Source organism: Musca domestica, unplaced genomic scaffold, assembly GCF_030504385.1.
Source record: "Musca domestica strain aabys unplaced genomic scaffold, Musca_domestica.polishedcontigs.V.1.1 4, whole genome shotgun sequence".
NCBI lineage: Eukaryota > Metazoa > Arthropoda > Insecta > Diptera > Muscidae > Musca > Musca domestica.
The window spans coordinates 22,646,870-22,935,227 of NW_026712328.1; the positions used below are offsets into that span (position 1 = coordinate 22,646,870).

Consider the following 288,358-nt stretch of genomic DNA (forward strand, 5'->3'; position numbering starts at 1 on the left):
TTCTGTCCACTTCCTTGACGTTGGGCTACGCCACAATTATCACGGTAACGAGAGATGGTACAAGACATAAAAGATATATTCACATTTAAATTCTGGCGTGATCTAACGATAGCCACTTTTGGTTTTCCAGCCAAATATAAAGAAATCACATTATCACGCTTGAATTCCATCACTATTAAATTTTTCTGAAAAATTCTCACCAAAATGCTTTTGTACGTGGCTTAGAAATGGCAGCAGTCTGAAGTTAGTTGCAGTTTTTTCATTTCACCCAGTAGATATAAAGCCATTTTGCGAAGTTATAGATGACAAATTTATCCGTGTTTGAATGTACACTGAGATCATGAATCGAATGTTCTCCCACAGCTCGTAGTCTTACCCTTGTGAATTTGTTGTGAATGTTGTAATTTATATCACATACCTTCTTCATCCATCTATAGATAAAAAACCGAAATTATACTTTTCAACTATTTTTTATTTTATTTGATAACATTTCTCTTTTCTTATATTTTGTTTTTAATAATAACTTACAATATGTAGTATATTTTTATGTGTGTGTGTTTTTTATGTTTTGTCTCTTTGTAATGGTATAATAATAGTATGTATGTAGTATAGTATGTAATAATAATGTAATATGATTTAACGTACAATATTTTGTATTTGTTGTTTTTTATAATATACAATATTCATAGTTATTTTTTTCTTGTTGTGGATTTTAGAATAACGTTGTTGTTCTTGTTATTATTCATTTTATATTTATATTATAAGTATATGATTATGTCTTTATATATATTTATATATGGATAATATTTAGGGTTGCTGTTTATTTCATACTTAAAATAATATTTAACGTTTTGTTTATGTTAAAAATAATTAAAGATTAAAAACAAAGTTTTACACAAATTATTAAATAATTATTATTTTTTTGAAATAAGGCAAAATGGGTGTGTTTTTTGTTTGTTTTTTTTTTTTTCTTCTAAAAAAACAAAAATAAAATAAGGCAAACAAAATAAAATAAAAGGGAATCATAGCTCCTTCTATGTGTACAATATATGTATGACTATTATTTTATGGTGGCTTGTTTTTGTGTATTTTTTGTATACTAAATGTAAATAAAATAATATACATAAATTATGTGTTTATATAGCACCTTTGTGTTCAAAGAAAATATTTGTCGGGAAATAATATTTATTTTCAAAATCATATTCAACAACAATATTTTATGCTATATAAAACGTTTTTTAGCTTACATACACGGTGTCCTGATGTGAAGGGGAATATCAATACACGTATCATTTTTAATTCAGTGAGCAGCATATTAAGGATGCTTTCATTTTTAAAACATACATTTTCGGACACCCGGTATATATGAAATTAAATTAAACTGATTGTTTGTGAATATAAATATATATGTATATAATGATAATATTTGTTGATACTATAAATATATGTATGTAGTTTTGTACATATTCAAGGAATTTTAAAACTAAAAAAATATTTTATTTAATCGTTGTTTTTTTGCATTTTATTATGTAATTGCCATGGGTTTTCTATTCTACAAGAACCCTTAATGGTTTTAGTTTAGGGGAATTTTAATTTTCTTTCCATTTGCGTTTGATTTTCAGATTTTATTTGGGCATAAATGACTGAATATTATTTTTGTTTTATTTTGTATTGGATTTCATGTGATCTTAAATGGTTTCTTATTGGGAAAGAGGGTAATAATTGACTTATAAAATATATATTATATTGTTTATGGTTCTTATTAGGGATATTTGAATTTGAAATACTTGATTTTTTTAAATCGAGGTTTACATATTTTTCATGATTTTGAGAGTACTTTTTTATTTGAATAGGTACATGGAAATTGCTGTGTATATTTTTTAAATTTTAATGGAACAGAATTTTTAAATAATCTATGAAAATAGTTTATTTAAAAACACCGTTTATGTTATTTTTATTTATTTATTTATTAATTTATTTTTTATTTCAGTTCTTTGAACTGTGTGCTATTCATATATTTTTCACTTTTGAAGTTTAAATTTAGTACTTGGGAACATGTATAAACTATATTGCCCCATTATAGTGAAATGGTTTTAATTTGCAGTAGTTGTTAAAAGAATTTTGTTAGGAGTTCGTAAGATAAATATTAATATATATTTTATTTAATTATATATTTTAATTTTATATAAAAAAGTATTTTTTCATAATCATTTAAAATGCTTTTACGGTAGTGTCAAATTAATAAAAACAATTTTTGTATTCCCTTTTTATGAATTCAGAATGACAGCGAAAATGAATGAATAAATGGAATTAAGTTCTGATTTTTCAATATTTTTATATTAAAATTAAGAACAGGTTGTGGAATATAGAGGTGTTCTTTTGGGAGCCATATTTTAAAAAATCCATTTCGTTATCGACGTCTTTGAAATCTTACAAACATACATTCTACCAATGATTTCTAACATTCTTAAAAAGTCACTTTTTCAAGAAAATTCAGCTAAACAAAATTGGAATTGTCAATGATTTGTTTCAACGATGTTACCTCTACTGAGAAAATATTTCCAAAGAGACCGCTAGAAAAATGTTTAATCTTTTTTATATTGTTCATTTCCCTTTCTTGTTGCTTTATACAGGGTGAGATGAAAAACAGCAACCAAATTCAGACTGCTGTCATTTCTAAGTCACTTGTCCGACAGCTGTTAAAATTATTCTAGTGACAGCTCATTGTATTGTTTACAAGCGTACAAAAGCATTTTGGTGAGAATTTTCCAGAAAAGTTTTTCGTGATGAAATCACACTATCACGTGATTTCTTTATATTTTGGCTGGAAAACCATAAGTGCCTATCATTAGAGCACCATCGCTCGTTACCGTGATACTGGTAGCGTAGCCCGACGGCAAAGAAGTGGATGGAAGAAAACAACAACATCAGCAGATATGGTTCGAAAAGTGAAGAAGCGACTTGATCGAAACCCGCGTCGCAGTGGTCGAAAAATGGCTCGTGAGCTGAACATATGGGCTCGGGGTAAAGCAATTGAAATTCCAAAAAGGTGCAAGAACTTTCACCGCAACAGAAAGAAAATAGAATCAAAAGAGCTAAAGAGTTGCTTCGCTTGGCCGAAAGTGGTGAAGTGCCGAATTTGATTTTCTTCGATGAGAAAACATTCGTTGTCCAGCAGTTTGTAAACAAACAAAATGACCAAACATATTGGAGGCAGACCTTGGAAATTCCAACAGGACTCAGCACGCGCCACCCGAGAACGGTTACAGAATGAGATTCCTCGTTTCGTTTCCATCGCACAATGGTCACTAAAATCTCCGGATACCAATCCGTTTCTTTTGCTTTTTGCTTTCATTCAAACGATTAAAAAAAAATTAAAAATTATGGCGTTTGACTTTGTTGCAGTTTTTTTATCTCACCCTGTAGTTTTGCGTAAAGTCTACAACAACACTATAAAATTAGAAGTATTGTATTAATTGAGACCATACTGACCAAATCAACTTTAATGGAAACGACCTAGATGATCCATTAAAAACCCAGTGTATCCGAAGACTCTGAGTTGAGCGACTGCTGTTTTTCATTTTTTAAGTTGCGTTTGGAAAATGTTGGTAGTATATATTGTGAATCTATGGCGATTTTAACAAAGAGTCGGACGGATCCAGAAGGTTTGAATCAATTATTCTCTTTATTGAAATATTTTTATTATAGTTAGGTAACGTACTTCCAAAGCTTCCGAGACAAAGCGTGATATATCCAACGCTTTTGTCTGCAATCTAGCATTTTCCCCGTTAATGTAAAAACATAATTATGTCATTAGGGCTTAAGAAAAATATCCACCTTTAAACAAATTATTAAAATAACTCCCGGAAAGTATAAGTAAATAAATTTTCGGACTAATTTTGTTTGCCTAATTGCTACTAAAGAATACGTTATTTTAATTTCTTTCCAATATATATTTGTTGTATCTAAAACTTTTTACTTTATGTTAGGATATCTCAAATAGGATTGTTTAGTCGTTCGTTTCAATACGTTTTGTTTTTTCATTACTGTTCAAAGTTTTTCTTCTTTTTTTTTTCTTTCAAAAAGAATCAACAACAATTACATTTTTTGTAAATGTAGGTTCGTTTATATATATGTATATGATAAATGTATGCTGTATGTAATTGCATAAATTCAAATATTCATATAGTTTATGTATGTATGTTGTTAGTTATATTTTATGGGTTTTCACTGTTTTTGGTATTCTTTAAGAATTTGTTAATAAATATGTTTTTAAATGTTTTATGTTACTTATTTCGCTAATGAATTTTTATGAATATAATGATATGTTGAAATTTTTGTTTTGCAAATGTTTTGTTTGGTTGTTATTTTTGAAAGTGTCTCATCATATGCATTTTTGTTATAATTTATTTTTTTATAAGTTTCTCATATGACAATTTTTTTGGTTGCTACAGTTTTGTGTATTTCTTTTTTAATAAAGATGTAGCAATTTTACAAAGTATTTTTAACTTCAATTTGTTTTAGTCTTTTTTTGGGAAATAACAATTCTCAAAAGCAATCATTGGTTGACCATTTTCATACACAGAAATTAATGCTAATTCTCTTAGTCTTTGATTTTTAGGTTTGTTTTCTTCATTTTCATTTAAAATAATATTATCAGTCAATTAAGCTTCATTTTACATGTTTTATTTTTTTTTCTTCTTAGGTTTCATTGATTGTAAGTTGTGTGTGTGTGGAAATATGTATGTTGCGCTATTTTTTTGTTTCAGGAAGTCTCAATTAAGTTTTGGAAAGAAATATTCAATGCTTTTAGTGTTAGAAACATGTGTGGATATACTTTATATTGTTGGGATGGAACGAAATCGGAACTCAAAATCCGGAGATTTGTGCTCAGTTTAAATGCAATTTCAGGAAATTTAATTATAAGGATCGCACTGGTTTCCTTTCACTTTGAAAACATTTCTAAAGATTATAATTACCGGTGAGTTGTAATGAACGCCAGAGAATGTGGCTAGATATGTACACATACATTCATTAGCTCACATAACTTTTATTGTGAAAAATAACAAATAAGTTGAACAGATAAACCAGCAAGGAAAAGTCAAAAGTCGGCCGGGGCCGACTATATGATAATCTGCACCATTATGCATATTAACTAGAGCTCCCGTAACAAAATAATTTAGTTCAAGTAGATCATACCACCTATCAACATTTGGCTTTAGAGCAGTTATAGTTTGCATGATATCTCTTGGAGAAGGATTATATTAAAAAATATATATCGGAGCCGAGTTGTACAAAATGGAAACGTACGCCCCGAAATGCACTCCATCAGGGCTGCTATTAGCCATTCTTTGCACAATAAACCTGAAATCGGATTAAGGATATATATGGGAGCTATAAAGATCTCGATAAAATTTGGCACAGACCGTATTTTATAAGATATCTAGTACCAAACATGGTACTATGATATCAAGGTCGGGCTATGATACCATATGATTTCAATTTTTTTATTTTCTTGGCTTGATATGTCATATTTATTTGTTTATGTATGTGTTTTTTTTTTTCAATAACAAAAAAATTGTTCAGAAAACATTCAAATTCGGATGTTTTCAAAATGTTTATTTCATCGTATGCATCGACAAAATCTAGAGTTTTTGTAGCGAAATAATCCTTTAGAGATATATAGAACCTGGTTTTGAAAAGAAGTGTTGACCTTTCATTCAGTTTTCGCGGTTTTCAATTATTTATTCAAAATAAATGCAACAAGTTGTTTGATTTTTTTATTATTTTGATACTAATTCCGACATTACAAGCCAAACAGGTAGACCTCTATACTTGCAATTTTTTCAAAGTTGGCCTACCTTCTCTTCATTGTACCATGGTACCAAATATCATTGTTGTCGAATGCATATAACGAATGTGTGGGACTTAAACACCAAATCGGATGAGACATATATATGGGAGCTATAGCTATACCTGAACCAATCCAAATTTAATGTACTTGCTTCTAGACTGAATTCAATGGGATGTACCAAAATATAGGCCATTTGGACTTATATTAGCCATTTGGTGGACAATTATCCCCAAGTCGATTGAAGATATATGGGAGCTATAGCTAAATCTGATCCGATTATCACCAATTTTAATAGGATTCGTCTTTGGGCCAAACAAACTGCATTTTATTCACAGGAATAAATGGACGGACTGACAGCATAAATCGACTCAGAAAGTGATTCTATGAAAATCCTCATAAATAACTATAGGTCTATCTCGCTTCTTTCTCCATGTAAATGCACAAAGACATAATACCCTTACCACTATGTGCTGTAGGGTATAAAAAACGGTTAATACGAGTTAGATATGAGACACCGCCGTAGTTGCAGCTACAAAACCTTCTGCCGAAATGGCAATATTTTTAGAAAATTGTTATATTACTGCTGAAGATTCAATCAGTTGGTTGCTTAAGACTGTAGTGTTCGACCATTGGCTTAACTTCTGATTATACTCAATGTTTTCTAGCTTTGCAATATTTGCTGTTCGCTACCAACATTATGATTTCATACCGGCAAAAGGTATAAGTCACTTGGCTTTTTTTAGTTATTTGATATTGCAAAGCTATTTTTTTTTAATTGCTTATGGAAGTACGCATATTTTGCCTACCGACACCCGAGTTTAGTTGAGAGTCCACTTTCTGCTCGCTAGTAGTTTGATATACCACTCATTGAATAAATACTGAATTCACTTTAGTCTAACAATTACATTGGTCTTCATTTTTACAAATACAGCAAAGGAATAGAAGATATCTGGTCAGTAAATCGATTAATTCAGTGCCAGGACCGTACTAAATTTGAAAAAAAATAGTCCAATTGTGATACGCTAATAATACTTTTATAAAATATCTTTTATAAATTCAATGCTCTTGAAATTGCACTTTAAGAAAAGGTTTTTTGCATAACAATTCTGGTTAGAAACTGAATAGCCTTCTTGAAAAATGTTTACATTTTTTTGTGCAACATAAAAAATATCCAACATGATTTTCTAAAATTCGATTGATTTAATGTCATTTAATAGAAAATATAAATACAGCATATATATTCTTGTTTCACATTAAGTCTTAGTAAATAAATCTATTTTCCAAAATAAAGAAATTGTTATATTTTGTATATGTAGAAGTATAACGATTATGATATTCCAAGTTATATACTCGTAGCAGTTTTTTGTAGTTGTTTTCTTTTGTGTTATTTCATTACTTAAGATAAATGCATTAATTGTTTACATTTTGTAGTTTTGTTCAGAGCTTCTGTTCTGCATTGTTAAAATAAATATTTCTGGTTTTGTTTTTCTTTAAAATTGTTGCGTATTTGATACTCATGTATGTGTGTTTGTGTGACCATAAGAGCTATTTTTGTTTTCTTGCAGTGGATTGAGGCATGGAAAGGTTTAGTTGTCTTTTTTTATGAATAGAAATTATCTCGTTTCTGGTGTATAGGCAGTGGTTCGCTAGGCGATTCCGATTTACGACCATCATCATCATCTGAATTGCCACGCTGTGACATTGTATCTTGGCTATTGCCTTCGTCATCCTTTTCGCCATTGCCATTTTTTGACATCGCTTTTTCTAAAGCAAATTTGAGAGGAGAAAGGAAGAAAAATTAGAAATATGCCTTTTTTCATGATATGATTTATGGTGGTTGGCTGTGAAAGTTAAGGGGGTTAATTTCAAAAATCCATTATACCGTGTCATTTGGGTTAAGTTTAGATTTTGGCTTTTTAAAAAAAACATAGAAATAAAAATTACATTAAGTTATTACTGTGTACTTACACCTCAGATTTTTTAAGTTTGGGTTCTGTGTTTGGTTTGGTGACTGTTTAGTGGTGTTAGGTTTAGCTTTGTGTTGCTTTCAATACAGGCTAGCTGTAACCAATATACAGAGTGCATTATGTTAGTTCCTATAGGTTAGCTAAACGGTATGTTCTAAATTTGTATTTTTACCTCTCATCTAAATACTAGTTATATTGAGAAATAATTTTTCCAATTTAGTGGTAGTTATTAAATTCAAATTCAAAGTAATGAAATTGTTTTGAAGAAAATTTTGTAAGTTGGCCCGATTAATGTTTATTCTTTACAATCTTCACATTGGAAATTTTAAATCCTAGTTCTTTCAAAATATATTTTGAGTACGTATTCTGATTTTTTTTTCTAAAAAAAACTCTTTCGTTTTGCTAAGATTATTTTCAATAAATTACATTTAATTTAAAGAATTAATAGTCAAATAACAATATTGAAAATTTAACACTTTAAAAATAAACATGACTTCTATTAACCAATTTGACTTTTTTTTGGGATTTTGTATTTTTTTAATATATTATGTGATGTGTTAGGACTACATTGTGCTCGAAACCTCTTGACAAAAAACAATAGTGCTGACTAAAATTTGGTTGGATTTTGAGAGAAAGTTGCAATTTTTTAAAACCTAAAAAAAAACAAGTCAATCTGAGTCAAGAAAGGACACTGTAAAAATAAAAATAGCATATATAGGGTGACATGAAAAAACTGCAACCAACATTAGAATGCTGTCATTTCTAAGCTACTCGTCCGACAGTAGTTAAAATTAATAAATCATTATATTTTTTACAAGCGTACAAGCGCATTTTGGTGAGAATTTTACAGAAAACATGTTATTCGTGACGGAATTCAAGCGTGATAGTATGATTCCTTTATATTTGGCTGGAAAACCACAAGTGGCTATCGTTAGAGCACTCCAGCATTTAAATGTGAACAAATCTTTTGTGTCTCGTACCATCGCTCGTTACCGTGATACTGGTAACGTAGCCCGACGTCAAGGACGTGGGCGGGGGAAAACAGCAACATCAGCAGAAATGGTTCGAAAAGTAAAGAGGCGACTTGATCGCAACCCGCGTAGCGGTGGCCGAAAAATGCAAGAACTTACACCACAACAGAAAGAAAATAGACTCAAAAGAGCTAATGAGTTGCTTCGTTTGGCCGAAAGTGGTGAACTGCCGAATTTGGCCGATGGTCGCTCTCCCTCGTATTAATCGACCTTGGATCAGAATAAATGCCGAATATTATCGCGAAAATATTCTTAAGGGTTACAAAATGAGATTCCTCGCTTCATTTCCAGCGCACAATGGCCACCAAAATCTCCGTATACCAATCTGTTGGACTATTGTGTCTGGAGTATTTTGGAAAACAAAAAGTACCAAAGTCGATCACCTCAAGCAAGTGCTTCTCCGGAAATGGGCCAAAATACCGCAGAGCAACATTCGGGCAGCATGTGATGGTTTCATTGGCCGTTTGAAGGCCATAATTCGTACCAAAGGTGACCAATTCGAACAAATCTAAACTTATTTTAAAATTGGATGCTATTTCCGACAATTTTGCTCTCATTCAAAAAAGTTTAAATATTTAATTTAAATAAAATTACGTCGTTTGATTTTGTTGCAGTGTTTTATCTCACTTTGTATTATACCTGGAAAGTCTAAATCTAAGATCTTTTCAGGAAACATATTATGTCCTTTTAACTTAACTGTTACTCCCCCAAAATCAAACCAAATAAAATTTTCTAATACAATTCTAAAGTGTTGAGTTAGCAAAAATACGGGTGTTCAAACGTTTTTGAAGCAATTGTGAAAGGCTAAACAAACGTGACATTATGAGTGGTGTTAGTGAGAGGAGGTTTGAGTAGGTGTGGTGATGGTGCAGTGTGGTATAGTTTTTAGTTAAATGTTCAAATGATTAATGACATTTCTTACAACAATTTAATTAAATGCAGCAATTCGCAATAAATAAGCAGAATTTTTATAAATTTCGCAATTCGCCTTTGAACAATTGAAATGAAAGATAACAAATTTTAACAAGTAAAACTAATACCACACAAACTATACAAATACATTAATAACTTGTTTTCAATTTATGAATTTTTACATCAAAATACAAAAATCATACAGATTTAAATTCATCTGATATTATACATTTTTAAATGGGGGAAGGATAGATAGGTAGATATATAGCAATTGGGGGCTGTGATGTAATATTATCGTTTATAAATACTTTTTTCAATACAAACCTTGATTGTTTTGCGAGCTGTTTTTCAAAATTAGCATTCAGAGTTAAGAGCTTGATGTAGGGAGTTCAGTATATTGTTGTTGTTGTTATTTTGTAGAAGTTGTTGTTGTTTTTATTGGCTGACTGATTGACTGACTGATTGTACATTTTTTGTTTGTTTGTTTGAAGCGAATTTTGATAGTTGTGATTGGTAGGTAGTTGAATTTAAAAGTTTGCAAGGTTTCCGTTAGCAGTTCGTTAGTCATAGTCTTTGTTCAAAATTGTTGTTTTGTCAGTGTAAGGATTATTCTTGTCTTGTCCATTTTTTTCATTTGGGTAAGATGGCTTTGTAGACTTTTATTTTACATTATTTGTTTTTTTTTTTTCGTTTTTTAATGGTGATCATGCGATTTTATGGCGTGTCAATTCTTGTACATCATGTTGTAGGAGAAGAAGAATTAGAATGGCTTTTGTTGTTTTTAGCTGTTGTTGTAGTTGATGTTCGATTTTTCAAATGTTGTTGTAGTTGGTTTTGGAAAAAGACAAATTTGGTTCAATTGGTTCAAGAAGTAGGAAAATGAGTTAGATTTCAGATTGGTATAGATTAAGAATTGTAGATTTACAGTAGTTGGTAGTTGATGTTGTTGCTTTTTTTTTGGAAAATGCAAATGCTGTTAGTTAATGCATGGCAAAACTCAAACTCAATGTTAATGTGTTTATGTGTGTATGTTATTCATACTTTTTTTAGTTAATTAATATGAACTCTTGTAAAAATCATGGGCCAAGACTTCTTTGCGCATTTATGACTTAACGAGGCTTTTCAAAAACGTAATCAATATGAAACGCAAATAGATACAAACAAAGAAACAAAACAAACTTATAACGAATAACAACATAACATATTTTGATGTGTTGTGTACATTTTTGTTGCTGCTGTTTGTTTTTGGTATAACTAACAACTCAATGGGGTAACAGCAATTATTTGGGATTATTTTGACTATGGGGATTACCTAGAAAAATGCAAAAGAAAAAATAATAATAAATAATAAAAAAAAATGAAAAAAATATAAAAAGAACATAAAAATAAATACAAAAAAACACAAGCACTTTTTATATGACAAAAACGTAAAATCAACTAAACAGATCTGACATCTTAAAAATAATACAAAATTTAAATATGATAAAATTAATTTAATTCTTAAATACATTATTTTAAACAAGTTAGAAAATATCAGATCAATTTCGTATCGGACCTTTATAACAAGAAATGTTATAAAGATAGTAGTAGTTGATGGAAATATTGAGATGTACCAAGTCTTGAATGGAATCGAATGCAAATTTTTATGAGCTTTTTATGAGCTTCATGGATATTCAAAATTTTCAGCCTTTGTGGGGGAGGTACCACAAGGAGCAGACCGATATATTCCATATTAACACCAGACCCTGGGATGTTGGGGATGTGTGAACTTTGAAGACAATCGGACTCTTACATAACATTTTATAAGAGTTGTAATTATTCAAAATTGTGACCCTTTGTGGGGGAAGTACCTGATAGAGTGGACCAATATTGTCCATTTTCGCACCTTACCTAGCACTGACGAAGATATTAGGATTTGCAAAGTTGGAAAAAATCTGATTATCCTTTCTCTTTCTGTGCAGAAAATATAATTTTGAAAATTTCGACCTTTTGTGGGGGAGGTACCAGAAGGAGAGGGCCGATATTGCCAATCTCCGAACTCGATCTAAGTTTGACAAAAATGCGATGTACCAAGTTTGGATCAAATCGGATACTCCCTTCTAGAGTTATCGTGCGCACCAGCCAGACAGGCGGACGGACGGATATCGCTAGATAGACTCCAAATGTCCAGATTTGGTCGAAAGAGACCTAGGGTCTAAAATCGAAATTTCGACTAAGCACATTTTGGCCGTATCAAATGATATATACCCTCTCTAGCCATATAGTTGAGGGTATAAAAATGTAGCTGAAGTTTTTTTTCAAAAAGATAAAATAAAATAGAACTTGTTTAGAATAACATTCATTTGTTATTTTTAAAACTATCTATAAAGAGCGATAAAAAGGTGGTCTCCTTTTTCATATACCAAAAAATATCCGGGCTTCAATACTAAGATTGTGTACTGTTTCTGAAAAAAGCATTAGTAAAATCGAACACAATGCATCGAAATCTAATATATTTTAGTGGCTATGATTTATAGTTGTACTATCGAATATAGAAGGAAGATGAAGTAATATTTCATAAGGACTGACATAACCCTTTCAAGTGGATAGCAGTACTAAAGGCAAATTTCACAGTTGGAAAATATAGTAGAAACGGAACTGCTCATCCATGTTGTTTATGTGGTTTCCATGAAATGTATCCTTATGCTGGACTAATCCATATCATCTTTATCTTTACAATAAATACTATTGGAAATCAGTTAATTAATTCTTGTAACATGTAACATGTTTGGAGAGTAGGAAAAATATTTTTCATGACTAAGTTAATAATCTCACTTAGGCAGTAGAAAATATAGTAGAAAAAAAAATAAATAAATAAAAATAGAAAAATTAACAACACAAAGAAAATTATAAATATAAAACGAATTAAGCCATAATAATTGTAAATAACTACACAACCAAATAAATAATAAATATAACTAAACTGTATAAGACTACAGATTATATGATACAATGAATGTTTGTAGTTTCGACCAAAAGAAAACAATTTTCGTTGCATAAAGTGTTAATTTTTTATTTAAAGATAAATATAAACATTTTTTAAATTAAAATGGAAATATTTATATATTTGACGACAATGTTTCCTTTTTTATACGAATCACAAAATTGTAAGAACAGAACGTTTTCTAATTATGACACAAAATAAACAAAGAAAAAATATATTCTTTTTTTAATACTTATGATGATGGATCATTACTTTTGTTTTCAACTCTGTGGTGGAGATGATGATGATGATGTAGGAGGTGTTGTGCATAAAAATGATGAAGTTACACATGAACATTGGTTTCAACATTACGGTGCAGGGGTTTAATGCTAATGCAGGTGATGATGATGTCAACGATAACTCGTTTTTACTTTCATATTTTGGTCTTAATTCAACATTGATGATGATCAGGCGATTGATTTCAAAATGATGATGGCATGGTGATGAGTTATTGTGAGAATTTTGTACGTGACCATTATTTTCTTTGAATTAAAATATGATTCTCAAATGATTTTGTATTTTTTCATTATATTTTCTGTGGTTTCTTTAAGACGTAAGACACATTGTTTTTCTTTCTTTTGTTTTCTTAAGTGTTAACATTTCTTATTTTCTTTTGTTAATTCTTTTATATTTTTGTTCTTAAAAAAGTTAATCATCTAGAAAATTAGACACGAAAAGAAAATAAATATTTTAATTGTCTTTTAGTTGAGGTTAGAAAGATAGCAATAAATACACATAGTACATAAATAAGTAAAATGACAGTTGGGTTGGTTATTATAGTTGTAATAGTAATTCGAGGAACAGGAGGACAATAAAAAAATCTTAACAATTAATGATGAGAAGAAATGTCAACAAAACAGTGGAATAAAACGAACATGAATAAATACACCAATTTTAGGGTAAAAGGTAAATTGAAATAAAATTAGTCGAATAAACATTTACTTTGGAAAACAATAACAATCTCTTAGAGTTTAAAAAACAAAATAAATGACTCATATAGGTATTTTTTTTAATAAAAGAAACACATTGGGTCTTCGCTGTTATATGTTTTTGATTAATTTCTTTGAAAAGTGGTAACAAAAAACACAAACAAAACATAATTTGCAGTTATATCTTTTTGGATATATCGGTTAATAATAAGTAAAATGTAAATCTGAACACAAATTCAATGAAATTTGATTTTTGTTTGTAAAGTGCTTTAGTGTTGCATTTTTGCATTGCTTTTCTATAATATCTTTGCAGTGGATCATGCTACTTGCGGATGTCATCACTTTTACTTACCCGCCACTATTTTACTCATTTGCATCACTTGCTGGGCCAAAATTTGATTCATTTGTAGCAGATGTTCACGTTGTTTCTTTTCCTCATTTATTTTACTGGGTGGTAGACTAGCTGCCGTGTCCTAAAATTTTGGAAAATGTTATTATTTTTTAATTAATAATATTGACAATATAATAATAAAGTCAAATATGTTAAATAGTCGCCATAAACCAAAATAAAATGTAGTTGTATACAGAATCCAAAAAAATAAAGAAAATGTACTCGTTGTTTTAAATTACATTCTCTTTGAGGCCGATATTCGATTGGATTTTCGAATTACAACCGAACAAAAAAAAAAGTAAAAAAGCAACTAATACGCTCCACACATTTCGAAAGAAATTGAAAAATTAAAAAAAAAATCCGAAAACTACCATTTAAATGAAAACCGTTATATGGGGACTATATGAAGAGGTGGACCTGCATACGAAATTGTTTGTTATATGCTGTAGTGTCCTTTACGAACTTCAAATACGAAATTTGAATAATGTCGCAAAAATCAAGAAAATACGGAGTATCGGGAGGTACCGTCATATAGAGGCTATACGAATACGTGGACCTGCATACGAATTAAGTAAGATGTAGTACCCATTAAGAGCTTTCAATACGAAATTTGAAACGATTCCGGTGAATAATGTAGCTGAAATCGTCAAAATACCGACTACCGGGAGGTACCGTTATATGGGGGCAGTACGAAGACGTGGACCGGCATATAAAAATTGTTGTCGTAGCCTGTATTACCTATTATGAACTTCAAATACGAAATTTGAGAAAAATCCGGTAAATAATGTAGCTAAAATCATGAAAATACAGAATATTGGGAGGTACCGTTATATGGGAGCTATACGAAAACGTGGACCGACGTGGCCCATTTACGAACTTAACCCGCCTACTGGTAAACTATGCATGTATGCAAAATTTTAGCCTTCTATCACGATTCGTTCGAAAGATAGCGTAATTACAACAGACAGACGGACATCACTAGATCGTCTTAGAATTCTGCACTGATCCAGAATATATATATTTGTAGGGTCTATTATGAATATTTCGAGGAGTTACAAACGGCATGACAAAGTTAATATACCCTCCATAGAATGGTGGAGGGTATAAAAAACTTGAACAATGCTCAAAGCCTTCGTATTTAGAATTCTAAAGTTCATACAGACAGATTGGGTCTGAAGGTTTCCAACATCATTAAGAAAACAAATACTTAAAAGCTAAAGGGCTTATGTAGCACACAGATGAATACTTATGCATCAGACCATGCATCATTTGAAATAAATGCATACCAAGAGTTGCAGAAATTGCTTAGCTAAAAACAAAATTCAAAACTGAAAAATTTATGAAGTTGTTTATATTCTCTGCTTTTTGTTTTGCCAGTTGCTAAATAATTAAATGTATGTAAACATTTCTTTACTGCCTCCGCTGCTAAAATGAAACTCTATACTTCAATGTTTTTATAACACAGAGTATTCAAAAATGTAATCAATGCATATGTCCTGCATTTCATTTTGTTCAAAGTCTATTTTGAATATTATGAAAATTAATATTACTAACCTATCCTATAGATCAATTTAATGCTTGAACGTACGTTCTTTAAAGTATAAGAGAATTTCTATAGCTTCCCATGGATAAAATATACATAATTTAAGCCACACATACAACTTAGTTAGAGAATGTATACCATTATTTTACAACTTAACTCCACAATTAATTACTTACATTTGCAGCTATTGGAGCTTCCGATAGCATCTTCTTAATCGATTCCACTTTTTCTTGTCTACGTTTCTTCTCTTCGGGTGATAATTCAGGCGTCTAGTCAATTTGTTTTTTTGATAAGAAATTTTGATAGAATTTAGTTCAAATTGTTCATTTTGAAAGTTTTAGTTTTCAAATTACCGTTTCAGGAATATAACGTTCTGGTATAACAATCTTATTGGGAGCCAATAATAAATTATCAATTGTATTTTCCGATATTTTTTCGCCATGTCGCAGTGCTGATCGTACAACATCGGGAGCATTGATGCGGGGACGTAATGCCACTTCCATATCTAAATCGTCACGGGCACGCCAATTTGTATTCTAATAATAAAAAACAGATCATATTAGAAATTTCAAAAGGTAAATGACAATCTAATTCCAATCAAATGCTTACATTTTTATTCATATCATTCTCCGAATGACCATTTTCGGCCGATTTAACATTCACCACATTATTAGGAGCTGTGTAGTGTCTTCGCTTCTCCTTGGGAACGGCTCGACGATGTTTGTGTTGTGATGGCACCTTTTCAACAATTTTCTCTGTATCCTCCGATGCTGAGCCTGCAGACATTTCATTCATTATTTGTCTAGCCACTTCACTTTGGAACGATGGCGTTAAATCGCTAAGACTTTTGTTGAGGCTTTGCTGAGAATCGGTTTTCTGACGCAAAGCACTCTGAGATGAATGACGTGAATGGGAAGAAGTGCTAGTGGTGCTATAATGATGATTAGAAGAAGAAGAGGAAGAAGATGTGGCGATAGTGGTAGTTGTTGTGGAATGACCCCCCTGTTGCATTTGTTTGGCGAAATAGGCATTAGCTAGAGGATTTAAATGTTCGCGAGCAGAAGCTGAACCATGACCATTATTCGAAGCTGCAGCATGATTTTGATGGGAATAGTTACTATTCTTATCATAACCATTAGATACGGATACAGCCGCGGCGGCATGACCATTATGACCGCCATAGTAGTCATTCTTATAGGTCGAATGATAGGCCGCTGAAGAAGAAGAAGATGCATTATTGGCAGAGGATGACGATGAAGATGCAGTATTATGATGACTATTGGTACTGCCATGCTTATGACGATGATGATGTCTGGATGATTTGGGTGGTTCGCTGTATGTACGTGGCAATGATTTGGATCTTTCATTTGGTTTATACTCTTCACTGTGATAGTTACCACCAGCAGCTGCCAGGCTACCGTTCATTAGGCCATACTGTTCTTCTTCCATGACTTGATCGAGATTTTGTGTCGAATTACTAAGACCCGAACGTTCACTACGATCACGATGTCTACGTTCCGATTCGCGTTTAACAATACGTACGGTTTTTATTTCTTGCTTTTCTTGCTGTGACAGATTGGCAAAGGGATTCGATTCCAAGAAGCCATCACTGTCCACACCACTAGTTTCTAGATTATCACTAGAATCATTGTAACGATACGAGGCGGCAGATGAGCCTCCGCGACGATGTGACTCATTTTGCATACTATCACCGGTATTGTAATCACTCAATTTGCTAGATGTCGAGGAACTATTTAATAAATGGCCGCTGGTATTGTTTGTGTCGACAAATAATGGTGTCGACAGATTCATGCTCGAATCGCTAAGACCACGATTGACACTTGTCATGGAATCCAAATCAGTTTCGAACCAGCAACCTGAATTGGTACGCTTTTTTATACTACCTCCACCAGAGCTGCTGCCATTTCCTCCGGAACTGCTGCTACCGCTGTTCGGTTCTGCATTTCTCAGGTAATCTTTATTGCCGATCTCCTGATATAACTTAGTGGAGTTTTCGGTTAGTTGCTTTACAGCCTGACTCAATTCCTGACGTTGTCGTTGCATATCACCGACTAGATTCTGTACGCGTTTCAATTCGGACTCCAACATGGCTGTTGTATTGCTGGCATAGGTATCGGATATTTTCACTTGGCTGCCACGGGTTAGTTTTTGCCTTAGAATTAATAGTTCCTGTTCGAGGCGTGTATTACCAGCTACGGTCATTTCAAGTTTCTGTATTAATGGAGGGGAAAATATTAAAATGCACAAGATTAGAAACGAATAGCTCGAGATTGCTTAAAGACAAGAACATGCTATATAGATATGATCGATGTTAGCATGATTTCCATGATAGTAAAGTCAATGATGACAAGTAGTTAGAATGTCGTCCATTTGTTTCTTTTGAGTTTACAGAAAAAACAAAATGCTTTCAATTGTCTGTCCTTCGGCGTTTGAGAGTATATAAGAAATGAAAACTGTCGCATATAGATTACTGAAAAAATATCTCCTTCAAATTGGCTGAAATAGACTCAATTTGGCAAATTATGGACATGTAATGACCCTTTGATTGCCTAGAGAAATTAGACTTTGTTATTTCTATATATGCCTATATTCTGATTTCGGTACTAATTGTAGGGGGATTAGCTGGCAAAGCAGAAATATCAAACCTTAAAGAATGAATGACTTCTTAGAAAGTAAACAGTTGAACAGATAAAATATCGGATAATTGATGTCAATTGACTTAATGAGAATATACATTTTGTTTGGGTGTTCCGGAATGGTCAACTGGTTATGGTTCCTATCACTATTTTTTTGCGCTGCATCTACAAAATCCCTGAAACACTGAGCATTGAATTTGGTCAAAAATATTATGAGAAATAAATAATTGTTTGTAAATTCCTTTGAGATGTTGATGGAATAGACGATTGGAAAATTTTAATAAGTCTCGACATTAGAGAGTGATTTGTAAGATACGAAACAATTAAATATGAGGTCAAGAATAGTAAGTGAAGAAGAAGAAGAGGAAATATAGTAATGAAGAGATATTTTTGCTATCCAGTGCTGTTTGATGGAGAGCATATATGTTAGATCTCGTTTGTAGGATCCATTTATGTATTTTGTTAAGATCTAGAATTATGAAGGTATGTATAGAAAGTATTTTTTATGGCAAACTGTTTTGTAAGATAATTCTGGAATATAATTTAAGTTAGTTCCATACTCGACTTTATATAGGCAATTAATATAATTGTTTTTTAGTTACAATAAAAGCGGCAGATAACATTCAATGTAAAGCATTTTTTGGCACATGCGCCCAATTCAAATCTAATTAGAGGCTCATAAAAAGCACAATTATGAGACGTATATATGTATGTAAATAAGTATGTGTGAGCATTTGTATGTTACGGGTTTTTGACAAACAGAAAAAAATAGACGACAAACTTCTACTAGGCACCTCAGCTACCTTAGAATTCTCGGCCAGCAACTGATGGACTCGTGATAATTCACGTTCCAATAAATGTTGTTGCTTTTTGGCCGCCTCCAATGCCATGGGTGTTTCGCGGGTATCTTGAATGCGTGCCTTGATTCCACCCAGAGCCCTCTCCAAGTCTTCTTTGTCACGCTGTAAACTCTGCAGAGTGCCCGATTCTTCTTGCAGTAATTGATCTAAATGATAAAGTTGAGCAACTTTCGACTGAAAGACATAGACAAAGAAATGTAGAATTATTTCAAAATTATTAGAAATGTAATTTGAAGTGTACCTGTAATTCATTATTATCCGGTTCCAAACGATCCCATTGTTGTTGTTCCTCCTGCAGCAAACGTTTCTCTTGTATTCTCTGATTGAATTCCAAACGTTCCAATGACACTGGATCGGTTCGTGGTGTTATTGCTGTTGTTGATGTTCTACCCAAAGCATCGTTGCGATATAGAGAACCCAATTTAACCATATTGTCGACTAGGTTTACCAGTGGTTTACTCTTTTCATATTGTCTTTCCAAGTCAAGCAAATGTTGTTTCAAATAATCCAGACGCTGTATGCTTTCAGCTCGTGTTAAGCCTTCAGCAGTTAGCAAACGGTTCTGTTTTTGTAAATGTTAATGGGGAGGAAAATAGTAGATTTGTTGAGTTTAATGGATGGGAAATAGTTTTCAAATTCAGAAATCCAAGTGAAAAAAAATAATAAAATAAAATGAAGAAAATTAAATAAAAAAAATAATTTAAATTAGGTAAAAAAATAAAAAAAAAAAATTGATGGCTGTTAGAAATAAAATTCTTCTAGAATATATTGTAGAAATATAATAATTTATATTTAAAACTAAGCACGAAGATAAAATTCATATAACAATTAATCATTAATTAAACATTTAGACTTTTTGTTTTAAATTTGTTGTTTTAAAACTATTCGAATTGTGCAACCAACACCATAGCTCTTTGTTAAACCCATCACCACCATTTTTTGGAACAAAACAATAAAACATATTTATATAGTGACCTGAACATCGTGAATATCAGAACAACACTGCTCAATGGCTCGAGCTGTATTGCTGTTTTGACGTCTCAACTGTATGAGCAATAAAACCAATTCTTCATGGGTTCGACTCAATAAATCGCCAGCAGAAACATCCAAGTTCTGCACAAACATAAATAAAAAAATCACAAATAAAACAAATTAAAAAATAATAGAAATTAATAAAAAAAAGTGATGACTTCATTCTATATTTGGTATACCATTTATCGCTTTCAAAAATATCAACTCACCCTTATTTGTGAACTTGTTTCACGCTCTAAAATATCAATTTCAGCACGACTGCCATAGCGTCGCATCGGATATGCAGCCGAGGCCATTTGTTGCTGCAACTGTTGCTGTTGGTACATGCGATGTAATTGTTGCTGGTACTGATTATGCATGTCATAAATATTATGTCCCGCCGTTGTATCGAGATTACCCAAATAATCAAGGCCTAAACCAATGTTACTATTGCTAGCATGCAGTGGGGTTGAGGTCAGATAACCACCGCCGACGCCGCCGCCACCACCACCAATGCCATAGCTGCTACCACTTAAAGTACCACCTAGACCGCCCAGGCTACGATCATTTAACATTGTCGTCTTGGCATATTTCATGTCCTGCGAGGTGCCATAGTAGGAATTTTCCAATTGCTGCATTTGTTCATAATCGTAGAGGTCCATTTGGCGATGCAACAGGGTATCCGATGGATCTGGTTTTACCGTTAGATTTCCAATGGGTAAGTTTTTGACATTGCGCACCGATATGGATGCTAAATTGAAGATGGGGAGAGAAAATTAAAAAAAATTAAAATTAGATTGAATCATTAGAAGCATAATAATTTGAATAAATATTTTTAAAGGGAGGTAATTTTGAAGGAAAATAGAATCATTTGGGGTGGGTAAATAATTTAATTTTTTTTAGAAAAATTTGAAAAAAACAAGAATTTAGTGGTGAATTATTAGGTCAAGGTATAGAAAAAAACGAAAACATTTTTACACTATAAACACTCTATACACTTCTTGTCCAATATTTAAATATTGTTCGCAAAAAATTTTCCTTTTCTTTTCAATTAAAAAAAAATTCTACAAAAATTAATTTTTAAAACCCAATTTTTCGAGTTAAGAGCCTATTAATGTTATGAGAATAAAACTTACAACCAAAAATTAAAAACGAGTACTATTTGGAACTGGCAGCTGAATAAGTTAAATAATGTGGACATATACTAGAAATCGAGGAGTATGGAATTTACATATTTTGAATATTTTTTCGAAATTATCAAATTGGACTGGTCATTGTTTTTTACCACAAGCTAAGCTAATTGGCGTAATGGTCCTATGACACTTGATGTAAAATAAAATTAAATGCAACAATCCTGCCTACTAACCAACAAAGACAATTTATTTCTCTGGAATCTTACAAAAATAAATTTTTTACAAAAACAAAAAAAATAAATAATCTTTAGGATCACTCCGCGCCCAAAAAATTAAAATATTTTGACCTCATTTTTGGATACCTAAATTTAATTTGTTCAGAAAATTCGAAATCAAAATCACCGTTCCCTCGTGAAACAAAAATAAAAAAATCAATGTATGGATAAAATAAAAATCGTATTTAAAGGTTAGTGATATCTGAAGGAAATCAACATGTGGATACTTCTAAGTAACCTAGAGCTGAAGCGAACATTTTACATCGGTTCGAATTACAATCGGACAATATTTAGGGTATCTAACGACTTTAAATCGGTGTTAAATACAATTGGGGTATTTTTATATTATGACATATATCTTTATTAAGACTGATTCATTGCCTCAACAACGAATTCGGTTAAATCAATAGTCTTGAAATTTGGCAGAAGAAAAACAGGGATTCTGATAAAAAATTTTATCTAAAAAAATTCGACTTTTTTGAATTATGGCAAAATATCAAAGCAGCTAAAGGTGAGGCAGGCTTGTTTGTGTTCTGAACTTCTGGTGTCAGGGCCACTTCTCTTGTGAATAGCAAAAAAAAAAAAAATACGAAAACACAATACTATAACATATATATCTATACTTTCAAGGTAGCATCTTAAAATTTCGTAAGTATATCCACATTGTTGAGAGACATGACACACAATGAAGTTGTGGGAAATCCGTACTAAGATATTGTACTGTTAGATTGAAATATCTTAAGTCTCAGATTTGTCTGACGAATTTGCAATTACCACGAAACTCGTTTTAAAAAACCGCACTTTTTTAGATTAAACACGAACTATAACTTGAGAAGTTGTTAAGATTTTTCATTTTTTTTTTTTTTTTCATTAATCTAAATCCAAATGAAAAATCTTAACAACTTCTCAGGTTATAGTTCGTGTTTAATCTAAAAAAGTGCGAAGACAATTATAGTTAAGTAATTAAGTTTCGTTTGAAGGCAATTATTGGGTCGAATCATAAGATGAGGTGTAGTCAATTACCTGTCAGAAAGGTAGTACTTAGTACAACTTTGATTCTGTTGGAAAATGTAGCTAAAATAATCAAAATGCCAAATATTGGGAGGTACAGTTCTATGGTGACCTATACGAAGGTGTGGATCTGCACAGGAAAGTTTCTGTCATAGGAAGCAGTGCCAAATATCAAATTTGAATCAACTTCGGTGAAAACTGTGACGCAAATCATTAAAATACCGAAAATCTGTGGGATATGGGGTCCATAAGAAAACTTGGACACATAGAAAATATTTAGTCTTTCGGTATAGTTATATGGGGTCTATACCAACATGTAGACCTATATGGTCCATTTTCGACACCTCTACTTTATTTTGTTCGGAAGCTAGAGTGATTTCCACATTTGGACTGATAGATGGGCACACATCGCTTAATATAATAAATTTAGTGCTGATCAAGAATATATATACCTTGTGGGGTCTACAACTTATATTTCGAGGTGTAAGACTATAGGGGAGGGCGTGAAAACTAGAATTCCGAATTTTGATACTAGAAAGCAAGTGAAAAACAAACGAAAACATCAGAAAAATAAAGACCGAATTTGTATGTTTATGATAGGGAATATACATATACTTTTTTGGGACATCAAATTTTTTTGGGCAGATATTAACATTCCAATATTTTTTGGAAAATTTTCAATTTTTTTTTTTGTAAATTTGAATTCGAACGATTCGAGTTAAATAACAAATAAGATAAACTTTTTTAAAAACACTAAATTGACAAATTCAGAATTTAAAAAAAAAACACTTCCATTTTATAAAAATAACCGATTGTTCTTTAAAATGTTTTATATACCCTACAACACTGTGTGTTGGGCCAAAAATTGTGTAACACCTCGAAATTTGGGTTTCCCACATAGTACATATGAATCTTCCTATCTCCCCGAGCTGAGTCGATCTAGCTATGTATGTCCGTCCATCCATCTGTCCGTCTGTCCATGTTAATTTGTAATCACTCTACAGGTCGCAATTATGATCCGAGAATAGAACCCTATTGTTTTTGGAGATGATCGCATGATATTAAGTGGAAATGCACCAAAACTGAAAAAATTCCTGATTTTGCAGTTGCTCTACGGGTCACGATTATAGACCAATCGACGCGGAAGTCAGCTAGAGCTTTCCAATTTGGGTGGTCATCGGGTAATATTTAGTGGGTGAATTTAGGCCATAACTAAAAGTCAAATTTTTCACTAAATCGCGAATATTTTTAATCCTGGCAAAATCACAAGTACACGAAAATGCCCCTTCTTACCGTTACATTAATGCCACATATCCAAGATGTTAAATAGACTGATTATAACTCAAGAACAGTTGGACGGAGTTTGACAATTCTCACAAGTTCGAAATGGCTTTTGCAATAAAAGGATATTTGATTTACAGTATTGAATTTTAAGTTTTGTATTTTTTTTTTTTGGGAGAATTACATTCAAGTCGCAATTATCGATGGGGATAGCGTTAGTGTCAGAATTCAAACATATTGTTTTTAATATATATATTTGGAGGATCAACTGGACCATACATTAAAACTTTCCTGATCTTGAAGAGGCTCTACAGGTCACAATTAAAAACCAATCGACACGGAATTTTGCATTAAGTTGGGGTTAGGACAGCTTAGAAGTGCAGCATTTTGGACGATCCGTAAATTATAGTTCGTAAATTATAGTTAGTGGGAAAAATGGACCCCAATTTTTATTAAAATTGTTTTGGATACCTATCAGCACGACATAAAGTGTAAATATAAGGAAAATAGCCCCGGTTAAAAACAAAAGGAAAGACTAGCGTTATTTCAAATAATCGAATAAAATGCACTTGGGCCTAAGGAGGTTTTCCAATATATTATGGTGTTGTCGGGTATCAAATGGTCGGCCCCGCACGTGTATAGCCTTTGCTTACTTGTTTTTAAATAAATTAAATTAAAGGACCTAAAATTTGCTCACCAAAAGAACAATTAATACCAAAAAATAATATAAAATAGAAAATAGAAAATTTAAAACACAAAATATTTCCCCCGAGGATTGTATGTTTGCAGAACTGCAAAACGTAGACAAGAACAACAGTACTTTAAATGATAATTTAATCAAATGTTTTGCTATTTGCCAATAATGATTTAAAATAAATAACTACATTTATAAAACATATGTCAAAATGTGTCTATGTGTGATTGCGTGTTCTCTAAATGTGGATGGATGAAATTAATTAAAATAAAAATGTTTCGAGGTAATATAAGGACAAAATAAAAAATATAAATTCTTACCATTTTATTTTTTTTGTTTGTTTTTGAATGATTGCAACCAATCAACCGACCAACATCAATACCAATAAAACAACAACAACAAATGTTCAATAATAGCATCAACCAAATACAATAACAACAATATCATCCAAACAAAATAACACAACCAATAATAATAACAGCAGCAATGATATTTGACAAGAGCCAAATTTGTACAAAAGTAGGCAAAATAACACAGGAAGTGGAAGTGAAAGAAAAAGAAGAATGAAAACAAATGTTATAATAAAAATGCAAATAACTGCAGGCAATCAATAACTAAAAAAAACTAGCAACAACAACGACAGCAGCAACAACTGTGGTTACCAATATCTAAAATATTTCTACTAAATGGGATGAATGGCTAAATGCCTGTAATGCGAATGAACGTAGAAGAGCGAATGAAACGATAGCAGCTCGACATTATGGCCAATGTCCTATATGGCATACAATTTTAGGATAACAATGCAGCAAATAGAGTTAGGTGTATGAATGGGTGTACAAAAATTGAGATGAAGGGAAAAATATGGTCGGTTGTTGTGTTGGCGGTGTTTTTGTGTGTGTGTTTGTGTATATGTGTGCATGAGTACTAGATGACTGAATTAAACTTTAACTAAGTTAGTGTGAGTGTAAATTCCAACTAGAAATAGAAATAACCAAAAACAAAAATATGTTAGCCTAAAACAATTTTTTTTGGCAAAATCAATCACAAATAGAATAATTTTGAAAATTTCCATTGAAATTGCCATGGTTGGCTGAACGTTAGAAATTTGTTTAAATTAGCCTTTGAATTTTGTCCACAACTTATCAAAGTGAAACAGTCACCATTAGAAATATAATTAATTTACATTTATTATATAAAAAAGTGGCCAACCCCATCCCTAGTGGAAATAAGTTCCTAACTATATACAAAAGTATTTAAAGGCCCCTGGTGGAAGACATTTGGAAGCACAAGGTATTCTAGAAAAATATCACATTTTTTCATTGCAATATGTTAAGTTTCGAAAAGTACTATCCTTATAGTTACGCGACGAAGAAGAACGGTGGATTCAGGATTTCTATCTTTTAGAAATCCTATTTTAAAAAATCCCTATATTTGAGAAATTGACTCTCCATATTTAAATATCAATTGAATTAAATTTTAAAACAAAATTCTTATGATTCATTTAGACTTTAAGAATTTAATTTTTCATAAGTAATTAATTAAATGTAAAGATATATATAAAGTGTTACAATTGTCCTAATGGACCGGTAAATAATGTCAAAAAAATCATTAAAATACCGAGTATCGGGAGGTACCGTTATACGAAGACGTGGACCTGCATACGAAATTTTTCCCTAGGTTGTAGATCTAAGATCTACCAATACGAAATTTGAAAGTATTCCGGTGAATAATGTTTCTGACATCATCAAAATTCCGAATATCGGAAGGTACCGTTATATCGGGGCTATACGAAGACGTCGACCTGCATACAAAAAAAAGTTGTAAGCTGTAGTACCCATTACGAACTTTATATAAATTTGAAATAATTCCGATAAATAATGTCACAAAGAATCATGAAAATATGGGGGCTATACCAAAACATGGTCCGACATAGCCTACAGTCTTTTGACTATACGTTACAATATAATATCTATCAAATATGGAGAAATTATCAGAATATATTTTGAAATTGAAATGAGTGATATAAAGGAGAAATTCCCTGATTCAGAAAAAAAAACAGTCTTTAGACTAGACAATATTTACCAAATATTGGAGAAATTATCAGAATATATTTTGAAATTGAAATGAGTGATGTAAAGGAGAATTATATGATATAAATTCTTAACAGAAATCAATAAGCAAAAATTAATAAGAACATTTAATGAAAATAATTCCTAAATTATGTCTCTTTTCGCATATCTGTATAAACTGCTATTTAGATAAAAATATATAAAAATGGAACTTTGCATTTTTATGTGTCAATGTGTATATTTTGACAAATTAAATTTTGTAAAAAAACTTTTCTGGGTTTCTTTTTTTTACTTGATTTTTCCTTGTTAAAACTCTTAACAAAAATCTTCAAAGCAGATTACACTTCATGTTAGAGTCATATTAAACGTGAATTTTTCAAAAACTTTTATTAGTATTTTTGTAGCATACTTTAAGACGCTCCCAAAATTTTTTTATAGTGTAGTTTAAATCAATATATATGTACATAACAAGTATAGTCTAAGCATATTATATGGTATAGTATTTCTTTTATATAGTACAATGTCTCACAAATTTAAAAATATTTGTGAGCACTTAAAAGTATACTACAAAGAAGCTAAATATACAACTTAAAAAACTAACTTTAAACATGTCTCTAACATCATTTGTCAACTGGCCTTTATTTAGACGCCTTGACTCAAAACATAAGGCCCAATTACATATTATGTTAGACAAATCTAAAGTTAATTCGTTATATTTTAAATTATTATAGCATACATTAAGGAGCTCACTTCAACTTTCAAACTTTAATGTAACGCTATGATATGTAAACTACATGATATGCCTCACTATAAATATTATAATCTATCACAAAAAAAAAATTGACTCAAAGAGTTTATTGCGGATCATGCCAGGAGTAAGACCATTTCATAAAAAATACCGATAAAAGCCAAAATAGTTCTTTGGGCATACTTGTTCGTAGTCTACGGAAGAAATTCTTCGCATCCAAATCATCGCATCGTATATCGACAGTTACAATTAATTGTAGGAAATATTATATGCATTCGAAATTTGTTGGTAAATTACAAATTACCACTTCACATGTTTAGAGAAATAATCAATTCCTAAATAACTGTCACCTACCACAGAAGAATATGAAATCAAAAAACAAAAAATTTAAATTAAAATTGCCATAAATTTTGTTTTTAATTTTAATTAAATCCTAAATATATATTTTTCAGAGATTCCCTTGCTTATATATTTAAATTAGAATCCTCTACATTATTCCCATTGTCGTCATCGCCATCACCACACTCATCATCATCATCATCACAATCATCGTCATCCTCATTATCACAAGTTGCAGCACTCAATTGCTGGATTATTGCTTTGACATTTTTGCCAACATTTGTTGTTGCCGACATCGACATCGCCCTTGTTGTCGTCGTCACAATTGACATTGTTGTTGTTGACTCATTGCCCGCATTATTATTATTTCCAATTGTTAGAGAATTTTTCATCAAACCGCTCGACATAGAATCCCATTGACGTATAGTCTCACGATCGATTTCAGTCGATTTATTTGAAGATATATTTGAGGAAGTTTCTTCTCTAAGGACTTCATACATTTCAGCAGTGACGTCACATTCATTGGCGTTTAGCATATTTTCATTGAGCTGTACATAAACATCGTGATCATTAGTGGTAGGTAAGGGTTCGCGATTCAATGACTGATCATCATCGTCGTCATGATCATTGTCGGGACATACCTCATCATAGGTTCGTTGTTCATCTTCGTCAACTGCTTCATCAGCAGCGCCCTGAGAGCGCCTCAACTTAAAACTGGAACGTAAATGTTGTGACACATTATCGTTGACATAAGTAACATCTCGTGAGAGACGATGTATTTTCCGATTAGTTATTTCACTATTGGCATAATCGGGAACATCTTGTGTTGCCGAAGTTGTGGCAGTAGCTGCTACTGGTGGTGGTGCAGCAGTAGGATTAGACATAACTACTGGTGGTAGAACATTTCCACGTGGCTGTATAACAATACGATCCAGATCATCCAAGGAGCGGGCATGACGTTGCGATACCCGGCGCAAACTTTCACGCCACAATGTATCTTCTTCCCACAACAGTTCGCCACCACTAACGGCGTTACCTAGAACTGTAGATTTCTCTAAATTATTATTGGTAGGCTTCAAGGTGGTCGGGACGACCGTGGCTCCTGCCGCCTGTCCCAAAGCATTGTTATTAACCATTTGTAAATTTATGTTTTTATCCAATTTGCCAGTATTAGTACCAGACACCGTGGTGTGTTGATGTGTGGCGCCCAACATGGGGTTGAGTTGTGGGGCTATCGCCGAAGACGGCAATGTTGTTGTATTGGAATTCGTTGTTGTTGACGGTGTAATCGTATTGTTGTTGTTCTGATAAAGCAAATTATTTGTTTGATAGTTATTGAGTTTAATAACGGGATTTTGTATTTGCTGTAAATGGAATGTCTGTGTAGAACATGCACCGACGACGCCGCCACCTTGTGTTTGGTAAAAAGGTTCTCCGGTCTTTAGATTTTTACCCGAACTATAGCTGAGCTTTTCTACATTAGTTTTCATTTTATATAGATTTTTACTATCAATGGCCTGATCTTTATCGGCCAGGAGATCTACATTGATGTTGCGTGGCCTATCGATGGGATTGTGAATGTGCTCGATGTTCGAGCCGTGGGCATGGATATCCCTTTGATTGTTCAGAGTAGTGGGTGTGCTCAGCAACTCTCTGCTGCTAGCCAATTCCGAATAATAATAAGGAGCCGAGGACTCTGAGATGTTACTGTTATTGCGACTATGCAATGGGGTCATGTAACGCACAGGTGTTAGACTTGAAGCACCCAGTAGATCTGATCCCCTCGGATCTGAACCCATTCGCGGCAGAGAATCCGTTGAAGAAACAAAATTAATATTGCCATAGAAATGTTCATCTTCCTGGTTGCGAAATATTTTGGGAGGCTTAATGAGATTTGTTAGAATTCCAGCACCCTGGGCAGCGGCAGCATCGGTGAGTAAGTTACAGGTGGATGTTTCAAATTTGGTACTGTGATAGTCATAAATGCTATTGTTTTGCAAATTATTTAAATAGGAATCTAAATCAGCGGCATCGAGGGCATCTTCAAATTTCTCACTCAACGATTCTATTTCACTTATCGATTCCTGGGATAAAGGTCGACGAGAGCGCTGCCGATCCAACTCCGAATCAGAACCTTGTCTATGCCTTAGCTCTACTACATCGGTTTCACTGTTATTGCCAGTACCAGATAGGGAACTCTTGGAGTTTTGAGTCAGCGATGAATTCGATTGATAACGTATGGGCGTGGCAATAAAGGAGGGCGAATTCTGTTTCAATTTATTGTACAAATCAAAATCGGAAGAGGTATTGGAGCTGTTGTCAGTTTGGAAACTATAATTCGAATCGGATAAGGTGCGTTCGTGTTGTTTAAGTAAATTCAAGTGTGGTGATTTCAGATTTTTCACCTTGCGGAAATGGTCGGGCAACGAGAGACGACTACTTTTGAGAGCGGCTTCGTTTTTGGGTAAATTCAACGACGTATTGCTGGCATGGATCTTTTGCGGCAACTGTTCATAGGATATATCGAATTTACTACCCGAAGAGCTGTCACGCCTCTTTACGGTGTCGTAATTTTCCGACGAAAAAATCTCTTCGGTTTTCAGTTCCTCCATGGGTGGCGGTGAATTGGGTATGGGTGGTGGTGATACAATTTCACTATCTGAACTTTCGATGCAATCATTGAGTGGGGTGGAGGCCCCCAGGTAATATGAGGCCGGTCTAAAGGTGTCGGATAGACTAAAGCGTGAACGTGATCTCATTTTCTTCGAGTCCATGTGTTTGGAGGACTCATCATCGGCATCAGAGCTATCGGAATTTAGAACCATCGATGATTGTGAGGGTTTCAAAATATCTGGTAGATCTTTGCGTTTTTGATGACAACGCTCTTGTTGGGATTTCTTTGTTTTCTTTTTCAGAGTTTCCGTGGATTTCTTTAGCTTCTTGAGTGTTGATGTTTTCAAGGGAGGTAGAATGACATCCTCCTCTTCCTTTTTGATTTCTTGCAGTGGTTTTTGATTACTTGGTAGCTTACCACCCTGCAATTCCATGTAGAGCGGTTCATTTAGGGATTTCAATTGTTTGGGTTTAGCTCCACTCCCACATTCGACATTTTCATCACTGGGTGAGGCTTGTCTCAAACACATAATTTCATAATTCGACTTGGAATCATCCTCTTGCAGTTGTTTGGTCATTTCTACATAATGATTTTCTTCCTTTTCGTCAGCATTGCTAGTGTCCAACATGGAGACCAAGGAAACATTTCCAGGGGTCTCCGAATCAGTATCTAGTTTTTTTGGTGTCATTGGTAAATAATGGGACTCATCGAAATTGGGTTGATTGTTCTCCAAGGGGGTGACTGGTTCATTTTCATAAATCTGGGAAATTTCTTCTTCTCCCTCTTCGAGGGCATTTGAAGTTTCTAAATTAGTGCCCTCCTCAACATCGGCCTCTTCGGCCAAGGCCTCGTCTAAATCATCGTCGGTGTATTCACAGGCGGTATCCTCCTCTTCCTCTTCGTCATCATCATGTACTTTATTTAGATTTGACGGGTCTTCTTTCCCTTCAAATTCCTCCACAATTGCCTTAGATTCTTGGGTTGGAGTCTCTGAGTCCTCGTCCAGATCTGCACTCTCAATTTTATCCAAATTCAATTGGAATTGTAAGCGTTGCTCCTCCTTTTCCTTGAATCGTTTGAGATTCATCAGCATTGGGGTAGCCTCAGCATCTTGTATAGCCTCAGTTTCCGTTTTGATTGTTTCACTATCCACTGCGGAATCTTCCGGAACCACAGTGGCGACCTCCTCATCCACATTTTGTATTTCAATATTTTCATAGGCTCCGCATGACAGAGTCCTGGGCTTCGAAGGCGTCACAGTTTTGGTATTATAAACTGGAACATATGACGAGATTTGTGGTGATGTTGGTTGACTGCTTGCCCTACCTATTTCCTGATTTTCTATCGAACTCGAGGGAATATTACCTAAAACATTGGCCGGCCTAACATTGATAATTTTAGTTTTTAGAATGGGTTTTAATATGGATTTAGGCTTGTGGCCTTCATCTATGGTGCTACTCCTAGACATCATTGTCAGTCCTTCTGTTAACTGTCGCTGTTGTTGTTTTTCTTCGTCATCCTGCTCTGTCACTTCTTTCCCTTTATGTTCTAATGGCTTGTCATTTATGGTAATGGTTTTCTTTGGCTTTACCATCATTGCCTTGTCATGGTCGTCATTGCTAGCTGTATTGTTGTATTCCAAAGTTTCTTGACCACCAGTGCCGCCAGTAAGCAGACCAATTGCCAATGGTGAAACTTGGGATTTTTGTATAGTTGTTGTGTTGTTGGTGGTTTTTGGGGTGATGATACTAGTGAAATGTTTGTTGTTGCTATTGTTGGGTGTGCTGGCACGTAGAGAAGACCTTCCTGCCGGCGCTTTTGCAATTGTTCCAGCTGAATCAGTGGATTTTTTGGTGTTTTACGTTTGTGTTTGTTAAAGGATTTTTTTTGTACAAAAAATGTTTGTTTGGTTTTTGCAAGGTTATGTATAATAAAAAACAAAAGAAAAAGAAAAAATCATAATTTTAATAAACAAAAGAAAACAAAACAGAAAATTTCAAATTACATAATAATGATAATTTTATTTGAAATTGTTTGTTTATTTATTTATTTTTTTAACAATGATGAGGTTTGTTTGGGTTTAGTGCGCATCAAAAAATGTCACTTTTATGTGGATTATTGTTGTTTTTTATTGTTGGAAAATTAAAATAGTAAGTATAAGAGAAAACCTTAAACCCATGAATTTTTATTCGGAAAAAAGCAAACTAAGATTAACTACAAAACATTACGAAACAAAGTAAACAATTAAAACTAAGTGGAAATAAAATGTAGTGAAGTTTTGTTGTAAACCGCAAACCCCGGAAAAAATTAAATAAAATTATTTATAATTATTTCGTTTTTTAATATGAGTATCTACTGCTATACAAAAAAAGAGAAAAAACTAAACATAACCTATTAACTAATGTTGTAATTAATTAAATACTTTGACAATGCACAATCAGCAGAAATACATTACTTATTACTCATTAACCGGATTCACTTAAATATTCTTTCGATTTTCAGGAAAAAAAAATAATTATTCAAAATATGGGAGGGAATGATTGCTAATGGTATTGGTGGACTAGAAAAACATAATTAGACGTCAAAAAATAATAATAATAATAAATTTTATGTTTTTGCTTTTTGGCCAAATATTTTCTTGATATGTAGTGGAAGTTCAGATTTCTTTTCTCGGGTGACTTATGATGAAAATTGATAAACAATATTTTTGTCTTTAACATCATACTTTTTAAACGATGTTTTGCGTAAACTCATGTGAAGTACGTCATTAATCCAAAAGTGTGTTCTTAATATTTATAAATTCCTGGCGTATATATAAGATTTATACTTTGATGTTTTCCGATTATATAGATTATAGTAGAACTTTATGACAAATAAATTTATAAAAAATTATTAAAAGGACATTGTAAACCACATGTGGAAAGAACGAAATTTGAAACGATTCTGGTGAATAATGTTACTGAAATCATGAAAATATCGAATATCGGGAGGTAATGTCATATGGGGGCTATACGAAGACGTGGACCTTCATACAACAATTTTTGTCATAAGCTGTACGAACCTCAAATACGAAATTTCAAACGATTTCGGTGAATAATGTTGCTGAAATAATCAAAATACCAAATATCGGGAGGTACCGTCATATGGGAGCTATACGAAGACGTGGACCAGCATATGAAGTTTTTTAGTACACATTAAGATCATCCAATACGAAATTTGAAATGATTCCGGTGAATAATGTTTCTGAAATCATCAAAATACCGAGTATCGGGAGGCACCATTATAGGGGGGATAGACGAAGACGTGGACCTGCATACAAACATTTTTGTCATAGTCTGCAGTACTCACTACGAACCTCAAATACGAAAATTGAATTGGTAAATAATGTCGATAAAATCACGAAAATGACGAATATCGGCAGATATCTGCATACGAAATTTTTTGCCATAGGTTGTAGTACTCATTAAGTCTTCCAATGCGAAATTTTAAACGATTTCGGTGAATAATGTTGCAGAAATTTTAAAAATACCGAATATCGCGAAACACTGTTATATGGGGACTATTCAAAGACGTGGACCTGCATACGAAATTTGTTGTCATAGGCAGTAGCACCTATTACGAACTTCAAATACCAAAATTGAAACAATTCCGGTGAATAATGTCGCTAAAATCATCAAAATACCGAATATCGTGAGTTACCGTTATATGGGGGATATACCAAAACTTGGACCTACATGGCCCATTTTCAATACCAAAAGTCCTGCAGACATAATATACATTTGAGTAAAATTTTATCAATCTACTTCAATTCGTTCGGAAGCTAGAGTGATTTCCACAGACGGATAGACGGACGGATAGAATTTTATGCCGATCAAGAATATATATACTTTGTGGGGTCTAAAATATATATTTTGAGGTGTTAAAAACGGAATGACAAACTTAATATACCCTCCATACTATGGTGGAGGGTATAAAAATACAAATGTTATGAAGGTCTAGTTTTTTTTTAAAAATAACATCCAAAAGAAATGTTGGTTTTACTCAAATCATGAAAGAGAAAATTGAAAGAGCAAAAAGTTGCCTAAAATTATGCAATAGTTTCTGTCATAAACACATATGTTTGGAAATTGAAAGACATCGTTGTTTAAGTATAGATTTTAAATTTTTTAAGCTTTTAGCACATTGTTATATATAGTTCGGCATTGCGGCTCTAAAATATCGACGTGGCCAGGAGGGAATATTTTGCTTGAAAATATCATTTTTTTTGTCCGTTGAGCTCCCGGAATTGTTTGAAAGGCATTTCTGACTATTTCCAATAGGATACGTATAAATCAGTAAATAACTAAACCAAGCAAGCAATTTAAGTACTTTTTGACACTCTTTCCCTCTCGAAGCGATCTGACCGCCTTTACTAGTCTCCATATCAATATAACACTGAAAATGTAACCAATACAAGTTAATTAAAATGTATAGCCTTTATAGGTTGGTTAATTGTAACGTTTTTGTGTAAATAAATAAATACAATAAAAGTAGTGTTGACAACTATACTTAGTTAATTTTTTTTCAATTTGAAATTCAAAATATTTATAAACATAACATTAAATATTTATTTCTTTTCTGTTTGTTTAAGTTTTGTTTGTTGTTGAGTTGCGATTGTTAAACGCTCGGCAGGAAGGCTCTAGATGTTGTTGTTGTTGTTTTATTTTACTTTGTTTTATTATTGCAGTAGAATTATAATAGCAGTGGCGAATGGATGGTGGATTGACTGTTGTTTGGACAGCATTTTTACTCATTGCATTTTATCCAAAAGAAATTATTAATTAAAAATAATAACAAAAATTATAAAATAAAAAGAAAAACAAACAAAACAGATTGGCGATAGCAGAATAAAGCAAAAAACAAAAAGAAGAATTGAAGCAAAATATAAAACCATGTACCAATTAAGGTTTTTATTGGCTATAAAAAAGCATTTGAGGTATTATACTAAAATAAAAGCTATAGCAAATAGTATAGTGCGATATATGTATACCTTATATCCTAACACATTGGCAGTGTTTCCAAATGTTTGGAGTTTTAAAGTTGCTTTCTATGTTACATGTCGAGTACATAATTACTCTTTTATATAATACCAATTTAATTCAAATTTATTGAGTCTTTGTTTTTTTTTTAACAAATATTTACAATTTTAAAGTGATGAAAGAAATACTTAAAACTTTCATTATACGCCGGGTGTGAGAAAAAAAATCAAAAGATGAATTTCCCGAGTACTTTCAACTCCAATTACGACTAAAGAGCATTTTTAGACCGAGTATAAACTGTGTAAATCAAAGCAGATTGTTACTCTCTTCATTTTCGTACAGCTCGCTGCTGAACCCTGAACATTCTTCGTAGCATACTTTTTGGTTTATGATAGAAAAACCAATGACAGGAAAATCGAAAATTATGAAGAGATGACTGTGCGAGCCCAGAGGTACTCACGCTCTTAGAAACCATGTTTAAGCCAAATCGATCGGAAAATATTGCTAAGACCCTTGAAATTACCAAAAAACGAGGGGTTCCCCTTAAAAAAGGCTGTTAACAAAATGTGGACGTATATTAATAATAATTATATTGTAAATAGTAGTGCTTCTTCATAATAACACTATAAATTCCAGAATTTTTGCGAAATTAAATGAAAAATGTGGCTAAAACTCAAAAAATACATGAAATCGAGGTTTAACTTCATAAAGGGACTAAACCAAGAAATTGACCGACATTACCCATTTTTACAACAAATAATCCTTGTTCTTGTTAAACAAACCCAAAGCTCTCTATAAAAGCGCTCTACAGGGTGAGATGAAAAAACTGCAGCCAACTTCAGACTGCTGCCATTTCCAACAAAATGATCGTGTTTACTTCCCATGCCATGGTGATGGTGTGGGCCGCCACAACAACCGATGGTCGCTCTCCGCTCGTATTAATCGACCGTGGCATCAGAATAAATGCCGAATATTATCGCGAAAATATTCTGGAGGGTGTATTAAAGCCTTGGGCACGCAAACATTTTGGCATTAGCACCATCGCATTCAGCACGCGCACCGCGCGACTGGAATGGTTACAAAATGAGGTTCCTAGCTTCATTTCCAGCGCACAATGGCCACCAAAATATCCGCATATCAATCCGTTGGACTATTGTGTGTGGAGTATTTTGGAAAGCAAGGTTGGCACTAAAAAGCGCTTCGCCGGGAATGTGTCAAAATTCGGCAGAGCAATATTAGGGCAGCGTGTGGCTGTTCATTGGCCGTTTGAAAGCCATAATTGACCAATTCGAACACATCTAAACTTATTCTAAAATTTAATGCTATTTCCAACAGTTTTTGCTCTCATTCAATAAAATTAAAAAAAGTGAAAATTATGGCGATTGACTTTGTTGCAGTTTTTATCTCACCCTGTATATTATATGTTGCCAAATAGATTTAAAAATATTGCTGTAATTGGTAAAAACAATATAAAAGCATTAAAACGTTTAGCCTAAGAATCCCAAAATTTTTTGGAGCTTTGATCTTTAAACCGGGTACACGACCCAGGCATTTAGGTTAGGATTACTAAAATCTACGGGAAATTTGAAAAATGTGCCAAGTTTTTCGAAAATAAGAAGTTTTTGTTTATAAACCCAAATTGATTTAATTTTTATGGTACATTTTAAGTGTAGAAATTTCTTTTCTTCAGAGGTTCACATTTTTTATCTACCCTGTATATTATATGTTGGTAAATAGATCTCAAAATATTGGTGTAATTGGCAAAGGCTATATAAAAGCCTTAAAAACGTTTGGCTTAAGATTCCGAAACTCTTTTGGGGTTTTGATCTTTAAACCGGGCACACGACCCAGGCTAAGAGGCAGCAATATTATCAAGATCTGCAGAGAATTTGAAAAATTTGCCAAATTTTTCAATAATAAGAAATTTTTTTATAAACCCAAATTGATTAAATTTTTATGGTACATATTAAGTGTAAAAGTTTCTTTTCTTCAGAGGTTCACATTAAAGTTTGATCTACAATATTTCTTCTTTTGACACTTTCCCGAAAAAATTAGTAATTAAGGGAAATTTTGACTTTGATATTTTTTTGAGATTTATAGTGAAAATTTTTTGTAAAATATTTAGCCTTCTGACACTATCTGCCTTCAACAAAAGTTTTATTACTTTCATGTATCAACTAGAAAAAAATGTTTAAACATTTGGAAATATGCTCGGGTCTTTTGATATATATTGGAAACAGAAGTTCATTTTCTTAGGTGAATTATAAAGCAACATGTGTCTTCTAGTTTTAGCTCCACAATCATAATAACATAATGTAAAGAAACACAATAGAAAAAGAGATCTTCATTCTGATCTACTAATGTGACCAATTACGTATAGACTTCAGATCTCATATTGAAGATAACTTCTAGATTTAATAAAACATGCATATAGCTTACAAACTACAGATATATTTAGAAATAGGTATCGTAAATTAAAAAGAAATTAAGATAATAATACGAACTAATTAAATCAGGCAGTAAAGAGGAAGTTCAAAAGAAATCGCCACTAGTCTCAGATGCAAATGAAATAATTTCAAACATAAAGAATTAAAATTCCTTGTCCATTTTTTTGTTAAAAATATCAGCAAAGAGAGAAAAAAAGGACAGATAGAGTGTGTGTGTGTGTAAGTATACAAACATTTACGCAGAGCAAAGAAATAAAATATTTTCCAAAATATTGGGAGAAAAAAGGTTATTTTTTATAAATAGTAGGCTAGGTAAAGTACTGTGCAAAGGATTCCCAGTAGGTAAGAAATAGACTAGTAATAAAGGACATACAAAAAGGTAAAGAGAGGAGAAAGTACAAAGAAGGTGTTTGTCCAAAAAATGTTCGTTTTGTTTTGTATATCAAAAGCAATCGAAAAAAAGTTTGGTGTAATTTGTGTGTAAGGTGTAGTTTCGTGTGGTAATGTAGTGCAACTTAGAGTGGGTCGAAATTGTGAAAATGGTCAGGATATTTTGATTGATTTAGGCAATACAATATGAGATTGCACAAACAATCAGTAAAGTAGTACGTTTGTGTTGGAGTCCGAGTTGATATAATATGTCTAAAAATGAGCTGAATAACCCATTACAAGGTAATGTAAACAAAATGCTGTATGTATTCCCTGTAGGTTAAAAACAATGGGATATTCCATAAAAAATACAAAGCGAATGATCTCATTTTAATCATTACCAAGTAATGGCGGCAAAGAGTATGAATGTCCGACTACAAAATCAAAGGTTGTGAGTTTAAAACTCAACGTTGACGAAAAAAAATGAAAGAAATATTTTTGTAAGGCTTAAAGGCATTTAAAGTTTTAACTGTGTACAAAGAAGACAATTGGGATAGCAATACCAGCAATGGACACATCAAGAAAATGGGTGCAACATAATTTCACCCCAATAGTTTTAAAAATAGAACAAATTGAGTCGAAAAGAATTGGAATTCAAGATGCCCATGAATTATTTTATTCAATTTAGTTTTTGTACCGGGCGTTAATCTCAATAGGTTTTTTACTGGCCCCTGGTAAGGAAAATGTAGGAAAATTGCTGACCAAGTTTGAATGTATTGCATTTTTGGACTGGCACTAAATGAAGATCTATCAGTGGCAATGAGTATTATTTCGAATAAAAATTTAGCGACATTGGCCCATAGACATATAATGTTGTTGTCCTAAAAGTCCACATAATAATTGATTGCTCAAATATTAGATTTGTTTCGACCCACTCTTAGCTATGCATTTGCCCAATTAGAAGTTCAAACTGTGCCAAAGTGTGTGTGTGTATGTGTCAGTTTGCGTGCAAGTGTGTGTGTTTTTTGGTCTTTGTCTTTGTTATGCGTACAGTATGCGTGTGCATTATTAATTACCTTCATCATCCGAGGAATAGGAATTATAACCAGCTGCCGTTGCTGTCGTACCACTTATGGCCTGACTTTCCGAGCGTCGACGTTGTATAATACCAGCTGTGCTGCCACCAGCCATGCTTGTACTACCTTTTGGCCCACCACCACCCAGATGGATGCCACTGGCCACAGTGGTCGAGGTTAACAGGATGTTGGGATTGCTTCCCAATTTAGACATAGCAGTTAAATTTGAACTGGAACTAGGCTTGCCATTGCCATCATTATTGCTGCCCAATTTAGTGGCAGCGCTGGACGTGGCCGAACTGCCATTTGTCTTCTGGCCTACCAGTGTGGCTGCACTGGCCGAATTCGAAACATGCTGGGCTGATTTACGTGTTAATGGTGATTGCAGCATACGTTGCTTCCATTCCAGCAAACGTTTCATGGACTCTTCTCGCTTACGCTCGCCCTCCAAGTGGGCCGAGGTGGCGGCAGCCGAGTTGCTGCCATTTGCAGTTGGAGTTGTTGCTGCTGTTGTGCCTGTGGATGGAGGAGGAGGAGAGGTTGGTGTTGTAGTGGTTGTGGTCGTAGATAGTGGTTCATCATCAAATGTGGATGAACGTTTAGGTAAGCGAGCACTAGCTGAACGTAGGAACTGTTCATTTTGTTGGATAATTTCTTGTGTCGTGAGACCGGATGAAAGTAATGGCGTATGCAGCGGTGGTGGCTGTTGCGGATATGTTGTGCCCGTTGGTGAAAGTGGATGATGTGGGTGAGTGGATGATGAACGAATCTGGGCCCCATTGCCCATGGTCTGTGAACGACTCATACGTGGTATGCTAGTATGACCTGCTTGATTACCTAAAGCATCTTGCAACAATTCGTTACGCTTATAGATCCGCTCGTATGGATTCTCATAGGCAATGGTATTCATGCCGCTGGCCACAGGGCTAAGGAAATCGGTAGAGCCTGTTGCCATGCGGTATGACCCAGCCGCCGGTTGCGGTTGGGCTTGTGGATTTTGCAAATACAATGCACTCTTGCGCATTTTCTCGGCATAGTTCTCTTCGGAATAGTAGAAACTATCGGGGGTGCGATTGATGTCCAAACTTGACTTGGGACGAGGGGCTCGAACTGGATCAGGTTTGATCATTGCTGTAGCAGCTGCAACAGCAGCAGCATCAGAGGCGGCCTCAGCACGGGCTTCATATTCCAGGAAATCAGCGGAGTGTGGTCTTACCAGGCCGGCTGTAGGTCTGGAGCGTAAATTAAGATTGCTACCGACAGCGGAGAGCTGCAAAGAGAAAGAAAAAATAGGTTATAAGTATATCTAAAATGAAAAGTAGGTGAAAGGGATTTGTAGGAAATCTTGTGAGCATGATAAAGGGTGAGCTCTGATGAATGCAAGCACAGGTTTCTGTACAAATATAAAGGAAATATTTGCTGTGGATTTTTGAACAGGATTTGGAAAGCTATTTATTTTGTATAAATATTTTAGGCAGAACTTCTAAGGTCGAAAGTCATAATATTAAAAAAGCAAAAAAGCTGTAAGTTCGGCCGGGCCGATCTTTGAATACCCTCCACCATTTGGAACAAATTTGGCAATTCTCAAAAACAATAAAATCCGTTAAAAATTCTGAATAAAAAATCGGTGAATAATGTAAACTAAAATCATCAAAATACCGAATATCAAAAAGCCCCGTTATATGGGGACTATACGAAGACGTGGACCGGCACAGATAATTTTCTGTCTTAGGCTAAAATTATCAAAATACGATCAGCATAAAGTTTTATGTCGATTAAGCGATGTCCGTCCGTCTGTCCGTCTATCCGTCTGCCCGTCTGTGAAAATCACTCTAGCTGCCGAAAGAAATGTAGTATGTTGATAAAATTTTACTAAAATGTGTATTACGCCTGCAGAAATTTTGGTATTGATAATGGGTGATGTAGGTCCACGTTTTGGTATAGCCCCCATATAATGGTACCTCCCTTTTTCGGTATTTTGGTGATTTAAGCGACATTATTCAACTGAAATCTTTTAAATTGGGAATTTGAAGTTCGTAATGGGTAATACAGCCTATGAAAGAAAATTGCCTGTGCAGGTCCAGGTCTTCGTATAGCCCCCATATAACAGTACCTCCCGATATTCGGTATTTTGATGATTTTAAATACATTATTCACCGAATTTTTTATTCAAGTTTAGCTTTTGCATATTGTAATGGTATGTGATAAAAGTTGCCTATGCAGGTCCACGTCGTCGTATAGACCCTAATATAACGGCTTCATATTTTTAAGATTTTAACGGATTTTATTTTTTTGAAAATTGCAAAAATCGTTCCAAATGGTGGAGGGTATTCAAAGATCGGCCCGGCCGAACTTAGAGCTTTTTCACATGTTTTTAAATCTAGTCATACCAATATGCTTCGAAGCAATGACATACATATCGGGATTAAAGAAGCATTTCTTCAATTCCCCTGGAAATGCGAAGAAAATTAAAGGAAATAACAAATTTTTATGAACTCTTTCAGTTTGCAGCACAAGATAACATAAGCCACTAACAAAAGCAACAACGAAAAGAGAACGCAACTTGAAGTATTCTTTACTGACCTATAAACTTATTCAACTGTGAACTGTGAAAATAAAAACGGGGTTTTAAAATAGTATATAACTTATAAATTTTAAGGAAAGTTATTTTTTTTGAGTTTTGCCTTGTTGAGGCGAAGATCATATGTTTTATGATTTATTTTTTTTAATTTTCCAGATTCCGATACCTGGCGCTATCATTATATGAGTGGCTGCCTCAAAAGAAGGACATAACTCTACGCCTCAAACGCCATAATTTTTGAATTTTTTTAAATTTTATTGAATGAAAGCTAAAAATGTCGTAATAGCATGACCTGCTAGAATAAGTTTAAATTTGTTTGAATTGGTCACCTTGGCACAAATTATGGCCTCAAAACGGACAACAAAACCGTCACACGCTGCCCGAATGTTGCTCTGCGGTATTTTGGCCCATTCCTGGCGAAGCGCTTGCTTGAGGTTATCGACACTGTGATAATTTTTATGGCCAACCTTGCTTTCCAAAATACTCCAGACATAATAGTCAAACGGATTGACATCCGGAGATTTTTAAAGCTATTGTGCGCTGGAAATGAAGCGAGGAACCTCATTTTGCAACCATTCTTGGGTGGCGCGTGCTGAGTGCGATGGTGCTGAATCCTGTTGGAATGTCTAAGGTTTGCGGCAAAAATGTTTGCGTGTCCAAGGCTTTAATACACCCTCCAGAATATTTTCGCGGTAATATTCGTCATTTATTCTGATGCCACGGTTGATTAATACGAGCGGAGAGCGACCATCGGCTGTTATGTCGGCCCACACCATCAACATGGACGGCGCTTAAGTTCTGGTGGCCAACCGAAGGTGCACATTTTCAGCTGACCTCTTTGGCAGGTAAACACGATCATTTTGTTTGTTTACAAACTGCTGGACAACGAATGTTTTCTCATCGGAGAAAACTAAATTCCGCATTTCACCACTTTCGGCCAAGCGAAGCAACTCTTTAGCTCTTTTGAGTCGATTTTTTTGTGTCGCGGTGTAAGTTCTTGCACTTTTTGGAATTTCAATGGCTTTAACCCGAGCTCATTTTTCAATATTTGCCGAATGGAATATTGCAATATGTTCAGATCAAGTCGATTCTTTACTATTCGAACCATTTCTGCCGATTTTGCTGTTTTCTTCCGTTCACTTCCTTGACGTCGGCCTACGCTGCCAGTATCACGGTAACGAGCGATGGTACGAGACACAAAAGATTTATTCACATTTAAATGTTGGAGTGCTCTAACGATAGCCACTTGTGGTTTTCCAGCCAAATATAAAGAAATCACACTATCACGCTTGAATTCCATCGCGAATAACTTTTTTTCTGGAAAATTCTCACCAAAATGCTTTTGTGCGCTTGTAAACAGTGGAATGAGCTGTCACTGGAATAATTATAACAGCCGTGTCGAGTGGTTTTAAAATGACAGCAGTCTGAAATTGGTTGCAGTTTTTTCATCTCATCCTGTAGATACGCATTCGACTTTAATTTTCGCATAAACCTTAAAGTATGCAATGAATAACGTTCTTATTTAATTTTGTTTTCCTACGATTTTAAGGATACGCTCCAAAATTATCCTTAAAAATGTTTGAATGTTCCTAAACAGGTGAGATTAGTGTAATTTTTTGTTTAAATAAGTCGCAGATCTCCAATTTAATAACCATTTCAGCCATCATATTCTTGTTTACTGTCCAGAAGTCCAAACTATCAACTGACCCTTTTTTGGTTGAGAAACACAACAAAAAACGCCATATAGACATAAACTTGTACAATTCATTGTAACATCCTAAGCGTTTATAGAGCAGCTGTTTCAAAATCCAACCGACCACCCAACGAACCTGCCAACCAGTCTACCACCCAACCTACCCGACCGACCCACAATTATAATTCCGTACATCTTGTAGAGCCAGTTAGAGTTGTGTTAGACCTCACATGTAGTATGTGTCAGTCGCATGTCCTGTTCGTATTTATTTATTTTGTTTTTGTTGTTGTTGGGTTTTTTGTATTATTTCTGCCACCAGCTAAAGTTCTCTACTAAAAAGCAGTCATTTTTTTTTCAAAATAAACAACAAAACGAACAAAAAACAACGTAGAAAAATAACTCTACTCAGCTACGAAACGTAAGGTTTATTCTTTTTAAATCTCCATTTCACGTATTCTGCAATACGACGAATGACTGCTGGTATCCTTTGGAGGATATTCAGTTACCTAGATTCGTGTTGTTTTGCTAGAATGGCTTTACATTTCTTTTTATTTTTCTTTTTTTTTTACTGGAGTGGTGGAGAATAAAAACTATGTGAAATAAATTAGCACATAAATTGAGTGTGAGGCTAGAAAAGAAACGGTGCTGGGTTGGCTGGTAGGGTTGATATAAAATGTTTATTTGCTAGTTTGCTAAATGCCGTTAAGAATTTAAGGATTTAGAGTTGAGTGGAACTTAGGGAAGACTTTAAACAACCAATCTATATATTGCCTCATTTTGTACTAGAATGTTGCGGTTATCAGCCTAAAATCAATATGATGTTAACATTTCAAACCAAATTTTGACTTTTCCAACAAAAGTTGATTATTATTTTTAGAAATTTTGATGCAGATAATGAGAATAATTTGTATTGGGAATTAGTTAAATAACACTGTGCAACACAAAAAATCCAGCAGATTATGAAAGCAGAGCTAAAAAAGAAGACATGTGTATCGGCATTTTGAAAGTTTGCATCGAAAATTAGCCAAAAATGAGGGACAAGTTTTACCCTCTTCCATACTTTTGGCAAATTTCGAATTAAAATTCCTCGGAATTCGCGGATTTTAGAAATGAAGTGTCTTCTGCAATATTGCACAGCGTACAAAAACATTTTGGTGAGAATTTCCAGAAAAAAGTCATTCGTGATGGAATTCAAGCGTGATTTCTTTATATTTGGCTGGAAAACCGCAAGTGGCTATCGTTAGAGCACTCCAGCATTTAAATGTGAATACATCTTTTGTGTCTCGTATCATTGCTCGTTACTGTGATACTGATAGCGTAGCCCGGCGTCAAGAAAGTGAACGGAAGAAAACAGCAACATCAGAAGAAAAATGGCTCGTGAGCGGAACATATCGCAATTTTCCATTTGGCAAATATTGAAAAATGAGCCACTAAAATTCCAAAAAAGTGCAAGAACTTACACCGTAACAGAAAGAAAATAGACTCAATAGAGCTAAAGAGTTGCATCGCTTGGCCGAAAGTGGTAAACTGCCGAATTTGGTTTTCTCCGATGAGAAAACATTCGTTGTCCAGCAGTTTGTAAACAAACAAAATGATCGTATTTACTTGCCAAAGCGGTCAGCTGAACTCAAGCGCTGGCCATGGTGATGGTGTGAGGCGCCATAACAGTCGATGGTCGCTCTCCGCTCGTATTAATCGACCGTGGCATCAGAAAAATTGCGAATATTATCGCGTAAATATTCTGAAGGGTGTATAAATTACATTTTAGCCACAGACCTTGGACATTCCAACACGACTCAGCACGCGCCACCTAAGAATGGTTTCAAAATGAGGTTCATCGCTTCATTTACAGCGCACAATGGCCACCAAAATCTACGGATACCAATCCGTTGAACTTTGTGTCTGGAGTATTTTGGAAAGCAAGGTGTCGATTACCTCAAGCAAGCGCTTCGTCGGGAATGGGCCAAAATACCGCAGAGCAACATTCGGCCAGGCCATAATTCGTGCCAAAGGTGACCAATTCGAACAAATATATACTTATTCTAAAATTTGATGCTATTTATGGTGTTTGTCTTTCTTGCAGTTTTTTTTATCTCACCCTGTATATTAAAAAACAAAAATAAGATGACCCCTTTTTTGACGCGCTTGTGGGATAAAATTTCCTAAAAATATATTTTATTCTGCAAAATTGCCAAGACACTATATGTCGAAAATGCACGAATTCCGACAATTCTTAATCCGAAGTGGAAGAGGGGGAATTTGCCTCCTCGTTTTTGGTTACTTTTCAATTTAAACTCTCAAAACGCCGATGCACCCGTCTTCTTTTTTAGCTTTACTTTCATAATCTGCTGGATTTTCCGCGTAATTATTGAAAACCATTGTATTTTGTCGCACTGTGTAAAAGAAAATATAAAATTAAAAATACGCGTTGCATACTTTTTGGCTTGAGTGAAAGTAAAAACCCGATAACGAGATGTCGAATTGGCGATTTGTACCACCACGAATTTTATATTTTTCAATACCAAAAATCGATTATCTCTAGTGCAACCGTCGTCGCTAAAGGCTGCTATAAATATTTTAATATTATGATTAGTTTTCAGACATACGTACATGCATGGTACAATGAAGAGAAGGTAGGTCAACTTTGAAAAAATTGCAAGTATAGAGGTCTACCTGTTTGGCTTGTAATGTCAGAATTAGTATCAAAACAATAAAAAATCAAACAACTTGTTGGATTTATTTTGAATAAATAATTGAAAAACGCGATAACTGAATGAAAGGTCAAAACTTCTTTTCAAAATCATGTACTATATATCTCTAAAGGATTATTTCGCTACAAAAACTCTATATTTTGTAGATGCATATGTTGAAATAAACATTTTGAAAACACCCGAATTTGAATATTTTCTGAACAATTTTTTTGTTATTGAAAAGAAAACACATACATAAACAAATAAAGATGACATATTAAGCCAAGAAAATAAAAAAATTGAAATCATATGGTAGTTCTGCCCTACCTTGAATTCATTGTACCATGCGTACATGTATATTTATACATCTATTTAATTTAAAATATTTTAATATTACATTTTAACCCTTTGCAGAATAGGCAGCTACCACAATTAGTTTTAAACTCTTTTGTCATTTTCTTAAATTAATTTAAATTTTAATTGAATTTTTCCTAGTCTTGTTCTGCGGTCTCACTGGTTAATTTAAAGAAGACTGTGCACATACACCCACACAATTGTAAATTTCTACTGTGTTTAGGCCAAAGCACTAAGTACATATCAGAGAATCCTTTCGTTTGTATGCATGCATGTCGATTCTCAACAACAACAGCAGTTTGTGTGGACTATACAGTCCCCCAATACGAAGTCAAAATTAAATTTTGACTTCTCACGTACAAAGTATGGTCATGATGATGTACAACAACTTGACAATAGAATGTTTCCAGTATTTGTTGTCGCTGCTGCTGTCACTGTTTAGCTTTTGTGCTGTTGCTTTGTTAACAACAACAATTTCAGTTGTATTGACAGAAATTATAAATATTCCTGACTTCTGTCTCTCTCTCCGAGAGCAGAGGATTTTTTTTTGCCAGCCGAACAAAAACAAGTTGTTTGAAACTAAAACCACAAAACTATGACAGTAGCACGCACACATAAACTTGGCTCACGTAGCAAATGCCAGTCATGGCTGTGAATGAGCGAATGAGTGAGTATGTCATGTTGGCAGTTTGTCAGGCAATCGTATACAATTAACAAAAGTTCATGGTGGCAGTAGAGGGAAACAAAGGCAAGAAGGATAAATATACATATGTACATGTATAAAAAATAATAATGCCAAATTTAATTACATATTTTATTCAAAATGTCCATTTATAGTAATTTTTTTTTACAAATTAGTTTTCATAAAACAAGTATCTTGTATCAGAAACAAAACAAGAACAAATCCCAGTCCATATTGCCATTAAAATTTCCTTGTAATGTATACTTATTTCAAGGATATTTTGGTACACTTACACTTGATTTGAACACGCACGCACTCACGTACAGCAGCAGACATTTCTCTGAACTACATTTACTTCTCACATTGGTTAGTCCAAATGGTGTTGGTATTTGTAAAAGCAGTAGTAGATGTAGACAAAGCCTTTGCGTGCAACACTGGCATATTTCAAATTCTTTCTTCTTAGTTAAGAAAAAAATGTTCTCCAATTCGGACCACACAAGTACCTCTAGCCTTCGAACTGTATGATGAAGATATTTAATTGAAATTCCAATATGTGGCCCTTTGAAAATATGCCAATAAATGGTATTTTGTCCGGTTCGGGTATTTGTTTTCTACATCTCACAGTTCAAAGAAGATGTAAAATCCTTTTGGGATTGGAATGTGTTTGATTTGATGTTCGAATACAAGGAACGATGATTGAAGTGAACATTGTAATTTGTACAGTTGATTGTCCTTGAAGGACACAATAGATGTAAGGTAAGGTGAGGTGATTGGCTAATGGAATGGAAGGATTTATGGGTCGGCAGTTAAATGGACAAACACAAAGGAAAAAAGGATTGCAATTCTATTTGTACACCGACGAAATTTAGGAATGGCAATGAGAACAGATAAACTTGATCCTTAACCAATACAGATGGCTAGAGTTTTGCAAAATTATTTTTAATGGTTTCTAAAGAAATTATGAAAATTTTCAAAGCTTTATAGTTCTCTCATGAATAGGCGGTCTCCAATGCTATGTTATCATAGATTTTTACCTTGATAAGGAATATAGTGGTTATGTTTTCCAAAAATATTTTCGAAGTTTAACAAACAAAATGTGAAAACTCTCTCTTGCGGTGGAAAAAATTAAAGCTTTGGTGGCAGCCTGGGAACTCAGGAGGATTACATTAAAATACTGTCAATGGAACTATAAAGATCGTTATGAAATAGCGAAGAAAAAATTTTTTAAAGTTTCAGTAAATGTAACTTTTTCAGAAAATCAACGTCCGAAGTTTCATAACGAGATATTTTTCAGACAAAAAGAGCAAGGCCAGCACGATAAAAACATATCCATCAAACTGTCCTTTGATAATTTTGTTGAGGATATCCTAATTGCATGGGAAATGGAGAAGAGTCTCAACTTCATAATTATGGGCATATAACTACTCTATAAAGTCGCATTACCCCAGCCCAGATGCTGTGCGAAGTATATTTAATGTTATAGTGGGATTCAAAAATGAATAGCAAACCAACTGATATACCAAAAGTCTACTGCATGAGTTTGGTTCTTTCCGTTTTCTTAGCCAATGTAGCAATACAGAAGAAATTGATAAGTCAATGTTAAGAATTAAAATGAATAATATTATTATGTGAGCCTGGCCCTGGCCTGGAAGACGACTTGAAGTACATCAACAATATGCTGCTCAAGAAAATGCAGCCACTTCTGAAAAAAACAATAATGCCTAAGTCTAGTTTACACATATTTTTATTGTATATTAGCAATTGCCAGCTTCTTCGTCAGCAAAAAGTCCACCTTAAAATTTCAACGCACAGATACCAGCAGTAATCTAAATATCAAATTTCACAATTTTATTTCAATCCTAATATCAAATATAGTATCGGTCAGTACTATTCGGTCAATTATACCACACATTTCCGAAACCACCTCTTTATCTCAATCCCTGATACCAACAGAGACCTCAATAGAACATTTCGGGATTCCAGCTCTATCCATTCACCCAATACCCAATATAGTTCAATTAAGTACTTTTCGAACAACTATAGTACGTATATGGAAAATTTAGAAGGTAAAGTCATTTCAAATAAGCACTGCATACAAAATAGATTCCCATCTCTGATTTGTGTATGAATAATGGATTTACACGTATATATGTTGTCAAATGAATATTTTTTTTTAAAATTGTGTACATATTATTGCACGAATTTACTTTCTTTATTTTACAATAAGTACGTACTTCCAAACTCATATCAACAGAGACCTCAGTATCAAATCCCATCAACCAATACAAATTTTGGTACCAATTAGTACTTTTCGTACAAATATAGAAGTCGTTTCCAAACCACCGCCAAATCTCAAACACAAATACCATCAGTAATCTAAATATCAAATATCAGAATTTTATGTCAATTCCTTCACCCAATACCAAATATGCAGGATGAGATAAAAGACTGCAACAAAGTTAAACGCCATCATTTTTACATTTTTTTTTTCAATTTATTAAATGAAAGCAAAAAATATCGGAAATAGCATCAAATTTTAGAATGAGTTTAGATTTGTTCGGCTTGATCACCTTTGGCACCAATTATGGGCTCCAAATGGTCAATGAAAGCGTCACGCGCTGCCCGAATGTTGCTTTGCGGTGTTTTGGCCCATTCCCGGCGAAGCGCTTGCTTAAGGTGATCGACAGCCTTGCTTTTCAAAATACTACAGACACAATAGTACAACGGATTGGTATCCTGAGATTTTAGTGGCCATTGTGCGCTGCAAATAAAGCGAGGAACCTCATTATGTAACCATTCATGGGGTGGCGCGTGCTAAATGCGATGGCGCTGAGTTGGAATGTCCAAGGTCTGCGGCCAAAATGTTTGCGTGCTGAAGGCTTTAATACACGGTCGATTAATACGAGCGGAGAGCGACCATCGGCTGTTATGGCGGCCCACACCATCACCATGGCCGGCGCTTGAGTTCTGGTGGCTAACCGAAGGTGCACATTTTCAGCTGACCTGTTTGACAAGTAAACACGATGTTTTGTTTGTTTACAAACTGCTGGACAACGAATGTTTTCGGTCTAGCGAAGCAACTCTTTAGCTCTTTTGAGTCTATTTTCTTTCTGTTGCGATGTAAGTTCTTTCACTTTTTGGAATTTAAATGGCTTTACCCCGAGCTCATTTTTGAATATTTGCCGAATGGAATACTGCGATATGTTCAGCTCACGAGCCATTTTTCGGCCACTGCGACGCAGGTTTCGATCAAGTCGCTTCTTTACTTTTCGAACCATTTCTGCTGATGTTGCAGTTTTCTTTCGACCACTTCCTTGAAGACGGGCTACGCTACCAGTATCACGACAACGAGCGATGGTACGAGACACAAAAGATTTATTCACATTTAAATGGTGGAATGCTCTAACGATAGCCACTTGTGGTTTTCCAGCCAAATATAAAGAAATCACACTATCTCGCTTGAATTCCATCACGAATAACTTTATTCTGGAAAATTGTCACCAAAATGCTTTTGTATGCTTGTAAACCATATAATGAGCTGTCATAGGGATAATTTTAACAGCTGTAGGTTGCAGTTTTTTAATCTCACCCTGTAGTGTAAGCATAACATAATTATAGTATAAATACTAAATAATATTGTATGTATATAGTTCATTTATTGTGTTTCTTTTACCATTACAACATTTTGGAGCTCTTAAAAGTATGCTAAGAAATCTTAAATATAAAAGATTTTGATTGAAAGTAGAATAAAGTAAAAAATCCATGAAGTTAAAATTTCAAAACGGCACTTAACTTTTTTTCTACCTTTTGCTCTGTTCCAGAACTGCAGGAATGTAAAACATTTTACTACAATAACCCTTTATGATATCGAACAAATTGCAAAATTAAAATCTGGAACAGAACATTTATCAACTCTTTATTACGACTTGTGCTTTTCCGTTTAAAAATTGTAACTGTAATCAAAAAGGAGCAAATTTTAGTTTATTAACACCTAAAAATATGCAACACATTTCTTTACTAACATACACACATAACTTTCATCACTTCAAAGACAAAATTTGAATTGAATTGTTCACTGTAGGATGTTTTATACAACATATTTTCATATTATTCTTGACTTACTTTTATTTAAAATTAATTCAAAGTGAAATTTAACATCTTGATCCCTCAACAAGGGATTTGGTAACATATACAGCGAAAGCGAAAAATTCGAATCTAATCCTCAATGCACTTTCTAAAGCCAAACCACCTTAAAAAATCCATAGAAAAAAGTGAAATAAAATACATTCCAACAATTCCGACAAAATAAAACCCTCGGGGTTTACTGTGATAAACCACCAAACAATCTTCTTTGCTCCCTCTTTTCTACAATTTTTTTATGCTACAATGGATGACACCTTAGAAATGTTGCTACCTACCTTAAAAAGGAACCAGGACAAAATGCTTGATATTGCATAACAAAAACCCGCAAAGGATACAAAGCCCCCAACTACCCCTCCCAACTGAGACACACACACGCAAACACCCACTTTCTCACTCACACTTACACTATCACCTGATATATGTTGTATATGCCCGAAGGAAATAGGCCAACATGAAGCACTAGCATTCATCCACTCACTCACTCACACACACACACACGTGGATGCGTGCAACCAAACAATTTTAGCATATGGAAGTGGTTGCTGGTTAGTATGAGGCGGTATGAGGTCGGATGAGGTTAACACCGAACAGAACACCATTAAGTGACAGACATACAATAGTTGGCGCGAATCTTGGCTGGCTGGCTGGTTGGTTGGCTTGTTCGTGCCCACCAGGTTCTTATTAGCTTTAATTCTATTTCCAAAACATGTTGAGTATGATTTTGTTTTAACAGTTTGTAAAACAATGTCATATTTGGTGGGATACAAATGTTTGGCACAGCATGAAATATGGAAAAGTTTTTTGGGTTGGAATGGCGGACATCAGGGGAACATTTTGTATATTATTTGTTTCGAATAAAAATGTGAAAATAATGCTAACCATTTTTTTTTAATTTTCATGGCCTCAGTGTTGCATGGAAGTGTTGTTAGGCAGATACAAAGTTATAATGCTTAGACTTTTTTTGAGGATACATAATGGATATAATTATATCATTACTTCAGTCTCTGATCACAAAAGGCAGTAATTTGTGCATTTTGTGATGTTCTCTTTTCTAATTTATGGACACATTTTTTTATCAAAAAGAGTTTTGTATCCACATTTGTTAAAAAAATTCTCTAAGCAAGATTGAGGAATAAGTTGATTATTTTCTAAGGAATGTTTTTAGATCTTCGGAGTGACAATTGTCGATAAAAAAGACCAAGTTGTAGAGCATCGAAGTCTTATGATTTGAATTTTTGAAGGATACGTGCAGGTTTCCTAATATACATATTTTCTTAAGGATCCTTACAAATAATCTGATAATATTTTATAACACGATTTTTATTTTTTATAAATATTTTTGAAAAGTCGGTAATATTTGCGAATCTATATTAATAAAAGAATAAGGTAATTGACTGACTGACTGACCGTCTGACTGTCGTAACGATTCATCAACACCCAGACGAAACTGCTGAAGCTAGAATCTTGTAATTTGGGGTGAACTAGAACTTTTCAATTTGGAATGGGGGTCACTGACGACGGATGTACCAAAGGGGTTTTAAAATTCACATTATAAGAGCACAAAAAGTACTAAAATGTACTACATTTCGTACCATTTCGTATCATGTGAACGGTTAGAGAATCAAGGAGTAGGGTCGATGTAAGATAAGGTAGTTTTGAAATTATGTAATCATGTATACCAAAAGTACTAAACGGTACTAAATTTGTTACAATTTGAATTTGGAGGAATTCTGAAATTTGAAATTGACATTGCTGGCGGAGTGTAGGATTGGGATATAGAGGAAAAAGGTACTAAATGGTACTAAATTTGGTATCATTTTGATTTGGATGAACTGATAGAGCTGGAATTCTTAAATTTGGACCCAAGATTACTGTTGCATTGTAGGAGGTATGAGGTATGCAGGTATTTTTTGGAAATTCGTACTAATCTGTACTAAATGGTACTGAATTTGGTAAAATTTAATTTTTGGGAGAACGGTTAGACTTAGAATCCTGTAATTTGGAATTAAGATTTCAACTGGATTGAATGGTAGTTATTGAAAATTGTACTTATATCTTCTAAAATGTACTAAATTTAGCGGAGGTATCCTGAAATTTGAAATTAATAGTTTAGGTTTGGGTTATGTAGGAAGTTTTGGAAATTTGTACATATATGTACTAAATTTGCTGCAATATGGACATGGACGAACCAATAGAGCTAGTATCCTGAAATCTCGAAATAAGATTACTGTCGGAGTGTAGGAAGATGGAGGTAGTTTAAGAAATATGTACTTATATGTACCAAATGGTACTAAAATTGGTATAATTTGGATTTGGGTGAAATGATAGAGATGGAAATCTGGAATTTGGAATCAAGATTACTGTTGCATTGTAGAATTGAGGCTTGTGGGTTGTTTTGGAAATTCATACTTATCTATACTATATGGTACTAAATTTGGAACAATATGAATTTGGGCGAACCAACAGAGCTGGTATCTTAAAATTTGTAAATAAAACAAGTAAAAAAACATTAGGTTCGGGCGGGCCGAACTTCCAATGCCCTCCATCCTAGGGTAAAAAAAACATTCTTGTATAAAAGTATCTGAATTCACAGTTTTACGTGTTTCACTTTAAACTTCATATACCAGTAAGACCGTTTGCATAATGCAGTTAAATTTAGCAAAAACCCATAAAGTGAGTGAGGCCGTTATATGGGGCCATACCATAACAGGCCCCTATAGGTAATTGTATGCTTTAAGGATTGTCATCTATCAAATCTTCTAAAATACCAAATTTGAAACAACTATGTGGGTAAATGTGACTAGGATTATCAAAATTCGGAACATCGGTGGGTATAGCAATATGTGCGCTTTAGAAAAACGTAGAACTAAATATTTAATGTTTTGCCACCGGGCTAGAACCTATTATGAACCAACCATCCTAGGCACAATACAAATTCTTGTGCCAAATTGTGAAGGTATCCGTCTAATAATATGGGTTGTATCGTGATTTCAACAGACAGACATACAGACATACATAGTTAAATCGAATTAGAATTTTATGCTGATTATGAATATATATATTTTTTGGGGTCTACGATGAATATTTAGGGATGTTACAAACGGAATGACAAAGTAAATATACCCTCCTTTCCAAGATGGGTTTTTCGAAAAATACATGTATCATAAGTACTAAAATGCCCTATATTTGGTACTGTTTGAAATTATGTTAAGCGATAGTGGTAAAAACTTGAAATTTGGTATAAAAATCAATTCGTGGAAATAGGGTTGATAAAAGTTGGTGTTTTTGGAAATGTGTACCAAGTGTAAGAATCCTATTCAATAGTACTAAGTTTTGTATAAATTGTAGAAAAATAGTTATGCATTTCGGTATTAAGACACTGCGAAATAAATGCACTTTACTCATATTTTACAAATGAAGAAAAATACAAAGCTGCAAAATCTATTCAATCTATAACAGCAAACAAAGGGTGCTGCTGGTTTCACTGTGGTACCGTGGTACCAAGCCATATATATATGGCCGGAAAAGAAGACTACTTTTGAAAACAGTATGACAATACACTTTTCAGTTTTTACGAATTTTGTTTTGTGATTCCTTAAAAGAAAATAGTGTTGAAGGAACGTAAAACTCGTACCAAAAATTCGATAATTTCTCTTTTTTTACCAGTTACATTCGAGTAAATTTTTTTCAATGAAAAATTTTTCGTTTTCTTTCGAATTGTCCAGTCTATTCACCATTCGAGTACCAGACATTCAAACTGAACTTTGTATCGATTGTCTTAGTCAATGTATTAGGTGGCCCTTTGCACTACACTCTCTCCGAGAAAATGAAACAATTTGGAAGGACCTCCTGCTCCCTGACTTCGAAGGTAAAACATACTGAGTGAGGCTATCACGGCTTATATATAAAAACATAAGGAGATTTAAAGAAGAGAAAAGTTTCTCCTAAACAACTTTTTAAATTCTTTTCATTAACAATTTTTCACAATCTCATCGACTTACCTCCAAATGATTGGGTGTGTAGCGAGATGGAACTGTTGGCAAATATTTATTATCTTCATAGCTGGGCGGTGACAATGGTCGGCGATAACTCGCCGCCTCCTGTAGTAGAGCTGCCTGGGCTGCTGTCTCAGCCGCTGTCAAATTATAAATATCTTCATAGTCGGAGAATAGACGATTCTTCGAACGGCCATAAGCATCGGGAGTTCTACGCTCCGCAGCTCCGTAACCGGCCATGTTTGGAGGATAACGTTGCTGAATTAAACGTTGCATATACAATTCACGTTCGCCATAGATATCATCGACGGCCATACGTTGTTGTTGCAGCTGCATAATTTGCTGCTCCATTTGAGCATCCATATACTGGGAAGGACTGCCGAGGGGCGAGGAGGGATACTCTTCGGGACTCAGTGTTAGTTGTTGTTGATATTGGGATTCCAGATTATCCAAATTGTAGTTCGCCTGGCCCTGGGGTATACGTATGGCTGATGAAACATTACCCGTTCGGGTGTCATAAATGGCATGGTGTTGTGATCGTTGTTGTTGTTGTTGTTGCTGCTGCTGTTGATATTGATGTTGTTGCATTTGTTGCAATGTGGGTGACATGATACCGCTTCGGCGACTAGTCGTTTGTGGTTGACTCGATCGGGTACGTTCATTATCGACTGAATGTTCGGGAGATGGTGAGGAATAACCACCGTCTGTAATGCGCCTTGGTTTGGGTGGAGCATTGGCATACAAAGGCTGAGCTCCTCCTCCGCTATTGCTGCTGGATGCCGTAACACCACCGCCATTATCTGAAGCTGGTGTTACCTGGCCCTGGCCAGACATTTTACTTTGTAGGGTATTAATACCAGAATCGGAATTTTCACCACTGTGATTGACCGACGATGAACCACTGGGATGTTCCGATGAATCCCCGGCACTGCCATGGGCTTGCATCATGGTGGCGGCACTTAAAGCCCTAACCCATTGAACCATGGACTCGGCATTTTCGGCTGCCAACCAATAGGTGCGCATGTTTTGATGCTCACATTTGAAAGCAAATTTCCGATAGATCTTATCCTCTGGCAAGCAGGCCGACACCTTGTAGGAGGGCAAGAGAATCGAACCCAAGACTTTTTCCTCGTCGGGACTTTTGTAGTAGTAGAGACAGTATTCGGCCAATACAAACCAACGTTTGCGCCAGACCTTAAGGCCATCCGATCCCTGTTTGTACAGCCAACCAGAAATGGTAACCGGCGAGTTGGGTGGCCTCTTGGTTATGGGCGATTTCAAAGCCTGCGCTTGAGAGTTAGAGCTGCCAGCTGATTTTTTGCGATCCAATGGAGCATGTGTGGGACTTTTGGCCGAGGCCGATGAGGAATCTTCTGAGCTGGGTGTTTTTGTTATGGTTGTGGCCTTGGCCACTGTGGATATTTGTGTTTGCACTGCCTGATTGACCACATGGCCAGGATGATTTTGTTGGATGTAGATTGGACTCTGGTCATTGCTGCCGGGTGTTTGTAAGTCGGATTTGGAACGATGTTGCAAGGCATGATGATGCATTTGTTGGAACACTGGCTGGGCTGAGTGTTGGGAGTGTTGGTGATGACCATAGATTTGTTCCTGCTGCTGCTGCTGCTGTTGTTGTTGTTGCTGTTGCTGCTGCTGTTGTTGTTGCTGATATTGCTGGGAGGATTTTTGTGAATTTTGCTGATTGACCTTCAGGGGTCCTGAGGCTGGCTGAAATTGATTGGTTAAATTCAATGAAGATGGTGGTGCCCGATGCTGTTGTTGTGATGCCGTTGACTGTTGTTGCTGCTGCTGCTGTTGTTGTGACATGTGATAGTGACCCTGTGGCACAGCTGAATTCATGGCTTGACGCATGGCAAAATTTCTCTGTTGCTGTTGTTGTATGGCCTCATTTTGGGAAGCTATCTGGGCCTGTAACTTAGCCTGTTGCATTTGCTGATATTGCTGCTGCAAGGCCATCGACGTTGCATTGCTTGATCCCAATCGGCCGGCAGCTTGCATATATGTACGCTCCGGTGGAGATTGATACAGCTGATCCGTGCCGCCACCACTGCTGGTGGGATAGCCCGATGATATCGAGGCCTGATGATATGGTGAACTTTGAATGGAACTGCCACCGCTGCCAGAATTTTGCAATTGATGCTTCAGCAGCAATTTGCTGGCCTGTGGCTGGATGTCAATGGGTGAGAGCGGTCCGCCACCACTCGATGAAGTTGTTGTGGGACTTTGCTGATAATGACCGGCACTACCACTGTTCATATGAGCACTGGACATGTGATAGTTGCCATGTTGCTGTTGATGATGATGCTGTTGTTGTTGCTGCTGGAAGACTGGTGAATGGGTGGCGGTCCGATAGTCGGCTATGTTAGTTTGATAGGCCAATGGTATTTTCTTTTGAACATTTTGTGATTGTTGTAGCTGTTGCAATTTCTTGGCGTCCATGGTGGCCGCTGAAAACAGCGGGGGCGCTTCTAACCTGTAAATGAGAAGAAGAGAGAAAAACGCAAATAATTAGTAAACAAAAATTTAGTTTTACGGAGAATCTAGGTCATTGCTAGTTGTTTGTGCTTAAATAATGGAAATCATTCTCCGACACAGTTAATTATATAAAAAATATTGAAAAGAAAACAAACACATAAAGCTAGACAAATGATTATCATAGTAGCTAAAACATGTAGGAAAATTGTAGTTCTCTTTACTGCTCCCTATAACCCCTGCCTCATTTTTCACAAAAACTCAATGTAAACAGCCAATTTGTCAAGCAATTCCCCATTCTCTATGCAGAGAAAAAAACCAACACCCATCCAGCCACCTAGCCATAAAGGGTGCATACACAGACCTTAATGACTACTGTAATTGCATCAAATGAATGACCTACAACAATACGTTAACTGTTCTGTTGTCGTGGCTTTACTGCAGTACCTGAGTGTGGCGGCCATTTATAGAACAACGGCGACAACAACGACAACGACAGCGATGCCGATGACGGTGACCGACCATTTGTGCCCACTTAATTGCTTTTAATTGATTAAACTCTAACAAAGACCTACAGCAGGGAACAAATCACCGGCGACATTGTACCAGCAATGAACACACACACTCACAGATACAAATACGATCTGATGCACAGTTGCCGTTTACACTTTAGTTAAGTTTAAGCAATCGAGCCATTCACATGCACCACAAAACGGCAGCAATAAAAGTTGCTTATTCAGCATAAGCCAATACAATGGAAGGAACTCCGTGTGGCATGAAGTTGATTGGTTTCGCATTATCTAGCTGGATGGCTGGCTGGGAAAAGGATTAAACTTTCAAATGGCTAATAGTTATTAGTGAGTGTATTAAAACGGAGGGAGGGATGAGTATATCCCATATCTACAGCAGATCTATAGCTGGTAGAAATATTGTGATATATAAAGATTGAGAAATAATTGCGACCAATTGTGGTTGAGGTAACAAAAGGAGTGGACCGATAAGTTCTATATTCAATCAGGTCTATGGTTTAAAGTTTCAAGAAAATCGCTGACTTGTTTCAATTTTTATGAGAATTATGGTTACAAAAAATATTGATTCTATATGAGGAGTGGACCGATCTGTCACATATTCACACTAGATCTAATGTAGATGAAAGGTCAAGTGAAAAGAATCAAAACGTTCACAGTTAGTGGGGGAGGAAGCTACTTTATTAAATAAAAAATGTAAATATTTGATATTTGGGTTTATATTGTCAGCTGTCATTTCTAAGACACTCGTTCGACAGCTGTTTAAATCATTCCAGATATTATATTGTTTATAAGCGTACAAGCATTTTGGTGAGAATTTTCCAGAAAACACATTTTCGTGATGGAATTCAAGCGTGATAGTTTGATTTCTTTATATTTGGCTGGAAAACCACAAGTGGCTATCGTTAGAGCACTCCAGTATTTAAATTTTGAATAAATATTTTAAATGTGAATAAATATTTTGGAAGAAATCAGCAACATCAGCGGAATAGGTTAGAAAAATAAACAAGCGTTTTAATCGAATCCCGTGTCGCAGCAGTGGCCGAAAAATGGCTAATGAGCTGAACATATCGCAATATTCCATTCGGCAAATATTGAAAAATAAGCTCGGAGTAAAGCCATTGAAATTCCAAAAAGTGCAAGAAATTACACCGCAACAGAAAGAAAATAGACTCAAAAGAGCTAAGAGTTGCTTCGCTTGGCCAAAAGTGGTCCAGCAGTTTGTAAATAAATAAAATGATCGTGTTTACTTGCCAAAGAGGTCAGCTGAAAATGTCCACCTTCGGTTGGCCACCAGAACTCAAGCGCAGGCCATGGTGATGGTGTGGGCCGCCATAACAGCCGATAGTCGCACTCCTCTCATATTAATCGACCGTGGCATCAGAATAAATGCCGAATATAATACCGAAAATATTCTAGAGGGTGTATAAAAGCCTTGGGCTCGCAAACCACCGCACTCAGCACGCGCCACCCAAGAATGGTTACAAAATGAGGTTCCTCGTTTCATTTCCTGCCCACAATGGCCACCAAAATCTCCAGATACCAATCCGTTGGACTATTGTATCTGGAGTATTTTGGAAAGCAAGGTTGGCACTAAAAAATACCAAAGTGTCGATCGCCTCAAGTAAGCGCTTCGCCGGGAATGGGCCAAAATACCGAAGAGCAACATTCGGGCAGCGTGTGAAGGTTTCATTGGCCGTTTGAAGGCCATAATTCGTGCCAAAGGTGAAACATTCGAACAAATCTAAACTTATTCTAAAATGTGATGTTATTTCCGACATTTTTAAATTTCATTCAATAAAATTTAATTTAGCCATTTGGTACACAAAAATCTTGAAATCGGATAAAGATGTATATTGTACCAATATCCAAATCTGAACCGATCTTGAAAATTATTGAAACACTTATTTCTGAACTGTACCTGAAATCTTGTAACAAAGATTATTGTTGCGGAGTGCATATTACACATGTGAGGGACTTAAAACACCAAAATCGGAAGAAATATATATGTTGAAGCTATAGCTATATCTGAACCGATTTTCACCAAATTTGAAGTACTTGCTTCTAGATTGAATTCAGTCAAAATTGCTAAAATTCAGGTCATTTGGACTGATATTGGCTATTTTGTGCTCAATTAACCCGAAATCGGTTGAAGATATATATGGAAGCTATATCTATGTTTTAACCGATTCTCACCAATTCCAATAGGGCTCGTCCTTGGACCAACAACTAGCGTTTGCAAAATTTCATCTCAATCAAATAATAAATGCGACCTGCGTTTTGTTCACAAAAATACATGGACAGACGGACGGATGGACAGACCGACATGCATAAATCGACTCCGAAAGTGATTCAATGAAGATCCTCGCTTCCTTCTCCATGTTACAAACAAATGCACATAGACATAATACCCTTAACACTATGTGGTGTGTGAACACTTTTGAAGTAGAGTTTTATGCGCGTCCAGTAAAATTTCTACTAAAACGAAACGCTATACTTTATAAAATAGAGGCGTTCAATGCTATATAATATACATATATTATAATTATATTACATTTATACTATAAATATATTTATATATGTTTTACTATAAAGCTTTTCATTTTGGATAGCAAGTACGCCTTAAAGTGTGTTTTAAAAATGGTTAACATAAATGTATAAAAAGTTGCTGTACATAAGCCTGACATATTTGTATGCGTTCACTTTTTTCTTCCTAAAAAATGATTTTTATTAAACATAGATTTTTAATTTATCTCAAAACGAAAAATAAGCAAAATATCCAACTAAAATGTTGTATTAAGCAATTAATAAATATTTAAACAATATCCTTGATCATCGGACGTAATTGCAGGCATTTTCCTGCATGGCAACGATGATGCTTATTTATGTTGAATCTTCCACAAAAAATGCAAAACACAACAAAACAAAATGAAAATCAACAACAACAACAACAATATGCCTCATACTTACCAATCCCATAATTGATAAATACAACCAAACATTCTGAACGATTTCAATTGCGCCCCGCACTCGCCCAAACAGAGACAAGGATTAGACTCCGTTATGTTGCCGGTTGATGGGAAACAGTGGCGTAGTTACACAAATGATTGATTTTGTCCTTTGGGGGTTATTATTTTTTGGTTTGGATTTAAAACATTGTTTGTTGTTTTATGGTCATGTTTTTTGTTTTTTCTTTCACTTTCTTGCGTTCTTTCATGCTATAATTGAATGGCAATCATAATGATAACGACGATGATGATCATGTACACAGCGAATTGATTTAATTATTTTTCATAATAATAAATGTTTACGTTTATGTGTTGTCTGTCAGCGGCAGCATCGTCGTCGTCACCATCATCATCGTTGCTGATGACAGGAGAATTTTAATATAGATTGTTTTTGTTGGCATGTTTTCGAATATTTATTGGAGTTTTTCTGTTTTATGTAAATACATATAAATATGAATGTACGTGTATATGTTGTGGCATGTGTCTGGCTATAATTTCCCTCGAAAAGCAAAACTATTCAAGGCAGGGGTTTTAATATTTTCATTTCGGTCGAATACATATCATACAAAATGCCATCATGCATTATGTTGTGACTAAAATTTTAACAGCAAAAATATTTTTTTGTTGTTGTTTTATTTATTTTGCTTTTAACATTTCAGTTTCAATTTTCACTTCATTTGTTTGATGCTGTTTCTCTATTATTATATATTTTTTTTTTTCATTACAAAATATATTTTTTTTTTCAACGCAAATTGTTCAGCCAAAATAATACCCAATGTTTTGTAAGGCGCAATGGCGAACAGCGGCCGGCATAAAAGTAATTGGAACATGGCATTTGGCCATAATCCAAAAATCTTAAGATTTATAAAAAAATTCAAAAGAAATTGCACAAAAAAGCGCACACAATAAAACATATTTAACAATTACTCAAAATAACATCAAGATGTCTTGATGTTTGCCTTGCTGCCAGCTTGGATTTGTTTTCCAATACATCATGCTGTGGCAAAGCAAAATATTTTTCCACGTGTTATTTCGCGCAATTTTCGGGTGATGCATTTTTAAATGAGCGTAGCAAAGTAGCTAGTGCGAAACACAGACTCTCATTTCCGAAACATATAAGTTTCTTTAATGTACATACACATATATCTTTTCATACATTCCATTATTAAATCTTTGGGGATGTCAAGAGCTGTAAATGCAACTTCTTAAAAATCTACCAACAAACCTCTTACTTTTCAAGGGCAAAAAAATAAGTGGTAATAATTCGCCGACTAAAACTCGACAAAAAAGGACAGAGAATGTAAATGGTTGTTAAAAGCCTCATATCTACATCAGCAACTCATTTTATTTTATTATTATACCCTCTGCCATATGGCTACAGAGGGTATATATATCATTTGATACGGTCAAAACGTGCGAAATAACGGTTTTAGACCTTAGTTCTCTTTAGACCAAATCCGCTTCAGTACATTTGCAGTCGATCTAGCGATGTCCTGGCTGGTAGGGATTTGGCGCAAACTTGGTACATCGTAATATTATTATCAAAATTAGATCGCGTTCCGAGACGGGCAAAGATCGAAATTTTCAAAAAAATATTTTTTACTGCACCGAAATAGAAGGGATCATTCGATTATGCTCCATCTTTGCAAATCCTAATATTTGCGGCAGTTTTAGGTCAGGTGAGAAAATGGATAATATCGGTCCACTCCATCAAGTACCTCCCCCACAAAGGGCCAACTAATTGAATAATTATAACTCTCATAAAATATGATTTATGAGTACGATAGTCTTAAAATTGGACACCTCATAATATTTCTACTAACACTAGATCTGAAGTGTATGTGGAATATATCGGTCCACTCCATCTGGTATCTCCCGCACAAACAGTCAAAATTTTGAGTAACCATGAAACCCATAAAACGTGAAATTAACATCCGATTCCATTCAGACTTGGCACATCTCAATATAGAGATAGATCGAACCATATTTTCTGGTACCTGCTTCACACAGGATTCATGATTTTGAGAAACAAAACGCTCAAAGAAAGCGAACTAAGCACCCAACTCTCTTCCAGTGACACACATACAAACATTTGTGCTAACACAAGATTTGTTGTGAAGATGATATATATCTGCGAATCCCTTCCCTTTGGTTTCCTTCCATGAGAAAACATTCGTGGCATCAGAATAAATGCCGAATATTATCGCGAAAGTATGCTGGATGGTGTATTAAAGCCTTGGGCATGCAAACATTTTGGCCGCAGACCTTGGACATTTCAACTGAACTCAGAACACACCACCCAAGAATGGTTGCAAAATAAGGTTCCTCGCTTCATTTCCAGCGCACAATGGCCACCAAAATCTCCGGATACCAATGCGTTAGACTATTGTGTCTGGAGTATTTTGGAAAGCAGGGTTTGTAATAAAAAATGCCAAAGTGTCGATCATCTCAAGGAAGCGCTTCGCCCGGAATGGGCCAAAATACCGAAGATCAACATTCGGACAGCGTGTGAAGGTTTCATTGGCCGTTTGAAGGCCATAATTCGTGAAAAACGTGACCAATTCGAACAAATTCTAAAGCTATTCTAAAATTTGATGCTATTTCCGACATTTTTTGCTTTCATTCAATAAAATTTAAGAAAAAGTGTAAAAATTATGGCGTTTGACTTTGTTGCAGTTTTTTTTATCTCACACTGTACTTCAGTCGATACATGTCCATTTTAAAATTTTCTTAAAATTAGCACATATCTCATATAAATTGAAGGAAGTAACCAATATAGTCCAAACATGGCACATGGAAATATTTAGAACATCTTTATATAGGTCCGCTACGAAATGGACAATATTGGTCCATTCCCTCGGAACCTACACCATAGAGGGTCAACAATTTGCATAATCATAACAGAAGTCAAAATATATTTAAATGATCTAACATTAAATGATCTAACGAATGGTATACTCTGTTCCGACGTTACTTATTACTTGGTAACTATAAAAGTAAGTTATTTTGCTTTGTAATTTTATAGGAATTTAACTTCATTTTCATTTTTAAAACTACTGGTAATGCAAGAGTTGGTATGTTTGTAATGTGTTTTTGTGCTTAAGTGGCTCTCAAGGTTTTGCTGAGATTTAATATTTCCTATTTGGTTCTATAAACAAATACATTCTCCTATGTTTATTGGGTCGTTAGCATTCAAATAAACTAAAAGGTTCTTGCCCTGAAAATATTTGGCAATTTTTTTGAGGAAAATTTGTCACTTTCAAATATTAAGCGACTCTGATTTACCTAATTTTACGAAAGCAAAAGGCAATGTAAAAGTTTCATATTTTTTCTAAACTCAAATATTTATGTAAAAGTAAAAAAGAAAAAAAAAACATTTCATTTGCATCTACTCAAATGTTCCACATTTTCTTCTTAGCTTAGCATATTTGCATACAGAAATTTTTAGGCAAAACTATGCCCTGCTGAAAACGCTCACAGAACACACACACTCGAGCGTACACACCTTGTCAGTGGTATGCAAATGAGCTTAGCACACATGGTTCGCAATGAGTTGCATATGTGTGTGTGCATGTGTAAATTTTTTAATATATTTTTTTTGTTATTATAATTTGACGTAAGCTATTTGCATAGAGAAATATGCCAAAAAATGCTCAACGATTTGCGTTTTTGATGAAATATGAAAATTAGATAATTATTTTCAAAGGCAAAATATTTGATCCAATAAAACGTTGTGCATTTACACTTAATTTTGTAATGGTATGAAAATATAAATATAAATTTGGGAATTATGGAATTTAAATGTACATCAGAAATGATATTACAAATTATTTTAAATTGAATAATCATAATAATATGTAATATCTTAATTTCCCTTTGTGTGTAACGCAAAAATCATATGCCCATTGTGGCGTATAATTGTTTGCAATTTAAATGACCATGGGGTGGTATAATTAATGTCATGAAATCAATATTACTTATACCACCAACAGACCCCTGCATTAAGCCATGGAAACGCCATGTAATCTGAATTTAAATGTAATTTTACATTAAAAAGTCCACCCGAGAAAAACAATGAATCCTTAAAATATTCCATGAAATTAATATCGACATAATGCCACCCATCCCGAAAACCACAAAATTGTTAAATGGAAATTACAAATCTAAAAATATTTATTATTTCATTAAAATATTTGTTGGTAACAGAGACGAAGGAGAAGAAACAGCAGAGCTAACAGTATGGTCTCCTTAATCGCCTGTAAGTACATTGCGGGTGGCGTAATTAACATTAATTGCAATTACCAGCAGTACAGACCAACGACGTACATATGTACAATAATTTTAAATTTTTTAATTGGCCCAAACGTATTTATGGCATTTTTATGATTAATTAAATAAATGTGGGCTTTTAATGCGTTAAATATAAATGAGTTAATACTCATGTGTTTGCATTGGTAATAAGTGAAATGAAATTATAATAAAAATGTTATTTTTGATACCAAAAAGTCCCTGGAGAATGTTCTACAGAAAAACTGTGAAGTAAAAAAAGGTACAACCAAATAATTAGAATGAAATATATCCATTCCAGAGATTAAACATAAATAAAATTGGATGTGTGAGAACTTCTGACTTATATTAAGAGAATAATAAACCAAAATTTTTTTGGCGAAGCTTTTAGAACTTTGGGTAGTTTCTTCTACTAATTTTCAAGTAATAAAAATATTCTGTCTACCGATTCGGCATAAAATAAATAAAAAGTCGGATTTATATTATATTTTTGACAAAGCAATAAAGAACAATTGATAGGTTAATCTATTGGATATGCAGTAAAAATCCGTCAATATGCAACATCTGATACCTCTTTCGTAATTAATAATGTGGAGAAGCCAGGAATATCAAGATTGATCTCAAATTACCCGAAATTTATATTTCTATCAGCAAATATATCACTCTAAGAGTAAATAAATACAGAGTGAGATGAAAAAACTGCAGCCACTCTCAGACTGCTGCCATTTCTAAACCACTCGTACGACAGCTGTTAAAATTATTCCAGTGACAGCTCATTATATTGTTTACAAGCGTACAAAAGCCACAAGTGGCTATCGTTAGAGCACTCCAGCATTTAAATGTGAATAAACATTTTGTGCATCGTACCATCGCTCGTTATCGTGACACTGATAGCGTAGCCCGACATCACGGAAGTGGACGGAAAAAAACAGAAAACACCAACATCAGCATAAATGGTTCAAAAGTAAATAAGCGACTTGATCGAAAACTGCGTCGCAGTGGCCGGGAAATGGCTCGTCAGCTGAACATATCGTAATATTCCATTCGGCAAATATTGAAAATGAGTAAAGCCATTGCAATTCCAAAAAGTGCAAGAACTTATACCGCAACTGAAAAGAATAGACTCAAAAGAGCTAAAGAGCTGCTTCGCTTGGCCGAATGTGGGGAACTGTCGAATTTGGTTTTCTCCGATGAGAAAACATTCGTTGTCCAGCAGTTTTTAAACAAACAAAATGATAGTGTTTACTTGCCAAAGAGGTCAGCTGAAAATGTGCACCTTCGGTTGGCCACCAGAACTCAAGCGCCAGCCATGGTGATGGTGTGGGCCGCCATAACAGCCGATGGTCGCTCTCCGCTTGTATTAATCGACCGTGGCATCAGAATAAATGCCGAATATTATGGCGAAAATATTCTGGAGGGTGTATCAAAGTCTTGGGCACGCAAACTTTTTGGCCGCAGACCTTGGACATTCCAATAGGACTCAGCACCATCACCACTCAGCACGCGCCACCCAAGAATGTTTACAAAATGAGGTTTCACAAGTGGCTATCGTTAGAGCACTCCAGCATTTAAATGTGAATAAACATTTTGTGCATCGTACCATCGCTCGTTATCGTGACACTGATAGCGTAGCCCGACATCACGGAAGTGGACGGAAAAAAACAGAAAACACCAACATCAGCATAAATGGTTCAAAAGTAAATAAGCGACTTGATCGAAAACTGCGTCGCAGTGGCCGGGAAATGGCTCGTCAGCTGAACATATCGTAATATTCCATTCGGCAAATATTGAAAATGAGTAAAGCCATTGCAATTCCAAAAAGTGCAAGAACTTATACCGCAACGGAAAAGAATAGACTCAAAAGAGCTAAAGAGCTGCTTCGCTTGGCCGAATGTGGGGAACTGTCGAATTTGGTTTTCTCCGATGAGAAAACATTCGTTGTCCAGCAGTTTTTAAACAAACAAAATGATAGTGTTTACTTGTCAAAGAGGTCAGCTGAAAATGTGCACCTTCGGTTGGCCACCAGAACTCAAGCGCCAGCCATGGTGATGGTGTGGGCCGCCATAACAGCCGATGGTCGCTCTCCGCTTGTATTAATCGACCGTGGCATCAGAATAAATGCCGAATATTATCGCGAAAATATTCTGGAGGGTGTATCAAAGTCTTGGGCACGCAAACTTTTTGGCCGCAGACCTTGGACATTCCAATAGGACTCAGCACCATCACCACTCAGCACGCGCCACCCAAGAATGTTTACAAAATGAGGTTTCTCGCTTTATTTCCAACGCACAGTGGCTACCAAGATCTCCGTATACCAATCCATTGGACTATTTTGTCTGGAGTATTTTGGAAAGCAGGGTTGGCACTAAAAAATACCAAATTGTCGATCACTTCAAGCAAGCGCTTCGCCGGGAAAGGGCCAAAATACAGCCGAACCACATTCGGGTAGCGTATGATGGTTTCATTGGCCGTTTGAAGGCCATAATTCGTGCCAAAGGTGACCAATTCGAACAAATCTAAAGTTATTCTAAAATTTATGCTATTTCCAACATTTTTTGGTTTCATACAATAAAATTAAAAAAAAAAAAAACAAAACATTTAAAAATTATGGCGTTTGAATTTGTTGCAGTTTTGTTTTATCTCACTCTGTTGGTCTCCTTATGCAAAAAAACTGTAAGCCTTACTTGAAAGACAGGAAATTAAAAAAAAAAAAAAATACATTTATGTGGGTTTCTGTAAATTCTCCTACCAAGGAAATTTTTTAGAAGTCTGACGCCAAAGACAAAAGTACTCTTCATTACATTTCTCTACAAGTCAGCTGGAAAAAAGAAATATATATTGCCATCACATATTAAGAAAATATTTTTTAATTTTTCCGAAACGTATCAAGAAAATATTTCTAAATTTCTTTAAAAGTTATTTTTCGGTCCTTTTTCGATTTGATGTATGAAAGTTGCCTAAAACGTTGTTTTAGAAATATTTTACCCAAAATTTCACTGTAAGTTTCAGAATAAAACATATAACCATGTGAAATAATTTTCGAGAAATTCTTTATATTAAAAGTGGAAATTATATGTTTACGTTTTTGAGTTTTAATTATCTATGTTTCTAATCTGAGCCAAAATCGCACATAATACTTGCTTTTCAAGGGAAAGTGTTAAAGGAAGAAATATTCTATAACAAATTTTATTATGAGTCTATGAATCAAAGAAATGTGTAAACTTAATAATGACCATACTTTTTCGACTAGAGTTTTATTCTGGACAAAATTTTGCACTTTTATACTCTATTTTGTCTGAAAATGGCTACAAGAGATTAATAACTATATGAAATTCGAATCCAGTACTGCTTAGCAGCAATGAATGTCCAACCAACAAATTTCAATTTTGTTGTACAAACACCATAAAAAATATATTGTAAATCAGTGCAGATGGGAATCCCCATACAAATAAAATGTACATGAACGACATTTCTCTGGGAATCAATACGAACTTTTGACATTGATTGGTGGCACACAATTCGGTCGGTAATTCAATATGATTAATAAAATTATGTATGTACCGTAATGTAACTGAAAACCAACAGGCACGTGTCGATCCCTAGCCATAGGAAGGGACTTAATGGCAAAAGCTTGTACATTTGTAAATAATCACATGCGTCCGTGTGTGTGAGTTCGATTGTGTTCAGAACTAATCGTGACATATTCAAATATTGTTACCATTATTTGCCTTTACTTTGCCATTTTATGCGGTGTGTTCATCAAGTGACACCCCGTAAAAGCTTAACAAAACAAGAAAATCCTACGATAAGGCAGGAGGACATAAACTCAGACACACAAAGACACACACACATATATATTCTTACATACATACATGCCCATAAGGCTAGAGATATAGAGAGTAATGTATACGTTTTCTTTGCGTTAGCGACATTTGTAAAGCTCTAAATGGTTATGAGTCGGTTGGGTGAGTTGCAAATCTCTTTTTGCCTACAAACGATATTAAATGACCCATTGGCTTAACGGATTTCCTGCAAACGATTCAATTTCTCTCTGTATTGTATGTTATTCGAATATTGACAAATGGCCGCAAAGTCCAAGGGGAGAAAGTTTGATTTTGCATGATTGTTTGTAACACAGATTTCCTTCCACACTCTTTTGAAATGAATTGTAATTTCATGGGATTCCAAGAAATAAAGTGATTATAAAACAAGATTTGTTGCTAATCAATTGCAATTGAATTAAAATAAAGAGAACTAGTTAGGGTTAAAGATGGCAAGCAATTCTTCTTGTTCAATGGGTCTGTCCGATTACTCGATTATTGTAAATTTTTATTGGAAAATATGTTAGAGATTCTTTCTGACGTTTACTGAGATTTTGCAAATTCTTAACGGATAAATTTCATTTTGCAATCACTAGCAACGTTTCTTCTTCTTTTTTGGGGTATTTAGTAAATATCAGGCTGAAAACATTTTTATTTAAGTTTTCCCTAGCCCAATTGATTTTTGGCCTATTTACCTTTCACAGTTTCCTTGAAAAATGGAATAAAACTATCCTACTCTCTCGGAAAGAAGATGCTTGACAATTCATACAGGAAAAGTAACCAGCCAGACCTAATATCGGTTGATAATTTTTTCAATCGTAAACTATTTCACTTTTAGAATCAATCTCAAAGTAACTTAATAGTCAGAAGTTTGTACGTAAAATAAGTGAGAGGTCTGTTCATCTCTGTCATCTGTTGAAAAATCCTTTTAAATTTTAAACGTATTTAGAAAGTTGGGCCTATTAGATCATATTTTTGTACTTCTTACAGAAAGTCTAGAATTATGATTTTGTTTTAAATATTCGAGAGTGGAAGAATTCCAAGAGTACGAGTTTTACAAGAAGTTTTGTCTATATTTTATGGTTCTTATAAAAATAAGATGGAGAGTCAAAATGTTCGATATAGAGTAAGAGCGTAACTTACGAGCAACATCATGTTGAAAAGGTGTGTGTCTGTGGATATATTACTGGAATGAAATCTCCTGTATTCCGAGTGAATTTTTCTCCCACTGGAAATCGAGTAAAACATACTCTTACTCGAATGGTATATGGGTGTAAATTTATTTTTTTACTCACAAGAGTACTCCAGTTCGCTCTCTACTCGAATTTGAGTGAGCATTTTTGACATCTAATAATATAAATAGTTTGAGTGCCAACTATCGAAAATAAGCCATTTCAATATTCAAATACGAAACTTGAAAAAAATCCGGTGATAAATGTAGCTAAAATCATCAAAATGCAGAATATAGGGAGTTACAGTTATGACGGGGCTTTACGAAAACCTGGACCTTCACAGACAATTTACTGTTACAGACTGTAATACCTAGTTGGAACTTAAAATACGAAATTTGGAACTTAAAATAAAATCGCCAATATATGAGGTACCGATATATGGGGCTTATACGAAGACCTGGAGCTGCATGCACAATTTTCTGTTATAGACTTAGTTCCTATTGCGAACTCTAAATACGAAATTTGAAGCAACTCCAGTGAATAATGTCGCTAAAATCGCAAAAATACCGAATATTGGGAGGTACCGTTGTATGAAGACTATACGAAGACGTGGGCCTGCATATGCAATTCCTTGTCATAGGCTTTAGTACCCATTACGAATTCTAAATACGAAATTTGCATCAACTCCGGTGAATAATACCTCTAAAATCGTCAAAATATCGAATATCGGGGGGTGCTGTTGTATGTGGTCTATACAATATCATGGACCTATATAGGCATTTCTCCTCCATGGGGTAAAAGGCTTAGAAAGAACTTCTAGTAATTTTAGACAATTCCATTGAAAAATGTAGGTAAAATGATCGAAATACCGAATATGGGGGGGTGGGGGTTACGGTTCTATGGGGGCTATACGATATCGTGGACTTATATAGACAATAATTTTCCAGGGGGTAGAGTACTGAGAAGGAACTCTTTTTGTGGATATTCCGACAATTTCATTGAACATTTTGGCTACAATCATCAAAATACCGAATATCGGGGGGTACCGTTATATGGGGGCTATACGATATCGTAGACCGATATAGCCCATCTTCGAACTTGACCTGCCTGCAGACAAAAGACTGAGCTGTGCAAAATTGTAGCTTCATATCTTTATTTGTTTTGACTCTAGCGTGATATAACAGACGGGCAGGGCTAAATCGTCTTGGAATGTTACGCTGGAGAATATATATACTTTTTTATCTTTAAAATTATCATTTCGATAAGTTACAAACGGAATGAAGAATTTCATATATACTATTTATGGTGCTTTGACATTTTTTACATAAAAATATCTGAAACTTCCACAACAGTTGTTGAGAAGGATGGTGTGTGTCATCCACTACAATACCGGGGGTTGTGAGATCTATACTCAGCTATGGCAAATCAATGAAAAACGATCAGCTGTTGTTGTAGATGTAAGACTTAAGAAAAAAATCTTAAAATTCGTAGTAGTTAGCAACCAATTCCAATGCAGAACAAATCCCTAGAAAAAACTGACCAAATCTTAAACTATCAACTACAATACCGAGGGTTGTGAGATAGATACCTAGGTAAAGCAAATCAGTAAAAAACGATCAGCTGTTGATGTAGATGTAAGACTTAAAAAATATAACTTAAAGTTCGTAGTAGTTCGCAACCAATTCCAATGCAGAACAAATCCCTAGATAAGAACTGACCAAATCTGCAAAAAAAGAAGCAAAATCTGACAAAAATCCTAAAACGGCAATCTCAGCAATAACAACAACAACGACTTCCACAATCCAAACAACTAACGACACATGTTCACATTGACATTTCGCTTGACACCGAATGAACTTGTCGTCAATGTTTGTACAATGCACGATACTTGAATCAAACGAAGAAAAAAGAAAAACGAAACACGAAAAATAAACGGGAGTAGAAATGTACGCCTAGAAAATGCATGTACATTTCACTCAAACCTACACAAATGCGTAAATGTTTGTACACAAACACACACACACATTTGACAATAAATTGTCACAGTCAAGTGAAAATGTCTTTATTAAGGTTTGAGCCCGTGTATTTGTTCCTTTTTTTTTTTGAGGAAAATTGATGGCACGATTTATTTGTACATACATACATTCATATATACATATGTGTACATATCTCCAAGCTAAATATAGATCACTGGGCTATAAAGACATAATTTTTGCTGCCAACATAAACCACTGAACGCTGTGTGATTTAAATGCGAAAAAATATGCCCAGTTCAGTTCAGTTCGATATGATATATATAGTGTGTATGTGCCACATGTCACATAAATTTTAATGGTCATGGTAATCTACATTTCCATGACGAATGTACACACAGAAAATCCTTGCCTTTCAACTTGCCTCGGTGTTAAGGCCATCCAGCTTAATAGCCATCAGCAAAGACACACGAACACACAGGCGAATAAAAAAGCCAATCATCAATTGATGATTTATTTTGTTTATTTTTTCAATAAAATCGTTAATGACAATAAAATGTCATAACGGTCATTATGGTAAGGCCCAATTTTGAAATGTTCTCTCTTTCTCTTGTTCACTCTCTCTCTCTCTCTCTCTACATCTACCAAATATAATACGTATCTCAAGAGTACGCACATATAAATGAAGTATTTACACTGGTATTGTATCAGTTTTTTTTTTTTGTTCGTAATTCTTTATGATGTTTTTGTAAAAAAGCAATTATGTCACACTCCTTTCGGGGCCATTCACTCTTCGGCCGGATGTATGTTAAAGGACATTAATAAAATTGAATGGACTCTAGAGCGGAAAATAAATGATGGCGATCTGATGATGATGAAGAAAATGAAGTGCATTTTAATGAAAATGAACAACAAAACTTATTGAAATGAATCGTATAATTAATGAGAACAAAGGATCAAGAGAAACCGGAAGTCAGCAGCAGCGGCAGCAATGGCGGAATATCCGTTGAAAGAAGTATAATTTAATTTATATTATTTTTTAAGGCCGGAATCGCCATTTGGATGGGTGTTTGTAAGGGTTATATTTTATTACGCTACTAAAAGAGATAGTAACGCCTTTTTGAGAGAGAAAGAGATATTTTGTTCAAACATCTTCAGAACAATTATGTCGATGAGGAATTTTATCCATAATTAACCTTCAACACTAAACCAAGGAATAATGTGGCATTCAAATTTTAAAAATTTATTTTCCCATATATTTTTCATATGTATAGAATACAAACTATCTTCTGCATTGCCAGTAGGTTGAACATAATGGATTATTCTTCAAGTAATGAGTTATGTTGATTTCAAAACCGAAAAGAACAGTTATGTTCGATGAGACGATGATTATTTGATAATGGGAATTTTTTTCTGGGATATGTATTCGTAATCTATAAGTAAAGTAACTGACTGACTTAATGATTCATAAACGCCCAGACGAAACGACTGAGGCTAGAATCTTGAAATTTTGGGTGAGAGTTACTCTGAGTTCGAAGGGGTCAGATAAGGCTGGGTTTCTGAAAATTCGTACTAGAACGGTGCGAAATTTATTAAAACCTACTAAATATTGTATCCTTTGCATTTGAGGAAGCAGTAGAGCTAGAACTTAAATTTGGAATGAGATTACTGATGGATGGGGGTTTTTGTATATTCGCACTATAAATGTACGAAAAGTACTAAAATGTACTACATTTGGCACCATTACGGAAAGAGTTAAAAAATTTTGGAACGGGAATCAAGGTTGGGTAGTAAAGTCAATGTTGGGAGGTTGTTTTGGGAAGTGTGTACTCATGTATACGAAAACGGCATTATATTTGGTACAATTTGAATTTGGAGGATCGGATGGAGCTGGAATCCATCATCCATTACTGGCGGAATGTAGGATTGGAATATGGAGACAGTTATCGAAATTTTGTGCTTATATGCACGATTGGTACTTAATTTGGTACACTTTCGATTTGGGTGAACCGATTGAACTGGAATTCTGATATTTAGATATAAGAAAGGGAATTTGTACTTATGTGTACTAAGTGGTAAAATTGGTACAATTTAAATTTCTGGATGAACCGGTAGTTTGAAATCCTGAACCTTTCTATCGGACTGCATGATGCAGGTAGTTGTACTTAAGCGTACTAAATTTGGTACAATTTGGTTTTGGGTGAGCCAATAGGGCTGGTACCCCGATGAGTCGATGGAGCTGGAATTCTGAAATTTGGAATGAGAGTCACTCATGGGGTGCATGCACCAAGGGTTATTAGAAATTCGAATATAAAATTTACGAAATGTTCTTAGGACTTCTAAACTTCTAAAACTGGACCAATATATCCCATATTCACAACAGATCTTGTATTAATAGAAATATTGGGATGAGGGGAGTTTGAAAGAAGTAGAATGCTCATTTCGAGCTTTATGAGCTTCGTGGTTATTAAAAAATTTGACCCGTTGTGGGGCACATACCAGCAATAGTGATTCGTTCTTCATACCAGGACTTGCTTTAGTAAAAATACTGGAAATTGAGAAATTTGAAGACAATCGAACTTTTGATTCAGAAATATTCAAAATTTTGGTTCTTTGTGGTGGAGGTACCAAAAGGGGTTGGTTGGATATTGCCCATCTTCGAACTTGATCTGAGTTCAATAATAATATTACGATGTACCAAGTTTGGATCAAATCGAATACTCCATTCGAAAGTTGACGTGCCCACCAGCTAGCCAGACGGACACTCCTACTTCGACTCCAAATGTCCCAAAACGAATTTGGTCCAAAGAGATCAAGGGTCTGAAATCGTTTCGATGATGCACGTTTTGGCCGTATCACATGATGTATACCCTCTGTAGCCATACTGCGGCTGAGGGTATAAAAATGGACTATATTGGGAGCCACTTTATTTGATCCTGTCCAACAATATGCAAAATTTTGAATAATAATAATAATAATAATAATAATAATAATAATAATAATAATAATAATAATAATAATAATAATAATAATAATAATAATAATAATAATAATAATAATAATAATAATAATAATAATAATAATAATAATAATAATAATAATAATAATAATAATAATAATAATAATAATAATAATAATAATAATAATAATAATAATAATAATAATAATAATAATAATAATAATAATAATAATAATAATAATAATAATAATAATAATAATAATAATAATAATAATAATAATAATAATAATAATAATAATAATAATAATAATAGTAATAATAATAATAATAATAATAATAATAATAATAATAATAATAATAATAATAATAATAATAATAATAATAATAATATAATAATAATAATAATAATAATAATAATAATAATAATAATAATAATAATAATAATAATAATAATAATAATAATAATAATAATAATAATAATAATAATAATAATAATAATAATAATAATAATAATAATAATAATAATAATAATAGTAATAATAATAATAATAATAATAATAATAATAATAATAATAATAATAATAATAATAATAATAATAATAATAATAATAATAATAATAATAATAATAATAATATAATAATAATAATAATAATATAATAATAATAATAATAATAATAATATAATAATAATAATAATAATAATAATAATAAGTCTATTAAAATGGGATAACAAATGTTCGATATTCTTCAAAGCATTCATAATTCTCTGCAAGAACCAATCGTTGAAATATTATTAATAATCTTTATAATCTTTCCGAAACCTAGGTATTCCCTGCCGTACCCCCTGGTAAACATTACCATCGTTCTCCACTCATAAACAAACGTTGTTTTTATAAAAACAACAATAATGGGATTTTGCCTGACGATTTTGCAACAACAAAATACTATGGTATCCCAAACAAGCAAGCCAAACACTGTTATTATTAATAAAATATATATAGATATAAAAAAATAAAGTAAAAAAGCAACCAAATTCGAATTTTAATACTTTACACCATTTGAAATGAACTTGAAATTTTTCAAAAAAATTCGAAAAATACAGTTTATATGCAAACTTTTATATGGGGGCTATATGAAAACGTGTACCTGTATAAGTAATTTTTTTCATAGGTTATAATACCAGTTGGGAACTTTGAATACGGAATTTAAAACAATTCCGTTGAATAATGTGGCTAAAAACATCAAAAATCGAATAGGGTGGGGGCTATTTAAGAGAAGCAGGGAAAGAACCTCTTCATTCTGAACTAGCTTATGTTGTAGTTGTGAATTCTTATCAAGGACTTATAATCCATTGCCCATTTTTTCGCATTCCACATTTAAGTTGGACTAAGTAATTCAGGTAAAGGGTATTCTAAAGTTTTCACCTGATCTTCAAACCATTTTCGTGAATATTACGTTTCGAATTTCAATTTAACATTTTTTAAAGATATAGCAAAATTGTTTGCCATTTTTACACTCAAGAAAGATTTGAAGTGATACGAAAGTTACATGTCGCCGTTTTGGTATGGTTTGGCTGGTGAGTATCGGCGATTCAACAAATCACCATGGTGAAGTGTAATTAAAGAGAATCCGTAATAAAGTTTTTCAGCCTTTTCACAAAAATCTCTCGTTCGCCGTCTTTATAAGTGAAACACAAACTTAATATCTGAAACAAAAGGCTACACATTTCAAATTTACTCATTCCACTCATTCGTTAGGTTTCCTCACATAATTGTCTGGACGGCATCATCGTCATCAAGTGCACGATTCATGATTTCTTTTCTGCAGATCTTTCATTTCAAGTACATTTATTATACGTAATTTCAAAGTAATATTGCATTTTTTTACAGTTGAGTGGATTTCCTTCAACTGCTGTGCTGATGTTGATGGCGATGTTCTTTTGTTTGTTTTCAATTTTTTCTTACCAACAACCAGTCTGTCAGTCAGCCAGCCCTGTGGCATTTCGATGGGTTTTGCAGAGCAAAACATTATTTCGTTGCTATAGTTGCACATACAAAAGGATATCATGCATCAAAACTATAATCCAATATCACAAATCCTATATGTGTACGAATGTATGTATGTATGTGTTTAGTGGTAGGGACATGTGTGCTTTTATGTGTTTATACTTCTATTCATCATCATATTTCAAGCGATTCCGCCAAAAGCTATGATCGTGCATCGAGAGCATCCAACAATGTATACTACCCATAGATACTGGGGGGGCATTAAGGAAACAATTCAAAATAAATATTTATAAATGTATGACTGTGTGTGTGAGAGAGGGAGAGAGAGAGTAAGATAAAAGAAGTACCAAATCGCTTTTCTTTCTGCTAAATTTGTCGACAACGAAGACGACTACGAGGTATTGTACAAATAAATGACAATGAAAGACTGAATGAAAAAAGGAAATGACGTACCATGCCAAAAGGAAGTATTTGTATTGTGTAAAAAACAAAGCGGGATTTGAATTGAAAGAATGGTTTATAGGATTTTTTTGTTATTGTTTGCTATTTCTAGTCTTGTGTTATCCTTGAAATATTTAGAATGAATGGATACTAATGTGAAATAAATGTGTTCCTAAAGACATAAATACATTTCTCTTCTTCTCACGATGTGTCCTTCTCCGGTGTTGTTGTATATGTATGGCCATTACACGATTTTCTCCTTTCTTTTACTTGACTTCGTAATGGACATTTATTAATATTTAGTCATAATGTCATGTCATTTATTTAAGTTAATTGTTGTATTTGCTGTGCAAGTAGCAGCAGGTCACCCGTATTGAAAGTCACCATCAGAGGTCTTTTCTTTCCTTGTCTTTCGATTCGAATACAAATACATTTTCATTTACATGTATGAATTTGTGTACGGTGTTGTGTTTTTTTTTTGCATTGTAAACATAATCTAGGTTACATTATTATTATTATGACACACAGGACATTGGAATTTATTATTTCATCAGTGCTGTGGATGGTTGTTCTGAGCATTATAAGTAAATAATATTAAGGTTGTAAGCAATGTTATGTATATTACTGTGATGTGCCGAGTCTTGAAACAATGGCTATTCAGGTCCTTTTATGTTTTGCATGTTTTTTTTTTATGCAAGGATGCCACAAAGTGTCATAGGGTTATTACAGATGACCCTAAACAAATTGTGATGTTACATGACTATCAACACAAAACATACCAAAATGGAATGTATCATCTTCTTGGCATCTTCAAATTTTAGTATTGAAAATTTGGACCAAATAGAAAGCCCTTTTCGCCGTGTGACAATAATTTTCGATACTCTAAAATGTTGACCCTATATAGGGGAGGTGGAAAGGGTAATAGGCATATATTACGCATTTTCATACCTCTACTTCTCCATTTGTTCGATTTGAGAGACACTATTTTTTATCATTTTCACAAATTTTAATGGAATTACCAGGAGGTGTGGACATTTTAAAGCCCGGTAGACATCATATGATCTAAATCGAAAAATAGATGATATATTTTGGCCATTTTGGAAGAAAAAAGAAAAAACCACTTTGAAAATTTTGAAATTGCTAAAAATTCTTGGTAAGTTGTTTTTTTAATTTCCAACGAATTCTATACAGGGTGAAGTGAAAAAAAAAACTGCAACCAACTTCAGACTGCTGTCATTTCAAAGCCTCTCGTCCGACAGCTGTTAAAATTATTCCAGTGACAGCTCATTATATTGTTTACAAGCGTACAAAAGCATTTTGGTGAGAATTTTCCAGAAAAAATGTTATTCGTGATGGAATTCAAGCGTGATAGTGTTATTTCTTTATATTTGACTGGCACCGGCATTTAAATGTGAATACATCTTTTGTGTCTCGTACCATCGCTCGTTACCGTGATACTGGTAGCGTAGCCCGATGTCAAGAAAGTGGACGGAACAGAACAGCAACATCAGCAGAAATGGTTCGAAAAGTAAAGAAGCGACTTGATCGAATATCGCAATATTCCATTCGGCAAATATTGAAAAATGAGCTCGTTGTAAAGCCATTGAATTTCCGAAAAGTGCAACAACTTACCCTGCAACAGAAAGAAAATAGATACAAAAGAGCTAAAGAGTAGCTTCGCTTGGTCGAAAGTGTTGAACTGCCGAATTTGCTTTTCTCCGATTAGAAAACATTCGTTGTCCAGCATTTTGTAAACAAACAAAATGGTCGTGTTTACTTGCCAAAGAAGTCAGCTGAAAATGTGCACCTTCGGTTGGCCACCAGAACTCAAGCGCCGGCCATGGTGATGGTGTGGGTCCGCATAACAGCCGATGGCCGCTCTCCGCTCGTATTAATCGACCGTGGCATCAGAATTAATGCCGAATATTATCGCGAAAATATTCTGGAAGGTGTATTAATGCCTTGGGCACACAAACTATTTGGCTGCAGACCTTGAACATTCCAACATCGCACTCAGTACTCGCCACCCAAGAATGGTTACAAAATGTGGTTCCTCGCTTCATTTCCATCTGCGGATACCAATCCGTTGGACTAACATTCGGGCAGCGTGTGACGGTTTCATTGGCCGTTTGAAGGCCATATTTCGTGCCAAACGTGACGAAATCGAACAAACCTAAACTTATTCTAAAATTTTATGCTATTTCCGACATATTTTGCTTTCATTGCAATTTTTTTTTTTATCTCACCCTGTGTATCAAATAAGAGACAGTTAGCCTGGAAATATTGTAAAAATTATAATTTTTTACACCAGAATGTTGATTAGGCTCCTTGTAAATAATTGGTTCCAGAAGAATCAAAGCACATTTTGTTTCCTAGTGAGGAAAAGTGAAGTGCATATTCGTGGGATCACGTGAAGTGAATGAGAATTATTTCCTATTATTTGCAATTTATTTCTGTGGCTTTTTTCTTAGCTGAGAAATATTTTTGTGAAAAAAATTACATTTTAACGCAGCTGATACAGTTCAATGATGAACCAACTTCCTGCGTCACTAGGAACACAACATTGAATAATATAGCTGTTCTTTTTATTCTTTTAATCTTAGTACGTTAAAGAATGCTGAACACAATCTATAAATAATACTAATGAAATTAATTGACCCATTAGTAACGTTATAACGGGTTTCCCATAAATATTATCTTTTCAATACTCCTTTATTTTTAAAATGTATAACCTCATAACAGTTTTCACAACTAAAAGCAAAATTGTGTAAGGTCTCACACAAAGTCGTCAGCCAGTGAGCAAGAGAGTGAAAAAAAAATAAATATAAGTGGTACATACCCACATACACATACATATTAACATCCCGCACTAAGCCTGCCAAGGTCAATGCTTGACAAAGTACATCACGGCTGGCAAAACGCTGCCACAACAACACAATGGCAATGATGTGAAAGATTGGTCTGAAACTAGAGCACATTGACACCTTTTTTCTTGCATTGGGTGGGGCCACAGCGGGGCCCAAGAGGGACGCTGGCTACAGTGAAACTCTGACGAGAGGCAAAACACAAGTGAACTGCCTTGAACAATGGGCTGCCACAAGTGGCCAGAGCCAAGAACAATAAAAGGATGTCAGTGTATTTTAGAACAAAATGGAGAACAAAAAAAAACTTGCCATTGTTGTTGTTTTTATTTGTTTGAAAATAAAATGTAATTTCGTTTCACTTTTGATCTGATGAAATGCCGTAAATGTTTGAATTGCAAAGAGCGCAAGATAGTGCGAGATACATAGAATAGAAAATGAAATGAAACAAAGTTAATTGAATGTAAAACAATTTTGTAATGCAAAGGGGCGTGTTGCTTTGGAAATCGAGGGTCTATTTTTGGCTTGAGTTTAAAATCAAGTTTAAATATTAAAAAATTAGATCTAATTACATAACATATTGTTTAGTGAGTATATTCAAGAAAAAATTATTGAAGAAGGTGTTTTTGTATTTGAAAAATTCAATTTTTTTGTCAGTGTACTTTAATTAAGAGAAATTATCAGAGAAAAAATATTAAATTCAGAGAAAATGTCAGAGACATAATTGTCTTTATTTACTATGAATCTTAAATTAGTTTCCATTTTGACGCTTAAATATTCTTCTAGAATAATTTCTCAGTCTCTCGATTTTGTAAAAAAATGTGCTATGAAATCGGATATGAGTTTCTAAATTATAGCAAAACGTCCAAAACTAGGATAAAAAGATTTTAAACTGAGTCACTACTGATGCAATTTTTCCGAAATTCGTTCTGGAGCAGAGATTGACAACCTATAAATAATTATGTTCACTGCCAATTCCCGTTCTGAAATTATCCCCATATGCTACCTTTTGACATTGATTGAATGTGCAACATTTAAGGGTATACTTTTGGGCGGAATTCTTTAATCCTTATAAATATCAAGCATATGATTTAGACAAAATTTCTAAAACTGACGGGTCGGTAATATTTGCACGCTTAAATACGGGATGTTTAAAAAAACTTATATTTTCTCTTTTGTCAGTTCCTCTAGTGACATTTTGTGCGGGCCATAACCTACACAATTAATGCACCACTAGAGCTTTCATTATGTATTTTCTAGGGAGCTCCAGAGCTTTACCCTTTGTATTTTTTTAAATTCTCAAAAATTCTTGGTGAATCTCGAAATTTGACCTAGAGCGGGGATCGACAACCAATTCATAATAAAATGCTTTGTTTACTGTCTTTATTTTCGCCGCTTCTCGTTCAAAGGGAATGCAATGAAAATGTAAGTAAAATAAAGTGCATATTTTGGGCTGAATTTTTAAATCGTTTTAAGAGAAATTAACAAAATTATGGGATCACTAGAGCTTAAATCGTGGATTTTAAGGAATCATCAGAATTTCATTCGTGGATTTTTAAAGATCAATAATTGCCGATTTTTAGGACATACTAGGCTTTAATTTTGTTTTTTTTTTAAGTCATAAAATTTGCATTGTTTAAGGACCAAAAGAGCTGTAATTGCGTGAGATTTGAAAGACAATTTTTAAAGTTATAAGCATCAATTCCTGTAAGGACTCCCAGAACTATGCTCAGCGACATGCTCTTGTAAAAGTATTGGGTAAGTAATTGCGTTTGCTAAAAACAAAGAACATTCCATCGTTGTTTTGATTCAATAGATGGCGTTGGTAGCAGAAAAAAATGTGTTTTGTCACTATATCATGACATAGCATTATGTTGTAATTTAACAGACTTGACGTTTTTATATGGATTTCGCTGATTTGTATTCAATAAATGTACATGAAAACGCTCTGGAATATATTTTTGAGCCCACATTATTCCATTCATTTCTCTTACTTTTTTGTAGGTTTCTGCCGTTTTTTTCGCGATTTCGGAATAAATATTTTGGAATGCATTTTTGACAGGATGTCGGTCATCTATTTCCTGATCGAGATATTAAACTGCAATGTGCGTTTTGTCCAAACTTTATAGTTTAATGTCTTTGGTACCATCTTTTCACTTTTTTTATTCACTTTCAAAGCTGTAGTTATGGATTTCTTTAAAACCATCAAAATTTAAATAGGACCCTCAGAGATATATCATTATTTTCTACAGGACCGCCATAGCTATTATCGATATGTTGTGAAGGGACCATTTTGGAGAAACTCCAGAGATATAATCATCGATTTTTGAAAGGACCTCTAGAAAATCATGGATAGAAAAAAAGGATCGCCGGAGGTATAATCGTGTCTTTTTCGAGAAGTATCAGATGCATAAGCATGCGCTGAGTTATAATTGGGATTTGTTTAAAATGGTACAAGAATTAGTACCACTAATTTTTGAATAGACCACCAGAACTAGGAACGTGGATTAAAAAAAACGCCAGAGTTAAACCAAGGTAAAAACTTTGGATTCTTTATATTTGCCATTTTCTGAAGGCCTTAGAGCTATAGGACCAAAAAAGGGTTATAATCGTGGCATAACACAAAAAATCCTTTTTATTCCCTCCACCATTGTATTAAGTTTGTCATTTCGTTTGTAACACCTCGAAATATACATTTTAGACCCCACAAAGATCAGCATAAAATTCTATGTCGATTAAGTAATGTCCGCTTTCTATCCGTCTGTGTAAATCACTCTAGCTTCCGAACGAAATAAAGTAGGTTGATAACATTTTACTCAAATGTATGTTATGCCTGCAGGACTTTCGGTATTGAAAATGGGCCAAAACGTGGACTTAGTTTTGGTATAGCCCCCATAAAATGGTACCTCCCGATATTCGGTATTTTGATGATTTTAGCGACACTATTCCCCGGAATTGTTTCAAATTTGGTATTTGAAGTTCGTAATTGATATTACAGCCTATGACAGAAAAATTTTTGTGCACGTCCACGTCTTCGTTTAGGCCCCGTGTAACGGTTCCTCCCGATATTGGGAATGTTTATGATTTTAGAGACATTATTCACCGGAATTGTTTCAAGTTCGGTTTATGAAGCTTGTAATGGATACGACAGCCCACGACAGAAAATTGTCTGCGTAGATCCACGTTTTGGTGTAGCCCCTATATAATAGTACCTCCGTATATTCGGTATTTTGATGATTTTAGCTACATTATTCAGCGATTTTTTTCAAGTTTCGCATTTGAATATTGTAATGGCTTATGACAAAAGTTCCCTATGCAGGTCCACGTCGTCGTATAGACCCTAAAATAGTGGCTATATTCAGTATTTCTAAGATTTTACCAGAATTTTTAAAAGATTTAATTTTTCTGAAAACTACCAAATTCGTTCCAAATGGTGGAGGGTATGAGAAGTTCTACCCGGCCGAACTTACAGCTTTCTTACTTGTTTAACTTTAAGTTTGACATAAATCAACGAAACAGTATAGTGAGTTTGGACGCACTTACATGATTGAAAACATGCTTGATTTTGCACTGAAATTTAGTACTGAGATCTAATGACCTCTTTCCAAATAATTGTAGTTATTAGCTTTTGTTTAATAATCTTTTAAGTAAGGAAAATCGAATTTCCATTGAAACTTTTTGAGAACTTTTTGAGCTTTTGTTTAATAATCTTTTAAATAAGGAAAATCGAATTTCCATTGAAACTTTTTGAGAAGTGACATTCTATTGAGAAGATTACTGATATGATCTTCAAAACTTAAAAATAGTATATTTTACCTCTTCAAATTATAGTCACATATTGGAATCCCTTCATAGTCTCATTAGAACCCCTGATTCATAGCAATTTCATACAGATTTTATGTGCAGGTACTCCTTTGGCCTTCACAGATAAAACACCAGATCAATTCCATTTGTCCACCCTTTTCTGTAACAAATTGCTCCACAAACCTAATTAAAATTCGCAAGAGGTAAGTAACATTGACAAAAAATATTGACCTTATTTTTTCACTCACTTTATTATTTTTAATTAACGTCGAATTCGTTGTGCTCGGAATGTTAAAATCAATATTTTCCGTTTAGCCGTTGACCAACCAACCACACGCCCACCAACAAACATCATCATCAGCAGCAGCAGTTGTTGGACAACCATCTCAACCCATCTTCATATCTTTGCAATGATGTCACTTTCACTTAGTTATGACAACTGCTTAAAATATTCTTTCCAGGCCATAGGACATGGCTCAGTAGTGGCAGGGTTGATAGCAAAAAAAAAAAAAAAAAAAAAGAAACAAACTCAAAATGCTGACCTAAAGCCGCTGTAAAACTTAATTATGATGATGATAACCATCAGAGTGGATAGGCCAACAAAGTTCACCAAAAAAACACAGTGGGGGACATGAGAAAAATTAGAGATATTACTAAACGCAAAATAGATTAAATTATACATTTATATATTATAATAAGCAAATTTATTAGATAAATCTCTGGATTTTTATGTAATTTATATATTTATTTGAGTTTTCATTATATAATATTTTTTAATGTGTTTCAACCACTGTTCGACCACTGGCAACCGGGGAGGTGCTGGGCCAGTTTGTGTCTTGTGCGAAAAATGTATTTACCAAACAAAATAATCATCAACTCAAATGAATAGAAAGATAGATAGCTGAAGGCTAGTGTTAACAAGAAATGTGCCAACAAATATTTCCCGGTCTAAGGGCTGGGGGGAGATAGAAATTACAACTTTGAAAGAGAAGCCACTTCAAATGCTGGAAAGCATAAAATATGCGGGTAATTTGTATAAGTCCTTTTGGCCAAAGACTGTTTCATTTCATTTACAAATTGCTATCACCAAGAAGAAGCGACACAAAAAATCTATAATAAATGTTTCAAATACACAGACGACAGCAGGAAGGCCTTGATTGGATGGTCGGTTTGGTTAGTTGGCTGGGTGTCCCCTAAGTAGGACATTTCAATTTGGCTTATTTTTGGCATTACGGAAAACAGACAAAATATTTACAATTATGATGATAAATGACAACAAGGATATTATTTAATAACTTGGAAGAAAAAACAAACAAATAAATAATTCCATTTAAAAGGGACAACGAAATATTAGGCATTTCCGGCATTTTTTGGGGTTAGACATTTCGGCATGGTATGGAGGTCATACTAAATTGGTCTATTGACCCAATGAACTATTGTAGATGAAAACTTTATGTTTTTCACATTGAAATCTCATAGCTTACAAATGAGGTAGTATTCATTCTGATTTATAGAATTTCGTAGTTATGGGTTGTTTAAAAAACTCGAGGCTTATCTCCAAAGATGTGATGACATTATGTAATCACGGGGTAGATATATGTCAGCGCTTTTTTATTTTGATATATTCTAGGAGGTATGAACAGAGATGCTCTCACAGACTCAAAATATGAAACTGTTCGTATTCCTCATACTTTTTCAAGAGATATAATAAGGTTGGAATATAACTGCATATCCACTTTATTTGATTTTAGTTTATTGCGAAAAATCGCAATTTCGAAAAAATAATGCAGAACTCAGTTCGGTTTTTGTTGGCTAAATTGTTTTGATACCTCTTACAAATTTTGCAAAATAGCAACTGTCGAATGTACAGAGTGAGATGAAAAATCTGCAACCAACTTCAGACTCTCATTTCTATGCCACTCGTTCAACAACTGCTAAAATTATTGCAGTGACTTCTCATTATATTGTTTAGAAAGCACAAAAGTATTTTTGTGAGAATTTCCCAAAATAAAGTTATTCGTGATGGAATTCAAGCGTGATAGTGTGATTTCTTTATATTTGGCTGGAAAACCACAAGTGGCTATCGTTAGAGCACTCAAGAATTTTAATGTGTATAAATCTTTTGTGTCTCGTACCATCGCTCATTCCCGTCATACTGGTAGCGTAGCCCAACGTCAAGGAAGTGGACGGAAGAAAACAGCAACATCAGCAGAAATGGTTCGAAAAGAAAAGAAGCGACTAAATCGAAACCTGCGTTGCAGTGGCCGAAAAATGGCTCGTGAGCTGAACATATCGCAATATTCCATTCGGCAAATATTGAAAAATGAACTAGGAGTAAAGTCATTGAAATTCCAAAAAGTGCAAGAACTTACAGAAAGAAAATAGACTCACCAGAGCTAAAGAGTTGCTTCGCTTGGTCGAAAGTGGTGAACTGCCGAATTTGGTTTTCTCCGATGAGAAAGCATTCGTTGTCCAGCAGTTTTAAACGAACAAAATGATCGTGATTACTTGCCAAAGAGGTCAGCTAAAAATGTGCACCTTCGGTTGGCCTCCAGAATTTAAGGCCGCCATAACAGCCGATGGTCGCTCTCCGCTTGTATAAATCGACCGTGGTCGTGGCATCAGAATAAATGCTGAATATAACGCGAAAATATTGTGGAGGGTGTATAAAGCCTTGGGCGCGCAAACATTTTGGCCGCAGACTTTGGACATTTCACCAGGACTAAGCACCATCGCACTCGGCACGCGCCACCCAAGAATGGTTACACAATGGCCTCCAACATCTCCGAATAACAATCCGTTGGACTGTTGTGTCAGAAGGATTTTGGAAAGCAAGGTTGGCACTAAAAAATACCAAAGTGTCGATCGACTCTAGCAAGCGCTTCGCCGGGAATGGGCTAAAATACTGCCGAGCAACATTCGGGCAGCGTGTGACGGTTTCACGCTATAATTCGTGCCAAAGTTGGTATTATTTCCGACATTTTTGCTTTCATTCAATAAAGTTAAAAAAATGTAAAAATTGTGGTGTCTGACTTTGTTACAGTTCTTTTTATCTCACCCTGTATAGTTCCCAATCTCTTCTAATCATTTTTAGGATGAAAACAGTGGTTCAATGGCCTCTCATTGAAGCAGTTGCCGACACTAGTATAGCTGTTGCCTAACCTTTGTTATAGTTTAATAAAATCGAAAATTGGAATTTGATCTAAACATCACCGATTTCCATGGCATATCAAACAAAGTTGAGCTGAAATTTACTATTTTAGTCAAAAAAAAGTATGCATACTCAAATATAACTAAAATCAAATTTTGTGAAATTAAAGGAAGGAAAAATCTATAAAACAGAATTTTGAAGTCGTCTGAAAAAAAAATTGTTTGATTTTAGCGCCGATGGGCAATTGGTTTTTAATTTTATAGAAGTTGTTGTATGTTGTTTGAGTGAGCGTTGCTAAAAATGCAATACATAAAAAGGTCTTGACATACATTCAGCAACTACTGAAGCTCTTCATTATTTTCTTCTTTGGCGTTTTATTTATATTTATTTACGGTAATAATGCAAAACATGTAACTAAATATCAGGTATCACACACAATTCTTCTCTTCAATTTTTTGATAATGCTATTGCGTATACATAATATTTTTTTTTTAAATTGACACATAATGTATACGCACTGTATAATACATTATAAATTATTTTGGAAATATATTTGAAAAGATTGATTGATATGAATCTCTATATATGTTTTTTGAGATAATTACACAGAAATACTCAAACTTTCTATAAGAAATCTATATGTGCTTGTTTGTGATTATTAAAATAAAATATTAATTGATTATGTCCTGACATATTCTAAAGAAAATATTTTCCTTGGAAGTTATATTATTTAATTCCATTAATAAATGAAAGACAGCAAAGCAAAAGACTGCAACTGTTTCCTTTAACGTACGTACGTCATTACAACGAACAATCTCCCCACAATGTTTTCATTTATTTTTTTTCTTTTATGGAATCAAAATATGTCACAAAATATACAATACTAATAATAATCATTATGATATCATATTATTGTAAATGAAATTGTTTGACATAAAATGAATTTTTAGAATGACGAAAAGAAATCGTTCGCAATAAGTGGACAGGCGGAAGTAAGGCAAGGTTATGTCAACTTGCTGTGACATTTCATATGTATTGTTGCTGATTAATTGGTAGATAAACTGTGTTTAGTTTGACAGCGTACAATGACAGAGTAGATATTATATAAATATGTATGCGATGTAAATTGTGGTAAATTTATTAAATATATATTATTCACTCTTTAATGAAATAATGGGTTTCAAAAAATATATCTATGAGATATACTTTAATGTAAATTTCCATTGCCATAAAATAAGTAGACTAATTACATAAAAATCAACCTGCTTACCTATTATTTTTATCAGGGCAAGTCAGCCGAAATAAGAAGTTATTTTCTGGCCACTAAAAATCGACAAATAAGTATCTGTTTTATTTTTATACCTTCCACTATACATAGTATGGAGGGTATATTAAGTTCGTCATTCCATTTGTAACTCATCGAAATAATAATTTTAGACATAACAAAGTAATCAGTCTAAAATTCCAAGACGATAAAGCCCTGCCCGTCCGTTCGTCTGTTGTAATCACGCTAGAGTCAAAACGAAAAAAGGTAGAAAGCTAAAACTTTGCACAGATCAGTCTTTTGTCTGAAGACAGGTCAAGTTCGAAGATGGGCTACATGGTTCCACGATATCGTATAGAAGGTCTCCTTCAGAAAATTTCCATGAGTTCCTCTCCAGATGACCTCCAAAAGGACTTCTCCGTCTAGAAGTCTTTCAGTGTCTAGAAGTCCTCTAGAAGTTTTTCACCGTCTAGAAGAAGTTTTCAGCCAGTTAAAGTCCTTGTCAAAGTCGTCCACATCTAGATGATCCCTATAAGGTCTTCAGCGTCAAGACGACAACTAAAAGCTGTTAAGCTACATCCCCCCTCCTAGTTCGGTATTTTGTTAATTGTAGCCAAATTTTTCAATGAAATTGTCTAAAAATCCACAAAAGGAGTTCTTTCCGAGTAATTTTCCCCCTGGAAGAGTATTGTTCACATAGGTCTACGATATCGTACATTCCCCATATAACGGTACATCCCTATAGTCGGTGATTTTACCTACATTGTTAAATCCAATTGTCTAAAAATCCATACTAGAAGTTCTTTCTAAGCACTTTACCAACTGAAAGAGAAATTTCTATATAGGTCCACGATAACGTATAGCCCACATATAACGGTACCCCCCGATATTCGATATTTTCACGATATTAGGGACATTATTTACCGAAATTGATTGAAATTTCGTATTTAGAATTTGTAATAGGTTCTACAGTCAATGGCCTTCGTATAGCCTCCCTATAACGGTACCTCCCAATATTCGGAATTTGGATGATTTTGGCGACATTATTCACCAGACTTGTTCAAATTTCGTATTTAAAGTTCGCTATGAGAACTACAGTCTATGACAGAAAATTGTCTCCGTATAGACCCCTTATATCAGCACATCCTTACATTCGGCATTTTGAAAATTTTAGGTACAATATTCACCGAAAATGTTTAAAATTTCTTGTTTGAAGATCCTAATAGGTACTATAGCCTGTCTATACAGTACCTCCCAATATTGAGTATTTTGATGAATTTAGCTACATTATTCACCGGATTTTTTGTAAAGTTTTGTATTTGAATATTGTAATGGCTTATGATAAAAATTGCCTATGGAGTTCCACGTCTTCGTATATACCCCAATATAACTGCTATATTTGCTATTTTTAAGAAAAATTTTAAGTGATTTTATTTTTTGTAAATTTCCAAATTCGGCCCGGCCTTAAAAACTTACTGCTTATTTACTTGTTAAAATCCAATGCTCAACTTTTTCTGTTTTGTTCGTTGCTGGTGTTGAAGTCTCGAGCTTACGCTCCATCATAAAACACACTATATATTGCCCCATGGTTACGAACATTACGGGTTACTCAAATTCCAGCCTCGAAAAGGTATTGTATAACTGTTTAAAGTTTATAAAGCTTGAATAGAATTTTCATATCAACCCGGAATTTTTTTTTTTGCGCCAATTTTTTTTTTTTTCAATCTACAAATTATGATTACGAGGCGGCATGAAGCGCTTGAAATTACAGTTTTTTGTGCTCCCATGCTTTTTACTCCCTTAAAGCTTGACTTCAAAATTTTCAAATTTTACTGCCCTTCATATGGACCTCTCTCCCTCAATTTACTTGTTTTATATTTTTTCTTGTTAGAAAAATATTATATTTTAAAGGAAAAGAAAGAAAGCTCTTTTTAATTTTTACACATGGAGAACATGCGCTCACTTGTTTTTATTCTTTGTGATCATGTTTAGATGAACAACATTAAATTAATAATAAGTATACGTCATAGAGAATATTGAAATTATATTTTCTTAATTTAAGGAAAATAATGGCATAAAGGAAGAATGTGTTCACGTAGATTGCTATTGTTTTCCGTTTTCCTTTGTTAATATATATACAACAATATAATAGGTACAGCAATTTCCTCTTTATTACGAAATCCAATTAACTTCATTATAAGGCACAAACGAAGAAGAAATAGAAGAAGTACACAAAATGCAATAATAATAATAATAATTTGTACTACGATGTAAAATAATTTAAAATGAATTTTTAAGGTATTCCTGCAGTCGCATGGTTAATTTAATTTAAGACGCATATGGTGAGTACTTACTCCTGAGAATATCGAAAATACAATAATAAAATTTACAACTAAATGCTTAACAATAAAAATACGCTATGTTAGAAATAGGATAATTACAAATAAATTAATAAATAAACAGATAAATAGAATAAAGTAAATAGAACTGACGGGAATTGGACTTCGCAGCTGTGTAACTTGGTAACCATTGTCATTTTTATCCACTAATAAATAAGCATTTTGATGGGAATTTTCCAGAAAAAAAGTTATTCGTGATATAATAAAAGCGTGATAGTGTGATTTCTTTATATTTGGCTGGAAAACCACAAGTAGCTATTGTTAGAGCACTCCAGCATTTAAATATGAATAAATCTTTTGTGTCTCGTACCATTGCTCGTTACCGTGACACTGGTAGCGTAGCCCGATGTCAATAAAGTGGACGGAAGAAAACGGCAACATCAGCAGAAATGGTTCGAAATGTAAAGAAGCGACTTGATCGAAACCCGCGTCGTAGTGGCCGAAAAATGGCTCGTGAGCTGAACATATCGCAATATTCCATTCGGCAAATATTGAAAAATGGGCTCGGCGAAAGTCATTGAAATTCCAAAAAGTGCAGGAACTTGCACCGCAACGGAAAGAAAATAGACTCAAAAAAGCTAAACAGTTGATTCGCTTGGCCAAAAGTGGTAAACTGCCGAATTTGGTTTTCTCCGATGAGAAAACATTCGTTGTCAAGCAGTTTGTAAAAAAACTAAATGTCAGGTGAGCTAAAATTTGGATGGCCACCAGAACTTAAGCGCCGGCATGGTGATGGTGTGGGCCGCCATAACAGGCGATGGTCGCTCTCCGCTCGTATTAATCGACAGTGGCATCAGAATAAATGACGAATATTATCGTTAAATATTCTGGAGGGTGTACTAAAGCCTTGGGCACGCAAACATTTTGGCCACAGACCTTGGACATTTCAACAGGACTCAGCACCATCGTACTCAGCACGCACCTCCCAAAAATGGTTATAAAATGACGTTCATCGCTTCATTTCCAGCGCACAATAGTCACCAAAATCTCCGGATACCAATCCGTTGGACTGGCACTTTGAACTAAAAAATACCAAAGAGTCGATCACCCCAAAAGCAAGCGCTTCGCCGGGAATGGGTCAAAATACCGCAAAGCAACATTCAGGCAGCGTGTGACGATTTCATTGGCCGTTTGAAGGTCATAATTCGTCCCAAAGGTGACCAATTCGAACAAATCTAAACTTATTCTAAAATATGAAGCCATTTCCGATATTTTTTGCTTTCATTCAATAAAATTAAAAAAAAATGTAGAACCTATGGCGTTTGATTTTGTGTCCATGCAAAATTCCTCGTGGATTGGTTAATGGATAATTTGGACCCCAACCCCACCTCTATTTTCAATTTCGTGAGGATCGGGCCATAATTTCGACGTGTAGCTTGACGTACATAGCTAGACCGACTTAGCTCGGCGAGATTGGAAGATCTATATATAGTTCCCGATGTCGGGGAGCAGTATTTCGAAGTGTTACACATTTTTTGACCCAATAATATAATACCACAACACCTAGTGTTGTAGGGTATAAAAATATGCCTATTACACTTTGATTCATTTTTTTTAATATTTAAATAAATAACAAATATTCTTAATTTTGCTTAAATTAATTGTTCTATAATTTTTCTTATGCAAAAAATATCAAGAAACACCGCAAAAAATTAATGTCCTTTTGAATGTCCTTTTAAGTACTCTGTCATAATAATACACTTGAAACATGTTCTTTTTCTGAAACCGGAAGTGGTCGTATTTATTATATGTGACGCACACACACAACCGCACATTGTGAAATGTGTTGGCCACTTGTAACCATTGCATAAAATATTATTCGAGTGCACTTCTGGGCGAAACGAAGTGAAGAAAAATTAAAAGCGAAATAAAATGTAACACAAACACTTGTAAAAGTATACGACGAAAAAAAATCCAATGGTTGCGGCTGTTCTTGTTTTCAGGGGTAAATGTGGTAGTGATATTTTGTCATGCAAATTTGGGGTGGTCGGATGGAATATAAAATTGGAAAGTGACCGATTTAAAATAGTTTTAATTTAATTGGTAGATCAGCACTCATGTAATTAAAACCATATGTTACTAGAATCAATATTCTGAGCTGATAACCATGTAAAACCTGATTTTCCCTGTAAAATTTAAAAGGCTCCCCTGTAAAAATCTTTATATAGGTATGCATAGCTTTAAAATTTTCTAAATTGTCTGTAAAATATTCATAATGTATGTGCGTCTTAGGAAATCCTTACCGAAATTACAGTTTACAACCCTGGATTTCAGTTAAGAACATTATGAACTAAATGTTCATGTAATTGGTAAGAACATATGAAATGCTCAAACCAAATAACGAACAGCCTTAAGACGTTGACATTTTGTAATTATGGTATATGATGTATACATGAGCTCTTACAGTGGCTTTACTCACACTTTCCAAATACACAGTGCACACAAGTCTCCTTTGGAAAATTTTAATTGACATGTAAACGTTTATGTACAAGGATTTCCAAATGTTGGTCTCTTTTTGTAGTAGAATGTGCATGGCTAATTGAAAATGTTTAATTTATATGGTAATGATGTGTATGTGAGTATATATTAAGGCTGATTAGGTTTTACAAGATGATGCATACTTTTGAGAGCATGCAGTCGAAAATCAACTAAAACTGGCAAAAATGACTCGAAACTTAATTATTCTTTATGATTCTAGGTTTGGTGATTTAATATTCAAAAAGTAAGCCCTACATTCTAAATTACAGTTTATTCGGCTGGAAAATTCTGTTGAAATTGGCAAAAAAATGTCATTTGTCTTAAATCGATTTTTTATACAGGCGGCATGATTTTCGTCAAATGAAAACAAGATAAAAGGTTAAAATAAAAAGCAAATATATACTCAATATAGGGTGAGATGAAAAAACTACAATCAACTTCAGACTGTTGTCATTTCTAAGCCACTTGTCCGACAGCTGTTAAAATTATTCCAGTGACAGCTCATTGTTTAAAAGCGTACAAAAGAATTTTGGTGAGAATTTTCCAGAAAAAAGTTATTTGTGATGGAATTCAAGCCTGCTAGTGTGATTTCTTTATATTTGGCTGTAAAACTGCAAGTGGCTATCGTAAGAGCATTCCACCATTCAAATGTGAATAAATCTTTTGTGTCTCGTACCATCGCTCGTTACTGTGATAGTGGTAGCGTAGCCCGACGTCAAGGAAGTCAACGGAAGAAAACTGCAACATCAGCAGAAATGGTTCGAAAAGTAAAGAAGGGGACTTGATCGAAACCCGCGTCGCAGTGGCCGAAAAATGGCTCGTGAGCTGAACATATCGCAATATTCCATTTGGCAAATATTAAAAAATTAGCTCGCGGTAAAGCCATTGAAATTCCAAAAAGTGCAAGAACTTACATCGCAACAGAAAGAAAATAGACTCAAAAGAGCTAACGAGTTGCTTCGCTTGGCCAAAAGTGGTGAACTGCCGAATTTGGTTTTCTCCGATAAGAAAACATTCGTTGTCCAGCAGTTTGTAAACAAACAAAATATCGTGTTTACTTGCCAAAGAGGTCAGCTGAAAATGTGAACTTTCTGTTGGCCACCAGAACTCAAGCACCGGCCATGGTGATGGTGTAGGCCGCCATAACAGCCGATGGTCGCTCTCCGCTCGTATAAATCGACCGTGGTATTATAATAAATGCCGAATATTATCGCGAAGCCTTGGGCACGCAAACATTTTCCGCAGGCCTTGGACATTCCAACAGGACTCAGACTTTTGACTTTGTTGCATTTTTTTATCTCACCCTGTATAATAATATTGAAAATTTTAATCAAGTCCAAATTTATAGGCCCTTTGCCTTGAAAAACTTCACAAGTAGCCAAATTGTTTAGCATCAAAATCCCTTCATTTTGGGCTATATGTCAAAACTTTAATATGTTTTCGGAATAATAAGTAAACAGGAGAGAAGAGAATGTAAAGAGAAGAAAGAATAGAGTTGAATGACCCTCTCCTCCCTCCGACCCTATCTCATTAAATGTAAAGCTTTGTGGCAAACTATTTATGGCGTTGCGAACTCAAAATACCATATTTTGTCTAGATCTTAAGAGTACAAAAAAGGTAGGCGCACTTTAATGGAGCTATGAGAATATGTTCTATCCATTAAGTTGTCAAAATATTATTAAATCCACTTCCGTCGGAACATGGTACAATGAAGAGAAGGTAGGTCAACTTTGAAAAAATTGCAAGTATAGAGGTCTACCTGTTTGGCTTGTAATGTCAGAAATAGTATCAAAACAATAACAAAATCAAACAACTTGTTGCATTTATTTTGAATAAATAATTTAAAACCGCGAAAACTGAATGAAAGGTCAACACTTCTTTTCAAAACCAGGTTCTATATATCTCTAAAGGATTATTTCGCTACAAAAACTCTAGATTTTGTCGATGCATACGTTGAAATAAACATTTTGAAAACATCCGAATTTGAATGTTTTCTGAACAATTTTTTTGTTTATGAAATAAAAACACATACATAAACAAATAAAGATGACATATTAAGCCAAGAAAATAAAAAAATTGAAATCATATGGTATCATAGCCCTACCTTGATATCATTGTACCATGCGTCGGAACATGTAGCTAAGGATTTCAAAATACTAAAAAGTTAGGGTTTAATATTATTTTTATTTGATTTAAAGTGGACCTATTTTGATCTCTACTTTAAGATTCCAAATAAAAATAGCCAGGACCTTCATATCAACTAAAGAGCGAATTTTCAATCAACAAGAACTCAACACATCCGTCTCGTTAGAAATTGTGGCAAAAATACATTAGATTAGGACCTAAAGCCACCATAGGGAGTCTACTCAAAATGTTGGACCATATTTCTCCAAGGATAACTCATACCCTCTACCAGAACTTGGAAATATTCGAATTCGAGTAAAGAATGAAACTCGCTCGAATGAAAGTGAGCACGTTTTGCTGGTTTAAAAATTGGTGCAAAATTCGATCGAAAACGAGCACATTCTACTCTTGCGGAGTACGTAGTAATTTATATCCATAGCTACAAACGAAACAAGAAAGCTGTAAATATCACTCCCCTACCCTGCCACACACACACACAAATAAGCAGACAAAATAATTGTTTCCACTCGATTTCACTCTTAGCGTAAATTCTTACTATATTTCGAGCTATTCGACATGTTTTTAAAAAAGGAGTATTTCGGAAGTGTTCTCGCACAAACAAAAGGATGGGGAGCAAACTTCGTGTACCCTAAAAGGTAAACATTTCGAATAACTCTTGTAAATTGCTAAAAAAAGTTCCTAATTTCTTTAAAATTTTCGTATACACTAACTAAAAACCCATAAATTCTATAAGAAATAACAAATAATTTTCATAATTTTCAAAAAATGGGAAATTATTTTTAGCTCTCTTCAAACCTAATATATTGCAATATGTTTACTAATATCAGATTTAATGTAAAGTTGGGATATGGAGGTTCAATATTGATATAAATAAACTAAGACGAATTTCGTTAGATTTAGATTATGTCATATCCATATAAATTTTTTATACAAAAGACACTAGAGGTGAGAGTAAATTGATAATTTACCCCATTTTTTACGGGCGCCACGAAAAACTACCTTTTGCATTTCCATTTGTAACTATTTTTAGATCTAACGAATAAAACTTTAAAAATAACAATTTCTAAAGCATATCCAAAGGCGTTGATTGATACTTTCCCTTTTCACTTGACGAAAACGTTTTCGTTTTCTTTTTGTTGTCAAGAAATTAACGGCAATAGGACAAAGACAAGGAAAGGGAATCAAAGAAACCCTCATCAGCCGACAAAGGTCATTAAATCGTTTCGAAAGTGACAATGTGTATATAAAACGACACAATAGAAAACTTGCTAATGCAAGATGGCTAAAGAAAAAACAATAATAACAACAAATACTACTACAACTACTACTGGCATGTGGCAGGATATAAGCCATTTAAGAGGCAAACAAAATTCGAATTCAAATCAGAGACATTGTTTTAGTCTGGATTTGAAAATGCAAAAAAGGACCAAATGAAATAAGTAACAATAATTACACTAATACATGCACGGGTAGGTAGGTATGTATGTCAGTAGATGTGATTCTATGTATATCTCATACATATATGCATAAGACAGACATGTGTACATAAGAAAAATCATGAGTATTTTTCTGAGCCTCAAGAAAAAACATGTTGATGCCAACAAAAGAAAACAGTGACACGAATGACACCAGAAGCTGGTTCGCTGGCTGGCTGGTTGACTGGCAGGCACACTTGAGAAAGCAAGAGAAGAAGCACTAAAATGCTGATAAAAACAAAATAAAGTGATACAAAGAAAGACACATGTACATGTACATATGTATAGGTGTATGCGTTTGAGTGTTTGTTTTACATTGTATATAAACAAAGTCATTACAAGGCAAATTCACTCTCTGCACCTCCTTGGCCCTCTTCGCACACATTCACAAGAAATGATGTTGTAATACTCATTGCTATCAGATGATGTGGAAGAAAAGAAAAACCAGGACCAGCATATTTCAAAGAATCGCAAATGAAGGAAGAAAAAGAGAACATGCAAAGCAGCTATTGCAAAGACACACACACTCACACCCCGACACCACCGCACACAAGGATTTGTTGTTGGCGTCAGTGACGTTGATTGTTGTGACATGATGAACAGTATCAGAATGGTTTGGTTGTTGCTGACTATGCTGCTGAAGAGCACGACTGAGGAGAGGACGATGATGATGACGACGGAGACGATGAAGTCGTTGCTGTTGTTGATGCGTCAACGAAAACGACTTCTTTTGTTGCTGCAGTTGTTATTTTTCTCATTGCCGTGACTGCTAACGATAATAGTTAACTGTTGGTCGGTGAGAGCCGGCTGGTGATGATGATGACGAAGGCAGTGAAGCAAGGTATTTATTTGTATTTCCATAGCGCTTGAGGTGAGCTGCTAAAGGATATGCTGCATCACAAAAAGGCTTAGTGTACTTGTGAATGGCTATATTAGGGTGGTTGGGAATTTTGGGTAAAAAACGGGTGACTTTTTCGAAGATTAAAAGAATTAAAACTATCAGTTTATGGAAAATAATTAAGAAAAAGATTCAAAACGCGACAAAAGATTTAAAAAAAAGGCTTCTTAAATGTAATAATGCCTGCTAACGAACCTTAATATAGCTGTATATAACTACACTTTATATATGTAGGTACTTTGAAGATATTGAAGATATACAATATATTGGTCTTCAAAATTTCGAAATTTCCGTTCGAAATTTGTAGAAATCATCAAAGAAAATTATCGAGCTTTTAAAAAAATTCTTGAAATTTTAATTTGCCATGCTTGCAGACTTTTAACAAACTTTTGAAATCCGGGTTACAAGTAAGGGCTGAAATTATAAAAATAGAGCTTTTTTATATATAATCTGAAATAACATGTATGGATTGAGCGGATTAAAAAGTGGGATAACGCCTCGAAATATTGATTCACGACCAACGACGAGTTAAGTCGATCTACCTATGTGCATCCGTCCGTCCATTTAACCTGGTTAATTTTAACCAAATTACATGCTGTATTTATAGGCTCCTCTTTACGAATGGAGTTGGGTTCAGAGTAGAGGACTATAGATTTTGGAAATGTTCGAAAAATATTTGAGGGATGAGTTAAAACAAAAACGTAATTTTTTCCCTGGTTTTGCAGTCGTGCCACAGGTGACAATTATAAAGCAATAAACGCGGAATTTTGCAAAGGTTTCGAGTTCAGAGCAAGGTAGAAGTCTTCCAGCTTTGATGGTCATGATTGTCACATTTGTGAGGAAAAATTACGAAATATCTATTCTTCTCTTCGTGTGGCAAATGCAAGAAGGAGTAAAAAAATATTGCAAATTTTATTATTCAAATTTTACGATAGATACTCTCATAAAAATTGGTAGGGGTCTACCAGAAGAAGCGGACCGACTAAGCTCATATTCGAGCATAATCTTCAGTTTTGGTGGTCAACCGAAGGTGCACATTTTCAGCTGACCTCTTTGGCAAGTAAACACAATCATTTTGTTTGTTCTAAAACTGCTGGACAATGAATGTTTTCTCATCGGAGGACTCTTTAGCTCTTTTGAGTCTATTTTCTTTCTGTTGCGGTGTAAGTTTTTGCACTTTTGCAATTTCTATGTCTTTACCCCGAGCTCAGTTTTTCAATATTTGCCGAATAGAATATTGCGATATGTTCAGCTCACGAGCCATTTTTCGGCCACTGCGACGCGGGTTTCGATCAAGTCGCTTCTTTACTATTCGAACCATTTCTGTTGATGTTGCTGTTTTCTTCTACCCTTTTCTTCTACCCTTGACGTCAGGCTACGCTATCAGTGTCACGGTAACGAGATACAAAAGATTTATTTAAATGCTGAAGTGCTCTAACGATAGCCACTTGTGGTTTTCCAGCCAAATATAAAGAAATCACACTATCACGCTTGAATTCCATCACGAATAACTTTTTTTCTGGAAAATTCTCACCAAAATGCTTTTGTACGCTTGTAAACAATATAATGAGCTGTCAGTGGAATAATTTTAACAGCTGTCGGGCGAGTGGCTTGGGAATGACAGCGCTCTGAAGTTGGTTGCAGTTTTTTCATCTCACCCTGTATATATACTTTGTTATGTCTAAAATGATTATATGGATGAGTTACAAACGGAATGTCGAACTTAATATACTCTCCATACTATGTACGGTGGATGGTATAAAAATGTAGGGAATGAAGCGAACAACGCCAAAGACACGGAAAAAAGGGTTTCTCAAACATAAGCCAGAAAAATATTATCAAATCATATAATACGTTTCTTAGTTAATTTGGTGGTAGTAACATTGTAATAACTTATTCATATGATGTCGCTCCCAACGGAATGCTGGGTCGGCAATGAGAATTAAATACACCTCAAATGTTTAATTTTATGTTTAAATGTTTAAATTTAAGGCATTCTACATTTTTAAATATTAAGTCGTCAGGTGAGTTTTCTTCGGCTCAAATTTAAACATTTTTCTGTTCGCTGTAAAGAAAAGGTCTTCACAACCACTTTCTGTTACATGTAAATAAATCCTGACCAATTTATGTCCATAAAAATATTCTTCACTTCAAAGTTTTGGAGAAAAAAAAAAGAAAGAAAACTGCCACACTTTGTAATTCAACATCTCCAAGTATATAAATCACTTACATCGAACCCTTCATCAAAACTCTTTCCTCCTTGAGATGCTACAGCATCGAAATGAAAATGAATGAAAAGAAAAATTTTTAAATCCCAGCATGTTTATGTAAATTTTCCACAATCTTGTAAAAAGTTTTACAAGTAAAACTAAAAGTAGTTAACTGAAGTTAGTTACCCCATTACATCAGCGTAATATTTTTTTAAAGTTTTTTTTTTTTGCTGTTATGGTGTGGCCGTCAGCCAGGCGGTAGCACATCGGGGAAGATAGTTACATGAATGAAAAACCCACATAAGAATATATTTTGCTCACATCTTGCGGTTGTGGTTGGTTATTTTAATGTTTTTTTTTTTTGTTCTTGTATTCAAGTAGTTGTTTCCGTATTCCTTGTGGCTTTTTTGCATGAATGGCGATGGTATTGTTATTAGTTGCTGCAAAGAAGGTGGCAAGGATTTGTTCGCCTCTTTTTTTGTTGTTGTGTTCCATGGTGGGAGGATTGTTAATGTGTTAGTTTATTGTGTGTTGTGCTGTTTTTTTTTTTCTTCAATACAAAATAAAACATTATCGTCAGTTGTTGCCTTGTATAAATACATATATTTTTTATATTGGAATTCTAACTAAATGCTTTAAGCAATTCTCAACTTGCCAGTTTGATGGGGGTACATTTTTTTCACTCGCTCCCTCTCATATCTCTGTTGCAACAATCTCGTATACCATTTGACTACACTGCAAGCAAGCAAGGATAATGCAACAGTGTTGGATGCTTGCTCCCTAGGTTTTCTCTTGTTTTTTTTTAGCATTTTCCTTCCCCATTTTTATTGGAAAAATATTTATGAAATACAATTTCATTGTACATTGGGGTTGCTTCCTATGTTGTGATCCAGCCATAGAGTGGCCTCAAGTGTAGTGAAGTGCATCACTTAAACAGTCCATGACAAAGAGCCGGGAGTAAGGTAAAGGGTAAAATAAAAAACAATATTTTTCTTTACGTGGGGTTCCGTTAATAGCTGCAATATGTATTAAAAATGCAATTTACAATATACCAAGAAATATTGTTGGCAGTAGATTCGCTTTAACTTTAAGAATTTATTGTTATGGTTAATGTCTAAGCTACTATCTAGTCGCAAAACGAAAAATTTCAAACGAAAGTATACTTTCAGGCGTAACAGCTGTGGGGGGGTTAATTCTTCGATTTTCTTTATTAAAAAGAAAATCATTTGCAAATAATCTCAAAGCAGACTAATTATTTTCTATAATAATAAATCCTGTTTTTATGAACTCCCAAACAAAACATTTTATTTATATCTTTTATTTATATCTTCAATCAGTCAATCAAGTCAATTACATTCGAGAGCTGTTCAAATGTTTAAAAAGGGTAAATTTTCGGCTAATTTTTCTGAAAAAAGTTCTGCCTTAATAACGTAATTAGAAATTTTTGTATACATAAATCAAGTTCTTAGAGAGAATCTAGACCTGTTCTATTAAAATTCTTAAAAAAGTAATGAATACGGTACGGAAAACTCCTATTTTTAGATCTTAGTAATGGACGTTGATAAATTGTAAGTGAAAAAAGGTTGGAGCCTTCTCTCTTGGTCAGTCGTTTGAAATAATTCTTTGTTAAGATTCCAATAAATTGTTCTAAAAGATTACATTTATTTTACTTCAAATTGATTAACTTTCACTTCTAAGAAATTTTTGTATTAACTAAAATTATAATGGAAAGGACTTACATAGGTTAATTTTAATTGCGTAGTTTAGATTTTATTAGTTTAAAATAGTTCCCGAATGGCTAAATTACGCCATCTACACGTCAGTTTTGATATTAAAGTATATGCACAGATTTCATGGTTTTGTTCTCTAAAAAATCCCCTTATATGGTGGTATAAATGATTGATACCATAAATATAAATGATTGATTGATCTGTGATAATACTGCTACATCAAAACTGTTGCACAGATGGCGTTGCTTAACGATTAGGGAATCGTTTTTAAACATTTTGCTCTTATCTACCTAATTATAACTTAAAAGAAGTAAATACATTCCATTGAAATTGTAGTTTTTCTTAAAATCCACAAAAGTTGAGATCCACAAATGGAATATGAGAAATTTGAAGAGAAGTAAATTTTATTCCCTGTTTTAGGTGATTGAATCAATGACATAAAACTGTAAAGATTGGACAAAATGCATATGGCCTATTAATGTTTCCATTAGGCATTAGATTTTGACATGAAATCGGGGAAAAAATAGAGAAAACCCACGGAGAAAAGCAACATATATGATACACATGTTCTCTGGAAACGATCAAAAGCACCGAGAATTCTTTAAAAGTGGCAGCTCAGTTATATAAAATAATGCTATGTCACGATATGATAACATAACATATTTTTTCTACTTCCAACGCCATCTATTGAAGCAAAGCAACAATATGATCTACGTCTGTAGTTTGTGTCAAACTTTTTGCGATATTTGGTTTTTTAATTAACTCAGTAGCTAAATCACAAACCCATTGAGCTAACTGGCTAATAGATGGCATTGTTTACATATGCAAGAATTATTTTCTATCTTTGGTCCCCTTCCATCCGAGTAGAAAGCAAATGGGGTATCTAGAACCATTCTACGAATTTTCCATGTTTTCTCAAGAAAAATATTCAGAAATAAAATAAAATTTGAAAATTTTAAATGTTAAAAATATAACATCCTTTTTGTTTTTAATACTTTACCGTAAACTGTTCTTAAAATTTACAATATTATCCTTTTTTCCATATTAAATACGTTATTAAAAATGAGTCTTTATTTAAGAAGCGAAGTGATAAATTTAATTTCTTTAGAAAAGTAATCAAAAGAATAAACTATCTTCAGATGTTGGAAGTGGAAGGTGAAAATGAAATAAGAAAAAGACCTTCTTTCTTTGCAAGTCATTTGAACCAAATATTTTTGTCATTTATACCCTCAACCGTACTCCTTTAAACACAAAGGATTTTGTATTAAAATTGACTTATAGATGACTTTATTAAACCATTAAAGGTTTGTTGACTTTATTAAATTAACTCAAATTATATTTTTTGATCTTTAAAGATAAATTTAGATTTTTCGATTAGTAATTTAGGATCGATTTTTTGAATTTTTTGTGAGAATTACTAAGTGAGTAGAAAGACGTATAAAAATCTAAAATCGGAACAATTCTATTATCGCAACCATAAATCTACTTAGGTACTTTAACTTCAAGTAAAAATCGACATGATAGATTGACAGATTTTGGACAATAAATTTTGATATCCACCATGTTTCTTTCGCTACGGTTAAGAAATATTGCTTTGCAATGTCCTCTGTTTCGATAAAATTGGCATTCTAATAACTTTGAATGAATAGACAAATAGATGAAGGTCATTGAAATATGTAAAGTTTTCCAAAATTCGTGTACATCAGCATCCACTGGTGCCGCTGACCATGCAAGAGATAATTTAACCCTTTCAGTGTCAATGAAAATTTTTGTCGAGATAAAAATCTGAAATTCCGTACTAATTTACTAAAATGTGCTCAGAAATTCGAAAACGAAACTAATAGAATAGAACTGCAATATTTTTAAATAGCGTACGTGTCTGTTATTAAAAAATATCAAAAATAACGGTTCGTAAGAAAAACAAAAAATGGCAAAGAAAGAGAGTACTTTTAAATGTCAAATATATTTGACAAAAACACTGAAAGGGTTAAGAGAAAACATAAATGATATTTTTCTTCATATTTGACTATCCATTTCAATTGTTTTTTATAATAACGTTTTCTAATGTTCATATAAAATGCCATATATATTACAGTTTTAAGATACTCATAATTGGAAAAAATTATCCGAAAAACTTTGGATACGGAGTCAAAAGCATCAAAAATCTTTATAATTATTTCTTTAAAAATAAAAATTTTAATTTCCTTTTGATGATCGTACCATCTCAAATCAAGTGGAATTCTAAATAAATACACGCATCGACTAAATATAAAATTTTGAATGCAAAATGTTGATAATTCAAGCAAGGACAAGACAAAATCCTTCACTCTGAGAAAACTGCTCGGAATATAATGTTCGGTAATGAAAAAATGTCTAATTAAAAAATAAGTCAATCATATCTCAAATTATAACTTGAACTAATTTGCCCAGTCAAGAGAGCTTTATAGTCACAGGAACTCTTTGCTATTAAAAAATTAAAAGATGTATTTTGAATAAGCACTATCGTGTTGCTAATGATGCAACTAGATTATAAGTAGTATGCAGGTTTTGGAACAGAGCTCAAATAATATTGTTTTAAATGAAGTATACTTTTAGGTTTGATCAAAAAGTTACTTTTTATTAATATAATAAACTTGCCTTTTTCATTTTTTTTGAAGTCCTGATGTAAATTTAAAATACAACGTTCCTTTCCCCTCTCTTTTCGACTAGGGAGAATGACATCAAAAGTTCTATTCATAAAATATCTTAAAGGCACATAAAAAAATTCAAGATGACATGTTTCCATTTAATCATGATTAAGTAGAATGGCTTTCTAAGCTGAATTACTAAACACGTATGTTATTACCTAACTTGCATGAATTTCATTTAAGTGGTAATTAGTTATCTTGTCGTTGTACCAGCATAAAAACCATATAAATGCATTTTCCTCTCTCGAACTCCATACATATGGATATGAAAAAGTTCATTGGAATAACTGCTTTTATTCATTAACTGAAATCCACCCCGACGACTTTAAATATCTTAATGATAGCTAACCCTCTTGAGATGAGCAAGCGTTGTGTTATTGGGTTATGTGAAAACTTTGCCATTCTCCAAACTTTGGGATTTACACACATACATATTTCATGACAAGTGATGAGTTTTTCATTTTTTTATTTCTAAATAATTGTACGTGCTGGTGTGTGCTTTCGGAAATTCACTTCATATTTCCACGTTTTCGTTATTCTTTACATAATTTTTCCCCCGTTCAGTTTTGCATTCTAAATTTTGCGTCCCAACCATAGGATTTCTTTTATGAGATACTCTTCCCTGAACTCTTCTCTTTCCAGTCGACGCCATAATTGTCATTAAAATTCATATAACATTTTTTTCTTTTATTTTCTCTTAAGAAATTTATGCGTGTTTAAATTCTCCTCCTATTCTCCGAGTAGTATGTGTTGGAATCCTTTTTTAGATTACATTTTTTTATATTTATTTGAAGAACGGATGAAATGAGCGTCCTTGGGTTGAAGGAAATTATTTTGCTGAATGGAATAAATTACTGGCGATGCGTGTAAAATATTAAGAATTAATTTCTGTTTTTTTTCTGTCTTTGAATTGTTAATGGCATTTTGAAAAGAATTAAACTTTTTTAATAAAATGAATAAATAAGTACTTACATATAATACCGTTTTTTTATTCAACAAAAAGGCAAGGTCACACAATATTATGACAATTTTTAAAATTGTTTTCACACATACCAAAGAAATCCTTTGTCCCATTTTGTAATCCTTTTTTCATTACTTCACTCTTTTGTGAATGGCTGTCCTTCCACATAAATCCTTTCAAATGTTTAAGAAAAGACTCCAAAACAAATATTTACAATTTGAAGCCTTCCCCACTTTCCATCATTTCCTTATAGAAAAAAATTCCAATAAATAAAATGAAATGAAAAATATTTCAAATATTTGTGCAAATCTTAAATGAAACAACAAACATGAAAATTGGAAGTGTAAACAAAGTGGGAAGAGATAAAGATGGAAGGAAAAGAGAGAAAAGCAAATTACACAAACTCTATGAATGACATCACATGAATATTTCAATGATTTTTTGTTTTGTTTTTTTGCTATAAATAGATGGACATGTGCCAACTATAAATCAAATATACATATATGAAAATCCTTAAACCAAAGAGATCGAAAAAGGGAATACGACATATGAAAATTGTTTGACAAATGTGGGGATAGATAATTATCTTTCCATTGGGCTAGATCTAATGTTGATTGGAACAATGAGAAAAATATGATATCATGACTCTTTGCAGGCCACGTTTAAAAATATCTTGCTCTTGTGGACTTGAATGCGGAAGCTATCTTACTTAATCTTAATCAATTCACTAACCAATCGCTTTTTGTACAATACCGGTTCAGAAAACGATTCCTTGTAGGCTTTCAAAAGAACCTACTCCCCTAAAAACATTCTTCCATCAGGTTCTAATTCTATTCCGTCCATTTTGTGACAATAGTTGAGTTTCTAAGTCTAAAGCCTGGGTCCATCCCGCCCTCTTCAGCATTTTCCAAATAAATGCAGAAAGATATTGTGAGTAGGTGGTAAGTGGGGGTCCAAAAATATAATAATAAAGAGTTCTAAGAATTGTTGCTTTTATATCATATTAACCTGAGCGACCCTTTCAGCATGTTCCAAACAAATGTACAAATATAAATTAGAAGAAAGAAACTTTAAACGTTTCCTGGAATTGGCGTTGCAGGCGCTATTAACATCCTAGCCAAGACACAGACACCGACGACAGTCATATAACAAAGACACAATCATGACCACCAGTCTTATATTATCACATTAGCCTAGGCGCTTCTTCAGTATGTTCCAAATAAATCCACAAATATATTTTAAGTTTGGTTTATGGCGGATCAAACAAAAAACCTTAAAATTGTTCCAGGAATTGTCTCATTGTGTGCTGTTATTATTTTACTGTTGACAGAGATATCTATGACAGTCACATAATGCAGATGCGAACCTGAGTTGTTCCCGTACGATTTTAATGATAAAAATCGTAAAAAAATGAAATTAATCTGTAACAATATTAATATCAGATTGCAAACCTGTTGAACAGCCTGAAGTTGCGAATAGTGTTATATTTTTACCGGACCCATTGGGTCTAAATTTTATTATGTACCGTGTCGGATTTCTAACATAGAATAATATAAAAAGCAGTAGTATAGTAGTATAATAACGCCGGTTCTGGAACTGAAAATATTTTGGCAACTAGAATAATATTTTGTAAAAACACATTTGTACGGCGTTGCCAACGTTCTCTATTTTATTAGGTGTTCAGTGATGTTTGTATCGATGCAAATAGATCGCAGATGGCGCTTGAAGATGTATATTGGAAGTTCGATAATGCAATAAAATGTAGGAAAATTTAAAAAAAATTTAACGACAAAGTAGATGCTTTAGATTGATAGACCGCAGATGGCGCTGTAAGAGTTGTAAGTTCGATAGTGTAATAAAATATAGACAGATTTCAAAAAAATTGTAAAGACAAAGTAAATGTGTTAGGTAGGCATATCTATATAGATTGCATATTGATACAATGGTTGTAAAGTAATACATAGTTCTCTGGTATGCAGGGTGAGATTGAAAAACCACAACCAACTCAGACTGCTGTCATTTCTAAGCCACTCGTCCGACAAATGTTCAAATTATTTCAGTGACAGCTCATTATATTGTTTAACAAGCGTGCAAAAGCATTTTGGTGAGAATTTTCCATACTGGTAGTGTAGCCCGACGTCAATGAAGTGGACGGAAGGAAACAGCTACAGCAGCAGAAATGGTTCGAAAAGTAAAGAAGCGACGTAATCGAAACCCGTGTGGCAGTGGCCGAAAAATGGTTCGCGAGCTGAACATATCGCAATTTTCTATTTGGCAAATATTGAAAAATGAGATCGGGGTAAAGCCATTGAAATTCCAAAAAGTGCAAGAACTTACAGAAGGAAAATAGACTCACCAGAGCTAAAGAGTTGCTTTGCTTGGCCCAAAATGTAAACTGCCGAATATGGTTTTCGTGTTTACTTGCCAAAGAGGTCAGCTGAAAATGTGCAATTTCGGTTGGCCACCAGAACTCAAGCTCCGGCCATGGTGATGGTATGGACCGCCATAACAGCTGATGGTCGCTCTCTGCTCGTATTAATCGACTGTGGCATTAGAATAAATGCCGAATATTACCGCGAAAATATTCTGGAGGGTGTATTAAAGCCTTGGGCACGCATACATTTTGGCCGCAGACCTTGGACATTCCAACAGGACTCAGCACCACCGCACTCAGCATGCGCCACCCAAGAATGGTTACAAAATGAGGTTCCTCGCTTCATTTCCAGCGCACAATGGCCACCAAAATATCCGGATACCAATCAGTTGGACTATTGTGTCTGGAGTATTTTATAAAGCAAGGTTGGCACTAAAAAATACCAAAGTGTCGATCACCAAGCGCTTCGCCGGGAATGGGTCAAAATTCGGCAGAGCAACATTCGGGCAGCGTGTGACGGTTTCATTGGCCGTTTGAAGGCCATAATTCGTGCAAAAGGTGACCAATTCGAACAAATCTAAACTTATTCTAAAATTTTATGCTATTTCCGACATATTTTGCTTTCATTCAATAAAATTAAAAAAAGTATGTAAAAATTATGGCGTTTGACTTTGTTGCAGTTTTTTATCTCACCCTGCAGATGGCGCTGGTAGTAAAAAAAGTGTAATATATAATTTAACAGAGCTGACACTTTCATAAGGGTTTATCTGATTTTTATCCGTTCAATGTAAACGGAAATGCCTTGGAATATATTGTTGAGATCCAGTCTACAATATCTGATGCTTTTCTCCGAGATGTTTCGCCATAATATATATTCATTGCCTGATCGAGACATTAAAAGACAGCATTCATTTTTTTCCAATCTTTATAGTTTTATGTCTTTGCATGTAGTATATAAATCATTGACGAACCTCAATAGTAAATTTTTCAATGGATAAATAGTTCCAAATTTTACTCCTGTTAGGCTTTCAAATATTAAGAAACTCATCTGATGTTTGTGTGCAAGGTAGTACTCTGATAAACATATTACACGTTGTATTAGATTAACGTATACCGTCCAGAAAGCATACAATACGGCTGTGTAAAATGTCCTACACTCTTATCAACTTTCAGACTAGTTCTCCATGTTCGTAATTGCACAACATCACCTAATTGCTATTATGTCGACAAAATATCCTGTAACGAAAAAGCCACTCGAAGCTTTTTATAGTCATAATTAAATTATATGACAAACGTCCACTTGAAGAACAGACTGTCAGCTTAGTCTTCGAGAAAATAAAATTCAATAAAATGAAAAATTTTCAAGGAAAACTTAGCGAAGTTACCAAAAAAAGGTAAAGGAGAACCCAGCAAATAACAAGTCTCAACTTCTACCAAGTAGAACGAATGTCAGTCAACCGCATATTTACCTATGCAAGCAGATTTCATATTTTGCTCTCTGGCGTTTTCTTTTTTGGCAGGACAGAATTTGTGAGAGCCAGACATCAGCTGGTAAAGGCTGGACAGCACAAAACAACAACGAAAAACACCCAAAACAGCAGTTCCAAGAGCAATAGTGTGACAACTTTGACTGTTAACAAAAGTTTGGTAGCCAGGGTTACAGGGGTGGCAAAAAAGCTAAATCCTGCCCTGAATGTCTTTTAACTTCATTCTTGGCAGTTTTAGGAACAAGTTTCATAAAAAAGGAAAAAAAATACTGAAAATATCACTTTTTTTATGGGTATGTCTGTTTGTAGTTTGTTTCTTCTTTTGATAAGTTTATCCTTTTTTAGTTTATAAATCACTAGAACGCTTGCAGATGCAAAACTAGTGCAAACATCAAAAGTGTGTATACAGACATATGGTTCTATGGATACATCTAATCTAATGAGCAAAACTTTTTTTACTTAATTGTGTTTTTTTCCCAGTATTTAAAAACAAAAACTTTAAATGTAATTTTCGAGCAAAAAAAACTAAGAATTATGTCAATTTTAATTTGTTATACCCTACAACACTATGTGTTGGGGGTATTATAAGTTTGATTGGGCCAAAAATTATGTAACACCTCGAAATATTGGTTTCCCACATAGGAAAGTATATATGGATCTTCCTAGCTCGCCGAGCTGAGTCGATCTAGCTATGTATGTCCGTCCGTCCGTCTGTCCGTCTGTCCATGTTAATTTGTAATCACTCTACAGGTCGCAATTATGGCTCGATCTTCACGAAATTTAGAATGTAGTTGGGGCTTGGACCAGAATAGAACCCTATTGCTTTTGGAGATGATCGCCAAATGTTTAGGGGTTGAAATGGACCAAATACTGAAAAAATGTCGGATTTTGCAGTAGCTATACAGGTCGCAATTATAGACCAATCGACGCGAAATTTCGCATGTAGATAGAGTTTAGGGCGGGGAAAAAGCCTACTAATTTGGGAGGTCATCGGATAATATTTAGCGGGTAAAATAGACCATATCTTTTGTGTTGAAAAAAATCAAAAATTTTCATTAAACCGTGAATATTTTAAATCCCGGCGAAATCACAAAGCCATCACAAGGTTAATTCTGACCTTTACATTGATGTTATTATCCAACAAATCGGATATATAGCAAAATATGTGCGATATATATGTCTATCAAAGAAGATATGCTTGAAAGATCTCTTATATGTCGAGAACGGCTGAACTGTTTTCTACAGTTCTCATTAATTCAGAATGGCCTCTTGGCAGGAAAGAAAAAACGTATAAAAAAATAGCATAAATATCTCTCTAAAGATGAAAATATTGATTTTGTAAAATTTTCTCATATTTTTTCAATTTTGTCATATTTTTGGCATATTTTCATTTTGAATTAAACATTTGGTAATATTTCTACAGCTAACAAAACTAAGTAGTTAGGATATCAGGATATCATATACAGATCGCATTTATGGCCCGATCCTTACGAAATTTCGCATGGGGATAAGATGAGGGTCAGAATAGAAGCCTACTCTTTTTGGAGATGATCGCCATATATTTAGGGGTTGAAATGGACCATAAAACTGCAAAATTGTCGGCAGGTCGTAATTATCGCCCGATCCTCACGCACATTTGAATGGGGGTTACCGGACATTGCAAAAGCCAAGCAGTTTTGGATGGCCATCCAAAAATATTCAATGTGTGAAGGAGTTTGCCAACTTTTGTAGACTAAATACGAACATGTCCGTCCATTCCAGTGACTTTTTGGAGAATTCACAAATACAGGAAAGACGCACTTCTGACTATTTCGTTAACGCTGATTTCGTTGAAGAATATAGTCAAATGTCTGTATCTCATATAGATGCGTTTCAGTCAAAAAGCAATAATAAATGTTAATCTTTTGCCACTTCTGAGAGGTTATAGGTCTTTGGGAAATATTGGTTTCAGATCTAGGAAGACCATTTAAGTGCAACATCTGCCAATAAATTGGAAATGAGCAAATTAGTTTAAGTTGCTATTATTCGAAAATTAGAGAACGAAACCTGATGGTTTTCTTTTATTATTTGTCATAATATCTTGTGGAATTCTTTCGAGTATTTCGCCTATATAAACTGTATAGTTTATTATAGTGTTGTAGGGTATTCAACTGTCGGCCCCGCTCGACTGTAGCCTTTGCTTACTTGTTTTTAATTAAGTTAAAGAGGGGGTGGTAGGTATCAAACTGAAATCATATTAATTTGAATTAAAGTTGGGGAATTGGAAACAATAGAATACAAATTACAGTGGAAAAAAGTTGGTATTAGATTATGCTAAGTTCAGGGGCACAATTCTTGAAATGTGAAATCAAATAATTTATGAGGGAAAGATGTGTTGAAAATCGCTCGCACTATTGAAGAACATTTTTGATAACTTTTTTTTTGAATAATTTTTAGACGAAACTAACTTGAAAAAAATGATAGGTTTCGTTATCTGCATCACATTTGTACTTCGAAATTCCTACTCTCGGCAATTTAATACTTCTCAATTTCATTAATTGCATGACAGACAATACCAATAAACGAAAAATGTGCTTTCCACTCCCATAACATTGTGCCAAAAATATTTTTGCCCGTAAAAAACCGACCCTGCTAGGCAACATAATTCACGACTCTGTTAAACAATGTTGCAGCCCACCACAATTCCAGGAATTTTTATCCTCTACTCTGTTTTTGTTTTCTGCATCCGTTTCTCCGCACTCGGGCCAAGGAGTCATTGCCAGAGTTTGCTTCAAGGCTAGTAATTATCATTGTTCACGGCATTGTTATGCCTGTCATCTGATATGATCCGATGACTTGCTTTTTTTGCTTTGTAATTATTGTTTTACAACTTCAGCAGAACTACTTCCTATGAATCTTAAATAAATTTATTAAAAATAAGACAAAAATGTAATTCCTTAAAAATTTGCTGAAAAGTGTAGTAGTAGGCGAAAAAAAATATTTTTTATTGTAAGTTGAATGATGCATACTTTTAGGCAGTTTTAAACGTTGTTTAAGTAAATACACAAACACACAAAAATGAGAAGAGTTTTTAAAATAAAATCGAAAATCCATATTTTTAAACCGATTATAATAAACATTTGAAACATGTAAGCAAAGATTATAGTCGTGCGGGGAAGATTTCGTTTTTGAAATAATGTCAAAAATAATGCCCCTGTCATTAACTCTCTTCTGATGTGAAATTCCGTGTCGATTAATTTTCAATTGTGGTCTATAGAGCGACGACAAAATTAAAAAAAATTAAATTTGTTTTTTCATTTGAACCCCTAAATGTACATCTTAAGAACAATAGGCCTTAATTCTGACCTTAACCGTACACCATGCAAAATTTCGTGAGTATCGGACGATAATTGCGACATGCATATAATACCCTCAAAACTTAGTGTTTCGGGGTGTAAAAATTTAAAAAATTTACAATTCAAAATTATAGGTCAAATTGAAAAAATCGCATGCGATAAAAAATATGACAAAATATGACAAAAGATATTCACTTTTTATTGCTATATTTTTCCGAGATTTTCTTAGATTTTATGTGTTTCTGGCAAGAGATCATTCCGAATTAATGGGAATTGTGAAAATCGACCCAGCGCTTTTTGACTTATAAGGAGAATAAATAAGATATATTCTTTTACATATATATTGTACCTATTTCGGTATATATCCGATTTCTTGGCTATCGACCTCACTTTAATGGTCAGAAGTGACCTTTAATGTATTTTTGATTTGGCGGGGATTAAATTTATTAGCGGTTTAGTGGAAATTTTCTTATTTCCTCATATAAAAGTTAAGGTCTATTTTAACCGCTAAATATTGTCCGATGGCCGAAATAGGTAGGCATCTGCCAGCCCTAAACTCTAATTCCATGTAAATTTCCGCGTCGATTGGTTTATAATTCTGGCTTATAAAGCAACTGCAAAATCAGCAAAATTTTCTGTTTTTGGTCCAGTTCAACCCCTAAATATTATGCGATCACCTCCAAAAAAATAGGGTTCTATTCTGACACTAACCCCACCTCCATTTTTAACTTCGGACCGGGTCATAATTGCAACCTGTAGCTTGATTACAAATTAAAATGGACAGACGGACATACATAGCTACATCGACTCATCTCGGCGAGATAGGAAGATCCATATATACTTTCCTATGTGGGAAACCAATATTTCGAGGTGTTACATAATTTTTGGCCCAATAAAACTTATAATACCCCCAACACATAGTGTTGTAGGGTATAAAAAATGAAGTTTTCAATAAATAAGCAAAGCATAGATTTTCTGCTCTGATAATTGAACTGTATAAAAAAATATAAAATTTCAGGTAAAAGTATAACAATGCAAATGTTGTCTTCTGCTCTCAACTATTCAAATATCAAAAATCGTGACATTTCTAGAGTTTCTATGACGGTTGCATATTTTATGTATATGGCTACTCTCGGAATGAACCTTAAAAATAAAAAAAGTTTAAAGGGTCATAAAATACCAATTTCTATGAATATTTAAATATCTTAATATCAATTAAGGTTAATTTTCAATTAAAATAGCTTTCTCTCTGTATTTGCCAGTTCAAACTTCAGACATTGTTGAATATCATTCTTATTAAAGAATTCCAAGAATCAAACGAATTTGATTTTTATTCTCTTATATTTTTAATTTCATATTTTTTCATGCATCCTTTGTCAAAGAAGAAAAGGTCAAAGTTGAGTGAATGCAAATCATTGTAAATGACACATAAGTATTTTTGTCAAACAATTTTGAAAGGCTAAACCTTTGACAAATGAGTTGTTTTGCTTTAATTAATTTAAAAAAAAAATCAGTACGCTTGTCACATTGACAAAACAAGCCACCAAAATGTAAAACATATGACATTTAAAAATAATAATAACAACAACAGAAGAGTTATTTTTTTCTCATTTCGGAACCCTTTTAATCTGTTCAACAGAACAACCTTGTCATGTACATACATGTATGTATATAATTATGAAAAACAATCATGATGCTGTTTTGTTTTGCTTTCATATATGTATTATTATTATTATTTTTTTTTTAAATCATCTTTTATGCCAAAGGATGAATATGACAAGTATGCTCACACACACACACCACACAACCATAGAGCAAGGATTGTTTTACGTCCCAATTGGTTAAATAACCCTTGATGAAATACATACATATGTATGCATAGCTACTCATACTCATGTTTTCACAACATCCATATCACATAACACATATCACAAAGGACATGTATAAATATGGTACTTGTTGTAGTATAATTATATACTTGTGATCTTTGAACAATAAATGTGTGTGTACGAGTGTCTGTCTGCATTTGTCTTGTCTGAGTGGTGTTGCTTGAGTGGCGTTGTAATTCATAATGAATAATTAGCCTTTGGGATAATTTGATTTTTATCAAAATATAAAAAAAAAAAAAACAAAAGCATGGCCTTTGTAAATGAAAATTTTGAATTAAACATATATATATAAAAATAAAATCTTTAATTATAAAAGGGACACCTCAGAAATATCAATAGCATTACTGGTTTTCGAAATCTTTTTAAAAGAAGCCTAGCCATGATACAAACATAAATTAAATTGTATGAAGGTGATTTGGAAATGTGTACTAAGTGTGCGAATTGTACAAAATGTATAGAGTTGAAAATCTGATATTTTATATTACGATAACTGTTGGTGTCTAGGATTAAGATATGGAACGGTTTTGCAAATGAGTACTAAAATTGTACGAAAAACACTAAATGGTATTAATTTTGGATCACTGTCTTTGTCTAGGATGAAGGGATGCAGATTGTTTTGGATATTTGTACTAAATGTTACTAAATTTGGCATTGGGTGAAGGTATAGAGTTGAAGTTCTGACATTTATTATTGAGGTCACTTTTGGTTTTGGAAAAATTGGATGTTGGTCCATGTAGTTTTACTGATATCTTCCTCGGTCAACGGAATTTTTCTAAATAAATTTAATAGGAAAACAACACAATTTCTAGACAAGGACGAAATCCCATGACACCATGGTATGGCCAATGCATAAAAAACTGAATCGGAAACAAGTAAAAAAGCAGCTAAGTTCGGCCGGGTTGAATTTTTTATACCCTCCACCATTTGGAACAAACTTGAAAACTTTCAAAAAAAATTTCGTCGGAAAATACCGCTCATACGTGGTTATGAATAAGTAATTTGTGTCATAGGTTGTTTAGCTGTTCCGAACATTATATACGAAATTTGAAACCGAATATCGGAAGGAACCGTTTTATAGGGGATGTATGATATCATGTACTCACAAGGAACTCCATGTGAAGAATTTAAGGCAATTTCATTGAAAATATGACTAAAATCATCAAAACACCGAATATCGGGGTGTACCGTTATATGGGGGCTATACGGTATCGTGGACCGATATAGTCCATCTTCGAACTTAACCAGCCTGCAGACAAAAGACAGATCTGTGCAAAATTTTAGCTTCCTATCTTAATTCGTTTTGACTGTAGCGTGATTACGGAAGGGCTGCCGATCGGACGTACAGGCCTAAATCGTCTTATAATTTTACGCTGATCGAGAATACTTATACTTTGTTATGTCTAAAATGATAATTTCCACGAGTTACAAACTGAATGACGAACTTAATATACTCTACATACTATGTATGGTGGAGGGTATAAAAATTCCAGTGCTACTACTGTTTTATATATTTACATCGAAACATCGAAAAATTTAAAGGGAAACCTAAAATTCAACCCCATATTCGAAGAATTACGATTTCCTTCTTCAAGAAAAAGCCTTCTTGCAAAAAAAAATTCTTTAGCTCTCTCTATGTTAATATATTTCTTGTTTTACGGTTACGGCAAAAAACCAAAATGTGATGAGTAACTACGGTAACAGTAACGGTTATGGCTATGGTGTTATGGTATTTCACAGTTTTATTTAGTTATTTGACGTTTAATTTAGAAATAAGAGATGACAAAAAAAATTGACTTTTGCCAGACGTCAGTTGGCGCCCAAGCATACCTTGTAACCACTCTCAAGGTCACAAATTTATTGATATTCAGCTTAAATTTTTCCATACAGTTAAGCTCCTTCCGGTGACTGCTGGTAATGCATCCCAGCAAATATTTCTTTATTACGTGACCCATTGTAGCGGCTAAGGACTAGTAACAACATTGTAATGCAGTTATGGACCATGTTATTGTCAAAAAATTTTTCTTGTTAAGGCAGGGGTTCATATATTATCGCTTGTACATAAAGTTACTGTGGTTTTGCAGGCAAACTTCTAAGGTTAGCCATAGAGTTAAGACTTGGAGTAGTCTACTTTTGGTGTAATGCAAATCAGGGTTATATGGTCAGGCCAGGCGATTGTTAGGTTTTTTAGGGCTTTTGAGTTAGTTTTGGAGTAGTTCTTGTCTGTATTGGACTATCAATTCCGTAAAACATTTTAAATTTTTGGTCCACTACTATGCTCACATTAAACCGTCAGATTTTGGAGGATATTACATACACTCCGCCATGGATATATTAATTTTGTCATTCCGTTCGCAAAACCTCGAAATATTCGTCGGAGACCCAATAACGTATACATTATCTTGATCAGCTTAAAATTCTAAGTCGATTTAACGAAGTCTAATCCTCTCTTAAAATCAATTAATCAATAATTAAAGATAAATGAATGAAATTTGGCATATGAATTTTCAGTACCTCTTAATATTCGGTATTTTGAAAGTTTTGGCCACAATTTCCAAACGAATTGGTTATAATTTTTAATTTCGTGTTTTCATTGAGTAGAGACTCGCTCTACGAAAATTATTTAATGTTGGCCTATGTATTGACAGATTGCACCTTAAAGCGATACTAGGCGATATTATATATTTTGGCACTGGTCTTAAAAGGGCATAAAAAGTTCGGTCCGGCCAAATTTAATGCCGTTTTTACTTGTTATTATTATGGTTATAAGAATCATTATTATCTTGCTGCCCAATCATTTTACTTTGAGTTTACATTATGGCCAGCTTACTAGATATTTTATTTAATGTAAAGGCTTAAGCCTCAATTAAATTCTGCAAGCGTAGCCAAATATCGTTTCAGTGCATGCTAAACTTTTTTTCTTGAAATCAAAATTTAGAAATTCGAATTCCATTGTCGTATTGTGGCGTATACTTTACAAACATTCTCATACGCCAAGGTGTTCGATGTGGAAATTTTTTTTTAGGTATGTGTGCGTGTTTCAAATTATTAAAAATACCTTTTAAAATACAAATACCTTTTATTTTCATAAAATATAATATTCCATGAAAATCTATACTCTCCCATCTTACCAATGCTCTGTGTTTTTTTTCTATAATCTATTTACGATTATTTAATACCATTTATTATCATTGGCTTTTTCGTTTGTTGTTTTATTTCGAGTCATATAATGTGAAAATTATAATTTAATCGTTTCTTAATGCGCCGTATAAAACACATACTCTGGCATACACCAACACGCACAGACACACACACACAAAGGACTTACACACATTTAACTACACAAACATACCTAGGCCAATTTTGCGTTTGAAATGTGGGAACAAAATAACGACAAGAGGTAACAAAAACAACAACACTCTCATATTTTGTTGTTTTACACTTCACAGACACATAAAAAATATATACATTTATGGTAATGGGAAAGGAGAACTCCCTGGCCAAATGCCTCCCACTTTTGACAAGGTTTATCTAAAAACAGCCACCGTTCAAAGAAAAACTCCAAAATCCAACACGTTTTTGTTGTCGGCTATGGCTGAATGTAGCCTTCGCGTGTGTATGTATGTGTATGTGTGGGTATTGCATAAAGGATACATTTGGGTAGAAATTTAACACAAACACGAACACACACAAACGGGAAAATACATAAATATTGTTGTTTTTGTTTATTTCCTGACATTCTTGCTTCTCCGTTTTCTTTTTTTTTTTTTTGTATTCTCTTTGTTGCCTTTTTATGTTTGCTTTCCTATTTTGTTTTTGTTGGGGCCAACTTTGTTTTGGGAAAATTTTGTTTGCTCTCTCTTAGCCAAACACACGCACACACACATTGATGCACACAAATACCAACAAAAGTATGTTGGCAAAACAATGTCTTTGGGTTCCGTAATCACAGGCCAAGAGGATACAACAGCAAACACTCTCTAAGACTCAATGAGTATGAAACACTCTCGCAATAGATTAAAAAAAAAGCCGCATGGAGCTCTCGCTCTCAGCCACACACTCTCATACAAAAGTGTTTAAAACCAAACAAAGTTCAAATTGGAGCTTCTCAATGTTCTTAATTCTCATTCACTCTGGGTCCCATTGGATCTCACTCTTACCGTCTCTCTCTCCCTTCCCCAACAAACATACATACATAATTCTGACAATCATGAATGCTTCTTCTTATTTTTAAGCTCAGTTTAAATTTGTAAGCATAAATGTGTATCATTTATGGTACCGCTGGTAGTTTAAAGCTTTTTCTTGTAGGTTGGGATAACCAAAAGGACCAACATGGAGTAATCGTTCCTACACCCTTCCTCCTCCCTCTTCTTCGATAGATTATACACAGACACATATTTATTTTTGTGTTAGCGATAGGGATATTGTAGTGTGTATGTATATATATATATATATAACGGCCATAGCGTAATAGTAAAGCTTAGAGCCAGGAAAAAAATCGCATAATTATTATAACCAAAGCAGAGTTTAGATATTTCCCAAAGGATTTCATTTCATACTTTATTTTTCTTTCTTCATCACTTTCGTTTCATTTTTATACACTTTAATTTACATTTTTCATTTGCTCAATTCGTGGAATTTTATAATTCTTCACATTATTCCTTAGATTGCTTGCATCATTTTCTTTCTTTTCTGGCACTGGAACCAACAACAAAACACCAACACCACTAATTTGGGATGTGCCACACGAAACGCGTTAGGACGCGCTTTAGAGCGCTTTTAGGAACCGTTTTCATCGAATGTTGCGTATCAACTAAAAAAATTCCGATACATGCGCTTTCTCCCGTTTTCTTCCTGACGTTTAACTTTGGCCGTGAGTCTATGTGTCTGTGTGTTTTTGGTAGCTATGCTAAGGATATGGTATGTGTATGTACTACTCAAGTTATCAGACTGATGGTATATATGGCGGAGAGAGAGAGAGAGATAGAAAAAGAGAATAATGCGTATGAGAGAACTTTCAAAGCATATTTATGCAGTAATCGTGGTATAAAGCTTGCCTCTTCCCCAACATATGTGGGGATGTGGTGAAAAGCTTTTGTTTATTCAACAACTGGTCGAAGGTGAATTGTGACAAAGTACAGTGGTAAAAATGTGGAGTATGTTTAAATGAAAAATAAATGAATAATATTTTCTGTCCAAACAGGAGACCATAATACTATAAAAATACAATTCCTTAAAGATTTTTATTAAAATTGAAGGGATTTACAGTCTCCCATAGGAATGCAAGTTCTGTAAAGTCTCCTACAGGAATAGAATATCATTAAATCGTAGGTGGCATTTAAAATTATGGAAAGTTTCATATACGGGGTGAGATGAAAAAACTGCAACCAACTGCAGACTGCTGTCATTTCTAAGCCACTCGTCCGACAAATGTTAAAATTATTCCGGTGACAGCACATTATATTGTTTACTAGCGTAAAAAAGCATTTTGGAATGGGCCAAAATATCGCAGAGCAACATTCGGGCAGCGTGTGACGGTTTCATTGGCTGTTTGAAGGCCATGATTCGTGCCAAAGGTGACCAATTCGAACAAATCTAAACTTATTCTAAAATTTGATGCTTTTCCGATATTTTTTGCTTCCATTCAATAAAATTTAAAAATTATGGCGTTTGACTTTATTGCAGTTTTTTTTATTTCACCCTGTATACCTTTAATGTCTGCTTTAGGACCAGAGGACATTGAAGGTCTCCTAAACGAATAGAAGACCTTAAAGGTCTATAGGGACAGTAGACCATTAAGATTTCAATAGGAATATAAAATCTTTAAGATCCCCTATACGAATAGAAGTCCTAAAGGGTCTTCTATAAAAATCCTTTAAGGTTTATTGTAGGAAAAGAAGACCCTTAAAGTCTCCTGTCGGAAAAAAATACCCTTGAGGTCTCCTATAGGAAAAAAAGACCCTTAAAGTCTTTTATAGAAATAGAAGATAAATAGAAGGTCTTGCATGTCTCCTATGCGAATAGAAGAAAAATAGAAGATCTTTAGGTCTTCCATACGAATATAATAATTTTAGGCCTATACGAATGTAATACTTCTAAGATCTCCTATACGAATAAAAGAATTGGAGGTCCAATATACGAATAGAATACCTCTAAGGTCACCTATACGAATAGAAGACTTTAAGGAACTCCTTTAGGAATAGAACAGTTTTAGGGTCTCCTATAGGAATAGAAATCCCTCAAGGAATAGAAGACCTTTAAAGTCTCCTATAGAGATAGAAGACAAATAGAATACCTTTAAGGTCTTCTATGCCAATAGAAGACTTTTAAGGTCCCCTTTTTTAACAGAGGTCTTCTGTGTCAATAGAAGTCTTTTAGAAGTAGTGGAAGACTTTTAAAGTATCTTATGTCAGTATAGTCTTGGTCTCCTAGGCCAATAGAAGACTTTTAAGGTCCCCTATTTCAACAGAGGTCTCCTATGACAATAGAAGTCTTTTGAAGATTTTTAAGGTCTTTTATGTCAGTATAGAAGACCATTAAGGTCTTCTATGCCAATATAAGACTTATAAGGTCCCCTATTTCCACAGTTGTCTCCAATGTCAATAGAAGTCGTTTAAGGTTTCTTACGTCAGTATAGAAGACATTTAAGGTCTCCTAGACTATTAAGGTCCCCTTTGTCATTAGAGGTCTCCTATGTCAATAGAAGACCTTAAAGTTCTCTTATGCCAAAAGATGATCCTAAAGTTATTTTCTTTTAATAAAAGGATATTAAAATCTCCCGTGTCATTAGAATACCTTAAAGATATCCTATGCTTGTAGAAGACATTTGAAACATCCTATTCTTATAGAAGACTTTTAAGTTCTCCTATGTCAATAAAAGACCATTATCCATTGAAGACCTTTAAGACGTTTTCTGAGGTCACCTACGATAATAAAGGACTTTTAAGTCTTCTTTAAATTTTGAATAGAAGACCTTTATGTTGTCCAATGTGAATGGTATTTTATTATTTATTTTTGTTACTACTTCTGGCCAACCTAATGTAGCAAAACAGCTTTCAGTATTCCAAACTCACCACATGCATCAATCAAAAGCTGCATTTTTTAAAAAAAGCTGCTTTCTTCAAGGAATTCATCAAATATGTAGCTTTTTGCACTTTCATTGAGAGAAACTTTTTGTGTGCTGTGGTGAAAATGTTGGTGTCTCCCATTCGAGGGGTCATAAATAACTTTGGACACGTACTAAATTATGTTTAACAATAACAATAATACACCACACCATGGCACCAATACAACCAACAACCACAATTTATGTCATGAGTTGGAGCTCTGGGTGTTGCTCTCATCAGCTCATTATTAGGCACTTCACACAAGAAACAAAACCGATTTAAGAGCACAAGGAAGTTTGGTCAGAGTTAAAGGACAAAATCCCTACTCAAACGAGCGGAGCAAAAGCTTTTATGGGATTCCCTAATAGCCAATAAAACCTTCACTCCCAAAGGAAGAGGCCAACACCAAAAATAATGGATAGATATTGTAGACGTCATAGACCAAGGAAAAAACAACAACAAAAAAACTAACAAAAGGTATGCGCCTGTAGCATGAATGTGTGTGAGCGGGTTTTCGAACTTTTATTTTGATTTTTATGTTGCTGGCAAATTCTCGGAAACTTATTAGTGTTGGGGCCGTGTTGTACTTGAAAGCCATGAAATCAGGAAGAGAATGAGAAAACCAAAAAACGTGTAGAGGACCAAGCCAGGAAGGATAGTAAAGTTGTGGCCTTAAAATTGAGAAAGTGTGTGTGCGTCAGTGTGTCTGTGTTTGAGAGAGGGACAGAAGGCAACAATAGCAAAGGCCAACGATATTTGATGGAGAAGTTTTTTTGTTGTTTTTTTTAGCCAAAGCAACGACGCTTGGCTAGATGGATGGATGGCTTTTGATATACAATAACCAAATCTGGATATGACACATGACACAGACGATTTGCTGTTTTTGTTGTTATTTTTGACTTCTGTTCTGAGTTGGGTATAAAAATATACTTTGGAATTAAGAGAGGTAGACGGACGAAAACACCACATCATAAATTTGTCCATCGAATCGTCCATACAGCCATCAACTCAAGGTCACTTTGCTGGCCATCAAATTACTCTAGGTGCTAATAATAAATAAATCATTTATCGACTTTGTATTCGGCGCGTGTATTATTCGGGGTTGAATAAATATACCCCTGAAAACCACAATTGGTAGCCATAACCACAATGTCCATTAAAACCACATTTACCATGCTAAAGGAAATGGCCGACTAATAAGTAAGTACAGGATTAATAGGAGTTATTGGAAATGTATTTGTTGTGTGTTCGATGCGGGTTGTTGTAAGCCCCATTAAAATGGGCCTACGGGAGAAGGAGGGTGGTGAGCATTTTCACTAAGAGTTTGGAATGGTTAAAGTGTGGAGTGGAAACTAGAATCTGGAGGCTTACAAGTTATTAAACATATTCTTCAGGAAGATCAATGTACAAAATGGAGGTAAAGTATTCTTAATAATAATGGAAGAGGCAATATAAGACCTTTAAGAACTTTTATGCGAAAATAATACTTTTAAGGTCCTACAACAGAATAATACTTCCAGGAGAATAGAAATCCTCCTATAAGAGTAGAAAACCTGCAAATATTTTTCTTAAACGAAGAGAAGGCCCTTAAGGACTCATATGCGAATAGAAGACTTACGAGGCCCTTTATACGAATTGAATACGTTTCAGGTCTCATATACAAATATAAAATATTAAAGGTCAGTCATACGAATACAGGGTGGGATGAAAAAACTGCAACCAACTTCAGACTGCTGTCATTTCTAAGATACTCGTCCGACAAAGCGATTTGAATTAATCCGCGTCGTAGTGGCCGAAAAATGGCTCGTGAGTTGAACAAATCGCAATATTCCATTCGGCAAATATTGAAAAATGAGCTCGGGGTAAAGCCATTGAAATTCCAAAATGGGCAAGAACTTACAAGAGTTTTTCGCTTGGCCGAAATTGGTGAAGTGCCGAATTTGGTTTTCTCCGATGAGAAAACATTCGTTGTCCAGCAGTTTGTCAACAAACAAAATGATCGTGTTTACTTGCCAAAGAGGTCAGCTGAAAATGTGCACCTTCGTTTGGCCACCAGAACTCAAGCGCTGGCCATGGTGATGGTGTGGACCGCCATAACAGCCGATGGCCACTCTCCGCTCGTATTAATCGACCGTGGCATCAGAATAAATGCCGAATATTATCGCGAAATTATTCTGGAGGGTGTATTAAAGCCTTGGACACGCAAACATTTCGGGAATGGGCCAAAATATCACAGAGCAATATTCGGGCAGCGTGTGACGGTTTCATTGGCCGTTTGAAGGCCATAATTCGTGCCAAAGGTGACCAATTCGAACAAATCTAAACTCATTCTAAAATTTGATGCTATCTCCGACATTTTTTTGATTTCATTCAATAAAATTAAAAAAAAAAAAATGTAAAAATTATAGCGTTTGACTTTGTTGCGGTTTTTTTATCTCACCGTTATACGAATGGAAGACCCTCGAGGTCGAGGTATATGATCTTCAAAGTAAGGTAAGGCCTCTTATATGAATAGCACATCTTTTAGGTCTGCCATACGAATAGAACATCTTCAAGGTCTGCTATACGAATAGGAGATCTGCCAGAACTTCCAGGTCTCCTATGCCAATAGAAGAACTTCAAGGTCTCCTACGCGAATAGAATAACTTCAAGGTCTCCTTTGCGAATAGAAAACTTTAAAGGTCTCCTATACGAAAAGAGGACATTTAAGGTGTCCTATACAAATAAAAGAACTTCAATTCTTCCTTTGCGAATAGACCATCAAGATGTCCTATGCAAATTCGAGATCGTTAAGGACTCTTAAAGAAATAAAAGAACTTCAAGGATTCCTAATTAAATAAAACACCTTCAATGTGTCCTATACCTAATGAAGACCTCAAGGTTCTCCTATACCTTTAAGGTCTCCTTTATGGCAGTCTATGGCATATATGCGATTATTAAAGGGCTCTTTGGGAAGGGAATAACTCTTCCGTATGAGTCGAAGAGCTCTTCTCTGGGGTAAGCTCTTCTTCAAGGTAAAATAAAAAATAATATAAACTTCAGAGTGATACATTCCTGTGCTCGTCGAATGATTTCCATTAAAAAAAAATCTTAACAACATTTATAAAAGAATTCTAAAGTCCAACTTACCTTTGTTATAAATGTAAAAAAAATCGAATCCGTAGACGTCAAACTTATGACTTGTTCTTCGTTGGTTGCTGGACAAAAAGAAAGCAAAAGTTTCTTTGTTGGCCCAGTCGTTGTCGTCGTTGTTGTAAAGTTCGTGATTGATTGAAAAACATTAAAATTCTAAGGAATCTGCAATGAAGAAGAAAGAAAGAAAACACACACAAAAACGTGATTATTATTTCAAAACGCATAAAAAAGTCCATAGGCCGAGAAAATAAACTTTTGTAAATAGTAAATTGAAGTATAAATGAATTGTTGGCGTCTCCACCTCCAGCAATGCGGCATAAAAATTAAGATTTTTTTTTTTATTTTATTTTTTGGGTTTTGATTTGTTGTATATTTTATGAAATTTTTTTATTTAAGATACAAGTCACGTGTGTTTGATGGTTTGAAACTTTATTTTTTTGGTTTGTTTTTCTTGTATGTTTTGGCTCCATCTTCTATGACTCTATGACAATGTAGCGAACGTATGTTGCTACATGTATGTATGTTTGTATGTATGCCTTTTAACAATATAAGAAATCATAGATAAAGGCAAGTGAAAGAGAAATAGCACAATACCAGTGAATTCGAAAATACTCTGGGATTGAAGGCAATTCATTGCAGTTGCATGCCTTGAAGCTAACGCGCACCCAGGCCACTATGGCAGGGAGACACCAGCAGCAGCGATAGCGCAAAGTTTCGTTTTGTTTCGTTTCTTTTTTTGGCTGTTTCTTCCACGCCATGCCACGATTTAATGAAATTGAATAACAACATCGCCGCCACAGCATGAACATTGTATGGCGGATTATGCTCAAAACGAAGCGAATTTTTTGGTCAAGAGCCAAGTCTAATCAGCTACAATTTATAAAATTGGAAATTTTTGCAAAGGTTTTACCGAATATTAGTTAAATGTCCATTCACATGTATGTACATGCATACCAAAGAGACACATCGATCATCATCATCAAGATTTGGTAAAAAAATTAAAAGGTTTTTTGAAATGCCTGCTGAGTCATACTATGTGCAAAACACTACAAAAATGACACTATGGGAACTTATTATTGTTGTGAAAAAATCAGCTGAAAGATTGTGCTTTTGCATCAGAGAGAGGGAGTTCCAAGCGGAACTTTGTAGCATCCACAATAATGGTATTGGTGCTGAAAGAGGTCAAATTAGGGCGTATTTAGTCGAGAATCGGGGCAAAAACCTTAATGAAAGTCAATAGGCGCCTTTATATGGAGACTATAGAGAGCCTACGTTTTATATCGTTTTTCTAAAAATAAATCTACCAAATCGAAATCTCAAATCACAGCCAATTTGGTATTGAAATAGACACCTTCAATATATAGAAAATATCCCATCAAGAGGCTACACCAAAAGTTAAATCTAATTTAAATAATCTTACGAGGAATTAAAATAACCACTTAAATGCCAAATGGTCAAATTACATTTGATTTTGTCGACATCTGTAAAATTATTCCAGTGTCAGCTTATTATATTGTTTGCAAGTGTACAAAAGCATTTTGGTGAGAATTTTTCAGAAAACCAGCTATTCCTGATGGAATTCAAGCGTACCAGTGATAGTGTGATTTCTTTATATTTGGCTGGAAAACCACAAGTGGCTATCGTTAGAACACTCCAGCATTTAAATATGAATCAATCTTTTAAGTCTCGTACCATAGCTCGTTACCGTGGTACTGGTAGCGTAGCCCGACGTCAAGGAAGTGGACGGAAGAAAATAGCAACATCAGCAGAATTGGTTCGAAAAGTAAAGATGCGACTTGATCGAAACCCGCGTTGTAGTGGCCGAAAAATGGCTCGTGAGCTGAAAATGTCGCAATATTCCATTTGGCAAATTTTGGAAAATTAACTCGGGGTAAAGCCATTGAAATTCCAAAAAGTGCAAGAACTTACACCGCAACTGAAAGAAAATACAGGGTGAGATAAAAAAAACTGCAACAAATTCAAACCTCATTTTGTAACCATTGTTGAGTAGCTTCGTTTGGACGAAAGTGGTGAACTGCCGAATTTGGTTTTCTCAGGTCAGCTGAAAATGTGCACCTTCGGTTGGCCACCAGAACTCAAGCGCCGGTCATGGTATGGTGTGGGCCGTCATAACAGCCGATGGTCACTCTCCGCTCGTATTAATCGAAGGTGGCATCAGAATAAATGGCGAATATTATCGCGAAAATATTCTGGAGTGTGTATTAAAGCCTTGGGCACGCAAACATTTTGGCCGCAGACCTTTGACATTTCAACAGGAGCACCATCGCACTCAGCACGCGTCACTCAAGAATGGTTACAAAATGAGGTTCATCGGTTCATTTCCAGCGCATAATAGCCACCAAAATCTCTGGATACCAATTCATTGGACTATTGTGTCTGGAGTATTTTGGAAAGCAAGGTTTGCACTAAAAAATATCAAAGTGTCGATCACCTCAAGCAAGCGCTTCGCCGGGAATGGGCCAAAATACCGCAGAGCAACATTTGGGCAGCATGTGACGGTTTCATTGGCCGTCTGAAGGCCATAATTCGTGATGCTATTTCCGACATTTTTTACTTTTATTCAATAAAATATAAAAATTATGTCGTTTGACTTTGTTGCAGTTGTTTTATTTCACCCTTTAGATACCTTCAGTATACAGACCTTGGACCTAAATTGAATATTATTGAGTTCTGGTGGCCAACCGAAGTTGCACATTTTCAGTTCACCTCTTCAGCAAGTAAACACGACCATTTTATTTGTTTACAAACTGCTGGACAACGAATGTTTTCTCATGGGAGAAAACCAAATTCGGCAGTTCATCACTTTCGGCCAAGCGAAGCAACTCTTTAGCTTTTTTGAGTCTATTTCTTTTCTTTTGCGGTGTAAGTAAGTCGGCCTACGCTATCAGTATCACGGTTACGAGCGATGATACGAGACACCAAAGATTTATTCACATTTAAATGCTGGAGTGCTCTAACGACAGCCACTTGTGGTTTTCCAGCCAAATATAAAGAAATCACACTATCGCGCTTGAATTTCATCACGAATAACTTTTTTTTCCAGAAAATTCCTACCAAAATGCTTTTGTACGCTTGTAAACAATATAATGAGCTCTACTGGAATAATTTTAACAGCTGTCGAACGAGTGGCTTGAAAATGACAGCAGACTGAAGTTGGTTGAAGTGTTTTCATCTTACGCTGTATGTTCATGGTCATCATAAAATTCTAAGTCGATTTTACCATCTGTCGATATATCGATCCACGTTTTTGTATAGCACCGGAATTCGATATTTTAATAATTTTCACCATATTTTTCACGGATTTGTCTAAAAATTGGTATTTGTAGATCATAATGGGTTCTAGCTCCGGTGGCGGAACATTGTCCATGTTTTCGTATAGGGAGGGAAAACGAGAAAAAATGGACGTTATATTTTTTATAGATTATTTTAAACCTATATAAGCCATTTCTAATTTCCAAATTTTTCAGCAGCACATTGCAATGTAGACTAAACTTTTTCCTCAGCTTAGTTTGGTACAAAAAAAAAAAAAAAAAACGACAAATAACAAATTGCACTTAAGAAATGGCTTCTTTTCTTGTGGTGGTCGTGGTGTTAATGGAAACCGTATTATTGACTGAATGGGTGCATGAATGAATGAATAAGTACATGCAGCATGTTCGTGTGAGTGTATTGCTTTCAATTAATGCCTGCAATTTTCTTATTTTTTTCCGATAGCTATTGTTTGCCGCCAACAGCAGCAAAAGCGGAAAAATGCAACCAAACACCAAAACTCTCAATTCAGTGGAAGTAATGTATGGTCGTGTACACCACCATGGAGCATAGAAAAAATACGTATGCTCAACGTACTGTAATTGGTTTGGTATGTCACATACGTATGTAGCTATGTGCTAACAAGTAATGAAAATATATGTTAGGGGTGTGTATTTAAGGGGGCACAAAGAATTCCAACAAAATAGAATGGAAGAGTAAAGCAATGGAGACCATGAGCAACAATTATTTTAATTTACTTGAGTGGCACAGCTTTTCTAGCTTTACTTGCTCTGGCAAAATATCTTAAAGTAAATACTTTAAATTCTATATTTAAATATTGAAGCAATTTACTTGGGATTTACAATCGCCAAAATAGTTCACCACCACTACAATAATCATTCAACTATAAAACAATATTGTTGTCTGCAACAGAACTCGTGTTTTTCGTTTGGGAATTGTCTATGTAAATTGCCAACTACATTACATGGCATGTTAGCCTGTCGTGTCCCGAAAAGATGATGTCCTGTTCACTGATTTGAAACAAAGTTGGCCGGGCAAAATGTTGTTTGCAACTCAATTAACAATTGTAACAATGAAATTGTTACTAAACTTCTGGCAGAAGTACATAGTGCCATTTTTTTTTTTTTTTTTTGAAAAATGTAATTATGTTTCCGGAGAGCTGTAGTGCCATAAATATAGGTGGATGGGGAATATTGTGCGAGAAGTTGTAGAAACTTTTAGCTTTTTAGGGATAGAATTCTGAATGTGAAAAGTACCTATTTGGGAAGGAAGATGCGTTTTTTTTTCGTTTGACACTTGATATTGGGCTAGGTGGTCTCCTATCAGTGGAAACCCATCTAAGTAATCTTTCATTTGAAAGAGTACCTTTCTTTTGTATTCCTTTCCTATCTTGTGTTGATAAAAATATAAAAATGTGCGATTTGAACACAATTGAACTTTTCTTTCAAATTTTACAACAGTTATAAATATTTACAAGTAAAAAAGCAGTAATTTCGGCCGGGCCGAACATTGAATACCCTCCAACATTTGGGACAAATTAAGAAATTAAAAGAAAAAATTAAGAAATTAAAAATACCGAATATCGGAAGGTCCGATATATGGGGATCTATATAGAATTTTCTTTTTCGGGGGTAAAAATTGAAAATGTGGCTAAAATTAAAAAATCCTCTGTAAGCAGGTAAAGTCCTCATAAAAAACTCCTTGTGTAAAATTTCAGACAACTCCATTGAAAAATGTGGCTACAATCATCCAAATAAAGAATATCGGGGGACTACATGATATCGTGGACCTATATAGACAATTCTCTGCTAGGGAGTAAAGTGCTGATAAAGAACTCCTTGTGTAAAATTTCGATTGACCTGCTAGATCAGACAAAAGACAGATCTGTGCAAAATTATAGTTTCCTATCTTAATTCGATTAGATTGTAGCGTGATTACAGCAGACGAACAGACAGGGCTAATTCGTCTTAGAATTTTATGCTAATCATGAATATATATACTTTATTGGGTCTAAAATTATTATATCGATGAGTTACAAACAGAATGACGAACTTAATATGCCCTTCATACTATGTATGATGGAGGGTATAAAAATGTTGACCCTTTGTGGGAGGGGTACTTGGAGGAATGGGCCGATATTGCCGAACTCGATATAAGTTTGATAATAATATTACGATATACCAAGTTTGGGTCAAATCAGACAGACGGACGGACACCTCTAGATCGACTCCAAATATCCTGGAACGTATTTGGTCCAAAGAGACCTGGGGTCTAAAACCGTTATTTCAATGAGGCACGTTTTGGCCGTATCAATGATATATACCCTCTCCAGCCATATGGCAGAGGGTATAAAACATAACAAGTAAAAAAGCTGTAAGTTCGGCCGAACCGAACTTTGAATATCCTCCACCATTTGGAACGAATTTGACAATTTTCAAAAATTAAAAACCGTTAAAAATTCTCTTAATATCTTAAAAATATCGAATGTAGCCGTAGGCTGTAGTATCCATAACGAACATCAAATACAAAATTTCAAACAATTCCGGTGAACAATGTGCCCAAAATCATCAAAACACCGAATATCAAGTGGTGCCGTTATATGGGGGCTATACGAAGGCGCGAACCTGCACTGACAATTTTCTGTCAAAGGCTGTAGTTTCTATTACGAACTTCAAATACCAAATTTGAAACAATTCCGATGAAAAATATCGCTAAAATCATCAAAATACCGAATATCAGGGGTACCGTTATATGGGGGCTATACGAAGACCTGGACCTGCACAGAAAATTTTCTGTCATACACTGAAGTATTCATTGCGAACTTCAAATACCAATTTTGAAACAATTCCGGTGAATAATGTGTCTAAAATCATCAAAATACCGAATATTAGGAGGTGCCGTTATATGGTGGCTGTACGAAGACGTGGACCTGCACTGACAATTTTCTGTCACAGGCTGTAGTATCTGTTATGAGCTTCAAATACTAAATTTGAAACAATCCCGATGGAAAATATCGCTAAAATCATCAAAATAACGAATATCGGGTGGTACCGTTATATGGGGGTTATACGAAGACGTGGACCTGCACAGAAAATTTTCCGTCATAGACTGAAGTATTCATTACGAACTTCAAATACCAATTTTGAAACAATTCCGGTGAATAATGTGCCTAAAATCATCAAAATACCGAATATCAGGAGGTGCCGTTATATGGGGGCTATACGAAGACGTGGACCTGCACTGACAACTTTCTGTCACAGGCTGTAGTATCTGTTATGAGCTTCAAATACTAAATTTAAAACAATTCCGTTGAATAATGTCGCTAAAATCATCAAAATACTGAATATCGGGAGGTACCGTTATATGGTGGCTATACCAAAACGTAGACCGATATATCTCATTTTCAATACCAATCATCCTAGACATAATACAAATTGTTCTGCCAAATTTTGTGGCTCTACGTGGACTTTATCGTGGACTGTATCGTGATTTCAACAGACAGACAGACTGATGTACATCGTTATATCGACTTAGAATTTTATTCTGATCATGAATATATACACTTTATGGGGTCTACGACGAATATTTATGGATGTTACAAACGGAATGACAAAGTTATATACCCTCCTTTTTAAGGTGGAGGGTATAAAAGCCAATGGGGGTATCCGATGTAGACCATACATGATAAATGCTACTATTTACTCCAGGATCAGGTCAGGCTGGAAACATCAATATTAAAATTTTTTTGGTACCTACCCAAAAAAGGATCAAATTCTTGAATAGTATAAACTATCGTAAATTGTGACATAAATGCACGATTTTCGGATCTGCCATAAACGATGACATTTCCCGATTTTTCGACCACATCTCTCTGACTCTGAATAAAATTTCCGCTTTATTTTAACTTCTCAGGAATAATAAAAAATTATCATTGGCAAATCCTATTTAGAATTTTAACAAAACTCAATTTTCAATTGTCTGCTTAAAGAAACTCACAAATGAAGTTACATTTTTGCACCACAACCAAGGAAACTATCAACAATGGGCCAACAACATTTATTTGTGCGAATAATAGTGGCCAAAGTGTGGTTCTCTACGAACAAATGTGGCTGCATGATAGTTAACATTGTTAGAAGACAGCGCCAACAACAATGGCAGTTGCAAAACAAAACTTAGAACGACGACGAAACCACAAACTCCATTTTGAAACCAAAGAGGAAAAAATTAAAAAAAAAACTAAAACTTGTGAATAAAATTTAAATGTTATGTTTCAATGAAACGCACATGCTAACTAAACAACACATACACATAAATATAGACGTTTAAATACCTACATTCATGCATACTCAAACCACAAACCAAAATGCCTTAGCTGTGAGAGAGAGAGGTGAGAGAAGTGTACAAAGTATGGGAATGGGAGTTTAAGAAGAGGAAAAGAAAAACAACGAAATCTCAAGATCCCCTAAAATATTTCCTTACCTTGTGGAAAAAAATTATGACTATGGACCTCTGTATTAGTGATCCATAAAACCTACTTTTCGGACGCATCAAGTTCTATTATTTTTTGCTTATTAAGTTTTTAAAACTTTAGTAAAGTTCTTTTCATTCGAAACGCTATATTTTGTTTGTCTTATTCCTCCGAATGTCACTTTTCTCATGGAAATGAATTTTATTTGCCTTATTTTCCAAATTCATCCTTCCCATATGGAAATACCCATATTAATTGCTATTTGCAACTTTATAACCCAAACGCACCACACTGTGCAACACAAACTGTGTACACATCCAACAAATAGCTGTGTTACCAAATGGTCGGTCATACCGATAGACATTTAGACAGACCCTGTGTGAACCAAACATCGACCATAGACAATGTGAAACCACGACAACCGCCAAAACAAAATTAAATACAAATATTAGCCAACAATAACAACAGCATTTATTGCTGGTATTTTATTGTTGTAGTTGTAGTGTTGACGGCCAACAACAAAATTTTTGCTGAAATTGTCTAATGCCGTTTCTCTCTGCCTGTTTCAGGAAATTTTAAGATATTCAAAGTTGTTTCATTTTGTTTTTTTTTTTTTGTTTAAATACAATTGTCTGGCCAAAAAATCGAAAAAAAGCTCTGCAAAAATTGTCTGTGGTTTTGAAAACTGTAAATGTTGCTATGGTACTTAAGGGTTGCTCAACATGGAATTGAGGAATTCCATAAATCTAAAAACCTCATGTACAGTTTTTTTTCATATGCAGGTTATCTTGAATTTATGAAATAGATTTTGATGCTTACTTTTTGATATTTTAATGAGCATTCAATATCATTATATAATTTAATAATCCAAGTCCATTAGGGACACGTCGACCACTGAGCAGCAAGTGAGAATAATAAATAAAATCGATTTCCTTAAAGAGTTAAAGAGCAATGAGTAGCCACGGCAGAGAGTCACTGCCGAGTGGAAAAACAAGGATTTTCAGTTCAGTATTGAAGTCAGAAGATTAAAACTGACTGACATAATTAAAATAATAAAAAAAAACAATAAAGCAAATTAAAAAATATCAGTCGGTTTTGCCAACAGATGTATACCCTCGCCAATATTTTTTTGTTAGTTGAATATATTTTGACTTCTGTTATGATTATTCAAATTACTCACCCTCTATGGAGTAGATTCCAAAGGAATGGGCCAATGTTATTCATTTCGTATCGGATCAAAATAAATATGATATACACATTGCGATGTGCTAGGTTTTGAATATATCGACTACTTCCTTCACTTTGTATGAGATATATGAAAATTTGCAGAAAATGTTAAAATGTGCGTGAGGGATCAGAAATAGTCGAACGAATCATTCCATGTTCATACCTCATTTTATGCAAATAAAAAATTGGAATGGGCAATATTAGCTTCATAGATAATCAAAATTTTGTGGGGGAGGTAACGGAAGGTAACAGAAGGAAAGGTCCGATTTCTACCATCTTAATAACAGATCTTGTGTTGATCGAAATAATAAGATATGCAAAGTCTGAATGGATTCGGATATTAATTTGGCATTTTATGAGCCTCATGGGTATTCCTTTGTGGGGGAGGCACGTGATTGAGTGGACCGATATATTCCATACTCACACCAGAACTTGGTTTAATAAAAATATTGTGATGCGTGCAATTTGCGGACAATCGGTTTCTTACATTACATTTTATAAGAGTTATAATTATTCAAAATGTTGACCCTTTGTAGGGGAGGTATTTCCTGGAGTGGACCGATATTGTCCATTTTCGCACCTGACCTAGCACTGATGGAAATATTAGTATTTGCAAAGTTGGAACAAAATCGGATCATCTTTTCTCTTTCTGTGGAATAATATATATTTTTTGAAAATTTCGACATTTTGTGGACAGATATCGTCCATCTCCGATCTCTATACCAAGTTTGGATCTAATCGGATACTCCCTTCGAGGGTTATCGTGCGCACACGCCAGACGGACGGACGAACATCGCTAGATCGACTCCTAATGTCCTGAAACAGATTTGGTCCAAAGAAACCTAGGGTTCTTTCGACTAGGCACGTTTTGACCGTATCAGATGTCTGAATTCAAAAGTGTTCCACATTAAACCGTTTGGATAATACTGTAAAACTTTTCAAAAAACCATAAAGGTCCATACCGAAACGAGAAACTCCATAGAGGGAGGTACAGTTACATGGGGGCTATACCAAAACGTGTACCTATGTATACAATGTTCCGACACAGGAGCTAGAACCCAAATGTTCCGACACAGGAGCTAGAACTTCAAAAAACAAATCCGTGAAAAAATGCGGCGAAAATCTTAAAAGTATCGAAAATCAGGAGGGACCGTTATATGGGGGCTACAGGGTGAGATATAAAAACTTCAACAAAGTCAAACGCCATTATTTTTAATTTTTTGTTTTATTTTTTTTTTTTTTTTTTGTTTTATTTTATTTTGGTCCATTCCCGGCGAACAGCTTGATTGAGGTTATTGACACTTTGGTATATTTTGGTGCCAACCTTGCTTTCCAAAATACTCCAGACTTAACGGATTGGTATCCGGAGATTTCGGTGGCCATTTTGCGCTGTAAATGAAGAGATGAACCTCATTTTGCAACCATTCTTGGGTGCCGATAGCAATGGTGCTGAGTCCTGTTGGAATGTCCAAGGCCGGCGGCCAAAATGTTTGCGTGCCCATGGCTTTAATACATCCTCCAGAATAATTTCGCGATACTCTTCGGCATTTATGCCACGGCCGATTAATACGAACAGAGAGCGATCATCGGCTGTTATGGCGGCCCACACATCACCATGGCCGGCGTTTGAGTTCTGGTGGCCTACCGAAGGTGCACGATCATTTTGTTCACACACTGCCGGACAACGAATGTTTTCTCATCGGAGAAATCCAAATTCGACAGTTCCCACTTAGCTCTTTTGAGTCTATTTTCTTTCTGTTGCGGTGTAAGTTCTTGCACTTTTTGGAATTTCAATAGCTTTACCCCGAGTTCTTTTTTCAATATTTGCTGAATGGAATATTGCGATATGTTCAGTTCACGAGCCATTTTTCCACCACTGCGACGCGGGTTTCGATCAAGTCGCTTCTTTACTTTTCGAACCATTTCTGCTGATGTTGCTGTTTTCTTCCGTCAACTTCCCTGACGACGGGCTACGCTACCAATATCACGGTAAAGAGCGATGGTACGAGACACAAAAGACTTATTCACATTAAGACTTATTCACATTTAAATGCTGGAGTGCTCTAACGATAGCCACTTGTTGTTTTTCTAGCCAAATATAAAGAAATCACACTATCAAGAATAACTTTTTTTCTGAAAAATTCTCACCAAAATGTTTTTGCACGCTTGTAAACAATATAATGAGCTGTCACTGGAACAATTTTAACAGCTGTCGGACAAGTGACTTAGAAATGACACAGCCTCAAGTTGGTTGTAGTTTTTCATCTCACCCTGTAGTTTGTGGAGTATACGACGAATATTTAAGGATGTTACAAACAGAATGACAAAGTTAATTTACCCTCCATTTGAAGGTAGAGGGTATAAATATATACAAATTTTAAACTTTTGCATGAACTTATCTGTCTTGCGATCAAAATCTTCACAATATTGGTGTAAAGCAGACATCCGTATAACTCGCTCAAATTCCAAAATAGATCCAGAATGGGGAATAGATTTGATTTAATGTTTGTTCAAAACGTTCTAACTTGTCTCAATGTTACAGTTCCAGTTTCACACATTTTGTAATCCTTCAAAATAACTCGGTCTCTTGCAGGCCATCAATGAGTTTTATTTAAATCGAGTAAATTACAAATTAGTCTTATGGAGATTGCTTTTCAATTTTTAAATATCTTATCTATCGATTTTGAAATATCGTATTGCAGTTGGTGGCCACATTCCTTTTCCAGCCAGTTTTATACCCCAAAATTAGTTCAGACTTGGACCACAAGTTTCACATCTGCTTTAAATGCTAAAATATGTATACGCTACAAAAAGTCATGTCCTTTTTATATTTTCACGAAAATTTGCATGTTTCCGTTCTTCGAAAAATACAAGAATCCTTTAACCCTGCACTCTATACAATGTTATTTTTTTCGAAATATGAACTCCACAACTCGAGAACAGAAGAGGTGAAGAGGATGCTGATCGAACTCAACGAGTGTTTGTTGCTGACAATAACAATAATAATAACAACAATGGGACCCTGATGCCAATGTTTATATCGCTCCTATACAACAATAGACAGGATATGTACACATAAAGTGATTCATACACAAATACATACATACATACATATTTAAACACATATGTGGAGTACACTTACACATACAAAGGTCACATAAGTACTACGGTAAGTGTATGGGTAATGCATTTGTATAAAATATATGGGTGCTTTTGTATCAAAAACCAACACACACATGCCAATATTTACACATATGCATCCATGATTCACAAACGTACACACACTCATACGGGGTAACCGAACAACACATCAAAGGCAATGTCTGGTTTTGAATTTATCGATATTTGAGTGAACACACAAACATACACACACACTCCGAACGTAACAATAAAATATTATGTCAATGTTATTGAGGATATTTTTACTTCTCCGCATTGTCATTCGCCTGGTCGCCTTGGTATCCTTTGTAATGTAATCTTTGCATGGAGGATGCAAAAGAAACATCCTTTGAGGGAGCTAAGGGGTTTTGTTTTTCTTTCCTAGGAAATTTTTATATCAACTGCTACCAGCATTCGATGTTGCAGGCTGTAGTTGCACACAAATTGCTTTAGACTCTATCAAATTTACTTTAGTTCGATGCATTACTGATTGAATCGAACATGTTTGTGTCTACATAACGAACAATGTTGGCAATTTAATTATTTGTTCATAAAACAAATGTCTTCTTTACTAGAAGAGTGAGAACTTGAAATACGGAATATTACATTAAATGTAAGAAAGGCAGAGAGTACATTTTTCGCTGGAAAATCATCAATAATAGACTAGAAGATAAAAATTTAGATTTCATTGAAGACAAAAAGATGTAATCTTTTAGAAGAACAGCAGGCAGCATTATTTTATAGAACACCAGAAAAACAGATATACTTCTGCCAAGGTCTTCTACTTCTGGAAGGTCCCAAAAGGGAGGCGAACAGAATGAAGACCTGAAGATCTCGGCATAAAATTTTGGGAGTTCGTCTTATATAAGACTAGTTGGACTTGTTTCACAGAATAGAACACCAGAAGATCTTCTCAAAGAAGACCAGAAAGTCTTCTCACAGAAGACAAGAAGGTATTCTCATAGAAGAGCAGAAGTTCTTCTTATAGTAGACCAGAAGGTCCTCTCACAGAAGACAAGAAGGTCTTCTCATAGAAGAGCAGAAGTTCTTCTTATAGAAGACCAGAGATCTTCTCATATAAGACAAGAAGGTCTTCTCATAGAACACCAGAAGATCTTCTCACAGAAGACAAGAAGGTCTTCTCATAGAAGAGCAGAAGTTCTTCTTATAGAAGACCAGAAGGTCTTTTCACTGAAGACCAGAAGGTCTTCTCATTGAAGACCAGAAGATTTTCTCATTGAGGACCAGAAAGTCTTCTCATAGAAGACCAGAAGGTCTTCTCATAGAAGACCAGAAGGTCTTCTCATAGAAGACCAAAGGTTTGCTCATAGAAGACCAAAAGGTCTTCTGCTAGAAGACCAGAAGATTTTCTCCTAGAAGACCAAAAGGTCTGCTCATAAAAGACCAAAGGGTCTTCTCCTAGAAGACCAAAGGGTCTTCTCTTAGAAGACCAAAAAGTCTTCTGCTAGAAGACCAGAAGATCTTCTCCTAGAAGACCAGAAGGTCTTTTTTGTATAGAACACACTAATGTCAAGACCAGCATTTTTTTTTTCATAGAACACCAGAAGGTCTTCTCAAAGAAGATCAGAAAGTCTTCTCATAGAAGACAAGTAGGTCTTCTCATAGAAAACAAACGGTCTTCTCACAGAAGACAAGACGGTCTTCTCATTGAGGACCAGAAAGTCTTCTCATAGAAGACCAGAAGGTCCTCTCATAGAATACCACAAGGTTTTCTCATTGAAGACCAGAAGGTCTTCTCATTGAAGACCAGAAGGTCTTCTCATTGAAGACCAGAAGATCTTCTCATTGAAGACCAGAAGATCTTCTCATAGAAGAGATAGAAGAACATCAAATATTATTACAAAAGTAAATACATATCCCAACGCCTAAAAGCAGACTCCATTTGTGGAATTATTAAGTACAATAAAATAGGCGTTAATGATCAACTTTAAAGATGTAATAACTACGCTTAAATACACTTCACCAAAAAATTACCAAAAGTGTGTTTCGATGGAAAATGATTTGTTTCACTAAATAATTCCGACTCCTCCTCCTCCCACTCACTCCATTCTTGAATGGTCATTTTAACTCTCCATAATCCAAAAAATTTTTGCTTGCCAAAAGCTAGTAAAAGAGAAGCGCGCACAAAGCAAAGCGAACACTAAAACCAAACGATTCATGCAAAACCATAAACTGGAAATGGTATTGAATTCGAACAACTTGTAAATGTTGTGAGAAACGCTGTTTTCAAAAGCCACAGGAAGAAAATAAACGATGGTTTACTATTAAAGGCAATGAATTGGGAAACAATACAATTGATTTTGTACACAAGGCGAGCAAAAAGGAAAGGTTGGAGAGAGAAGTACGAACAAAACGAAGAACTCATCCATTTACTTGCATATACAACGAAGGTGGTGGTCCTGGTAGCGGCAAAGGCCACAAAAAGCAGCATATCCTGCCGTTAAGTACTCAAGAAGCGAAAGAGAATCTTGCAAAAAAGACATGTAACGAGAAAAACAAGCACAAGAAAATGACTTAAACATGAAATGTGTGTTTGTGTGTGTGAAAATGGCATGTGTATGAAAAGCCAGAGATTCATATGCGTTATGACCAAGTCCGCGAGGATTATGTGTCCCAATGTTTTCGTTGCTGCTGCTGCATGTGGCCATACAAAGGATCTAGTAGTTATGAATGTAAGTCGTATATCTATTGAAATTCAGGCCATTAGAAAATTGAAGCATAGTCGGGCATAAATAATCGCTTGTCCGAACATGAAGAACGGCAAATGTTTTGGAGAAGGCACCTAGGAGATGAGGTGGGAAACTGCAGGGGGTTTGTAACAGGACTTTCAAAGGAAAAAAGAAGAAATACCAAAAATATTCTTTTCTTAATTAATCATAAATATTATAGAAAAAAAGTAAAACTAGAGTTAAGTTCGGCCGTATAGATCTTCTTATACACTCCATCGTGTGAAAACTTAAATTATTGTGAATTCAGTAGTCTTTAAATCCCTGAAACATGACATATGCCACAACAATCAAAAATACTGATGGCATTCAGTAGAAAAATATGGTTGAAGCTTTTAAAATAACCAAAATTAAGGAGTTATTCCTAAATCATAGTAAAAAGAAAAACATCATTGAGATTTCAATATATAAAACTACAGCCACTCAGGCAGGAAAATGTAACCGGTCAATAATTGAGGCTAGAAATGATGAAGGAACTACCGAAGGTTTTTTCTCTCAGACCTTTATAAGAAATGTAAAATAATTCTTCCTCCTAAAATCGGAGCTTTCTTAATGGTTTTAGTCGCTTTGTCAAACTGAATTTGCCTGTGCATATCTATACCTTCGTATAGCCCCCATATAATAGTACCTCCTCCCAATGAACCTCGCTGGTTCTTCTACTTGCTATACCCCCCACCATAATAACGAGGGTATATTAGGTTTGTCATTCCGTTTGTAACACCTCGAAATATACATTTTAGACTCCACAAAGAATATATATTCCTGATCAGCATAAAATTCTATGTCGATTTAGCAATGTCAGTCCGTCTGTGGAAATCACTCTAGCTTCCGAACGAATTGAAGCAGCTTGATAAAATTTTACTCAGATATATCTTTGGCCTGCAGGACTTTTTGTATTGAAATGGGCTATATAGATCCATGTACAGTCCCAAATAAGTATATTCCATATATTTGGTATTTTGATGATTCAAGCGACGTTATTTGCCAGAATTGTTTCAATTTTCGTATTTGAAGTTCCTAATGAATACTGCAGTTTATGAAAGAAAATTGTCTACGGTACTTCGGTACTTCCCTATATTCGGTATTTGGTTAATTTCAGCGACATTACTCACCGGATCTATTTCAATTTTCGTATTTGAAGTTCCTAATGAAAACTGCAGTTTATGATAGAAAATTGTCTACGGTACTTAGGTACTTTCCTATATTCGGTATTTGGTTAATTTCAGCGACATTATTCACCGGATCTATTTCAAATTTCGTATTTGCAGTTCGTTACGGGTATCACAACCTGTGACAGAAATTTGCCTATACTGAATCCAGCGACAGTATTCCACGGAATTGTTTTAAATTTCGTATTAGAAGTTCCTAATGGGCACTACAGCCTTCTTTGTACAGCCCCTATATAACGGGATCTCCCTTTATACGGTATTTTGACGATTTTAGCGAAATTATTCACGGCAATTGTTTCAGATTTCGTATTTGAAGTTACTAATTGGTAGTACAGCCTGTGATTGAAAACTGGATGTGTGACCCCAAAATAGCGGTAACTCCCTGTATTCGGTATTTTTATGATTTTAACCAAATTTTTAACGGATACTATTTTGTATTTATTTTATTTATTTATTTTTTTAATTTCCAAGTCTGTTCCAAATGTTGGAGGCCGAACTAGCAGAAGCTTTATAATTAGTTTTCTCCTAAATTTGCGCTTTCAAATTTTATGGAACATACACAAAAAATTACATCGGAGGGACGATACATAAGATGATGTACAGTTGGAACATTTCCTATGACAGCTGAGGGATTTCAGATATAGGGAATACGTTTTTATAGGCGAAACATGCATGCTATGATCAAAATCGTGGTGGAAGACACATCCTTTTCAGATCTTAAGGAACATTATTTCCTTTGTCAATGGTGTCTGCAAACAATTCCCATAAGCCTTTTAATTAAAAATTTCCAACTGTCCCTCTGTACCGAGGTCTTTAAGAAGTTATGACCCATTTTGTCACCTTTGCCAAATTCAGATATTACATGGGCAACCAGTTCCTTTTTCTTTTTAATTCAATTACTGGGATTTGTGTTCCTTGTGAATTGATTTTATTTTATCAAAAATATATCCCAACCATCAACCAGCCATTTAAACTTGGCTGCCTAAAAGTATACAACGCCCAAGTAAAGCATTCAATAACGCAAGTATATCTTTTTCAATACCTCCTCTAAATGGGATAGTTACTAGAAACTATTCTGTGAAAGCATTTATCATAAAATTCGACCTACTACAGACCTGACTTACAATGCATTTTGGTGAAGAATATTTTTATCTTTGAGGCTTAAAATTGAAGTCCTGGTATTAAAATCTGAGGATTCCAAAAACTTTTAATGCGAAAAAAGTCAATACACATTGAACAGGGGAGAAATTTTACGCCATCTTGCGATGTAGCCTTTCAAAAAGCCGATACACGTGTCTTCTATTTTTAGCTCTACTTTTATAATCGACAGGGAATTTTCTGCAGAAAAAGTTACATTTTGCCGTACAGTGTTATTATCACCATTCTTCGACAACACTCGATTCATGCAATTTATCACTGAAATGCATTGTAGCATAAAATGGTGGAATTTATTAAAACTCCGATACAACATCCCATAAGGACATGTGAGTGGTGTTGGAGTATCTTTTCACATCCGAGTGCTAGGAAATGCAGTGTTAATTGTGTGGTGCCGTTGGTTGTGTATCTCCTCCCATTTTGCTTCCCCTACTACCCCAACACTAACTATGTGTCAAAAGCAATAAAATTATAATTGCACTAACGGCAAAGGTAGATCGGTGTATGCTGCACGAAAGCGAAGTTCAAAGCCACCACAGCTCTCTATGGACTTTCACATCGCTTAGATGGCAGAAGCACAGGCAAAGAGGCAACTCAATTGTGTACGTCTAATGTAGGGGGGCGTTTTGCTGTGCTACCACCATTTGGTACAATTAGTGCCAAAGTGCTTTAGTTCATTCTAATTGAGTTGATATTTCGATGCAATTTTCATCCCAAATATTTCCCTTATAAATGTTTTGTATCATAGTATCTTGATTGAAAATGTGATTGATAATGTATGGGGGCTATAAATATTGGAATGTGTATTTTAGATACGAGAAAGAGAGCAATAGTTGTTAATTTTAATTTTATTTGCATGCTTGAAATTTAAATATGGATTCAAAGTATACGAAATTATGCAACCTGCGTCATATTAGATAACAGATTTTTTGATTTTTTAAGTTGCCTAAAAGTATGCTTTACACGTGTGAATTGAATATAACAGTATACTCAAGATGGGCACTTTAAAGAACACAAATTACCACTGTGTTGCGTTGCAGGAGAAAGCAAAGGTTTAGCGTTATAAATAAAATTTTTCAAGTCCTACCGATATCACGTGTGCAAAATATAAGTTATTCCTTGTCAAATGTTTTTTTTTTAATTTTTTATGAATTACTGGCAAGTGCAAGAAATTTCCTCAGCGAAAAATTAAAATTTAAGATTTTTTCCAGCAGTTCGTGTTAGGCCTATTTAGTAAATGCAGAAGTTGTTTAGTTTGGCAAAAATTTTATATCATCGTACTAAATTTCCGGATCTTCAAGTTTTAATATTTTATTCAACTTTTTTCCTTTTTCGAAAAGAATAACAGGAAATGTTTATCTTCTACACCAAAAAGTCTTCAAAATATTTCATCTTGAAGTTTACCGAGGAGAATAATAGAAAACCCATTGCACAGAGGACTCCCTTTCAATCTTTCTCTCAAACTATTTCAACGTCTCCATATGTAAACCCATATCAAATTTCATAATTTCAGCTCTAACCAAATACCAATTTAGTAACAATCTACATCTCTCAATCCTAGAAAGAAACACTGATCCAAACAATTTTCAATTTTCAAACAATTATAGTACGAATTTGCAGAACCACTTCCATATCTCAATTCTAGATACCACCATAGATGTGAAAATCAAATTTGAGGAATTCAGCCCCATTCCTTCACCCAACATTAAATTTAGTACAATTTAGTATTTTTCATACAAATATAAGACTCATTTCTAACCATCATCAAGTCTAAAACACAGATACCATCAGTATTCAAAAAAAAAAAATATTCAGAATTTTATCTCTGTTCCTTCCCCAATACCAAATTCAGCACTTTTCGCTCAATTATACTAGACATTTCGCAGACCCACTTCCATATGCCTAGGCTACACTTAAACAGCGGCCCTATGGCAAATTTCAGATTTCAAGCTCTACCTGTTCATCCAACATCAAATTGTACCAAATATAGAACTATTTAGTCATTTTCGTACAATTATAATATACAAAGCCACCTCCATATCCCAATTTTATATACCAAATGAGACCTCAATATCAAATTTTGAATTTCGGCTCTATTCCTTCACCCAATACAAACTTTAGTACTTTTATAAAATTTTGATACACTTTTCCAAAACCACCTCCGTATCTCAATTTCTGATCTCAACATCAAATTTCTGGATTCCAGCTCTATCCTCATCCAAATACCAAATTTAGTACCATTCAGTACTTTTTCTACAATTATAGTACACACTTTTAAAACCACCTCCATATGTCCAGGCTACACAATAACTGCTACCAAATTTCAGATTTCAATCACTATCTGTTCACTACAATACACTCAAATTTTCCCAATATTGTACTATTCAGTACATTTCGTACAATTATAGTACGCATTTCCAAATCTACATCAAAATACCAACAGAGACCTCAATATTATTATTATAATTGCACGGTTTCAACTACTCTCCTTCCCTAATACCAATTGAGTAGTTATTAGTTCTTTTTGTACAATTATAGTATATTTTTCTAAAACCACCTCCATATCTCAATTCCAGATACCAACAGACAATTCAATATAAAATTTCAAGATACCATTCAAATGTAGTACCATTTTGTACTTTTCGAAAAAATAGAGGATGCATGTCAAAATCACCGTCAAATCTTTGACACAGATACCCTCAGTAATCTAAATATAAAGTTCAGAGTCTTTTCTATATTCCTTCACCCAATGCCAAATGCAGTACCATTCAGTACTTTTCGTAAAATTATAGCACACATTTCCGAAGCTGCATGAACCAAATGCCAAATTTTAAATTTCAAGCACTAGTATCTGTTCACCTAACAGATACCTCCATATCAAATTTCGAATTTCAGCTCTATTGCTTCACCAATACTAAATTGTACTTTTCTTAATACTTTTCGTACATCTCAATTCCAGATACCAACAGACAATTCAATATAAAATTTCAAGATTTCAGCCCCATCCATTCAGCCAACACCAAATGTGAACCACTTAGTTCTTTTCGAATAAATATGGGAAGTATATCACACCACCGCCAAATCTTAAACATCGATACCGTCAGTAATCTAAATATCAAATTTAAGAATGTTATTTCTATCCGTTTACTCAATACCAAATATGGCACCATTCAGTACTTTTCGTACAATTATAGTACACATTTTCCGAAACTTTCATATGTCCAGGCTACACATGAACAGCGACCTTAATACCAAACTTTTGATTTCAAACACTATATGTTCTCTCAATACCAAATTATAACGAATATAGTACTATTTCGTACAATTACAGTACATATTTCCAAAACAACCTCCATATACCAACATAGAGCTCAATATTAAATTTTTGAATTTCAGTTCTATTCCTTCATTCAATATAAACTTTAGCATTTTTGAGTATTTTTCTACAATTTTAGTACACATTTCCAACACCACCTCCATATCTCAATTCCTGATACCAACAGAGTTCACAATGTCAATTTTCTGGACTCCAGCTCTATCTCTTCACATTTTCAAAACCACCTCCGTCAAAACCACACCAACAGTGACATCTATATCAAATTTCAGGATTGCAGCTCTATTCATTCAACCAATACCAAATGTGTAGTATATCCGAAACCGCCTTCATATGATCAGGATACACATGCGAGCACCAAGAGATGCCCCAATACAAAACGTCAAAATTCCAACAAGAGGGACCCCAAAACAAAACTTCAAAATTACAGTTTCATCCGTGCACCCTAAACCAAACTACTCCAAATGTAGCACTATTTAGTAAAGTTCGCAAACTTGTTACACATTTTTCAATCTTAATTATCGTAACAAATTTCAAGTTTTAAGTTCTATCCGTTCACATAAAACCAAATAGTACCATTTTTAAACTTTTCACAGCCTAAATGTTCGAATTTCCAAAAACCCTTTACCACATCTCCCCTACACTTCATCGCACAGTGGTCGAGGTCGTATGGGAACAGCGGCCAAAAATACTTTCAGTGCAGACATCAATATGATTCTTTGGTTATGGTACCTTGATGGGATAAAAATAAAAAATGTGACAAAATGGATATGGTCGATGCATGTTTTGGGATGGTCCCCTTACAACTTACCTCCCGAATAAGGGTTATTTGGCCAATTTTTGTCACATTTCTACACTAGATTGTTCGGTTATTTGACATTTGACATTGACATTGAGCTAAAAAATAGTCTTACTGAAAATTATTTGGAACGGCCCGCCTTCAGGTAGAGTCCCCCTGTAAAGGTACCTCCAAAAATAGATTTTAATAATATAGATTTTTTATTGATTGGTAACGTTCGCTGTCCCGTTATAAAAGGGTCAGAGCTCAGAAGAAGACGGTTAATAATTTTTTAGGGTATGATTTAGTCGAAACTCTTTTATATCTCCTATAATTCTCCAATCGATACAATGACAAATTTATAATGTCGGGTGCATGTATTAAAATTTTATTAGCTGCGGGTGGAAGATAGTGCCATGGATATCTATTTGTTAACTCTTTAGCCGTTTCCAGTGCAAAGGCCTTAAATTTTTGGACATTAATATTATACCCAGAAGACAATGCAGGTAACATTATTGAACACCCCTCAATTATATCCTTATCAATCCCAAACAACAAAAACATATTCTATGTCACTAGCACCATAGAACTGACAAAATTGGAGCGAAGTCACTTCAGTATATTGGGCATAATATACAAATCTGACAAAATCTGAAAGTTAAATTAGCACTTCTAGAAACTTAGGACCATTACTAGTGGCGTGAAAAAAATCACATTGGAGGATTTAGGGGGGAAAACAATTAAAACTTTAACTGAAATCCAATTTTATTTTCAAAATTAATCTTAAAGGCAACTCAGAACACTCACATCTTTTATATCATACACAACTACTAAACACACAAATTACTGCACTAAAAATAAGACAATACATTGCTTTTCAATAATTATGCCAAGAATTGTCATTTTAAAATGTATTTAATTTTGTAATACAGATCTATTTTTACTCTTTTTTTACTGATCCCACTGAAAAAAGCAACTAACTACATTTTCTCTTTTTTGATGCTATTTTCGAAGTGTCCCGTTAGAATGAAGCCAAGATTATTATGTTTTCTAAAAAGCTTAACCTCTTAAGAGTTCATCTGTACACATTTGACAATAAATATCTGATTTTCATTTTTTGAATTTTGGCCAATGGCAGCGACCACTGTGTATCGGTGACTCTCATTTCAAATTTCTAGCTCATTCCGTTTGCCCAATACAAAGTATTCAATTTTGAGTATATATTAGCACATTTCCAACTCTTTTAGTGCGTTTTTCCAAAAACCCAGCCTTCTCACATTCTCACGTCCAAACTGTAAGATTTTTAGCTTGAGCAAAAATTTTAGATCATAAAATTCTTTACAAAATGCTAATGCTTTTTTCCTAATTTGTTTCTGATATATTGTGGTTTTAAGAATCACATCATACATTTGATGCAGACATCTCCGACCTAGGTTCAACATTTCAGTCTAAACTCAAGTCAATAGTGCATATGGACTTTATTGGGCCATAAGTCTTATGTAAAACTTATGTAGACTTGAATGGATCAAACATTCTATACCATAATGTTTCATTTCTATGCCCGCCAGCTGCGATTTTATTATTGTTGCCTAAAAGTATGCAGTAAAGAACACTTCTTATAATCCTTATTGAGTCAAAAGTATTTCTGATGTTTTTCATCACTTTTTAGCAAATTATTGTAACTTTTGATCAAATTTTCATTTTTCCTAAAATTGCCAAATTGTGTATATATATTTTTTTAATATATTTAGAAAAACAAACAAAAACTTTATTCAATTAAATTAAGAAGACATCATTTTGTCTGTTTCTTTTTGGCACAAACTCATGGATTTTAAAGTTCATCAACAATGTTAGAATTTTTCTTCTTGTTGCTACTAGTGAATTTCATTTCATTATAAACTTTATTCGGCACTTAGCCTAGCTTACCTGCTATTTTAGAACTTTACACCTCTACACTCACGCTCGCTCACAAAAGGACTTTTCAGAACTTGTAATTTCTTTTTTTTTCCTCTTCAGTACTTATGAAAAGTTTCAATGGCTTAAAATCTTTTAAGACAATTTTGGCCTTTTATCTTTATTTCTTTTTAGGTTCGTAGCAAAGGGACACAAACGTGGAAAATATTTATGTTAAAGTTTCTTTTGCAACTAAAAGAGTTACAAAAGAACTGATGTTTGCATGGCTAACATTCTAACACCTGATGAGCAGCAGCAGCGGCGGCAGATATGAGAGTGGAAAATGTTTGCAAGCAAACTTTTGATGAGACAACAAAAAGGGAAAAAGAAAACAAACAAAGATAGGACGAAAAATCATAAACTATGACAGGGTGGATAATAAGTAGGAAAGGTAAGAAATGAAAAGGATTTTTCTTATGTATTCGAAAGACTTATTCAAAAATAAATTCCATAAATTTCAACGCTCATTAGAACACCCTTTCTCCGCTCCCAAAAGAACTTCAATACATGCACTAACTGATTGCTGATGTCATTTTCATAGCTTGTATATAAGCGATATGTTGGGCCTGTAATTGAATTGCCTTTTTTTGTTTTGGTCTTGACAGCAAAAACTCTTCATGCCACACGAGATAGATCCCTTCGTTATAACTTTGGCCTCATCAATGTGTGTGTTTTTTCGAGTCGAATGAATTCTAATTTGGGAGAAAAATTGCATCTCATCTGGGTAACACTTTAATTTGCATGTTTCTGACGTTTATGTTTGCATAAAAGCCCACTTGCCCTGAAAATGTTTTGGCCCTGGCCTAACAATGACTGGCTGGCTGCCTATAACATTGGCAATGGTTAATGTTTGGATGAGGGAAAACCAACGCACAGGGGAGGGGAGGTAGGCCCCTTCTCTCACTCTCAAACTTACCATTTCACTTTGCATTGACATAAATGTAAATTAAGAGGAAATGCCAAGCATTATCAATAGCAGCAGACAACAAGAGCGACAGCATCGATGCTTTCCACTGGCTTAGCGATGGGTTTTAAGTGAAGCAAGTTTGGGAAGCATTAGGAATGTTGCCATAGGGTATTAGTTTTTGGTACCCATCTGAACACCCTATGATCATAGGGTGAAAACATTTAAGGGCTCTACTTTTTATATGGGACCTACCAACAAAGTAAACGTCGATGTTCGACACTTTTCACCAAAGTCGTCATATCAAAGAGGTGCAATAGCCAAGTGACCATTTCCTTCGCCGCGATGAAATTATGATATTGGTAGCAATCGGCAAATATTGCAGAGCTGTCAGTTTCGTTTTGAAAAACATTGCTCTCTTTATTAGAGATTAATATGAAGTTAATCCGCTGGGGGAATACTGCAGACTTAAGCAATCGTTAAAATTCATTTCAATTTTAGTACCCCACTCTGAAAGGGCACATTGTTCTGATTCACTTTTTGACAGGATGAGATGAAAAAACTGCAACCAACTTCAGACTGCTGTCATTTTTAAGCCACTGGTCTGACAGATTTAAAAATTATTCCAGTGGCAGCTGATTATATTGTTTACAAGCGTACAAAAGCATTTTGGTGAGAATTTTCCAGAAAAAGAGTTATCCGCGATGGAATTCAAGCGTGATTTCTTTATATTTGGCTGGAAACCCACAAGTGGCTAGCGTTAGAGCACTCCAATATTTAAATGGAAATAAGTATTTTGTGTCTCGTACCACCGCCCGTTACCGTGATACTGGTAGCGTAGCCCTACGTCAAGTCAATGAAGTGGGCGGAAGAAAACCTCAACATCAGCAGAAATGGTTCGAAAAGTAAAGAAGGGACTTGATCGAAACCCGCGTCGCAATATCGCAATATTCCATTCGGCAAATATTGAAAAATGAGCTCGGGGTAAAACCATTGAAATTCCACAAAGTGCAAGAACTTACACCGCAACAGAAAGAAAATAGACTAAAAAGGGCAGAAGAGTTGCTTCGCTTAGACGAACTGCCGAGTGGTGAACTGCCGAATTTGGTTTTCCCCGATGAGAAAACATTCGTTATCCAGCAGTTTGTAAACAAACAAAACGGTCGTGTTTACTTATTAAAGAGGTCAGCTGAAAATGTGCACCTTCGGTTGTCCACCAGAACTCAAGCGCCGGCCATGGTGATGGTGTGGGCCGCCAAAACAGCCGATGGTCGCTCTCCGCTCGTATTAATCGACCGTGGCATTAGAATAAATGCCGAAAATATTCTGGAGGGTGCATTAAAGCCATTCCAACAGGACTCAGTACCATCGAACTCAGCACGCGCCACCAACGAACAATGGCCACCGAAATCTCCGGATACCAATTCGTTGGACTATTGTATCTGGAGTATTTCTGAAAGCAAGGTTGGCACTAAAAAATACCAAAGTGTCGATCACCTCATGCAAGCCCTTCGCTGGGAATGGGCCAAAATTCCGCAGAGCAACATTCGGGCAGCGTGTGACGGTTTCATTGGCCGTTTGAAGGCCATAATGTGTGCAAAAGGTGACCAATTCGAACAAATCTAAACTTATTCCAAAATTTGATGTTGTTTCCGACATTTTTACTTTCACTTTGTTGTACATTTTTTATCTCACCATGTAATTCCCAAAAAAAAATTGTAAACTATTTTAGTAACCATGAAAAATGAGTTTGTGGAACCATAGGATATCGGTTACCACTATCGTACTCTATGAAAAAAGGGCCTAAAAGAAGCTAGTGATGCGCCCAAGGTAAATCGGGTACTCATTAAGTACCAAAAGAGAGAGATAGAGAGTACCGCCTGAAGATGGAGAAGTACCTTAGTACCAAAAGAAATGAAGTACTTATTTAGTACCCAATGACTACTGTTAACAAGATGCAAGAAGATCGCGTACCTCTCTAGTACTCCATTAATGATCAAACACTAAAATATTGCTGGAATTGGACCCTGAATCTATACCAATGAAAATCGAGTATGGTACTGAATAAAGATCCAACCCAACTAAGATCTCATACTTATTGAGTAGCCAATTAAGATGGGGAACCTCTTAAGTTTCCAGTTCCCTGATACTGTTTTGGTTCCAAATGAAAATCTGATACTTAAATAGCACCTTACGAACTTCGGATACTCATTGAGTACTCCATAAATTCGGATGTTTATTAAATGTAAAGATCGGGCAATAATTCAGTATCCAATAGCGATCGAGAACTAATCTATGAATGTCAGATAAGCCTCCAATGGCCTGTGAGTAAGGATTAATTCTTTAAAGATAAGGTACTCATTACGCACCCTATGAATATCAGGTACACCGTTCGGACTGTATTTAAATTGGGTACAGTTGTTTTATCCTGTGAAGGTCGGACACTATTTTAGCTTTCTAAGAAGAAGATCGATACTACTTTAGTAAATTATGATTGTTGGGAAATCATTAGTCATTTCCTTATAAAGATTTGGTGGCTGTAATACCTCATCAGAATCGGGCAACATGGTACCCCAAATAAGATCGTGTGTAGTAAGTGATCTATGGGTAAAGAATTCTCATTAAGCACTCTATGAATATGAAAATACGTACCAAAAGTGACCAAATCGAACAAATCTAAACTTATTCTAAAATTTGATGCTGTTTCCGACATTTTTTACTTTCATTCAAAAAATTTAATGTTGTTTGACTTTGTTGCAGTTTTTTATCTCACCCTGTAGTACCCTGCGAAGGTTGGAGGCGGGCACAAAATTTAGCCCCCCGATCAGATCCTATTTTAACCAGATTTTATTGTCGCGATCTCATTTAGTATTCTATGTATAATGATCGGGCGCAACTGCAGTTCTGTATGCCGATCGGTACAAATTTAGTCCTTATGAGATCGTACCTAGATGGTACAACATGGCACCATTAGAGTACCTTATGTAGACCAGGTACTACTTGAGTACCCTTAGGAAATACATTTTTTATTTTATATATTTTATTTTCAAAGAGCTGCAAATTATTATCTTCTCTCCACAGGGTACTAAGCTAGCTGATGTTTCTTATGGGACGTTCAGGAGTGTTGGTATCCCTAGCTATCTCATTAGAATCAATCGTTTGTCATATAGCGTCACACAATGGCAAATAGGACCGTCGTTTAGGGCTCTGCTTCTTCTCCGTAGGATTCACAAAATTAGAAGGAATTTTTAGGAGCCTTCTTTTATATAGGATTCCCTAAAGTTTCTGTACCATGCTTTATGTCAGGAATCTAAAAAACTTCCTATTTATACATAGTAGTTTCAAGTACCAAATCTAGGGTAGCATCATATCGTCTTAGCTACTGTTTTGGTACCCATTTTCACTGGGTTCTCTGTGACATTTTAATTGAGATGTCGCTCCAGTACAAATCGCAATACGAACCAACACATGCTGACAATTTCAACCACAACTATACCTACAACAACAACAACATGGTTTCAATGTCTGCCCAACATCGCCCATGTCTGTATATGGGTGTGGGTAAGTAAACACTGGTTTGAGTGACAATATTCCAAGCGATATGTGATACCCAAACACGTTGCAAATGCAAATGACATTTAGTGGTGATGGTTGTAGCAACCAACATGGCATGAATTAGACTTCCTTTTCCTGCTGCTCCCCCACTGCCACCTACTTTCTTGACACCAGGACAGCGTTGATGTTTATCAGGATGAACAAGATTCTATAGCAACAGACAACTGTAAACAGAAATGAGACTTACACACGCACAGGCACAGGACAGCATTACTAGAGCGAACGTCATCCCCAACATTGTCAACAGCTTTAAAATTATTGTCGGTAGGCATCATCATCACCAGCATCACGCTTGTGAATATTTTTCGTTGTTAGTTGGCTTTAATGGGAAAAAGTTCAATGTTCTTGAGTTGTGAAATGCATGAACGCATACAAAATTTATAGAAAATGGGTCTCATACTTGTTGGTGTGATTGTGTGGTATATTTATTTAGGCCTAGAGGAAAAGGCCTTATTTCCTGTCAGGGACGACGCAAGCAATGAGGGCCTTATAAACAATCATTTTTTGTCTTTGCAGGAATTTTTGGCCAATGTTGGATTTTTGGATTATATAAGCCGAAATTTTGATACTATAATTATCTGACGAAATTTGAAAATCTTACATATCATGAAAAAATTAAAAGGTACCTAATAAATTTCCTCTGAATTAATGTATTACAAGATCTTTAAGAGGCAACTTTCCTCTGGAAATAATCTCAACGAGTCTCTTAAATCATCCTTTACATTTTTGTAATTTTTCCTTTCTCCCTTCGTTCGCAGGGCCTGTTACAAAACATTCCAACTCTGTTGCGGAAGTACTGACAACCTGTAAATAGAACCTAAATGTAGGTGGTTCATTGTAAATATGACAATATTTTAAAACAACACACAGAGAGAATCTGATGTTGATGCTGGACTCGAAAAAGGCATTAGCCCTCCAACTTCCCACTTTGTCTTTCTTCACAGTTGGCTGTAGTGACACAAAAACATAAACAACAACATGGACAACAAACAATGTGGTGATGCAGGTAATTAACAAAAGGATGCCTGCCTGCCGCCACACACACACATGGTCATACTAACACATATGTATCTCAATACATATACATCTACATTCATATCCATGGTTATACAAAAAATAATGGTGAATGGCTTATTTGAGCAGCATATCAACAATGGAGCAATTTAATAAAATATTTAAAGTAATTTTCTACAAATTATTTAAAAATTAACCAAATGTTACGATCGGAGATACCATTTTGTGATAATACTGTAAATAAATATTTAATATTTAATCGTTGGAAGCAAAATTAGAAAATTTGATAGAAATTGAGGCGAAGACTGGAAGAAGTTGGAATTGTCACAATGGTGTGAGGAGAAAAATCTTTTATTATTTTCGTTTGGTATAGGATTTTTTTTTAATATGAGTAAGTATAAAATTTAAGTTGTGCGCGAGAGAGTACATTTGAGCGGAAAAAATAGAGATGTACAGCTAAACCTAAGACATACTGTCTAGAAGCGAATATACATTGATATAGTACACTAGTTCCCGTTATTCGAGAAAACCAGTGATCGACGTAGCAGAAGAGCGACGAGGGCGGTATGATGACTGGAAGAAACCTGGAATGCTGTTGCTATGATAAAATGATTATTCTGCAAAATTTTTAAGTCCCTAAAAACTAAGAATAGTGTTATATCCTAGAAAATACCTTCATTACCAAATAATGAGTTTCCTAAGAAACTTTTGGCGGTCGTATCTACTTCCATATCATCCTACTAATCAATCAATTATTATACCCTACAACACTATGTATTGGGGGTATTATAAGTTTTATTGGGCCAAAAATTATGTAACACCTCGAAATATTGGTTTCCCACATAGGAAAGTATATATGGATCTTCCTAGCTCGCCGAGCTGAGTCGATCTAGCTATGTATGTCCGTAATCAAGCTACAGGTCGCAATTATGGCCCGATTCTCACGAAATTGAAAATGGAGGTGGGGTTAGGGTCAGAATAGAACCCTATTGCTTTTGGAGATGATCGGAAAATATTTAGGGGTACAAGTTTGGGATCATTGTCATGCTGAAACACACAAATCAGCCCAATATTTTACTCAGCGTAAGGGAACAACGTGATGTCCAACACATCTTTGTAAACAAACGGATCCACAACTTCCTTTATTTTATGGATAGACCCAAGTCCATAGAAAAAACAAAAATAGCGCCACGCCATTTTTGACCCTCCCCCATGCTTCACTGTACCTTTGCAACACTGCGGCTTGAGTCCTTCATTTTTTGGTCTTCTCACCGTAAAATTTTTCACGTCTGAGCCTTTAATATTAAACGTAGACTCATCCCAGAAATAATGTTTTTTCCATTGAGCTTGATTCCACTTAATATTATCGTTTCCGAAAGCCTTTTTGATTTTTTCAGATATAAATGGTTTTTTGATGTCTTACGGGCACGCAGACCAGCTGCCACTACTCGTCTTCGCACTGATCTCGAGCTTATATCCAATGATTGCTCTCTCACCAATCCTGTTGAACTCTTAAATAGTTGTTTTTTATTTCTCTCACAATTTGTGGATCAGTATGGGCTGAAGTTCTTCACGGCCTTCATCCGTTATGGACTGTTACTACTGATCCAGTTACAAAAAACCGACTTAGTGCACAGACATAATTATGAAATCACATAAATATTTATGAAATACTAGCTGGCCCGGTCCGCGTTGCCGGCCCGTAGTTTTTGTCTATTATGCATATATTCCCAAGCATAATTATTCACAGATATGACTGATATAAGTGTTCACGTACAGGTCGATTTAAAGTGTTTTAAAATACCTGTACCCATTTTTAACCAGTGGGCTTCAATATTTAAACCGTGGGCTTCAACTGTGTGGATGTGCTATACAAATCTATTAAAAAGTATATATCAATCTTATCGCCATATAAGGGATCAAATTAATTTTTAATATGGTAAAAATCGTAGCAAAATCTTCCAGTCAAATGAGCAGTAATTTGGAATTTGCTGTATTTTGTATACTACATAATTGAGGGCTGAATGATTTAAGAATAGCCAAAGTTAATTACTTTTTTAAACCCATTAGCAACTTAGATTGTGCATTAGAGTCCTCATAAGTCCCCCTAACCATGTCAGTCTGTTTGTCCGCCAAAAGGTGGACTTGAGAGGGTATTATAACATGGATAAAAATTCTAAAATTTGTAGATATGTTGAAATTTTAGTGTAAGATTTTCACCCCCCTAATACGCATTATTAGCCAAATTCTTTGAAATGTGGTTAAATTAGGAGGTACCTTCTTTATATGGGCACTACTCCGAAACATCGACCTACATTGAAAACTTTCTTCTACCCCTTATAATCTAAGATGGCAAATAGAGGCCAAATCAAAAATATAGCAGAACAATATAGCATGTCATAGCATTTCGCGTGATTTAAATAAGTAAAAATAGTTTTATCCACCTCATAATTGAGGGCAGAATGATAAGATGGGAATTAATTTTATTTGCCATTTAAATTGTAAGTTGGAGACCCCTTAAAGTCCATATTTTCATCATAGGATAATTCAATTTAGAAGACTTTCCACAATTATAGACAAATCGGCGCGGAATTTTGCATGGAGTTAGAGTTTAGGACTGGGCAGAAGCGTAAAAATTTGGATGGTCATCGGACCACATTCAGCGGGTAAAATAGACCAAAACTTTTTTTGTAAAAAATACGAAAATTTTCCCTAAACCGCGAATATTTTTTATCCTGGCGAAATCAAAAATACACGAAAATGCCACTTCTGACCGTTACATTGATGCTCATATCCAAAATCTCGCATATATAGCAAGATATATGCAATCTCATATATCAAAGAAGGGAATGTTAGTTAGTTAGTCAAGAACCGCTGGATTGATTTTCACAATTCTCATCAATTCGGACTGGTCTCTTGCCAGAAAAGGATAAAATCAAAGAAAATCTCGTAAAAATAAAAAAGTGAAAATTTTTTGTTAATTTTTTTTTTTTTCCAATTTTTGTCATATTTTTTATCGCTTGCGATTTTTTCAATTTGACTTACAATTTTGAATTGTAAATTTTTAAAGTTTTTCTACACCCCCAACACTATGTGTTGAAGGTATTATATACAGGTCGCAATTATCATCCGATTCTCACGAAATTTTGCATGGGGTAGCGTTAGGGTGAGAATTAAAGCCTACTGTTATAGAGATTTAAATTCAGAGGCTGAAATGGACCAAAAAAAAGAAAAAAACATTTTCCTGATTTTACAGTCGCTATATAGGAGAGAGATAGGGACAGGAAAGAAGTCGAGCATATTGGATGACCATTAAAGTTTATTTAGCTGTAAAATGGACCATGCCTTTTGTGATTTTTTTTTTTTTTCGAATACATAACAACATGGCGGAGTGCGTAAATAAGGGTAACATCTCAGCAGGCCTCTATGACATTATTTCAATATCGAAATCTTCCAAAATTAATTTCGACATAAGGGGGCTTCCAACATATTGTAGTGTTGTAGGGTATCACATGGTCGACCCCCCACGACTATAGCCTTTGCTTACTTGTTTTTTTTGCTATTGTCCCCATGCAAGGGTACCTCCCGATTATCGGTATTTTTAGGATTTGTGGCGCATTTTTCACAGGAATTGTTTCAAATTTGTCATTTAAAATTCGTATTGGGTACTGCATTATACCTGTCCACGTCTTCGTATAGCCCACATATAATGGTACCTCCTTTACCTCGGTGTGTTAATTATAATAGCGATGTTGTCCACGGGAATTATTTCAAAGTTGGTATATGGTGTTGACAATAGATACTATCTTCTATGATAGAAAATTATCTACACCGGTCTCAAAGTATCTATATCCACCATTTTGATGATTTATGCCACATTTTTTGACGGTACCACTTTCTATGAAAGAAAATTTTCCTTTGCAGGTCAACATCTTCATATATCCCAATTTTTGGTCACATTTTTTTATCTCAAAAATGCTAAAAAGCAATACGTTATGTCAACGTTAAAATAATGGGTTATGATGCTGTTTTGTAAGTAGTTACTGTTGCCAAAATGTACTTAATAAACCCATTATTTGATAACGAGATTTTTTTATTACTAGAATAGGTTCCTCTTACTCCAAAGTAGAGATCGATTTATCATCATCAATCATTAATTTATTTCTTATTATTGGATTTTAAGGAAATAAGCGTTTTTGATCTGTAGTTTTTTGAGGAATAAGCCATTATTTTCAACCTACTGATAATGTATAGGTGCGTCACTTCCATTGCCTTGTAATGAGTTATTCGGCTCACTCGGAGATGGGTTAGCTCACAAAGGTGAGAAATTATGAACAGTTATAACCCTTATAAAATGTAGAATAACCGTCCGATTGTCTTCAAATTTCACACATCCCAATACTTCCAATGACACGATATCTGGTGTGAACATGGAATATATTGGACCACTCCTTCTAGTACCTCCTCCACAACGGGTCAAAATTTGGAATAACAATGCAGCTTATAAAATGCGAAATGAGAATCTGATCACTTTCAAACACGGCACAACTTAATATGTCTATCAACACAAGAACAGGTGGAATATATCTGACAAACCTTCTGGTACCTTTCCCACAACGGGTCAAAATTTTGAATAATTATGCCTCTCTCACAAAATGCGAAATAAGCTTCAGATTATCTTCAAATTTCACAAATCTCAATATGTTTATTAACACAAGGTATGGTGAAGATAATAGATTTCAGCCCACCACTTCTAGTCCATCCTTCACATACAGGGTGAGATGAAAAAACCGCAAGCAACTTCAGACTGGTGTCATTTCTAAGCCACTCGTCCGACAGCTGTTAAAATTATTCCAGTGGCAGCTCATTATATTTTTTACAAGCGTACAAAAGCTAAAGGCCACCAGAACTCAAGCGCTGGCCATGCTGATGGCGTGGGCCGCCATAATAACCGATGTTCGCTCTTCGCTCGTATTAATCGGCCGTGGCATCAGAATAAATGCCGAATATTATCGCAAAAATATTGTGGAGGGTGTATTTAAAGACTTGGGCACGCAAAAATTGTGGCCGCAGACCTTGTACATTCCAACAGGACACAGCACTATCGCAAAATACCGCAGAGCAATATTCGGGCAGCGTGTGATGGTTTAATTGGCCGTTTGATGGCCATAATTCATGCCAAAGGTGAACAAATCTGAACTTATTTTAAAATTTGATGCTATTACCGACATTTTTTGCTGTCATTAAAAAAAAAATAAAAAAATCTCAAAAAAAAATCTCAAATCTAGCTAAACAGTCAGCGATTCTATTCAAACTGTGTACAACAAAATATATAGAGATCTGATGTGAAAATAGAATTTATCGACTCACTCCTTCTCTTACTTCACCCACTAAAGGTTGAACGTTTAATTAACAATTGGTAATAGATTTCGGATTTTCTTTTACATATCCCAATATTCGGTATCTCCTTCATAAATGGTTAACATTTTAAATTATGGTAATATAAGTCAACATAAATTTTGATATCCTTCATAGAGGGTATACATCTGTCGGCAAAACCGACTGATACTTTTGAACTTGTTTTTTAGTTGATCTTTAAGGAATTATTCATTGTTTGGCCACCTTCTAGTAATCCAAGACATAACTTATTTACATAATGATATATTCTGCTAATGTCGTTCCCAAGTTTTTGCAGGCTGGAGATAGATTTCCTGCAACAATTTTGAAGCCTCCACAAGAAAAGTAAACGAGCATTACCAGTAAATTGAAAAACAGTCGGTTATAATTGTAGAAAAAATGTAACCGCTAAACCATAGTAATGTAATCTAACTCCCTTTTACTTCACCAGTAAGTTGGCAAATAATACCTTATTCCATAACGAGTAAACATCACCTACCCGGCAAAAACCTCTATTACAAATCAGGTTTCAACCCACTATTTTGCATCAGAAATATCATATCTTATGACCTCTTTATTAAAAATCTCAATATGTCCATTTAGGAATATTGAAATCCACCATTAGTTTTTTCTTATCATTATAACTTTATATATTTCTAAATTTTCGAAACACCTGCACCACGATTGTTTCTCCCAACACATTTTCACTTAAATTACATTATTAACATATACATACTTTTTCTTTTGCGCCGAGGATAAACACCAGCGAAGTAGAACTTAATATGCCAATTTTTGTTATTCTTATTTATGATTTCAATAAATTTTCCACTTAACCGACCGTGATAATCTTTAATACGTTGTGCTACAAAGCAAAGGAATATAAATGCGGTATTGCAAAAAAGTGGCGGAGAAAAGAAAATAACTGACAATTTTACAAAAGGCATTTATGTTTTAATTTCAAAATACAATTTCACAAGTTATGGAAAAAAAACTTGAAAGTGTAAAAAAGATAGGTATGTAATATATAAATTAAAAAAAGTTAGGAATGTAATATATAAAAATTATTTGCTATACAGGGTGAGACGAAAAAACTGCTGCCAACTTCATGTTGCTGTCATTTCTAACTCACTCGTCTGACAGCTGTTAAAATGATTCCAGTGACAGTAAATTATATTGTTTACAAGCGTGCAAAAGCATTTTGGTGAGAATTTTCCAGAAAAATAGTTAATCGTGATGGAATTCAAACGTGATAGTGTGATTTCTTTATATTTGGCTAAAAACCACAACTGGCTATCGTTAGAGCACTTCTGCATTTAAATGTGAATAAATCTTTTGTATCTCGTACGTTCGTTACCGTGATACTGGTAGTGTAGCCCGACGTCAAGGAAGTGGACGGAAGAAAACAGCAACATCAGCAGAAATGGTTCGAAAAGTAAAGAAGCGACTTGATCGAAACCCGCGTCGCAGTGACCGAAAAATGTTTCGTGAGATAACATATCGCAATATTCCATTCGGCAAATATTGAAACATTAGCCTGGGGTAAATCCATGGAAATTCCAAAAATAGCAAGAACTTACAGCCCAACAGAAAGAAAATAGACTCAAAAGAGCTAAAGAGTTGCTCCAATTAGCAGAAAGTGCTTAACTGCCGAATTTGGTTTTCTCCTATGTTTGTAAACAAACAAAATGATCGTGTTTTCTTGCCAAAGAGGTCAGCTAAAAATGTGCACCTTCGGATGGCCACCAGAACTCAAGCGCCGGCCACGGTGATGGTGTGGACCGCCATAACGGCCGGTGGTCGCTCTCCGCTCGTATTAATCGACCGTGGCATCAGAATAAATGCCGAATATTATTGCGAAAATATTCTGAGGGGTGTATTAAAGCCTTGGGCACGCAAACATTTTGGTCGCAGACTTTGGACATTCCAACAAGACTCAGCACCCAAGAATGGTTATAAAATGAGGTTCCTCGCTTCATTTCCAGCGCACAATGGCCACTAAAATCTTCGGATACCAATCCGTTGGACTATTGTGTCTGGAGTATTTTGGAAAGCAAAGTGTTGATCACCTCAAGCAAGCGCTTCGCCGAATATGGGCTAAAATACCGCAGAGCAACATTCATTGGCCGTTTGATAATTCGTGCTAAAGTTGATCAATTCCAACAAATCTAAACTTATTCTAAAATGTGTTTTTTTTCTGATATTTTTTGCTTTTATTCAACAAAATTTAAAAATATGTAAAAATTATGTAGTTTGACTCTTTTGCAGTTTTTTATATCACCCTGTATAACCAATGATTAGCCTGTTGTCTCTATTTACATTTTTCCTACAACTATTTCTCAAAACACATTTCCCCAAACCAAGCCGTGCTAATTTTCGTCAAAACCAATTACATACCTGATGTTAACAAGTTTTCATTTGCCTATGACGTAGCATGTTTTAAACGTACGAATGAATGTTTATACAATTACTGTTGCATGCAAGACATGGAACTTCCATGAAAATCAGAAAATAACCAAAAAAAAAAAAAACATCGACTACATTTAAACCCACGTTTTGCCAGTGAAAAAATAAACAAAAAAAAAAGACTTGAACTTGATCTTGAAAATTGTATTCATTTTTTTTTTGTGTTTTATTATTTTGCTACCATAAATGAAGAACAAACAGATGGAGGAGAAACCAAACACAAATACGAAATACAAGGGAAAATTCAAATAAAACAACCCACCGTCATTCTTCGTTTACTCACTCAGTCAGTCATTCATTCATTCATCCATTATTTTTTCCGCATGCAATGTTTGCTTGCAACAATAAAATCAAGCAATTATGGCTTCATTTGTGGAGAGAACATTTATGGGTACTGTGTACATTGGGAAGTATCGTTGTTTTTTTTTTCATGGTACAATATGATTTATTGAAATAGATTCAAAACAAAGTATTTTGAAAAATACATCAAAACAAGGATGTCAGCCTAGCAAATGCATATATTGCGCTATATTGTGCCTAGAACGTTCTTTTAAAGCTCATAATTTGTAATTCTTTGATCATTGAAGATCATTGCTCAAAAATTATGCATTATGCATGCAAGCTATAATTTTAAATAGAATATATTGAATCAAACACGCCAATTGTGGTCTACTAGGTATGGGAAAATTTTTTTAGAATCCACGATTTCTGTTCGTGGTTGTAAAAAAGTTTTATAAGTTCACAAGTTTTTTAAAAAATTAAAGGACTAGTGGCGTGTCACACGTCGAAGGCATTTTCTTTAAAAAATCACAATTTGTGGTTTGGAGGCTCTTAAAATCGACCATCTGAGTTAAATTTGTTCTTGAAAAATTGGGTTTAAAAATCCATGACTTATGTTCGATTTGGTCTCATAAGAAATATAATTTGAATTTTTTTCCATATTAGAGCCAAGATCATTTGTGAATGGATATTTGTTTTTTTCTCTTTCGAGTTGAGCTATAAATGACTTAAGGAAATAGCATTGACAATTGCAATCTATCGAAGACCCACTCATCCAATGAGTATGCGATGCGTTTTGAAATTAGTTAGGCTCATGCGATATTGTTTTAGGAAAGCTTCATTTCTGAAAGCTCAAAGTGTATAATCGCATGTTTTTTCCTAAATCAATTGTAAAAAAAAAGTCAGACGGAAGTGCATTTTATGGTGATCATAAATATATATATGCCTTATGTTTATGACGAACATTTAGAGGTTTTACAAACGGAATGACACAGTGGGGGTATAAAAATACTTTATTAGTGGCCTATAGGTCTACGAAAAAATTGTGATTCAAAGCCAACTACTCGTGGTACATTGATTCTTGGAAAAAAATATGTTTCAAAATTCACGACTTGTTTACGAATTGGTCTTAAAAGCAACTTTTTTAAAATCCATGACATCTGACTTTTCTTTAAAAAATTATATTTCAAGATCCATGACCTTTTCGATTTGTCCTTGAGGTAAATATATTATTGTATATATTGTTCAAAAATGCATTTTCGAATTGTGCTTAAAAAGTAAACTCCAAAAATATACTAAGATATTTTATTTAAGATATTTTAAGATAAAAATGTTCTTTAAAAAATCCTGGACCTAAATATGTATATAAATACCCTCCAACCATTTGGAAGGAACTTGAAACTTAAAAAAAATCGAAAACTATCACTTAATTGAAAACCGTTATATGGGGACCATACGAAGACGTGGACCTGCTTATGAAATTTTTTGCCCATTACCCATTTACATCTTCCAATACGAAATTTGAAACGATTCCAGTGAATAATGTTGCTGAAATAATCAAAATACTGACTGTCGGGAGGGGGGGCTATACGAAGACGTAGACCTGCATACAAATATTTTTGTCATAGGCTGTACTACCCATTAAGAACTTCAAATACGAAATTTGAAACAATTCTGGTAAATAATGTAGCTAAATACTGAAAATAGTGAATATCGGGAGGTACCGTTTTATGAGGGCTATACGAAAACGTGGACCGACATGACCTATTTACGAACTTAATCTGCCTACTGGTAAACTATGCATGTATTAAAAATTTTAGCTTTCTATCTCAATTCGTTCGAAAGATAGCGTGATTGCAACAGACAGACGGACATTGCTACATCGTCTTAGAATTTTACGCTGATCCAGAATAGGCTCTATTCTGAATATTTCGAGAATTACAAACGGAATGGCGGAGGGTATAAGAATACACAACTGAAAAGAATATTCCTTTAAAATCTGTGACTTTGAAATATTTTTTTTAAAATGAAGGGCTTAAAAAGCTCCTTTACCTATAAGGAATACTTTAAAATTCACGATTTTGGAAAAATCTTTAAAAGATCTACGATTTGAAATATCCATTAAAAATATACGACTTAAAACAAGTAATTTTATAATAAAATATGCCTTAAAAGCAAAAATCATCCTTTTAAAGTCCACGATTTAAAAAAATACACACGATTAAAAAAATGTTCTTTTAAATTAAATTAAAATTGCCATAAAAATCCCCTTTCAAATCCAATAAAAAAACTTGCAAAAAACACTTTGAAATGTCCGCGTTTTTAAAAAAATTGCCTTAAAAGTCTACAAAAGTCTATCTTTAAAATTCCTTAAAAATCCATAATGAAAAAACGTACCTAGTAAAAATAAACCATCATATCTATTAGAAACCGACGAACTTAAAATATTTCCTTCAAAAATACACGTCTTAAAAATAACCAGTATTTTCCATGACCTTATCCCTAAAAATATACTACTTAAAAAATATTCTTAGAAAGCTACGACGGAAAAACATTATTTTAAATCTACGAGATAAAAATAGGTCCACAATTTAGAACATATTTTATAAAACCCACGACCCTAACTCATGTTTTCAAAAATGTAAACATATATTTTGAAATTACACGATTTTAAGTCTATTTATTGTATAAATACAACAATCTGACAACTTATATTTTGCAGATTAACTACTTCAAAAAAGTCCTTAAAAAATCAAAGACTACCTCATCATTCCACAAACCCACGATTTTTAAATCTATCCTTTAAAATCCAATTGAGTAATTGTCCTTCAAAGCCAGCAACTGAAACTACATATTTTTAAAACCAACGGCCTAAAAAATGTATCTAAAAGATTTCAAAAAAAAAAACTCAAAATGCATGATGTCCAAACTTATTTCATAAAATCGACGATGTTATTAAAATTGATGGAGCACAACTAAAAAAATATCCTTTCGAACTAATAATTGGAAAATAATCTTTAACAAACAACTACTTGAAATATATCTTTTAAATATTAACTTTTTATAACATATATATTTAAAATATTCTTTACAACACCATGAGTCAAAGGAAATCTTTAAAAAAGCTTAAAATATCCTTTTAAATTTGATTTGTCTTGTTTAATTTTTCTTAGTTGGTCCTTATGTTTACTTGGCAAAAATGTAAAAAGACGTAACTAACACTTTTGATTGAAGTAACTACATATTTTTAAAATTTTCAATAAAACATTTAAACACATGAGTGGAAAAACTAACTCATTTACAAATTTTGTATTGAAATTATTATTACTTAATCCATTTTGCATATGGTCCCCCCATTATTATCCATTAAATGCGTATTCATAACTTGCCCATGAAAGTAGTAACTTTGTTGTCGGTCAGGGTGAAGTCGACCAACTTCAATAATTGTTTTTAATGGAATTGTTGACCAACATGGATGGCATGGTTGGTCGCACAGTTTAGTTAAGTTGAGTTTTGATTTGTACTCCTATTATCATGAAGTTGTGTTGGGAAGAATCTATATTTTTTTAATTGTTTTATTATTTTTGCAAAAGCAACTGTAAACGCTCGTAATTGTTTATGTGTGGGATGTGAAGCATGAAAGCATTAAATGTTTCGTTATAGTGGCTACGAAAAATATTGCGAATTTTTCTAGTATTTTAATACGGCATGAAAATGAAGCTAACCGTGACGGTCAGCGGTCTTAATTACAAAGAATAGTATTTCAAGGAAATGCTAAATGTTGATGGGGAACAACGCACATCTCAATTTCAGAATATTCTATGGGGAAATGGAATTAACCCACCTTGGCGAAAAGTAATGTTAAGTAATGTTAATAAGTTGGAGAATATAAAAATTCCCGAAAAACAACTTTTCTCGTCATAATTTTTTTCACTATGTATTTCATTTTTTTTAATTAAAAAAATACAAATTTTTTAAATAATTATCATGTATGGACAAGTGAGATCTAAGAGCCTCTTCATCTTTGATTTGTTTCAGTATTTACATTCTGATGGTAATACTATTTACTAAATAAGAATCAGTTGAAGTTACTTACGTTTAATTGTCAAATATGGAATAGAATATGTAAAATAAATAAAAATAGATTTAAATAATATATAAATATTTATCTAAATAATCAGTAATATTTGTATTTATTTACTCAAATAATTAAAAACATCAAAACAATTTCTTTGTTTTTAAATCCTGAAAAATTACTGCCAAAAGAGCAGTTGAGCACACCAATTAAATGTCCTGTCATAATCGACTCCACAAGTTGCTGTTGTTTTGCATTCACGTGATGATGACATAAGCCTGGTCGCCAAGATAAACAAATAATCCAACAAATGTGTGCGCGTGTGTGTGTTTGTCAGCAAATATATAATTACTTGAGTCCAATGTGTGAACAACAATAATTACATGCAATATTTGTCATATTAATCATAGCCATTTGTTATATTTCAGTATCAACAGACCTCCCCTCCCTTCCTCGCTACAAATATCCTCCCCTTGCGAATATAGTTTAGTTTACATGTGCAATATCTCAACTGTCTAAACAGATAAAATACAGACGACTAGACACAATGGATATAATGGAAGTGATTCAACCCAAACAACCTCCTTCCGACCACTTTTCCTAGACATTTTGAGATAACGAGGCTATTCTGACAAATAAATGCAAATAATTGCAAACATTTTGTGATACACATATGTGTGTGTGTTTTGTGTGAAACTACGCCTATTTATAATAGGGTGGTTAGAAGCCAATTTATTTAAAATTAAAAAAAAAGGTGATTCGTAAGTTACCCACTTCCACTTCAACGGCCTGACAGAATCGCTGAAGACAAAATTCTATCATTTGAGTCCTAAATTTGTGGATTTTCGAACTAAAAGAGCACAAGTTTCAATTATGGAAATTAAAATCCAAAAAGTAATGGGTGTACTAACTGAAGTGCCGCGGTGTTTTGCAAATGAGCACTGCTGGAACTTTGAAATGTTTAATATAAGAACTGTTGGTATGAAGAAGCGAGATAGGATAAGGATATTTTAAACTAGATCGCAAAGAAAGAATACTAAATACAGGGTTGCCCATATTCGTTTGAAGCGTCAGTCGAAGCAGATTTTTACCATGAACCAATACACGCCACGCGAGCGCTCTGAAATAGTTGACATTTACATTCAAGAGAAGAAGTCAATTGTGAAAACTCAACGTGCTTTTAAAACATTAAAAAACGTGAGAAGTGCCCCTTCTAAAAACACCATTAAGTCGACCAAGGCGATTGGCCGAGAATATCGCTGCCGTTCGAGCCAGTGTTGAGAGGTCCCCAAGAACATCCCAAAAACGTCATTCTCAGCAGTTGGGCATGGCTCGGTCCACTTTACAACGGATTATTCGCATTGATATGCAAAAGCATGGGTCCGTCGAATATGGGCAACCCTGTATGCAAAAAGGTACTAAAAATCGAACTGAAAAAGTACGAAAAATACAAAATTCTGTGGCATATGAGTTGGAGTGAAAAGGTGAGGAATCCGAACTAAAATGCAACCTGTACTAAAAAGTACTACATTTGGTGTTTGGCGTATAACGAACGATTGAAATGTCATTGGTGTGTAGAGTTAAGATTTGCTACATTCGAACAAAACGGAAAGTACCAAAATGTTGTAAATTATGTGGCAAGAAATAGGCAAATGGGTTAAGCTAGATGAATGAAATTTGACATTTGGGTCAATTTTGATTTTGGGAACTCGAACTAAGAGGCAAAAAAGGTACCAATCAGAATCAAATGTTAAATTTGAATAGAACTTCACTATTAATGCGTATGTGCAAGACTCAGTGTGATGTTTGGAAATTCGTACTAAAATAATATGGAACACTTCCCAAAAATGTACTAAACATTGTGATTTTGGTACCTGTACAAAGCTAGATCCTTGAAATTTAATTAATATGGTCATTTTTGTAGGTGGTCAAAATTCGTCTAAAAGAACGAAAAGGTACTAAATTAAGTGCCATTAATCACCAAAAAGTCTTCAAAAACATTCATTTTGAAGTTCACGCAGGAGGATATTAGTAAAACCACTGCACAATGTTCAAAACTATTTCAAGGTTTCCATATGTTAACCCTAGAAAACAGCAATGACCTCAATATCAAATTTTAGCTCAATCCCTTCACCAAATATCCAATTTAGCAATTATAGTACACATTTCCAAAACAACCTCCACATCTAACCAAAAGATACTAACAGAGACATCAATATCCAATTTCGGTATTCTAGCTCTATTTATTTACCTAATACCAAATTTTGTACTATTTACTACTCTTTGGACAAATATAGCACGCATTTCAAAATCACCGCCAAATCTCAATTCCAGATACCAACACAGATCTCAATTTAAATTTCAGGATTAAACATCTGTTCCTCCACCCAATACCCATTTAAGTACCACTTATTCCCTTTGAACAATTGTAGTACACATTTCCAAAAACCACCTCCATATCTTAAACCAGACACCGACAGTGACCTCGATATCAGAATTGAGGATTCCAGTCCTATCCCTTCACAAAATAAAAAACTAAACTTCAGATACCAAATCAAATTTAAAAATTGTATCTCTTTTCCTTTACCCAATACAAAATTTAGTACCATTTAGTACTTTCCAGCTTCAAAATTCCAGCTTCATCCCTTCACTCTAAATCAAACAGTTCCAAATTTAGTACTATTTAGTAGAGTTCGCACATTTAGTACACATTTCCAAAACCACTTTCATATATCAAACTTACTTTTCATCCTGGATCCTCATACCAAAATTAAATTTTTTAGCACTATTCGTTCTCATAATACCAAATGGTACCATTTTAGAAGTTTAGTACAATTATGTTTCGAGTTTCCAAAAACCCTCTGGTAGATTGATCCTATACTCTTTCAGTGGCTCTCATTCCAAATTTCTAGCTCATTTCGTTTGTTCAATACAAATTATTAAATTTTTATTAAATTTTAGTACTTTTCGTATCCTTTTAGTACAAATTTCAAAAAACCCAGCCTTATCACGAGCCTTCTCACCAAAATTGGCCATCGTCAAGATTCTAGCTTCAGCCGTTTCGTCAGTCAATATGTTATTTCACTACTCTTTTATATATATATATATATATATATATATATATATATATATATATATATATATATATATACATGTATATATATATATATATATATATATATATATATATATATATATATATATATATATATATATATATATATACATATATATATATATATATATATATATATATATATATATATATATATATATATATATATATATATATATATATATATATATATATATATATATATACTAATAGCAGTGTACGAAAAATTACCAACTGGTACTTTATTTGCTATTATTTCAAAATGTAGGTGTAACTTTACAAGCGGTACAATGGTGTAATACATTTTGTGCATTGTTTGATGTAAACTGGTAGTTTTGGAACATTTTTAACATGTTTCGAATTCTCCAACAAACTTAAGTTTGCCTCAATAATTAGTTCAGCTCGATTTACCTTAATTTATTTTTTACAAATAATTTTCCACAAAAAAAAACATATTTTTTAAACAATTTTTTCCACCCCTTCCCATTATTTCCATAATTTAAAACTGACCAAATAATACAAATAGTATACATAAGGCAAAAGCAAAACATGCCTATGATATCAAAAATTTAAATATAAATGACAAAATGGAACATAGAAATTAATTTTTTCCAAAGCAGTATGGCTTTTGCAAGCGTTGCATAGACGCTTCGTATACATGCCGTGCCTAGTTGGTCGAGCGGAGTTCATTGTGTTTATTCGCTCGTGTAATGCAGCTCATTTCATTGCCCAAATTGCAATTCAAAGGCAATGAAATAACAAATTACTGCAATATGACTTTTTGACATGCAAAATTGGCAAATTTTGTTTTTGTTCTCGACACAAATAGCAAAAAAAATTGGGAGTGTCTGTGGGGTTAGTTTTCAATAAATTAAACATATGACAAATATCATGTGATTATTGGGCGGAATAGGGGGATGTGGAAAATTGTAATTGCAAATTAAAGTGCTAAATTAAGCATTTAATTTAATTCAATGAAGCTATAATTTAATAATATGAGATTTTGAATGGGAAGGTTAGGTCTCTTTTTCTGCAAATAGATGTTGCACATATGAAAATTCAATTAATTCTAGATAATCATAGGAAAACTTAATCATGAATTAATTCTTGGAGATAAATTAAAACTAAAATTGATGCGATCAAAATACTGAAAATTGAAATTGATGCGATCAAAATACTGAAAATAAAACCATTTAACTTCTGTACTTTTTGTGCCGTATTCATGAAATTTGTCAACACAGCTTTTTTTAAAAAATACGTCCCAAAGGTACTATACATTACTACGTAATGTACTCTAGAGTTGAGATACTGAATGTTAGTGTGCAGTATTTTCCATAGGTGTATAGATTATGGATTTACTCCCATGGTTCTCCACCAGTTATGGCTTTATGAAGGACATTTGAATATTTCATACCGCTGTTCAACATGATTTCCGGGAAACATGTTTTTATACCCTCCATCATAGTACGGAAGGTATATTAAGTTTATCATTCCGTTTGTAACATCTCGAAATATACATTTTAGACAAAGTATGTATATTCTTGATCAGCATAAAATTCTATGTCGATTTAGCGATATCTGTTGGTCTGAGGAAATCACTCTAGCGTCCGAACGAAATAAACTACGTTGATAAAATTTTACTCAAATGTATATTATGTGTGTGTGGATATGTGGTATTGCAAATGGGCCATGTAGTTCCACGTTTTGGTATCACCCCAAATAATAGTACCTCCCGACATTCGGTATTTTGATGATTATAGCGTCATTATTCACCGGAATTGTTTCAAATTAGGTATTTGAAGTTGGTAATGGATACTACATCCTATGGCAGAAAAGTGCCTGTACAGGTCTACGTCTTCGCATAACCCCCATATAACGGTACCTCCCGATATTCGGTATTTTGATGACATTAGCGACATTATTCATCGGAATTGTTTCAAATTTGGTATTTGAAGTTCGTAATGGATACTACAACCTAAGACAGAAAATGGTCTGTGCAGGCCCACATTTTGGTATAGCCCTAAATTAATTTAACAGGACACAATTCCCCGACGAGGACGCATAACCAAAGTGGGGTTGGCGCATACAGGTTCGTATAGCCCCCATATAACGATACCTTTCTATATTCGGTATTTTCATGATTATACCTACTACTGGGTATTTCAAATTGCTTATGCAGGTCTAGCTCCTACCTCCCACCTCAAATACCTGTATATGTCAGATATTTTGATGATTTTAGCGATGTTATTCACCGGACTGTTTCAAAATTCGCATTTAAAGTTTCTATTGGGTATTGTGACCGAAAATTGCCTATACAGGTCCAAGTCTTCGTAAAGCTCCCATATAGCGTATTCGGCATTTTTATGATTTCACAAATATTTTTCAATAGCGGACGATATTCAAAGTTCAGCCAAACTTGTTGCTTTTTTACTTGTTTTCAATTTCTCTGAAACTTATAAAACATTAAATTGGTCGTACCAACAATATTTATTACAACTTATGTATGAGCAATAAGAACATGATTTTGATTCGGTTTTAAATATGAACAATCATTTAACACAGACATTGACATTGAAATCTTCTCGACCTCATTCGAAAAGCTTGTTAATATAAATATAACAAATTAACACACCTTATTGTCTTTCAATTTTCGTTAATTTTCACATTGGTGAAGGTCAAAGAAATTAGTGTTGGATTGGGAGCCAGTTCAAAATTTATTTTCCGATGTATATAATTTAAATCTAGCATTTAGGAGATGATAGATTTATTTCATAGTGAATTATTCATTTGATAATTCAATTTAAAATTCTGAATATTTTATTTGATTTCCATTTGTTATTCAGAATTACATTTAAGATTAAGAATACTTCTTTTAAAATTAGGAATTTTCCAATTCAACTTCAGAAAATATGTATGTTGAAATATCCCAAATTTTTTAATGGCCAATCAAAGCTAATTTAATTTAAATTCGATAAACTCGAACACAATACAGCTGCAGAATAACATAGGGTGATTTCTTAAGAAGTGTCGAAAAGTATTCCAAAAAAAAAAAACATAAAGTACAGAAAAATGCATAAAATCTTTATATGAATTGATAGAGGTGTCTAAAAAACTTAATTTTCAAAAATTGTTTCATGCAAATGTTGACGGAGGCTGCGCCTCAAATGGTCCATCCCCTTAGTTCACTTTTGGCATTTTTTTTCCAACATTTCTGAGAAATTAATGTCTTGTCTTCCACATCATCAATTAAACCGGGTTCATCTGTATAGACAAGAGCTTTAACATAGTCCCACAAAGGTGTTACATCGTAGGGTCTGGACGGCCAATTGGCAAAATAATCTTCATCAAACTTGCCTCTCAATGAGTCAATTGTTTAGAGCGCTGTACCCATTAAGCCATTAAATTGAAGAAGCGCCCGATCAACTTTCTTAACAGAGTATCTCTAATTGTTGGATTGGAAAATTTTAAAAATTTTGTACTTATGTGTACTAAATGGTACTAAATTTGGTAAAATTTAACATTTGGGAGAATCGATAGATTTGATATCCTGAAATTTGGAAACAAGATTGCAATATCATTGTAGGATTGAGATACAGGGTGAGATGAAAAAACAGCAACCAATTTCAGACAGCTGTCATTTCCAAACCACTCGTCCAACAGTTGTTAAAATTATTCCAGTGACAGCTCATTATATTGTTTACAAACTTACAAAAGCATTTTCGTGAGAATTTTCCAGAAAAAAAGTTATTCGTGATGGAATTCAAGCGTGATAGTGTGATTTCTATATATTTGGCTGGAAAACCACAAGTGGCTATCGTCAGAGCACTCCAGCATTTAAATGTGAATAAATCTTTTGTGTCTCGTACCATCGCTCGTTGCGTGATACTGGTAGCGTAGCCCGACGTCAAGGAAGTGGACGGAAGAAAACAGCAACATCAGCAGAAATGGTTTGAAAAGTAAAGAAGCGACTTGATCGAAACCCTCGTCGCAGTGGGCGAAAAATGGCTCGTGATCTGAACATATCGGCAAATATTGAAAAAAAGCTCGGGGTAAAGACATTGAAATTCCAAAAAGTGCAAGAACTTATACCGCAACAGAAAGAAAATAGACTCAAAAGAGTTAAAGAGTTGCTTTGCCGAAAGTGGTGAACTGCAGAATTTGGGTTTCTCCGATGAGAAAAGATTCATTGTCCAGCAGTTTTGTAAATAAACAATATGATCGCGTTTAATACCAAAGATATCAGCTAAAAATGTGCACCTTCGGGTGGCCACCAGAACTCAAGCGCCGACCATGGTGATGGTGTGGGCTGCCATAACAGTCGATGGTCGCTCTCCGCTCGTATTAATCGATCGTGGCATCAGCATATTATCGGGAAAATATTTTGGAGGGTGTATTAAAGCCTTGGCCACGCAAACTTTTTTGCCGCAGACCTTGGACATTCCAACAGGACTCAGCACAATCGCACTCAGCACGCACCACCCAAGAATGGTTATAAATTGAGGTTCCTCGGTTCATTTCCAGCGCACAATGGCCACCAAAATCTCCGGATACCAATCCGTTGGACTATTGTGTCTGGAGTATTTTGGAAACCAAGGTTGGCACTGAAACATACCAAAGTGTCGATCAACTCAAGCAAGCGCTTTGCCGGGATTGTGCCAAAATAGCGCAGCGCGACATTCGGGCAGCGTGTGGCGGTTTCATTGGCCGTTTGAAGGCTATAATTCGTGCCAAAGGTGACCAATTCGAACAAATCTAAAGTTATTCTAAAATTTGATGCTATTTCCGACATTTTTACTTTCATTCAATATAATTTAAAAAAAAAATGTACAAATTATGGCGTTTGACTTTGTTGCAATTTTTTATCTGACCCTGTATGTAGGAAATGTTGAAAATTCGTACATATGTGTATTAAATGGTACTAAATTTGGTACAAATACAATGTAGAAAATTCGGATCAATAGGGCTTCCTTTTGGGAGTAATCCACCCTGAAATCAGAAACTCAGTCGTATGACAATATTTTCTGCTCACCAATGTTTTTGATTCCTCCTCCTAAAAGTTTATAGGACGCTATTATTTGTCTGCTACGAAAATCGAATCGTGTGTGGAAATCTATAATGTTTAGTCCCTATTTGCCAAATTTGAATGAAAGTAAATTAATACAGATGTCATCTTTCCATTATAAAGGACAATTTTTGTCAAAGCACTAAAAATTCCGAGAATTTTGTTTTAATTTCTGGTCTGCATTCAAAATGAGCATGAAAGCATGACCTATGTGTACTACAACGGCTTAGCTTTTATTAAACATATTTTATAATATATGTCGTGCCAACAACAGCTACAACACTATAATTGCACACACAAAATGCCCGACACAAAACCGCGAATATGTCCGCGAAAATTTCAGCAGCAATTTTATTCATCTATGATGTGGATAATGGTGGCAAGGTTTTGCGGAACGTTTTTTCTGTTTTTTTTCGGAAAGTGGAAGTGATGCTACCGCTGGTGTTGAAGGTTGCAAGAAAATGAGGCAACTGTGGGTGATTTACGAGTACCAAAACCGCATTCTGGCTAAACTAAAACATTAATAAAACATAAAGAGTGATGCTAATGTTGGCTTGGCTGGTTTCCATTTCATTGTGGACGAGTGAGTGTTTGTGTGTGTATGTATGTATGTGAGAAAGACGGACCTCCGTTTGGTCGACACTCTGTGAAAAGATACCCAACGAATTAAAATGCACATGTCATGCATTTTTAATTAAAATCAAGACAAAAAAAAACAAAACACAAAAATGATGAAATGTATGTAATTCACACCCATATTAGGTCAAAACTTAGATGAAATCTGAAACCCAAAACACCCGACAGACTAGAAAGGGTACCAAGAGCAGCAGCAGGTGATGATGGTTAACAAATGGGATGTAAAATTTGCTATGGAAAATATGTTTCGTGAAACTGTGATGGCGGGTGTGTGTGAAATATTTTTAAACAAATTTGAACATTATTAAAAGTTATTTCGTTATTGGATTTTTGGTACCGAAAATCTCATGCAGGAGTGCCATAACTTCCCCTCTTTGGATAGTGGATCATTATTTTGGCAATCTATTATGTTGCTCTTGTGAATATCCACACGCACAACGATAGTTTTTTGTACCTTTATTTTGAATTCCATCATAGAAATATGAAAAATTCCCAGGGCTTTATACACTCTCCAATTTTAAAAAATATTCAATATTCGAGTTTGGTATGAAATATTAAAAAAAAAACCAGTAAAGAAAGTCTTAAAGTTGGGCGGGGCTGACTTTATGATACCCTACACCACTTTGCTAATTTAGTAGAGCTTCACATAACAATAAAAGTTTTTATGGGAGAATTCAATCATACACGCTATGATTATAATTATAACTTAAAGTTCAACGGACTAAATATGCCTAAGCATTTGTATCTTTTAAATTCGGAATTGTATTGCCCATTTGCTGCACAATTAATTTGAAATCGGATAAAGATATATATGGGAGCTATATCCAAATCTGAACCGATCTCGATAAAATTTGGCAAAGATATTTCTGAGCTGTATTTGATATATTTCCCTGAATATCATTGTTACGGAGTGCATTTTACGGCTGTGGGTAACAAATATGACAAATCGGATGAACAGTATATATGGGAGCTATAGCTATATCTGAACCGATCTTCACCAAATTTGACTAGCTTCTAGACCCAATTCGGTCGTAAGTGCCAAATTCCATCCCATTTGGACAAATATTAGACGTTTGGTGCGCAATAAAAGGTAAATCGGACGAAGTTATATATGGGAGCTATATCCAAATCTGAACCGATCTCGATAAAATTTAGCAAATGTATTTCTGAGCTGCATTTGATATATTTCCCCAAATATTGTTGTTAAAGAGTGCATATTACGGCGGCGGTGGACAAAAATAACAAATCGGATAAACAATATATATGGGAGCTATAGCTATATCTGAACCGATTTCGATCAAGTTTGGCATACATATTTTCAGACCTAATTCGGGTGTATATGCAAAATTTCATACAATTCGGGCTGATATTACACGTTTGGTGCACAATAAAAGGCAAATCGGACGAAGATATATATGGGAGCTATATCTAAATTTTGACCGATTATTTCCAATTTCAATAGGGTTCGTCCTTGGGCCAAACAAATGGTCTGTGCAAAATTTCATCTGGATCGGGCAATAAATGCGACCTGTACTTTGTTTACATAAATACATGGACAGACGGACGGACGGACAGACGGACGGACGGACACGCATAAATCGACTCAGAATGTGATTCTATGCAGATCATCAAAAGGAACTATGGGTCTATCTCGTTTCCTTCTGCCTGTTACAAACAAATGCACAAAGACATAATACCCTGACCACCTTGTGGTGTAGGGTATAAACACACACACAACCCACTCACATACATGCACACATCCTCATGTATATAACAACTAGGCAAAAAACTCTACATATCAATCATTTTTTACTCAAGCGCGCATTTGATGGTGGGATAGATGGATGTACGGCCGACGCCATCATCACCATCACCGTCGTCTCCATTAAGTATCCAGGGATTGATAGTGGAAAAGCTGGATGGATAGCTGCTCGTCGATGCCATACCAAACGACTACAAATTGTCTACATAAGGAAATGGGTTGGTCTGATTGCATTGGTTTGATGGTATTACACTGCACCCGTGATGATGGCGTTTTGGAGCAACAACACTCTCTCGAGGAAATGAAAGTGTGCATAGACACATTAGTTTTCATATTTTTAGAGGAAATTTATGTGGAACACCATAAACGGGATTTCACCCGTTTTTTTTCGCAAAATGAAAAGGAAATGGGAATTTTAATCAACAACGAAAAGAAAATATATTGGGGTTTTTTTTTGAAAAAGTGTCAGGAACTAATGCATTATTAAGCCAGTAAGGAAAGGAAAACCGTGGGGTATTAGCACCGGAACAAATACATGGTGAGATAAAAAAACTGCCACCAACTTCAGAGTGCTGTCATTTCTAAGCCACTCATCCGACAGCTTTTAAAATTATTCCACTAACAGCTCATTATACTGTTTACAAGCGTACAAAAAGAATGAGAATTTTCCAGAAAAAAAGTTATTCGTGAGGGAATTCAAGCGTAAAAGGGTGATTTCTTTATATTTGGCTGGAAAACCACAAGTGGCTATCGTTAGAGCACTCCAGCATTTTAATGTAAATAAATCTTTTATGTCTCGTACCATCGCTCGTTACCGTGATACTGGTAGCGTAGCCCGACGTCAAGGAAGTGGTCGGTAGAAAACAGCAACATCAGCAGAAATGATTCTAACAGTAAGGAAGCGATTTGATCGAAACCCGCCTCGCAGTGGCCGAAAAATGGCTCGTGAGCTGAACATATCGCAATATTCCATTCGGCAAATATTGAAAAATGAGCTCGGGGTAAAGCCATTGAAATTCCAAAAAGTGCAAGAACTTACACCGAAACAGAAAGAAAATAGACTCAAAAGATGTAAAGAGTTGCTTCGCTTGGCCGAAAGTGGAGAACTGCCGAATTTGGTTGTCTCCGATGAGAAAAAAGTCGTTGTCCAGCAGTTTGTAAACAAAAAAAAAATATCGTGTTTACTTGCGAAAGAGGTCAGCTGAAAATATGCACCTTCGGTTGGCCACCAGAACTCAAGCGCCGGTCATGGTGATGGTGTGCCGATGCCGATGGTTGCTCTCCGCTCGTTTTATTCGACCGTAGCATCAGAATAAATGCCGAATATTATAGCGAAAATATTTTGGAGGGTGTATTAGCCTTGGGCACACAAACATTTTAGCCGCAGGCCTTGGACATTTCAATAGGACTCAGCATGCGCCACCCAAAAATGGTTACAAAACGAGGTTGCCCGCTTATTTTCCAGCGCACAATGGCTACCAAAATCCCCGTATATCAATCCGTCTGGAGTATTTTGGAAAGCAAGGTTGGCACTTAGAAATACCAAACTGTCGATCACCTCAAGCAAGCGCTTCGCCGTGAAGGCCATAATTCGTGCCCAATTTGAACAAATTTTAACTTATTCTAAAATTTTATGCTATTTCCAAAATTTTTTGCTTTCACTCAATAAAATTAAAAAAAATGTAAAAATTATGGCGTTTGTCTTGGTTGCAGTTTTTTTTTTTCATCTCACCCTGCATACGTTTCGTAGGTCCTATACAGTCCCTCAAAATTAGAAGACCATTACAGGCCTGCAATAGATAAAAATCATGTTATAGGCCCATTAGAAGGATGATTAATAGCTTTCCTTCTGACTTCCCCTCAGCCCTAAAAGTAAGGCCAAACAAATAGAAATCCGACAATATTCGTTACAGAGAAACAACCAAAAGAAGTTATTCTGCCTTTGCATTCGATTTATGTTTGGGTTTATCAATATTTGTTGAAGATTTCCCTTATCAATGCATTGAACTTTGTTCAAACAACACTGGATTTATTTGTCACTGCCCTGTCGGTTTCGGCCTAACCCACATTCTCTTCTCCCCCTTCCAAACCATTTAACTGCATGCAGCATAGAACAAACAAACAAAACTAAATGGGTAATAAATATTTGTTTTCTTCAGTTCTTTGTTGTTGTTGTTCTTTCTATTGGTTGCATTCAATTATCTGCACACACACACAAACACAATATGAAAAAAAAAACTTTCGTGGACTGCATTTTATGGATTTTGCTGGTGCTAGATTTTTCCAAACATAATTTTTAGGGGGGTGTTATCTATCTATCATGCTGCAATAAAAATAAATATACACATTTGACACTGGTTGTCCCTAACAACCGATGACCTATTTCTTTTTCGATATTTATGTGTGGAAATGATTGTTGAAAAAAGTTATGGATTAATAATTGGACTAAAATGGGGAACAGAAGAATGTAATTTTATTGGGAATCTATGGGTTCAATTTGTTAGATATCTTTAATATATTATATGAAGTAAAAAACTAAATTTTGAATTTATTTATATACTAGAAATTTAATATAGAAAGCTATTGTCTATCGAACATTTTTAAACCAGCAAGGAAAGTCGAAAAATCGGGCGGGCCGACTTTATGTATATATTTAGTAGAGCATCACATAACAAATAAAAGTTTATATGGGGAATTTGTAAGAATTAAATCATACCAACTATGATGGTAATTATAGTTTAAAGACCAAAGGAATTAATTTATGGGAGGATTATGCTCCTCTGAATCGATTCCTAATAAATTTTCAGAGGCATTTGTGCCTTTTCAATTCAGGCTTGTATTAACTATTTGGTTCATAATTTATATGAAATCGGATAATGATATATATGGGAGCTATATCCAAATATGAACCGATCTCGATAAAATATAGCAAGGTATTTCTGAGTTGTATTTGATATATTTTCAGAGTGCATACAGGGTGAGTTAACAAAACTGTAACAAAGTCAAACGCCATACCTTTTACATTTTTTTAAAATTTTTTTTTAATGAAAGCAAAATACATCGGAAATAGCATCGTATTTTAAAATAAATTTAGATTTGTTTGAATTGGTCACCTTTGGCACGAATTATGGCCTTCAAAATGCCAATGAAACTGAAACCAATGAAACACGCGGCCCATATGTTGCTCTGCGGTATTTTGGCCCATTTCCGGCGAAGCGCTTGCTTGGATTGATCGACGCTTTGGTATTTTTTAGTACCAACCTGGCTTTTCAAAATACTCCAGTCACAATGGTCCAACGGATTGGTATCAGGAGATTTTTGTGTCCATTGGCCGCTGGAACTGAAGCGAGGAACCTCACTTTGTGGGTGGCGCGTGCTGAGTCCTGATGGAATATCAGCGGCCAACATTTTTGCACGATAATATTCTCATTTATTCTGATACCACGGTCGATTAATACGAGGGGAGAGCGACCATCGGCTGTTATGGCGGCCACACCATCATTATGGCCGGCGCTTGTTTCTGGTGGCCAACCGAAGGTGCACATTTTCAGCTGACCTTTTTGACAAGTAAAAACGATCACTTTGTTTGTTTACAAGCTGTTGGACAACGAATGTTTTCTCATCGGAGAAACCCAAATTCGGCAGTTCACCACTTTCGCCCAAACGCAACTATTCTTTTCTTTCTGTTGCCGTGTAAGTTCACTTTTTGGAATTGTAATGGCTTTCCCCCGAGCTCATTTTTCAATATTTGCCGAATGGAATATTGCGATGTATTCAGTTCACTAGAAACAAAAGATTTATTCACATTTAAATGCTGGAGTGCTCTAACGACAGCCACTTGTGGTTTTCCAGCCAAATATAAAAAAATCACACTATCACGCTTGAATTCCATCACAAATAAGTTTTTTTTTTCTGGAAAATTATCAACAAAATGCTTTTGTACGTGTATGGGAGCTATATACAAATATGAACCGATCTCAATCAAATTTGACAAGGTATTTCTGGGTTGTATTTGATATACTTCCCCCTATATCGTCGGTAGGAGTGCATATTACGGCTGCGGATGGAATTTGGCATTTACGACCAAATCGAGCCTATAAACAAGTATGTCAAATTTGGTGAAAATCGGTTCTGATATAGGTATAGCTCCCATACATATTGTTTATCCGATTTTTTTATTTTGTTATATGAAGCTCTACTGAATGTGCAAAGGGGTTTAGAGTATAATAAAGTTGGCGCGCCCGACTGTTAGGCTTTCTTTATTATTTTATTTTTTTATTTTATTTAATATTATTTTACTATATTAATTTCGTTTGGTTTCCGTATGGCATGATAATTATAATTGATATTTTCATAATATTAAATTGTAATTCATTATCAGGAAATTTGACCCACTTCTTTAAGCAATTTTCCCAACAATCATAAATTCTATATAATTAATTAATTACAAAAAAAGGATAGAGATATTTTTGTTTATTATTAAAAATTCCTAACTTTGGTTAATAATAACACTACCCTATAGATCCGTACACATATAATTTCATTAACACCTTACTTTCAATTTCGTTCGTTTCTACTGCCTTCCAACCAAAGTCTTCAGAGTACATAAAAAACACACGGCCTGCAAAACATCATTAATAACCGAAAATTGTCGAAATGGACAACACGAAAACAAATAAATAATTAATGCATCTTCCACAAAAAAAAGAAACAACAACTTTTTCAAAAGCATTTTACAACTAATAATCAAGAGAACAGAAATAGATACTGAAAAAGCGTGGCAACGCAAACTTGAGTTTGTTAGACAGGCCGGCCATCATCCATTTTGTATGGATTTCAACATTTGAATAGAAAAAGAGCTTCTGGCGTTTCGGAATATTAATCAATTGACTTAATTACATTGGGTCAAACATTTTAGAGGTCAAAATGAAACATGAAATGTGGCATAGGCAATAAAATGTTATTAACCACTAACCAGCAGCAAAAGTTGTATGGAATGGTAGATCTATTTCAAAGCAATGGAGGTAAATAAAAAACAAGTGAAAAGGGCGTTAAGTTCGGGCCGTCCAAACTTTTGATAACTTTTATCTTTGGAGGAAGAAAGGTCTCATTATTTCTGTGCTTTTAGAAAAAATTGTAAAGAAGAAGATAATCTTAGGCCTTTTTAGCTATAGGAAAACCTATCCTACCAAAGTTGAATTTAAATATAATAACACATCGCATGTCAACTCTACTGTTATAATTTGTACAGACTCTCAAAGACGGCAATCCTGTCGACCATGTAGGAAAGTAATTCATTTTATATCGATAATAGTTTCGGAGAAACGACTATTTTTTATACCCTCAGCCATATGGATACAGGGGGTATATATCATTTGATGTGGCCAAATCGTGCCTCATCGAAATAACGGTTTTAGACGCGGTCCGCCGTCCATCTGTCCGTCTGTATGTCTTCTGGCTGGTGCGCACGATAACCCTCGAAGGGAGTATCCGATTTGATCCAAACATGGTACAACGTAATATTTTTATCAAACTTACATCGAATCCGGAGATGGGCAATATCCACTCCTACTGGCACCTCCCCCACAAAAGTTTAAATTTTCCAAAAAAAAGTATTTTACTGCACAGAAAAAGAAAGGATAATCCGATTTCGCTCTAACTTTGCAAATCATAATATTTACATCAGTGTTAGATCAGGTGCTAAAATGGACAATATCGGTGCACTCCAAATACATCCCCCACAAAGGGTCTAACTTTTGAATAATAAGAATTCTTATAAAATGTGATGTAAGAGTCCGATTGTCTTTAAATTACATCCATCACATCATTTTTATTAACCCATGGTCTGGTTCGAAGATGGAATATGTCGGCCCACTCATTCTGGTACCTCCTCCACAGAGGATCAACATTTTTAAGATCAATGAAGTCGTGGCACATCTCAATTTTCTATCAACACCAGATCTGTTATAAAGATGGCAGAGATCGGATCATTTGTTCTGGTACCTCTCCCACAAAGGATAACGTTTTTGAATAACCGGTCATAAAATTGGAAATGAGCATCCCGTTCTCTTCATATTTGACACATCGCATTATGTCTACCATCACAAGATTTGCTGTTATGATGGAATATATCGGTCCACTCCTTCTGGTACCTCCCCCACAAAGGGTGAAAATTTTGAATCTCCATGATGCTCATAAAACGCGAAATTAACATTCGATTCCATTCAGACTTGGTACATATCAATATTTCCATCAACACGAGATCTGTTATAAGAATGGTAGAGATCGGATCTTTTTTGCTACCTCACCCACATAGGGTTCAAGATTTTAAAAAACAAAACGCTCAAAGAAATCGAAATAAGCAACTCACTTCAAATTTCACACATACAAACGTTTTTGCGTGTCAGCGGGTCGTCATGCTAGCGTGTTAGCCTGTGTGTAGGACTGATGCACTGCAGGTGCTAGTGGAGGACAAGGTGGAGGAACAGTGACAAGGGAAGGGCGACATTCGAATTTATTCGTGACGCAACGTTCGTACTGGGCCAGCCAGACTTTCGCTTCGGCTTAAGTACTGGTTTCTTGCTGACGGGGCACGGCTCTCTCAATGCATTTCTGCATAGGAGAGGTCTTGCCCAGACGGATTTATGTAGTTGCGGGATGACTGAGGACTAGGTGCATGTACTGACGGAATGCCAGTACTATAATGACATTAGATGTTAAGCCAATATGGGTATTACGTATGGATGGATTTCAGTGGGTCCTTGAAGACGATCGGACCTTTAGATGTTTAAGTAATTTTGCGCGTGAAGTATTTAATAGAAGGACAAGATTTAGTGGAGGGTTCCCGCACATAGTGGACGGTGGAGCGCGGGTTGTTGGGCCAGTTTGGTCCTTGGACCTTTGGGATGATTGCTGGTGTTCCTTTGTGGATGTTGTGTAGGCTATCCGTAAGGGTAGTCCTGTTTATTTTTTGTGTTGTGCACTCCGTTGCTGTGGTCCAAACCACCGCATCCAAATAACGTGCGAGCGAATTGGTACTCACTTTTAAGGGGGTGTTAGTGGACGCATTGCATTCACCCGGTGCTAAGACCAATGTGAGATAGACCTCAAGGTAGGTGCTCACATAAAACAACACACAGGTATAGTCCAAACCTGGCACGTCGCAATATTTATATCATATTTGTTTATTTAAAAAAAAGTTAAAAAATCCCCCATTCTTGTTAGGGAAACTTCAAATGTATTAGTCGCATTTGCTCCACACTAATATCCCTTCGTCTACAACTTTAAAAAGGCGAACGTTAACAATTCCGATAGCAATCAAAAATCAATTGGCAGATGTCGATATTTCTTTTACAAATCACGTAAATCACCACCCAAACGAATTATCTCCAACATTCACACCGTAACCAATTAGGCCAATAACAATAAAAATAGAAAAAAAAAAAATTAAATTAAAAAACTGGCTAATGATGGGGGTTCAAAACAAAAATACACCCAGGCACACACACAAACACACACAAAAAACATAGAAGTCGTGCCAAATCAAGTCAAAAAGAAAGAAAATAAAAATTTATTCAATTTTCAAAAAAACAAAAAAATGTGATTTTATAAATTGAACTAAAACACGAAACAATAAATCTAAGCCCATTTTTAATTGTGGCCCAAAATCGAGAAAAAGAAGAAAAAGGGAATCAACACACGCCAGCCGGCGGCAGATACAAAGAATGGTAACTGATGGCAGCAACGCAGAAAAAGGCAATCTAAATTCGAACATTGAAACCAGGTGCTTGGTTTTTGGTTTTGCATGAATGGCGAGAAAATTGAAAACTTTTACCGCACACAGACGGCCAGGGCCAGCCAGCCAGCCAACCGAATCTCTTTCTAATTTCCGATTGAATGGCCGTGGATCAAAACAAATTCAGTGAGTGAGTGCTTTTCATTGTCTTCTTGTCCAGTTACAAATAAATTTTATTATCGTTTAACAATTTACAATTGAAGTGGAGAAAACAACAACAACAACAACAACACAAACCATGACACGCCAAAGCAATGCCCCGCCATCATCATCGGCAACGTCACCAACGACTCACTGACTACCAGCACAACTGGAGCTCGTTCACACATCAGTTGAAAATTCTATTTGTATTGAATTTCAAATGATGCCACTTTGGTTTCAATTTCAATTTTAACCACTTCTACCACTCGCAACACACGGACACACGTCTGTCCAGTTTTTTTTCGCTCTCTGCAACATCCCCCAACCCCGCCATGCATTTCCATTGGAATGTATTGCATTGTGCTGGTATTTGGGCGCTAGAGAGGGTGGAGGTGTAGCAGAAGGTGGGTGTATCTTTCATGGTCTCTACAAAATAATTAAAACCAACCAAAGCGCTGTAACGCATTGGAAAAATGTGAATCAGGAAGTAGAGAGGGTTTTAGTTCAATGTGATTTACATGAAGTCAAAATACATTTTAAAGAGATTTTTCACAGTACGAGGCAGGCAGGGATTTGTAAATAATTAATTTAAACTGTGGAGGTGAAATTTTTACCACCAATAATTATACCCCCCACCATAGTATGGAGGGTATATGAAGTTTGTCATTCCGTTTGTAACACCTCCAAATATACATTTTAGACCCCACAAAGTATATATATTCTTGATCAGCATAAAATTCTATGTCGATTTATCAATGTCCGTCCGTCTGTCCGTCTGTGGAAATCACTCTTGCTTCCGAACGAAATGAAGTAGGTTGATAAAATTTTACTCAAATGTGTACTATGTCTGCAGGACCTTTGGTATCAAAAAAAAATGTGCCATGTAGGTCCACGTCTTCGTATAGCCCCCATATAACGGTATCTCCCGATATTCGGTATTTTGATGATTTCGCGACATTATTTACCGGAATTGTTTCAGTTTTAGTACTTGAAGTTCGTAATGAATACTACATCCTAAGACAAAAAATGAGCCATGTAGGTCCACGTCTTCATATATCACCTCCCGATATTCGGTATTTTCATGATTTTAGCGACATTATTTACCGGAATTGTTTCAAATTTCGCATTTGAAGTTCGTAATGAATACTACAGCCTATTACGTAAAATTGTCTGTGCAGGTCCACGTCTTCATATAGCCCCCATATAACGGTACCCCCTATATTCGGTACTTTGATGATTTTAGCGACATTATTTACCAGAATTGTTTCAAATTTCGCATTTGAAGTTCGTGAAGATCGATATTACAGCCTATGATAGAAAATTGCCTGTGCATTATAAACAGATTTTTTTTTCAAATTTCGCATGTGAATATTGTAATAGCTTGTGACAAAAGTTGCCTATGCAGGTCCACATCGTCGTATAGACTCTAATATACGGCTATATTAGGTATTTTCAAGATTTTAACAGATTTTTAAGGGATTTTAGTTTTTTGAAAATTATTAAATTTGTACCAAATGGTGGAGGGTATTCAAAGATCGACCTGGCCGAACTTACAGCTTTTTTACTTGTTTTACTTAAAACATTATTACTTTCTTTTCAAATATATGCTACTCCATTTTTAATTACAAAAAGCAAGACACTTTAAATAAAACAGGTACTTTATACAGAAAATTTTGAAAAAAAAAAACTTTTGCAAGGAGAGTGAGAACTTTTAGGTTCTGACCATCAATGGCGTGGGTTACGAAGTAATGGGTCAATATTGTCCATTTCGTGTCGGACCTAAATACTCACTTCACTTTATATAAGATATGTGATAATTTTTGAACACACATGGATGGGCAAGCTTACAAGAAACACGCACATTCATATCCAATTTGATGCGAAATCATAAATTCCATATTCATCTCAGGTTTCTGGTTGAGAGAAATATTTACATATAGCAAGTTGTAAAGAATCACTGATTTGTTTCAAAAGTTTTGAAAATTGGGACCCTTTGTGGGTGGGGAAGGGGTTCGCACATATATAATCATCATATCAGATATTGTCTTAGCAAAAAAATTTGTGAGTGTAAAATTTGAAGTTCGATACTTAATTTGCTTTCTTTGAGCGTTGTCTTTATCAAAATCTTTAACCCTATGTGGGAGAGGTATCAGAAGGGGTTCGCACATATACATAATATTCATAACACATCTTATGTTGATAGAAATATTGAGGTATACAGGGTTGTCCATATTCGACGGACCCATCTGGCAACGCCATAACTTTTGACAGAGATGTCACATCGCTTAATGACATACCGCGTTTGAAGCGTCAGTCCAAGCAGATTTTTACCATGAACCAATACACGCCACGCGAGCGCTCTGAAATAGTTGAAATTTACATTCAACAGAAGAAGTCAATTGTGAAAAAAAATGTGTGAAGTGCGCCTTCTAAGAACACCATTAAGCGTTTATACGAAAAATTTTCGACTGGTAAGACTCTTTCTAATCCGAAGAGGCCATATAAAAGTCGACAAAGGCGAGCGGCCGAGAATATCGCTGCCGTACGAGCCAGTGTTGAAAGGTCCCCAAGAACATCCCAAAAACGCCGCTCTCAGCAGTTGGGCATGGCTCGGTCCACTTTACAACGGATTATTCGCATTGATTTGCATTTGTTCCCGTACAAAATTCAATTGACGCAAAGAATGTTGCCTGCAGACAAGCCTCGTCGATTGGAATGGGCCCAAAGAGTCATGGGTCCGTCGAATATCGGCAACCCTGTACTAAGTCTGAATGGAATCGGATGTTCTTTCTGTGCAGTAAAGTATTTTTTTTTTTTTTTTTTTTGGAAAATTTCCTCCTTTTTGTGAAGAGGTACCAGAAAGAGTGGACCAATATTGCCCATCTCCGTACTCGATCTAAATTTGATAATAATATTTCGATGAACCACATTTAGACCAAATCGAATACTCTCTTCGAGAGTTATCGTGCCTATCAGCCAACTAGACAGACAGAAGGACGGACATTGCTAGATCGATTCCCAATTTCCTCTAACGTATTTGGTCCAAGGAGACCTAGGTTCTAAAACCGTTATTTCTATAAGGCACGGATACATACCCTCTCTAGCCATATGGCTGAGGGTATAACAATTTTAAATGTCGAATTTCTGCTTTTCCGAAAGACGTATTTGACGTAGTTGGAACATCTGTTTCGTATTGGTTTCAGATCTATGATGATTATTCGAAAAGAGGAGCAATTGGGCTCAACATTTGATTTTTTATGTAATAGATATGAGGATGTTTCTTAAGGGAATCTTCATTATAATCAAAAGGGTTTCAGATCTATAGAAACTTTACTGCAAATTGTAGTGTTGTAGGGTATTAGATGGTCGGCTTTGTTTACTTTTTAAGGGCATTGATTTATTATAACCTTATCCTTATGACAGCAGAGTGCATATAACATTTGATACCTTCAAAAGGACACCGATCGAAATAACGTTTTGGAGTCGATCTCAGGGAAGGGAGTACCCGATTTGGTAAAAACTTGGTATACCACAATGTACGTAAACATAAATTTAGTTCAGATATGGCCAAAATAAGCTTACTGATTCTGGTACTGACCTCACAAAAGGTCAAAATTTTTCAAAGAATTTTTTTAGTAAATTATTGATATGATGTTCTGAAATGTGTGGACTGATTCTGAAGAAATTTCATAGGTGACAACAATAGCAAGGTTTTGATGTATAAAAGGTCTCTGTAGTATTGATTTACACAGTGTATTTGGAAAATACAACTATAAATGTACTAAAAGTACTAAAGAACAATACATTCGGTACCATTTGGTATTATGTGAACGGATAGAGCTAAAAACTTGACATTTGAGAATAAAGATTGGATAGTACGTTTGATAAATGAAGGTGGTTTTGGAAATGTGTGCTAAGTGTACGAAGTGTACAAAATGGTTCTAAATTATCAACAGTTTGGTTTAAGGTCAATAGATGAAGCTGGAATTTGAAAGCTTTGGTATTGGGAACCCTGTTGAAGGTGGGTTTGTGATAAAGAAGAGGTTTCGGAAATGTGTACTATAATTGTACGAAAAGTACTAAATAGTACTTAATTTGATTTTGGATGAAGGAATATAGCTCAATTTCTGAGATTTGATATAGATATCACTGTTGATGTCTGTCGTAAAGATGTGAAGTTGGTTTTTCAAATGCGTTCTATAATTGTACTAAGTGGTACTAAATTGGGTATTGGGTGAAAAGATGGGGCTGGAATCCTGAAATTTAATATTGAGGTCTCTGCTGTTATCTGGAATTGAGATATAGAGAATGTTTTGAAAGTGCGTACGAAAATAATGAAATGCTACTGAATTTGGTATTTAGTGAAGACATAGAGCTGAAATCCTGAAATTTGATATGGATGTCAATGTTAGTGTCTGTGGTTGATGGAAGGAGTTGGTTTTCGAGATGCGTACAATGAAAATGTAAAATGGAGGAGGTGTAGGACATTTGTAGTTTGGGATTGTGTCTTAGGATAGAACTGGAATCATGAAATTTGATATGGAGGCCTGTTGAGAGAAAGAGGTGGATTTGGGATTGTTTGAAAAGTCCTTAATGGTACAAAAATTTGCCGTTGCGTGAATGGATAGATCCTGGATCCAGAAATTTGATATTGAGACCACTGTTGGTTTCTAGGATCTAGATATGGTGGTAGCCATAAAAACATTTGTTTGGCACAAGGCCCTATTTAAATTGGATTGGAGCCCGAATTGTATTGAATTTTGCACATACAACCAAATTAGGCCTGAAAATAAGTATGCCAAATTTTATCGAAATCGGTTCAGATATAGCTATAGCTCCCATATATATTGTTCATCCGATTTGTTATTTTTGTCCTCCGCAGCCGTAATATGCACTCTGTAACAACAATATTTGGGGAAATATATGAAATGCAGCTCAGAAATACCTTTGCTAAATTTTATCGAGATCGGTTCAGATTTGGATATAGCTCCCATATATAACTTCGTCCGATTTACCATTTATTGTGCACCAAACGTCTAATATTTGTCCAAATGGGATGGAATTTGGCACATACGACCGAATTTAGTCTAGAAGGTAGTATGCCAAATTTGGTGAAGATCGGTTCAGATATAATTATAGCTCCCATACATATATTTTTCATCCGATTTGTTATATTTGTTACCCACAGCCGTAATATGCACTCCGTAACAACGATATTCAGGAAAATATATCAAATACAGCTCAGAAATATCTTTGCCAAATTTTATCGAGATCGGTTCAGATTTGAATATAGTTCCCATATATATTTTTATCCGATTTCACATTAATTTCGCACCAAATGGGCAATACAAGTCCGAATTTAATAGATACAAATGCTTCGGCATATTTAGTCCTTTGAATTTTAAATTATAATTATAATCATAGCATGTATGATTGAATTCTCCCATAAGTGGAGCTCAACTAAATTAGCAAAGTGGTGTAGGGTATCATAAAATCGGCCCCGCCCGACTTTAGGACTTTCTTTACTGGTTTGTTTTGAAAAGGTTTTGAAATGGTTTTTCCCAGAAAAATTAGATGTGGTACCATTGTGCAAGGATTTAACTGATATACTCTTCATTAAACCTCAAAACGAAAAGTTTTTTCCGATAAAGGAAAAACTCGAAATGGTGCAGCTGAAAAGTTAGCAAGATGTGTGAACATTCACATCAAATGTTTGCCATAGTATGACAGTGTGTGACATCAAACCAATTGGCGAAGTCTTGTCATGACAAGTATAAATACTGTCTGCATGTCCACATGCCACTCACTGTTGTCCAAAGAGGGCATGGAAGCATTTAACAAGCATGTCCTGAAAACGGGGCAATATAGGTTTTTTGGCATTGAAAAGCATACTTAAAGCCATTTGACAAACATATTATCTTAATATCGTTAAATGCAAAAAGGACAAATGGGACTTTGAGGAAATTGAATTAGATGAACGAAATATTCAACCAAAGGATTTTTCATTTGATTTGGTTAATTAATAACACCAAATAGAGCTATAAAGCTATTCCGTCGTACAAAATAGGGTAGAAATTGGGGTAGAAAATCTTAATTATTGCAAATATTTAAACCTTGCTGTATGGTGAAATTTTCCGTTTGGATTATCAAAAGTCTCGCCATGGACATCCCCCAAACACTGAGCTCCGTCACGTTAAAGTTCTTTGGTCTTTCCTGTCACCTAATTAAAATTTCAATTCCATTTAATTCCCCCTTACATCATTATCGTAGATAATTGAAGCATTAATTTGGCATGTGCCACGAAGAAACAATATATATCTGCCTATATCATTACATTACATTATAGAGCACACACACTTCAAAAACAGAACTATGTTCTCTAATCCAATTACGATCACATTATAGATTACAGTTTTTACGTTTTTGTGAAAGGAGACACATTGTCTGAGACAAGTTTGAAGCCATTCAGAAGGCATTCACCCATGGCTGGCAGCGAACAATGGCCAGCCAGCCATCAGACATTGTAAAATGTATCCGCCAAGTGTAACAAACGCTTGATTAATGGAGTTCTAGCTTTAATCTAAGACAACTTTTTTCTTCTTCTCCTTTGTTGAATGTCATTTCCCAATATGTTGTCATGGCTTTGCAATTCCCGATCAATTGTGTTAATAGTTTCCAATGGTGTTGTTATTGACGGGTGTTCAAGAGTTGATGTTGTTATTGTTTAGTGGAGTGGAGTAATTCAATTGAAACGAAATCACAAGAAACGTATTTCATTCTTTGGCAAAGATTTCAATAAAATACGGAAAATAATGCCGACATTTGTTGTCATTTTTTTAATTTTTCTTTTCTTCGTTTTCTAATGAAAAGAAATCGAAAAATGAGCAACTTTCAATGCGAGCCGGCTTTAAAAGGAAACAAACGAGAAGATGAAGAAGAAGAAGCAGAAGAGGATGGAAAAATGTTGACAATAAGATAACAAGAAAATCGTGATTATTTGTCTAGTGACACCAATGGCGAATACAATGACAACACCAACAACAACATTACGCCAATCACTTGATGATGAGCGATGACAATCTTTGTCCACGGCAAAGTATTGCGTTTCAATTCGAATCGATTTTGTGATTTTTTTAATCTAGTTTTAGTTGGTGTTTTTTTTTTTAACTGGGTAAAGGGGTATCGGAATGGAGTGCAAATTACAGGGTTAAAAAAAAAACTGCAACAAAGTCAAACGCCATTTTTTCACACTTTTTTTTTAAAAAATTTATTGACATAAAGCAAACAAGTAAGCAGAGGCTACAGTCGAGCGGGGCCGACCGTTGAATACCCTACAACACTATAATAAACGACACAGTTTATATAGGCGAGATACTCGAAAGAATTCCACAAGATATTGTGACAAATAATAAAAGAAAACCATCAGGTTTCGTTCTCTAATTTTCGAATAATAGCAACTTAAACTAATTTGCTCATTTCTAATTTATTGGTAGATGTTGCACTTAAATGGTCTTCCTAGATCTGGAACCAATATTTCCCAAAGACTTATAATCTCTCAGAAGTAGCAAAAATTAACATTTGTTATTGGTTTTTGACTGAAACGCATCTATATGAGATACAGACATATGACTATATTCTTCAACAAAATCAGCGTTAACGAAATAGTCAGAAGTGCGTCATTCCTCTATTTGTGAATTCTCCAAAAAGTCACTGGAATGGACATTTCGTATTTTGTCTACAAAAGTTGGCAAACTCCTTCACACATTGAATATTTTTGGATGGCCATCCAAAACTGCTTGGCTTTTGCAATGTCCGGTAACCCCCATTCAAATGTGCATGAGGATCGGGCGATAATTACGACCTGCTGACAATTTTGCAGTTTTTTGGTCCATTTCAACCCCTAAATATAGGGCGATCATCTCCAAAAAGAGTAGGCTTCTATTCTGACCCTCATCTTATCCCCATGCAAAATTTCGTAAGGATCGGGCCGTAAATGTGATCTTTATATGATATCTTGATATCCTAACTACTTAGTTTTGTTAGCTGTAGAAATATTACAAAATGTTTAATTCAAAATGAAAATATTCCAAAAATATGACAAAATTGAAAAAATATGAGAAAATATTACAAAATCAATATTTTCATCTTTAGAGAGATATTTTTAAGCGATTTTTTAGAAGTTTTTTCTTTCCTGCCAAGAGGCCATTCTGAATTAATGAGAACTGTCGAAATCAGTTCAGCCGTTCTCGACATATATGAGATCTTTGAAGCATATCTACTTTGATAGCCATATATATCGCACATATTTTGCTATATATCCGATTTGTTGGATCTTAACATCAATGTGAAGATCAGAAGTAACCTTGTCATGGCTTTGGATTTCGCCGGGATTTAAAATATTCGCGGTCTATTTTACCCGCTAAATATTATCCGATGACCACCCAAATTGGTAGACTTCTTCCCCGCCCTAAACTCTAGCTACATGCGATATTCCGCTTCGATTGGTCTATAATCGCGACCTGTATAGCTACTGCAAAATCCGACATTTTTTGAGTATCTGGTCCATTTCAACACCTAAACATATGGCGATCATCTCGAAAAGAAATAGGCTTCTATTCTGACCCTTACCCCACCTTCGTGCAAAATTTCGTTAGGATCGGGCCATAATTGCGACCTGTAGAGTGATCACAAATTAACATGGACAGACGGACAGACGGACGGACGGACATACATAGCTAGATCGACTCAGCTCGGCGAGCTAGGAAGATCCATATATACTTTCCTATATGGGAAACCAATATTTCGAGGTGTTACATAAATTCTGGCCCAATCAAACTTATAATACCCCCAACACATAGTGTTGTAGGGTATAAAAATGTCGGAAATTGCATCAAATTTTAGAATAAGTTTAGATTTGTTCGAGCTGAGTTTGATGGTGATGAGTCCTGTTGGAATGTCCAAGGTGTGCGGCGAAAATGTTTGCGTGCCCAAGGCTTTTATACACCCTCCAGAATATTTTCGCTATAATATTCGGCATTTATTCTGATGCCACGGTCGACTAATACGAACGGGGAGCGACCATCGGCTGTTATGGTGGCCCACACCATCACCATGGCCGGCGCTTGAAGGTGGCCAATTGAAGGTGCACATCTTCAGCAGACCTCTTTGGCAAGTAAACACGATCATTTAGTTTGTTTACAAACTGCTGGACAACGAATGTTTTCTCATCGGAGAAGACCAAATTCGGTAGTTCACTACTTTCTGCCAAGCGAAGCAACTCTTTTTGGATCTTTTGAGTCTATTTTTTTTTTCTATTGCGGTGTAAGTTCTTGCACGTTTTTGGAATTTCAATGGTTTTACACCGAGCTCAGTTTTCAATATTTGCGAATGGAATATTTTCTGCTACTGCGACGCCGGTTTCGATCAAGTCGCTTCTTTACTTTTCGAACCATTTCTGCTGATGTTGCTGTTTTCTTCCGTACATTTCCTTGACGTCCTCGACGGTAACCAGCGATGGAACGAGAAACAAAAGATTTGCTGGAGTGCTCTAACGATAGCCACTTGTGGTTTTCCCGCCAAATATAAAGAAATCACACTATCACGCTTAAATTCCATCGCGAATAACTTTTTTTCTGGAAAATTCTCAGCAAAATGCTTTTGTACGCTTGTAAACAATATAATGAGGTGTAACTGGAATAATTTTAACAGCTGTCGGACGAATGGCTTAGAAATGACAGCAGTCTGAAGTTGGTTGCAGTTTTTGCATCGCACCCTGTAGAAATCCCATCATTTATTTTTTCACATCCCAGAGCCAAAAGAGTATGATTTACTAAAATAAGTTTAATCCTATTAGCATAACCCTTTGAAGAGTAAAATATTCTAAATTAAATTCCCCATAATCAATCCCCATCATCGTCATCATCATCAATATCAACCATCCGTGTTGGCGGTGTCATGTTGTTCGACAGAGAGGGACCTGTCATTAATGTTCAATACAACAACGGCGGCGGCGGCAAAGTTACACGCCAACCTAACTTTGCTGCCGATTAAATTGATGTTTTGTTACTCTGGCTTTGTCTTTTCTAGTCTAGAATTTATCCATTTTTGTTTTTGGTGTTGTTTTATTGAAATGAAGCCAATTTGTGTAACAACAACAGACGACGACACAACAAATCAACCGATTTTTATTTCTATTCGAATCGTTTCATGTTCTTTTTTTCTTTTTTTGTAGTGGAAACTTTGTTGCCACTACCACCACCACCACCATCATCATCGTCGCCGCCACAAAATGTTGTAATTAAATGAAAATGTTTATTTTGCGTGTTACTAAATCCGTATTGGAGCAGTTACAGCTAAAATGGCATTTCGTTTCATTTCATGGTTTAAATGGTAATTTCAATAGTTCAACATGGTTCGTTTGAACCACGAAAGAACTACAAAAACAAATTGTAATGCAGTCTAAGTAGTATTTTTTGTAATGATCTGATGTTTTAGAATCGAATTATAGTTTGGATGCAATGGCATGGAATTAATTGACATTTTTAGGAAAGGGAATAAAAATCTGTTTATGGCAGAGGGGAAAAGTAGGAATTGTTTAAAAGAGATCAATCTTTTTTGTCTTATATAAAAGGAAACCAGTAAAGAAAGTCTTAAAGTCGGGCGGGGCCGACTTTATGATACCCTACACTTTGCTAATTTAGTAGAGCTCCACATAACAATTAAACGTTTTTATGGGAGAATTCAATCATACACGCTATGATTATAATTATAATTTAAAGTTCAAAAGACTAAATATGCCGAAGCATTTGTATCTTTTAAATTCGAACTTGTATTGCCCATTCGATACATATGGGAGCTATATCCAAATCTGACCCGATCTCGATAAAATTTGGCAAAGATATTTCTGAGCTGTATTTGATATATTTCCTGAATATCGTTGTAACGGAGTGTATATTACGGCTGTGGGTAACAAATATAACAAATCGGATGGACAATATATATGGGAGCTATAGCTATATCTGAACCGATCTTTACCAAATTTGACATATTAGCTTCTAGACTCAATTTGGTCGTAAGTGCCAAATTTCATCCCATTTCTGAGCTGTATTTGATATATTTCCCCAAATATTGTTGTTACAGAGTGCATATAACGGCTACGGAGAACTAAAATAACAAATCGGATGAACAATATATATTGGAGCTATGGCTATATCTGAACCGATTTCGATCAAATTATATACTTATATACAATATATACATACTTATTTTCAAGCCTAATTTGGTTGTATGTGCAAAATTCCATACTATTCTGGCTGATATTACACGTTTGGTGCATAATAGAAGGCAAATCGGACGAAGATATATATGGGAGCTATATCTAAATTAATACCGATTATCTCCAATTTCAATAGGCTTCGTCAAATGATTTGTGCAAAATTTCATCTGGATCGGGTAATAAATGCGAACTGTACTTTGTTTACAAAAATACATGGACAGACGGACGGACATGCATCAACTCAGAATGTGATTCTATGGGAACTAAGGAACTATGGGTCTATCTCGTTTCCTTTTGTCTGTTACAAAGAAATGCACAAAGACATAATACCCTGACCACCTTGTGATGTGGGGTATAAAAAAGTAGATGAGCTGTTGTGAGGGAATCGATAGAGTTAGTGTCTTTGCAAAATTTGAAAAGACAATCAGAAATCATCGCCAGATTGAAATCTTCTGGAAGAAGGTAAAAATTTATTAAGAATGCTTATAACTCGAGAACGGGTGGACGGATTTCAGCCATTCTTATCAATTCAGAATGCTTTCTTAGCAGAAAACAATAAAATCTAGCAATATCGCATAGAAATGCTAATAAAATTTGAATATTTTTCTGTAATATTTTGTGATATTTTTTAGTCTAGGGGACAATAACCAAGTAATTTGTTATGAGGTTAGAGTTTAGGACAGCGCTGAAGCCTAGCATTTTGGATGGTCATCGGATAATAATAAGATAATGAAATGGACTACAATTTTGTGTGAAAAACTACCAAAATTTCCTAAATCACAAATACATGAAAGGTGCACCTGTGGCCTTTACATTAATGCTGATTTCGTTGACGAATATAGCCAAACTAGCTGAACCCGCTGCGCTTCGCTACCCCGTTTGGTTTTATCGGACATACATATCGTGTTTGCTGCACAAAATATTACCAAATAGGAAAATATGTATGGAGGCTATATCCGCATCTGAACCGATTTCAATATAATTTGATAAATTTATTTTCTGATGAAATCCTATCACATTTTCCAAAATTCATTGGAGGCGAATATGAAATAAATGAAATCGATCGAAAATATATATGGGGACTACATAGAAATCTGAACCGATTTCAATATAATTTGGCAAATGTATGTTCAATAGATATGTGCATATAAAATCTAAATTTTTGGAAGATACCTCCGATTCTGATTCTATATCTCCAATTCCAAGTGGAATTTAAATTATGTTTCAATTGAGAAATCTCATTACAATTTAAAAATGCAATCGGACGGATCGGAACACATTAAAAAGCAAAAATTGGAAAAAGACTCCAATATCTCCTTATCCAGAAACGTATCAAAGAGTATTTGCTTATACCTTCAGCTATATGGCTGGCTTTCACCGAAATAACGATTTCAAGAAATTTGGAGTCGATGTGGCGTTGTCCGTCCGTCCGCTTGTCTGGCTGGTGAGCACAATAATTCTCGATGGGAGTATCCGATTTGATCCAAACTTTGTACATCGCAATGATTTTACAAAACTTAGATCGAGTTCGGAGAGTAGCAATATCGGCCCACAACTTCTAGTACCTCCCCCACAAACGTCAAAAATTTTCATAGAAAATCATAGAATAGGATAGAACGAGAAAGAATCATTCGATTTTGAAAAAACTTTGCTGTTGATAATATCGGCCCACACCTTATAGTACCTTCCCCACAAAGTGTGAAAATTTGAATAATTATAAACGCCATCAAAAACAAACTTCATGTATCTCAAAAATTTCTATCAATCACAGAGTTATTGTAAATATGGTATGTGTCGGCCCACTGCTTCGGGCTAAAAGGCTAAAATTTTGCATACATGTATAGTATACCAGTAGGCAGGTTAAGTTCGTAAATGGGCCATGTCGGTCCACGTTTTTGTATAGCCCCCATATAACGATACTTCCCGATATTAGATATTTCGACGAGTTTAGCAACATTATTAGCCGGAATCGTTACAAATTTCGTATTTGAAGTTCGTTATGAGTACTACAGCCTATGGCAAAAAGTTTCGTATGCAGGCCCACGTCTTCGTATAGCCCCCATATGATGGTTCCTCACGATACTCGATATTTTCATGATTTTTGCGACAGGAATTGTAACAAATTTCGTATTTAAAGTTCGTAATGGGTACTATAGCCTATGACAAAAAATTCCGCAAGCAGGTCCACGTCTTCGTATAGTTTCCATATAACGATTTTAATTTCAGTAGTAGTTTTCGGATTTTTTTTTTTTAATTTTCAAATTCCTTCCAAATGGTGGAGGGATGGCGGAACTTACCTGTTTATACCCTACACCACATAGTGGTAAGGGTATTATGTCTTTGTGCATTTGTTTGTAACATGGAGAAGGAAACGAGATAGACCCATAGTTACTTTTGAGAACCTTTATAGAATCACTTTCTGAGTCGATTTATGCATGTCAGTCCGTCTGTCCGTCCGTCCGTCCGTCTGTCCATGTATTCTTGTGAACAAAATGCAGGTCGCATTTATTATCCGATTGAGATGAAATTTTCCAAACAATATTTGTTTGGCCCAAGGACGAACCCTATTGAAATTGGTGAGAATCTGATCAAATTTAGATATAGCTAACATATATATCTTCATCCGATTTCGGGTTAAATGTGCACCAAATGTCCACTATCAGTCCAAATTACCTGAATTTTGGCACACCCAACCGAGTTCGGCCTAGAAGCAAGTATATCAAATTTGGAGAAAATCGGTTCAGATATAGCTCCCATATATATCTTTCATCCGATTTGATCTTTAAGTCCCTCACATTCCTACTATGCACTCCACAACCGTGATATTTGGTACCAGGTATTAGATGGAGCACAGAAATAGCTGTTTTAAATTTTATCGAGATCGGTTCAAATTTGGATATAGCTTCCAAATATATATCTTCATCCGATTTCGGGTTAATTGACCACCAAATGGCCAATATCAGCCCAAATGGCCCGAATTTTGGCACAAAGCAAATACAACAAATTTGGAGAAAATCGGTTCAGAAACAGCTATAGCTCCCATATATATGTTTTATCCGATTTGGTGTTTAAGCCTCTCACATTCGTAATATGCACTCCACAAGAATGATATTTGGTACCAGATAAAAGATACAGCCCAGAAATTGCTGTTTGTAATATTATTGAAATCGGTTCAGATTTGGATATAGCTCCCATATATATCTTCATCCGATTTCGGGTTAATTGTGTACCAAATGGCCGATATAAGTCCAAAAGGACTGAATTTTAGTACATCGGACCAAATTCAGCCTAGAAGCAAGTATATCAAATTTAGTGAAAATCGGTTCAGATATAGATATAGCAACCATATATATGTTTTATCCGATTTAGTGTTTTAGTCCCTTACATTCGTAATATTCACTCCACAACCGTGATATTTGGTACCAGGTATTAGATGGAGCACAGGAATAGCTGTTTTAAATTTTACCGAAATCGGTTCAGATTTGGATATAGCTCCCATATATATCTTCATCCGATTTCGTGTGATTGACCACCAAATGGCCGTAATAGCATCAATTTTGGCAAATCCGACCGAAACCAGCTTAGAAGCAAGTACACCAATTTTAGTAAAAATCGGTTCAGATATAGCTATAGCTCCCATATATATCTTCATCCGATTTCGTGTTAATTGTGCATCAAATGACCAATATCAGCCCAAATCGCATGAATTTTCGTACATAAGACCGAATTCAGTCTAGAAGCTAATACGTCAAATTTGGAGAAACCCGGTTCAGAGATAGCTATAGTTCGTAAAATGCACAATAGAATTAGATAGATTTTGATTTTGTACCAAATATCTCATAGAGCTCTGAAATGCCCTGTATAAACCTTTTTACGAGAGCTCTACTAAATATGCATAGTGGTGTAGGGTATCATATAGTCGGCCCCGCCCGACTTTTGAGCTTTCCTTACTGGTTTTTACTTGTTTTTAAGAAAAATAAGAAACCATCTATATAATACTTGTTGCAGCAAACTTCACATACTTTTTTGTTAATATTCAAATTTCAATAAGCGCACGAACTTACCTGAAAGAGAACAAAATATAAAATTCACGATTAGATTTCATAATGAAAATGGAATTATTATTGTTTTAACATATATTCTATATTAACAAAAATGGCAAATAGTGCATACCCACCTATTGCATGGAAATAAATTATTAGAACAAATTTTTATGGGTAATCCCTTTTTATTGTCCAATTTCAGATACAAATTCAATAGAATTCCATAGAAGCTGTTAATGTTAAAAAATAACCAAATATGCGTGCCTTTAGAAAATACTTTTTAATACCGCTACTCTTCTATCCATAAATTCCCTTATCTTCCATACAACGTTTTTTTATAAAAAAAAAATCCAACATTTAATTTAACACGCTGCCACAAACCACCCTCAATCAATCAATTAAATATGTATCTATCTACCTCTATGACACTTCAAAGGACATTTATTCATGTTTTTCTCATTTCCATTTGTATTGACCCAAATATTCTTAGTTTTTTTTCTTCTTCATACATTAGAATTACAAGCTGCCAGCACTACTTAAATCATTCACAGGTATGACTGAACTAGGATGCGTGCCAAAATTGACTCTAAAGGGAGTCGTCATCACAGCGTACAATCATCATGACACTCAGAGGAGCACAACGACTTACTTTCTGTCCCAGTGGCAAAGTGAGCAGTAGCAAGCATACATATGTGACACAGATTTTTGCACTTTGTTCGTACATGCACATGTGTGTGTTTTTGTGTGTGAAATGCCCTCAAGACTTTTGAGATATCCGCATTGAATTGAAGGGTGGGAAGAGGGTAGGAATTTCGGGGGGACAAGGAATGTAATATATTTCAATATTTAATGACATTCGAAATAAAAAGGTGGATGTTGTTTGGGGCGGACAGATATGTCCGAACGGGAGGAAGAAGGGGAAATATGAAATAATGTTAAGGGAATGGAAACGAATTATAATTCATAGGGCAATTTTATAGTATGTCTTACACCCCAGTACTAAAAGATCCCCTGATATCTGAAATTTAAATCCTATCCTGGGGATTTGAAGCTCACTTAATCGACAATTTTTGGGTATTCTTGATCAGCGTAAAATTCTAAGTCGATTTAGCGATGTCCGACTGTCTCTCTATCCGTCTGTTTGTTGTAATCACGCATCTTTCGAAAGAATTGAGATAGAAGGCTAAAATTTTGAACACATGTTTATTTTTCCAGTAGGCAGGTTAAGTTCGTAAATAGACCATGTAGATCCACGTGTTCATTTAGCCCCCATATAACGGTACCTCCCGATATTCGGTATTTTGATGATTTTAGCGACATTATTCGCCGGAATTGTTTCAAATTACGTATTTAGAGTTCGTAATGGGACCTACAGTCTGTGACAGAAAATTGCGTATGCAGGTCCAGGTCTTCGTATAGGCCCCATATATCAGTACCTCCCTATATTCGGTATTTAGACGAGTTTAGGTACAATACCGATCAAAATTGTTTGAGATGTCGTGTACTGCCTGTGACAGAAAATTGTCTATACTGGTCCAGGTCTTCGCACAGCTCCGATATAACCTATACGATATTTTGATGATTTTAGCTACATTATTCACCGTTTATTTCAAGTTTTGGATTTGAATATGGTAATGGCTTATGACAAACAATGCCTATGCAGGTCCACGTTGTATAGACTCCAACAAAACGGCTATATTCGGTATTTTTAAGATTATAACAGAATTTTTTAAGGATTTTTTTTTGAAAATTTCCAAATTCGTTCCAAATGGTGGTGGAGGGTGTTCAAGGTTCGGCCCGGCCGAACTTACAGCTTTTTAACTTGTTTTTTCTTGACGTTGGCAAAGAATTCGGAAAATATATTCAATAAATATATGTGTACGGGGTGAGATGAAAAAACTACAACCAACTTCAGACTGCTGTCATTTCTAAGCCACTCGTCCGACAGCTGTTAAAATGATTCCATTGACAGCTTATTATATTGTTTACAAGCGTACAAAAGTATTTTGGTGAGAATTTCCCAGAAAAAAAGTTATTCGTGATGGAATTCAAGCGTAATAGTGGGATTTTTTTATATTTGGCTGGAAAACCACAAGTGGTTATCGTTAGAGCACTCCAGCATTTAAATGTGAATAAATCTTTTGTGTCTCGTACCATCGCCCGTAGCCCGAGGTCAAGGAAGTGGACGGAGGAAAACATCGACATCAGCAGAAATGGTTCGAAAAGTAAAAGAGCGACTTGATCGAAATCCGCGTTGCTGTGGCCGAAAAATGACTCGTGAGCTGAACATATCGCAATATTCCCCTCGGCAAATATTGAAAAATGAGCTCGCGTTAAAGCCATTGAAATTTCAAAAAGTGCAAGAACTTACACCGCAACGGAAAGAAAATGGACTCAAAAGAGCTAAAGAGTTGCTTCACTTGGCCGAAAGTGGTGAACTGCGGAATTTGCCCAGCAGTTTCTAAACAAACAAAAATTTCGTGTTTACTTGCCAAAGAGATCAGCTGAAAGTGTGCAACTTCGGTTAGCCACCAGAACTCAACCGCCGGCCATGGTGATAGTGTGGACAGCTATAACAGTCGATGGTCGCTCTCCGCTCGCATTAATCGACCGTGGCATCAGAATAAATGTCGAATATTGCCACGAAAATATTCTGGAGGGTGTATTAGATCCATGGGCACACAAACATTTTGGCCGCAGACCTTGGACATTTCAACAGGACTCAGCACCAAAATCTCAGAATACCAATCCGTTGGGCTATTGTGTATAGAGTATTTTGGAAAGCAAGATTGGCACTAAAAAATACCAAAGTGTTGATCACCTCAAGCAAGCGCTTCGCCGGAAATGGGCCAAAATACCGCAGAGCAACATTCGGGCAGCGTGTGACGGTTTCATTGGCCGTTTGAAGGCCATAATTCGTACCAAATCTGACCAATTCGAGATTATTCTAAAATTTGATGCTTTTTCCGACATATTTTGTTTTCATTCAATAGCATTTAGAAAAAAATGTAAAAATTATGGCGTTTGAATTTGTTGTAGTTTTTTTTTTCACTCTTTATCTCAAACCAGTTGACTTGATCTTCCATAAACCACACCCCCCCCCCCCCCTGTTTCGGCTTCCTTACATTAGCTCTTCGAAATTTCACATTTCTTCAATTCAGCTAATTAAAAATCCGCACCCATAAAAAATAGTTTTTTTTTTAGAAATTTCGCACAAGGACCCCAACATAAATAATCAGACGACGAAAAGCGTTAACCGCACACAAAATACCAGCGAAAAAAATTGTAAACAATTTTTATTAGTTCCCGTAAAAAGATAAACGTTTTTTGGTGGACTTTATTTTTTAAGCTTTCTTCGCGAGTTTTTTCTGCGTTTTTATATTAAAAAAAATGTTGTTATTGCTGCTGTTGCTGGTTGCCTGCCGGTTTGTTTATTTTCTCTGTAAACATTTTTGCTGTTGTTGTTACTTTCACTTTATGCTGCTGGCTGGCGGCTGATGAGGCAATCCAGCCATTGATGAATTTGCAACATAAAAATCGTTGCATGCTACCACCACCAAGTGAAATATGTTTAAAGTGCCAATGTTTAAACAACAATGCCTTTGACGATCGAAAAACCAACAAAAAATATGAGGAAAACGTGATTTTTTTCTTGAGATTTAGAGGCATATGTGGTGAACAGTGGAAGATTTTTCTTCAAAGTTTCATGGGACCCCTTATAAGTGAGCCTGAATGAATATATATTTTTTTCAGGGAATATTGTCCTTCTATAAGCTTCAAATGATCTGAAAGTAGCCGTTGGGTACTCACATATACTGCACCTGTGTGGTGGCCATCAGTGACGTACGCAGGTGGGATGTTTCATTTTTGAACATTTAATAACAAACTTTTTTTTGCAAACAACTATAACACCCTTTGTCTCCAAAAAAAAAAAAAAAAAACATTCATGCTCTATTTTGTCAACTGAGAATTTTCTCCACAGTTCATAAAAAATCACCTTAACAACAGATGTTTATTAAACACGATTTCACACGTCCTTCTTTGTCTACGAAAATTACTTTTGACCCTTTAGGCAAATAACGATACATAGTTAATAGTGAAAAATAGTCATGCACACACACCGTTACTGCCCAACAAAATTCTGATTGAAATCCTTTGAAATATTCATAAGATATACACTTTGTAAAAGAGCAGAACATTGCCTTTATTAACACCTCTATGTTCTCGCCTCCTCAAGGGGGCTTGAGTACTATCCCATTCTTGGCTATTGACACGTTTTGTGTCATGCTTCTTATAATGATTATTAAATAGCTGAAGGGGGTTGAGTGTCGGAATACCCAGGTGTGTGTGAGGCTATTAATACAAAAATGTGTGGTAGAATATAGTATAAATATTAACACCATTAGGAAAGCAAATCAAAAGAGTTTTAAGAATTTCTTGCGTTTTAATAACTTCTAATCCATCGAATTTTGGAAAAGTTATTCAGCCTGAGCTCAAGCATCGGGGTTTCAATGCAAAAATTCTCCAAGTCTAATTTAAAAATTCATTTGTGCTGCGTATTCTCATATCTTCATGAACTAAATAAATAATTATTTGGTAATGTGAACAAAATAGCTTTTGCATTACTTGTATATTAAAAATAATGAATTATTCCTTCAAAACATACAATAGCCTATTTTACCCTCAGCCAAAGGGCTACGATCAAAAAGCGCCTTATCGAAATGACAGTTTTACACCCTAGATCTCTTTGAACCAAATCCGTTTAAGGATATTTGGAGTCGATCTAGCGATGTTCGTCCGTCCGTCCATCTGGCTGGCTGGTGTGCACGATAACTCGGAGTATCCAATTTCGGATATGGGCAATATCGGTCCACTATTTCTGGAACCTCCCCGCAAAAGTTCAATGTTTTCAAAATCGTATTTTACTGCACAGAAAGAAAAAGGATGATCCAATTTTGCCCCAACTTTGCAAATCCTCATCAGTGCTGCGTCAGGTGTGAAAATTGACAATATCGGACCATTCCATCAAGTCAAAATTTTGAATAATTAAAACTTTTATAAAATGTGATGTAAGAGTCAGATTGTCTTCAAATTACACATCAAAATATGTTCATTAACCCAAGACCTGGTGTGAAGTTGGAGTGTATCGGTTTACACCATCTAGTACCTCCCCCACAAAAGGGTCAACATTTTCAATACCCATGAACTCATAAAACGCGAAATTAATAAAGAAGAAAATTGGAGGGTTATTTCGCATTTTATGATCATTTTGGTTATTCATAATGTTGACAATTTGTGTTGTAGGTACCAGAAGGAGTGGGCCGATATATCCAACCTACACACCAGATTTTTAGTTAATAAAGATATTTGTTTTTCATGAAATTTAATGAAAATTAGATACTTATTTTGGAATTTATGGGAGACATAGTTATTCTAAATGTTGACCCTTTGTGGGGAGGTACAAAAGAACTGGGCCGATATCTACCATCTTCACAACAGATCTTGTTTTCATAGTAATATTGAGAAGTGGCGAGTTCGAAAGAAATTTAATGCTCAGTTCGTGCTTTACGAGCTTCATGACAATTCAAAATTTTGTGGAGGAGGTACCAGATAGAATGGACCGATATGGACACCAGATCTAGTACTCTTCATAGAGTGTATGAACTATGAAGACAATCGGACGCTTTGTTCATATTTATAAGAGTTATAATTATTCAAAATTGAGACCCTTTGTGGGGGGATGATGCCGATATTGTCCGTTTTCATACCTGACCCAGCCTTGACAAAAATATTGGGGTTTACAAACTTAACGCAAAATAGAATAATCCCTTCTCTTTCTACGAGGTAACTTATTTTCTTTGAAACATTTGACATTTTGTGAGGGAGTTATCAGAAGGAGTGGATCGATGTTCCCCATCTCCGAAATATTTCGATTTACAAAGTTTGGGCCAAATCGGATACTCGGCGGAAGGTATAATGAAAAGAACTAGCTTCGCTTGGCCGATAGTGGTGAACTGCCGAATTTGGTTTTCTCTGATGAGAAAACATTCGTTGTCCAACAGTTTGTAAACAAAGAGGTCAGCTGAAAATGTGCACCTTCGGTTGGCCACCAGAACTCAAGCGCCGGCCATGGTGATGATGTGGGCCACCACAGCCGTTGGTTGCCGTGGCATCAGAATGAATGCCGAATATTATCGAATATTATTCTGGAGGGTGTATTAAAGCCTTGAGCATGCAAACATTTTGGCCGCAGAAATTGGACATTCCAACAGGACTCAGCACCACCGCACTCAGCACGTGCGGTGGTGCTGAGTCCTGTTGGAATGGGTTGGCACTAAAAAACACCAAACCGCAGAGCAACATTCGGGCTGCGTGTGACGGTTTCATTGGCCGTTTGAAGGCCATAATTCATGCCAAAGGTGACCAATTCGAACAAATCTAAACGTATTCTAAAATTTGATTCTATTTCCGACATTTTTTGCTTTCATTCAAAAAAATTAAAAATTATGGCGATTGACTTTGTTTTTATCTCAGTTTTTTTATATCACCCTGCATATATAGACTTGCGTTACGATTATTAAAGATTTCAACACTTTATATGAGAGGTCCCCAAAGGGTTGTCCATTTCGTATCTGACATAAGTCTGATATAAATATTACAACGTGCCAAAAATATTACGTGACAACAAATACTGGGATGTGCAAAATTATAGAAAATCTTAAATTTGTTAATCAAAAAAAATTACAATCTTTTGTGGGTGGGGTACGTGAAGGAGTGGGCTGTTAAAATCCAATTTTTAAAATCCATATTCAATACCAAGTTTGGGCTATTAAATTCCATATTTAAATCCATATTCAATACCAAGTTTGAAAAGAATCGCGGAAATTGTGTCCCTTTCTGTGAGAAGTATCAGAATGGTGGTCTGATCTTCACACCAGATCTTATGTGAGAAAAAATGTTGAGATTTATGAAATTTGAATTATTAATTCAAATTTTAGGAAAATTATTATTATTGCTAGTAAATTGCTGACCTGTTTTGTGAGAGGTACCAGAAGGAGTGGACCGATATCTATTATCTTCATAGCATAGCTAGTGTTAATAAAAATAATGGAATGGGTGGAATTCTAAGAGAACTTATATCGCATTTTATGAGGGTTATAATTATTCAAAATTTGGACTCAATGTTGGGGAGGTACGTGAAGGAGTGGTCCGATATTACCCATCTCTGAGCCCGATCCGTTTGACAATAATATTACGATGTACCAAGTTTGGACTAAATCGGATTCTCCCTTCGAGAGTTACCGTGAGCACCAGACAGATGGACGGACGGTCACATCTAGATCGACTCCAAATATGCTAAAGCGAATTTGGTCCAAAGAGAACTAGAGTATAAAAAACGAAACACTAAAAAGAGCTGATAAGATTTATAAATCCTTAAACTGAGTTAAATGCAACGAGGGAACTATATGCAGTAATTGGTCCCTTGTGAGACGCGAACTAGTTCCTCATTATTGATCCCTTCAGTGAACCGTAATTTTTCCTTCAGCTTTGAATTTATTGTATAATTTGAATGAGATGTTTATCCTGTAAATATTTCAACGCTGTCGCTTGATTTGAAGATATGGTTTAACATTGACTGAGGATCAATTTTTCAAAACAATGAGAAATAAGTTTCTGAACCAACCAAACGAAATAAATTTCCTGAAAATAATCATTTGACCAGCGAAGTCCATGATGCGAAAATATGCAACTACGAAATATGCTGATAAATAGAAATTACTATATCAGACACTTTCCAATCATAACGTTGTATATTGTTTGATTTTAATTTCCTTCCACAAATACGTGACATCAATTAGAGATTTCAAGCATCTCTTTATTATCGCATTTTTCCTCTTTCGCTTTTCGCATTCATTTGCGATTTAAGAGGATGATTTGTTGCTTGATTTATCGATTCATATCAGTGACCCCAAGATGAAAATTTTATTTATTCATATTTGTTTCTCTTGTTATTACATTGTTTTGTTTTTTTATTTCTGGCGAGGAATATTCTCAATGTTGACGATTATCGCGCGCAAAACAACTTTCTTTTGTACAAAGACTGTGGGACTGGACGGAAAGCTGGCTGGCTGACTGACTGTTGCTCCCGCTTCCATCCTTACTCTTTGGTGTTGTATTTTACTGTGGCATTTTATGCGTCATATTTTTATTTTATGGCCAAGCAAATGGATTTTATGGCTCCTCAGTTGTATGGTTTCACATCTTAATGTGTAACATCATCAAATGGTGGCCAAGAAGTAAGCTGAGGACTGCGTCGTCAGCAAACGAATGCAAAAATAAGAAGTAGATGTCATAAAAATGCGGTGAATGTGTTGCGGCCAACAATGTGGCTCTTTAATCGTGTAATTTGCATCGGATTTGCAACATTGCTGTTTATTTCTCGAATTTTTATACTAACCCCTTTGTAATTCAACACCATTCCAATGCGCACGCATGGCCCAATGCATCTCTAAACAGAATTCGTTGTGGTTCGATGGCATCGATGACTTGAAGTGCTATGCGTCGCCATTGGCGTTTGCATGGATTTACTTGGGACTGCAACCCATCTCCTCAGTGCCTCCATCTCTCTCTCTCTCTCTCACTCTTAAGACGGCAAACGTGCAGAGTGTTATTGTTTGCATTATTGATCATGTTTGACTGACAGTTCATGAATGTTATTTCAAGATACATACTGTAGCCGCTACTGCCGACCCCTCCACTACCACACCCAATCGCATTATAAAATATTGTAAATATTTAGCATGATTTGACATCTATAAGATTTGTTGGCAATATCGTTGTTGTTGTGTACGACAAATGCACAAACGTGCCAAGAAAATAAATTTATATGCATTTCAAACACATTACGACCTCTCAGGTTCATTGCAAGCAAGAGAGCCTGCCAAGCAAAGGCATGACGAAGTTACGGGAAAAAACCAAAACTAGAAACGAAAGAATTCCTAGCCACTGAGTGTGATTACTTTTGTGGGATTTTTTTTCTCACATCAAGCATTAGAGATTTAGAATTGAAAATCAGACAGTGTGCTTTAATTTAGCACTCAATGAAAATTGATGGCTTAATTTTCGTTAGATCGATTTTTGAAAGCCGAAATCGACTATTGCTTGCGTGTAAAATAGCAAATTCGGCATTTGGTAATCGACTTTTGATTTTGCTATCTATTTTCGTATGAGCCAAAAAGTATGCGACTATGACCATGCATTCACCGAGTGCTGATTTCTTTCAGGTCTATGTAATTCGAAATTGCGTTAATCGACTTTTCCAAGTCGAAATCGACTATTGCTAGCGTTCAAAATAGCAAATTCGACTTTTCATAATCGATTTTGCAGTCTATTTTCTCACGAACCAAAAAGAATGCGGCTATAACTGATTGCTTTCAGATTTATGTAACATGAAATTTCATTTATCGACTTTTTGAAGTCGAAATGACTATTGTTTGAGTATAACATAGTAAAATCGACTTCTCGTAGTCTACTTCCGATTTTGGACAGCATGTACTTTCATATAACGCCAAAATTATACAGCATTTACCGTGTCTTTAATAAAAAATCTACTTTGTACAACTTATTGTCGGAAAGTAGAAGTCAAAGATCGATTTTTAGTTGCTCGGTTTAAAATCGAAAACTGAAAAATATACTTTCTTTCTGAAAGACAACAAATCTTTAAATAATTTAGCATTAATTCTGCTTTAAAAGAGATTAGTAGCTCCTACTTTCTTGTTCCCACTAAATCGAATTTCGATTAATAGATTGATCGATTAATCAACTTTGGGTGTTGAGAAGTCTAAAAGCCAGCTGTAAAAATGCATAGTCGATATTGCGTAATCAACTTTCGATTTTTGGATCATAGAGCTTCGTTCGAATTTCCAAATCAAAATCGAAAATCGATTTTTACTGATTGGACAAAATCGAAAGATCGAAAAGCCGACATTTTTGTTTTTTGCATAATTCTAAAAGTCGACTTTATAGTCTTCGTATTCTCAGTCCCTAGGAATGCGTTACTCGGCTTTGTTTTTAGCTAGAATGTCAACCTTGAGGGTCTGTGGGAGAGCATTGCTTCAATGTCCAACGCTTTGTGCACATATGAGAGACAGTAGTCAGTGTAGAATCGACTTAAGCCGATTGGCATTGAAAAGAACATATCGAAATCGATTTTTAACAGATTAAAAAAATAATAGATTGAAAAATTGATTAGCAGAGTTGTTTGCCTTAAGGCAAAAATAAATAGAATTGGCATTAGTTCTGGCTGGAATAGACAATTCGACCTTCGATTAAGCAATTTTCAAAGTCGAAATCGACTTTTGTATGAGGTCTTGTTCTGAGACAAGATTACGTTGCCGTTGGTAGACCGAAGAGTGCACTTTTTTGTCAAAGGAAAAACATGACTAGAATTTGGGAATAATTCTGCTTCCATCTTGGAATACATAACTCGAATTCCGATTTAGAATAATCAATTCTTTCAAGTCGAAATCGACTTTTATTGGAGATTAAGTTCTGAACACCGATTTGATCGATCCTACTCGTGAGTGCAAAATACTCGTGAATGGAAGTACTCAAAGAGTACGAATTTTACAAGAGTAGGAGCCAAAATGTTCGAAATAGAGTAAAGTCAGTGGAAAATGAAACATGTCATTTAAGTGACATAGACAAGTAGAATATGTATTCTTAATTATTTTTTTCGCAGGAGCATTTCCGCTCCTATCCGAGTGTGTTTCAGACTCTACTCAAGTTGGAGTGAGCATTTCGGAGCTCTTTTCTGCTTGTAACTCAGAGCAGCCCAGTGACAACTCCTCTAGTGGTTAAAATACTACCAGATGCCTACCTCTACCACCTCAAGGCTTAATGCCGTTGTGGGTGAAGTGAAGGGCGAAAGGAACTCCCTCCCCAGCAATGCAATAAATTCGCAAATTGGAACCCTTATAAGCTTTCAGCAGTATACTTTGATGGGATATGGTTAAAGCTGGAGAATGTTCCGAAATATTTTTTAAGATAATGGTATGGTTAAGGCCATATAAAGGCCCTAACAAAGTTTTGCCTCAGAGCCCAGCACTCTTTCTACCAATCGAATTTTAATCGACTTGGAATTTCCCACAACCCAGACTGGTAGCGAATTCGAAAACAGAGCTATATTTGCGAAAATGGGGTATTTTGTTAACCCTATATAAATATTTATAATAGTTTTAATGCTAAGAGCACAACTATATTTTGCTTAGAGACCCAAATTGAAATTTGGCCTAGAATATTTCTTCCTATGACACTTTTCGCAGAAGAGAAGCATCAAAGGGAGATGTTGACTTAAATTAAAAAATAGGAAATATTTTTGCGTCTCTTCGGCAAAGAAAATATGTGAAGAAAATATATATATATTTGATAGACAAAAATTGTCTTTGGTCTCGTCCTTCTAAAATGATGCTGCTCTGTGGTAAACGTAAGGCTTTAACCCTAAAATATCTTTTTCATAAATATGAATTCATGATTTAAGATTTAGAGCTGTCTTCTGAGACCTATAGTAGAATTTTAAGACAAAGTAATTTGTAGGATATTATGACTTGTTACGAATCCGTTTAAATAGACTTTATAATCGCCTTTGGAAGAAGGCCTCATAAGACACCTTTGATAACTCGATTGTGGGTTGAATTCTTCGACTAAAATAATCCTCGTATTGCTATCGAAGACACTATATACCTAGAAGGATGTTAAATAATTCTAATTAATTAAAATTAATAAGAATGATAAATAATTCTAATGCGACAATTTCAAAGAATGTGGAAGAGGACGGAATATTTGCTTCCTCAAACAGCTTAATTTGTGATGCAAACTTTCAAAAAAGTATCTTCCTTTTCAACTCTACTTTCATAAAATACTGACTTTTTCCTGCAATTATTTTTAGTGTTGCATAGTGTTATTTGTCCTTAAGAATTATTCCTCGCTTTTGCAAATTAAAAATGTTCAATTCATGCCTTCTCCACTCCCATGCTATCGGGAGCAGATTCATTGAATTAAACTACCTCACAATCACATTTTGAGTAGCAATTTAAAAAAATCTCTAACAATGCCATCATTATTTCATTTAAAAATCTAGATCTTTGCAGTTTGTATCCTCCATAAAGAGCCAAAGCACATTTATAAATTATTTACCAGATAAATGAATGTTTTGACATCATTCCGCAGCCAAACACAATTCTTATCCACAAATCACAGATGCCCTTAAATCCGTAATTTATGTAGCTCCTCTGCAGGCATTTAGTTCCAATCGAAGCTTGAAAGAAAGAATCTTGTACGCACAACACTCACAGCCCAGAAAATCAGGAACCAAACTGGTAATGAAGTAAATAAAACCAACCTCTCAGATGCTTGTCTTGTTTGGTTCTTTTTTTCCTGTTTCCGAGACCCAAATATGGGTCACAAAATGTGAAATGCGTTTAATTTATGTTGAAGCATTCGACAACAACCACACCGCATGGAGAAATTCAAGTCAATGTCTTGGAAAAGACATCAGGAAATCACAAAACACCAAATCAATTGGCTGCGTGCCTTTTGGTGTTGTGGCCTGACGGCCTGATTGACTGCAATGGCTTTGCGGCACACTGCGGTACAGCATGCAGCAGCAGCGACAGCAGAAGCACGTGCACTCAACTCTCTAAACATGACAGTGATTTCTGTAAGCTGTGACTTCGATGCTGACGAGTGAGTGAGCGAGCGAGCGAGTGCGTAGGTAGGTTTTTTCCAACATCAATTTTCAAAAGAAATGCCATAAAATGTAAGATTTTATATGAGAAACGTGTGCCACATCAGTTATAGGTTTTTTTCAGGGCAAAAGGTCATGAAACTTTTTAAAACAACCCAATAAGGAAGGAACACAATCGATATGAGCTATTGCCTGACTTGGGTTGATGGCATAGGGAATACAGATGTTAACTGAGAATCAACGAGAGTTAAGTAATGCAGAGTGAGAGCTTGTGTGGATTGGGTTTAAGTAATTAATATTAATTCAGGGAGGAGTTTTTAAATATTTCAAAACTAAGTAAAAACTACCTTTGTAACCTCTTATGCCTCAGGTCAACAATTGGCCTTAATGATCATAAAGAATAATTGAAAGCAGAGGGTTCTATTAAAATCGTGTTCTGTGCTAACTGATCTATTCTTTTACTCTTTTTCACCGACTTTTTTTCTGTCATTTACTAAGATTTCATTTTTATCTCACCAAAAATTGTTCACTCATTCAAAATTTAAAATAAATGCATTTTTATATAGTTAAAAAAATAAAAAAAAACAAATAGCTATGAAGTGTTTCCTCAATTACTGTAGAATGATTCCTCACTCAATGTTAAGGGATTCCTCAATTCCAGGAAATAGATAGTCTCCTTTTATCAATTGTAAACGGTAATCACTTAATGAACTATATTTTAAGTCCCCGATCATTATTTTGTTCATCCAAATTTAATTTTCGATAAATTAATCCGCAATCAAACGGAGAAAGCTCGGCCGCTTCTCCCAAAAGCCAGAGCTACTAAACGCTGCCTTAAATTCGAGTTCACTTTCTTCTCGAATTCGAGCAAGAATCCTCCTTCGCGTAAAAAAGACCGGGTATGCTCTATTAAAATATGCTTTGTTAATTTCTAATGCTCGAAATCGAGCAGATTCTCTTATTGCCGAGTACTTTTCTTAATTTTTGTCATGCTAGTTCATTATTGCACTGAGAGATCATCAAGAAGGCTTTAAAAAATAATTTTCAACACTTTCAAGCCCGTAACTTTTATCTATTGAAAAACTGATAAAAACGCTTTTGATATTGTAACAAAAAAAAAGTTTTTGAAAAATAACAATGAGTAGAGTTCTTAAAAAGTCATAGAATATGGCCCCTGATTTCATTCATAGAGACCCACACATAAACAATTCAAAATCAGTAATTTCAGTCGGATGGAGCTTTTTCGAAAAAAAAAATTATAAAAAAAATCCGTTAAAAAAAGAATAGAGAGTTACCGTTATATTGGAATATTCAAATACGAAACTTAAAACAATTAAATAATGTCGCTTAAATCATCATAATACCGAATATAGCGAGTTAGCGTAATATGGGGGCTATACAAAGAACTGGGTCTGTAAAATTGTTAACTAGCTTCAGAATAGGACGCCCATTTCATTCTTAGAGAAACCGACATAACAAAACAGTAAACTTCGTGTTAAACTCGTACTCTTCGAGCGGGGGTGCTCACGAATAAAAACAAGCAATTTGTACTTATCGTACTCTATATTTTACAAAATTATCCAAATTCCACGCAAAAGCCCAGTAAAGGAGAGTGAAAAGCGAGAGAAATTTTGAAAGTCGTGTATTAAGATTTAAATTGATGTTCTTTGGAAAAAAATGCCTATTGGATTTGTGCTCGTTTGATTTGTTGATGTTTATGGTTACACTGCTTAGAATTTTCTAAATTTTGCCTTCTCCACTATTTTCATTTTCGTGCAAGAAAATAAAATCATTTTTTACTCTCCCAACAAATTTCACTGAGTAAACCATATTGAAAATAATAAGTAAAAAACCAGCTAACTCCCACCATTTGGAAAGAACTTAAAAAACAATTAAAAAAAAAAACGAAAAATATCTAAGGGGTGGACCGTACGAAATCGTGGACCGATATGGTTTTTTGAAGAGTAATAATTTAGTTTTTTTCTCATTGAATAATTTTAAATTGAAACATGAAACATTGAAACAGGTAGTTATGTGTTTTAGAATAAAAAAGTTGAAAAAACAGTAATGTAAAAATATTTTAAAAATTAATTCAAAATATGGCCCTAATTTCGCCATATCCGAAATGTATATGGAATTTAAAAAAGGTTCTAAGATTTTAATTTTGTATAATAAAAAATTTAATTTTTTTGTTACATCTTTCGATTTTTTGTCAATTTTTTTTTTTTATCGCATGCGATTTTTTCAATTTGACTTACAATTTCTTGGTATCATCGAGGTTGCAATTATCGTCCTATCCTCAAGAAATTTTGCATGGGGGTTGGGTTAGGGTCAGAATTAAAGCCTATTGTGTTTGAAGATGTGAATGGACCAAAAAATAACATTTTCCTGATTTTGCAGTAGCTATTGAAAACCAATCAACACGGAATTTAGCATGAGAAGAGATTTAAGGACAGGGAGGAAGTCTAATATTTTGAATGACCATTGAATTATATTTAGCAGGTAAAACGGATCACAAAGTTTGTGTGAATATATAAGGCAAATACCTCTGGTCAAAAAGCTAAGTTAAAGATTTGATCAGTAACATCTATGGCATCATTTCAAAAACGACATTTTGCAAAATGGATTTGGACACAAGGGTGCTTACATTTTGTAGTGTTGTAGGGCCCCGCGCGACTATAGCCTTTGCTTACTTGTTTAAAAATCAATTACATATTTTTTAGTATATTGATAAGGTTTTGGTCTATTTCAGACTTAATTGAGAAGACTTGTTTGCCAGCCAATTGTTTATATACTTTTTTTCTCATAAGAAGTATTTTCGAACGATAAATTATTTATTTAGCTTAACTCAAGTTTTTTTGTTTTTTTTGCTGATTAAGGTATGAAAGTACAAAAAACAAAACACATACAAAATAATGGATTTTTCTTCACAACATTTAGAAAGGAGAGATTCTGTTAACTCAAAGCTCAAAATTTCAACTTACTCATGATTGAGTTTGAAATTGTGGCCGCAACTTTCGAAATACCGAAAATGTGAAAGAGTACAGTAATATAGGATCTATACCAAATACTGGAGCAAACTTGGGGATCTTACCCCACAGTGCGTCTGTCGGTCCGTCTGCTATAATCACGCTACAGTACAAACGGCATGTGACAGGAAGCTATACTTTTGCATACAGTTGTCTTTTGTCTACAGTCAGGCCAAGTTCGAAGATGAGCTATATCGGTCATTAGAGTTTGTAATGTGATGTCCTCCTGTGGCAGAACTTTTCTATATAGTTCCACTTTTTCCCATAGCCCTCATTTAATGATACTTTCCAATATTCGGTATTTTGACGATTTTAGCCAAATTTTCTAAAGGAATTACTACAACTTCAGCATTTTGGTTCTGTAATGGGTTCTTCTGCTTAAAACAATTTCTATATTCGATATTCGGCATTTTAATTATTGTAGTCAATTTTTTACACAATTTTTTAAAATTTGGATTGGATGTTCCTAGTTCCAAACATACTGAAATTTCAGAGCTATAGAATGCCTTCCTGAATTAATCTCCGTTTTTGGGATCTCACATCACTGTGAAAATTTAGACTTTTTCACATGTTGGGACCAACCCATTATTTCAACGAGGACTGACGTTCGAAATAAGTAGTTATTTTCTGACAACTGAAAATCGATAAATATAAAGATACTCATTGCAGTGAATCTTAAACTCAAGGGCTACACAATTACTTAAAATGTGAAGACACTATTAGTCAGCCTCTAATTTCTCTTCAAATCAACCACATTTAGCTACTTATTTTTGCGGTACTTAATACTGATTGCTAGTCTTCTTAATCTCAACAATAAATAAATGACAAAATTGGGTCACAAAATAGTTTGAAAAACGAAAACAAACTTGCAAAACTTACAACTATATAAATCATGAAAAGCCCAATATGGCCACTTGATGTTACATTGACGAAAGAAGAGATTGAAAAAAATCCATTAGATGGCTAATTGGAATGATTTTGGTCAGACGATCTCACAAATGGAGTTCAAAAAGTTCATATCATTCTCAATTCTGTGATTTCCGTTTTTGGTGCCAGACAATGGCAAATGTTTTTTTTTATTTTTGTTTCTATTAAGCCGATTAAATATAATGACAACAAAATACTGAAAATTTAATCCCAAAACTTACCGTTTATTTTGAAATTAGTTCGTTCGTGTTTTTTTTTTTGTGTGTTTCGTTAAAAGTTCCAGTGAAAACCTGCAATGAGAAGATGAAACGAAAATTAGAAACAAAATTAAGGGGGACTAAATTATATAATGGCCATTGTTTGATTGCTGGCTATTAGATGATTTGGGTTTTGTAACGGTGCCACAAAGGCATGCAATGTGCTGCAACAAATTTTCTAAAAGGAACATTAATGGGGATTTGAGTGCATTAGATGGAAATCATTTTTTTTTTCTAAAAAAAGGAAATCATCAAGCGAGCTTAAAAATATAATAAGTGGAAATGGAAATAACGAATTCGTAATTTTAAAATTATTCGGTTTAGACCCAGAAAATATGGGAAGTCATATAAATAATTCTATACAGAAGTCAAAAAAACTAACTCAAATCAAGTAATTAATTCGAAAGATTAACTGAATTTACGTTAATTTTGGCTGAAAGGGCAATTAAGAGGCCGAAGAGGAAATTGCTATTCAAATAAATAGAAGCAATCAATATAGAAAAACAATAGATATTCAAAATACACGGTAAGGATTTTTCTAAATTTTAAAACAAATGTGGAGGGCATACACAATTTTATGAAGGGTATAGTAACTTTGTCATTTCGTTTGTAACTCCTTCAAATAATCATGATAGACAATACGTAAAATTCTAAGACGATTCAGCGATGCCTGTCTGTCTGCTGTAGTTATGCTATCTTTCGAACAAATTGAGATAGAAGGCCAAAATTTTGCACACCCTCCATCATTTGGAACGAATTACGATATTTAAAAAAAAAAATTGAATAAAATCCTGCATATGGAATTACCTGTCGCAAGCTGTAGTACCCATTAGGAACTTTAAATACGAAATTAGAATCAATTCCGGTGAATGATATGACTTGGGTTGCATATGCAATTATCTATAGGGTTGCCCATATTCGACGGGCCCATGGGCCCATTCCAATCGACGAGGCTTGTCCGCAGGCAACATTCTTTGCGTCAATTGAATTTTGTACGGGAACAAATGCAAATCAATGCGAATAATCCGTTGAAATGTGGACCGAGCCATGCCCAACTGCTGAGAACGGCGTTTTTGGAATGTTCTTGGGGACCTCTCAACACTGGCTCGTACGGCAGCGATATTCTCGGCCGATCGCCTTAGTCGACTTTTATATGGCCTCTTCGGATTAGAAAGAGCCTTACCAGTCGAAATTTTTTTTTTAACGCTTAGAAGTCGCACTTCTCACATTTTTTAATGTTTTAAAAGCACGTTGAGTTTTCACAATTGACTTCTTCTGTTGAAAGTAAATTTCAGAGCGCTCGCGTGGCGTGTATTGGTTCATGGTAAAAATCTGCTTGGACTGACGCTTCAAACGCGGTATGTTATTAAGCGATGTGACATCTCTGTCAAAAGTTATGGCGTTGCCAGATGGGTCCGTCGAATATGGGCAACCCTGTATGATGAACTGTATTACCCATAATGAACTTCAAATACGAAATTTGAGACAATTCCGCTGAATAATATCACTAACATCATCAAATTACCGGATATAGGGAGGTAACATTATATGGGGGCGATACAAAGTGTATATGTGTACATGTATACCCAATTTTCCATCATAGGCTGTAGTACCCACTACGAACTATCATTACGAAATTTGAAACAATTCCGATGAACAATGCCGCTAAAATCATCAAAATACCGAGTATATGGAGGTACAGTTATATGGGGTTTGCGACTAAATGTGTTCCTATATAGCTCATTTTCAATACCAGAAGTCCTTCAGACCTGACACACATCCGAGTAAAATTTTATCAACCTACTTCAATTCGTTCGGAAGCTAAAATGATTTTCACAGACGGACAAACTTAAGGATGAGATAAAAAAACTACAACAAAGTCAAACGCCATAATTTTTAAATTTTTTTAAATTTTCTTGAATGAAAGCAAAAAATTTCGGAAACAGCATCAAATTTTAGAATAAGTTTAGATTTTGTTCGAATTTGACACCTTTGGTACAAATTATGGCCTTGAAACGGCCAATGAAACCGTCACACGCTGGCCGCTGCCCGAATGTTGCTCTGGGGTATTTTGGTCCATTCCCTGCGAAGCACTTCCTTGAGGTGATCGACACTTTGGTATTATTTAGTGCTAACATTGCTTTTCAAAATACACCAGACGCAATAGTTCAACGGATTGGTGTCCGGAGATTTTGGTGGTCATTGTGCGCTGGAAACCGAGCGAGGAACCTCATTTTTTAACCATTCTTGGGTGGCGCGTGCTGAGTGCGATGGTGCTGAGTCCTCTTGGAATGTTCTAGGTTTTGGGCCAAAATGTTTGCGTACCCAAGACTTTAATACACCCTACAAAATATTTCGCATATTCTGCATTAATTCTGATGCCACGATTAATACGAGTGAAGAGCGACCATCGCCTGTTATTGCGGCCCATACCATCACCATGACGGCGCTTGAGTTCTGGTGCCAACCGAAGGTGCACATTTTCAGCTGACCTCTTTGGCAAGTAAACACGATCATTGTGTTTGTTTACAAAATGCTGTACATCGAATGTTTTCTCATCGGAGAAAAACAAATTCGGCAGTTTACCACTTTCGGCTAACCGAAGCAACTCTTTAGCTTTTTTGAGACTATTTTCTTTCTATTGCGGTTTAAGTTCTTTTACTTTTTGGAATTACAATGGCTTTACCCCGAGCTCATTTTTCAATCTTTGCCGAATGGAATATTGCGATATGTTCATCTCACGAGGCATGCCACGGTAACGAGCGATGGCATGAGACAACAAAGATTTATTCACATTTAAATGCTGGAGTGCTCTAACAATAGCCACCTGTGGTTTTCCAGCCAAATTTAAAGAAATCGCACTGTCACGCTTGAATTTCATCACGAATAACTTTTTTTTTCTGAAAAATTCTCACCAAAATGCTTTTGTACGCTTGTGAACAATATAATGAGCTGTCAATGGAATAATTTGAACAGCTCTCGGACGAGTGGCTTAGAAATGACAGCAGTCTGAAGTTGGTTGCAGTTTTTTCATCTCACCCTGTATAGCCAATTTTCCGCCAGATGCTGGTTTATTTGGAACTGTTGAGGATTGGTGGATCTTTCCGAAACCATAGTATATATGAAGTCAATTATACAGCCGCTATGCCACATTTTTCCAATTATGATCATGCGTCATATTCCGACTACATGCTCCCATAAATGGGATCCATTCGATTTTGATTTAAAGGGCATCAAGCCGTTAAATGCCTTTAATAGCTATAATATTTGGTATAATTTACTTTACAAGAATTCAAAATTTTACGAACATTTGTTCTTTGAAATTATCCTATCGGCCCACTCCGACATGTTTCTTTTTTTTACTGTTTTTTTTTAACTTTAGGGTTGGAACACCCAGTCTGGACATTATCAACCAAGCCGGGTTACAAATTATCTAGCTTCCAACGAGACCATTATGACGAAACCTATAAACATAATAATGTTCCCAACAAAAGTAAGATATCTTAGCTTTTGTTTTTTCTTAACCATGTCACCTGTCTTCCTTTAGAATTTTCCATCAAAGAAAGTGAAAGGAGACGACTGCAATATTTATACGCCATTCAAAACCGAATGGAATAAAAAAGAGAAACTCCCACACCGTGTTCATTGAAAAAGATTGTGTTTGTTTGAAAACAAAGCAGCTTATTTTCAATCAGTCAGTCAGACAGACAGACACATAAATACATATATAATGAAAATAAGATTTCTAGTTAGCCAAGTTTTGGAGAGGCAGAGACAGAATGAACAAAAAACAAGTGCAACAATGTAGACTGCCACTTTTCGATTGAAGCTGAGATTCTTGTGGATTTCAGAAAAAAAAACCGTGTCCATCAGAAAATGAGCTACATTATCAGATGCTACCTGGGCCACATTGTCATACGTCACTTTGGTGGCAGACATACATGGCTCAGGATGCGTGATAAAGTGCCAGACTTGATTCATTTCGACATATAAAGCATGTGCCGCTTGCTATCTACGCCAAACTGAAAGCAAATCGTGCTAGTGGTTCCGTGGCTCGAAATCTATGCTGGCAGACAGACTGGCTGACAAACGAATGCCGTGTAACATTGTGGTCAAAAGCCAAGGAAATAATTCCTCTACAACCAAACCGAAACTTAGATGAGAGCAGCAGCAGCCGCCGTAGTTCACACAGGGGTAAACAGAAACAAAGAAAGAAAATCACATTCCATTTCTCCATTTTCTTTCGAAGTTGTTGTCATCCATGGCATTCTCCACTTGTCTGACTGCCAGCTTTCTTGCTTATGCCATCGTTTAGCTCCTCTTCATCCGCTTCATTACATTATTGAAAGTGACAATGGGAAACAAAAATGTAACGTTTGTTGGTTAAATGCAATGCCAGGTCCCATTTTGCAATGGAACGCCAAGGAAAGCCCCCAGTCCCCGCCCCTAAGAGAATCCGAAGAAGTTGCAGAATTTTTCTGTGGCTGGACTGGAGGTGCCTTCTGAAGTTGTTTGGTGAATGACACAATAATAACAACAATAATAATGATAATGACGATGCTGATGTTGGTGCTGTTGTTGCTGTTGTCGTCGGATGAAAACGACAATGTTAACACATATTTGTTTTTAATATGGCAATGTGCCGTGCGGTCCGAGTTGCGATAAAATGTAGGTTAACTAGTTGAGGAAATGAGAAATTAAATCGTGTTTTGTTCCCTCTCATAATTATTAATGTGGAAAATATCACGTTTAATAGCTTGAAAATAACAGATGATGATTGCAAAAGCTAAAGCAAAAAAGGGGTGAAGTGAATGAGACAGAGAGATTTTATTTGTAGGTGAGCAAAACTAGTTCCCTTATGGGATCAAGAAGAACTTATGTAAAAGCGAAAAGTTTTATTAGAAAAGGTCACTAAATGCTTTTCTATTAATTCGAAAAACATTTTCTAACGGAGGAACAAAAACGGATTAACTGAGCAAATCAGGATAAAAAAATAATTTTTAAAATAAATGATACTATTATAGGTACAATTTAAGTTTTGGGACAACCTCTGGAGTGGAATTCTGCAATTTGCAAATAAAATTTTTATCGGATTTTATGATGAAGGTAGTTACGAAAATGTGTACTTATGTGTACTACATGGTACAATGTACAATGATTTGGTACAATTTGTATTTGGGCGAACTAATAGGGGTGGGATCCAGGAAACGGAAATGTGGGAGTGCAGGATTGTGGTTTTTGGGTTTTACTTATATGTATTTAATGATACCAAAACTATTTATACAGGGTCAGATAAAAAAATTGCAACCAACTTCAGACTGCTGTCATTCCTAAGCCACTCGTCCGACAACTGTTAAAATTATTCAAGTGACAGCTCATTATATTGTTTACAAGCGTAAAAAAGCATTTTGGTGAATATTTTCCACAAAAAAAGTTATTCGTGATGGAATTCAAGCGTGATAGTGTGATTTCTTTATATTTTGCTGGAAAACCACAAGTGACTATCGTTAGAGCACTCCAGCATTAAATGGGAATAAATCTTTTGTGTCTCGTACCATCGCTCGTTACTGTGATACTGGTAACATAGTCCGACGTCAAGGAAGTGGACGGATGAAAACAACAACATCAGCAAAAATGGTTAGAAAAATAAAGAAGAGACTTGTTTATTTGCTAAAGAGGTCTCTCTCCGCTCGTAATTATCGACCGTGGCATCAAAATAAATGCCGAATATTATCACCGACATATTCTGGAGGGTGTATTAAAGCCTTGGGCACGCAAACATTTTGGCCGCAGACCTTGGACATTTCAACAGGACTCAGCACCATCGCACATAGCACGCGGCACCCAAGAATAGTTACAAAATGAGGTCATCACTTCATTTCCAGCGCACAATGACCACCAAAATCTCCGGATAACAATCCGTTCAACTATTGTGTCTGGGGTATTTTGGAAGCAAAGTGTCGATTACTTCAAGCAAGCACTTCGCCGGGAATGGGCCAAAATACCGCAAAGCAACATTCGGGCATCGTGTGGCGGTTTCATTGGCCGTTTGAAGGCCATAATTCGTGCCAAAGGTGACCAATTCGAAAAAATCTAAACTTATTCTAAAATTTGATGCTATTTCCGACAATTTTCCTTTCATACAATAAAATTTAAAAAAATGTAAAAATTATGGCGTTTGATTTAGATGCAGTTTTTTTGGCTCAACCTGAATTTCAATATTCCTACAAGGACAAATTTGCCGGTACAACATGGGTATCATTTTAAAGTCTATCGAGAGTAGTCTGCGTAACAATAATAAAAAGCTTCAAAAAGATGGTCCCATGACGCCGAATTCACCCATTTCGGAAATAATCTTCAAGTAAGGACAATGTTTCCGACCAGTACGCCTAAAAAATTATCACCGTTTAGTACTTTTTGTACATTTCATAAAATCAACTAGCTTAACTAAATGATACATACTCACTGTGATCTCTATACAAATACTCATAATTTTCTCTTTTTTTCCTAAACTATGTATCGAATTTAATACGATTTAGTCCTCTTTGTAAACTGTGTACTACACACTTCCAAATTATTATCTGAAAGCGACACACTCACACTGATCAAAATAATAAAATTCACAATTCTGGCTTTATTCCTACACTCCACGCACAGTTTGGTTTTTTTTTCGTACAAATCTACCTAGTGGATTTGATTGAACCCCGAAAAGAGTTTAGAGAGTCAGACATCCTTAAATCGAAAAATATTATTTTTATACCCCAGCCATATGGCTAGAGATGGTATATATAATTTGATACGGCCAATGAATAACAAAAACGATTATAAAATACGAAATAAGCATCCGGTTCTCTTCATACTTCACACATTCCCATTATTTCTACTAACTCAAGAACTGCTGTGAAGATGGGATACATCGGTCCCTTCCTTCAGGTATCTCCCCCACAAAGGGTCAACATTTTGAATATCCATGAAGCTCATAAAATGCGAAATTAACATCCGATTACATTCAAACTTGGTACATCTCAATATTTCCATCAACACAAGATCTGTTATAAATATGGTATAGATCGGACCATTTCTTCTGGTACCTCCCCCACACAGCGTTCAAGATTTTGAAAACTAAAACGCTCAAATAAAGCCAAATAAGCATCCAACTCTCTTCAAATGACACAAATAAAAACCTTTTTGTTAACACAAGATCTGTTGTGAAGATCATATATACAGGGTGAGATAAAAAACTGCGACAAAGCCAAACGACATAATTTTTATATTATTTTTTAAATGTTATTGAATGAAAGCAAACAATGTTGGAAATAGCATCAAATTTTAGAATAAATTTAGATTTGTTCGAATTGGTCAACTTTGGCGCGAATTATGGCCTTCAAACGGGGAGGTGATCGACACTTTGGTATTTTTTAGTGTCAACCTTGCTTTCCAAAATACTCCAGACACAATAGTCCAACGGGTTGGTATCCTTAGATTTTGGTGGCGAGGAACCTTATTTTGTAACCAACATTGGGCGGCGCTTGATTAATGCGATGGTGCTGAGACCTGTTGGAATGTCCAAGGTCTGCGGCCAAAATGTTTGCGTGCCCAACGCTTTAATACACCCTCCAGAATATTTTCGCGATAATATTAGGCGTTTATTCTGATGTCACGATCGAATAATACGAGCGGAGAGCGACCATCGGCTGTTATGGCGACCCACACCATCACCATGGCCGGCGCTTGAGTTCTGGTGGCCAACCGAAGGTGCACATTTTCAGCTGACCTTTTTGGCAAATAAACCTCACCCACAAAGGCTTACAATTTTAACTACTTTTATCCGTCATAACTTGCGAAACAAGTCAATGATTTTTTACAACCTGGTAAATATTTCTCTCAACCAGAAAGGAGACAACAGCCACTAATACCTCTTTAGCCAATAACTTACCTCAAGTGTTCGCTTAGCACTAGACAACAATAGCAAATAACTACATCAACTCATTGTCTTTCATTTTGTTGCTTTTTTGTTGTTGTTTTCTTTTGGTGTTAATGGGTCAGAAAAAATGGCTAATAAAAGAAAGAGCATTACAAAATACTTTAAGTAAATCCTATTTGAATATTTGGCTGGCAGCAAAAAAAAGTGTGTATGTGTGTTGGTGTGGAAAGATGAGTGTGAATGCAGCTGGATTATGTGCAAATGTTTATGGCCTCTTACTCACATCCCAAGGAAGTTTATGATGATGCCTAACAAGTTTTTAATTAGCATAACTTTTGTGTTGCAGCCATAGATGTCTGGAAAAGTATCTATTTTTAAAAACTTCAAAAGAAGTAATAGGGGATTTGTATATAGGAGATAGAAAGCCTGTATAATCTAGTTGTAGCGCACACCAACTAATCTCAGATGGGATTACTAAAATTTCCAGTCAGATTTGACCCAAAAATGTCCTAAGAATCCAAAGCCAAAATGTTTGGAATCTAGGACAATTTCCTCAGTTAAAAGCAATATTTTAAGTGTAGTACAACTATTTCTGGCAGATATGATAGTTACAACATAATTTAGGCGCAAAACAACTATCGTACGATATGAAGTACACATTTCCAAAAACAACAACACAAATCCTTCACACTCTTACAATTCTTAATTCCACTTCTAATCCTACACTCTATAATAAATTTAGTACTTTGCTACGCAAAGGAATAGCTCTGGAGAAACTAGGCGAATTATTTTTGTTTGAAAGAGTGCTGTTCGATTCCAGTTTCATATTACTAATAGGTCATATAAGGCTGGAAATTCGTACTAGAACCAGTAGAGCTAGAAATTTGGAATAAGAGTCACTTATGGAGTGTACAGTGATAGCTCATTATATTGTTTACAAACGTACTAAAGCATTATGCTGAGAATTTTCCAGAAAAAAAGTTATTCGTGATGGAATTCAAACGTGATAGTGTGATTTTTTATATTTGGCTGGATACCGCAAGTGACTATCGTTAGAACACTCCAGCATTTAAATGTGAATAAATCTTTTGTGTCTCGTACCATCGTTCGTTTCCGTGATACTGGTAACGTAGCCCGACGTCAAGGAAGTGGACGGAAGAAAACGACAACATCAGCAGAAATGGTTCGATTAGTAAAGAAGCGACTTGATCGAAACCCGCGTCGCAGTGGCCGAAAAATGGCTCGTAAGCTGAACATATCGCAATATTCCATTCGGCAAATATTGAAAAATGAGCTCGGGGTAAAGCCATTGAAATTCCAAAAAGTGCAAGGACTTACAGCGCAACAGAAAGAAAATTGACTCAAAGAGCTAAAGAGTTGCCTCGCTTGGCAGAAAGTGGTGAACTGCCGAATTTGGTTTTCTCCGGTGAGAAAACATTCGTTGTCCAGCAGTTTGTAAACAAACAAAATGATCGTGTTTACTTGCCAAAGAGTTCAGCTGAAAATGAGCACCTTCGGTTGGCCACCAGAACTCTAGCGCCGGCCATGGTGATGGTATGGGCCGCCATAACAGGCGATAGTCGCTCTCCGCTCGTATTTATCGACCGTGGCATTAGATTAAATACCGAATATCATCGCGAAAATATTCTTGGAGTGTATTAAAGTCTTGGCAACGCAAAGAATGGTTAGAAAATGAGGTTCCTCGCCTCATTTCCAGCGCACAATGGCCTCCAAAATTTCCGGATACCAATCCGTTGGACTATTGTGTCTGGAGTATTTTGGAAAGCAAGGTTGGCAATAACAAGTAAAAAACATTAAGTTCGGCCGGGCCAAACTTTTAATACCCTCCACCTTAGGGTAAAAGAAACATTAGAAGAAATGTGGCAAAAACCATTAAAATGCCGAATATAGGGAGGTACCGTTATATGGGGGCTACACCAAAACGTGGACCTATAATTACAATGTTTCGCCACACAAACTAGGACCCATTATGACCCACAAATACCAATTTTTGGACAAATCAGTGAAAAAATGTGGCAAAAACCGTCAAAATACCGAATATTGGGAGGTACCGTTAAATGGGGGCTATTCCAAATCATGGACCCATACATGCAATGTTTCACCACCGGAGCTGGAACCTATTATGACCAACAAATACCAATTTTCAGACAAATCCGTGAAAAAATGTGGCAAAAATCATCAAATTACCGAATATCGGGAGGTACCGTCATCATGGATCCATACATGCAATGTTTCGCCACCGGAGTTGGAAACCATTATGACCTACAAATACCAATTTTCAGACAAATCCGTGAAAAAATGTGGCATAAATCATCGAAATACCGAATATCGGGAGGTGCCGTTACATGGGGACTATACCAGAACGTGGACCGATATATCATTTCATTTTCAATACCAACCATCCTAGACACAAAGCAAATTGCTCTGCTAAATTTTGGCGCTCTACATCAAATAATGTGGGCTGTATCGTGATTTCAACAGACAGACAGACAGACAGACAGACAGACGGACAGACAGATGGACATCGTTAAATCGACTTAGAATTTTATGCTGATTATGAATGTATATACTTTATGGGGTCTAAGACGAATATTTAAGGATGTTACAAACGGAATGACAAAGTTAATTAACCTCCTTTCCAAGGTGGAGGGTATAAAAATACCAAAGTGTCGATCACCTCAAGCAAGAGCTTTGCCGGGAATGGGCTAAAATACCGCAGAGCAACATTCGGACAGCGTGTGAGGGTTTCATTGGCCGTTTGAAGGCCATAATTTGTGCCAAACGTTACCAATTCGAACAAATCTAAACTTATTCTAAAATTTGATGCTATTTCTGACAGTTTTTGCTTCCATTCAATAAAATTAAAAAATTAAGAAATTATGGCGTTTGACTTTGTTGCGTTTTTTTTTTTTTTTTTTTTTTTTTTTTGTCTCACCAAAGTTGACCAATTCGAACAAATCTAAACTTATTCTAGAATTTGATGCTATTTCTGACATTTTTTTGCTTTCATTCAATAAAATTAAAAAAATGTAGAAATTATGGCGTTTAACTTTGTTGCAGTTTGTTTTTTTTTCTCTCACCCTGTATATTTTGAATATTATGACTCCAACCTTTTCTTTTTATTTAAAAAACGAAAGAGTAGAAAGGAAACACCCTGTCGTACTCTTCAAGTCTCCCACTAGCGAGTAGTCTTTACTAGCGTCTAAAATCGATCAAATTTAAGCTCTGATACATTCTCTAGCCTAGGATTTAGAGAACTTTAACTCTGTTTATTTCAAATGATTCGATTAAACATTAATTGTTTTTGCAGTGCCAGGGAGCAGAGTTTTACATAAATCAAACACTTTTTGCTACTATACGAAAATACATTTATTTTCCACTCGATTACACTCTAAGAGTCAAATTGAACTCTATTTCGAATGTTTTCACTTCCACTTTTATTTTTTCAAACAGGAGTATTCACGATTGCTTCCACATATATAGCAAAAAAGAGTAAACTTCTTGTAAGACCCGTACTCTGCGAGTTCTCCCACTTGCGAATATTTTTCACTTTCATCTAAAATTGAGCCAATCTGAGCTGTGATACATTCTTTGTCACATCGTTTAGAGAACTATTACTCTTTAAATAATTGTATTTGCCATTCCCTTTTATTCAATATTATATGCAAAATTCTAAGTAATTGTTTTCAAAGTGGCAGGGGGCAAATTTTCACCTTAACAGGGTTTTTCCAAGAGAGTTATTTTCCACATATACGGAATTGTTTTCATATGATTTTAAATAAAACTTAATTTGAATGAACTTTTACAAAAAAAGTCCTTTATACTAATTTAAATATTTCTCAGAATCCTGGAAATCTTCTTTTGCCTCGAAAATTTACATAATAAAATTTACTTTGATTTATTTGTTTGATGAAATATTTTTGTATTTCTCATATACCTTAATTTTATATTTCCCATACACACTATTAAGCATAAAATACATGTTAACACAAATAAATTATGGTTTATATTAAAAGTGACAGCATATCCGGTGGCGATTGTATTTATGATTGGAGTGGCTTAATCAACAACAACCCAAGATAGAGAAATGAAAAGAAAACTCAACTTTGGGGTCAGTTGAGTTTATAATGGGAGTTTTCACACAATTTAATTTTTCATTTGCTCTTTTTTTTTTGGTGGCTGAAAACACCCTTAGATGTTCGATGTTAGTTGACCATAAAAAGTTAACAATGTGATGGGCATAATGTGACCCCTGACGAAAACAAAGAAAACTGCCGAACAACTTTGAACTACTTTATGACAAGCTATGGTGTAATTAAAAACCGGCAAAAAGAAAACTATGAAAATGAAAGGTAGAACTTTTCCTTTTTTTTGAGTTACACCCGGCGTAATAAATATTTATGATGAACTAGTTTTAAGTAGAGTTTCTTGGGTAAGCTTTGAATGGTGACAGTGGAAAACCATTTAATTTTCTTTTTCTTTTTTTAGGTAAGAAAGTGTTGGCCTTGTTTTCATGGCATGGCATTATAAATAAACATGTTAATTTTGTCTTTAAAAATTCACAAGACTACCTTGAATATAATTTTTGCGTTTTCTGGTTAAGAAAACCAAATATGTTAATTAAGTGCGTAAGTGCGTGTCATGGCGTTGAGGTCTTTCCCACAGTTTCTCAAGAATTAACTGCTACCTCTTTTAATTTGTCTTATTTCTTGTTCTTCATTTTGTAAAATTTATGGTCGCTCGTTGTAGTCTTTTTATGTTTTCCATTTTATTTTCTTGCAGCATTTTGTCTATTCTTTTGTTAATTTATGAATAATTTATCTGAGAAACCCTTAAGTTAATCCCCTTCGTCGTCATCGTCGTCGTCATTATCACCACTTGTTTGCTCAAAATACCGGGCAGCAGTTTGTTAACAGACTTAGAATTAAGCATTAACTTTGATATTCATATTTTATAGATTTAATTTGTTAGCCGGCGAAAAAAAAAAACGTGAGAAAATGTAAATTTCGGTTTAAGTTTCGGGTTCATTCAACTTTTGCCGTTAGAAGTTTATAGAGTTGTTTAATTTTAATTTGATGAATTCAGGTGAATGGAAAATGTTTTGTAATAAAAAATATATTGTAAAACCTCCGTTATTTTAGAAGGTATTTTTTATTGAGCAAATTCATGTCGCAACACCATATATATTTGATTGGCAGCAAAGGAGAAGTCGACTTATATGTTCTCATAAAAATATGACTCCTTCCAAATGCAAAAAAATATATCAACTCTTTTTCTAGCATTAAAAATACGTTAAAACCACCCATTAAAATAAGAACATCTAATTTTAGATTGATAATTAAAAATCTAAATTAGAAAGTATTATAAAGTTACGCAGCAAACAAAAATAATGGGTTCAAATAAATGCTAGCAACGCCACCTACTTACGCCTATAATTGAAATATTTTGAAAAATGACTTCCTTGAAAGTACATTGGTAATAACATAGAAAAAGGTCCCATTGCCACGTTATAACGTCTTTTGGCAGTTGTAACTATTTACACACCAATCTACTAAGCCACTACATTTGCAGGCGAAATCAGTAGTTATTCATGGATCAACAAATGTTGACAAAGAAACAAATATTTTTGGAGGTACTGTGCTGAATTCATAGGAACCTTGCACATTTTTCAGTACCAAATAATGAGTACCCTTGTCAATTGTAGGCAACGGTACCTACTTCGACCTACTTAACCCATTTTTATGCCATCCACCAATGGAGGGTATATTAAAATCGTCCTTCTGTTTGCAACACCTCGAAATATTCGTCGGAGACGCCAAAAAGTATATATATTCCTGATCAGAATAAAATTATGAGGCAATTTACCGGTATCCGCCTGTCCTTCCGTTCGTCCGTCTGTCTGTTCAAATCACGATAGAATCCACATTATTTAAATGGCATTAAAAATGGGCTATATTGGTACACGTTAAGGTATAGCCCTTACATAACGGTACCTCCATTGAAGCTTTATGCCACAATTTCCAACCAAACAGGTGAAACTTTACATTTGGGAGGTCTGGTCTCTCCGTGCGAAAAATGTTCGATTAAGGTCCACTAATTGGTGTAGCCCCCCTACAGCGTGAGATAAAAAAACTGCAACCAACTTCAGACTGCTGTCATTTCTAAACACTCGTCCCACAGCTGTTAAAATTATTCCAGTGACAGTTTATTATATTGCTTACAAGCGTACAAAAGCATTTTGGGTGAGAATTTTCCAGAAAAAAAGTTATTCGTGATGGAATTCAAGCGTGATAGTGTGATTTCTTTATTTGGCGGGAAACCCACAATTGGCTATAATTAGAGCACTCCAGCATTTAAATGTGAATAAATCTTTTGTGTCTCGTATCATCGCTCATTACCGTGATACTGGTAGCGTAGCCCAACGTCAAGTAAGTGGACGGAAGAAAACAGCAACATGAGGAGGAATGGTTCGAAAAGTAAAGAAGCGCCTGGATCGAAACCCACGTCGCAGTGGCTGAAAAATGGCTCGTGAACATATGGCAGTATTCCATTCGGCAAACATTAAAAAATGAGCTCGGGGTAAAGCAATTGAAATTCCAAAAAGTGCAAGAACTTACACCGCAACAGAAAGGAAATAGAGTCAATAGAGCTCAAGAGTTGTTTCGCTTGGCCGAAAGTGGTGAACTGCCGAATTTGTCCAGCAGTTTCTAAACAAACAAAAATTTCGTGTTTACTTGCCAAAGAGATCAGCTGAAAATGTGCACCTTCGGTTGGCCACTAGAACTCAAGCGCCGGCCATGGTGATGGTGTGGGCCGCCATAACAGCCGATGGTCGCTCTCCGCTCATATTAATCGACCTTGGCATCAAAATAAATGCCGAATATTATCGCGAAAATATTCTGGAGGGTGTATTAATGCGTTAGGCACGCAAACATTTTGACCGCAGACCTTGGACATTCCAACAGGACTCAGCACGATCTTCCCAAGAATGGTTAGAAAATGAGGTCCCTCGCTTCATTTCCAGCGCACAATGGCCACCAAAATCTCCGGATACCAATCCGTTAGACTATTGTGTCTAGAGTATTTTGGAAAACAAGGTTGGCACTAAAAAATACCAAAGTGTTGATCACCTCAAGCAAGCGCTTCGCCGGGAATGAAAATACCTCGAAATAACTCAGAGCAACATTCGGGCAGCATGTGGCAATTTCATTGGCCGTTTGAAGGTCATAATTCGTGCTAAAGGTGACCAATTCGAACAAATCTAAACTTATTCTAAAATTTGATGCTTCTTCGAGTAGACCCCAATATAACGGTAACTTCCTATATTCGGTATTTTTATGATTTGTAACAAAATTTTTAAACGTTTTTTTTTTAATTTCCAATTGGGGAAGGGCATTTAAATTGTGGCCCGGCCGAATTTACTGCTTTTTTACTTGTTTTTTTTTTTCTCTACAATGGAGCCTTCTATTTGTAATTTTTCGATGGTTGAGCGATAAATGCTCAGAAAATTGTATATGCTCGAAATCTTTTCCGCCTATAAATTCCATGTATTCGGAAAGTTGTCTCCGAGTCCCTTCAGTTAAATTTGTTCTTAGTTTATGTATAGTGGGCCCTTTCGGCCATATAGTTTGACTTCCCTCCCGATCACTCTTTTTCGGTATCTCTCTTTCATCACTTTTCCTTTTGAATCCGAGATTCGGATGGACCGTTTCTTTGCAAAATACATTTTAAATTATTTTCACGGACTTGACTTTTATGGGAGTAAAAGTAAGCTAAGGGTGCGAAGTAATGTGAGTATAATTACAGGTCCCTAAAGGGTAAGATCAATAATTTTCTAACAGGATACTTGTAAGGTATGTAAAGCTATGGAGAAATAAAGGCAATAGACGATTGATGGAATATCTTTAAACCCAACTAAAACACATTCTGATACAAAAAAACGTAACCAGGCCAAATCAACACATAACAGTGCTTCTTTATTTCCGTAACCTCACCTAAGAAATTGCTTTGATTTAAAAAGACCTTAACTTACAATGTGGACTACAAATGGTGCTCCAAACAAGAAATAGAAATAAACGAACGACCTCCACATATCTAAAAAATACAGAATACCTATGAAGAAGAACATCAAAGAAATGTATTTCCACTTTAAGAGACATCATAATTAACGTTACAGAAATAAAATCACGCTTGTCACTGTTATAGTTATTGTTGCTGTTGTTTTTTGGTTTTCATTAAAGCCGACTTGCTACCATGGCATTTGTGACCGACTCACATCTTGGCAATTGCAGACTAACAACTAAATATGGCATCATTAAATTTAATAACCACGTTTAGTACGCTGGGGGAAGAAGTAGAAAATACCACCGTAAGCAGGCGGACTGCGAGACAAAGTGACAGCAGAAAAAGCATGGACAGCTGACCCCTGCTTAAGATTGAGGTGTACTTGTTTTATTCTTCAGAGGAAAAAAATAGATATGAAAGACAACTCATAGTTATGGTTTTAAGTGTAACAATAATTTTCAAATTCAAAGAAAGAAAGAAAAGAGAAGAAGAGAAGACTCGGAACCATAACCATGGCTACTACAACTGGAAGATGGTCACACAGGGAGAATAAAAGCATTTAATTGCTAAATTATTTCGTATGCTTTAAATTGTTGTGGGGGAATGTTTAAAGAAACGCTTTGTTCGCTATTTTTTTTACTATTGTCCGGTTGAGACAAGTTATTTATTTAATAATTTTAAAAGGTGTTCATTAAATGGTGGCCACGTTTTCTAATTTATGAAAGTTGGGAGTTTTTTTTAGAAAATTTAATTAGATATAACAATATTTAAAAGAACATATAAACGGACAGTATTTGGAACACTTTTAATAAAATGTATATAAAACGGCGATGGAGTGAATTTTTTAAAACTACAGTGTGAGTTAAACATAACTGGAACAAAGTCAAACGCCGTAATTTTTACTTTTTTAAAATTTATCGGAAATAGCATAAAATTTTAGAATAAGTTTAGATATGTTCGAATTAGTCACCTTTGGCACGAATTATGGCCTTCAAACGGCCAATGAAACCGTCACACGCTGCCTGAATGTTGCTCTGCGGTATTTTGGCCGCCTGCTTGAGGTGATCGACACTTTGGTATTTTTTAGTGTCAACCTTGCTTTCCAAAATACTTCAGACACAATAGTCCAACAGATTGGTATCCGGAGATTTTCGTGGCCATTGTGCTCTAGAAATGAAGCGAGGAACCTTCTTTTGTAACCATTCTTGGGTGGCGCGTGCTGAGTGCGATGTTGAAATGTCCAAGGTCTGCGGCCAAAATGTTTGCGTGCCCAAAGCTTTAATACACCTTCCAGAATATTTTCGCGATAATATTCGGCATTTATTTTGATTCCACGATCGATTAATACGAGCGGAGAGCGACCATCGGCTGTTATGGCGACCCACACCATCACCATGGCCGGCGCTTGAGTTCTGGTGGTCAACCAAAGATGTACATTTTCAGCTGACCTCTTTGGCAAGTAAACACAATCATTTTGTTTGTTTACAAACTGCTGGACAACGAATGTTTTCTCATCGGAAAAACCGGGAAACCAAATTCTGCAGTTCACCATTTTCTGCCAAGCGAAGCACCTCTTTAGCTCTTTTGAGTCTATTTTCTTACTGTTGCGATGTAAGTTCTTGCACTTTTTGGAATTTCAATGGCTTTACCCCGGAGTCATTTTTCAATATTAGCCGAATGGAATATTGCGATATATTTAGCTCACGAGCCATTTTTCGGCCACTGCGACGCGGGTTTCGATCAAGTAGCTTCTTTACTTTTCGAACCATTTCTGCTGATGTTGCTGTTTTCTACTCTCCACTTCCTCGACGTCGGGCTACGCGACCAGTATCACGGTAACAAGCGATGATACGAGACGCAAAAGATTTATTCACATTTAAATGCTGGAGTGCTCTAACGATAGCCACTTGTGGTTTTCCAGCCAAATATAAAAAATCACCCTATCACGCTTGAATTCCATCACGAATATCTTTTCTTCTGGAAAATTCTCATCAAAATGCTTTTGTACACTTCTAAACAATATAATGAGCTGTCACTGGAATAATTTTAACTCGGACGAGTGGCTTAGAAACGACAGCAGTCTGAAGTTGATTGCAGTTTTTTCATCTCACCCTGCAGTATACATAGGTCCACTTTTTGGATAGCTCCCATATAACGTTACATACCGATATTCGGTGTTTTGATGATTTTTGCCACATTCTTCTACGAATTTGTCGAAAAAGAAAGATTTGTTGCTTGTAAAGGGTTTTAGCTCCTGTGGCGGAACATAGTATGTATAGATCCGTGTTTTCGTATAACCTCCACACAATGGTAGCTCCGGATATTTAGTATTTTGATGATTTTTACCACATTTTTTTACGGATTGGCCCGGCCGAACTTAATGTTTTTTTTTACTTGTCCTAATGTTTAAATACCCAAGAAAATTGTAAAATTCTCATGAAATAAATGTTTTTATTTTTTAATTAAATATTGATTTTTTTATTTGATTTTTAATTAAAAAAATATACCTTTATATATGTTTACAACACACACGCCATAGTTAAAACTTTATGAAAAGAAAATCCTTTTTTTCTGTTTAATACAATGAAATTTCCGTTACTTTCCACAAATTGCAATAACCTTACTTTCCCATATCTCTTTCGTATCTCCTCGCTCCCCTGTAATTTTCTCTCAACTGATTACACATACATTTAAGGCACACCTGCTGATTTTTAACACATTTAGACAGACGACATGTGCTCCGGGTTGTGGCAAATTTATTTCCAGCCAAATGAAACCAATTCAGCAGAAAATGTTTTCACCGGACAATAACAATACAAATTTACACAAAAACTACAAAAAAAAGTAAAAATGAAAACATACACAAACACAGTCTATGGAAGTTGCAGAGAAATTACACTGGCTTACAAATAAATAAAAAAGTAAATTTGACCTTCAAATGAGAATCTACCGTTAATTATAAAATATTGATTTCTAAGGTTTGTGAAATCCATTGACCTCAAATTTTTTCAGAATTATAACTAAAAAAGACCAAACAACGGTCTATATTTAGGTGTGGACTTCCATATAGGGGGTGGAGGTCTTAAGTGTTGGATTTGCGATTTAAAACCAACTTGCTTCCGCACACAAATTTTAAGTCGAAAACAGCATGTTAACTGTATCAATCTTGCAATAAACAGATTTCAATGAATAATCAGTGCACAAAACTTCACCATTATACCTGTTATTCACAGCAGTACTCCAGCTTGAAGTCGAATGAGTTTCACTCTCTAATCGAATTCGAGCGATCATTTCTGGTCTTTGCTCGAGACAGACATGGTTCACACAACCCATTACAATGTAATGTGAACAAAATACTATTTGAAGTTTGAAAATAATGACTTATTCTACAAAAAAATACAAAGCGCCGTATGTTTAACTACAGGCCTTTAGTTCAATCGCAGCAGCAGGCAAAATAAAAAAGTGGAAACTGAATAAATAAATAAATAATAAAAATAAATACCTATTTCGTGCGACATGGAATATTGTGTTATCAGGTTCATTATACCTCATCCATATGACTACAAAGGGTATATATAATTTGATACGGCTAAAACGTGCCTCATCCAAATAACGATTATATATCCTAGGTCTCTTTGGACCAAATTCGTTTCAGGATATTTGGAGTCGATCAGGGTGTGTCCGTCTGTCCGCATGTCTGTCTGTCTGTCTGATGACCACGATAACTCTGGAAGGGAATATCCGATGTGGTCCAAACTTGTTGACAAACTTAGTTCGGAGATGGGTAAAACACTACTTTTGGTACCTCCCCCACAAAAGTTCAAAAGTTTCGAAGAAAATAATTTAACTCATCGAAAAAAGGACCATTCGATTTTGTGCAAATTTTGAGAATCCCAACATTTTCTTCAGTTCAGGTCAGGTGCGAAAATGGAGAACATCGGTCCACTCTATTAAGTACCTCCCCCACAAGAGGTCAAAATTTGGAATAATGATAACTCTTATAAAATGCGAAATAACAGTCAGATTGTCTTCAAATTTCACACATTCAAATATTTTTATTAACACAAGATCTGATGTTAAGGTAGGATATATCGATCCACTCCTTCTAGTACCCCCCAACAAAGGGTCAAAATTTTGAATAATTATCTCTCACATAAAATTTCTTATATCCCAATACTTCTATCAACAGGTATGAAGATGGAATATCTCAGACGACTGCCTCTGGTACCTCCCATAACGTAAATCAAAACATGTTTAATAAAGTGGGTATACATGTGTCGGAAAAACCGACTGATATTATAATGGGATTAAAAAATAATGGGTTATTCTAGAGTCCGACTACAAAAATAAAGGTGATAGATTCCAATATCCTCGTCCAAATATAGAGATCATTAGAAAATACGAAAAGTTTTCCGACGCACATACACGTCGTTAAAACAAAAAAAAATCTGTTCGTAACAGCGGCTGAGTGTATGGTGTGCCTAATTGTCAATGTGAAATCGTGAGTTCGTTTAGATTTGTTTATTATTGTTTTTATTATTTTTATTATTGTTTTTATTACTTTATTAAAAAATTAAAAAGTTAATTTTAAGAATTTTTTAATATTTTCAACCCGAATGGGGAGTACGAACTTATGTGTCGTAGGGTTTTTGTGTTTCTTAAATCAGCTTACCAAAGTTTACCAACATAGGTCCGTGTGTTGGCGAAACCTTGCAATTTTGCCTGTGTACATACCTGTAAAACAATAAGAGAAAAATCATGTTTTAGTCGAGTAATTTAAATAAAGCTTAAATTGTGTTGAATAGATAGGTCGGAACAAAAGTTTCTATAACTGAAATAAGTTATTTTTATGCGAAAAGAAAACCCGGGGACTGTTCCGGATATCGCAAATTCTAGTCCACTTAAGTTGGAAATTTGCTAAAGTATGTAAACTGAGGAAAATTAATTATCTCGGAATAATGCGATAGTGTCCCACAACGTTACCATTTCTTACCGACAATAATCTTTCCGACCTTATCGACATTAGATTCCGAGAAATGGTAGTTTCTTTCTCAAAAATAGAAAAAAGTGAAGAAGCACACATATCTACAATATTTCAATTCAATATTTTGAACGCAATTTTTTAGATTCCTTATATAGGAATAATGATTTCAATATAGAAATAGGAAAATATAGGCAAGAAAATATTATATGTTTGGATTGGAAAGCTAATATTTGATGCTTGATCCAAACCACCATAGGTTGCTATTTAGGTGTTAAAGGAAATATTCTAAAAAACATTTATGGCAATAGTTAAAGATACAAAAAATATATATTTTTTTTTTTATTTTATTTTAAACAAAGACAGGAATTTAAATCTTCAGATCCACAACAGTAACTGGACCAAGTTTGTGATATAAAGGGTTAGAAAAAAAAACTGCAACAAATTTTATACATAATTTTTACATTTTTTTTTTTAAATTTTATTGAATGAAAGCAAAAAATGTCGGAAATAGCATTATATTTTAGAATAACTTTAGATTTGTTCGAATTAGTCACCTTTGGCACGAATTATGGCCATCAAATGGCCAATGAAATGTTGCTCTGCGGTATTTTCACATATTCCCGGCGAAGGGCTTGTTTAAAGTGATCGACACTTTGGTATTTTTTAATGCCAATCTTGCTTTTCAAAATTCTCAAGATACAATAGTCTAACGAATTGGTATCCGGACATTTTGGTGATCATTGTGCGCTGGAAATGAAGCGAGGAACCTCATTTTGTAACCATGCTTGGGTGACGCGTGCTGAGTGCGATGGTGCTGAGTCCTGCTGGAAAGTCCAAGGTCTGCGGCCAAAATGTTTGCGTGCCCAAGGCTTTAATATACCCTCCAGAATAATATATGGCGATAATATTCGGCATTTATTCTGATGTCACGGTCGATTAATACGAGCGGAGAGCGACCATCGGCTGTTGTGGCGGCCCACACCATCACCATGTCCGGCGCTTGAGTTCTAATGGCCAACCGAAGGTGCACATTTTCAGCTGACCTCTTTGGCATTAAACACGATCATTTTGTTTGTTTACAAACTGCTGGTCAACAAATGTTTCTCATCGGAAAAAACCAAATTCGGCAGTTCACCACTTTCGGCCAACCGAAGCAGCTCTCTAGCTCTTTTGAGTCTATTTTCATTCTTTTGCGGTGTAAGTTCTTGCCCTTTTTGGAATTTCAATGGCTTTACCCCGAGCTCATTTTTCAATATTTACCGAATGGAATACTGCGATATGTTCAGCTCACAAGCCACTCTTCGGTCACTGCGACTTTTCGAACCATTTCTGCTGATGTTTCTGTTTTCTTCCGTCCACTTCCTTGACGTCGGTGAAATAAGTTTCTATTTTTATACCCTACACCACAAGGTGGTCAGGGTATTATGTCTTTGTGCATTTGTTTGTAACAGGCAAAAGGAAACGAGATAGACCCATAGTTCCTTTTGATGATCTGCATAGAATCACTTTCTGAGTTGATTTATGCATGTCCGTCCGTCCGTCTGTCCATGTATTCTTGTGAACAAAATGCAGGTCGCATTTATTATCCGATTGAGATGAAATTTTGCAAACAACATTTGTTTGGCCCAAGGACGAACCCTATTGAAATTGGAGTTAATCGGTAAAAATTTAGATATAGCTCCCATATATATCTTCGTCCGATTTGCCTTTTATTGTGCACCAAACGTGTAATATCATCCCTAATAGTATGGAATTTTGCACATACAACCAAATTAGGCCTGAAAATAAGTATGCCAAATTTTATCGAAATCGGTTCAGATATAGCTATAGCTCCCATATATATTGTTCACCCGATTTGTTATTTTTGTCCTCCGCAGCCGTAATATGCACTCTGTAACAACAATATTTGGGGAAATATATCAAATGCAGCTCAGAAATACCTTTACTAAACTTTATCGAGATCGGTTCAGATTTGGATATAGCTCCCATATATAACTTCGTCCGATTTACCATTTATTGTGCACCAAACGTCTAATATTTATCCAAATGGGATGGAATTTGGCACATACGACCGAATTTAGTCTAGAAGGTAGTATGACAAATTTGGTGAAGATCGGTTCAGATATAGTTATAGCTCCCATATATATTGTTCAACCGATTTATTGTATTTGTTACCCACAGCCGTAATATGCACTCCGTAACAACGATCTTCAGGAAAATATATAAAATACAGCTCAGAAATATCTTTTTCAAATTTTATGGAGATCGGTTCCGATTTGGATATAGTTCCCATATATATTTTTATCCGATTTCAAATTAATTTCGCACCAAATGGGCAATACAAGTCCGAATTTTAAAGATACAAATGCTTCGGCATATTTAGCGTGTATGATTGAATTCTCCCATAAAAACTTTTAATTATTAAGTGGAGCTCAACTAAATTAGCAAAGTGGTGTAGGGTATCATAAAATCGGCCCCGCCCGACTTTAGGACTTTCTTTACTGGTTTTACTTCAAACTTTGTAATGTTTATACAAAAAAATTAAACAAAATCCTAGGTACTTAGACTAAGGGTCGAACATTTTTAATAATATATTCGAACTTATTATCGGTAAAATCCAGAACATCCTAAATTTCAGCCAGAAAACTTTGTCAACTAGTGTAAATAAAACTTTAACGATTTTGGCAAATCATGTTGATAATAGCCCATCGAGCACATTGAAAAGCAATGAACTTCAATGGGTGTTGTTCGTCAGCATAATGGAACAAAAAACAAACCGGCCAGCCAAAGGAGAACACAGCAATGGTCATCAGAACCAGGAACAACAGCAGGGAACATGGTTGGTTGCATTTTCGAGATAGTCAATGTGATTAAAACGAAATACAAAAATAATAATGATAATATAAAGATAATGATTATTAATTGGACTGACTAGTGGTCACAAACAAAAAGGGGGAAAGGCAGCAATAACTGACCTGGGGTGGTGGGCCACAAAAAGGGCTGCAATAAAAACCAGTGGCTATTCTCAAAATAAAAGCAAATTTCAGCGGAAATATGTTTGTTATTTTAAACTCTCCCTTTTTCTGGTTTCCTTTTTGTGGAAAACAAACACAAATTCTCAACTTCATTGCTATTCCATTCCAGTCAGCCAAAACAAACTCGACAACTGACTGGGTCGCAACACGCAATAGGGGGTGTTTATTATTCAATACCTGAGTTTTGTTTATTTGAATTTCAATATCGTTTTTCTTCTTTTTTTACTGTCATTTGTGCTCTTCTTGCAGACAAAATTCTGCTGCTGCTGCTGTTGTTGTTGTCGACACCATCCATCCATTTTTTTGTTGTTTTGTACCGCGTCATTATTTATGCATTTGTCAGCTGTAAATGGGTTTAGCTTCACTTGAATCTCTTTGTTGGTGGCGATGGTGTTGTTGTACTTCGTCGGTTGGTTGTTAATTTAGGAGCCGTTTCTCAATTTAAATTATCCCTACATTTTATTCATTTGTGTATTCTGTTACATTTTTTCGTTGTCGCCTCTCAATGTTGTTGTTGTAAAGATTTCTATTTTAAAAAACGGCCCAAAAGAACAACTGGCTCGTGCGTGTTCAGCTTCAATAATAGGTCTTTTTTCACTTTTTTGTCCATTAGTACATGTCGGTCGACTATCTACCTTTCATGATGATGGTGGTGTGACGTTCGCCAGTTTAACACTTGAGGCCTACAGATGTTTTGGAGAAAAAAGGCTTTTCGTCTCTTTTTTTGTCACATTCTTCAAAGGAATTATAACAATCATGGGTTAGGTTACAATACAAAATGCCCTACCAGACACCACCATCCCAAAATGTTATATGTTGTAACCCGGAATAAACGTGAGTGAAAGAGAGAGAGAGAGACAAATAGAGAGAAAGATGGGGGAAGAGACCTGTGATGCCACGCATGCCCAACTGCCTTACCATGCCACACACACACACACACACACAGACAACGGATGAATACCGCCACCATCCACATGTAAACGTTAATCATAATTTACGAAGTTGATATGCAAATTACATTGTGTAAAATTAAAGATTGTAGGTTGTGTCAATTATGGAATCTTATTGTTCTGAATTTAAATTGCGACCTTAATACAATTTTAAAGAAATAAGTCTCATGAATATACAACAAGATACAGTGCCAAGGGAGTGGAGCAAATAGGATTATGCTGCTCCACACCTCTGTGCATAGGAACTATTATGTTTCCGAGGGACGATACTATCATGTAGTTCATTTGTTGCGAAAAGGATCTAAGTAAGCAAGGTTTCCCTGAAAAAACCTCCATTACCACACAATGGAGTTCTTAATCAATATTTGGCATTCGTAGCACATGCAGAATCAAACAATTTTTGATTTAACACCAACTTCGGAGCCAACTTCAACCTTAACACCAACCTTAACTTCGAAACCCAATTTGATTTTTTTTTAGGAAAATACGTCTGAATCCTCAGGCACTTAAAACAGATGCTGCTGTGTCAAATAGTGGACCTTTTTTGACAATTTTTCGTGAATATATACCTATCTACTAAACCGAAAATACAAAACACGCTGACCCGGAGTTTTGGGGGTATTATAAGGTTGCCAACAATTATGTAACACCTCGAAATATTGAACCCCCTCATAGGAACCTATATATGGCTCTTCCTATCTCGCCGAGCTGAGGCGATCTAGCCATGTATGTCCGTCCGTCTTTCCACGTTTATTTGTAATTAAGCTACAGGTCGCAATTATGGTCCGATCCTTACGAAATTGAAAGTGGCAGTGGGGTTAGGGTCAGAATAGAACCCTATTGTTTTTGAAGATGATTGCAAAATAGTTAGGAGATGAATTGGAAATTTTTCTTGATTTTGCAGTTGCTCTATAGGACACAATTTGAACCAATCGACGCGGTACGTTTGCATGGCGTTAGAGTTTAAGGCTGGGCAGAAGCCTTCCAATTTGACCGGTTATCCAGAATACTTAACGGGTAAAATAGACCCTAATTTTTATGTAAGAAAATACGAAAATTGCCTCTAAACCGCGAATATTTTTAATCCCTGCCAAATCACAAATACATTAAAAGGTGATGCTAATCGGATATATAGCAAAATAGGTATAATACAGGATGAGATTAAGAAACTGCAACCAACTTTAGGCTGCTGTCATTTCCAAGCCACTCGTCCGACAGCTGTTAAAATTATTCCAGTGATAGGGCATTATATAGTTTACAAGCGTCCAAAACATTTTGGTGAGAATTATCCAGAAAAACAAAGTTATTCATGATGGAATTCAAGCGTGATAGTGTGATTTATTTATATTTGGCTGGAAAACCACAAGTGGCTATCGTTAGAGCACTCCAGCATTTTAATGTGAATAACTCTTTTGTGTCTCGTGCCATCGCTCGTTACCGTGATACTGGTAGCGCAGCCCGACGTCAAGAAAGCGGACGGAAGAAAACAGCAACATCAGCAGAAATGGATCGAAAATTAAAGAAGCGACTTGATCAAAACCCGCGACGCAGTGGCCGAACAATGGCTCGTGAGCTGAACATATCGCAATATTCCATTCGGCAAATATTGAAAAATGAGTTCGGTGTAAAGCCATTGAAATTCCAAAAAGTGCAAGAACTTACACCGCAACAGAAAGAAAAAAGACTCAAAAGAGCTAACGAATTGCTTAGCTTGGCCAAAAGTGGGGAACAGACGAATTTAGTTTTCTCCGATGAGAAAACATTTGTTGTCCAGCAGCCAAAGAGGGTCAGCTGAAAATGTGCACCCTCGGTTGGCCACTAGAACTCAAGTGCCGGCCATGGTGGTGGTGTGGGCCGCCATAACAGCCGCTCTCCGCTCGTATTAATCGACCGTGGCACAGAATAAATGCCGAATATTATCGCCAAAATATTCTGGAGGGTATATTAAAGCCTTGGGCACGCAAACAGTTTGGCCGCAGACCTTGGACATTCCAACAGGACTCAGCACCATCGCACACAGCACGCGCCACCAAGAATGGTTACAAATTGAGTTTCCTCGCTTCATTTTCAGCGCACAATGACCACTAAAATCTCCGAATACCAAGGTTGGCACTAAAAAATACCAAAGTGTGGATCACCTCAAACAAGCGCTTCGTCGGAATGGGTCAAAATACCGCAGAGCAACATTCGGGCAGCGTGTGACGGTTTCATTGGCCGTTTGAAGGCCATAATGCGTGCCAAAGGTGACTAATTCGAAGAAATCTAAACTTATTCTAAAATTTTATGCTATTTCCGATATGTTTTGCTTTCGTTCAATAAAATTTAAAAAAAATGTAAAAATTATGGTGTTTGACTTTGTTGCAGTAATATATTTGTGTCCGAAAGAGAGATATCGCCCACTCTCATACCAGTGGCGTAATCACTCCGTACTGTCATTTTTATTAATTGGTTAAATAAATGTAAGTTTCTGTTCCTTGTAAATTTTACAGGAACAGCTCATCATTTGTTGGCTTACTGATAATGCAGAGTGTATGTAGTTATCATTATAAGTTGTGGTAAGTAGTACACATGTGCTCATCAAACGTTTGCTCAATAACTCTTTACATGGTAATATAATGATTTTTGGGTGTTAGAAGATCATTTTTTATATGTTCAAAAAAATATTACTAAAAATTTAAAAACATATTTTTTTTAGTTTTCAACACAAAATCCATCGTGAATTGTGATAATACAAACTAACAACCTAAATGAATTCTCCTCATTTACTTAAAGTTCCATTGTATTGGCTTGCTTTGTGGTCTTTCCTTGCATTACCTTTTGTGACACAATTTACCTGGCCACAATGCCACCAGCAACAATTGTTATGAAAATACTTCCGGTTAATAGAGAATTCATTTCTGCAATTTCCACATCTTCACATTCAAATATAATTTTAATAAATCAACATCATTATCAGTCAGGTGTTGTTCTTGGCAGGGATTTTCAATTGTTTTGTCAACTCCATTCAAATGGCAAACAAATGAAAGACTCCACTTAATAAATGAAACAACAACAGCAGCAATCGGCAGCAACCAGCAACTATTTTATTTCAAGCGAACGAACGAACAATGCGCATGGAATGAATATCACACGCCAAGAATAAATCCATTGCTTCTGGCTGGATGGCTGGCACTCACTATTCATTGCAATGATTCTAGCAAAAGCGTTTGTTTCTTTACGAAGAGTATCGCATTACGTATGGAAGAAGCAACGGGTTTTTTTAATACTTTCAATTGTTTTAAGGCAAAATAAGAAACTTCCTGCATTCGCATTTAATTTCATCTGCTTGTGTGTGCGTGTGTGCGAGCGAGCGTATGCGCATCATTTATAAGTTTCGAATGACTTTGGTTTTAAATTTTTCATAATGTACACTTTATTTCAGATATGCACACACACAACACATACACTCATAGATTTTTAGCAGGTTTCATATAGCTGTCTGCTGCATGAGTTTGATTTTCTGCATACAATATGCAATGGGAGTTGGAATATTGAAGAGGGTACATAGCTCATGTTCGTAAAAATTAGAAGGATATTATTATCCAAGGAATGTGAAATTTCAATTATTGGCCCTACAACCCAAAACCCTGCTAAAAGGACGGCTATAGAGAAGGTCTTTCAAAATAAATTTAATTATACCCTCAGCCACATGGCTACAAAGATACACATCATTTAATACGGCCAAAACGTGCATAAATCGAAATAATGATTTTAGACCCTAGATTCCTTTGGACTAAATCCATTTCAGGACATTTGGAGTCGATCTAAGGGTGTCTGTCTCGCTGGCGCGCCCTATAACTCTATAAGGGAGTATCCAATTTTATACACACTTGGTACATCTTAATTTTAATGCCAAACTTAGATCGAGTTCGATGATACGCAATAACGACTACTCCTTCTGGTACCTTCACCACAAAATTTCAAAATTTTCACAGAAAATAATTTTCTGTAAAAAACAAGAAGATATTATCCTATTTTGCCCAAACTTTGCAAATCCCAATATTTGTATCTGTGCTATGTCAGGTGCGAAAATGGACAATATCCACCCACTCCGTCATGTACCTACCCCACAACGGGTAAAAATTTTGAATATACATAGCTCTTGTAAAATGTTAAACAAGAGCCCTACTGTCTTCAAATTTCCCATATTCCGACATTTTTAACCACACAAGATCTGATGCTAAGATGGCCATATGGCTACAGAGAATATACATCATTTGATATGACCAAAAAGTGCCTCATCGAAATAACTGTCAACGGTCTAAATCTTTTTGGACCAAATCCATTTTAGCACATGATAACTCTCGAATGGAGTATCCGATTCTAACCAAACTTTGTACATCGTTAGCTTGGGTTAAAGGATGCGTGGATGTTTAAAACACACGTTGTGATCAGCGTGTTGTCTTTAGTCATTTAAATCTTCTGGCTAAGTGAAGCATGACTGCTGGCTCGGTTTCAGAAAAAGAGTTCAAGTTGGGTAGAATTTGCTACTGGGTAACCTCTGTCTAACCCCATAAAGAGTTGGACAGTGGCAGGGTAAGTGCTCCACCGTCTCGGTTTCCTCCTCGTCCTGACAGAACCTGCAGTATTCAATGTCGTCGCCCCTCCACTTTGAAGTCATGACCCTTATGTCACAGTGTCCTTTAACTAGGCCTACCATAAGCTTTAGGTCAGATTTCTTCAAGGCCATATTTTTTGGATATTTTCGTACTAGCCATATTACATCTCCTTCCAATCAGCCAGTTTTGATTAAATCTCCCAAGGTAGTGCTTATGTAATACTTGGGACACAATAGTGGCTTCACTGAGCTACTGAGCTCTAGATCTACTGAGCTCTAGATCTACTGACTCAGATCCGCTTCTGGCCAATTTATCTGCTGATTCATTGCCAGATATGTTACAACGACCAGGGACCCAATAATGTTTGATAGACGTCTTAAACTTTACCAGAGTATTTCTGCATTCTAGAACATCCATAGATTTGATTGTAACAGAATTAAGAGTCTTCAAGGCCGCCCGACTATCGACATATATAGTCACCGGTCTGTTCAGTTCATTGATACTATTTTTCAACAGCTTCATGGCTTTCCTGATAGCAAAGATTTCTGCCTGGAAAATGCTAGAGTCGTTGTTTAATTTAAAGGATCTCCGAATATTCAAGCTTTCACAGAAGACTCCAGCTCCCGTGACACTTTCCATCTTTAAACCATCGGTATAGACAGATATACCGTTAAAGGGTGATGTGTTCCGGGTCCAGATGTCCCCGTTTGGTATATGGATATCCTGTGATTCGAAACTTTACCTGGGTGATATATAATCACTGGTTATAGCCCTACCTCCTATACTCTCCAACATACTTAAGAATGAGTGTATAGAGTGTCCAAAGAACTGTCTCCACCATTGACCCAGTTCATTGAGTCGTAGGGCACACCTAGCAGCTTGTTCCTCTACAAAAAGACTTAAGGGTTTTAAGTTGAGTAGAGTGTCAAGTGCAGATTGTGGTGTGCTTTTTAAGGCACCTGTAATTAGTAAGAATGCTACTTTTTGGACTTTATCAATGTTTTTGCTGACGGTAGCTTTGTTTAAAGCATGCCACCATACTAGCCCTCCATAAGTTAGTATTGGCCGAACAACTGATTCATATAAGCATTTGATTATGTGTTGTTTAAGTCCCCAGCTCTTCCCTGGTGCATCGTAATGTTATTATTAAACTTAGATCGAGTTCGGAGATGGGCAATATCGGCCCACTCCTTTTGTTACCTCCACCTCCAAATGGTCAATATTCTTTAAATATGTGAAATAAGAGTCGGATTGTCTTCAAATTTCGCACGTACTAGTATTTTACCAAAGCAAATTATGTTATGAAGAACGGGCCACTACTCCAGGTACCTCCCCCACAGCTGGTCAAATTTTCACACCTCTCAATATTTAGACTTACACAAGATATGCTTATAAATATCGGCTAAAAATTTTAAATTCTTATATCTATCAATACTTGCGTTATCGCGATACTGGTAACGTAGTCCGACGTCAAAAAAGTGGATGAAAGAAAACAGCTACATCAGCAGAAATGGTTCGAAAAGTAAAGAGGCGATTTGATCGAAACCCGCGTCGCAGTAACCGAAAAATGGTTCGTGAGCTGAACATCTTGCAATATTCGATACGGAAAATATTGAAAAATGAGCTCGCGGTAAAGCCATTGAAATTCCAAAAAGTGCAAGAACATACACCGCAACAGAAAACAATAGACTCAAAAGAGCTAAAGAGTTGCCTCGCTTGGCCGAAAGTGGTGAACTGCCGAATTTGGTTTTCTCCGATGAGAAAACATTCATTGTCCAGCTGTTTGTAAAACAAAATGATCGCGTTTTCTTGCTAAAGAGGTCAGCTGAGAATGTGCACCTTCGGTTGGCCACTAGAACTCAAGCACCGGCCATGGTGATGGAGTGGGCCGCCATAACAGCCGATGGTCGTTCTCCGCTCGTATTAATCAACCGTGACATTATCGCGAAAATATTCTGGATGGTGTATTAAAGCCTTGGGCACGTAAACATTTTGACCGCAAACCTTGGACATTCCAACAGGACTCAGCACCATCGCACTCAGCACGCGCCACCCACGAATCGCTTCATTTCCAGCGCCAACAAAATCTCCGGATACCAATCCGTTGGACTATTGTGTCTGGAGTATTTTGGAAAGCATGGTTGGCACTAAAATATACCAATGTGTCGATCACCACAAGCGCTTCGCCGGGAATGGGCAAAAATACCGCAGAGCAACATTCGGGCGGCGTGTGACTGTTGAAGGCCATAATTCGTGCCAAAGGTGACCAATTCAAACAAATCTAAACTTATTCTAAAATTTGATGTTATTTCCGACATTTGTTGCTTTCACTCAATATAATTTACAAAAAAATGTAAAAATTATGGCGTTTGACTTTGTTGTATTTTTTTGTATCTCAACGTGTATATTCATATAAATGGACAATAGTTAAGGGTATACATCCGTCGGCAAAACTGACTGATACTTTTTATTTATTTATTTTTTTTTTTTTTAATTATTTCTGAAAATTCTATTTTCCCTCTCTACAACAAAAAGGGGAGCTGGATATGAACCAGCGTAAATGCGTGTGGCTTGTACCTTTGCTATTGTTCCTATTTTTTATCTTCGAAGACATTTTAATGTTTTAGTTATAACGAGTACCATATATCTCTCTTAATTTGAAAATGCCGCGTTTACCCCTCTTAATGTACGCTTTTGATAAAAGAATAATAATAATACGAAACCTATCCTCCCCATAATGGCTGTATGTCTTCTTTGACATGTAGATCTCTCACTTTTATGCACGTAAGCTTTTCAAAATGTTCTCTGGTTGTTTGGTTTTGGCAGTTATCAGAAGAAGAACAAAGCCATTTCTACATCTTCAGATTACCAAGAGAGTAATGTTGAAGAAAGATGGATGGTTGGTTGGTTGGCTGAATGGATGGACGGATAGTTTGGCTGGCAGGCTGCGTTTGGTTGGTTGCACGGATAGTTGCAGCAGCATGATTTTCTGCCATACAACACGTACGTAGCGAGTATCGCTATGTACAACTTATCTATGAGATTTACTCGCGCAATGCTTCAAGTCTGCTTCGAGAGAGGAAGGAATTATTTCTATAACATGATATGGCTGGGAGATGGCTTTCAATGGGCTCTGTATGGAGTAATATGCTGTGTAGTACAGTTCCTGTTTGTAATTCCTGTGCCAAAGACAAACAAACAGACACACTCACTCGCTCACTCTCACTTGGGGAAAGAGTTATCACAAGGAAATGAAGAAGATTTCATGCCGCAACACAAAACAACTATCCGAACAAAATGTGTCGCATTTTGCCCAACATTCAAAGCAGACAATTGCAATGAGGTGGGGGGGGGGAATCTCAACGGAAGGAATAAATTATGAAGTGAATGAATAGATGAACGACTGCTTGGCATGGATATACATTTCTGCATTAACACAATCCCTTGGCCGTCTTTCTTTTCGTTTTTCGGGGCGGTCGAACTATTTTCCTTTTCTCTTGTCTAGCTTAAGAACTTTGCCAGCCAACCAACCATTCGTCCAAGCATAAAGGGATATAGTTCTTCGTCATTGTTGCCACTATTGTTTGTTGGAGAGAAAAGGAGTCAGCAGTAGTCAGTGATAGTCGTCGAGTAATCAGTCGCCTGCAGGTAATTCAACGTTTTAATATGCATCAGTGAAAAGCTTAGTAGTGCAACAATGGTAGCATCAGCTAAGCCGACATAGCTACGTATATGTATTGCAACATCTGTATGTCTGTTTGTCTACTTGTCCCACTACCTGCTGCTGACTGGCATCAAATAGTTTCAACAAAGTTTAAGTTTTATTTTAGCTTTAGCAAAACTTTTAATTAAATTACCCTTTAGGGGGTTTAGCTGGCATATCGACGAGGTGTGCAATGTATGTAATGCAATATGTAGTCGTGATGGATTGCAGTGAAAGAAATCTAGAAGAGACAGCGAATTTAGGAAACTTCTTAGGGAAATCTTGGGAACTGTATGAGCCGAGTAACACATTCAAAGCTAAACAAACTAACATCTCCAAAGGTCCATTTAGATAAATTCGAAATTAGAGAAGACATAAACCATGCAATTTTTGTCATATTATCATCGAATCAAAAAAAATATTTGGAGAGAAAGGACCTTCATAAGCATTCAAACATTTACACACTTGGTCCGGCGGATTTATCGTGGTACACAAGTATCAATCTATACATAAATATATATATTCTCGTAAAATAGTAGTGAAATAAATGGCTGGCCGAGAATCCACGCCATACTAAACGACTGAAGCTAGAATCTTCAAGTTTTGAAATTTTGGGTTTTTGAAAATTCGTATTAAAAGGATACGAAATGCGCTAAAAATTAAATATTTTTTACTGGACAAATCCACTTGATCCGGCCAAATTATCTTGGTATACAAGTACCAATCTATACGTACAGAAAAGTATTAAAATAAGTGACTAACCGAGAATCAACGGCCAGATGAAATGGCTGAAGCAAAAAAATGGAAATTTTAAAATTTGGGTATTTGAAAACTTGTGTTGAGAGGATACGAAATGTACTAAAATTTAATACTTATTACACAAACGGGATGAGCCAAACATTTTAAATCTGAAATTTAAAATGAGATTCCCTAATGGTGTGCAGGATAGATGTACCAAGGGTTTTTTGAAAATTCGAACTATAAGGTTACGAAAAGTCCCAAAATGGTACTAAACTTTAAAAATGGTACTATTTGGTATTATGTGAACATAAAACTAAAATCTTAAACATTTGGTATGAGAACCAAGGTTGCAAAGGAAGTTTGATATATGAAGGTGGTTTTGGAAATGTGTACTAGGTGTGCGAACTGTACCAAATAGTACTAAATTTGAAACAGTTTGGCTTAGGGTAAACGGATGAAGTTGGAATTTTGAAATTTTGTATTGGAGTTCCTGTTTGTGGTTGGTTTGTGATAAAGATGAGGTTTTGGAAATTTATACTTCAAGAGCATGAAAAGTACTAAATAGTACAATATGTTGTACAATTTGGTGAACAGATAGTGCTTCAAATCTGAAATTTGCTATTAGAGTCGCCATTCATGTGTAGCCTAAACATATGGAGTTGGTTTCGGGAATGTGTAATACTATTGTACGAAGAGAATTAAATGGTATTAGGAGAAGAGATAGATAAAATTCTGAAATTTGATATAAAAATAACAGACGGTGCCGATATTAGCGATTTGGCGGTGATTTGGAAATTCGCCCTTTATTAGTATGAAAAGTACTTACTAAACCTACTAAATTGAGTATTGGATGAAGGGATAGGGCTGGGATCCTTAAATTTGATATTGAGGTCTCTGTTAGTTGTACGAAAAGTACCATATAGTACAAAATATGGTATTGGGTGAAAGAGCTGTAATCCTGAAATTTAATATAGATGTCACTGGTGGTTTCTGTGGTTAAGATATGGAGGTGGTTTTGGAAATGTATATCATAATTGTACAAAAAGTACTGAATAGTAATAAATTTGGTATTAGGTGAAGGAATAGAACTAAAATCCTGAAATTTAATATAGTTGATACTCTTAATGTCTGTAGTTAGGATATAGAGTTGATTTTGGAAATGTATACTATAGTTGTAAGAAAAGTACTAAATGGTACTAAATTTGGTCTTGGTTGAATGGATAACAGTTTTTATCTGAGGTTGAGATTTGGAGGTAGGTTTGGAAGTGTGTATTATAACTGTACGAAAAGTGCTAAATGATACTAAATTTGGTATTGGTTGAATACAGTTCTGAAATTTAAAATTTAGATTACTGACTTAATTAGTTTTGAGATTTGGCAGTGCTTTGGAAATACGTCCTATATTTCTACGAAAAGTACTAAATTGTTCTTAATTTGGAATTGAGTAAAGGGATAGAGCTGGAACCCTTAAATTTGTTATAGATATCACTGTTGGTGTCTGTGATTAGTATATGGAGGTGATATTGTTGTACGAAAAGTACTAAATGGTACTAAATTTGGTCATGGTTGGAGGGACAGAGATAAAATTCAGTATTTTGACATTTAGAGGTAGGTTTGGAAGTACGTATTATAATTGTACGAAAAGCACTAAGGTACTAAATTTGGTATTGGTTGAAGGGTAGATATAAAATGCTGAAATTAGATGTTTAGATTACTGATGGTATCTATGTTTGCGATTTGGCTGTGGCTTCGAAATGCGTCCTATATCTGTACGAAATGTATTAATTGAAGGGATAGGGTATTGGGTGAAGGGATAGAACAGGAATCCATAAATTTGATATTGAAGTCCCTTTTGTTATCTGGAATTTAGATATGGAGGTGGTTGTGGAAATATGGATGTTGTCTGTGGTTGAGAGAAGGAGCTTGTTTCGGATATGCGTAAATGGTAGCAAATTTGGTAATGACGTAATTTTCAAGGTAAACGTTAAACTAGTTTTGAATAGAAAAATTGGATGGATGGCTTTACTAAAATCCTCCTCTGTAAACTTTAAAATGAAAAATTTTGAAGTCTTTTTAGTGCAAAAGGTACAATTTTTTCGATTATTCTCTCCGCAAAAAGGAAAAACCTCAATAATGTATAAAACCTTCAAAGTATGAACAATTTGGTAAGATTTATGAAATTTTAATTGAAAAAATTATCAAACTGAATGTGCTGTGCATTTTGAAAACTAAATAGGACTAACACGGACTGTTGGAAGGAATATAAAACTTAAGCGGGGACTTTTCACTGACGAAATAGAGGGCACTTTCTGGTAATTTATATAAATAAGTGATAACATATTTAACTCCCAAATGTTGTGAAATATAGGTCAGTTTCGGTAAAACTAATTTTTTGTAAATCGTTTTAACCACTCTGCAAAACGTGTGGTTGATGTCTTCGCTAATTGAATACGAATTTATATAAACAGACATAAAAGTTATTTTCTATTCTATATATAAAAGAAGTATTTCCTTTTGAAATTTTTCTAAGTGTAACTTATTTTTTCCCTATTTTCTTTTAACAAAATCATCAACAAAAATATAAACCCATTTGTGCATAAATCCATCCAGGCACCATGCCGCGCCACCATGCATGTCATAATTCAGCAAAGCGTACCAAAAAGCCGGCAATACGGAAGTGTCAGGATGCCATTAAAACCAGGAACCCTTTCGCAGAACAATTCGCATTGTGGAAGGCGAAACAGTGCAGCAGCCACCGCTAACACCACCGCCACCACGACCGCGTTGTACGAAATAGAACAACAAATGAAGGCAAAAAAAAACCCTAGCCGAAAAAAGTAATACCAAACTAAGCCATGCAAAGCAAGACACGAAAAAAATGAACAATTATTTTTGCACATTTCAATGCACTTGTGAGAAGAAGGGTGCAGAGGATATTACAAGAGGACAGCACGTAAGATTTTTGTTTTTTTTTTTATTTTAATTTTTAAAAAGTAGGAAATAGGGAGAGATTCTCTTGCTACGCTAAGTGTGTAAACAATGACTTATGAGAGGTAAGTTCTTTGAAGACTTTATAAACAAAAAGATTATAAAAACAACAAGAAAGGATAAATTTTAAAGAAGAAATAATAAAAACAATTTGACAAGTATTAAAACAGGTGGCAATGACATGGACGTTAACGCCAGTCTTGGAGCACTGAGCAAACATCCTAAACTCAGGATATCATTTTCGTCACTTTTGAATATTTAGGAAGAAAGGACTTCCTCTTAATTGGGACGTCTTATTTGTATAGCCCCTGACTTATGGCTAAATAGGGATGTACGTTACGATGATTTAAGGGAGTGTGATTCCCATTGACTTGAGAATGCTCGACATTTAAAGAGCTTGCTTTGTCATATCAAAATTGTCATATCAAAAAGCTAAAAAAGGCCAAGTGACCATTTCCTTCGCTGGGATGAAATAATGATATTGGTAAAGATCAGCAAATATAGCAAACCTTCTCAGTTTCGTTTTGAAAATAATTTCTCTCTGTAATAGAGAGTGATATGAAATTTGGCCAATGGGGGAGTGCTTCAGACTGAAACAATCAAAATTAGAACATATTTTTGTGTACATCGCTCTAAATTTGTTGACTTCCGAAGTTTTATATATTATATATGTTTTCCCTTTTTTCGAAAAGGATAGGAAAAGGATAATAGGAATTTTTTTTCTTTCACACCAAAAAGTATTTAAAATTTTTGATTTTTGACTCTGAAACCAACGATGACCTCAATATCAAATTTCAGAATTTCACCCAATACCAAATTTAGTACCATTTAGTACATATACCCACAACAATCTACATCATCTTAGACAACGGTGATCCAAAATTACTACCATATAGTACTTTTCGAACAATTAAAGTACGAATTTGCAAAATTCGCACCAATACCCAATACGGTAAATTTAGTACCTTTCATATAAAGTTGTAGCATTTAGCACTCGAAAAAGTATGGTACACATTTCCAAAACCACCACCATCAACCACAGACACCAAGAGAAATCTCAATATGAAATTTGAGGATTCCAGCCCTATCCCTTCACAAAATACAAAGTTTTGTACCATTTAGTACTTTTCGTATAAATATAGGACGCATTTCCAAACTCACCTCCAAATCTCAATCCCAGATACCAACAGAGACATCAGTATCAAATGTCGGGATTCCAGCACTATTTCTTCACTCAATACTCAATTTAGTACCACTTAGTACTTTTCGAACAATTCGTGAAATTTATATCAAATTTCAGAATTCCAGCTCTATCCCTTCACCCAATACTAAATTAACTACTATTTACTACTCTTCGTACAATTATGGTACACATTTCCAAAAATACCCCCTATCTCAATATATAGTACTCTTTAGTGCTTTTCGTGTACATGTAGAACATATTTCCAAATCCAACTCTTTATCACAAACCTGCCTCCAACCCAATATAAAATTTCTAAATTCCAGCTTCATCCGTTCACCCTAAACCAAACTGTTCCAAATGTAGTACAGTTCGTACATTTAGTACACATTTCCAAAACCACCTTCATATATCAAACTTATTATCCAATCTTGGTCATCATACCAAATATCAAACTTTTAGCTCTATCCAAAAACTGTGCCAAGTGGTACAATTTTAGAGGTTTAGTACCATTTGACAACTTTTCGTAACCTTAAAGTTCGAATTGCCAAAAACCCTTTGGGACACCTATACAAGACTCTATCATTAACATTATTTTCTTTTTCTTCAAACTGCGGTCAACTATTTCTGAAATCTCTCCCAGAAACGGCGAACATTTTTGAAAATCATAATAAACGGTGCTATCAATTCCCGTTTCTTCCAAGAATTATATTTCTACCAAAATTAGTTGAAGCGTGATACTGGCCCCTAACCCTGGCCCTTACGGTCAACTATTTCTGAAATATCTCCCAGAAACGGCGAACATTTTTGAAAATCATAAAAAGGTGCTATCAATTCCCGTTTCTTCCAAGAATTATATTTCTACCAAAATTAGTTGAAACGTGATATTGGCCCCTACCCCTCGCCCTTACGGTCAACTATTTCTAAAATTTCTCCCAGAAACGGCGAACATTTTTGAAAATCATAAAAAGGTGCTATCAATTCCCGTTTCTTCCAAGAATTATATTTCTACCAAAACTAGTTGAAACGTCACACTGGCCTCTAACCCTTCTGTTACCACCCACAAAAACGACCACAATTTTGAACCCCATTCATAACGAAAATCTATCCATGCCGATCTAAACTTCCAAACTTCATGTAATCCGCATTATGAGAAAAAGGTCTCTGATTCGTTTTCCCTTTGGAGACCGTATCAATATATTTGTTTATCTTTGACCAGACGCTAACATTTTTAGGATTTTTTTCTTCAAGGACTCTTTAAACGATATTATTGGGATTTTTTAAAGGAAAGTTTGACCAAAAATCGATCTATTTTTTTATTTTGCAACGGCTTTCTGGCCCGCAATCTCCGATTTTGACAAAACTTTTTCGGTTAAAGGCTGTGGATTTGTTCAGAATATATTTATGCAATTTGTGGCGAAATCGTGATTTTTTCAAGAACTTTAGGTAGAAAATCACTAGAAATTCCCAGAAAAAAGAGAGTGTGATTTTATTCAAAGACTTCCTTTGCAACTTTTATTTTTAAGAACATCCTGATTTGTGTATACACTTTGTATACACATACATATGTACGTATATAAACTATCATAGGCTGAGGATAAATTTCTGCTACATTTTACCCTGTTACTTAATATTATTTACAGCTACCCCAAAATAAATTATCATTCCATCGATCCCACATTAACCCCTTGAAGCCAATTAATTGCCAATAAATCCCCTCTAAAATATGTTGAAAAATACACTTTTTAATCTACTCGATTAAATTAAGAGATGATGAACTCCTCCCCCAATCCACCTTTGATCGCTTAATATACACATCTCATCATCAACTATCAAACTATTTGTCCCACAACAACAACAATTTCTTTTTAAGCTTTCGCTCCGATAATAATGTTATGTTTATGTTGTCGTTTTGCCGTCGAACAATAACTCAATCACTTATTTTTGAAAAATAACATCACATCACAGCAGCTACAACTACAACAACATCAGTTACATTTACATGTTTTATATTAACAATTGCAAAAGGAAATTTTACAGCAGCACAACATTAACATTTAATTTATTCATACATTTTCAATATAAATTTCATTCATTGGTTGCTGTTGTTGCTGCTTCTGCTGTTGTTATCATTTTTCTTAATGATAGGTCTTTAAATGCCTACCCCGCAAAATGTTTTAACCCACCCACACCCAAACCGCTCACAACAAACCAAATGAATCCAAGTGGAAACTGCGGGCCTGCAAACAAACAAAATAAAAAAAATCGCACACACAAACTTTAAAAAATGAAAATTGCTTTGGCCACAGCCGCTACCAACAAAAAACACTTTAAGTCCATTTTAATTAACACCTTTTATAGAGAGTGGGGAGAGAGAGAGAAAAACGACTGAATTTACATGAATATCAAACGCACATTGACGCCTTTAGTTGGGGCTACCTGGTCCCATACCCATCTGTGGGGCATGAGGTAAATATACAGATTTGTTTTTCGCCGAAAATTGGAGTATTTCCTAAGAATTGGAGTATTTTTCGTAGCTATCTTGGAGTTTGTCATTCCGTTTGAAACACCTCGAAATATACATTTTAGACCCCACAAAGAATATATTCTTGATCAGCATAAAATTCTTTATCGATTTAGCGATGTCCGTCTATGGAAATCACTCTAGCTTCCGAACGACAGGAAGTAGGTTGATAAAATTATATTCAAATGTATATTATATCTGCAGGATTTTTTGTATTGAAAACGGGTCAAGTGGGCCCACATTTTCCATTACTACGGGATTTTTTTACGAATTAGGAGAAAAACAACAACAACAACGAAAAACTGAATACTTGAGATATTTGAATAAAAACAAGCGTACATACCCTAGTATTTCCCCAGTTAATGGCAATAAGTATTTGCAGAAAAATTCTGAAGAAATTCAAATGTTGGCTCCTTTTAACTTGCAATGTTTTGATGATGTTGTGGGCTACATTGGGATATTGTTTACAAAAGCCCAGAAGACAAATAGCAGAAGCCAAATGACGGTGGATTGTGTGTAGAAAAACAACAAAAGCAACAACACTACCATGGTATGATAAATACTAAAAGAGGACTCGGCAAAATTCGAATCTACTCGATTTCGAACGGATTTTACTCTCAATCGAAAACGAGCAAAGTCTACTCGCGCTTATTCAAGTGCCATAGAAAAATAGAGTAAGCTTGATTTCTTCTGTTTTACTCGAATTTGAGAGTTTTTCCAGTCGTAATTTGTGATAGGAATCCGCCGATCCACAAGTCTATGGTGGGAATTAATGTTTCACAGGAGGCAGATGCAATTGTTTCAGGTATCCAATCCGATACAAGGTTTTCCATTAATTCTCCCGTTGTTACCTGTAAAATTGTTGATAGTATGTCACGTGGCCTTTATTTATCCACCGAGACGACCGTGGTTGTACATATAAAATTGTCTCCAAAGCTCTAGTTGGTCTTGTCCTCATAGCACCGCAGTCACTTAGGTAGCACATTCGGTGGACTTTCGGTCCACCAGACTATTGATGCGTATGTTAAAACGGGTCTATTTACGATTTTGAAAAGCCAATGTGTCATCCTTGGATTGAAATCCCATTTTGAGTCTATAGCCCTTTTGTACGTTGTCCTGCATCTATGAGCTTAAATTGCTCTATCTTGAATGTGATCTCCCCAATTAAGTCTATAATTACACTCAGTTTTGTTTTCCTAGTGAAAAGTCATATCCGAGTTTTTTTTTCGGGTTTAAATTAAGATCTCTTGGTCGGACCTAGTTGTTTACGAGTTTCATAGCCGACTCGGCCCTACTGCATAACAAGTTGGGATTCTTTCCCATTCAAAAGTATTATAACGTCGTCTGCATAGTCATAAAAAGACTGTTTATGGTAGTAACCCCCAGGAGATGTGATAAAATCTCTTCCTGAGGTGTGATGATTTCATATTTCGAAGAATGTCTTTTAAATACAATTCGTGGGTAAATGTGACTAGGATTATCAAAATACCGAGTATCGGTGGGAATCATTATGTATTTGCACTATAGGAAAACGTGGGTCTACATTTTCAATGTTCTGACGACGGAGCTAGAACCGATTATGAACTAGAAATGCCAATTTTTAGACAAATCCGTGAAAAAAATGTGGCAAAAATCATCAAAACGCCAACTATTGGGAGGTACCGTTATATGGGGGCTATACCAAAACGTGGATTTAGGAGCTAGAACCCATAACGAACTACAAATACCAATTTTTAGAAAAATCCGTGGAAAAATGTGGTATAAATCATAAAAATACCGAATATCGGGAGGTACCGTTATTTTGGGCTTTTACAAAAACATGAACCTGTACATACAATGTTTGCCATCGATGCTAGAACCCGTTATGACCTACAAATACCAATTTTTAGGCCAATCCGTGAAAAAATGTGGCGAAAATCATTAAAATACCAAATATTGGGAGTTACCGTTATAGGGAGGGCTACATCAAAACGTGGACCTATATATACCATGTTCCGCCACCACCTATTTCTATAGCTCCATATAACGCTACCTCCTGTTTTAATGATTTTTGCCACATTTTTTCACGGATTTGTCTAAAAATATGGCGAAAATCATCGAAATGCGAAAACGAGGCTGTTCCAAAACGTGGACCGATATATATCTTTTTCAAAACCAACCGTCCCAGACACAATACAAATTGTTCTGCCAATTTTTTAAGCTCTACGTCAAATAATGTGGGCTGTATCGTGATTTCAGACGGACAGACGGACATCGGGCGGACTTATATATATTATGGGGTCTCGATGAATAATTAACAATGTTACAAACGGTGAAGGGTATGAAGAAGATTCTGAACCTCAAAGAATCTACCCAATGCAGTTTTTCAGCATTTGAAACACAATCTAAAGAATATTTGTAGGTCTTACTTTTAAAATTTCTCATTTGAAATCATGTGTCAATTCATATTTTATAACCCTTTACCGGAACAAACAGATGGGAAATACAAATTCAATCAACACAAAAATTTACATAATTTCGTAGGAAAAAAAGACACAAAATGTTTTCCCTCCATTTTTTTTCGCCTACTACCTTTTTTGGCCGAATATTGTAAAAATAACAATGATTGTCACCGGTATGGCAATACAAGGTGACAATATAAAACACGACTCTGGAATGAATACAAATATTCACGAAAAGACGACAAGAAAAAAATGCGTGGGAATTTAATTACCGGTGATTGAATTGATTATAGAATTCGAATTCGATCGAATTGATTTTGGTGGCGATGAAAATGGAAATATGTCCATCGTAGGCATCCGTTACAAATTCAAAAGCAAAAAAGATTCAACGGAATTTTTATTAATATTCAGATAATAAATAAATTACATCATATTTACGGAAATAAAAGATTGTGGGGTTGTCTATTTTTGGGCAATTGAAGCAAGAATTATTGCCTATTTTGAGGGAAAATATATAGAAACACAATTTAATGAAGACTTACCAAATCTGCATGAAAATAATGTCACATACCTGAAAGTAAAGAAAAACGGAAATAAGTATATATATTTTTAATTTTTATTAACAAATATAATATTAAATTTATTTATTTCAAATTTTCTTATTTTTTTAACTAGATTAATTCCATAATAGTATTATATATAATTATATTTTCTTTTCAAATTCCCCATCCAACATCAAACTTGTTGCCAACCCATACAACACTCACTCATTTCTATAAATTTTATATGTATATGGATTTGTCATAACCCTTGAAGCAATTAGGGCCATTAGAAGAAGTTCTATGCTGCTGCATTTATGCTGCATTAGCATCTCGAATACAATGCCGCTGCAATAAAAACAAAATCTCGGTCATGTGTGTGCGAATGTGTGCTATTAAATATATGTATGTATGAAAACCTAAATACGAAGTCATTGTCATATGCCACCAAACTAAAAGAAAAAAAAAATAACGACCAAGAATAGGCCCTCAAAAAAAAAGTTGGCAAACAAAGAACAGAAAATTCAATTTTTCTTTCTTTTCGTCGATACCAACCAGCAGCAACCCGAAAATTTGGAATAAGGCCAATGAAATCATAAATCATAATGCAACGAATGAAGGGAGCAATAATAGAAATACATATATAAAAACAAAAGAGAATTATAATAACCATTGGATGCATATCCACCATATCAAATATTTATGGCCACAATGTGTGTTACACATATCGAAAAGTAATGAAATAAAAAATATACAAATATTAAATCCTTATTTTTTCATATTGTCATCACTTGTGTGCAGTAGAATATATTTAGCAACTTTAGACAATTGAAACAGAAAACTTTCTAAAGACTAGTTTACATATCATGTTATGTGAAGTGAAGTCATCATATATATAATATTTATATCATAATTCTTCATGTTTCTATGCCAAGAAACAAAGCTCTATACCATATTGCATAAATTCATTACAAGGTATAATACAGTACATACAGGGTGAGATAAAATTCAACAAAGTCAAACGCAATAATATTTACTTTTTTTTAAATTTATTGAATAAAAGCAAAAAATGTTGGAAATAGCATCAAATTTTAGAATAAGTTTAGATTTGTTCGAATTGGTCACCTTTGTCATGAATTTTGGCCTTCATTACGGCCAATGAAACCGTCACACGCTGCCCGAATGTTTCTCTGCGGCATTTTGGTTCATTCCCGGCGAAGCGCTTGCTTGAGGTGATGGACACTTTGGTATTTTTTAGTGCCAACCTTGCTTTCAAAAATACTCCAGACACAATAGTCCAACGGATTGGTATTCGGAAATTTTTGTGGCCATTGTGTGCTGGAAATGAAGCGAGGAACCTCATTTTGTAACCAAAGTATTAAAATGTACTAAACCTTGAATTTTTTGTATTAGACAAAAATGGAGTGCAGGATAGATGTACTAAAGGGTTTTTGGAAATTCGAACTTTAAGGTTACGAAAAGTTCCAATATGGCACTAAACTTCTAAAATGGTACCATTTGGTATTATGTAAACGGATAGAGCTAGTACAAGTAAAAAACCTTAAGTTCCGCCGGGTCGAACTTTTAATACCATCCTCCATTGGGTAAAGAAAACATTTTTATATAAAAATATTTGAATTCAAACGTGTTCCACTTTAAACTACAAATACCAGCAAAAACGTTTGGATAATGCTGTTAAACTTTTCAAAAAACGATAAAATGGTTGAGGCCGTGATATGTGTGGGCCATACGAAAACAGGGACCTCTATAGACAACTTCAAGGATTGTAATCTACCAAATCTTCTTAAAAACCAAATTTGAAACAATTTTGTGGGTTAATGTGACTAGGATTATCAAAATACCAAATATCGGTGGATATCGTTATATGTGCACTGTAGAAAAACGTGGAGCTAAAAAGCATTATGAAATACAAATACCAATTTTTAGACAAATCTGTTGGAAAATGTAGCATATCAGGAGGTAAAGAAAAGTCAAAAGTCGGGTGGGGTCGACTATAAGATACCCACAGATATCTGGTACCAAACATCATTGTTGTCGAATGCATATTACGAATTTGTGGGACTTAACACCAAATCGGATGAAACATATATATGGGAGCTATAACTTCATCTGAACCGATTTTCCCCAAATAAGATGTACTTGCTTCTAGACTGAACTGGATCGGATGTCCCATAATTCAGTTAATTCTAACCGATATTGACCATTTGGTGAACTATTAACCCGAAATCCAAATCTGAAATGATCTTGATCTTTCTGGGCTGTATCTGATATTTGGTACCAACATCACATCGGATGAAACATATATATGGGAGCTATAGCTACATCTGAACCCATTTTCACCCAATTTTATGTACTTTATTCTAGACCGAATTCGGTCGGATGTGCCAAAAATTAGGTGTCGGTTGAAGATATATATGGGAGCTATATCTAAATCTGAACCGATCTTGACAAAATTTCATGCACTTTTTTCGGAGCTGTGTCTCATATCTTGTACCAAAGATCATTAGTGTGGAATGAATATTACGCTTGTGAGAGACTTTAGACCCCAAATCGGATAAAGGATATAAATGGGAGCTATAGCTATATATTAACCAATTTACACCAAATTTAAAATACTGGTTTTTAGGATGAATTCTCAATTTGGGCTGATATTGGCCATTTGGTGCACAAAAAATCTGATATCGGATAAAGGTATTTATGGGAAACATATCCTAATCCGAAGCGATCTCTATAAAATTTTACAGTGGTATTTTCGTGCAGTATCTGATGTCTCCTCATTCTTCTGGAGTGTATATTACGCATGTGAGGGACTTAAAATCCCAAATCAGATGAAACATACATATATGGGAGCTATAGCTATATCTGAACCGATTTTCTCCAAATTTGATTTACTTTCTTCTACACTGAATTCGGTGGGATGTACCAAAATACAGGTCATTTGAGCTTATATTAGACATTTGGTACACAATTAAACCGAAATCAGTTGAAGATATATGGGAGCTATATCTATTTCTGATCCGATTATTACCAATCTTGGGCCAAACAAATGTTGTTTGCAAAATTTCATCTCAATCGGATAATAAATGCGACCTGCATTTTGTTCACAAGAATACATGGACGGACGGAAGATGAAGATCCTCAAAAGTAACTATGGGTCTATCTCGCTTCCTTCTCCATGTTGCAAACGAATGCAAAAACCATAATACCCTTACCACTATGTGATGTAGGGTATAAAAAATAATCTATTTAAATTGCAGAAATAGGCAGTACATACCTATACTGGTAAATTGTAAAATTTTACAACTAAAAAATATTTTTGAAGCCAAAGCCAGCTAGATGCTTACTATCCAATGGCAAGTTATGATTATCCTAATGTTTTGCAATCGTAACTACTTACAAATCAACATACTAACTCATTACTTTTATAAAATAAAAGTCGACAGATAAGTGGAAAAACATGTGTTTATATCTCACGATGTCCGCTGCTGGTATTGAACTCGTAATCTTCCGATTTGTGGCACATTTCCGAATATTATTGTTCAACATCAACAACTAATCGTAATGTATACTTTTTATCTTTGTTTGTCGACTCTGCGTCTCGGATACACTGCCTTTGGACAAACACACACTTTTCTCATTATTTCGTAATGAGAAAAGTAAGTTGTGCTGGTTATGTTATATACACCTCATACAGCTACCAACTCTTTGCTAGGGTCACATATTTATTTATTCCTTGTCTCTTAGAATAAAAATAATTAGTTACGCTATTTTGAAATTTAACTAATTTTGTATACTCCAAAGAATGTCTCTACATAAATATGTATGTAATGTATGCATGTGTTGAATACCTGCGCTAAGATAAAACATACAAACGGAGATCTGTTTACATGTTTCGAATATTCGAATGCAAGTAATGTAAAGAAAATCAAACTCGTTTGTATGTCAAGCAACGAACTATTTTCATTTTGCAATTTTTTTTCCTGAGATTAAAAAATGCAAGTAGAAATACAAAAGAAAAATCGAATGCACAAGAAACATTTTTGTTTTGCGAAATCCAAAACGCAGCATATCTTTGCCAAGAAATATCAACCTGCAGCATAAATAGACAACGCACTCAGGCTGGCAGGCAGACACTTCGCGCATAGAAGCTAAAAGTTTCAAAGACAACAAAAACAAAACCTAACATCAATTGCAATATCTTATGAAACACTTGCAGCTGTAAGAAGAAACATGTTTTGCAAAAATGAAAAAAAAAAAACAAATAAATCTCTTGGAAAAAATGCAGATTTTTTGGGGTCAGAAACGGCAACGAGAAACACACTATGTGTGAGAAAATCTTTGCGGCGTTAGCTATCAACGACGGAGCTTTGGGAAATAATTACAAAATGTCTTGGTTTCGGTTCGATATGGGAAATCAATTGAAAGTCAATGCAGAATTCTCATTAAGGGCTGCTGAGACCAAACCAATATCTACTAATGTTTTTTGTCTAAGGCAATTTTTTGTAATTAAAAAATAAATGATATTTTGACTCACGTGACTGTATCTTAAAAATGCCACAAATTTATTTTTCTTTTCAAATTAGTTTTTAGCCTCCAAAGGCCTTGAAGCAACAATATTCAAATGACAATGGCTGAAAAAGCATTCATTATTTTTTGTTTTATTCTTTTCAAACGATTTAAATGAAGCATTTAAACGATGGCTAAGACGAAACTGACAAGGTTAAACTTAAAGCTTACCCAAGCTAAACCCAAAAATTAAAAGTCATTTAACTGAACAAAAAAATAAGTCATTGGGTAATTCGTTGCATCAACAATAGAACGTCACAAGTTCCAAAAAAAAAGAAAAAAAAAACAAAAATAAAAAAAAAACGTTAAAGAATTTCAAATATTTTTCCACCGATCTCTAGTTTTTGTTGTTGTTTCTAAAGTGCATACCGCACCCAAAAACACACAAAACAACAACAACAAAACAAAATCACAACTCTCAGAAACAAGTCAAACTTCAGTTTACAAATAAAATTAAATGCTATAACGAAATTCATAAATAAACAACAGGGAACGAATTGAATGAACGATCGAACAAATGAACGGTTCATTCTGCGGGTTGTCTAAACCAAACGAATGGACAACAACGTGCGACACAATCGTGAAAACGAGTTTCATAAAAATATCAAAGAAATAAATAAAAATAACTGAAAAGCATTTAGCCATGTTTGAGTCATACCAAAAAATTCAATGTAAAAATATTTTGCGGTTTTGTTGGAGTTAATGGCAACAAAGCTAACAACTTTTTTTTTGCTTTGAATAGGGACAAAAATAATACCAACAGACTTATTGAGAATGCCGTTAACATTTGCTTTGATTTTTACAAAATGTTTGGTACAATGTTTGAAAAAAAATTATAAATATTGGAAAAATCGATTTTCATTTATCCGTATAGTATCAAATTAAACTTCTATTTGATTCCTGATAAGAATTGCTGGTATCTGATATTAGGTAGACCCTGATTGTCTACATTGTTTTGCCCTTTTTTACCCTCAGTCATATGGCTACAGAGTGGATATATCATTTGATACGGCCAAAAGGTAAATGATCGAAATTACGATTTTAGACCCCAGGTCTCTTTGTACCAAAACCGTTTCTAAAGATTTTGGAGTTTATCTAGGATCCGTCTGTATGCCTGCCTGGCTGGCGCGAACGATAACCCTAGAAGGGAGAATCCGATTTGATACAAACTTGGTACAACGTAATATTATTGTCCAGCTTAGATCGAGTTCGAAGATGGGCAACATCGGTCCAATCCTTGTGGTAGCTCCCCCACAAATTTCGCAGAAAATAATTTACCGCATAAAACAAGAAACGTAAATCTAATTTTGTTCAAATTTTGCAAATCGTAACATTTGCATCAGTGCTAGGTCAGGTGCAAAAATGGGTAACGGGTCAAAATTTTGAATAATTATGACTCTCTAACATTCAAAATAAGCGTTCGATTCTCTTCAAATTTCACACATCCCAATAATTCTATTAACCGAGGACCTGTAGTGAAGATGGTACCATGTATTCTGATACCTCCCCCATAACGGGTCAAAATATTGAATAACCATGAAGGTCATAAAACGCGAAGGAGCATCCGATTATCCTCAAATTTCACATCCCAATTTTTTTACAAAGGCAAGATTTGGTGAAAAATGATAAATATCGGCTTACTCCTTCTGGTGCCTTCCCCACAACGCCTATATCTCTCATAACTTGCGAATCGTGGTACATCTAAATATTTCTCTAAACCAGGTATCTGATGTGAATATGAAAAGTATCGGTCCACTCCTTTTGGTACCTTCCCCATAAATATTGCCGGGTATATATCATTTGATTATACTCCCAGACATATGGCTGGAGAGGGTATATATCATTGCATACGGCAAAAACGTCTCTCATCGAAATAACGGTTTTAGACCGTAGGTTTCTTTTGTCCAAATCCGTTTCAAGACATTTGGAGTTGACCCAGCGATGTCCGTCCGTTCGTCTGTCTGCTGGGTGGTGCGCACGATAACTCTCGACATGTGGTCCAAACTTGATATATCGTAATATTATTATCAAACTTAGATCGAGTTCGGAGATAGGCATCATCGGTCCACTCCTTCATGTACCTCTCCCTCAAAAGGAATATGTATATTCTGCTGTACAGAAAGAGAAAGGATAATCCGATTTTGCTCCAACTTTGGAAATCCTAATATTTGCGTCAGTGCTAGGTCAGGTAAGAAAATGGTCATGGATGACCCACTCCATTAAGTACCTCCCCCACAAAGGATCAACATTTTAAATAACTATACCTCTTGTAAAATGTGATGTAAGAATCCGATTGTATTCAAATTACACACATCCCAATATTTTTATTAACTTATGGTCTGGCCTGGAATATATCGGTCCACTCCTTATGTTACCTCCCTCACAAAGGGTCAACATTTTGAATATCCATGAAGCTCATAAAACGCGAAATTAACATTCGATTCTATTCAGGCTTGGCACATCTCAATATTTCTATTTAAAACAAAACGCTCAAAAAAAGTGAAATAAGCATTCATCTCTCTTCAAATTTTACACACACAAACGTTCTTTGCTAACACATGATCTGTTGTGAAGATGATATATATCTGCGAACCCCTTCTGGTACCTTCTGGTACCTCACCCCTTCTGGTACCTCACCTACAACTTGCTTTATTTAAATATAATGGGTAAATAATGTAGCTCATACCGAATATAGGGGGAACCCACTATATGGGGGCTATACCAAAAGTGGACCTGTACAGACAATCTTCTGCAGGCATTACGAACTTCAAATGCAAAATTTGAAACTATTCCAGTGAATAATGTCGCTAAAATCATCAAAATACCAGATATCGGGAGGTACCGTTATATGGGGGCTATAGAAGTGGACCTGCACGGACAATTTTCTGTCTTAGGCTGTAGTATATATTACGAACATCAAACACGAAATTTTAAACAATTCTGGCGAATAATGTCACTAAAATCATCAAAATACCGAATATCGGGAGGTACTGTTATATGGGGCTATACGAAGACGTGGACCTGCCCATACAATTTTCTGTCATAGGTTGTAGTATCCAATACCAACTTTAAATAGCAAATTTGAAACAATTCGGTGAATAATGTCGCTTTAATCACCAAAATACCGAAAATTACAGGTATGGGGGCTATACCAAAACGTAGACATACATGGCCCATTTTCAATACCAAAAGTCCTGCATACCAAACACACATTTGAGTAAAACTTGATCGACCTACTTCAATTCGTTCGGATACCAGAGAGATTTCCACAGACAGACAAACTGTCGGACAGACGGACGGACATCGTTTAATCGACATTGAATTTTATGCTGATCAAGAATATACATACTTTGTGGGGTCTAAAATGTATATTTCGAGGTGTTACAAACGGAATGACAAACTTAATACTATGGTGGAGGGTATAAAAATGGAATACTTCCGTCGACATTATCTGGTAAATCACGAAAATTTTAACACTTTCTAAAAATGATCACATATCTCATACGAAGTAGTAGGAAGTACCCAAGATAGCCTAATATTTATATCATATTTATTTAGGTCCGATACGTTATGGACAATATTAGTTCATTCCTTCGGAACCTACACCATAGAGGGTCAACAATTTGAATAATCATAAAACAAGTCAAAATATATTTAAATAATCGAACATTGGCTTAGGGTAAAAATGTATTTGAATAATCGGATATAGGGTGAGGGTGTAAATCTGTCGGCAATTCCGATCGATATTTTTTAGCTTGTAAAAAAAAAAAAACATTGGAAAAGATGAGAAGCTCGAAAATTCGAATTGGATATGTAACTCACCATCTGGATATGTAACTCGAATTGGATATGTAACCCAAATAATATGTCGACAAAAGCCAATGAAGAGCTCATTTATTTCTTGGAAGATAAATCACTGAAAAATACTTTCAATCGCAAACAATTAACGAAATTCTGGCTCTCGATTGCTCAGAAGTAATCTTGCATTTATTTGATGAAACTATCAAGGTCCTCCTCTGCTTTAGTACTTCATACATATGTGAGAGCGAGGTCGTACCAAAAAGTGTAAATTTTCAATACCAAAAACTATTGTCATAGTTCATACCATTCGAAAGTTAGAGTGATTGCCACAGACTGATAGACGAACATGACTATAGCGACATAGAGTTATATGCTAATCAAGAATATATATTCTTTATCGGGTCTTATATAATAGGAGGAATTACAAAGGAAATATACTCTCCAAGATATGGTGATGGGTATAAAATAAGGACATTTAATGGACATATCTTTTTTTTATAGAAACTATTGTTTAGTCTTTATATTATATTCTTTCTATGCCCAATGCACAAAATAAAGTCTGAAGGGACCCTTTTTATCACAGCTGCAACATCTTATTGAACGCTCCGCCATAAACTTAAGCCAATCTTGCTAATTCAATGCCACATTATCCTCCATTAGCATTATGAGGGAAAAGTGTTAAATTGCCATGCCAAAACCGTGCCACAACAAAATTACAAAGAAAGTTGTTAATCATTTTCCATGCTGGAGAAATTGGTGTCAATATGTCGTAATCTAGGCAATTTGTATGCACATGTGTGGAGACAAACACACACAGACACACACTCATACACTGAGACAAGTGCATTAGGCAAGAACCGTACGTACCATCTATCATAGAGGTTAAAATTTCATAATTAACACCATTTAGTATAACATGTGAAAGACTAAGAAGCAGAGGCTTGGAGAAAATGATAAACTGCAAAATGAAGGTTAGATACACTGTCTGCATATTTATGTACATTTATCCCAACAATTAATCCGCAACCCCCAACCTTCCTTTCACTCTCCTCTCTTCAGAGAATCGCTTACAGAAAATTAGATTGTCTCATTTCAAAATCATGCAGGAGGCATCCATTCATTCTCAATTTGTGCGGAGGGAGCAACAATATTGACCCAGCATTTTGCTGGCAATTTACGATAACACCACCTCTCTCTTCTTGTCCTTCCTCATCCAAGACAAGTCTAATGCAAATGCTGATCAGCTTTATCATTGCAAACACATTTCGAGTAACATTTCCACAATGATTGCTTTGAAGTCATCATCAGGGGACTGATGACAAAAAACAACACCCAGGCTCCGTTTTTTTCTTCTTTTAATTGTTAGAAATTAAAGACTTGGTCTTAGAAAAGTCGACAGTCGTTGTAGGAATGTGTTAAGCATGACAGTTTTATTAACTTCGTGGCCAATAAACATCTCAAATAGTTAAAAGGGCCAATGTTCAGAGAGATGCTAATGGCAAATGTTGCACCTGCTGCCGTCGCCATAGAGGAATGGCAAAAGCTACTAGTTTTTTTTTTTTTTTTTTGCATTTGCATCCGAGCTGCAGCCATTAATTTTAGGATCCAATGTGGCAGATGCAATAATGAAACATGCAAGGAAATAGTGGTTCATTTGTAGTACTTTCCGGGGTATAAGATATTGGAATTGTTGTGTAAGAGATAAGAGGATTGGAGCATAGCTAGAGTAACTATGCACTATTGCACGATAGCTGTTTTTGAGGGACTTGTAGGATCAGCATTTGCCACAAAATATATTTAAAGTAGGCTTGATTAAAAGACTTGAACAATGAAATTTGCCATTCCGTTTGTAACACCTCTAAATATTTGTCATAGACCGTATAAAATATATATATTCATGATCAGCATAAAATTCTAAGTCGATCTGATGTCCGTCAAGATAAAGATAAAGAGAGAAAGAGAGAGAGGGAGAGAAAGAGGGAGAGAGGGAGAGAAAGAGGAAGAGAAAGAGAGAGAGAGGGAGAGAAAGAGAGAGGGAGTAGTAAACTTTGAAACCCTTAACTCTACTTTTAAACCTAGAATAAAATATTTAAAAATGAAGCGGTGTCAAGGCTGGGCACAAATGAAAGGTCTCGAGGACTACTTTCCGAATATGTGGACCTTACTTCAGACATAGGAATTTTTTGAAGAATTATCGCTCAATTTTAGGGAAATTGCAGATAAAAGATTTCGAGACTGGGCACAAATTAAAGGTATCGAGTAGTACTTTCCGAATATATGTACCTTATAGTCAAAAAGAATTTCAGACTTAGGAATTTTTTGAATTTTCTGAAGAATTATCGCTCAATTTTAGGGAAATTGCAGATTAAAGGGTCCACAAAGAGCTTAAGTATCTTAGTTTCTGTTCTGTGGAATCTTTTATCTGCAATTTCCCTAAAATTGAGCGATAATTCTTCAGAAAATTCAAAAATTTCCTAAGTCTGAAATTCTTTTTCTCTTTGCAAACAAACAAAATGATCGTGTGTACTTGCCAAAGAGGTCAGCTGAAAACGTGCACCTTCGGTTGGCCACCAGAACTCAAGCGCCAGCCATTGTGATAGTGTGGGCCGCCATAACAGCCGATGGTCGCTCTCCGCATGTATTAAACAACGGTGGCATCAAAATAAATGCCGAATATTATCGCGAAAATATTCTGGAGGGTGTGTAAAAGCCTTGTACACGCAAACATTTTGGCTGCGGACCTTGGACATTCCAACTGGACTCAGCACAATCGCACTCAGCACGCGCCACCCAAGAATGGAAATTTCCAGCGCACAATGACCACCAAAATCTCCGAATACCAATCCGTTGGACTATTGTGCCTGGAATATTTTGGAAAGCAATGTTGGCACCAAAAATACCAAAGTGTCGATCACCTCAAGCAAGTACTTTACCGGGAATGGGCCAAAATACCGTAGAGCAACATTCGGGCAGCGTGTGACGGTTTCATTGGCCGTTTGAAGGCCATAATTCGTGCCAAAGGTGACCAATTCGAACAAATCTAAACTTATTCTAAAATTTGATGCTATTTCCGACATTTTTTGCTTTCATTCAATACAATTAAAAAAATGTAAAAGTGATGGCGTTTAATTTTTTTGTAATGGGTTCTAGCTCCTACATATAGGTGCACGACTTAGTATAGCCCCCGAATAAGGATACCTCCCGATATTCGGTATTTCTATGATTTTACCCACATTTTTAAAAATTGTAATTTTAGGTAAAAATTTGTAAATTTTAGTTCGTAATGGGTTCTAGCTCCGGTGGAAAAACATTGAATATCTAGGTCCACATTTTCCTATAGCCACATTTTCCAAATTTTCTAATAGATTTGTGTGAAATTTGGTATTTGTACTTTATAATGGGTTCTATAACCGGAGTCAAAACATTGTCCATATTGGTTTTAGTCATCCTAGTCAAATTAACCCACGAAATTATGTAAAATTTGGTATCTAAGACTCACAATAGTTTACAATCGTTGAATTATAAAATTGTCTTTATTGGCCGACCTGACTGGAGTTTGTAGTTTATAGCGAAACACGTTTGAATCCGGATACTTTTGCATAAAATGTTTTCTTTATCAAATGGTGGAGGGTATTAGAAGTTCGGCCTGGCCAAACTTAATGTCTTTTTACATGTTTTTGTGTAATAACTTCTATAAAGTACCTATATTAGAGATGCTACACTATCATCTTAACAAAAATTTTATCCAGCATTACATCTGTTACCCAATTTGCAAAAATATATTATCTGTCAAAAAATGCTAGTTATCATAACTTCGCACAACAGGTAAATTATTGCGCCAGCCATGGCCAAAATGGAAAGGAGAAAAAATGCAAACTTTTCTCCCCCTTTTTTTCTGTGAATTGAAAAACAAAAATAAAGTTTTAAGTTATAAACTGAAAACGTGTGCCCTTGCCGTAGCTATCCCTATCTCTCTCACCCGCCGCTTCGAGCAAGTGGATAAACTTGTTAAAATCTCGACATGATTTATTACAGCTGTAAAATATAAGTTTTGCAAAAACAATACATTCCCATTTATAGATTTGCAATAGAGGAGGAGATTATTGCTTTCAGACACCAGCGAGTGAACATACACACATACAACTGCTTTCCAAGTAATCGAATTATTGATATTGGTTCGGAAAAGATGAGAAAAGGGGGAGTTATAGTTATTGCTCAATTTCTAATAGTTATTATCGATTTTTTTCTTATTCTTCTTCTTTTATTTTGGAGCTATGCTGCATTTCAGTTCGAATATTATTAAAAAAAATAATGGTCAGTGTAAATGGAATGGGAAGTATTGCGATTTATGAATTTGAAGTGTTTGAACTTTAATTTAAGTTTACAAACTTAGGGATGTAAATAAGTATTTGGCATAAGGTAGCAGATTTGGAAAATGTTTGAAAATATTTATTTTGTTTGCTCAGCATGTCATTTAATTTAGCTTAATTAAATAATGGTTTAAGGAAGGTTCTTTAAAGTTCTTTATTTACTTGAAAAAAAATCTGATTCCCAAATAATGGATTAGGTAAGGAATATTGACATCACTTACTCATTACAAACAGGCTTAAACAACCTAAGATTTTGTAAAAAACAATATTTTCCCCATATTTAACGTATGATTGTTGAATTTACGCTTATAATTCGGCTGATGATAGGATTGAGCATTCGATTATCTGTTCAATAGTTTGGTACTCCATGAACTTATCCATTGCTACAAACATTACACTGTCACTGTTTAGTGACAATAACTACTTACAAAGCTACCTACTTGGTCATTATTTTAACACTTGTTATTTCTTTTCGTTCCAACAACGGGATTGAACATGCGATCTCCTCATTAGACACAGCACACAAAACGCATTTCAGAAGTCCTGTTTCCAAATTATATTAACAGTCACAACTGTTTCTTAATCAAACTGCTTACGAATTATTTTCATATGGATATGTCATAAAAAAGTACTTCCTTGTAAGGACATAAGTAACCACATTGTTAAGGACATAAATAACACAAAAAGGCCATAAATAACAACTTACAGGGTATGAACATAGACCATAATTAAATACCTTACAAAATAATGAGTATAGAATGCTTTTAAAATAAAACTTACACACTGGCAATACATTTGATACAAGGTTCTCATTACCTGGTAATGCATGAAATAATATCGTGTTGTTGCAAAATATACTAAGACACGATGAGATAAAAAACTGCAACAAAATCAAACGTGATAATTTTTTTTTTTTTTAATTTTATTGAACGAAAGCAAAAAATATCGGAAATAGCTTCACATTTTAGAATAAGTTTAGATTGGTCCCAATTGGTCACCTTTGGTACGAATTATGGCCTTCAAACGGCCAATGAAACTGTCACACGTTGTTGCTCTGCGGTATTTTGGCCCATTCCCGGCGAAGCGCTTGCTTGAGGTGATCGGCACTTTGGTATTTTTTAGTGCCAACCTTGCATTCCAAAATACTCCAGACACAATAGTCCAACGGATTGGTATCCGGAGATTTTGGTGGGCATTGTGCGTTGGAAATGAAGCGAGGCACCTCACGTTGTAACCATTCTTGGGTGGCGCGTGCTGATTGGTGATGGTGCTGAGTCCTATTGGAATGTCCAAGGTGTGCGGCCAAAATGTTTGCGTGCTGTAGGCTTTAATACACCCTCCAGAAAATTTTAGCGATAATATTCGGCATTTACTCTGATGCCATGGTCGACCAATACGGCCCACACAATCACCATGGCCGGCGCTTGAGTTCTGGTGGCCAACAGGAGGTGCACATATTCAGCTGACCTCTTTGGCAAGTAATCACGATCATTTTGTTTGTTTACAAACTGCCGGACAACGAATGTTTTCCCATCGGAGAAAACCAAAATCGGCAGTTCACCACTTTCGGTCAAGTGAGTCTATTTTCTTTCTGTTGCGGTGCAAGTACTTGCACTTTTTGGAATTTCAAGGCTTTACCAAAATGCTTTTGTACGCTCGTAAACAATATAATGAGCTGTCACTTTAATTTTAACAGCTGTCGGACGAGTGGCTTAGAAATGACAGCAGTCTGAAGTTGGTTGCAGTTTTTTCATCTCACCCCGTACATAAATGAATTAAGATAGAAAACTAAAATTTTGCACAGATCAGTCTTTTGTGGGCAGGCAGGTCAAGTTCGAATATGGGCTATACCGGTCGACGATATCGAGTTTTACAAAAAAAAAAAAAAAAAAAAAAAAAAAAAAAAATAAATAAATAAATAATTAAATTAAATCTACTGCGAAAAAAACTTAATAGTATAAAGCCACAAATAAAGTAAAAAAACTTTAAACCTCTCAAATGTTTTCCATGTTCTACACGAACGCAACAACATCAACGCTCTCTGCATTTTCCATTTCTTTTGGAGTCATGAAATGGTTTATGAGGCCAGGAATAAGCAAGTTCTTCCTGACATCCTTCCTGTTTTTATATTTAGCTCTCTTGTTGCGGCCATTGTTTTTTAACTCTTCGACGGAGTGTTTGTCTATTAACTGGCTGCCTGCCATTTTTACTTTTACAAATAGCGAATAGCTGGCTGCCATTTTCAGGAATATGGGTTTAAATAAGCCGCCTGCCTAAATGCCTAGCTGGCTGACACTGTATGTGGAACGGGTTTTTTTCTCATTCTCTTTATGGCTACTTAAAGCAAATGAGAAAAACACTTTTTACTTTTGTTTTTATTTAAGTAAATGCAATGAGAGCGGGAAACTAGAAATTGAAGTTGCGGCAGAAAAAGGCGCATTTTTCAGCATAGGAACATGGACGCATTGTGGCAATGCTTAGCACACTGCGAGAGCAAAATATATTCTGGGTTTTGTGCTTAAAGATATGTCAATAAAAATGGGTAAAACTTGTCTTGGTCGACAAGATGACAAACTAACATGTGGTCTAGGTCTTGGGACTAACATCATCTGGAGGGACGCATAAATAGAGAGCGGAGAAGCAGTTGCTGCTGTTCTATAGACAAAAGGATGCTGGCGGTGTGGTGTGGTCTCACCTTTTGCGGTTATGCCGTTTTAACCATTCCTATGTTCTATGACCAGAATTTTTTGTTTGCTCTCCTACTACCACCAAGTTCTTTTTCGGCGTGACTATGTAAGGCAAACATGCTTGCATGCATGCTCGTTGACTGGCCAAGATGCAGCTGTTTCTTGGGTCTATTTGTGTTTAAGTTGCTTTGGCTGTTGGAGTAGTAACAAATCCGGTTATTTATTTCATCAAGACTTGTTTGTTGGGTTCATGTCTTTCTTGTGCTATTTTTAGCCTTCAATTGTAGGGTTTATATTTTTCTCTTTCATAATTTATAGTTTATATAATATAAAAATATCTTGATATTGATGATTCATTCAGATCATTTTCCTCAAATTACAAAATATCGGGAGGTGCCGTTAAATGGGGGCTGTACGAAAACGTGGTACTATGGTAGTACTATCCATAACGAACTTCAAATACCAAATTTGCAACAATTCATGTGAATAACGTCGTCAAAATACCGAATATCGGGAGGTGCCGTTAAATGGGTGCTATACGAAGGCGTGGACCTTCATGGCCCATTTTCAATATCAAAAGTCCTGCAGACATAATATACATTTGAGTACAATTTTATCAACCTACTTCATTTCGTTCGGAAGCTAAAGTGATTTCCAGAGACAGACAGACGGACCACCCCGTTTGTGGGGTAGTGGGAGTAAAATCCAAGTAAAAAGCTAAACAAGCTCCAAGTTTGAAATACTTCTTTGGAAATATGTAACTAAAATTATCATAATACCGAATAGGGGAAGGTACCTTTATATGGGGGGCTATGCGAAGACGTAGATCTGCGCAGACAATTTTCTGTCATAGCGAATTCTAAATTCCAAATAATTTCGGTAAAAATGTAGCTAAAATCTTCAAAAATACCGAATATACGAGTTACCGTTATATAAAGGTTATACGAAGAAGTGGACCTATATCATTTTTGTAAGAATTTTCCAAAAAAAAATTATTCGTGATGGAATTCAAGCGTGATAGTGCGATTCTTTTATATTTGGCTGGAAAACCACAAGTGACTATCGTTAGAGCACTCCAGCATTTAAATGTGAATAAATCTTTTGTGTCTCATACCATCGCTCGTTACCGTGATACTGTCCGACGTCAAGGAAGAAAGCAGCAACATAAGCAGAAATGGTTCGAAAATTAAAGATGCGACTTGATCGAAACCCGTGTCGCAGTGGCCAAAAAATGGCTTGTAAGCTGAACATATCGCAATATTCCATTCGGCAAATATTGAAAAATGAGCTCGGGGTAAAGCCATTGAAATTCCAAAAGTGCAAGAACTTACACCGCTACAGAAAGATATTAGACTCAAAAGAGCTAAAGAGTTGCTTCGTTTGGCCGACAGTGGTGAACTGCCGAATCTGGGTTTCTCTGATGAGAAAACATTCGTTGTCCAGCAGTTTGTAAACAAACAAAATGGTCGTGTTTACTTGCCAAAGAGGTCGGCTAAAAATGTGCACCTTCGGTTGACCACCAGAACTCAAGCGCCGGCCATGGTGATGATGTGGGCCGCCATAACAGTCGATGGTCGTTTTCCGCTCGTATTAATCGACCATGGCGTATTGTGGAGGGTGTATTAAAGCCTTGGGCACGTAAATATTTTGGCCGCAGACCTTGGACATTCCAACAGGAAACAGCACCATCGCACTCAGCATGCGCCACCCAATAATGGTTACAAAATGAGGTACCTCCCTTCATTTCCAGCTCACAACGGCTACCAAAATCTCTGGATACCAATCCGTTGGACTATTGTATCTGGAGTATTTTGGAAAGCAAGGTTGGCACTAAAAAATACCAAAGTATCGATCACCTCAAGCAAGCGCTTTAACGGTAATGAGCCAAATTCGGCAGAGCAACATTCGGGCAGCGTGTGATGGTTTCATTGGCCGTTTAAAGGCCATAATTCGTGCCAAAGGTGATCAATTCGAACAAATCTAAACTTATTACAAAATTTGATGCTATTTCCGACATTTTTTGCTTTCATTCAATAAAATTTAAAATTATGCCGTTTTACTGTACATGGCTCATTATCAATACCAAAATTCCTGCAAACCTAACACACATCTGAGCAAAATTTAATCAACCTTCTTCATTTCATTCGGAAGCTTTCCACAGATGGTCTTATGTTATTCAAGAATATATTTACTTCGTGGGGTCAAAAATGCTTATTGCGAGGAGTTACAAACGGAATGACAAACTTAATATACCCTCCATACTAAGGAGGAGGCTACAAAAACTTCCTGTGAAACTCCTGCTCTTCCAACACTCCTGAGTGAAAAATACTAGCGAGTTTAATCGAATAAATTTTCTAAGACTGACCTTTAGTTTAAGAGGAAGTTCAAAAAGAGCAACCCCAGGTGCCCAAGAACCAAAGAGGTATTCATAAACCCCTCAAATAGTTGCAGAACGACTTGTAGCAGGAAATTTTATAAGAAGTGTAATAACCTTGGTACCTGCAGCTTTCAAAAGGTTATTTCTCAGACGGCAGAAATGGTGAAGAGGAAAGAGAAATTTATAATTAACCACATAATACGTCACACTGCTATTATTTTGTACATTATTGTAAAACATGTACTTACGCTAAATGTTCATGATAAGTGGCAATATTTTTTATTTGGAAAAATTAAAATCTGAAAGTAATTTTGGTAATTGAAAAACTTTCTTTATGCCAAAAACATTCAAAACAACAACAAACCATTACAAAAATAGATTCATGGCCATAACAAATAAAAACGAAACAAAGCAAATATGAATATAGAGCACATTATGGCCATTATCAGCATCGCCATCGCCATCATCATCAATACAGAAGAACATTGTAGGCCACACAATTGCACACAAAATTTACACACAAACATACCTACTTAAATTTGAAATTAATGCCAAAATTTCAATATTTTCGTGCTTTGTTTTTTCTCTTTTTCATCGCAATCATCATCAAATATGGGTAAATAAGGCCATGTACCTCGACAAAAAAACTCAGACTCAAAAAAAAAAAATCACGGAGGATGGATACTGGTCACCAGCAACACCACCATTCTTTTTCAATAAAAAAACTACCACACTCAAATCATGTTTTTTTATTTTGGACTTTTACTGCTTGTTCTTCATCATAATTACGATCTGCTAAATATCATTATCGAAAGCCTTTTAGCAATCTTCTTGGATGCTTCATTATCATCGTCTTCTCATCATCTGTGTGGACAATTTATAATAAGCTGTTGAAAAAGCTAGCTTCAAGATAAACGTGATTCATTTGATTTGCCAATTACCAAAAAAAAATGCGGACTCATAAACCACAAGGAGATGGATCAGAATTGTGAGGAGAAGTAGAATACAAAAATTTGAAGCATTAAAGAATCTAATGATCTTGAAGAGAGATAAACTCTAATGATTAAGAGATGGCAACCTATCGATAAGCATAGTCTTACATAGTTTCGATATTTCTGCTTCAAAATATCGATGATTTCGCCCCACCAACATAAATATCAGTATTTTTGATCCTATAGTCACAAATGCGAAAATAAACTCCCTATCTCAATACCATACAGGGTGAGATAAAAAAAAAACTGTAAAAAAGTCAAACGCCATAATTTGTACATTTTTTTTCAATTTTTTTTTGAATGAAAGCAAAAAATGTCGGAAATAGCATCAAATTTTAGAATAAGTTTAGATTTGTTCGAATTGGTCACCTTTGGCATGAATTATGGCCTTCAAACGGCCAATTAAACCGTCACACGATGCCCGAATGTTGCTCTGAGGTATTTTGGCCCATTCCCGGCGAAGCGCTTGCTTGAGGTGATTGACATTTTGGAATTTCTTAGTGCCAACCTTGCTTTCCAAAATACTCCACACACAATAGTCCAACCGATTGGTATCCGGAAATTTTGGTGGCCATTGTGCGCTGGAAATAAAGCGAGGAACCTCATTTTGTAACCATTCTTGGGTGGCGCGTGCTGAGTGCGATGGTGCTGAGTCCTGTTGGAATGTCCAAGGTCTGTGGCCAAAATGTTTGCGTGTTCAAGGCTTTGATACACCTTCCAGAATATTTTCGCAATAATATTCGGCATTTATTCTAATGCCACGGTCGATTAATACGAGCGAAGAGCGTCCATCGGCTGTTATGATGGCCCACACGATCACTATGGTCGGCACTTGAGTTCTGGTGGCCAACCGAAGGTGTCTGCCGGACTTTTGGTATTGAAAACGGCCATGTAGATCCACGTCTTCGTATAGCCCCCATGTAACAGTACCTCCCGATATTCGGTATTTTGATGATTTTAACGACATTATTCACCAGAATTGTTTTAAATTTGGTATTTGAAGTTCTTAATGAATACTACAGCCTAAGACAAAAAATTGTCTGTGCAGGTCCACGTCTTCGTATAGTCCCCATATAACGGTACCTCCCGATATTCGGTATTTTTATGATCTTAGCTACATCATTCCCCGATATTTTTTTCAAGTTTCGCATTTGATTATTGTTAAGGCTTATGAAAAAAGTTGCATATGCAGGTACACATCGTCGTATAGACCCTAATATAACGGCTACATTCGGTATTCGTAAGATTTTAACAGATTTTTTAACGGATTGTTTTTTTTGAAAATAGCCAAATTCGTTCCAAATGGTAGGTATTTAAAGTTCGGCCCAGCCCCACGATTGTGTGGGGTATCAATTTTCGCCCCGACGAAACTTAACGCCTTTTTTGACATATTGACAATAATCACGCTCACCGTTATGTGAGTGTGTCCCCTTTATAGTCAAAATATAAAATTATGAATACCTTTAAATTTCCCTGTTAATTTCTTATGAAAATACATAAAATTCTTATTTGAATGTTTTCTATGTTTATTCAGCATAGAATTTTGAATACAAACCTCCTAACGTATTCTCAAACAACACAATTTGCTTGTGATTTTTTAAACATTTTTTGCCCGTACTGTTTGTTTTGTTTTTTAACAGTTTTTTTCTGTTGTTATTCATTGATTACGAATTTGCTTTGTCCATTGATTGAGCTTTTCTGTTGGTTATTAGTTGAGTGATTTGTGTTGACAGTTATGGTTTTTTTGTATTTCATTCTGGAAATTTGTAGGTTCATCAGAATTTTTTGTTATTTTTTAGCCAGTGGTTATAACGAACAAAAATAACATATAAAAAATATAAAATGAACACCGGTTGGGGATTTGTTGAAATTTGTATTCATGTTTGTTTATTCAAATAAAATATACAACAGAATAAATTATTTTAAAAAATATATGAATTTTCATTTGAGATGACTCAGATGAACAGTTATTTGAAAGGTTTGCTAACAAATTGTAAATAAGTTTCCTAATAAAAAATATCAAAGGTTTTGGTATCCAATATTGAAAATATAGAGAAAAATTATTTCATTTTTAGCTTCAATATTTATATTATATTACTTTTTTACTTTAGTACATTTGTTTCAGTTAAAGCTACAAAAACTGTAAAATATTTATTTTCTAATATATGAACATGTTTTGTACTTGGCCGAGCCGAACTTTCATTGCACTCCTCCATTTGGAACGAATTTGGCAATTCTCAAAATATACAATCCGTTAAAAATTCTTTTAAAATCATAAAAGTACCGAAAGAAGCCATTATATTAGGGTCTACATGACGACGTGGATCTGCATAGGCAACTTTTGTCATAAGCCATTACAATATTCAAATGCGAAATCGGTGAATAATGTCGCTAAAATTATCAAAATGCTGAATATCGGGAAGTGCCGTTATATAGGGGCTATAGGAAGACGTGGGGACTATACCAAAATGTCGACCTGCACATAACATTTTCTGTCATAGGCGGTAGTATCAATTACGAACTTCAAATACCAAATTTGAAACATTTCCGGTGAATAATGTCGGTTAAATTACCAAAATACCGAAAATAGGTAGGTACCATTACAGGGAGAGATGAAAGAACTGGAACTTGCTGTCATTTCTCGTCCGACAGCTATCAAAATTATTCCAGTGACAGCTCATTATATTGTTTACAAGCGTACAAAAGCATTATGGTGAGAATTTTCCAGAAAAAAAGTTATTCGTGATGGAATTCAAGCGTGACAGTGTGATTTCTTTATATTTGGCTGGAAAACCACAAGTGGATATCGTTAGAGCACTCCAGCATTTAAATGTGAATAAATCTTTTGTGGCTCGTTACCGTGATACTGGTAGCGTAGCCCGACGTCAAAGAAGTGGACGGAAAAAAGCGCAACACTAGCAGAAATGGTTCGAAAAGTAAAGAGGCGACTTGATCGAAACCAGCGTCGCAGTGGCCGAAAAATGGTTCGTGAGCTGAACATATCGCAATATTCCATTCGGCAAATATTGTAAAATGAGCTCGGAGTAAATCCATTGAAACTCCAAAAAGTGCAAGAACTTACACCGCAAGAGAAAGAAAATAGACTCAAAAGAGCTATCGAGTTGCTTCGTTTGGCTAAAAGTGGTGAACTGCCGAATTTGGTATTCTCCGATGAGAAAACATTCGTTGTCCAGCAGTTTGTAAACAAACAAAATGAACGTGAACGAATTCAGCGAAAATGTGCACCTTCGGTTGGCCACCAAGACTCAAGCGCCGGCCGTGGTAATGATGTGGGCCGCCATAACAGCCGATGGTCGCTAGCCGCTTGTATTAATCGACCGTGGCATCAGAATAAATGCCAAATGTTATAGCGAAAATATTAAAGCCTTAGGCACGCAAACATTTTGGCCGCAGACCTTGGAAATTCCAACAGGACTCAGCACCACCGCACTCAGCACGCGCCACCCAAGAATGGTTACAAAATGAGGTTCCTCGCTTCATTTCCAGCCAAAATATCCGGTTACCAATCCGTTGGACTATTGTGTCTGGAGTATTTTGGAAAGCAAGGTTGGCACTAAAAAATACCCAAGTGTCGATCATCTCAAGTAAGCGCTTCGCCGAGAATGGGCCAAAATACCGCAGAGCAACATTCGGGCAGCGTGTGACGGTTTCATTGGCCTTTTGAATGCCATAACTCGTGTCAAAGGTGACCAATTCGAACACATTTAAACTTATTATTATAATTTGATGCTATTTCCGACATTTTTGCTTTCATTCAATAAAATAAAAAAATAAGAATTATGGCGTTTGACTTTGTTGCAGTTTTTTTATCTCACCTTGTATATGGGGGCTATAACAAATCGTGGATCTGCATGGCCCATATCAATACCAAAAGACATTGAGTAAAATTTTATCAACCTACTTCATTTTGAGTTTTGCCTTGTTAAGTTCGGAAGCTAGAGTGGTTTCCACAGACGCATAGGCGGACAGATGGACGGAGATCGCTAAATCGGCATAGAATTTTACGCTAATCAAAAATAGATATATTTTGTGGGGTATATTTCGAGGTGTTACAACCGGAATGACAAACTTAATATATCCTCCATACTATGGTGGAGGGTATAAAAAGAATCAATAACTATTTTTTAAATCTCTACTGTAAAACTTGTTCCCAAAGCAAATAACAATTAGTAACCAATATTCAAATCAAAAAATATTTACAAATTTCAAAACAAACTCTAATATATTACAGCTGTCAAAGGTCAAACAGAGTCAAATATTTTTTTCAAAGTCATGAGAAAAGGTGAGTCGCAACTGAAGAAAGTAAAACAGAATGGATGGTACAAAAGAAAAAAACACTTGTCTCATTTCCTTTTTATAGTTTCACACACACACTCACAAAAGGATCAATTGTATATTGATCTAATAATATTTACTTTAAAATATCTTACTGACTTTGTTTTATCTCTTTTTGTGTTTTTATGTGTTTTCTACCTGTTTCCAAGAAAACTACCTGGACTCATTTAATGCTGGTTGGTTCTCTTTTGTAAAAGATCTCACCAAAACTCACCCCTAACAAGTTACGGACAGACGGCAGTCACATGGTTTTAAAACCAAGAAATAATATTTGGTCTTAGTGGCAAAATGTGGCAATGAAATCCCATGGCAACACCATTTATGAAGAATATTGAAAATATTATTTCATAAGGTTAGTGACTAATTTTAATTCTTATAAAGAATAATGGAAATTAATACTTCATTTAGTTAATATTTCATTTCATTCATTAAAATTTAAAATATACTTAAATTAAACATCATTTTGCACATTTTATTAATGAGTTTTTTTTGTTATTTTTTTCATTCAAATTATTCTGCGATTTTGTTCATACCTACATAAATTCACCACCTCAAAGGCAAACAAATCTGATATGCAAATTAAACAATTTAATTGTAATGAAATCATGTTAATTACATTTGTGTTTTAATTCAATGAGTCAGAAGTGGAATAAAATGCATAACGTTAATAGAGGATTTTTTTTTAATTTAATTTTCATAAAAATAACTGGACCTCACAATCAAAGAATTGTGCGTATCATTTAAAACAATAATTAATGAAGAATTATAATATATCAAAGCGATATATCTGTATCAGCAAAAACCTCAATAACCAGCAATAACTTCAATTCATCTTTTAGCGAAGGTCTCGAGAAAATAAAAAAATTACGAGAAATATTCCATATCGAATCTCATAATGAGTCTCTGACCAAAAAAAACGTGTAAACTTAATATCTATAACAAGTAAAAATATATTAAGATCGGCCGGGCCGAACTTCTAATACCCTCCACCATTAGGTAAAGAAAACATTTGTATACAAAAGTAATTGGATTCAAACGTGTTCCACATTAAACTACAAACTCCATTAATCTCTTTACCACAATGACCAGAAGGGCAATACCAAAACGGGAGCCAATTTTGGACAATTTTATGCTACAAAGATTCATATCTATTTCGAGCCCTAAATACCAAATTTTATATAATTTTGTGACTTGGATTATCAAATTACCGAATATCGGTCTATATATGAATCACCTCTAACTATTTGTCATAGACCTAAAGTATCAAATACCGAACTTTTGTATGGAAACCGTTAACCATTATGGACAATGTTTTGCCAACGGTTGCAGAACCCATTATGAAGTACAAATATCAAATTTCAAATCGTCAAAATACCGAATATCTGAAGGTATCGCTTTATGCGCACTATAGAAAAACCTGGAACTATATATTAATGTTCCGCTAGAACCCATAACCATCTACAAATAGCAAGCTTTAGACAAATCCGTGAAAAATGTGACTAAAACTATAAAAATGCCGAATATCGGAAGCTGCCGTTATATGGAGGCTATAAAAAAATGTGGACCTATATGTGCAATGTTTCGCCAATGGAGCTAGAACCCATAATGAACTCAAATACCAATTTTTAAACAAATCCGTGGAAAATGGGGCTAAAACCATAAAAATACCGAATATCGGGAACTACCGTTATATGGGAGTTATTCCAAAACATGGACCGATAAAATCTCATTTTCAATACCAATCATCATAGAGACAATACAGAATAAATCGACTTGCTGGTTTATCCAATGTAAAACGTAAAAAAAATTACCAATGATCCTCACAAAAAATAATCGAGTGGCATCAAATCACACGAACACGGAGGCCAATTCACCGGTCTATTTCTCTAGACTAAGTTGTCGTTGAAATGCGCAAGACGACGAATCGATAAATTGCAGTTTTCTTGCAAGCCATTCTTTTCGGTGGCTTGGCATTCAAAAAAGTGAATGTACACCGAAAATACGTTTTATAGGTTGGTCTCAAACAAACCTTAAAACTCTCGAATTGCTCTATAAACATTTTAATTGAACACTATTTCTGAAAAAAATCCACGATTTAAAAGCGATGTTCTGGACTCACAATGACTGCAATCGAATTCTTATCTCGCATTTTGTAGAAAACATGCTTTTCCAAAATTTTAGTAAGTTCTGGGAATCTTGATCTAATATATCGTACGCACCAGCCGGGCAGACAGTCGGACGGACCGACATCGCTAGATCGACGTAAAATGCCCTGAACGGATTCCCTCTAAAGAATCCTAGGGTCTATTACCGTTATTTGGATTGGATACGTATCAAATTGTCCTTATAAAACTCTATGCTATCCAACATGTAAAAACTTAAATTATGGCCAAATAATGGGGTCAGTCCATACTTGGAATCTACAATGAAACATTTCTTCAATGATGTATATAACTTCTTAAGATTTCATAATATAAAATCGTAACAACTTTGGATATGTGTCCAGAACTTTCATAACACCTAATATAGCGGCTAATATCAATATTAAAACAAGTTAAAAAGTAGCAGTCGGTTTTGCCCTCAGATATATACCATCAGTCAATATCCATTTCCTATCTGACCTAAGGCTGATATTCATATTAAAAGGTGCCAGATTTGACCTATACCGACTACTACCTTCACTTAATATGACATATGTGATAATTTTTGGAAAATGTTAAAATGTGCGCTTTGTTCCAGGTACAGTGCACCGAATACAGATAAAAATATTGGGATGTACAAAATTTAAATAATATCGAAATCATATTTATAATTCTATAGGAATAATTGTTACTCAAAAGTTTAACCAGAAGGAGTGGACCGAAATTTATTAGATCTATGGTTAACCGGATACACGAAGCTTGTACAAATCGCTGATACGTTTTGCATGTTATGAGAGATGTAATTATTCAAAATTGTAATCTCTTTGAGGGGGAGGTACCATAAGAATTGGTCCCATATATTACATTTCATACCAGAACATGTGTAAATAAGAATATTTAGGTGTGACGAATTTGAAATTAATCGGATGCTCATATTGCCTTTTATGAGCTCCAGGATATCAAAATATTGAGCCGTGGGGGAGATATCAGAAGGATTGGACCGATAAATAAAAATATATAAATAAAAATATCTAGATTTGTGAAATTTTAAAAGAATTGGATGCTCAATTTGCATTTTATGTGAGTTATAGTTATTCAAAATGTTGACCCCTTGTATGGGAGGTTTCAGAAGGTGTTTGCCGATATCTACCATATTCACAAAACAGATCTTGTGTTGATAGATATATTCAGATATGCTAAATTTTGACCCGTTGTGGGAGAAGTACTTGGTGAAGTGGGCCGATATTGTCCATTTTCGAACCTGACCTAATACTGAAAAAAGTATTGGGATTTGATCCTTTTCTTTTATTATTATTATTTTTTTGAAAATTCTGGGGGAGGTACTAGATCTAAGTATGACAATAATATTACGATGTACCAAAGCGGATACTCCCTTCGAGAGTTGTCATGCGCACTATCCAGTCAGACAGACTCCAAATATCCTGAAACGGATTTGGTTGAAAGAGTCCCAGGGTCTAAATCCGTTATTTTGATGGACCACATTTTGCCTGAGAGTTAGATCTCTAAGTGCTAATAACAAGCTATTTCCATGAACATTTGTTTGTATACCAAATAAGTGAACAACAGAATTAGATCATTTTATAAATATTCGGAACATGTAACCACCCGTGGGATAGGTATTATCATTAGCCTTCAAATGATATTCATATTGTCGATATCGGTTAGCAGGTCCGGGTCCGTTCCTCAAGAAAAAAATACTTTTCCGGAAGTAGTATTTGCAAAGAAAAATCCGTTTGTAACTCCTCGAAATTCTCATATTAGACCCAAAGAAGTGTATATATTCTTGATCAGCGTAAAATTCTAGCGAATACCGTCTATCTGTCTGCCTGATGCCTGTTTTAATCACGCTATCTTTCGAACGAATAGAGATAGAAGTCTCAAATTTAAGTTCGTAAATGGTCCCTGTAGCTCCTCGTTTTCGTACAGCACCCACATAACCGTACCTCCCTATATTTGATATTTGGACGATTAAATTTGATACTTAAAGATTGTAACGGATTCCACCTCCATTGTCCATTTAAGAGGTTCTTGATTTTAATTCTATGCTATTCTGATGA

The 288,358-nt window shown here is 35.0% G+C and overlaps 1 protein-coding gene and 1 long non-coding RNA gene across 10 annotated transcripts; one reads left to right on the forward strand and one right to left on the reverse strand.

Annotated features, from left to right (window-relative positions):
• Positions 1–451: 451 nt before the first annotated feature.
• On the reverse strand, positions 452–166,539 carry LOC101897407 (uncharacterized). 9 transcript variants are annotated; one of them, XM_059126922.1, is made up of 14 exons: positions 119,781–120,124; positions 61,380–61,627; positions 55,396–57,883; positions 39,252–40,521; positions 20,408–20,928; positions 20,142–20,279; positions 19,408–19,728; positions 19,101–19,340; positions 17,047–17,881; positions 16,259–16,425; positions 16,003–16,185; positions 15,826–15,918; positions 14,068–14,188; positions 452–7,618 (listed from the first exon to the last, which is right to left on the reverse strand). In XM_059126922.1, the coding sequence occupies exons 2-14, from the start codon at positions 61,409–61,411 to the stop codon at positions 7,455–7,457; spliced, it is 6,573 nt and encodes a 2,190-aa protein (XP_058982905.1). In that variant the 5' UTR covers positions 61,412–61,627; positions 119,781–120,124; the 3' UTR covers positions 452–7,454. The 9 variants fall into 9 exon arrangements, with proteins under 9 accessions (XP_058982905.1, XP_058982902.1, XP_005183563.2 ...); XM_059126919.1 differs by having other exon boundaries at positions 16,259–17,881; positions 119,781–120,123; XM_005183506.4 differs by having other exon boundaries at positions 16,259–17,881; positions 19,110–19,340; positions 119,781–120,122.
• Positions 166,540–184,629: 18,090 nt separating this feature from the next.
• On the forward strand, positions 184,630–185,050 carry LOC131804261 (uncharacterized). Its single transcript, XR_009343026.1, has 2 exons — positions 184,630–184,792; positions 184,849–185,050. It is a non-coding gene; the product is annotated as an uncharacterized LOC131804261 (long non-coding RNA).
• The last annotated feature ends 103,308 nt before the right edge of the window (positions 185,051–288,358 follow it).

Coding starts and splice junctions, on each gene's coding strand:
- LOC101897407 (XM_059126916.1), bottom strand. CDS start 61,411: ATGTTTGGTTGTATTTATCAATTATGGGATTG. Junction 57,884..61,379: donor ATTTATCAATTATGGGATTG/GTAAGTATGAGG, acceptor TCTCATTTACAG/GTTAGAAGCGCCCCCGCTGT. Junction 40,522..55,395: donor ACACACCCAATCATTTGGAG/GTAAGTCGATGA, acceptor TTCTCTTTGCAG/CTCTCCGCTGTCGGTAGCAA.